A 216,252-nucleotide genomic window follows, 5' to 3' on the forward strand; every position below is an offset into this window, starting at 1 on the left:
CTACCTTAGCGGACTTATTTGCGTCTGCCACAGGTAGGTGTACTAAGGCCACCTGAGTACCTGCCGGACCTTTCCGTAGCTGAACGGCGGTGGTGGGCACCTGCACTTCGCACTGTTGCCGCAGTGCCGTGATGAGCTCTTCTGCGTTAGTGATCTCGTCAAGGTTCATCACCTTCAGAGTCACTGACTGCGTCAGAGCCCTCACTTCAACACCAGCGCCAAGGACCTCTTCCGCCAAACTTTTGTAGGCGGCGCCCTTGCGCTCCTTGTCGCGCTTAAGCTCGAGGATCATTTCACCTGTACGAGTGCGTCTGACACTGCGTACGTCGGCTCCTAGATCCGAAAGCTTCGCGTCACTGCGCATCGCCTTCAGGACTTCCGAGTACTTGGACTCTTCCGTCTTGATGATGATCGCATCACCCTTTTCGCGCTTGGCACCTACCCTCCTACCTTTCTTAGGTCTGGTATCCCTGCGCTCCTGTTTCTCCTGTTTCTTCTTTTTCTTCTTCCTCACTACGGTTGTCCAGGGGGCGTCCCCCCCCTGCTCCGCCCTGACCTGTGGTGATGGAGGACCTCTCAAAGGTCGCAACCCCCTGTTCCCATCACTCCGTGAGGGGCCAGCCTTTTCGGGCCCACCCTTCTCGGCTTTCCGGGACGCCTGGCTGGGGTCCGATTTTCCGGCACTTCTGCCGGTTTTCGGGGTCAGTATCCGCCTGGCCTTACGAGCGCCGCCGGGTAGCTCCTCCCCTGACGGCTGCCTCGCGCGCTTCTGCGATTGCTTGCTGTAAGCATTCGCTTCCACGCTTTTGGGGCTGCCCGCGAAAACGAAGGGTTCCGTCTGGGTAGACTTCGGCACCTTCAGTTCCACAGGTTCTGCCGCAGCCACAGTCACCATGGGTTCAGCATGGTTCTGCTTGGCCGCCAACATTGACTTACGAAGTCTAAGCAAGGCCTGCTTGAGGTCCTTGCTGATGTTAGACTTCGAGGACGCAAAGTCAATTATGGAGTCGAGCTGCTGTGCAGCCACTTCCATCGCAGAGAGCCCATCTCTACTTTTATTGATGGCCCTCATCAACCACGCTCCATCCATAACTTCACCCGATGCGTTAGCCGGGGATGAAATATGGGTTCCAGCACTGGCACTACGTGCACTGCTGCCTCCTCCTGCTTCTACTCTCCTCAACGGAGATCTAGCTAGCCCACTTCTTGCGAAGGGGTTCGCTTCCCTACTACTGCTACTACCTGCACTACCACTACTAATCTGATTGTTGTTTGAATTTGTACTCATTTCGGATCCCACGAGTAGCACGGGAAAAGAGGTCAACCACGCCAGAGCCCTGCATTAACGCGGTAAGGGACAAATACTGTGAGGGGTGCCCAGGTGCCCCACAGGCTCCGTTAATGGCCGAACATCTTTTTCACCCCTTCGACCATTCATTCCTCAGCACGGTTTTTCGCATCACACCTTGAATTGGGGTTACCCCGTTTGGTGGACTCTTACCACCGGAACGGGTTGTCCGTAGTTCTATTCTGGACGCCGGAACTACACGGTCCAGAGGCTCCAGTCTGATGGAATACTTAAGTAGTACAGACCTTGGATTACTTAACATAGGCAATCGCCCAACCTTCATGGTTTCTAATAGAGAAGAAGTGTTAGACATAACGCTCTGCTCGAATAGAATCAGTCACGAGTTGACGAATTGGCATGTATCAGATGAGGAATCATTATCTGATCATCGCTACATCTTCTTTGAACATTCAAATGTAACTGCGCAGACTTTGCGTTTTAGGAATCCCCGGTCAACAAACTGGGAACTCTACATTGAATTGGTTGCGACCAAATTTCATGGATATTCTCCGTTCATTGAAAATCCAAGTGATCTGGATGATGCCGTTTTTTTTTTTTTTTTACTTGTTCATTTATTTACAAGGCTCAAGCGCCAGCAGGCATAACGGAGCCGAATTCATTTGAAATCTTTTTTACATTTCGTTTTGATTCTTAATATCTAAGGTTAGCTTCGGGGAACCGTAAAACTCGCGGTTTAGTCGAGGTTAAGGAGAACAATATTTTAGGGAAGGATAGGATTGAGGGATCATTCCGTTGACTTTCAGCAGCGTTGTATTCTGGCATCTTTGCTGCTCGTCAAACTTCGAGTGGACAAACCGAAAACCTGTAACGACACAACAAGCGAGTTTCGAGGGGGCACAAGGTGGAGGAACAAACGACAAGACGGAGGAATCAAATATGGATTTCGGCTTGCTTCAAAAAATTGTACACAAGCTCCATATACACAAGGTCCTGCTTACCCAACACATCTCTAATGTCTTCCTTTTCTGGTTTCCCTTGGGCTCTGAGAGATGCACTAAGAACAGATCTGACAAAGTCGTATTCAGGGCATTCCCACACCACGTGATTAATATCTTGATAGCCTGCATCACAGCTACAGTGATTGCTATTGGTGAGCCCTATTCGATGGAGATGCGAGCCTAGAGCGTAGTGATTGGACATCAGTCGACACATGACCTTGATAAAGTCTCGACTGAAGTCCAACCCTTTAAACCATGGTTTCTTTGATACCTGTGGGAGAATGGAATGTAACCATCGGCCTAATTCTCCTGCATCCCATTTTTGTTGCCAACTGATCAAGGCTTGCTGACGAGCAATTGAGAAAAATTCGTTGAAAGCGATTTGTCTGTCATAAATATCGCCTTCCATAGCGCCCACCTTAGCAAGTGAGTCCGCTTTCTCATTGCCCGGAACGGAGCAATGAGAAGGGACCCAAACCAAGGTGATGGTATATAATTGATTAGATAGAGCACTCAGTTTAGATCGTATTTCGCGGAGGAAATACGTGGAGTGCTTTACCGGCCTCATTGATCGAATAGCCTCTATGGAGCTGAGACTATCCGTAAAAATGAAGTATTGATCAGAGGGAAGAGAGGCAATTCGCTCTAATGCATAATGTATAGCCGCTAGTTCTGCGACGTATACGGAGCAAGGATTTTGAAGTTTATGGGCGGCGCTATGAAATTCATTAAATACACCAAATCCAGTGGAATCATTTGTTTTTGACCCATCAGTGTAAAACGTTCTGTCGCAATTGACGTGACCGAACTTGCTTGCAAAAATTTTGGGAATGTGCTCCGATCGGAGCTGATCTGGAATTCCACGGATTTCATGCCTCATGGTCAGATCAAAAACTACAGCAGAATCAGAGAAGTTGGAGAAGCAACCATGATAGGGGACATTCCAAGAAGGGTTAACCTCCAGAGCCATGTACGAATAGTACAGTGTCATAAACTTTGTTTGAGGATTTCGTTCGATTAGCTTTTCAAAATTGCCAATTACCAAAGGATTTTGCACCTCACAACGGATGAGGAACCTAAACGACAGTTCCACGAAACGATCTGATAAAGGCAGTATACCTGCTAATATCTCTAAACTCATTGTGTGAGTCGAGTTCATGCAGCCTAACGCGATCCGAAGACATCGATACTGGATACGCTCCAGCTTCAGGATATGAGTTCTCGCGGCGGATTGAAAGCAAAAGCTACCGTATTCCAAAACCGATAGTATTGTCGTTCGATATAGCTTTATCAGATCTTCCGGGTGGGCTCCCCACCATGTTCCGGTGAGTGTACGCATGAAGTTGATTCTCTGTTGGCACTTCTGATACAGATACCTAATGTGCTTTCCCCAGGTGCACTTGGAGTCGAACCAGACCCCTAGATACATATGCGATAAACCCTGAGTGAGTGCCTTACCCGTAAATTGCAGCTCTAGTTCTGCTGGATTACGCTTCCTAGAAAAGACAACTAGCTCAGTTTTCTCCGGAGAGAATTCGATACCCAGCTTTACAGCCCATGCAGACAAATTGTCCAGAGTATCTTGCAAAGGTCCTTGCAGGTCGTCCGCCTCTGGTCCTGTAACAGAAACAACGGCGTCATCTGCAAGCTGTCTTAGCGAGCAATTTTCCATGAGACAATCGTCTATGTCTCTAACGTAAAAGTTGTAAAGCAGGGGGCTTAAGCATGAGCCCTGGGGGAGACCCATGTAACTTATTCGTGAAGTTGTTGAGTTTCCATGAGAAAAGTTCATGTGTTTCTCAGACAACAAATTGTACAAGAAGTTGTTCAAAATCGGGGAGAGTCCACACTCGTGGAGTTTGTCTGAAAGGACATCCATACAAACTGCATCAAAAGCCCCCTTAATATCCAAGAATACTGAGCCCATTTGTTCTTTTTGAGCATAGGCCAGTTGAATTTCTGTAGAAAGCAACGCAAGACAATCGCTCGTCCCCTTACCTCTGCGGAAACCAAATTGCGTATCTGATAGAAGGCCATTCGATTCAACCCATTTGTCGAGCCGATGTAGGATCATCTTCTCGAAAAGCTTCCGTAGGCACGACAGCATTGCAATCGGACGATACGAGTTGTGGTCCGACGCGGGTTTTCCAGGCTTTTGAATGGCAATAACCCTCACTTGTCTCCATTCATCCGGAACAATGTTGCTTTCCAAGAATGCATTGAATAAGTTCAATATGCGCCTCTTCGCGACGTCTGGGAGGTTTTTCAGCAAATTGAATTTTATTCCATCCATTCCTGGAGCTGAATTGTTACATGAAAGGAGAGCGAGTGAGAATTCTACCATTGAAAAGCGTGAATCCATTTCAGTTCTTTCATTTGAATATTCACGAAATATCGCCTGTACTTGAACGGAATCCGGACAGACTTTCTTCGAGAAATCGAAAATCCATCGAGGCGAGCTTTCTCTGTCCTCGTTAACTGACGACGCGTTGCGCATTCTTTTACCAACCGTCCAGAGCGTTCGCATAGAAGTCTCCCGTGATAATCCATTGACGAATTTTCTCCAATAACCGCGTTTTTTCGCCTTCACTAGACTCTTGAACTTACGATCGAGTAAGGTGTACCGCTCGTAATTATCTCGTACGCCGCGTTTTCGGTATGCTTTGAACGCGGTGGATCTTTCTCGGTAAACTCCGGTACATTCGTCGTCCCACCACGGAGTGGGCGGCCGCCGACGTATTGATGCTCCCGGTATTGCGCGACGCTGAGTTTGAAGAGCACTGTTAATGATCAACCCGGATAAGAATCGATATTCTTCCAACGGAGAAAGATCCTCGACCGACTGCACGCCATCGGTGATCAACTCGGCGTATTTTCCCCAGTCAATATGTTTCGTGAGGTCATAAGCGAGGTCGATCTGGCGAGCTTGACACGAACTATTGGTAATTGAAATTTTGATTGGCAGGTGATCACTACCATGGGGATCCTGAATCACTTTCCACGTGCAATCCAATGATAGTGAATTCGAACAGATTGAGAGGTCTAACATACTTGGAGGATCTGGAGGTTTTATTCTCGTTGCTTCCCCTGAGTTCAAAATTGTCAAGTTGAAATAGTCGCAGAGGTCATACAACATAGTTGCGCGATTGTCGTCCTTCGGTGACCCCCAGGCTGTACCGTGAGAATTAAAATCTCCTAGGATCAACCACGGCGCTGGCATAGCGCAGCATATAGCCGAAAGGTCTCGGCGAGATACTTTAGCACTCGGCGGTATGTATACACTGGCTATGCTAATACTTTTACTTCGGATTGTAAAATGACATGCAACTATTTCAATGCCTGTCATCGGGGGGAAATCAATTCTATAAAAGGAGTGAAGCTTGTTGATCCCCAAGAGTACTCCTCCATACCCATCCCCTCGATCCAGGCGGATAATGTTAAAATCGTGGAAAGAGATGTCTTTATCTGAAGTGAGCCATGTTTCACAAAGAGCAAATATGTCGCAGCGGCTGCTGTGAACTAAAAATTTGAACGCGTCAATATTTTTGATAATGCTTCTGCAATTCCACTGTAGTACTTCGATCATATCCCCGACCTCGTTGGTTAAATTATCCATCGAAAGATATGAACGAGTCAAGAATCGGCCAACTTGAAGCCAATCGCTTCAGAAGAGGTTTCACATAAGGAAGAATCATATTGATAAGACTTCTAATGGTGGGTGAGACTTCCAACGTTTCGTAGATGATATCCACTAACCCAGAAAGAGTCATTTTTCCAGAAGCCTCGGCCTGATTTGGCCGATTTCCCCGGAAGGTTTGTTGGTTTTCTGAGCGAAAAATTGGGGCATCTGGGGTTTTTGATGCTCCCGGAAGTGACGGGAAGTCTCCAGACGAGAATGTGAAGCCTGGAGGTGAAGTCTTTTTGGTATTTCCGGCACTTCTTGATTTTTCCAGAGGATTTTGATGCGTTTGTTGAACAACAGGTACGTTCTTAGAAACCTGCTGTTGCAAGTGCCGCTTTGTAGCAGCACGTTTCCTTTTCGAACCTGTTTCAATTATTGTGTACACTTCGCAATCCTCAGAGCCAGAGCCTTGATCATTATCCGGCAGAGATGCGAAGATGTTGTTGCTAGTGTTTGAAGAGGCTGATGGTGCAGCAGTCGGAGAGATCTTTTTCAAAATTTCTGCATAAGATCGCTTCGACCGCTGTTTCAAAGAGCGCAGGGTATGTCGCTCTTTTTCAATGTACCTCGGGCATGCCGCGAGCTCATGTGGAGCCTGCCCACAGCACACACACTTTGGATCCTTGGTACAAGAACCCTCCATGTGTTGCTCGCCACACTTGTTGCAACGTGGTTTATTGCAACAGTACAATGAGGTGTGACCCAGCTGTTGGCACTTTTCGCAGTGCATAACCGTCGGAACATAAAGACGCACAGGTAATCGAAGTAAACCAATCACGAGAACATCCGGGAGAGCTGACCCAGAGAAAGTAATTCGAAATGAATTTGACGGCTTTTTTGAGCCATCCGGTGACACGTGATTCATTTGGATCGCATCAAGTATTTGAACCGGAGGAACGGCACGATTTTTAAACCCCCCAGTTCCAGACATGATGTCGGAACGTGTCAAAAAGGGTTCGGTGACAACACCTATGCATTCTACCGTAGCGCTCGGGATGTAAACATGGTACTCCATCAAAAACAGCTCAAAGGCAGCAATCTTGTTAGCCTGTTCGCGATCACTCACTGTGATGCGCAATTTGTCACGGCTGGGAGAAGCGACCTCGATTATGCCTCGGAACGACTTTGTCAGATCTTTTTCAATTTGTAGTTTGTTTAACGGTTTTCCTTTGGGCCGAAAAAAAACCAGAAAGGGACCCTTAGATCCGGGTGGATAAGCTCGGCGGCGGGGGGTCGCTTGCGCAGTACCAGAAGTTGAAGGGGAGACGGATGTAAGATTAGCGGTGGAGGCAGATTCGAGCGATTCTGTTTGGCTACATGTCAAATGGTTTACTGCGCTATTCAGCGGAGCGGATTTTCCATTTTCGTCCGTCTCCATGGTATTCACATCCTCAGATAACAAAACTTGTTCGAATGGAAGGATAGGAGGAGTAATTTCATCATCCGAAATAAAAAATTGCGATGGACCCCCGCCCTCATCAGAATCTTCCATCGTGGGATTTCCACTCCACACGAATGGTGATAGAAAAAACTATTCCTAATGGCGTTTAAAAAAAAAAAAAAAGAAATAAAAAATAAACACAAAGTCGGTGCAAAGTTCTAAAAGGAAGAATTGGTTTGCACTTTATGTGAATTAATCACTTTTCAAAATAATAATTAAAAAAAAAAAAAAAAAAAATTGAGAAAAAAAAAAGTTGGTATTAAATGGGTTAATTAATCAGCGGAGAAGAAGGCTCGAAAAATGCGAAAATTTGTTTACCTCAACTACGGTACCACTGCTTTCAGTCCATACACCCGAAACAATGAGCGACTGGATGGATGGCCTTGGAGCGTAGGTACGGTAAATCGCTCGCCGGCGATACCGTCGGTGATGTATGCTTTGCTGCTAGCTCTCAGCAGCTATCGTCGAAAATGATGATTTGATGACGATACTGGTGCCGGTTTTTGGATGTAATGCCGGCTCGCGTGGGTAAAGTTGCACAGTCCTACCGGTGTGGGGAACTGCTTTGGCTTGTCCACCGTCACAGGTAAGCTGCTTCCTTCGGAATGCGCGTCACCTGAGCACTATCACTGCGCGATTCAGCGATTAATAATCGCAAAAAAAAAACCCTTAAGTGGGCGAAAAAATGTACGATTACGTGCCGTATGACTGAGATAGGAACTTTGTCGACCTACTCGTAAGAGCGCACAACAAGGAATGGATGATGCCGTTGATACTACAACATCCTACATTATGGAAGCTTTTGAAGAAGCATGTCCTCTGCGGTCTGTAAAGACTACAAGAGGGACCCCATGGTGGAATTCCGATCTGACTAGACTCAGGAAACAATGTAGAAGGAGTTGGAACAGACGCCATTCAGCTGGATCAGAGTCGTTCAAGTCAGCTCGCAAGGCTTACAAGAAGGCTCTTCGTTCTGCTGAACGATCCGGCTGGAAAAACCTTTGTACAAATGTTTCCAGTTTGAGTGAAGTCAGTCGGTTGAACAAAATTCTTGCAAAATCTAAGGATTTCCAAGTGAACGAAATTCGCTTACCTAATGGTGACTTTACTTCTTCCGATGAAGAAGTTTTAGAATGTTTATTCAATACACACTTCCCCGGATGTGTGGACATAGCATCTACGGATGAACCAAATGTCTTTTCATGTAGTTACGAGTCTCTGGCCTCGGCTCGCAGTATCGTAACTACTGAATCGATTCAATGGGCACTTAATAGTTTTGCTCCTTTCAAATCTCCAGGAGCGGATGGGATTTATCCTGTTCTGCTCCAAAAGGGATTTGAGTCTATCAAACATGTTTTGAAAAAGCTACTTGTAAGCAGTTTTGCTACCGGGTACATTCCCAAATCCTGGCGTGATATTACTGTAAAGTTTATCCCAAAAGGAGGACGTGCGTCGTATGAGGAAGCGAAGAATTTTAGACCAATCAGTCTGACCTCTTTTCTTCTGAAATGTCTGGAACGCATTATCGATCATCACATCCGTGATGTTTATTTGGCAAACATGCCTCTTCATGTGAATCAACATGCTTACCAATCTGGAAAGTCCACTGTGACTCTTTTACACAAAGTTGTATACGATATCGAGAAAGCATTCGCTCAGAAGCAATCGTGCTTGGGTGTTTTCTTGGATATTGAGGGTGCCTTCGATAACGTGTCTTTCGATGCCATATTGGAAGCCGCACGAAATCATGGGCTACCTACAATGATTACCAATTGGATTCATCAAATGCTCAAAAACCGACATCTCTTCTCGACATTGCGTCAAGCAGCGATTCGAAAATTGAGTGTTTGCGGATGCCCCCAAGGGGGAGTCTTGTCACCACTTTTGTGGAATCTCGTAGCAGATACGCTATTGAGGCAACTCAATAATTGCGGTTTTCCAACTTATGGATTTGCCGACGACTATCTAGCTCTGATAGTTGGTATGTGCATAAGCACCCTATTCGACCTGATGCAAAGTGCTCTTCAGGTAGTCGAGAGTTGGTGTCGCCAATATGGCCTTTCGGTTAACCCGAATAAAACATCTATTGTTCTTTTTACGGAAAGACGAAACCGCGATGGAATTCGACCTTTACGTCTTTTTGGCACTGAGATTAATGTGACTGATCAAGTAAAGTATGTCGGAGTCATTCTAGATTCCAAACTTTCATGGACACCTCACATTGATTTCAGAGTCAAAAAAGCTTGCATGGCCTTCGGTCAATGCCGGCGAACCTTTGGTAAAACTTGGGGCCTCAAACCCAAATATATCAAATGGATTTACACAACAGTTGTTCGACCAATATTGGCATATGGATGTCTTGTGTGGTGGCAAAAGGGCGAAGTGAGAAAAATCCAATCAAAATTGGGCCATCTCCAAAGGATGTGCTTGATGGCGATGTCTGGTGCGTTCTCTACAACTCCCACAGCGGCGCTCGAGGCCCTTTTCGACGTTGCGCCATTACACATATATCTTAAACAAGAAGCACTTTCTTGCTCTTACCGTTTATAGGTACTGGATCTACTGGAGAAAAATCCAGTGAATCGTAGATCTACACACACTTCGTTGTTTCCACTTTTGGTGAATTGGGACAAAATTGTCCTTGCTCCAAGTGATCTCACAATTGCTTGTAACTTTCCTTACAGGACATTTACCACACAATTCCCTTCACGGGAAGAGTGGACGTCTGGCTATTTGGAAAGAAGTATATCAAACAATATAGTATGTTACACTGATGGCTCCCTTCTTGAAGGTAGAGCTGGTGCAGGAGTATATTCTCGTGAGCTAAGGCTGAATCAGTTTTACTCACTTGGTAGAAACTGCACCGTTTTTCAGGCGGAAATATTTGCTCTTATGTGTGGAGTGCAATCAGCACTTCAACAGCGCGTAATGGGTAAAGTCATATACTTCTGTTCAGATAGTCAGGCTGCTATAAAAGCTCTCGCTTCGGCCAACTCAAGGTCGAAGCTTGTTATCGCATGTCGAACTCAAATTGAGGAACTGAATTCAGTCAACTCTGTAAACCTTGTATGGGTACCTGGCCATTCTTCCATCGCTGGAAATGAATTGGCTGATGAGCTAGCTCGCGATGGAGCATCGCATGACTTCATTGGCCCTAAGCCGGCTATTCCAATTTCGAAGTGCTGGGTGAAGCTTCAGATAAACTCTTGGGCGGCAACTCAGCACAAGCAATATTGGAATAGTTTGGAGTCGTGTCGTCAAACAAAATTGTATATTACTGAGCCCTCTCCAAAGGTGGCGAAGTATTTAACAAATCTGTCAAAGCAGAATTGCAGTCTCTTGGTCAGAGCGTTGACAGGCCACTGCCGACTCAACTATCATAAGCATAAGCATAAGCATAAGCATAGATGACCGTACAATTCGTAGTTGCTACTCCGTGATTGACCAGAACAATCGAAGTTGCACAGGGAATTAATGAATGGGGCTTGGGATTAGCTTACCATTCTTCAATGTGCACAAATCGAGAGCTCAAATTTAAAAGTCAATAACGGCGCCGGCCACGTCCTTACGGTCATCGGGGAAGGGAAGGAATGTTAGTGTGACTACCGTTGTTACTAGAGACCGAGATCACCTCTGCATCTCCACGGTTGTCATGGAGAGGATATTGGGTTAGTGGGATAAGGTAAAGATCTGGGAGTCACCAATGTTTGGTGATGCGAGCCATGATATAATCACGCCTAACCGGATTCGCGAAATAATTCGATAATCGCATTAAACGCCGAACAAGTGTTCGTCACTCGCCCACGCAAGAGCAAGCGACGCGATCAATAGATCAAACACTACTAGCGATCCGCGGCGCTTTTTCATTTCTCTGAGCGAACGACGCGCGACAAGTTTGATCCTGCCCCCATCGCCCGCCCCCGCAGGAGCAAGCGTCAAGGTCGAAGGATCAAACAATACTTACGAACCGATCACTTTTTCACCGCTTCACTACCGACGCGCGACATATTTGATCCTGCCCTCATCACCCGCTCCCGCAGGAGCCAGCGTCAAGGTGGAAGGATCAAACACTACTAACGAACCGATCACTTTTTCACCGCTTCACTACCGACGCGCGACATGTTTGATCCTGCCCTCATCACCCGCCCCAGCAGGAGCAAGTGTCAAGGTCGAAGGATCAAACACTACTCTATTCAAAAGATGTTTTTATTAATGACGAAAACTGAAAATTACATGTATATATTTTAAATTATATGAAACAGGAATAATGCCGACACTTGTAGTGACGAACTATACATAGTTTGAAAATTACATATGAGTATTACTGTGCATTTTGTCTCGATATGGTACAAGTTTTAAAAAATACGTCAACATTCACAATGTCGAACAATTCAAAAGATAATTTTTAATAACGTATAAAAGAGACAAATATATGTATATTGAAATTGTATAAGGAAAAAAACATAATGCCGACACTTATAGTGACGAACCATACAAAGTTTGTTTTAAAATTACTTAAAACTTACGCTTTCAAGAAAATATGTGTTATCACAAGAATGAAACGAACTCACCAGTTGGTAATCCATCCTCGACTGAACACAAAACTGATACTGACAGCAAAACTTCTTGGCGTCCCGAAAACAAACCGTCTTGCTTGTGCCTTCCAAATACCTACCCAGAAAGACGCTCCAAAACAGAAAAAAAAATCTTAGGAGCCGAAAACACGCGCGAAACCGTGAGCCAAATCTATCGGACGACGCAAAACCGAACTGTCCTGCTTGGGCTTCACGAAGCACTACCCAGCAAGACGCTTGAAAACAGGAAAAAAAAAAATCTCCGGCGACGAAAACATGCGCGAAACTGTGAGCCAAATTTATCGGACGACGCAAAACCGTACTGTCCTGCTTGGGCTTCACGAAGCACTACCCAGCAAGACGCTTGAAAACAGGAAAAAAAAAAAAAAAAAAAAAATCTCCGGCGACGAAAACATGCGCGAAACCGTGAGCCAAATTTATCGGACGACGCAAAACCGAACTGTCCTGCTTGGGCTTCACGAAGCACTACCCAGCAAGACGCTTGAAAACAGGAAAAAAAAAAATCTCCGGCGACGAAAACATGCGCGAAACTGTGAGCCAAATTTATCGGACGACGCAAAACCGTACTGTCCTGCTTGGGCTTCACGAAGCACTACCCAGCAAGACGCTTGAAAACAGGAAAAAAAAAAATCTCCGGCGACGAAAACATGCGCGAAACCGTGAGCCAAATTTATCGGACGACGCAAAACTGAACTGTCCTGCTTGGACTTCACGAAGCACTACCCAGCAAGACGCTTGAAAACAGGAAAAAAAAAATCTCCGGCGACGAAAACATGCGCGAAACTGTGAGCCAAATTTATCGGACGACGCAAAACCGTACTGTCCTGCTTGGGCTTCACGAAGCACTACCCAGCAAGACGCTTGAAAACAGGAAAAAAAAAAATCTCCGGCGACGAAAACATGCGCGAAACCGTGAGCCGCCACTGCCGACTCAACTATCATATGGCAAATATTCAGCGTGCTGAATTTGTGTGTGATAGTTGTGACTCCGATTATGGAACTTCGTATCACCTGATATGTAACTGTCCAGTTTTTGCGCAAATGCGATTCCAATTATTTGGTAAACACTTATTAAGTGAAACTGAATACAGAAGCCTGAATCTTCAGGACATCCTGTTATTCTTAACCCGCTGTGGTAATGAGCTATAGGCTCTCTTTACGCTCATGCGTTTTGCAGTGCCCTTTTTAGGGCGCTGTTCGAACCCATTGTGGTATGGAGCTACATGCTCTCATTTCGCTTATGCGATCTTCCCTCTTCAAGGGACCCCACTCCTATTTCCTCCCATCTTTCCCTTCCCTTTCCTCTCCCATCGGGTAGATGATGAAATAGGCTCAAATATGGCGATGGCACAAATCTCCCAACTGGTGGGGAACGTGCCTTTGGAGCCGGCCTTCTGATACCTGATACCCCCTGAAACAGGTTTTGCCAGGACATAGGGCACTAAGAATCTCCTGCGTGCTCGAATTGTGCTGGTGTAGAGGATACAGCGGAGCAAGTTGTGATCGATTGGGCAATCGATTTCATTCATTGTTGTGGGATCTCCGTTTCATTGTTGTGAGAGATCGCATGCTCGCTACATCCGGAGGGAACACGTCCCCCAACAATATAATACAGTTAACTCTCCCTTACTCGATATCGATTTAGAGAACCATAGTAAAAGTTGGTTTTCATGGCTAACTCGATGGTCCCTTGGAACGCAGTTGCACTGCTTTTGTGTTCTGTAACTCGATACCTCCCTAGCTCGATGGTCCCTGTGGGGTGTGTATGTTTAATACCTTTCCCCTTACATGTGTATGTTTAATACCTTTCCCCTTACTGGCTGACAGCTGAGACGGTAATGCATGCGTATGCTATGATCGCAATATTAGTGTGTGCGTGATGTGGCCGTCAGTCTTCCAATCGCCTCAAGTCAGTCAGTGTTAGATCTCCGGTGAAGTAAGTCACATTCCGGGTGATTCTTCCACACTGTTATAAGATGGCTGACAGTCTCCCAATTTGGGATTGTCGATTATTTACATTGGCGATCCTGCCAGGAGCTTATTATTGACATTGCTTATTTGTAAGCCAGGTGTGAAGAATCACTCGGAATGGCAGTTCAATTGAAGGAGCGGTTCATAAACATGGTGATACAGCTAGCAAATTGTGATTGAGTGTGTAAGGTGCAGTGTGCAACGAAAACGACCGATGGAAAAGTGTATGAGAAAACCTGTGGTGCGTAAAGAAAACCACCCTGGTAGAGTAAATGGAGGCGTAATGAAAACCTTCCAAACAAAAATTGGGTGTGTAATGAAAACCACCCGGGACAAATAGGGTGCGTAATGAAAACCACCCGGGAAAAAAATAGGGTGTGTAATGAAAACCACCCGGGGAAAAAAATGGGTGCGTAATGAAAACCACCCGGGAAAAATAGGGTGCGTAATGAAAACCACCCGGGAAAAAAATAGGGTGTGTAATGAAAACCACCCGGGAAAAATAGGGTGTGTAATGAAAACCACCCGGGAAAAAATAGGGTTTGTAATGAAAACCACCCGAGGAAAAATAGGGTGTGTAATGAAAACCACCTGAAAAAGGGGGGCGTAATAAAAAACAACCCGGGAAAATAAATATTGTGGGTAATGTAAACCACCAGATAAAAATAGGGAAAAATGGGGTGTAATAAAAAAACACCCGAAAAAAAATGGTGTGTAATGAAAAACACCCAAAAAAAGGTAATGAAAACCACCTGATGAAAAATAAACCCAGGAAAAAGTAATGAAAACCACCGGATGGAAAACAGGGTGTGTAATGACAAACCCTCAGAAAATAGGGTTTGTAAAGAAAACGACTTGAAAAAATAGGGTATGTAGTGAAAACCACCTGATAAAATAAGGTGTGTATTGGAAACCCTCTGAAAAAATTGGTGTGTAATGGAAACTATTCGAAAATAATAGGAGGTGTACTACAAAATAACCCGGAACGAAATAGGATGTGCACAGTGGGAATTCACTCGGTGGGGGTTCGCTACATGGAATGACTCGATGCTTGGATGTTCGCTGGTTGAAAAATATTCCAACTAAGAAGCCCTCGAATTTCAAGACGAGATGTCAAACTGACTTTGACGTCTGAGCATCGTCGCAAGGAAGTTACCATATATAGAACAAATGTGCATGTATATGTGCGTTTCGTGACGATTTGCACTCCAGATGCGTGAGTATGTAGCATTTTCACCATCTCTCAGTCGTTCCAACTAACGGGACGGATTCGCTAGATGGAAGGCAGTCGTGTTCCAACCAGCAAATCCCCGCTGTAATAGAAACCAATCGGGAAAATAGAGTTTATAATGAGACCTGAGAATAATTGCTTGTGGTAATGACCTCCTGAGAGAAATAATGCAAATCACGAAAAACATGGTTTGTAATGAATACCACCTGAAAAAAATATGGTGTGTAATGGAAGCCATCTGAAAATGAATGTGTAATGAAAACCTCTAAAGAAAATGGCATATCGGGATAACCCCCAGAGACAGGTAATGAAAATTGTCTGAGAAAAGTCGATAATATTATCTGATGCGTAATGAGAATCGTGTAGACAGAGTGAAATGGTATGTCGGGACAACATGAAAGGTTGGAATCTGTAGTGTTTAAGAAAACTCACCAAGAAGTTTATTTTGTTTATCTAGATTCTAGAGTGTTAACGAAATTCACTCTCTGAAACTGGATAAGTAAACACTACATATAAAACGAATCAGAAATACGGAACAGTGATCTTTGGGGACTGGCCTGGTGTAGTGGGTAGAGCACATATCCCTCATACCAAAAATCTAGGATTGTATCTCAACTCCGGTATAGTCACTTATGACGCTAAGGTTACAGTTATTATTATTATTTTTATAAAAGAGACTTACAGCTGAGATAACTAAGGTTACGATCGACTTACTTCGGAAGTGAAATTAAGGCATTAAGCTCGAGATTAATAAGGCCAGAGTTATCACGTTAATGAAAAAATAAGCAAGTAATATTTTGTTGAATTTTGGATTGAATGGATTATAAAAGATGAGTATCTAGAAATTTACGAGAAATTGTTGTGATCCTGAAAGTTGGTTAGAGTTCAGTTTTTTATTTGATACTACCATAGTTAATCTTGAATAAGTTGCAGATACAACGAAAGATCGATTCTCAAGTTAAAATCAATCGAGTACAAGAATTTGGTGACACAGGCAGTGTTGATAGACTCACACTCAAAATCTCAATCAATACACTCTCCCGTGAGAGCAAACTCATCAGAGATCTGCTTCGCAAATCTCACGCTTGAGATTTTGATGCAAAATCAACTCAATCAACTCAAATCGTAAAAAATGATTCAATCGCAAAACCCGGCAAAATCTCGTGAAACCCGAATGTTGTTGTTTACGTTAGAAAGGATTAACATAATTTTACCAGACTAACAAGAAATTATTGCCATGAGTGAGTAAACTGTGGAAATACGAGATAATGAGTTAAAAAGGTGAGCCAAATCATCCACGATTTTTTGACTGTTGAGTTGCATGATTGACAACTCACGCATGAAAAATCTCAAGCGTGAGTTGTGAGAAATTGAGTTTTTCGCAACACTGGACACAGGTCGGGCATCTGGAGATGGAACTCGTGAAAATATGATTAAGGATGAAGTGATTGTTCAAAGAGAGCCGGCTTCATGGAGTCAGACAACTTCCCATTTAACGGCGAGAATGTTGCAATATATTTCAACGGCTGCTGATGTGAATACTCTACTACTACCTATTGAATATGGAATACTACAACATCGAAAACGGGTGAACATAAAAATGGAAAATACACGTCTGTCACGTGAATGACCATCGCCACGTTGAAGTTGTGCACGAAAATTGTTGGTTTTTATCCCTCATATGTTGTACAGAATACAAAAGCGCGACCAAAAAGTGTTGGAAGTTTGTGTTAACTATAGAGCTCAAAGTTAATAGCAGTTCGGAGATGAACCAGTTAAAAGCGTGAAAATCTCCTTAAAGCGAAGTATGCACTTCAACAGAAAAGTAATCGCCTATCTCGATGCGTGGGAAATTTCTTGCAAGAAATGGTCAAGAAAAGTATTTTTCTTTGATCGCAGTACGCAGTTGAAATGAAATGTCATTTCAAATGGAGCTCACTGTAGAAAATTTCTTGACCATTTCTTCCGCAGAAAATTTTACTTTTCTTGAGCGGAACAGCATACTTAGCTTAAGAATGTATTGCGCAGTTCCCACCTTATTGAACCCCGCACTTCAGAAGTGCGGGCGGGTTCATAAGTGCGGAAACGTCAAACCCTTTGTTTTCGCCATTGGCGGGCAAGAAAAGGCAGTGAATCTGTTTCGCGCCAACGAAAATTGTTTACGTTTTATCTAAAGCATGTGCTCTCAGCAGGGTTGCTAGTTTGATTGTTTTATTTGTTTCATGAAAACTTGCTTGTAAAACATTTGTAAAAGTATGTCAGCCATTTGAAATAGGCTTGTTCGATTATAATTAATTGTGACAATGATGCAATCAAGTGCAAATCTGCATTTGGATAGAAAAAACAATGTAATTTGTCGCGTAAATGTACATTTGAAGAACTTTGGGTATGGATCAATTTGCTTAGAAACATATTTGGAACCACTGCTTGGTGACCTTCGAAGTGCGATACTTTCGCAATAATCCATTTATCAACTTTCCCAATAATCCATTTATCAAAGCAAAGCACAATATAATAATGGGAACTATGTTTCTGAAAAGAAAAGTAATCGCCTTCCTTCATGCGTGGAAAATTCATTGCAAGAAATGGTCAAGAAAATCAATTTTTATTAAATGGGTCCTAAAATGTTTAATGAATTCTTGTTTTTATTTAATAATACGAAAGAGCATGTTATTGCAACTACTTTAGCAAGTTTTCCAGCTCAAATAACGGCTATAACATTTTTAAACTTCAATTTTAAAAATGGTTTCGAATATGAACCTTGACACTTGTGATCTTGTTTGACATTCACTTTTTCGACAAAAATGCCACAGGGCATATAGTTTGAACACTGGGGTTGTTCCTATCTGACATTTAGGAAGGGACACGGAAAACAAAATATACCCAACATTTGAGTTTAAACCAAAAGGTGTGACAGAATCATAAAAAAATATTTTTTGTACTTAAACCAATGAAAATCAATTAAAAATTGAGTAAACATGTGTTTCTGCCCTAAACTTAAGCGTTTGGTACTAAAATTGAGACAGGGCTTTAGGACTCTAATCACAGTACGCAGTTGAGAAAGTATGGCGCTTCACACGTTACTCGCTGTAGAAAATTTCTTGAACATTTCTCCCAACTAACAATTTTAGCGCTATAAGCCAAGATTATTTGCTTTGTGCTGTATAACAGTTGAATTGAAGCAGCGAACGCAGCAAAAAAATGAAAGCTGTCAAAAATAGAACAAACAGCGTTAATACAGCTGTAACGCAAACGTTTTGCAGCTGCATTCTAAGCTGAAAAATATGTCGTCGGTTATCGCTTTGGTGCTTTCACTCAGCTGTAACTCAACACCGTAAAATATAGCAACTTATTGATGTGGAATAAAACTCCCCATCATTAATCCGGCTGCTTCTATACAATATGATTTGCTATGCTGCTGAATATATAATTAAAAAGCGCTTTGTTGTCAGTTATACAGAGAGCATACAGCAGTAAGCTGTAAAACAACAACTTGTGGCGCATCTACACAACTTGCTGGATGTTAACATTGCGTTTTGAAGCTTCACACCCTTTTACAGCCTGATGATGTGGTGTAAGCATGGCTATAACATCTTTGAAGATCATTATAAAATATTGTATGTATTGTTTTCCATGTAGAACAAAACGGTGTGTTTTCTTTGCCTTTCGATATATACTGTGGTGGCAGGAAGGACAGCGTCGAGACTTGTGGATGCAGAGATCGTGAGTTCGATCGAAAGCGGTGGCAGGTACTTTAATTGTGTAACGTTGGGAACAATAAATTCAGATACTCATGACATGAATTCCGGAAGCTGTGAATCGATAATGCAGCTGTTAATCGATAATGCAGCGAAACTGTATACAAATTATTCAACAGTTGCGAAAGGGTTGAGAAAACGCCTTCCGAAGATGTTACCAGGCTACTTGTCGTATAACTGTAGAGATAGAGCAATGATAGGTATGAATAAGAGCTGCCAACACAGCTTAAAAATAGCTGTTAGATTCGCCAGTTTTGTTGGTAAAAGGATCGCATAGAAGCTTTCGTTCGTATGTACAGCGCCTTTACTCAGCATAAAGCCGTAAAAAGAGAGTTTAGAGAATGTTTACATTTGCACTAAATGTTAGTTGGGCTGTCAGGGAAACTCACTTTTCATGGGCGAAACAGCATTCTTAGTGTTGTACTTTGAATGGAAGTTTACAGTCAAATACTCCGAATATCGATGCATTGCTTGAGTTCAGATCATTTTGACCAAGAAACATTTTCCAATGCCAAAACAAAAGTTGTGGAGATTTTGAAGATATTTTTTTTTAGAAGATAATGTGCTTAACGAAGAAAGAAAGAAGAACCTATCAAAAGTTCTAAAAAAATATACAATAATAGGATATCGTGAAAGAGGTTAAACAAATAAATCAGAACATAACTATATACACAGTCAGTTGAGCTCGGCTAATTTTCATTCTTTTGCCGAGATCCGCACAGCCGAGCGGTCAGCAACTCAGATTTAGCTGATATGTCAGCAAAAGATCAAGTTTGGTTATAGCAGCACCTTCGGGTGCTGCTGACATCAAACGTCACTTCTGCTGAGATGTCAGCAAACGAACTTTAACCGACATTTGCACAGCTGAGATCGGCATTCTGATTTAAGAGTGTAATTAATTGCATTGAAATATAAATATTGCTTACACTAGAACGGCGCCAATGATTTTTTTTTTCGGAGAAGAAGGAGAATGTGGGGTGTGTATGTTTAATACCTTTCCCCTTACATGCGTATGTTTAATACCTTTCCCCTTACTGGCTGACAGCTCAGACGGTAATGCATGCGTATAGTGGTTTTCACGCCCGATGGTATGGGTGCCCTAGTGTAGATGTAGTTGTGAACCTTAGAGGAAAACAATATGCACTCTGTCTCGAAAAACACCCAGAATCCGTGTATAAATTTTTCAAACTAGGTAATATTTCCATATGCATTTTGATGAGTCTGGAAAGCGTGTGCAAGTTTCTTTGAGAAAAACATAAACAAACTGTGTATGACGAGCGTATGCTAGTCTACGTGTGTTCAAATGTCACTAAGCTCTATGCTATGATCGCAATATTAGTGTGTGCGTGATGTGGCCGTCAGTCTTCCAATCGCCTCAAGTCAGTCAGTGTTAGATCTCCGGTGAAGTAAGTCACATTCCGGGTGATTCTTCCACACTGTTATAAGATGGCTGACAGTCTCCCAATTTGGGATTGTCGATTATTTACAGTCCCTTCAATATCGAGTAAAGGAGAGATGACTGTAGAGAGAATGTGTGCGAATGCCGAGTGCTGGAATGCAGTAACTACGGCTGTCACTCACATATGCAGTTTGCCTAGGCAAAGTTTATCTGATTGCAGATATCTCCCTTGTAAAAACAAACATGTGGGTCCCCCATTTCAGAGCCCGTTACCTGCTCTGCCGATACATATTAGGCACGTAGCGATTTGCCCATATGGCTTACGCTGCGGAACTCCTTCGCAGTTTACTCCTGTCGGGGCGATTGCGTTTCCACACCTTATGGGCCTCCCCAACTGCATGAGGCTGCTATATGTTCAGCGGTTCCAAAATATACTAATTATTCGATTACCCATAACCAGTGAATCAAATTGTCATCAAAACAGACAAAAAACAAACAACAAAGCAAGCTCGCTCACAACCGTTTATCCCAACTGTTGTGGATAGAGATACAATCAAAAGCAAAATTGTCATGACAATCACAGGGCGCAACATTGTTGCAACCTTTTCTATTCGCGATTAATCAGTTATTTTTAACTCAAAACCAAATTTGTTTTATGGATGCTGTTCGATAGTTGTCAATATTTAACAACACGGAGAAAGTTCTCGAAAATTGCAATGTGAAGCCCAGAAAATCGCTGCACAAGTGATGATCGATCATTGTCATATTCTGTTCAAGTGATGATAAACTCATGTTGCGGAATAAAATTGTTGCAACAAGAATAGAAGATGACAATGTCTTTGTTGCTGCGTGTTTGGTGACAATTGATTCACTGCCCATAACATATCACCGTGTAAAATACGACGGACGTCAGCAGGGAACCAGGTAGAGATCGGCGACTTCGTGGAAGAACGGTAATACGCTAACTCTACGCAGTGGAAGAGGACCTGGCGACCCTAAATGTTCGGGGCAACTAGGGAATTATCACCCAAGAACGACGAAAATGGAGCTCTATAATATACCCAGCAACGCTGTGGCCTTTAAGCTTTCTACATAGCAACAAAACCACGTTGTCTACCACCGACCATGTACTTTATCTTTGTGGTATTGATTTTGAGCCCAATTGTTGTATCCTTTTTAAAAGACGGGTACCTATGCCTTTTCCACATCTAGGCGGTCAATCCCGGTTATTGCTTGGCTTTCGCAGCATATACAATACAATCGTGGGAATTCGATCCCTCACGGTATTCGTTGTAAAACATGATCGGCAGCGTTCCATGTGTAATAATTACGGCATTTTAAGGCTCTCTTCAGAGACGTCGTTTTTGCTCTCTGGGTTCGAACCGGTCAGTTCCCAATGCACCTCTTCAAATCTAGGGCAGTTGAAGACTATGCGTTCCGATAGCCTCTAATACATTATCACTGTTTGCCCAAAATGATGACACTGCATGTCCAACACGGTATAGGTACATACTTACTAGTTGTGCTCAGAAAGAAAAAACTGCGTCAAGCGAAAGTTAACTTATTCATATTTAATGTTTATCTACGCTTACGTTTCGGGAATGAGCCGGAGAATATGATTCTTTGCAGCAATTCATGTTGTAACATGACATTCGATTCCATTATCATCATTCGTCGCACGTTTATGACCTCCCTTCATCCTCTGTTAATGGGATGAAGAAAGCAAGCTTGATATAAGTAAACTTCTCTGCGATGCAAAGATGAGGCGATTTTTTTTTTTGTCAGTAGCGATAGGGGTAGTACTGGGACTCTTAATCTGCCCTAAGCTCCTTCCCAACATTTGCTTTTATAAGCCTCTATTACGTTCATCACACAGACGTTCCTAAGCAATGTTGCTCAAATGGTCACTGTGTACCCTAGCAGCAATCAGCCCTTACCGTAGTTTTGAAGTCTTGTAGTTCAGACTACTATCAAACTATGGTAAGGCCTGAAATGCTACTAGAGTGGTTAAAGTGAAGAACGAAATAGTTTTATTAAAAGGTCCTCATTCCCCATTTCATTTCATCACTCACTATCGTCACTTTTATTTTCGACACTATATATATCACTATCGTATATCACCGATTATCACTCATCAACTTTCCATTATATCACTTTTCATATCACACCATTTTCATATAAATTCATTGTTATTACCATTTACCATCTGTTAGCATTACTAAGTAACTAAAAGATACTCAATTTAAATGTTTCATTATTTTTGTTGCTGTAGAGTCATTACTATTCAAACTACAATTTAGCACTATCAAAAAAGTTAAAGTAAAACAAAATCACTTAGATCCATTCTTCTGCACTCGCTGTCATTATTAACACGTTTATCATGCATGTTTGAAGAACTAGGCAATAATGTTTATATTCAGAGAAATGATTGCAAAATGTATTATGGCCTTTATTAAATTAGTAGAGTTCACATCATTATACATCATCATTATTATATTTTTAACAAAACTATCAGAATCACTTCCAATTTCATTTTCAAATTTTCATCACCATAGATTTTATTATAAAATCACTATTAGCACCCTCACAATCACTAAATTTAATAACAACGAGTGTTACGCGCAGTTCCACCAAACACCCATTCTTATGTTGCATTATAACACGATTGATCACACGTTAGCTTCGAAACTTAACAACCATTACTGATTAGTACAAAGGATGCTACAGCTCGTGGTAAACGAACTGAACCATAAACAACCAGCACTGGTTTATAAGTATCTAATGAGCCCTGGCGGTCCCTCCGTTCGAAGAGGACCTGATAATATGCCGAAACATATTAACAGATCCTCCGCCTGAATGCAGCCGTTTCATGATAAATCATGAACCGTTAGAGGTGTGCCAAAGTATTGGGAAGGTGATATGTTTCACAGGCGGGTATTATTATGGTGCACCTTCTACTTTGGCACCGTCAAACCCTGTGATCGTGGCCAGGGACAAAGATGAGGCGATTTTGCCGTTTTTCTTTTGCCGATCATTTTTTGTTGCATCTCTACGTAGCATTTTTTCGCTTCCTCGAAAAGAGGCAAAGGCAGCACGCTACTCTAGAGTATGTCAACGAACTCTGATGATGTTGAGGAGCATATTGTTTTACCGTTCAGTCCGCGATCACTACACAACTGTCATGAGATGGAACGTGGGTTTGGTTGAGTTCATTTTGTTGTCAGCGCTGCGGTCTAGGCTGGGATTTAATACCTCAGTATCGATGACGATACGCTCCTTACCACGCGCCTCGGTCCACCAGCGCTCGGTATGATTTTCATGCTAGTAGAGGACTACCGATCTTATAAGCGCTTTGTCATGGTACATTTGGTAACTCCACCTCGCAGTCGGCTTCACCTACTAGAATGTACTTTGTCTTTGAGGCATTCACCACTAGTCCAACTTTTGCTGCCTCTTGTTTCCGACGAGTGCCATTTTTTTTTTCAAATAGGCCGATAGCGTCCAAGTCATCCGCAAAGCAAACAAATTGACTGGATCTGCTGAAAATTGTGTTCGGGTTGTTAGGCCCTGCTGTCATTTCCAACCCGAAAGAAAATTTCCAACCCGAAAAGATCCTCGACCGGTGGGATTCGAACCCACGACCCTCAGCTTGGTCTTGCTGAATAGCTGTGCGTTTACCGCTACGACTATCTGGGCCCCCATCCATCGTTGCTCTTATAAGTCTTGAAAGCTTTCAGGGAAAGCTATTCTCCATTATTTACCATAGTTCTACGAGTTTTGAAGAAAGTATAAAAGAAGACCGCTCTGCAATTGCTGACCAAAACTATATAAGCCTCATAACCAACCTAAACTTTCGTCTACGTCATCAGCATTTCCATGGTAAACATTTATCTGTAAAGAAGTTTTCATAAATGACCTTTGAAATAATGGTGATGAGTTCAGGTTTGTATTTAAAAAATATATTTAGAGTTTGAATCCAGAATGTATTGCGCAAACACCAAACGTGAGATCCTCATATTGGACACATTTGAAACCTGCATTTTGAATCATTCCTTTGAATTCTTCTTGCTTAGGAAATTTTCGTATACTCTCCACCAAATACTGGTATGGCTGCCATTGACTGGTAAGTATCTGACCCATCGGTGGGATGACTTGGAACGAGTACTGATCGTAAACCCTGCGGTGTAAATAGAAAATGTACGCTGAATTTTATTTTTCCTCCATGATCACTTGTCAACTTACCATCTTAAATAGTCATTGGAGACATGACTGAACTCGAGGCACATGAAGCGACCTCCTGGTTTAAGTACTCTGTAAGCCTCAGAAAGCACCTGTTGAAAGATTACTATTAGAAATGTTATTCATAAAGGCAACTGGTTCTATGTCGAGTACCTTATCAATGTGTGTTACATTGCGTATCCCGAATGCAATTGTGTATGCTGTATATGAATTATCTTCGAATGGCAATTCTTCTGCGTTTGCACAAACCCAATCAACCGTACAATTTGTGGGTTTTATGTTAAGCCTGCAGAGAAATAAAAGATTGAATATTTTATGGGATGTTGGTACTATGTTAAAGTATAGAACAGGGGTTTTAAAACATGTTTGCCTGCGAAACACTTCTTGAAATTAAATTGTTGTGCGGGGTACTTGTTCTTCGTCGCTTCTACATCTTAGGGTTCATTCAAATATTACGTAACGCAAAATTTGCCAATTTTAGACCCCCTCCCTCCCCCACGTAACAGCTTTTGTATGGAAAAATTCGAATTTTTGTATGGACCGTAACACTATGTAAGACCCCCTCCCTCCCCCTGTTGCGTTACATAATATTTGAACGATCCCTCATCGATTGATTTAGTTGAATTGATTATTGTCGCACCGCCACCAAACCGGATCGCGCCAGTGAGACTCACGACGCGCACGAACTCGCCGCATTTTGAAATCAGTTTTTTAGTGTGGCGCTGCATTCTCATGATTTTTATGACGGTTCACACACTGCTTGACTGTTTTTGTCTCTCCTCTATGATCGTTTTCGGACAGCCATTCTAAGGTGCATGATTAAAAAAAAATGTTAAATAATTCAATCGCTAATATTTCGTTTGTGTTTTCAACTAATTGAAATCTTTTAGCGCTAACAACAAGAGCATAATCACTCCGTTGTGATACATATAAATCTGAGACGAGACTCGCGAAGACGGTCTTCTTTTTCTGTGATTGCTGAGTTTTTTCTTATTCCACTTTGTGTTTATACCAATTACGCGCATGCTGTTCAAACTCTCACATGAACCTCTCAGCAAAAAAAATGATTGAGTTTGCATCACATCGAATCATAAATAGCCGTTTGAGTGAAATTTCATGCCAGCAAACGTAGCAGACATTAGAAATAATTATTCTTCTGCTTAAATTTATCAGCAACTTTGGAAAAAACTGCTCCTCCGACTGAGGTTTTTAATAACAGTTTACTTTGAACACAATACTTTTCACTTCTTCAGCCATTAAAACGGTGGGCTGCATTTGACGTTTCGTGAGAGGGGAATCTGGGCTGCATATGACGTTGATATTTTTCCTCTTCGCGAGTCTCTCTCAGATATAAACAAGTTCAATTTTATGCCGCATTTATCGAGCAAAAATGCAAAACCCCGAAAACTGGAAAAATCGTGTTACCACTGTGCTCGAGACTTTGCGCATTCGGGTTTCAATAAACGTTGGGAAGAAGAAGATTACAGTTTTGAAGAGCCGTGACATTTTTTTGTTTTGAGCTGTCATGGTTTGCTTTGGATTTTGATGGTCGTGTAGAAACATGTGAATGTAGAGGCGGTAAATGTTTGCTATAGTATATTTCCCATCCCTGGTCGTGAGTTCGATTCTCAATGAGAAGACTTGTATTTTTTTTCACAAATTTCACTTTAATTTAATTAAATCCAATAGCCTATTACCATTGGTAATTGACTATGTAGCTTGTTGTTACTGAATGAACGAATGGATTTACACGTTGTTGAAAAATGATACGATGAAGAGAAGATCCTCCTATAGCACACAGTGGTGATAGTTTGTACTTTGGTACATTCCTTTGCTTATGTTAGTAACAACGAGCTACACATTCGGTTACCAATGGCTTTTAGGGCGAAATCATAAGTTATGCTACATTTTAGCTGAATAAACTGTTATTAAGCTGAAAATGTTTCTTGGGTTGTGCCCCAAATTACGTTTTCTTAACTGGAGAAATAGTTGGCAAACGTTTCTGATCTTCTTATTTTAGGGCCTTATTTTGTAAATCGAGTCGAGCAAAATAACTCGACTGGAGTCACTGTCGACCAAAAAAATCGCTCGACACTACTCTATCACTCGAGTTTTTCGACAGTTGCCACTCTATGTGACTAGATTACTATGGCAGTCGACGGGTGACATCTGAAATATGCTTGTTTACTTTGATCGACAATGACTATAGACGAGTCACATACATCTGCTCGATTTACAAAATAGACCCCTGAAGCTTTCTGCTGGTGTACAAAACTAAAATAAAAAGTACACTGTTGTTGGAGGCTTTCTTCGCGAGATTTGTGCCATTGAAGTTTTAGTGCAATCTTAGAAATTGATTCATGTTGAGAACTGTTTCACCTTAATTGGAAGCGGACTTTGGGGCAAGTGTGCCATAGGGGCAAGTGTGCCACCCCTGCTTTTTATAAAAACTACAATATATATTTTCTTTTTGAGCTTAACAATATGTTCCCTTATAGTTCACAATACAATGATCAAAATATGATGAAAATTGCTCTATTTTTCACGTATTTACAGCGACTTGTGCTAAGACAACCAAATTTGAGTGGAATTTTATAAGATTTTGTTGTTTCTAAATAGCATGGTGAAAGGTCAATTATTAACAGATTTTTCTAACGTACTGTACATCGTGAAACTATTCAAATGTGTAAGTTATTGTGGCATTTTAATCAAAAAAGTATTTAGTTTTACCAACGAAATCCAGTTTGGTTGAAATGTATACCTATTGGGGCAAGTGTGCCACCTATTTGGTAAACAAAAATTGTTGGAGTGAAATTTATAAAAATGTAAACATCTTCAACAGAATCATAATAATAAACCAAAATGAGGCACCAGTAGTAATTTCTGAAGTATAGTAGGGGAATAACTGACATGTTTGCCCCCTAAAGTGATTTTTTCTCAGAATATTCAATATTCAATACGTTTTTCGGCTTATTAAGTACAGTTTTACATATCTACATCAATACTTTACCGTTATTTAGTGCTGATCTAGACTAATATTATACATATTCGCCGTAATATAAGGGTAATACATATATTGTATGGAATGGAGACAAAAATAACCATTTTAGTTATTCGGATTGAGTAATAGGGAGTTACGCATGTTTTGAATCCTGTTATAAAGCATCCCCTTATCACGGTAAACTTAATTCTTGTTTTAATTATCGATTAGCGTCTGCTTTGTAAGTATTATTAATAGGAAATAAAGAAAATTTCATTACAAGTGGAATTATATACGATTTTCATATGGTGGCCGTCTTGCCCCATATGGGTGGCACACTTGCCCCATAGTGTCGAAAAATAGGTTATTTTGGATGATATTTGAGAAGCTCCAAAACTAATACTTTTTGAAATTATTTTCTTTTTAAATGGCACAGTGGTTACGAAAAGATGTAAAACTAACATCATGAGGATAAATTGGTGGATTCTATGAGCTTTAGACAAAGTTAGAGAACAATTTGCTTAAGGTGGCACACTTGCCCCAAATTCCGCAACATGATATCTCAATTTTTCGATGATGTCCGATTTTTGGTGCTGTTTGGTACTGAGGGATATCGCCCTACTGTTTTTTATGACTAGTGACTTAATTCATATTTTTCTGAAAATAGTGACTACAGTGACTTTTTAGTTTCAAATGGCGATTAGTGACCACGTCGAAAATAGCGACCACGTCACTAAAAATAACTCGCTATATCTTCAGCACTGGATCTGAAGACAACGAAATCGAATTTAGTAAATAAAGTTGAGGTCGAAATACGCGTATCTGTCGAAGGATACAAATGCTAGTGGAATTAAATGGTATAGTACTAAATTGGGTTATTCATTTATATATAGATATTCCACTAAACAGCTCGAAGATTTATTATCGAATTAAGTAGTTTAGTAGGCTAATACTCATTACCGTAAAACGGGGTAACTTTGATAGTGCGATTGAACGAAATAACAAAGTTTCTATTAATCAGTTAAGAAAAACGAATGCAAAAGTAAAGAGTCAGGCATTGCAGAATTCGCTCTCATTTGAGTATGAAGCACGATCAAAGCAAGCAAAGAAAAACATCCCATCTGTTGCGGTCCACGATCGTCATTGTATCGCAAGGTGTAACAAGTCTGATAAATGGAAGCAGCGAGCGGGAGCCCCGCAGAGAGAGTGATGATAAAATCCATTTTTCTCGCTTGTTTACCGTTGTGGATAGGTGTTTTTCTTTACTGGCACGATAAACAATCCACGAACTTCCAATGGCAATAGTGTCTCCCAGGCTTGGAGCATGTTTAGAGGGGTTTTATCATGCACTACTATCCCCCCAATCTGATCAAAGTTGTAGCAGTATACGATAAACAGTCTCTCATATTGTGCAGCATGTTACGATAGTTACAGAGAGTGATACGTGAGAGATTCTCTCAATTTTCTCAGGATTCAATCTCTGTAAAGAGTATTAGTATGACACTTCATGTCAGAGCTATTTTCGTAGGAATCAAGTGCATTTGAGGATTTATTTGCAAATATTAAGAATTTACACGATTTTAGCATTTTTGCAACGCATACAAACAATTTGTTCTACGAACACTATTTGATGAAGTCATAATGAGTTAGTCACTTATCCATGACAGCCTAGTTATAGTAGAACATGAATTCAGTCTCAAATCTCTTAGCGAAAACCATTTTTACAAACAGGGACCATTTTTGTAATCGAAGTAATAAATTTCCATATAGCGTTAAACGCCTAGAGGTATGCAACGCCCTATAAATGTTCCGGAATTGATTCAATTTTGTTCGATTTATACTCAATTATCAAAGTTACCCCAAAACAGAAAACCGACTTTCGATTATTTGAAAAATTATATATCCATTCAGAATAAATCTTTTGGCAATCTTTCAACTGCAATCGATAGTTAGGATACCAGTACTTGTTTTAAAAATATAAATTATAATTCTTTGAAACAGCATGCAGAAATATTCAAGGTTTCTTCGAAAAAACTATCAGTTACCCCGTTTTACGGTACTTACAATGTTTGAATTTTAAAAAATTAAGAACTAAATAACTAACTAAAAATAACTGATCACTGGTTTAACTGACCATGATAAGTTTGTTTTATAGTTAGTGCAGTGGCGCAACCAAACTCCCCTCCCGGTTTTGGGGTAAACCCCCCCCCAGAGCACGAAAAAAATACAAGAAATATCAAATTTTTTTTTTTTTTTTTGAATACCAACTAGGGCTAAAAATCTCCTTAATAAAGCTATAATAATAGGGGTATTCACTAAAAGTCGCGTAAAGTTTTATTCTGCGTAACGTTTGCAATGAAATATTTCATATGAAATATTCAACTTCAGATTCTTCAAATGTCAAATGAGATATGTGTAATCTAGTAGACTGCTGCAAACGTCATTCATTTATTTCAAAATAACTCATTTTTTACTTATTTTAGGTTGCCATCTCAATGAAGAACTCGTCGAACCTGTTCTACATTACCGAGGGAGATACATAATTTTAGGCAAATGGTTGGTACACCAGAGCCGTATCGTACCGTTCAACAACATGGTTTGTTTGAAGGCAGTTTGATACATATTAGTTTCCGTCGGGGCGTCTGCTGCAAGTTCTAAACCATCGGCATCATTCATGTAATATCTAATCAACAAAGATAGCCCATTACTGGGCCAATACGCTTTGTATTGTATGAAAATGTTATTTTGCGGATTGCATGATAAGATTGTGATCCTAGGCCACTACGGTCAGTGAACTATTTGTCGTCGTTTGTCTGTTGGGTTTCATCCAATTTGAAATTAAACCACTGATTCCGTCCATAACACTCAAAAGCCTACAAATCATTATCATCAACTCCTACATATGCGGATGATTATACCTAAAAAAATCAAATTTGCTTATTATTAAAAATGGAGATCAACGAATATTCTCGCTTTTACACCAATTACCTCAAATTGCTGCTTCGATACCAGATTTGTTTGTTGATTGTCATTTGTCTAATACAGGGTGGGTGTACGGCTGTCAACTACAAACAAAGCTCGCCTAACAATCATCTCTCGGGCGGGCCGTCCCAAACAGCATCATCTCTCACACGGGGCGACCCAAACAGCACAGGTCGAACGCGGGCCATGCCAGACAGCAAATGCTGATGCATTTCAACACTCACACAGCGGGATGCCTAGCAGCGTTGTTCTCCAAACGAATACACCCACAAAACATGTACGGTAGGCGAACCTCGTTGCGTATACTCCCCCCTGGTCTAATACACATAGCATTCTTAGGGTCTGTCCCATTTGGGCTATTAAAATTAGTCCGAACTTAAATTTGATAGTTTGGAAATTATCCCTCCTCTGATTTCGATCTGTCAAAAATAAGTCTGCTTCCGAGGAGACTTATTTTTGACAGATTGCGAATTATTCGCTCGTTCGTGTTTGTTGTCTACTTTTTTTGCTCGCGCTTCGGTGTTTACGGTGTTTACGATATAATCATCGGTCTGACCTTCCAGCTGGCTTCAGGATGTGATCGGAACTAAAACCACGACAAGTAAGTAAAGTACGGAAAAAGATTCTGGTCATAATATGACTGTTTATAGCAGCGATGCTTCCTCTTACAGAACGGCACAGCAAGTGGGGCAATAGATTGCTGCTCGGTCGAAACGGAAGCGGTGACGAAACGGAAGCGGTGACGAAACGGTAGGTACCAGATAGTTTTTCCTGCAAAGTGTGCTCACCTCCTCCCATGAACTCCGCTCTCAGAAATAATTTAATTCCAATTTTTTCAATTACAGCATGACGGCAAGGCGACCAGTATGCTCTAAAATCAAGTTTGCCTTGGACGCAAGTCAGGACAGAATACCAGAGGTCCTAATGAAACCGAGTACGACACTACACTATGACTCTTGGAGAATACGTCGTTATTAATCCCTGAAGCATGAGATGCATAGTAAAATCCATTCTGACTGAAATTACCGACTATGGAAGAAATATGTAGTTAACAAATAACGTCCTTTCAGGATGCAGACAACCCGTGTTGTTAATTAGTGTACATTTGCTAGGATGGAAGGAACATACCAATTAAGTATTAACATCGTACTATGCTCACAGGGCTGATAGCGAGTCACTTATTAGTGACTTAGTAAATTTTCGGACCTGGCCACTAAAAAGTCACTAGTAACTTTTTTCATTAAAAAAATGGTAACTAAAGTCACAATTTTCGTGGTCTGATAATGAATAAACGATAATCTGGATCAGCTTCTTAAGCTTTTTGTTATTCTAATGCAAACATTCTTTGCTAACTATCTGCTAGATTCAGGTGAATGTTGCGCAGACATTTTTGACAGAATATCTGGAATTTATTTGTTGGGTTTTGTAAATAAGTTCTAGGTATTTTTTGAAAGTTAAGTGTCATCATAATTTCTGACCACCATAATGAGCTTATTTAGTGGTAATATCTGATGAAATCATTAGAGAATAGCCCGAAGGGATTTTGACCTACTTTTTGAAGGAAACTCAACAGAAAGTAATTCATGAAAGAAGCCTTACACTTCACTGAAATTGAAACCAAAAAATATTGATCAAATTTGTCGTTCAGGAATTATGTCTATTATACCCAGACAACCAGAAATCGCATGAAAGTTCATGTTACAACTCGTTTATTCATACTAATTACATTAAACTCGCAAAACATTGTTGATAAACTCGTCAGATTGATGAGCTTCCTCGCATAAAACTCTTCTTTTCTGAGTTCATTTGTACATTTTGTTTCGTCCCGTACAATCGTGCAAAGTAAGTCGAATCAATTCGTAGCAGCTGTAAAATCGACATTTGTTATCATAAGTTAAGTCGCATAAGATCGCAGGTTAGTTCGGTGGAATATTTATACACTCGCATTGTATGTTATTATTCATCACATAATATATGCACGCATATCGCCTCCACTTTTGTACGTATTAGGCCATTTCGCGACATCTTATAAGTGAAATGTTGCACATACAAAGCCTCCAGGTGATTTCGTTATACGTACATTTTGGTTGTCTGGGTAATAGTAGTTCACCGGGAAGTTAGTTCAGATATTTATTAAGAATTGGATTCAAGAATTTTACTAGAAAATTTAGCAAATGTGTCAGACATTAATTTGCACAAGAAATCCGGCATCCACAAATTACGTAACGCTCTAGGGGGAGGATAAAATAGCTTACTAGAATCATTGATGTGTTGGAAAAAAACAAATCTTTGCCATCCTAAGAATTGTACGACCACGCAGTAATGCAGTATAAAACGTGGAGAAATAGAGATACACAAATTTTAACTCTATTCGTGGATAGCTCCACTTCGCGGTCTCTTTTTTAGTTACATGGCATTCCAGGAACCTTTCTTAGCCGTGTAGTTAAAGCCCGCGGCTACAAAGCTAAGCCTGAAGGTGCCTGGGTTCGATTCCCGGTCGGTCCAGGATCATTTCGTAATGGAAATTTTCTTGGCTTCCCTGGGCAAAAAGTATCATCGTATCCGCCACACGATATACGATTGCGAAAATGGCAAATTTGACAAAGAAAGCTCTCAGTTAATAACTGTGGAAGTGCTCATTGAACACTAAGCGAAGGAGCAGGCCCTTTCCCAGTTGAGCATTGTGGAAAATCTGTATGGATACGTGCAGGTTTTCTTGAATGCTGGATAGATATTCCTGTTTGCACAATACGCGTCCAGGATATCAGTCATAATCATTATCCAACAGTGGAGCAACTCACAAGAGAAAAAAATAAAGAATGAGAAACTCATATTCGAATAACTTTTTGTGTTAACTCGCACTTAATGGGTTGATTTTTTTGAATAGGCAACGTTTGCGAATTGGACCAGACAAAAATTAAATTTGATAGTTCATTAATTAATTGGAAGGGGACTAATTTCCGAACTGTCAAATTTAAGTGCGAATTGATTTTAATAACCCAATTGAGACAGACCCTTATTAGATTAACAAAGCGCCGAATGACATCATTCTGAAATGTTTCATTGGTAATTTACGCAATGTCATGAAACATTTAGGATAATCAGTTTAGCATGATTTACGCAACACTTTACGCTGTTAAGTGAATCCCCCTAATAATAATTTTGAATACCAACACTAAAATCCACAAACACTGCAGCATTGACAATCATGTTGTTCTATGTTGTTGCTTTTCAATTTGAGGACCATTGAGGAGTTTGAAAAACGTGGTTTTCTCTCTTTTTATCTATTAGAGAAACTTGTCAAACGTTAACAAAACTGATTGATCAAAATTCAAAGTTTTGAAAAATATTGTATTTGGATTAACATTTAGCCGAATTTAAAGACCTCCAGAATGCACGTGAATTTCCGGAAAAGCAATTCTTTAGTTTTTAATGACTACAAATACAAATCCTAGAAACTTTACTGTGACTTGCGTTGAATGATCTTTCTGTTCGTTGAAAAACTTGAAAACGTATGTATAAAGAACAGGAACATACGAAGAGTGGTTAAACGCTATTACGCTAATGTATGTATGTGCGTGAATCCAAATGTTGCTTGGATAACCTGTCGAACAAACTACGAAATGATTAACTGTAGATTTAAATGATATCAGAATATTGTAATCCCATTTAACAATTCATATACAAAACGTAAATTCTACTGCAATGTTTGTAAAGAACGATTTTTTTTTTGAGCCCGAAGGTTTTTTCATACTCATTGAACGTATTTCGGGAAACTTTTGGAAAAATCTACCCGGTACAAAAGATTTCTTTTGAGTAACGTTGTAAATTTATAAACAAAATTGTATGCCCAGGATAAGCTTAAGTTTGCATATGGTGTTACGTTTTTCTTTACGGTGAAGATGAATCGAAGCCAAACTTCAAATTTCCAATAGCACAAATCTGGAGAACCGTACATCCGTTTGAGCTGAAAACTTAATCGAATGGTCACCACTAGCTGGTGACCAATCGATTAAGTTTTAAGCTCAAATGGATGTTCGGTTCTCCAGATTTGTGCTCTTGAAAATTTGAAGTTTGGCTTCGATTCATCTTCACCTTATTGATAATCTAGCAATATTTTAAATATTTTCTGTTATTTTTTTTTACCGTTTTACTTTTCTAACAACCATTATCAACAAGTTCACAAACCCCCCCCCCCCCCCTAGAGCCAAATATTGGTTGGGCTACTGAGTTAGTGCGATGTTGAAATAAAGAAATCAAAGAAATACTTCACTGCGTTTTGAACTAGGTATCAATTTAGGTCATGTGAAATATATAAATATGAAATAAACCTTACCTTTTGTATCGCTCTTGGCCAACATTCAGCATATTTTGATTTATATCCGACACTGTGACGTGATTAGTAGCTTGATTGTCTTCCGGTGGTTGATTGTTCAGGTATTTCAAGTATCGAAAAGCAATATCACCGGTTCCACCGGCCATATCCAGCAATCGATTGCCACCGCCAATCGGTGCCAGGCGTTCCATAAAGATGTCTTTCCACACCCGATGTATCCCGAAGGACATTGCATCATTCATCAGATCATAAGAGGATGCCACTTGCTCGAACACTTTATGCACCTTTTTCCATTTCTCACTTTCCTTTACGGTTTCATATCCAAAATGTGTAGTTTCAGATTCATCACGTCGATCACTTTGCTGGTGCTGTTCCGAGTAACAGGCTTTAGTCAATCGGACCGGTATAAACCGGGGGATTGTTGTGCGGATATGCCGGGTCAGCATGGTTACACAATGAAGAACAATCACTAGCCTATCACTTGCGCGGTTGCGGACTAGAATGGTGGACTAGTGAAGCTGTGAAGACACGAGAACGATGATAAACAAAATAAAACACGCGAGGAAAATAAAAAGTGACACAGAGAAACGTCAGAATCAGCTGGCGGTGCAAATCTAGACCAATATTTGAAAACATACAAAACTCAAACGGATCATACCGACACGGAAAAACAAACCTTAGTTAGGTATTTTAGCAATTTCTTATATCTCGATTACTTTTTCAAATCGACGTAAGTAACTTTTAAACGGTTTTGAGTAAATTAATTAGGAAAAATCACAATCTATCTTCTAAAACTGTTTTAAAATGAATCACCTTTTTAACATTTTTTTGCCGTGTACTTCGCTCAAATTTTGCATACACTCAGCTCACGTTCAAAAACTAGGTAGTTTCTATTATTTCCCACAAAAATAATTATAAGAAAATGATAAGCCGTTTCATTCAGTTACTTTCGACGTTTTTCTACCAGTGTAAAATCGGCTCAAGTAGTGTTTTGTTTTGATTCGTGGTTAAGTCACTTTGTCTCTCCATGCAGCGGGGCGGCGAAAGTAGTGGTTAGGTTGCGAAAGTTGAAAATGTTACTTTCGTCGTTTTGTAAATCCGGAAATTAAACGTTCTAAAAGTGAAAAGTTGAGTTGGTGCAGAGCGGTACGTGTAGAATTCCGCCTGCTTAACACGTAGGATCGATAAAGTAAGTTTGTATACTTTTTTGACTTGAGTCTGTATGAATAAGTTTTCGAGATATGTAGTATATATGTGAATCAAAATCCGGACAGTACCAATATCCGGACACTCTGATGAAATTCATTGAATAAGAGGAAAATGTTGTATAATTATTTTGAATTTTGTTCAGAACTTCTACTTCCAATAGTTTTGAGCATTCTATCAGCATTTGTAATCTAGTAACCATTGCCTGATAATCATTAAAAAGTAATAACAATAAGCTGCTTCAGTTAGACGTCATTTTCTCACAGTGCAGTTATTTTGGTGATATCGCCGCCGAGTCTACCACAAGTTTTAGTTTAATATAATGTGTGAAAGTTATCATATTTGAGAAGCGTTTTCAATAAAAATGTGAACCGAACTGTAGTTCAACAACTCGAAAACACGGCAGTAGTGGTATATGATATAAATACACTGACTAAACTGACGTGACTCTCGATTGCAGACGGTAACCGAAAATATGCAACGCTCAATTCAAATGATGAGTGGTCGCAAATGTCAAACTGATGCAACGTCAATAGTACGAAGGTGACATATACAACGAGCATCTTCATCAGTCAAACCAAACAATACACACTGGTTTCAAACTAGTAAGGTATGAGTAAAATACTAAATCTAAAATAAACTAAATCGATTTCGTATGATGCATTTTAGTTTTGTCAAAACTATCGACAATCATGTGAGTCTGATTCTAAAGCAATATATTTGAGTCAAGAAAATTTTATTTCGTAAAGGAAAGCTTAGATTTTTGTATTCCCTATTTCCCAAATATGATTAAATATATTCTTCGTATTTTTACCCGAACATGTGTAGTTTTTCCTCTGAGTGCTAAAGATTTGTCCGTCAAAGTGTTTCTTTACAAAAACCACCAGGTGGAGTTAGTGTTCCAACGTATTTTCATTCAAATATTTGGCTATTATTCATGAAGCAAAATGCTCTAGCCACCACGTCAGTTTAGTCAGTGATAAATATGCATTTTTCGACGCAAACAAAGACTGTCCGGGAAACCATCCAAGTGTCTCTAATTCCGGACATCATACTAAAGCCTCATTATTTGTTAATCAGAGTGTCTACTCGTTTACTGAAATGAAATTCCCTGATATTTCCAGGTTTTTTCCAAGTCTAAAGAAATAATTCCAGGCTCAAGAAAAGCTCTTAAATACTAATGATGATTGTATTATTAATTTTGAATGAGTTTGAATTCATTTCTAACAGTTGGTCTTGAATGGCTTCAAAACACTTGAACAAAAAACAAAGATTTCTTTAGATCTTCAGTGATTTTTCCCCAAGGATTCCTCCTACAAATTCATTTTAGAAACCTCAAGGATACAATATGGATTTTGAGGAGAACCACAGACAACACCTCAGATATTTTAGTAGGAATTCCTCCAAAGATTCTCCAGCAAAGTCTTAAGTCCTCCAGACTTTTATGCAATGATTCTTCCATCGCTTCTTTTTGGGCTCTCAAAAATACCCGTTTAGAACATCTAAAAAACCGTATCTTCTCCAAAAAGCACCTCTGGGTCATTCTTAGAATCCCCTACAATATTCTTTTTTCAGAATATCTTTAACATTTCAACTTGAAATTTCTCTATGGATACTTTCTGGATGTACCCTAGGGATTACTTACTCCAGTAATTCTTTGAGATATTTCCCAAGCAAGTCTTGGAATATTTTTTTCAGGCATTTTTAAAAGGAAGAGAAATTTCATGCATTTTTTTCAGAACTTATTAAATAAATCTTTGATAAAAATCTGGACGAGATATATTTTAGAGGAAAACCTAAAGTAAACTCTGATGAAACTTGTGTAAGGTTTAATGTGCATAACTCGTATTGAACAAGGATCCTTGAAAGAACTCCTGGAAACATGAGGAATCAATTGTTAAGATATTGAAAACAAAAATCCGTCGAATAGCTTATCCCGTAGTATTTTCTGAATTCGAATTCCGTGAATAACATCGGAAGCAATTCCCAAATAAGTTTGTATAAGAATGATCGGATTAATTACTGGAAAATTTGCAGTGGTTTTAACTGGTGTGGAACCTTAAATAAACTTTAGAAGATTACAAGGGTATTTTATTCGAGAAATTCATTGGAAAACTTGGGCTTCGTGGCCTTGCGGTTAGCGGCGTAAGTCGTCTAGGCGTGTTGTGTCACGAGGTGTGGGTTCGATTTCCGCTCCAGTCGGTGGAAACTTTTCGTCAAACGAAAAATTCATCACTGGGCCATTGGGTGTTTCGTGTTGTCCGTTGCCTAATGTTCGTGAATGTTCAGTCTGTGCAGCCTTTGGCTGAAGACGGTGTAAATTATCTTTTTATTATCTTTTAAAAACGTTTGGATGAAATGCTGAAGAAACTCCTAGAAAAAAATCTATAGGAGCATTATGATGAATCGACGATCGAGTTTATTGGGAAATCCTTCCTTCCTAATTGATTGCCACGAATAATACCTCGAGAAACTGTTGGAGCGATTTCTGGAATTCTCATGAAAAAGCGTAGGAATTTTGGTGGGATTCCTTGGTAAAATATCTAAGCGAATTTCTTCAAAACTATGGAATAAATCTTTGTGGGTTTTCTTGGAGAAATTTGTTTGTGTGAATCTTTGGAAAATTATTTAGAGCAACAACTGGAGGAATCGATTGAAGAATTAGTGCATATATGCTATAAACTATAGTTTGGAATAGTATTCGAAAAGATAAATCAAAGAAATACATGAAGAAAAGTCGCTGAATGAATTTCTTGGGTAATTGGTAGAGAGAACTCTATAAAAAGTTCTAGAGAACTTCTTTGAAAGTATTTCAGATCAAATCTCTTGGCATTACTGGGATATTTCCTGAAGTTTTTCCTCGAGCGATCTTAGAAAAAATTCTAGATAAGCCTGTTTAATAGTCGCATTATAGTCTCTGAGTGTTACTGTGTATAATTATGCATCATGATTAACTGCAAACAATATAATGAATATAGTGACTTTAGAGACCATTTTGTTCAAAACAGAGATTTTAGAGTTTTTTCTTCAACAATAGAAACTTTTTCAAGACGCATTGAAATAGACACCAAGTATCTTAAAATAGATCTGCTACCAACTCTTCAATGAACATAAAATGTTTTTTTTTTGTATTTCATTAGAATTTCTCCGAAAAACAGGAATGCTTAAAATACATTCTGAGAGCGAGCTCTAAACAGCTAGTCTGGTATGACGAAAAATTTTTATGCAGAAGTTCCTTCAAAAAGTATTCATTTTACTAGTGTATACGTCAATCTTTTACATTAAACAATTAAAATTACAGAATTTGCTTAGTTTACTACACAGTTCAAACTCTTTTGTAGTAGTAGAAGTTTGTATTCGAATCCTCTACACAATTCAAAGTTAATGTGTTAGAGAATACTTTTCAACAAATTTCATAATGCTTTCAAAGCTCAAAAGTTAAAATACAGTAAACATCCTTAGAAGATCTCCTAGAGTAACAACTAGAAAATTCCGGTGAAGGATTTCTGGAAAAATATCTAGAGAAAGTCATTATATAGTGTTTGAAGCAAATTCTGGATAAATTACTCTAGATTTTCTATAAAAATCTCTGGGAGAATATCTTAGAGAATTGGTAGAGGAATCTCTCGAAGAATTTCTGAAGAAATCCCGATAGAAATCCCTGGAAGTATTCTAGATGAAATCTCCGGAGAAACAACTAGGATTATTCCTAAAGGATTTCCTCGAGAAATCTTAGATTAAAATTTTGAATAAATATTTGAAAAGTCTTGTAACAGTCTCTGAAGGTTTCTCTGGTGCCTACATAATTTTGCATCAGAATTCACTGCAAGCAAGATGTGTGAAAAAGAGACTTTAGATACCATTTTGATTAAAAAAAGACTTCAGTGATCTTTCATCAAAAATAGAGACAATCATGTCTTGGGAAGTCGATAAGATTCACTGAACAGCTAAAGGGACGTTTTGATAGCGGCGCAGGCGAAATTTTTTTGGGGTCTTTCGACGTAAAAATCCTTTGTTATGTACACATTCTACCATGAATTACAGCCTCAAAGAAATTTCCCTGATTGTTAGTGAAATTCCCTGAGAATTCCAGGTTTTTTCCAGGTTTAACAAAATTCCCTGATAATTTCAGGTTTTTCAGGTTTTTCCAGGTAGTAGACACCCTGGTTAATGTTAGGGATGGTACACAAATTATGTCACGCTAAATTTCAACATTTTTGACCCCCTTCCCCCCCCCTTGTCACGTTTTTTGTTATGAGACCTTAAAAAATTTGTAAGGGTTGTCACGCTTGGCTTGACCCCCCCCCCTTGGAGCGTGACGTAATTTGTGCATGACCCCTTAGTGAATATTTGGAATTGTAATACTGGAGAAACTTGACGATATTAGCAAAAGACGTGTTATAAGTGTTCAGAATGCCTTTTATGCAAGAAAAGCTTCAAATTATTGCTTCAGTTTGAACCACAAGCAGTTGATAGGATATGTCAAGGATGCAGTAGAGGTAAACTATGCGTTTATGTGCATATTTATCATTCTTTCAAGCAATACGCATCACATGTGAGTATTACAATCTAATAAATTTAATCATCTATTCTCGAAAACTTATTCATACAGACTCAAGTAAAAAAAGCACAGACAAACAGACGTCACACTCTCATCACTGTCCATCGACCACCTTTTTAACGGTCGATTCAAAAATATGGTAGGTGGCCAATCCGCCACCCACAGCGCTCGCATCGTTTTTGTTCGTGTTTGACGTTTACACACTACCGCCATCTGTTGGCCTGTTGGCCAAACACACAATTTTTAGTATTGGGCGTACATGTCCTCGTGACTATGATTTTGATCGAGATTTGTTCTAAGTGTTACGTCTGTTTGTCTGTGAAAAAAGTATACAAACTTACTTTATCGATCCTACGTGTTAAGCAAGCGGAATTCTACACGTACCGCTCTGTACCAACTCAACTTTTCACTTTTAGAACGTTTAATTTCCGGATTAACAAAACGACGAAAGTAAGATTTTCAACTTTCGCAACCTAACCACTACTTTCGCCGCCCCGCTGTATGGAGAGACAAAGTGACTTAACCACGAATCAAAACAAAACACTACTTGAGCCGATTTTACACTGGTAGAAAAACGTCGAAAGTAACTGAATGAAACGGCTTATCATTTTCTTATAATTATTTTTGTGGGAAATAATAGAAACTACCTAGCTTTTTAACGTGAGCTGAGTGTATGCAAAATTTGAGCGAAGTACACGGCAAAAAAATGTTAAAAAGGTGATTCATTTTAAAACAGTTTTAGAAGATAGATTGTGATTTTTCCTTATTAATTTTCTCAAAACCGTATAAAAGTTACTTACGTCGATTTGAAAAAGTAATCGAGTATTCAATAAAGACATGCCTTAAGCATTTTTCGAATATTTCATATAATTACATAACTGTCCGGATTTTGATTCCATAGTGTCCGGATTTAAAAACAAACCTCCTTCAGGTGTCCGGATTTAAGGACAAGACATGCCTTTTTAATTCAACAATTTTCATGATAAAAATATAATATTCATAATCAAATTAATTTTTATTACAACAAAATGATTCAAAACTATTGGTAACATAAGGTGGTTTCATTTAAATCAATGGGAAACATATTGAAATTAAAGGTTACAGCATTGCCCTTGCTTAAGCGTCCGGGTATTGATGCAGCACGGTATTTAATATTAAAAAACTCCATGAGCAACTGCCCGGATAAAAAATACAATACAAAAACAATATAACGCATTGTAACAGTACCATTCAATATATTGGAAATACAATACAGTATATTGTAACATGACAATACAATTACAGTACAATACATTGTTTTGAACAGTTCACTGTTTGATATATGAGATTTTTGCAATATAATGTATGGGTGGTTAAGTATCGTAACAATACAAATACAACTATTTCCTCATACATACATTTTGAAAATACAATACGATATATTGTTCATGTAATGTCTTGATTAGCAATTCGTGTATTGTTGTACAATACAAAAACAATTCAACGAACTGTTTTTAAATTAGTGGTGAAAAGTATAGAATTTGTATTTTGTATGGATTTTTCCCCAACTTACCGGATATTCGTGCCAACAGTAGCAAAAGAATTTTAACTATTATAGAAGTAAAGATATTTATAATGGTTGCATTCGTCGTCACAGCTAATGTCAAGTGGCTTCTACAAAACTACGTATTTTTACTTTTTAAATATTTTTCATCAAACATTTCTTGCTTTCTGAACTGGTTTTGTTTACTTATTTCAGTCAAACTACACAGAAAAAAGCAACAGTTATTTTACGCAAAAATAGGAATTTGACCAAAATTGTAAGGTATAAAACCAATAAAAAACAATACAGTGTTCTGTTACAATATATTATATTGTTTTTGAATTATATCTTCAAACCTAGGGGTACGACACTTACAGGTTATCTTCATTTTAGGCCAAAAGTGAGCCGAAATGCAAAAAATGTTCATATGAGCAAAATTTCCATCGAAATAAATAAAATGGATAATAAATCACTAAAAATCGATGAAATCCGAAAAAAAACCGATAAAATCTGTAATAATTCATCGAATCGACAAAAATCGATGGACATCCCTAAAACTCGAATGTCAAATTTTTCCATTTTGGCGTTTTGTTTTCTTTTCGTACTCGACAGGCTAAGACCATTGGTTGGTCCATCTCGCCAAAATTTTGGCGTTTGTTTTGTTCCACTTTTTTTGTGACCGGCATTTCTGTTACACTGAACCAAGTATTCTTGTCAGATTTATCTGAAAACACATATAGTTTTTTTTCCATGTAGCTTTTCACATAACGTTCATCAATTCGCAATATGAACTGTTGCTTTTTAATTTTAATTACATCCATCAGATAAAACACATACATTTGATTATAAATACATATGTGAGTTATTGGATTTGGTTAATGAATTCCATGTGAAATTCAGATGAGAAGTATTCCTTTTGTTCGTGATTCTTATATGGTCGTTCAATAAATATGAAAAACAAAATTTCAGATTTTAAGCTTCTACTAAATAAAAAACACATGATTTTCGTTAAAATTTATTTTTCAATATAATATTTGAGTTTATCCGTATCACTATTTGCATTTGATAAAGATTAAGTTTGATATTATTTGAAGGCATCAATAATATCAACAAAGAATATTAAACTATACGATTCGAAGTTTGTTGCTTCCTGTCATGATCCATCGCCTGAAGATTGTACAATTTTGGTTGATTGGTTCCTCTATTTTTCTGTAAATTTTGGATTAAAAACGAATTATTATTTATTTATTTTGTACTTAACCCTTGCACTTACCTTTTGAGTCGTTAAACAATTATTTGCTCACAAATTGTTGTGATTAGCATCTAAAGAATCCTAAACCTGCAAAAATCCAATACACCAAATACGCCATCTTGAAAATACTGTTTTGAAAACCTAAATTTTCATATCTGCAAATCACATGTTTATTATCGGATAACCTACGTGGCTTTTGTTCATATACAATTTACAATATTGACCAATAAATATGATAAGGAATTTTAATGAGGTTATTTACTTATCAAATGAGTATTAATGGATGCACATAACATGGATAGGGTTTCAATGATTCTTGATGTATGTGACTTTTTTAATACTTTTTATGATATTTATTAGTTCAGTGTAGAGAAAATTCGATTGCCAGACTCCGCAAAGTGACTTCAAATTGATAAGGTCCAACTGATTGTGTGAAGTGAGTTTTTGTGAGAATCGAAATAGAACAATCATTAACAAGAACCATGTATTACGGTTCTTTTGAAAATTTTCCGTTCTGCGGTAGCCGCCAAGTTCTGCCGCAGTTGTCAAAGTTCTACCGCAGCCTTGAGAATCATTTTATCATTGAATCAAACCATCTAATCAAAGTATGCTAGTAATGTCCAAAGCTTTGAAAAACAGACAAAAACAACAATCATCAGTCTGGTTTCCAAGGTATCATCGCAGCCGATCGATGATGCTTTGTGAAAAGCAGTAATGTGACTGCTGCGGTAGCTTTCTGTTCAACCGTAGAACGGAAAGTTATCTCTAAAATTGCAGTATGCTAAATTACAGGAAAACGGAGAATCCTGCTCGACCGGCGACGATCAGTCGGGCCTGTTGCCACATCGGGAATCGTGGGACCGTATGCTCAAACTGCCCGCTGTGGACATTACATGGCAGCAAACGCAAAATTTTTACGGACCCGTGAAATACTACAATCCCCTTCCGAGCTGGGCCTTCGGAACGGCCGAGGATGTGGTCCCCCGTGCCAGCATCTCCGCCCCGCTGGTGCACTAGTTCGACCGCCTGCTCCAGCTGGTCGAACAAACCCTGGCCAAGGGCATCGACCGCCTCGACGTGGGTGCACCGATCATCAAGGAACAACCGCAGGAGATCTACAACCATTCAAAGTCCAAGGTCCTCGGCAAGGTCGAAAGCTACACCGAGAAGGTATGCGAACTACAACAGGCCTCCCAGCAGAAGGCCACCTCCCTGAAAGAGCCCTCCTTGAAGAAAGCCGACGAAGTACTGGCCTCCCACCGCTTAGCTGGCCGAGTCTACTGGACTACTACTTCCCAAAGTGCCACACTTAAATTATTTTACAGATTCCTGTGAAATTTCAACAGCTGAACAGTTCGGTAAAATAAATTAACGGAGTACGATGAATTTTTACAGTATTCGGTAAAAAATCGCCGGAATCCGTTAAATTCCGACAAAATTACGGTGTTTTATTTCACCGAACTGTTCAGCTGTTGAGAATACGGTGAAATTCACCGTAAGAGTTTAATGTGTGCGAAGGCGACGATGAAGATGATAATGCTCTCACCTCGGTTAAGGAAGATCACACCGTAGGACGCCTCTCCAACAAAGTTGTCCGCCGCGACTACCGCACCGTGTCCAAGCAGGTGAAATCCCTCCGCAAGGAAGATGTCGAGGAGTACGTCGTTACGTTGATTGCCGTCCTCCGCCTAACCCAGTACCTCAGCTTCCTGAACGACAAACGCAACAGCAGGCCGTGGAAGATCAGTTCGCCCTGCTAGCACCAGCAATAGCAGCGCTCCCGCCCGCTTAAGTTATATATGTAGTTATAACTGACTGGATGTGCCATCGAAAAAATAGCTTTCAAACAAGAGTCTCAAGCATACTCCGAATGTGTTTCCTTATCAATGATGATTTTTCGAGAGTTGTTCTAGACGCTTGCCGCTGAGGTTAGCGAAACAGGTTGCTAGTAGAAAAAAAATCCTTGGTTCTGAATTCTCTTCCAAATGATATACAGTAAAACCTCCATGAGTCGATGTTCCATTACTCAATATCGACTTATTGAATCATATTAAAAATCAAATTTTATGGTTACTATCAGGCGTTGCAGAATTCGCTCTCATTTGAGAATGAAGCACGATCAAAGCAAGCAAAGAAAAACATCCCATCTGTTGCGGTCCACGATCGTCATTGTATCGCAAGGTGTAACAAGTCTGATAAATGGAAGCAGCGAGCGAGAGCCCCAACGAGAGAGCGATGATAAAATCCATTTTTCTCGCTTGTTTACCGTTGGGGATAGGTGTTTTTCTTTACTGGCACGATAAACAATCCACGAACTTCCAATAACAACAGTGTCCCCCAGGCTTGGAGCATGTTTAGAGGGGTTTTATCATGCACTACTATCCCCCCAATCTGATCAAACTTGTAGCAGTATACGATCAACAGTCTCTCATAATGTGCAGCATGTTATGATAGTTACAGAGAGCGATACGTGAGAGATTTTCTCAATTTTCTCAGGATTCAATCCCTGGTTACTATGATGGTCCCCTCAAACGGCTCTCCATAGCATTGCTGTTCCATGACTCGATATTTCCATGAGTCGATGGTCCCTTCAATATCGAGTCATGGAGGGTTGACTGTAAATACCTATGAAAGCTTGTTCACAAATTTCATAACGCTGAAGGGGGTGGGTGGGAGTAATAGAAATTTTACAAGGTCACACAAAATTCGTGGAATATTCATACAAAATAACTTTACGAAGGGGTGTTTGGGTGTCTAAAATGGTATATTTTGGTGTTATGAAATTTGTGAATATACCCTAACAATAACAGAAATGTGCTTTCAAATATTGATTTGCTGTGGAACTTTTCTCTACGAGAGAAGCTTCTTAAAAGGGTCTTGTACCCTTTTCATACAACAACTTGAAGTCCGGATCTACCAGAAGGTTGTGGTCACCAGGACTAGGATAAAAGTTTTGATCTAAATCGGCGAAGTTTTGCTTATTGCAAGGCTAGCATACCAACAAAGGGTTTTCGTGCTAAGCAGTGACTGCAGCGGCCACTGGCACTTGTTTACCATCGTGGGGGAAGAAATGTCAAATTTCATGACTGATGCGAAGACACCGACATAGACAAAGCAAAATTTCGATTTTCAATCGGTTAAAGCTCATTAACCCCTCTACCGGAAGCTTCATTTTTTACCCTAAAAAAATATTCAAATCGCTATTACTCTTTTGTTTCTCAATATTTCTGCACCATTTTTTCACAAGCCATCAAAAACTCTTCTAGTTTGAGAATATGGGTCGATATTCCGAAATTCCTTGGGGGACCGACGCGTACCCATAACCCACGTAAATATCTCAGGCTACAGAATTTTTATCGTATTCGGATATTCACTCTTCGGAGCAATGCATTAATGAGAGTATGTTGTGAAAAAATGAAGCAATTTGGTGCAGCCGTCTTTAAGTAATGACCATTTAGGTTTCTGGAACCACGCTGGCCAAATAGAGATCTTAAAAACTTCAAAAAACATCATATCGTAATTTTTAGATATCTCCAAGAATACTGAACCGATTTGTATGATTTTTTCAAAGTAGCTCTGTATTACTTGGTATTATATTGCCCATTTTTTTTTTTTTTGATAAATTGATCAAAAACAAAATGGCCGCCAAAGACATTTTATATGGAAAATGTCGGTCCCCCAAGGAACATCGGAATATCTTTAAAACCAGATCACCAATAATGAATATCGACACGGATTCCTAATTTAGAAGAGTTGTCTGAGAACTTGGTGCAAAAATATTGAAAAACAAAAAAAGTTATAACGATTTGAATTTGAATTTTGCGGTAAAAAATGAAGCTGCCGGTAGAGGGGTTAAATGAGATTTTTGGGATAATTTCGGATTTTGTCGATTATTATCAATTTACTGTGAAAATAACTCAGCAGAAAACACAAAATTACAGGGTTCTGAATCTTCCTATCAATGATGCGAAATCTACGATTTTTCGCACGTAAGGAGAATGCTTTTTTCGCTTCCTCGCGTGAACATCTTTTATAGCTCACACAAATTTTCCCTGGAACTACGATGGAGGATAACCGAAAATCACTCCACTCTGTGGATAATTTGTTTTTCACTCCATCATATTTTCGCTCACCAACTGCTCCCGAGAATTATCACTATGTGGATTAACAAAAACTAGTGCCGGCGACGGGATTTGAACCTAGAACATTGCTAAAAACAATCGCGATGGGTGCACGCTAACCATTCTACCACACCAACTTGACGAAAGGAGTGGTTAATTTGGTGCATAAAAGCAACTGCTGCTCGTGGCGACGGATACAGGAAAAATTCTCCATGGATCGGAGAAAGAGAAACCAAACTTCTCACAGCTGAGTGATTCCAAGCAACAGCACCAAAATTTGGTAAATTTTTTAATTCATTTTTTTCTATTGAGCTGAAACTTTGCACAGTTTTCCAGTTCCATCTAAATCGTCATTTTCCGATATCAAATCTTCAAGTTGAGTCACGACTAACTTTTCAAAAGGGTGTATGTGAAAATGGTTCAAAAATATTCAAAAAGCTGCACAGCAAAAACGGTTCGTTCGATTGTTAGACAACTAAAGAAACAAAGTTAGACAACTAAATAAAGATTCTGAAAAAAATACACACAGTAAAAAATTTTTTTTTGCATTAAAAAACATAATTTTTGACACGAAAACTCAAATATCTCAAAACCCTATCGGAATACCAACATAATTTTTTGAGGGAAAACGGTCCATTATAATAGCTATCTACCACAAAAATTTGGTGATGGTAAACCAATAAACAAAAAAGTTATGACATTTCAAACATTGTAATTGTAATTGTAATTGCTCAATCCACACCCTGGCAGACAATTATCCGCCCATCTAGACACGGGCTGGGTGAGGACCTACCAAGCCTCCCCCGTTAACATGTCCTATACCGTTTAGCACACCGGGATCTTCCACAAGCAGGCGCCGGAATTAAAGCGGTCCCACAAGCTTCAGATACATTAAATAGATTTAGTCCCTCTGGCACTAAACCGAATGGCGCCCTCCGCTTCACCACTAGTACTGCTTCCCCACACGCCAAGCACAATATCGAAAGTAGTGCGTTGTATAGCAAATACAGTACACCACCTCCGACACTATGCCAAATGTACAGGAAAAACAGCACCAGTAAGAAAGCGGAAGGCGCACCACTCGGTTCAGTGCCAGAAGGACTATAAGTATAACGAAGAAGAAACGAAAAGATAGTAGAGTTGGTTCGGTTATTTGATTGCTGAAACGAAAAAAAACAGAAAAAACAGAAACAAAGTGTTAACATTAAAACGGGGTTTTATAATTGATAAATGTATCGATAGTTTCTCATCTGTTACGTTTCCTTATCGTAGCGCTGTCGATTTTTCCATCTCCAGGGTGTTCGTCTCCGCTCGAGCAATGAGGACCATGATGAAATGAGAATATAAAAATGTGAGCATTAGTGTTGATCTAGTAATAGATTAATTTAAACTGCTTTTCATGTGCTAAGTAACTTGTAAACTCCTACTCAATTATGTTTTGTTGGCCTACACGTTTTATTTAGATACAATTTTTATTTAGAAAACTATTTGGATCCGAGATTTTAGGTGCAGATTGAGCATGTTTGATAAAACAAGCATCCTGTTTTCAGTTGAAGAATGTTCAAGAAGTTGATGATTCTGTTATTTATACTGGCTACATACAAGAATTCACTATTGATGTAATATATGGATATTGAAAGTTCCAACGCGCGATTATAATACTTCAGTTTTCGTGCTGTTGTATTGGTGTAAGTAGTGGGAAACCAATCAGTTTGGTGATTCTAACGGTAACAAATAGCAAGACGAAAGGAAAGTTGATAATCTATCATCATTATGATTTCAGTCCTAATTTCATGATCCGTTTAATAAATTCCGCGTATGATTCGGCAATTTTAACAATTTATACATGTGTATTCGAATAAAACAGACTACGGGCATTTATTACCTGTTGCAAGGTTCCTAAGTGATCAGATATTTATCATTTTCTACAGCCTAATTTAATAATACCTACATTGGGTTGTAACAAAAATTTGATCTTGGGATGTTGATTTGCCTCCTAATCATAGTTTCGACAATAGTCACATGCTTACTATCCCTTATGGCAGTGTTGTTGATTCTATTGTCTATCGCTCATCAGTTTCGCGCCACCCGGCAGGGACTTGGTCCTATGTACCCAATACTCTGCTGTGTCTTAACTTCACGCAATACATTCTGTAGATGTGTGATACAGTTTGCGGAATATTATGATTTATCACTTCGTTCAGATGGAAAATTCTGTTATGGTACCATATTCACATATCAGATAACTCCCACCTGGAACGATGTAATACATCGGAGACATGTAGATTCAGATGTATGTAGACGATCTATGCCTAGTTCGGCTCTGATCGACAGGCAATCAGTGTATTCAGTTTTTCAACTAGCTTGAAGCGATGAACGTATCAAGACAAGCTCTCCACTATATCTGCTAGCAATCACCGGTCGTCGATAGACATTTCGGTTCTTTTCTGCTAAAGAAAGACCCGATTGTATGCCAAAGACTATGGCTCATGCTTTTCAATACAGCTGGAAAAACAAGAACTACACCCAGCACCAAATAGTACGTAACTATGAGGCGGACCGGAAGGTTTGATAAGCAATCCCCACCAAAAAAAAAAAAAAAAAAAAAAAAAGTTATGACATTTCAAACATGTCACAATTTTCACATTTAGTAGAAAAAAAATTTTTTTTCGGTGTAAATTATTACGGGAACCGCAGTTTGTTGCTGATTTTATTGTTAAGGGCCTTGCGTGAATTAATATTATGTATATGTATAAATATTATATGTAGGGTCGATGTACCAATAGCCGCATAGCTAAGAACAAATATTCGTATAAAATCGAAAAATAACGCTAGCGTCATTATTTTTACATCATCTGAAAGCTTTTTATCTTGGTTTTGTGGGAAAAATATGAAAACTGCGAAAACTCATATGTTTGCATTTATTATCGCTTGTGCCACTATAGGAATACATGTGCCTATAGTAGCACTATTTCTAATTTCTGTTCCTATAGTAGCACTAGCATCACGGCGTTGGCAAAATACTAATCAAAACCGTATTTTTACAAAGCTTTTATATTTTTTCTTGAAAGTGTGGATCGAAAGCTTTCGTTTGATGTAAAAAAAGTACATAATTCATTAATTATTTCGTATAATAAAAAATAGTTTCTCTCAGTAGTGCTACTATAGGAACAATAGGTTAACTATAGGCGCAAGGGAGCTCAAATTTTAAGCAAAACTAATTATTTCGACCATTTTTTGAACAAAATCAAGCTGTGTATCAATGGTACTTAGATAAATAGCTCCTGACCTTCATGTCAAAAAATATTTTGAAAAGATTCATAACAAAACGGCCGTAAAAAGCCACTAGTGCGACTATAGGGGACTGTCCACTAAGGGAACACTGACCCTATATGTATTAGAGTGGTTCAAAAAATCGTTTTTGCTCCACACCGCTCATTCGATTCTTGATCTAATTTTGAATGTCCTCCCAAAATTTGAGCTCATTTGGATGAAAACTGAGACTGCACAAGCCCTTCAAAGTTTATATGGGAATTACTATGAGAAAAGCAACCAATTCATTCAATCGCTCGTAGTGTTTGCCCATGTATTCTTGGGGATTAGAACTACGTTGATATCTCACAGTATTCATCAGCTACAACTTTGTCGAAGACCGTTTTCAAATCGCACGGCTCAGTAATTAGTTATTGATTTATATCTAGTCACAAATTCTTCAGCAGTGCTCATTTAACTTCTGAACAGGCAACATTGCTGCACCTGGCGCGAAAGATAGCACGCAAAAATCATGGCTACTATGTTTTACTGCATATATCCAGTGATGCCTGCAGAACAGCCCAATAATTATAGCCAAAGTTTTACAACTCATTCAAAAATCAACAACTAATTACTGGGGCATCCGATTTAAGAACGGTCTTCGGCAAAGTTGTAGCTGATAATTGTACCTCACAGTATCAACATAGTTCTAATCCTCAAGAGCACATGGGCAAACACTTTGACCGATTGAATGAACTGATTACTCTTCCCATAGTAATTCCCATATAAACTTTAAAGGGCTTGTGCAGTCTTAGTTTTCATCCAAATGTGATCAAATTTTGGGAGGACATTCAGAATTTGATCTAGAATCGAATGAGCGGTGTGGAGCAAAAACGATTTTTTTAACCACTCTAATATGTATATATGTATAAATTAAAATGAATTAACAGATTACACGAAAATAAATTTTTTTTTTACCAGGATATTTTTTTTAGAGTATGATCGATGAGTTTCTAAATGTTATATATAAACTTTAAAAGTTTTGGATTTGGGTACGCGTTATGAGATCATGAAAACATTTTATTAATACTTATTTATTTATTTATTGTTATTCAATTTTTTTACACTTTTGCATCATTATCAGTACAGTTCGAGTATAGTTTTTCTTTAATTTTATTTTCTGACAATGGAATGAAACAGTGAAATTTTTGGGTTCCTTGGATCGTTTTCGCGTTATTATATTGCTCTGATGCCGTTAATTCGTACTCTTCAGTAGTAGTAAAACAAAATGATCTTCTTCTTTTCTGCGATTCTCCCAATCAAATAGTTCTTTTGCAGTTTTAATTGGATGCTCACGTTCTTTGGCTAAACTTGCTCTTGTGGCCATGCGCTTTATGGTTCCTCCAATAGCATCACAAGGACCTTTGCCATGTGACGTAGCAAAGAAATGCCATTCTGCATCAATTCCGTACTTTGATTTAAATTGACATAGGCTCGAAAAATTCTTACGGTTTTTGTACTGCGATGCTGCTCCATCAGACATGAAATATATCTTTCTGATTTCTTTATCCTTATCAACGCGTAAAAAGGTAATCATTTTGGCAATGAACAAATTTACAGATACTGAGTCGTGTCTTAAATCTTCGGAAATTACAATAAAACTAAAATGTTCCATTTGCGTACTTCCATTGAAATAAATAACGAATGGATGAATTGTAGCTTGTTGTACGTTCCAGTGATGGGACTGCACTTCATCTTGCAATACAAAGCTATAGTTTTCAGAAAAATCACAAATGACTAAAAATTCACCATCTTGTAATGTATTTTTCCTATTTTTTAAAAAGCGGGATTGCTCTGTTTTAATAAAGTCGTGAGGAATTAAACTTTCTAATTTCAAGCAAAAAAATGACACAAACTCATCTACAGGTTTTACAATAGTTTCTAGGTCACACCTATCCGTGGTCACCCATTGCTCAAATGATAACTGATCAATATAATTTTCTTCAAACTCAGCGAATAAAGTATTTTCCAATGATGAAGAATCTGGACAATCCGAACAAGATCGTAGATAGCAATTTGATGTTGTATTTTCACACAAAAGACTACCAGTTAACATTTTAATATCCTTTGATAAATTGATTCTTTTCAAACTATGTAAGATTAGGTTAATATTTTCGTGTGTTGTGCACACACAAGCGGTGTGACGCTTTCCATCTTTTTTACAGATACATAATCTTTTTGGCTCTACTTACTTCATCGTCTTCAAAATATTGAATTATTTTTTCTTTTCTCATCTGTTAATGAATTACTCGACCTATCATTTTTGGTTGCAAGACAGTTATTTTTGAATTGTTTTGCCTCTTTTGCTGTATTTCTATCGGTTTTGAACTCATCAATGGCGTCTTGAATAGACCACGAGCTTGGCAGCATCGACAAAATCAATAATTTTTCTTTACTTGTCGTGGCTAGATTCGAGAACCTTTCCTTCATATTCATAATTACCTCATCGTAGTCTGTATTTTCCACATCCTCAGGTCCTAATTTGAAGAGGTTTCTTCGTACAGCTTCGTTGATTTCGCGGTATTTTTTCTCGGGATAATTGACGTAACCCATCTTCGTCCATTTAATCGGAGTCACTTTTATTCCAGCTATCCCTTCGTTGAAGCGTTCGATGTTGACCTTCTGGATGCACTCATCTTCTGATTGATTTGTTGAAACAGATGTCGCTGATGGTACCGTGGCAAGACTATCTGCACTTGGTACTTCTGGTAACTCCTCAGTTGTTGTCGGTGCATCTAGTAATTCCTCAGTTGTTGTTGTTTTCGAACTTCCTGCAACCTGATCCACCGATGATGTACAGATTGCCCGTTTGTCAACGTTTAAACGGCAGGACGTACAAATGCGTAAATTTGTATTCAATGTAGACATTGGAGCATAACCAGCCGCTTTCAGTTTATCTATGGTGCTTTCGGTGAGATTTCGTAGCTCTTTCGAACACTTTTTTCTGCAAACGGCCTGCAACAGTTGAGAAAGCGACTACTCATGTTGCTCGTTAGATTTTAATAAACAAAATCACTTTTAAGTTTTTACTGACTAGTTTGGTGTTTTAATTTTACAATTAAATCTTTTATAACCATAGTGGTAGTATATTTTTAGCTTTTTCGTGAGTATGTTCATGGTATGTACCTATCATGTTTTTGATGTTGTTGAAGTTACTCGCTTTCTCCCAAATATGATTAACAAAGTCTATTCTCTACCAAGGCGGGTCTATACCCAGGTGTAATCAGATTTTAACTTTGTGGAGAAAACCAGCGCCGAGAAAACCGACCTGCTTTACGTATACTAGATCACCTGGGTATAGACCCGCCTTGTTCTCTACGAGGTAAACTTTTTGCAGGTAAACTAGTCGTATACCTGTATAGAAAACTTTTTTTGTAGCTTTTGTCTTCAATATTAGATTTCTTATAGGTTTCTTTTATCAAAAGGTTTCAATACTATTGAGAGAATTTTTCTTCAGTTACGTACAATAAAAAATATGACACTATCAAGACTTTAGATCACAACACTGGATCGCGTCTAACTTTCTAATAGATGCTATAATAGTTATGAATAATTAAATAAAATATCATGAAAACAACTTGTTAACCTCATGTGGTACCCTTAACAAAAAATTCAGCAACAAACTGCGGTCCTAAAAACAATTAACAATGAAAAAAAAAAAAAATTCACTAAGTGTCAAATTTGTGAAATATTTGAAATGTCATAACTTTTTTGTTTATTGGCTTACCATCACCAAATGTTTATGGTAGATAGCTAATATAATGGACCGTTTTCCCTCACGTTGGTATTCCGATAGGGTTTTGAGATATTTGAGTTTTTGTGACAAAAATGATGTTTTTTAATGCAAAAAAAAAAAATGTTTTTACTGTGTGTATTTTTTTTGGAATCTTTATTTAGTTGTCTAACTTTGTTTCTTTAGTTGTCTAACAATCGAACGAACCGTTTTTGCTGTGCAGCTTTTTGAATATTTTTGAACCATTTTCACATACACCCTTTTGAAAAGTTAGTCGTGACTCAAATTGAAGATTTGATATCGGAAAATGACGATTTAGATGAAACTGAAAAACTGTGCAAAGTTTCAGATATTTTTGAAATGGTCGATCAGAATCGACTTGCATGCCTCCGTGGAATCCCTCAGCTGCGGAAATGTGCAATTATCTATTTTCGCTTTGTTTTGTGGACGGATAAAATCGCAAGGCAGCTGATCGCTGAAAATTACTGTGAGGGATAAATCCATTATCGTGAGAGTGAGTGAGAATTCGGATGCCTGCAAAATTATTAAAAACCTTGAAAATCGATAAAATGTGCAAAATCTGATAAAATGGATTTAATCTGGGGATAACTCGGAAAATCAAATGAAATAGGGTCGTATTGCACGAAAATTAAAACGAAATTGATTAGTGTCGTTCCCCTAGCAAAAAAGTGAATGCTCGGCAACAATTCCGTTTATATTTTCATTCTCACTCTCACAAACGCAAACAAAATCAATGTTGTGACAGTTAGATTGGTCTATATATTTCTTCGCACATATACGAAATTGTCGAAATTGCTAAAAATGAACGCAACCATTATTAGTTGCGTTAATTTTTAGCAATTTCGATAATTTCGTATATGTGCGAAGAAATATATAGACCAATCTATATATGTTACAGCATTTCTCGTAAGAAATTGGATAATGTAGGACTCGTGCTGTAAAAATCATCATTCTGCAACTTTGCGTTAACTACTATTTTAAGAGTCAATTCGTGAGAGCCGCAACTCCATATTATATCGAAGTTCTTCTATCGGGCTAAAATTTTCAGGGTAAAAAATAAAAAAAATCGACATAGAAGGCTGTGTATAAAAATTGACATTTCTTTAAAATTTTGTTAAATTTTTTGCACACAAAAATACTTAGTAATCCAATAACCAATAAGGTCTTGTGTTTTCTATATAAATAATTATTTTATGAAATGAAAATAATATTAGACGACTTTATTTGAAAGTTATTAATATTGCTATTGGCGCGGTAAATGGCTGGGCATGGCGTACCATTGGTACCTCGCGTACCTGCAGGAATAAAATAGACCCCTCTGTGCGGTCCTTAGCCTCTTGCCCAGCAACTCCTATCCCTACCTCCTCGTGGTACTGGCCGGGGTACGAGTAACCTTGGGGAAGATCGGGTAACCAACCCCCGGTGGGAACTTTGGTCGTATGCTGACAGGGAAGGGGGGGTTTGCTTTTGCAAACCTGGAGCGTCTGTACTCCACGTTAGGAGCGGCTCACAACAGCGTCTGTTCCCCATGTCAGGGGCGGCTGATCATCGTCCGAGTGTCAGAGAAGGACTCTAAGCTAAACTGCGCACTATGGCCCTCCGAACATTTAGGGGGAATGGTCCTCCGGAAATCTAGGGGGTTGGTGTCAGGCCCTGCAAGCCAACCGTAAAAACACATCAGCACAGGAACGTCAACGAGAGAATACGGACCGGAACAATCGGCAAAGACCACAGCGACGAAAATGGACTAGCGATTGGAAACTCGGTACGTGGAACTGCAAATCTCTCAACTTCATTGGAAGTACTCGCATACTCTCCGATGTACTGAAGACCCGCGGTTTCGACATCGTAGCGCTGCAGGAGGTGTGCTGGACAGGAGCATTGGTGCGAACGTTTAGAGGTAATCATACCATCTACCAGAGCTGCGGCAACACACGTGAGCTGGGAACAGCTTTCATAGTGATGGGTGATATGCAAAGGCGCGTGATCGGGTGGTGGCCGATCAATGAACGAATGTGCAAGTTAAGAATCAAAGGCCGATTCTTTAACTTCAGCATAATCAACGTGCATAGCCCACACTCCGGAAGCACTGATGATGACAAGGACGCATTTTACGCGCAGCTCGAACGCGAGTACGACCGCTGCCCAAGCCACGACGTCAAGATCATCATAGGAGATTTGAACGCTCAGGTTGGCCAGGAGGAGGAGTTCAGACCGACGATTGGAAAGTTCAGCGCCCACCGGTTGACGAACGAGAACGGCCTACGACTGATAGATTTTGCCGCCTCCAAGAACATGGCCATTCGTAGCACCTATTTCCAGCACAGCCTCCCGTATCGGTACACCTGGAGATCACCTCAGCAGACAGAATCGCAAATCGACCACGTTTTGATCGATGGACGGCACTTCTCCGACATAACCGACGTCAGAACCTATCGTGGCGCCAACATTGACTCCGACCACTACCTGGTGATGGTGAAACTGCGCCCAAAACTATCCGTCATCAACAATGTACGGTACCGACGCCCGCCCCGGTACAATCTCGAGCGGCTGAAACAACCGGATGTCGCCAATGCGTACGCGCAGCATCTTGAGGCAGCGTTGCCGGATGAGGGCGAGCTCGATAGGGCCCCTCTTGAGGACTGCTGGAGGACAGTCAAAGCAGCCATTAACGACGCTGCCGAAAGCGTTGTCGGATATGTGGAACGGAGCTCAAGAAACGATTGGTTCGATGAGGAGTGCCAGGAGGTTTTAGAGGAGAAGAATGCAGCGCGGGCTGCAATGCTGCAGCATGGTACGCGGCAAAACGTGGAACGATACAGACTGAAGCGGAAACAGCAAACCCGCCTATTCCGGGACAAAAAGCGCCGCCTGGAAGAGGTGGAATGCCAAGAGATGGAGTTGCTGTACCGTTCTCAAGAAACGCGGAAGTTCTATCAGAAGCTCAACACATTCCGCAAAGGCTTCGTGCCGCGAGCTGAGATGTGCCGGGATAAGGATGGGAGCATCTTGACGGACGGACGCGAGGTGATCGAAAGGTGGAAGCAGCACTACGATGAACACCTGAATGGCGCAGAGAACACAGGCACAGAAGGTCAGGACAGCGAAGGCGATGGCTACGTCAGCACAGCGGACAGCGGAAATCAACCAGCTCCCACGATGGGGGAAGTTAAGGATGCCATTCAACAGCTCAAGAACAACAATGCCGCTGGCAAGGATGGTATCATAGCCGAACTCATCAAGATGGGCCCGGACAGGTTGGCCGCTTGTCTGCATCGGCTGATAGTCAGAATCTGGGAAACGGAACAGCTACCGGAGGAGTGGAAGCAAGGCGTTATATGCCCTATCTACAAAAAGGGCGACAAACTGGAGTGTGAAAATTATCATGCAATCACCATCCTAAACGCCGCCTATAAAGTGCTATCCCAGATTATCTTCCGTCGTCTATCACCTATAGCAAACGAGTTCGTGGGAAGTTATCAAGCAGGTTTCATCGACGGCCGCTCGACAACGGACCAGATCTTTTCCGTGCGGCAAATCCTCCAGAAATGCCGTGAGTACCAGGTCCTTACGCACCATTTGTTCATCGATTTCAAGGCGGCATACGATAGTATCGACCGCATAGAGCTATGGAAAATCATGGACGAGAACAGCTTTCCCGGGAAGCTCACAAGATTGATCAGAGCAACGATGGACGGTGTGCAAAACTGCGTGAAGATCTCGGGCGAACACTCCAGTTCGTTCGAGTCTCGGCGGGGACTACGACTCGCTCAACTCTACGGCGAACCCAGTATCGTGAAGGTAGCTAAAGCTGGAAGGATACGCTGGGCAGGGCATGTTGCAAGAATGCCGGACAACAACCCTGTAAAGATGGTGTTCGCCACGAATCCGGTCGGAACAAGAAGGCGTGGGGCGCAGCGAGCTAGGTGGATTGACCAGGTACACCAGGACCTGGAGAGCGTGGGTCACAGTCGAGGATGGAGAGAAGCGGCCATGAACCGAGGGAATTGGCGAAATATTGTTGGCGAGGCTTTATCAAGATAATTGATGTAAAGCCAAATAAGTAAGTAAGTAATATTGCTAGAATATATCCGTGTGAAAAATGTTCGGCACAAAAAAAAACCTTTTTTACACTAGTGAGCGGATACTGGTGCACTGATGGTACTCGCTTACTCCCTTATATTTATTTTCATTCAACTATGGAACTGATCGCAATCAAATCCGATTTTATTAAACCACCCTAACAAATGTTGCATCTGTATTTGTGTACAGTGTGCGCCAAAATAAAAGGAAGATAAACGTTTCAAAATCAACGTTTCCTACATTTTGGTGTACATCAATGTTCTAATGGCCTTCTGTGTACCTACTTGGGTATTTAATTTCTTTAGATGCGTCGGAAGCATTTTCAACGTTCTTTGTGATAAATCTACTAGAAATGTGGGATTACATCATATGACATTATATACTTCCGTACATCAACTTTAGTTTTAACTTTCAATGCTTTAAAAACAGATATGTGAAAGAACCCACATCCACATAATCCCTACATAGTCCAATATGTGTTGACAAATATGTGTAAATTGTCAGTGTGCGATATTATGATCTTGACTTTGTGCTAAATATGGGCACATCATGATACCTACAATGAATGGAAGCATAAAGGTTCCAGGCGGAACAGTAGTGTATTATATTCTCATTTTGACTTAAATTGTTTACTGGTGGACCCGCAAGCGACGCTGAATATTTGTTAGATAATGAGCATTTGAAATCACTTGTAGTCAAAATTTCGTATTTATTAGCTGAATATTATATGTAAAGTTAATTTCTGAAAGATCAGGAATAAAATACATTCTTTTTGATCGGCACATGCTGTACAACAGCATTGATGAGTGCTGAAGCTGGCGATTGGTCATTTCGCAGTCAGTGTGAGCAATGGAGCAGATAACATTACGTCGATCCAGATAAGACTGATTCATGGTTCACATGTCGGTTACTATCGATAAAAAATCATTTATTTTACTCCGAGCCAAAAATGAAAGGTTTGTTGCTTTTCCATCAATGAGAAGTTTTACTTTCAATCAATCCTTTGTCTTGTTCTAGAAACAATCCCTGCATTTGTGGAACATCCTTTGGTTCACTTCCGACAACGGTACGAGTGGGATTGCGGCCTATCGTGCATTCTGATGCTTTTGGGGCGTAACGAGAGAAGTACTTTTCTAGCCGATTTCAAAGACATCTGCAACAAGGGCGGATTTGGAGAAAGGTTCATAACAGTTAGCAATGGTCGCATCACGAATATTGTTATACGTCAAGGTCTTCTATTTCAGTACATGGACGATCGACTTGTGCTACATCCTCAAGGACTTTGGAATAAAGCATAAATACTTCACAACCATTTTTGGAGCGAATCCTTCGCATTTCGGAAAGGAGTACTATAAGTGCTTCAATGCGGTAGGTCAAGGCTGATCTTTGTGATGGGTGATAAATTTATTAGTAATTTGTTTTGTTCGTTAATTTAGGATGAGAAGCGAGTCAATGAGAAATTTTCCAGTGCTTCAACCCATGGCATTACCGTCGAGGTAAAATCGACAACGCAACAGTTCCTGCAAGAGCATTTAGCTAATCATGGCAATATCATACTGCTAACCAACGCCTCTCTATTGTACTGTGATCTTTGTAAAGTTAATAAGCTGTCCATGGACCTGAGGTATGAAACTTTGAAGCATATAAAAAAAATATTCGTCCTACCCCTTGTATCTCTACAGGTCATGTCTCGGGTTGAAAGCGGCATACATGGGACATTACATAATTCTTTGCGGCTACGACCAGAGAATACAGAAGTTCTTATACAGAAACCCCGCCTTCAAAGACAGTAAGTTTTGCTCATAATCTATGGCCGGCATCTTATTATTACTGTTGTTGAAACGAATCCGGATTAAAATATTGCCACGCCATATCTATTACCCATGAGAAGGTTTTTTCAAATATCCGCCAATTGTCATGAAAATAAGTGTGCTTCCAGTTAATCAAAAAATAAGAAGTCGTAGGACATAAACGGAGATCACTTTTGCAAAGAGCAACACGTGATTGAGTTGAAATCGAATTTAGGTTGCCTCCTACATTTTCGGATCCTTTCGTGGTGTAGTTTTTAACGCACCTTTCTATCTGATTGGGAGTCGATTCTAAAAGTATCATATCCTGGATTTTGTGAGAATGCTGCCCAAAATTTTGCGAGAATCTTGCCTAATATTAAACGAGAATCTTTTGCCAGATTTTGTAAAAATCGTGGATAAAATTATGTCAAAATCTTGGCCAAAATTTATTTTGTAGTCCTGTCCATGAATCTGTGAAATTGCTGTCTTGGATTTCATATGAATCCTGCTCAGAATTCTATTAGCATTATGTCAATGCTCTGCTCACGATTTCCTGAGAATTATGTTCCAAATTGAGTGTTAGTACATACCTACTGCTAACGATTTTTTAAGAATACTTCACAGCAGACTTTTTCTCTCTGGGGCCTTCCTTAAATGCTACTTTTTTAGTTCATTCACTCATTTGGATTCGACTCCTATAGCACTCGTACAAAGTAATTCGAATCAATCCGTAGCAGTTGTCAAATCCTCTTTATTATCATGAATTGGTCGACGTTAAATGTATTTTCAAATAATTTCCGAAAAACGTTCTGCAACAAAAAAACGGCAAAATAAATTTATTGCTAAATACTGTAAATGAAAAGTATTAGTGTATATGAAATTGTATCGTAAAATTAGATGAAATTGTATTGTAAAATTATTGATCTGACACGAATGCACCTGTTTGGTGTAAAGTGTCGTTAATAAAACAAACATCTATGAGATTTTCGAATTTTACATCAGAATCTCAGTACTGAAATCTAAAAAAATCTAGTAATTCTATAATTTTATGTTGCTGTAATCCCAAGATCTCTTCATGAGATACAGATTAACTTCCTAAATTTCAAAATTCTCAGAAACATATTTGATGTCAAATCATTATAAAATTCACATGCACATAAAGGAGTGTCAGATTTATCGCAAATTTACACTACAAATCGTGTAAAATTACATAAAATAAAATTGATTTTATTGGTTTTACGCTGCACTATTAATGATATTTTCTTAACGTGCAGCATCATACGTATACGTTGGGCTGCACTGGTCTAGATTTTCGATAGAGGTCAAAATCTCTACTCGACTGGTTAGCCGAAACACGATAAATTAATATCAAACTATTATTGGCCAGATTTGCAACTACTTCTGAAGCATTGACAAGTGTGACAAATAAATTTGTATTTGTAATAACAATAAGTGTTGTGTTTCGTCTCGCGTTGCGTTTTATGTGATCGTTCTTCTGAAGATTAGACAAAACAGTCGGGTGTGATTTTTCCTTGTTATTTATTTTTTACGCAATGCAACAAAGCTTGGGTCTCTAGTGGTACCGTCAGCGGTTTCAAAGTAAATCCATGCTGAAAGTGTCTGGGTTTGATTCCCGGTCGGTCCAGAATCTGTGGTGGAAATATCCTACACTCAAAATAATCCAAACGTCACTGCTACGTGAAAAATCACGTCGATCATTCCAAATTCATTCTTTCTCCACTTCATCTGACCAAGATAAAGATCACTAAGCCATTCATAACCACCAAATAGCGACTCGGTAATTATTACTGAGGTTACCTATCGCACTTACGTGAAATTCACGTAGATGCCCAAGTTCATTTTGACATATGCACATCGTACGTACATTCGGTGTTAAGCTCAAATCCTAAGATGGAGCCCGCTTGATTTTTGAAGAACTTCAGAAGCTGCTGAACTTTAAACCCTGTGTAAGATTGATTTCAAGGTAAATATGCTTTGAATTCCGAAGAATCCCTGCATTACACTATGTGCGATTAGGTGCCCAATAATCGAAAGAATGACTTGCTCTGATAGGTTCCTCTTGTGCATCAATACATAGTAAACACTTATATCAAGATATTCCTGGAATACTAGAACAAAATCCTTTGTAGTTTCATTGATACAGTATATCAAAGTTATAGTTTCTAGGAAAAACAAAGAATTCAATACAAGTACAAGGTATACGTTGGATAAAATATACTGCATAATCGTAATATTTCATACATATCTTTGTACATTGTTCAAAAGCTTACTGAAAATAATATCTTAAAAAAAATAAAACGAAATAAAAATTTGTACTCTATAGTTCAGGTAAATGTGGGGACTACACTGAAAAAAAAACATATTCGATATTTTTTCGAAACGCATTCCATACTTTTTTGTCCCAAGTTGTCCCAGGCTAAACTACATTTCCAAGGTTATACAAAGATGTAAACTAAAGGACCGAGAGGGTCTACCCCGTTTGGCATAATGCCTTTTGGCATACAGTCGCTTGGCATAATAGCTGTTTGGCGTAATGCAATTTGGCATAACGGTCGTTTGGCATAATCGCCATTTGGCATAATAGCCGTTTGGCATAATTGTGAAAAATATTGAATTTGATCAAATTCCTTCCATTAAGCAAAGGGGTGTGTATAAACTGCTCACGATCGTAAATTCCGTTGTCAGTTGTTGATAGGACTAGCTTCTAATCTTCATTTTTCAAGGAAACGAATATCCAATAAAGTTTTTTTGGAATTGCATCATACATGAGTCCGGAGTCATTATGTCCGGGATATTATAGCACATTTTTAACAAAGATATATCCAACTCCTAAGTTATTCCATGTCAATTGGAAAAAAGGAACCTGGTATTTTATGACGCATCTTATGGTCCCGCATATTACTGTACCACTGCAGTATCTTCCTTTTTCAAATTATGCCAGACGAATTTATGCCAAACGGGGTAATTCCGTGTGTTCCGTTGTTTATTGAAAACAAAATATTAAATTTGCATCATAAAACTCATAAATATGATATGAGACAATAAGAATATTTTTGGTCACTAGTCTATATGGGAACCGCGCATAGTGCATTACTTTGTATATTTTATACCTGATTTATAACCTCTATCAATTATACTGCCCATAACTGCATATTTGTAACATTCGACAAAAGTAGGAATTGAGTAAATGGAATACGAAGCGTGTATTTTATGGCAGTATGGGAGGAAACTGAATTTTCTAAAAATCACCAGGAACTCAAAACTGCTTATTAGAGGCTGATATTTTGTACAACTTATATCGCATACTAGATGAAAAGCCAGAAAATAATTCTGATAAAAATTTCATTGCTATTACATTACGAGGCTCATTTATAATCTCAATGTGACTGTTATGCGGTTATAATTACCAATGTGACAAAACAACTTGGTATTTTTTTCGAATTTTCTAGAACAATCTCACAGATTTCAGGAAGTTGATCGAAAGTATTTATCATTTGATGACTCTCCATGGTATTAACTCCAATTTGTTAAAAATGTCTGATGTGACTGTTATGCAGTTATGGGTAGTATAGCACGCGAAGGCTACAACAAGACAGACCAAACTCACAAAAATTGGGAAACAGTATTCAAAATGCTCAGATTGAATATAAGGTACCGCGGGGTAAGTGGGTAAATGGGGTAAGTGAAAATAATTTGCATAATTTACTAAATATGTGAATTAACGTTTTAAACTCATGTGTAAACCTTCGAGGCCATTCAGAACATTACGATAGGTAAGAGATTCCTGAGATTTTTCAACCATTATTGCATAATAGAACGAAAGATTGTTAACCTGTTAAATATAACTTCGTAACAAGTTGGCGGCGTGCAATCTTATTTTAATATTTTCAGCGTAAAAAAGTTGCGGAAAATAATTTTCTTTACCACTTCTAAGTTGTCCCCTCTGACAGTTTTAAACTGCAATAAAAAAAGTTTCAGAATTAATTCGACATAGAACTAAAAACAACTAAATTGAAACACCGTCAATTTTCCAATCACGTGGGGCAAGTGAAAAGTTTCTTATTAGAGATTGAATTTGTGTTTTCTCCTTAGGTAGATATAAGGATACAAGGTTCGCAATTATCATAGCACGACAGAATGTGCTGATAATTCAAGAAACACTATACTCAAAGTGTTGAAAGCTATTATCATGGAACTTCTCTAAAAAGGGTTGCCAAATATTACGATATTAATATGTTTACTTTGGACAGCCGATTAAAAGGAAGTCGTTGATTGAAAACTTCCAATATAAGAGAACGCACGTAAATCTCGTGTAATGTCTATGTAAAGCTAGTTCAAAATATAAAAAATGGTATATAGGCGTATCCACATAAAAAAAATTCTAAATACTTTATTGAAGTATTCCGTTTGATTTCTCCCGAAGAGTTATCCGACGTCATATCCGATTTTCTTGACAAATAACGAGCGATGTAAATTCTACAGAGCAGAAATGCAATTGCTGTCCCATGATGTAAGAACTAACATTGGAAATGTTGCAGTTATAATGTTGTCGAATCATTTCAACAAATATAACTAAACAGAAGAAAATTCGAGTAACACGAATAAAATTTTCTTTGCTCACATGTTGCTTATGTTATTGTTCATTGGGACGCCTTAACAAATGTTAAAGATAATAGAAATCGTGAAAATAACTGTTAGTTTTTGAATTTATTGTTCAAAGCGATAAACTTTTCACTTGCCCCACTTTTAGGGTAAGTGAAAAGTAAGAAGACGTTTTTCAAAAACTTTTTCTGGGCTTTTTTCTTAAATTTTTCATAAAAATAAATTTCAGCATACTGCTTATATTTGGTGGGAGTCAAGCTAAAAAATATACATGACCTCATTTGTTTTAATTTAAAGTCTCTAGGATTTGAAGAATCTCAACTATGCGAAATCCATTACCCACTTGCCCCACGGTACCTTAATAATAAAGTTTGTTTATATTTTACAATGGGGAATTAGTTTTCTTTCAAAGCCTATTAGAGATAAGGTTGGTCTTTATTACAGTTAAATTTAATGCAAAACCATCTAGATCCTATTGAAACGCTTCGTAAAGACTACCGGAAAATCCACGTAGCTCTTACGTGTAGCACCGCTGGAATAGACGAAGTTCAAAAGTTCATGCGCTCATTCTGGGCTACCTATGATTCACGTAAGAGCTACGTGGAAAGTGCGATGGAAAAAACCACGTATGTTTTCACGTAACAATGACGTTTGGATTATTTTGAGTGTATAGACTTCCCTGGACATAAAAATCCACACTGGCCTGCCACACGATATAAGAATGCGAAAATAGCAACTTAGGCGAAGAAAGCTTTCAGTAAATAAAGCTGGAAGTGCTCTTAGAACACTAAACTGACATGCTCTGTCCCAGTGAGGACATATTGCCAAGGTGAAAAAGAAAAGCCAAAGCTTCATAAGATTTCAAGTCAAAAAGTCCAATATTAATATTTATGAATATACCTAATATTACTTCATGTAGCATAATATACATTATACTGATGCGCAATTTGAAGTTTCTGCTTTTCTAAACTTAAGGCGAAGTAGGCTATTATTTTTTGGTAAAGTACGCATTATTTTCGCGGCATATATTTCGGTTGAACATCTGGATAACTAGTTAAAACTGTTCTAAATTCCTTGACGTTTATATGCACATACAGAACATGTGTCAAAACAAAACGCCAGGTCACTAAGCAATACAGGAATGCTGCTCCAATCAAATATATCAAATGATATTTCGATATATCGATATTTTGAATCAATATAACGGTGGTATCGATACTTTGATTCGATAATCGTATCGAATCAAATATCGATACTTCGCAATAACGGAACGTCCCTATGCTAACATTGCCAATTATTTATCTATTGCAGAAGTATGCTTCATGTCCTTCGATGCAATGGACAAAGCGCGGAAGGCCAGTGGAACGGACGAAGACATCATTCTAATCTATGACAAGCAATTGTGATAAAAGCAGCATTAATGACCTCTCGATCAGCATGCATTTAGTGCAATAAAGTAAAAAGGATTTCGGATTCCCTTTAGAGTAACGAACTGCTTAACTTATCTCCATTCATCACAATGAGTTTTTATTCTCTACTTTAAATGTCATATTCTATTTGTTATAATCCTACAAGTAAATTTCTATTTATTTATTTTGTACATTTTAATAATAACTTCAATTTAAAATAAACCTTGTGTGTACCAAATTTCATTTAGTAGCAATTTGTCAGAAAGGGACGTCAATGGGACCAACGCAAAATACCGAACAAAACAAAACGGGATCTATGCAATGATACATATTTTTGGCTTGTAAAACATTTTATGTGACAATTTGATACTCTAGATCATGATAACTGTCGTTTTTTCGTTCTTAACACATCACTCGCTCACGCACACACATAATTATTCTGAGACAAAGATTATTCTCCATTTAGGGCGGTAGATTTTCACTGTCAATGATAAAGATTACGCTTTTGTTGCTTGATAAAGGGTATAACATACGTAGATTTCCGTAAATATTGATCGGAATATGAGAAAGATGTTGGATACCCAACTAGTGATTCGTCTTCAGACAAGTTATTACACAATAATCTTTAATCAACTCACACAGAACTCGCTTAGGTGTATTATCACGTGTATCGATTATTTCGGGGATGAAATTTACTTACCAACGAAGGACTGTTCTTCGACCTTCTCCGAATCACTAGCCAAATCTCTAGTCAAATGTTCAACGCAATTCTTGGGAATAAGCGTTCCAACAATTTTGCTGCCTTCTTTCGTTTTCAATCGAATAACTTGCATGCGGTTTTGGCTTCCTGCCCGAGCGGTCAGATTGTTTTCAACTCTAGACCAAACGGATAGAACAGAACCGGACAACACAAAGTAGGTTCTCCTCCGAAGACCGATCTGAAAATCACGAACACATGTTGTTGAGTGTAATTTTGGAATTGGACATTTGTATAGAAAATTACCTCGCAATCCTGACCCATGGTTACATATCGACACATTCCCTTCCAGTAGCTATGCGAGCAGGTATTAACCGATGCATCAAACTGCTTCGTCCAATGTGGTTCTGCTTCATCGCTGAGAACTTTCTTATATTTCTTCTCCAGCTCCTCCAGCGATTCGTGTTTGACCTGCAAACCAGTGTTTGGCCGGTAAATCTGGAACATGATGTCCTTCTTGCTTTTCGGTTCAGTTTTCTTCTTGTTGACGTTTGCTGCGGTTTCAATTTCAACAGCCAGGACTGACGAGTGCTTTCCATTTCGCGCCTGCTTGGAAAGATAGAACCCTTCCTTCTCGCCACCAAGATCCGCCCACCTGCAATTGTAAAGAAAAACGAAATTGAAATTTCAATGATCTTAAAAATTTCTATTACTAGAAGAATATGATAAAAAATGCCCTACGCTGCTCGATGTATCATTTTATTATTGGACGGTATTATAATGACTCTAGGGTAAACCGTTGCATTTTTGGAAATCTTGTTCTCTTTGTCATGAAATGTAAACCTATTGGGCTCAAAATTTGCATAATTTTTTCTAGCTAATGATGAATTCGATCAAGCTGTGAACCTACCGATCATAGGAGAGATTAAAAAGGCTGTCAGCTAGCTGAAGCACTTCAAGGCTGCTGAGAAGGAGAAGATCCCGGTCGAGCTTCTCAAGCACGGAAGTGAGCAGCTTTACTAATCGATCCACTACATACTTCTGAAGGTATGGGAGGACGAAGAAATGCCTATTGGTCTCATACGCCCAATCTACAAAAAAGGCACAGACTGAAGTGCGGCAAATGCAGAGCGATTACTTTGTTGAATTTGGTGTACAAATTACTGTCACGTATCCTGTTTAAGGCGAAGTAGGCCGTCATTGAAATTTGTACGCGTCGTTGATGATTGTTGCTAATGCGATCCTATAACATTTCCCCGAATACCATTACCCCGAAAACCATCACCCCGAAAGTCAATACCCCGAATGGTCAAGTACCCCGAAAACCAATACCCCGAAAACCATTACCCCGAATAGTCCGTTACCCCGAATACCATTTCCCCGAATGGCCATAACCCCGAATTTTCTTGGCACGAAAAATTGAAGATCCGACAAATGAATCCCATATACCTATTTCATAGAATTTTGATTTTCATTTGAATTCATGTTCTCCATATTATCAAAGATTTATTATTCTTTTAATCAACAGCTATTCTTCATGAGCCAAGTGAAAACCCAAATTTTACTCACAGGCGTGTACTTGACTTTGTGAGAATGATTGTGTTCACAGCAATAAATCATTTTTCGAACTGATGATAATGCTGACATGTTAATATTAGAGACCTTTCCCGCCTTCTTTCAAACGCGTCTATTATTTGGTAATGCATAATTATATTTTCATATTGCTGGAGGCAATGCGAGTTCAACATATTCTAAAATGTCATTAGACTATGGTTTGAAAAATGTCAGATGAAAATGTTAACTGATATTAAACTGACCACTACGTCAAAAGTACATCGCTAAAGAACAGCCTATGATAAAAGAAGAAAAAATCACTGTTGAAAGCGTAAATAATTATGATGCCAACAATCACATTGCTAGTGCAACTTCCGAAAGAATAGCCGATAACAAGACAAGATGTAATACAGACAAGTAATGCAGGGGCTTATTTTCATTTATTTTTTGAAGTCACTGTCAACTTCTAATTTCGCTCAAGACAATTTTGTCAGTCGATTTTTTTTACCGCTATCGCTCAAACTTCAACTCAAACGGTACAACTCGAAAGAACAGCCTATAACTCAATGAAGAGAAAATCATGGATTAAAATTTTTACACTGCCATTATACAACCTCGAAAGAATAGCCGATGATTGAAAGAATAAAAAATCACTAATAGGAATAGTAGTAGTTACTAAGCCGAAAACTTTAAGGCTCAAATTCGCGAGCTTCCTTGAAGAATTTCTTGAAGTGCATCACTGATTTTCGGGGAAGTGTCGTATTAGGGGAACTGGTTTTCGGGGTAATTTACCATTCGGGGTAATGGTTTTCGGGGTAATGTGTCATTCGGGGTAACGTCGCATTCGGGGTAATGGTTTTCGGGGTACTGGTTTTCGGGGAGATGGTTTTCGGGGTAATGGTATTCGGGGAAGTGTTATAGGACCGTTGCCGTAACCCAGAGTGTTCAGAAAAAATCTCCGACACACTTTGACCGAAGAACCGTTCGATTCAGCCAGATGAAACACAAAGCTATTGAATTTCTTTGGATCGTCTTCCTCGTACTTGTAGCGACGCCGTCTTTTAACATCCACTCGTTTAACGCTCTGGCGAATATAGCTGGTTTGCTCTCGTGAATCCAATGCCCAGAACATCGTGTTATGACGAATACGGTCTTCCTTCGAGATTTTAAGCCCGCAGTTAAATTTACACCCACAATCGACCAGCTTTACTTGGTGCAATAAACGGCGCTTCTTGGCGTTGTATCTCGCTTTCATTTCTTTTTTCGTTCTATTGCGTTTTTTGGCGAATTCATCCGCGGCAGTATAACTTCTGTCTGAGTCCATTTCTTCAGTCTCCGTCGCATATTCAGTGTCCTCCAGCGATTTCAAATAACTTACCCAATGTTCAGGGTACGTCTTCGGTGGAAACAGAAAGCTGCCGTCGCCCCCAGCATTGCCGTCACAGACGTCCTTATCATCGAAGCCAGCGAAGTTGTCTTCAGATCCCGTGTCATTGTCCAACGGCTCGCCATCGGCCAAATTCCTGCACTCATCCTCGGAACCATCAGAAGTACCATAACTCTTCAAATAATCGAGAGCAGACATTTTCGCGACTTTGCATGCGGACACCAAACTTTCAAAACAACAATAATTCACATGTGAAGACCGATGCATCATAGTAGGCACGGATACTGTTATGCGTTTATTCTCGTACATTCAAGAGCAAATAAACGCATATCAGTCACGCGTACATTTTCCGTATAATAACTAATTATTTGAGAAAATTAATAAACAAAATGTATGTAATACTGTAATTAATAGTTCATTGCACCATTGGAGTGCAAATTTGGGTGCGAAAACAACCCATTTTCAATCTAATTGGAGTGAATAAAGCATGAAAGTGTTCACGACTTCCATCGCGTTTTTCTTAGGTGCGCTGTTTTGCTAGTGAGACTGGTATGCATTTATGGGCAGCTTAGGTGTTTTCGAGCGTGAAGTTCCGATGACAATACTCGGTGGAAAACTAGAAAATGGTGTGTGGCGCAGACGAATGAATCACGAGTTGCGTCAAGTGTACAAAGATGTGAATATTATTACCCATGTGAAATACGGCAGACTTCAGTGGGTTGGTCACTTAGTGCGAATGTCGGAAGAAAGGATTGCAAAAATAATATTCAGCAGGAAACCAGGTTGAGGTCGGCGACTTCGTGGAAGACCACGAATACGCTGCTATATGCAGTGAAAGAGGATACCCTAAACGTTCGGGGCAATTAGAGAAATATCGTCCAAGGCCGATGAAGATGGAGCTCTATAAAACGTCCGGCGTGACGCCACGCTACAGCCATGAAGGTACGTCGGTACTTTTGGAACAACATTTGAGGAAAGTCTGTAGAAACTACTATAAAATTTTTTGGAATATCTGGATGATTCTTGAAGCTATTCATAAACAACTCTCAGTAGAAAAATATTCCTTGACAAATTCATGCAGAAATACTAAAAAAAATCCTAAAGCATTATAGTAGGTCCCATCGTCTACCTAGTTTAGTTCTATAATAACCAGTTGAGTTGGCGTCAAGTTTATGTCATTTTTGTGTAAAACTTACAAAACTACCCGTGATATGTGGCTTTTTAAAGACCTGAATATTGAGTAAGAATTTTAAATTATAGATAGGTACTCACTTGTCAATGGCTTCCTGCCAGATCATGCCTCGTTCAACTTGTACTGTGTGCAGCTCTGTAGGCGCAACGCCAGTTGAATGTTTCCGGATAAATTTGGTAATCTTAATCCGCGTAACATTTTCACCAGCCGCTCCAAGATCTACACATAAAAAATAGCATATAATTCAGTCCATAAACAGCAACATTTTTTTAATCTTACCCAAAATACCCAGATCGAAACGACCTCGCTTCTTGGCTTGCTCAATGATGGCCGCCAACGTGTCCGTGAAATATTTAAACAGTCTATTTTGAAGTTCAACCGGCATACCTAATATTCTATTGAGGAACTTTGAAATATTATTATAGTCCTTGTCCAAGCTTAACACGCCGGGCATCTGTTCGCTGTTGACGATCAAACCAACCCCGACTAGTGCTCCGGCAATGTCTTTGAAGAAGTCGCCCTTGTAATCACTGGGCGGAGGAACCAACGGTTGCTCATAGCCCATAATAGTCTTCATGACCGACTCGAGCGCCGATCGGCCGTACTTATTGTCGATGTTGAATTGTGACAAGTCTCGCGTTTCAGTGGCTCTTCGATCTCCGTGCGTAAGGGCACCCAGCGATTCCAGACGCTTAGCTACCGTTGAAGCAAATCTTCGCTCACCCGCAAGATCTGATATAAGGAACATGTACTCTGGTGCATTGACCTGGTTGGAACGATGTGTTCGACCGAATTGCTGGATTGCGCGATCGGCAGACCATGGGAGTTCAAGGGTAATATGCACGCGCCGACGCTGATTTCTCACTCGTCGATCACTTTGCAGCGAGATACCACTCGATGCTGCTTCCGATATGATTGCGACATCTTTTTCACCATCCATAAAACGCTGCTTCTCTGTAATGTTGAGCGTCTCTAATGGAACGTCTTGCTCTGACCGCGATTCGTATTGAACTCCGTCATCCGTTTGAACCACTCGTCCTTTACGACCAGTCATTTCAGCTACGTTTTCTGGGCCACCCAACTCATCGATCAACTGATCGAGAGTATTTGCAGGCAAACGGTCCCCAAGACGTTCAATTTTCGCCAACAGCTCGTCCTTCATTTGGCAAGCTCGCTCGATTGCGTCCTTGGGCGGTGGACCAAGCTGGATAGAAATTCCGTTGCTTGCTTTAAACACCACCGGTTTTGTTTCAGTCTGTTTCTTTGATAGATGAGCTTGTATTTTGTCTTGCGTCGAGACCGGTTTCTTTTTCGGACTTTTTGGTTTCTTTGGCTTGGTTTTGGTGGCCTTTCCAACCCATGGATCGTCGTCACTATCCGAACCCGCAAATCCAAAGGGATTGTAGTCATCGCTTTGAGCGCTGTCCGAATCGTGGTTACTGTCGTCATGTTCGCTGTCCGATGCCTTCGCATCAGAATCAGAATCACTGTTTGAGTCGCTGTCTGACGAATTTCGGCGCGCTTTTTTCTGTTTAGTGAGGCTTTCATTCTTGGCAAGTACATTTTTACGCTTGAGATCACCACTTGCTGATGGCTTCGAGTCTATTTCCTCTAGTAAGCTTTCTAGTTGAGTTTTCTTGGGTCCTTCCAAACCAAGAAGCCGGTTTATGCGACTTCGATCAGGCGCTGGGAAATGCTTTTCGACTAGTGATTGAAAGACACCCCTGGAAAGTAGTATAAGGTGTGAGAAATTTAAGATCAATTTATATAACACAACGTAACAAAATAAAATTGATACGGATGAATGCATGTGGCACTAATAAATTTGGGGTTGCGGAATCTGATGTCGCTCTTAGAAATGTTCCAGAACGTCACAATGTTAAATTTTATGTCGCCAAAGTTGTATGAAATACTGGTTTTATTAATGTTCTCATGAAATTTAAACTATGATTTATCAAACAGTTTAGTTACCCAAACCACCAAGGACCAAGGATCAAAGACGAAATAAAAACCTCGATGTTGCTTGCAGCTGCCCAAATTTTATGGCACATAATAGGCTAGGGGAAGTGGTTCACCTAGCAATTAGCATGAATGAGGGATGAGTATCTACGCTGAGAAAAAGTAGATTTTGTATGAAATTTGACAAGTATTTGAATGACAGATTCATCCTTGTTCATCCACTTCTCCTAGCCTATTTAACACTTCAGTCGTCGCGCTGTTGTATTTTGTACAACACTGCTGAAAAATCCTCGCTTTTCGTTCACAACAGCAGCGCGGTAGTTCTGACGATGGCAAACCGCGCGACGACTGGAAGGTTAATAGAGCGAAATTGAAAATGCCATGAAAAGTATACTGCGATCATTCAAATTTGGGTATCTTTGGGTCAATCTTAGTACCAAGGGACCCATTCTGAACTTAACTCACTGATTGCTCGCTGGTGGCGACCAATCGATAAAATTTTCAACGTGAATGGTTATCAGGTTATCTAAATTTGTTCTCTTGAAAATACATCGATACATCTTTATCTTAAACTTTTATGTAGGATATTCGAATTACACGATCAATTTTGAATTAAATCAATCTTTTCAACATGTCTAATTCAAAATTCTTCGTTTTTTTACAGTAAACTCTCCATAACTCGATATTTAAGCGACCATCGAGTTAGGGAGGTATCGAATTACAGAAAACGAATTATGTACAGTGCAACTGCAATCCAAGGTACCATTGAGTTAGCCATGAAAACCAATTTTTACTATGGTTCTCTAACTTGATATCGACATACAGAATATCGAGTCAGGGACAGTTGACTGTACATAAATGGAAAGATGCTTTTGACCGAAATTGTTAAACAATGCATTTTTAACAGCCAATATCTCAAAATTAGAAGTGCTATGATATTTTTGAGAACGGTGGTGGAATCCGCAACCCTTATTTAAGAAAATAGCTGTATATTAGCAACTTTCACTTACTTCGCCGTTGACACAAAATCAGTCAATTCTCCATCGTCTCTCTCCAATTGTTCTAAGGTTCGAGCCTCGCCCGTCGACTGCAAACCGATGACAACACATTTTCCATATTTGATGGCTTCTCTCGCCACTCGGACTGCATGATTCACCTTGGACGCAATACAGAGATATTTGAAGAAGCGCTGATGAGCCGACCAAAATTGTCCCCACATAGTTTTCTTCATACGGTTCTCAGCATCTATCAGTTCTGCGGCCTCTGTGAATTTTTGCATGGCTACCACCCACTAAAATGAAACAAGATCACAAAAAAATGTATCAGCATTGATGTTATCCTAGGTTCGCCGACAATTACCAATTCAACCGACTCATCGTAAACTCGCTTGAAGTCTTTCGTTAACGGAACTTCCTCGATTTTGAAGGTGACTCCGTGAAAACTAAGCTGCCGAGCAATGTACATGCCACGCAATTTCATATCCATCGCTACTATTTCCATTGCTCCAACACCTCTGCAATATAGAATCTAAAGTAAAAACTATCTAGAGGCAGATCATCAGAACACAAACCTTTTTTCGACAGCAGTGATAAAGTCCATAAAATTCGGAAAAGGTGTTCCCATGCCCCAGATTCCGAGTCGTACCATGTATGCCATGTTCCTCGGTTCCGAAGCTCCTGTTGCAGAAGCATAAACTACACGGGCCTTCGGAAGTTTGTTTTGCAGTTCCAACGCCGTGAGACCAGTCTTTGTTGGTTTACTCGATCCTACCGGACACAAGTTCTTCGCTTTGTGACACTCGTCGAATACAATCACTCCGTCGAAGTCTTCTCCACACCACTGCAGCAACTGTTTGAGTCTAGACTTGTACTTTCCGGTTGTGCTCTGCGATTCACCAATCAGAGCCGAATAGGTGCCAAATATGACACCCTTCTTGATGTTATTATTTGCAGATGAATTTATTTTGGCATATTTTAACTAGAAGCAAGGTAATTCGATATAGTATGAACACATATATTTTCTTCTATAAAACAAACCTTATTCAAAGCGTACACGTTTATTCTGCTGGCACCGATATCTCGCAGATCCCGTTCTGCATCATACCGCAAGTCATTGGAAACTGAGATCCAGATGGACTTCTTCCGACCTTTCAGATAATTCTCATAAATGATTCCGGCGATCGTTCGACCCTTACCAACACCAGCTCCATCTCCCACCAGAAAACCAGCTCTAGAACCATCCGCCAGCAGGTGGTCATGTGCTTGACTGGCATAGGTGATCGACTCCAACTGAAGGGCGCTCAATTGGCCGGCATTGATTGGTTCCGGCGGTATCGATATTTTATAATACACGTCGGATGGTTCCACCGAAGACAGCGAGGCGGTCTCCACTACCGGGTCGGGATGCTTCTTGCCGATTTTCACTGAAATGGACAACTCTCAACAATCTGATGCAGAAAAATTCCAAAGAATTGAATTTACATTTTGCCGGCCAATATTCAGCATACGTTTCGGCAACGCCCATTTCCTCCTCTTCCGCTTCTTCTTCCTCCGGTGGCTGAATTAGCTACGGCGGAAAATAAAGTTTAGAGTAATTTGCCTTTTCTCACTAAGATTTTTATTATTTTCATGATTTCCTGTAACCTTATTGGTTTAACATCTAATTGGTTTAGTCTAGAAATCAATAGACCAATCTGTGGAGGAAGTTCCAGGAGGGATTCATTGAGAAAACCTCTAAGACTTCCTGGACAATTTCCTTGAAGAATCCTTAGAGTAATTACTCAAGGAATCAGTGGACAAATTCAAAAAAGCATTTCCGGAATTTCCGGATCAATTCCTGCAAGAACACGTAGAATCGAAATGGCTAGACTAATTTTTCATCGATTTTTGGAGTAATCGACGTAGAAGCTCTTGAACGAATTTTTGTAGCATTTCCTGGAAAAATCCTAAACGAGTTTTTTAACCCTAAAAAAAAAAGGTTTCAGTGGTAGGATTCTCGTAGGAATCATAAGAAGATCACTTGGAGAAAATCATGGGAGATTCTCTAGCAGCATTTCAAGAGAAGGAGAAAATCTAATGGAATTTGGTTAGCATAGCTTAAGAAATATCGGAACAAATAATTGAGAGAATTGCTATATGCATTTCTCGAAGAATTTTATAGAACACACTTCTATATTCACGTTTGACGGGGTTGGTGGTCTGATGGCTACCGCTTCTGCTTCATAAGCAGAAGGTCATGGGTTCAATCCCAGGCCCGTCCCTTTCCTGGTACTTTGTAGTTGTATATCTCTCACTTGCTTCTGTCTTCCATTCTAAATCTATCGCACTCAAACTACCGTGTACGCACCAAACTTTGCGCAGTTAAGAAATTATCATCGTATTTTTGCTTCAAATAAGGCTAAAATATGTATTTTTTTATTCAATTTTCTGTCAAAGATAGGCTTTTAGCCTTTCAGTAGAACACGTGATTTAAAAAAAATAAAAAAGATTCATAAAAAATTAAAAAAATGCAAGAGGTGATGCAATACCTTGTGCCTAACATTGCGCACAAAATCTGAATTGTTCCTAACTTTGCGCATAATGTTCCTAACTTTGCGCATGCCTTAATTGCTCGTTCGCTCTAAATAATTTTACTTTTTTACTGGTTTTGCATTAAATAAAAAGGTTACAACTAATATGAGTTTCATCAGTAGTTTTTCCGTGAATTTAAATTCAATTTAATTTATTCAACAACCACAAACATAGAGTGACCACGAATAGTGATTTACACTGTTCTTATTTTTTATTATATTTTTTTAATTTTTTAACCTTTTTTTATTTTTTTGTTGTTTTTGTTTTTCGTTTTTCCTATTTTGTTTCATCTCCTTCAATAACTACCGAAATTCGATGCTCGTATTCACTGCTGATGGCCGTGAACGATTCAATTTCGCACAATTTAGAAGCTTTCTAAAGAAAATCTTCTCTGTTGTACATGTCGTCAGCTGGAAGTGGAGGATTTCCAGATGAACTTGACGAGTCATTAGCAGTGATGTGCTTCAATTAAAGTTCAGACATGCTATGCTCGAGAGATTTCTCGTTTGTCTATTAATATTGCAAGCTGCAGGTTGCTTAGGGACTGTCCCTTAATGGACGGACCTTTACTTTCAACTGAAGCTTCATCGAATCCATGGAAAGCATCGATAAGTTCGGGATTCGATGTATCGTTGATCTCTCGTGATTAATTATTTTTTATTTATTTGACGTCAGTACGGATATTCCATAATTGAACGTTTTTTGCTAGACAACTGAATTTTGAATTATTGTCCATGAAGTGGTAAGCCAACCTTTGCGCTATCAATTTTCCAAGTTCACAGTAAAAGTCTCCTCCTGCGTCAAGTGGGTTTTCCGAGATTTTTCGATGCAAACCTTGCCTTCAGCTTCATACAAAAGGTCCTTTCAGAAATATTATATGTAGCCACTGCCTTATGGATTGAGTGACCATTCCTGGTAAGATCGACAGCTATTATCATTTGTAATGACGTACATGTATGTACGTGCCATTTTGAATTGCTAGAAGTGCGCAAAAATTAAGACCCTCATGTAAAAAATGGGTCCTAACATTGCGCATCGCTTTTTTTTCAAATAAAAATTCGACATATTGTATGGAAAATTGAGGGAATTACTAGAATATTACCTCTTTTTGCAAATACACCGCAAATATACATCTCACAACACAGTTTTGTTCGAAAAAATGTTGATTTTTGGCAAAGCCACTCCTTAGTGCTTGTGCTAAGACGGTGTAAAAGTTGACGTTTATACGTGTGACGATAGGGTTTTTGGGTTATTTACTAACATTTACGAGGTTTTCTTAGTAAACAAATGTATGTCAAATACTTATTTCACATAAACGAACATGTTACTGAAACTGAATTGTTGAAAAAATCATTGATTAATTATCATTTTTTCATGCTTCTTAAAAATGCGCAAAGTTTGGAGCTGCGCAAAGTTAGGTGCGTACACGGTATTCGTTCATAGCAAACGCTAGAACCAGAGACGCTTCCATTCTTCTACGCGCATGCTTTTTCTTACGCCTGATACATAGGCAGTCTGCTAACCACAAAAGCAAACCTCTCTGCCATGCCTTTCCCCCAATCCATACACTCCGCATGAACTGGCGTAGATACAGTCGGACTCCACGGTCTACAGTGGGCTAGTATAAGTGCAACATCATTTCCTCCTCCTTCCCCACATTGGTCTGCATTCTGACGTGGCAGGCGCCATTATAGCCTAAAAATAGAAGATCACCAGCACTTATACACTGAGGGTGTCTGTTAGTCCCAAGCAGTCATTCGGTTGGTTCCTTGTGTAAGTGCAGCTGATCTGGCGATACTGGAGTAGCATCCACGGGCGGCCAATCAAGCTCAAGCTCAAGCTCACACTTCTATATTCACGTTTCTACACTTCTACAGGAATCACGCAAAAATGTTTAAACCAATTGAAAATCAGTTGAACCAATTGAAAAATGTCTTAAACTCAGTCAACAATGACTGGATGGAAACGACATTTAATGTTGATCGTAGGTACAATTTAGTAGAGCCGGATCGCTCTGTCTGGGATGTGGGAGGACCACAAATTCGCTCAGGTTCAATAGTCTTTTATACTAACGGTTCCAAACAAAACGATCAAGTGGGAGCTGGTGTTACAGGTCCCGGTGTATGTTTATCAGTCTCAATGGGCAGACGGCCAACCGTCTTCCAAGCTGAAATACAAGCTATACTAGAATGTGCTTCTATTTGCTTAAAAAGAAAATACAAGCATTCCAACATATGCATTTTTCCTGATAGCCAAGCAGCGCTCGCTGCTTGGTTTGGGAATGTACTCTCTTACTTCAAAAATTATCGGTAAACAATACTATAGTTCCTTACTGGGTGCCTGGGCATCAGGGAATAGAAGAAAATGAAAAAGCAGATGAGCTGGCCAGAGTTGGATCATCTCAACATTTACAAGGGGCAGAGTCTTTCTGTGGAGTCTCACCATGCTCCATTAAAATGGAGCTTATGCACTGGGAAAAAGCCATGGTAAATACCAACTGGAATAAAACTGTTGAAGCCCGCCAATCTAAAAAGTTTATAACACCCAATAAATCAAATACACAAAAACTTCTCGCCTTGTCAAAAAAAGACCTGTTTGCATACACAGGACTAATTACAGCACATTGTTTAGTTAAATATCATTTACGACTAATCAAGAGAATTGAAGATGATATTTGTCGCTTTTGTAGTGAGGAAACAGAAACCTCTGAACACCTTCTATGTTACTGTGTTGCATTTTTTCCTGTGAGATTAAAGTATCTTGATCAAGGGTTTCTACAGCCCTCTGCTATATGGTCCTTAGCTCCATTCAAAGTAGTTCGGTTTATACGACATATTATTCCTGTTGCAACGACTGCATCCATCGAAACGCCCCTCGAACGCATAAAAACCATCCATGCGAATGAGTGGGGAAATGTCAGTACAAAGGAGAATTGAGAAACAGCTTATCATTGTTGATTGATTGATGTGGAAGCAGAATCATTTACTAAGAAGTGAATTATAATCTATTTACTATTACTATATTAAAACTAAATATTTACAGATAGCGCCTTGAATTACTCTGTATTGAATATAAATAATTGAATTTGTTTGCCTAGTAGGAGACCAAATGTAAGTAACATAAAATATACCACACGCGTATCTCTAACTATCTCAAATAAATTTATAGCTTTGAGCTAATCTCATCGGGAACATTGACGAGTTTTTGCTGAAAAGACCTCCGAAAGGCCAATACGTCTTAACAATCTCAAAGATTTGAGCCATCACCATGCAGAAATCTTTCGTTCGTCAGACGCGATCGAAAACTCGAGCCACCGAAGGAGCGGCTACCAGTCGTTCTCAACCTACCCGTGACGACGGTGCACGACTCAACATTCCAGAGATAGTTGCAACAGTCTTCGAACCTTCGTTGGTTGACATTGAGCACGGCGATGATAATGATTGTGCCGAGTGTAGACGACCCAATAGCGCGGAGTTGTACATGGTACAATGCGGATATTGCAAGCATTGGTACCATTTCTCGTGTGCAAAAGTGGATACAGTTACGGCACGGTCTAGTGAATTCGTTTGTGCGAAATGCAAAGCGTTGGATCCACCACCACCCGCTAGCACGCGAACCGGGCGATCGAGTGGTGCAAGTTCGAAGAGAATGCAGATTGCTCGGGATCTTCAGCGGTTAGAGGAAGAAAGAAATTTGCGGGAACGACTGGAAGATGAAAGGATGCAGAACGAGAAGTTGCTGGTCGAAAAAGCGATGAGAGAAAAATTGGAACGCGAAAAGGAGTACTTGGATCGGAAGCATGAATTGCTTCGCCAGCAAGACGAGGAGGCATTGAGTATGCGGAGTAGCCGTAGCAGTCGAAGTCAAGCAAGCAGTCGACACAAGATAGAGGCTTGGTTTGACCAACAACAAAGGCTCGATTCGCTCATCCTTCCGTTGAATCAAAAGGATCCTGAACAGGTATCTGCGAATCCACCTGCAGACCCTGTGGGTTCATCAACACCTGTGGACATGAGCAAAATTACTGACGTCGAACTCCAGCAGGCTCCAGCTGGAATCATGGAAGCTGAATCCGTTCCTCGTACAACTGATAGCATTTCCATTGGAGAAAGCCCGGGGACGGAAGATGATTTCCGTCAAGTTCAGCCACAGTATAATATAGAACGACAGCCAAACGTTCCCAGTCTACCGTTGGTGAACTTACAGCCGTTCATTCGTCTTCTGGAGGAAGCGAATCCCACAAGCACGTTCGTCCCAAAACCAATAAATGCGGATCCAAGAATCGTGAAGAGAGTTATGGGGCCATCATTACCCTACGCAGTATGGCAACGCGAAACAAGCGAGATGTGGAAGCAGCATGCTCGTGAACAGCAATGCCCAGAGGAATTAGAAGAACCCCGTAATCGACACCATCGCGAGCAGGAGTTGGTTGATCTGTTGAAGCGTTCCGAGGAACAGCGGGAGCAAGACAGGTTGCGGATGCAGGAAATTGAGGCTATGCTAACGAGGCAACATGCAATCGAAAAGCAACATCAAAAGGAGAACGACGTTAGGAGAAAGCAAGAAATGGAGTTAATAAATCAACTGAAGCTCATTGAACAACAGTACATGCAGGAAAAGGTGAAGCGTGACGAAGAAAGGCAATCGTTTCTGGCCAAGGAACAGCATCTGACTGAGCAGCTGGATTTTTTGCGTCTACAGAGCAGACAACCATCGACTGCGGAACAGCACGGAAAACTGACGGATCCAACTTGCCAACAAGGTTCAACCGTGAGTACTGCAATTCAGTATAGGAGAGTAGGATCCCCCCAGACTCCATATGTAACTCCAAAGGTAGGGCCAAGGCAGCCAGACTTCATTCAAGCCGAACCGGCGCAATTCGATCTCTTCGAGTCCGCCTATCCTCAACCGGTGTTACAAGCCCCTACACCTCATCAGATGGCAGCAAGGCAAGTCATATCGAGAGAGTTGCCGATTTTCTCTGGTGACCTCATCGAATGGCCACTTTTCATTAGCAGCTACAATCATTCTACCGAGGCATGTGGCTACTCCTCTTCAGAAAACCTGCTACGTTTGCAACGATCTCTGAAAGGTGCAGCCAAGGAAGCTGTTAGTAGTTTTCTCCTGCATCCGTCTACAGTGCCACTGATCATTTCGACCCTTCAGACGCTGTACGGGAGACCTGAACAGATAGTGCACAATCTTGTAGCTAAAGTGCGTAGTACGCCCGCTCCGAAAGCAGAAAGACTGGAGACGCTTATCCAGTTCGGTTTGGCTGTGCAAAATTTGTGTGGTCATTTAAAAGCGGTAGGAATGGAAACCATCTTTCCAACCCTATCCTGCTTCAAGAGCTGGTGGACAAGCTGCCGGCCAATATTAAGTTTAGCTGGGCACTTCACCAAGAGAATCTACCCATGGTTGATTTGGATTCATTCAGTGAATACATGAGGAAGGTTACGAACGCTACCAGTGGAGTTACGAACTTCTGCGTAACAGGAAAACCTACGAAAGACGAAAAGGTCAAGATAAAGGATAAGGCTTTCGTGAATGCTCACGCGACGTATGAACGGAAGGATTCAAAGCCAGCTACCAATCCAGTATCCACTGATCAACGAGAGCAGATCCAAGATTCTAAAGGGAAACGAAGCGAAGGAAGTAAGTACTGTCCAGTATGTAGCGTTGACAACCATACTACTGCGAGCTGCCCAGTCTTCAAGAAGCTTTCAATAGATAATCGGTGGAATTTTGTGAAGTGCCCATTCCTTATGCATTCATTGGACCAGCGGAATAAATAAAAAAATTGCGACAATGGAATTGGAAACTTTCAGTATTTCGGAGCCTGGGAGTGAAAAACGCTTCAACCTTTCCGAAGTGTACACTGTTGAGAATCTGGGTTTGCCTGAACAGACGTTGGATTTCGAACAGCTAACGAAAGAGTTCGAACATTTGCGTCATCTTCCCGTCAAAAGCTTCCAGAGGGCCGTTCCTGGATTGCTGATTGGATTGAGCAATTCGCATCTGCTGACCACCGTAAAGATTCGAGAAGGCAAGGAGCAAGAACCAATCGCTGCAAAGACCCGTATAGGATGGGCCGTCTGTGGTCGTGTACGAGGGGGAGAAAAGCAATTCCACCACCGTCAGATGCACATATGTACAGATTCGTTCGACCACGACCTGCATGACTACGTCCAGGAGTTTTTCTCTGTGGAGAGCCTTGGAGTAGCCATAGCCCCAAACCTGGAAGGTAGTGAGGAGCAGCGAACACGCCAAATTCTCGAAGAAACAACAGTACGGACAAAGGGCGGTAAATTTGAAACTGGGCTACTTTGGAAGCATGATTTAATTGAGTTTCCGGATAGTAGACCAATGGCTGAGCGTCGATTAAGATGCCTGGAGAGACGTCTGGAGAAGAATCCACAGCTATACGATAGCGTGCGGCAACAAATAACCGATTACGAGTCAAAAGGGTATATCCACCGAGTAACCAATGAAGAAATGTAGAAGTTTGACCCGCGCCGCACTTGGTACCTTCCGTTAGGCGTGGTACTCAACTCGAACAAGCCCGGGAAAATACGAGTCATTTGGGACGCGGCAGCAAAAGTTGGCGGAGTATCTTTGAACACGATGCTTCTAAAAGGACCAGACTTCTTAACACCGCAGCTGTCTGTAACGTTTAAATTCCGTGAGCGGGAAGTGGCGTTTTCCGGCGACATTCAAGAGATGTTCCTTCAAGTCGGAATCCGTAAAGAAGATCGTAGCGCGCTGTTATTTGTCTATCGCAATTCTCCAAGGGAGCCGATGGTGACGATGGCGTCCGACGTTGCTATCTTCGGAGCAACTTGTTCTCCAGCTCAATCACAATTTGTGAAGAACCGGAATGCTACAGAGAACGAGGAAGAATACCCTAGAGCAGCGGCAGCGATCAAAAACAAGCATTACGTCGACGACTATCTTGATAGTGTCGACACTGAAGAGGAAGCCGTTGAGTTAGCATTGGATGTGGCTAAAGTTCACCAAAAAGCTGGTTTCCATATCCGCAACTGGGTTTCAAATCGATCAGCAGTCCTCGAAGCAATCGGTGAAGTGAACCCAGTAACAGTGAAAAATCTTTCGATGAACAGTCAGAGTGGTTTCGAGCGGGTTCTTGGGATGTCGTGGCTACCGTGCGAAGATGTGTTCTGTTTCACAATCAACGTACAAGAGAACCTGGATGCTGAGATTGCGCCGACCAAGAGGATAATGCTTGGCTTCGTAATGAAAGTCTACGATCCATTGGGGCTAGTTGGCTCGCTAGTTGTACAAGGAAAGATACTACTCCAAGACGTCTGGAGAGTTAAAGTGGATTGGGACGAGCAAATTCCCGAAGTTCTGTTCGCACGATGGAAACAATGGATGCAGATTCTGAAGGAGGTGAACGAAGTCCGCATACCTCGATGCTACTTTCCGGGATACAGTCCAGCCTGTTACGATACCTTGGAGCTCCACATATTCGTGGATGGAAGCGCACAAGCATATTCCTCTGCTGCTTACTTTCGTGTTCGAGATCGTGGTCAGATACGATGTGCGTTAGTTGCCTCTAAAACAAAGATAGCTCCGCTTCAACTAGTTTCTGTTCCACGATTAGAATTGCAAGCGGCCGTAATTGGTGCACGTTTGCGGAAGTCCATCGAGGATGGTCACTCAATAAAAGTCACACGCACGTACTTCTGGAGTGATTCTAGCACTGTCATTTCGTGGATCAAATCCGACACCCGTCGATATCGGCAGTACGTAGCGTTTCGAGTCAATGAGATTTTAAGCTTATCCAAAGCTGAAGAATGGCGATGGTTAGGAACTAAGAGCAATGTTGCAGATGAAGCCACCAAGTGGGGAAAAGGACCAAACTGCAAGTCTGGAAGTCGCTGGGTACGTGGTCCTGCCTTTTTGCATGGTGAAGAGAATTGTTGGCCGAAGGATAAGTTCGAGATAATCGACGAAACGCAAGAAGAGCTGAGACCAGCGTACGTGTGCAGTCACTTTGTGGCAGAGACAATCATCGACATATCACGATTCTCCAAATACGAACGGCTGCTACGGAGTATGGCGTATGTCCATTGTTTCAGTAATAAGCTTTTGCAACGAATGAAAAGAATGCCGTTCGAAGATACAGGGAGTATAAGTGGTGAGGATTTGCGGAATGCGGAGAGATTTCTCTGGCGATACGCTCAGTCAGATGTTTATCCAGATGAGGTCGCCTTATTGAAGCGCAACAGCCATTTGACACCAGATAAACGACAATCGCTGTGTCGAAGCAGTTCGTTAGCGAATCTTCCACCTGTAATGGATGAACACGGACTGATCCGTGTGGATGGTCGAATCGCTGCTGCAAACTACGTAGAATACGATGCCAAGTTCCCTGTGATACTGCCTAAGGGACACCCGATCACAAGCTTGTTGTTGGACTATTACCACCGAAAGTTTCGCCACGCTAACAATGAAACGATCGTGAACGAAATTCGTCAGAAGTTTTACGTGCCGAAACTAAGAACTCAAGTTCGATCAGTAGCAAAACGTTGCCAGTGGTGCCGTATTTACAAAGTCGTTCCGGAAGTGCCAAGGATGAGTCAACTACCTCGGTTCCGTATTACGCCCTTTGTGAGGCCTTTTACGTTTGTAGGCATAGACTATTTCGGGCCTTATCTAGTAAAGGTCGGTCGTTGTGCGGTCAAGCGTTGGGTAGCGATATTCACGTGTCTAACCGTTCGGGCTATACACATGGAGGTAGTGCATTCTCTGTCAACGGATTCGTGCAAGAAGGCAGTTCGACGGTTTATAGCTCGTCGAGGAGCGCCACAAGAAGTGTACACGGATAACGGAACAAACTTCATTGGTGCGAGTAAAGAGCTAAACGACGAACTACGAGAAATCTACAACACCTTGGGTAGCAGTTTTACGGATACGAATACTCAATGGCGGTTCAACCCACCGGCTGCCCCACATATGGGCGGATGTTGGGAGCGGATGGTCCGATCCGTGAAGACTGCTATTGGAACTTTGCCGGAGTCGCGGAAGTTGGACGACGAATCGTTTATCACCCTACTGGCAGAGGCGGAGCACATGGTGAATTCGCGCCCCTTAACCTTTTTGCCACTCGATAGCGAAGAGAAGGAGTCGCTAACTCCAAACCATTTTTGATGCTTAGCTCTAATGGAGTTCGACAATCGATCAAGATGCCGGTAGATGAAAAAAGATTACTTCTGGACTCGCTGGACCATCGAGTATTTGCCAATAATATCTCGGCGATCAAAATGGTTCAAGGAGGTTGCACCAATCGAGGTAGGAGCGTTGGTGATGATAGCAGACGGGAAAATCCGGAACCAATGGATACGTGGTCGTGTTACCCGGACATATCCCGGCAAGGATGGAGCAGTACGACTAGCAGACGTAGAGACGCCTACAGGAGTGTTGAAAAGAAGAGCGGTGTGCAAGCTGGCTGTTTTGGATGTCTGCGATCGTCAGGAACCTGCAATAAGCAATGGTGATATAGGGAACGGGCATCATGCAGCGGATCGTCGTGGATATGGTGCCGTTGAACCAGTGTTCACACGACACGAGGGGGAGGATGTTGCGACGACTGCATCCATCGAAACGCCCCTCGAACGCATAAAAACCACACTGAGAACAGCGTTGCGGTTGAAAATACTATATCAGAGGGTTAAATTAAATACACAACGCCACTTGATTTGTGCAGACTAAATTCGCATTTATTTAGAATATTTGGTGCATTCAATTTTACCATGGCACCATTTGTATAGTAAAAATTACTATATCATGGTTAAAAACTTGCAGCAGACCAGAATCGAACCGAGGATCTGGCGATTGCCAAGCGCGAACGCTAGCCGCTCGGCTATCGACGCGGTTGGATTGAGAGGGAACAAAACGCAAATAAAAAGCGTTCATGATAGCTCAATCGTGGTTGCGATAGTAAATTTAAAAACACGTTCATGGTTCTCATTACTGCAACGCTTGTTTCAGTGCATCCATGCGAATGAGTGGGGAAATGTCAGTACAAAGGAGAATTGAGAAACAGCTTATCATTGTTGATTGATTGATGTGGAAGCAGAATCATTTACTAAGAAGTGAATTATAATCTATTTACTATTACTATATTAAAACTAAATATTTACAGATAGCGCCTTGAATTACTCTGTATTGAATATAAATAATTGAATTTGTTTGCCTAGTAGGAGACCAAATGTAAGTAACATAAAATATACCACACGCGTATCTCTAACTATCTCAAATAAATTTATAGCTTTGAGCTAATCTCATCGGGAACATTGACGAGTTTTTGCTGAAAAGACCTCCGAAAGGCCAATACGTCTTAACAATTCCTTATTTTGAAAATACCGAAATCATGAGTTGAGGATAACTAATCATTGTAATCTATCACCTTGAATACGGTTATACATTAAAATGGGTGGTGTATCACAATAGGTCAAACAAATATATATATATATATATATATATATATATATATATATATATATATATATATATATATATATATATATATATATATATATATATATATATATATATATATATATATATATATATATATATATTTCCTTGGTAGTGCTTCTCCGTATATCCAAACCTTCACCATTGTGCAACTGTCCTTAACAAGTTCCTTCTAAATGCACTGCAAATCATTTGTTTATCTCAGATTCTAGTAATATCATATGAAGGTTTGGATATACGGAGAAGCACTACCAAGGAAAGTTTAAAAAAGTTATTATTGGGTCTGCTTTTCAAGATTGCGAATGAAAACATGGAATGAAGAATTACAATATATACTGTGATAAGCATCAGTAGTGTAGCCAGTAATGGCACCAAAGTAGAAAATTGTTTGCAAATTATTTTCAAATTTTTTAATCTGGGATTTGAAAATTTAAAATGTTAAAATGGAAACCGTTTTCAGGTTTTATCATGAATTTAAAGTTTATTAGTTTGCGTGTTTGTATTATTAATACGTATAACAAAAAAAAAAACAACAAAAACAAAACAAAATTAGATATAGTCGTATAGTCTGAAGACTTATGTCACTCATAGTGCTGAACAATCGTCGAATTATTATACTAATCCCAATCAAATACCTACATTGAAGAAATCTCCAAATTACATAACGCATACATCTCCAAATTACAAGAAAGAAACTGATGGCATGTTCGGGTGTTAAGGTGTTCGAGTCAACGCATTAGCCCATGTGTTTCTCCAGCGTAGTTTGCATTTTCTAAGTGGATTCTTAAATAAAATAGTCTCGTCAATATATCGGGGATTGGTTTTTGGCACCAATCGCATTAAATTCTAACAGATTCTTTCGCTTGAAAGTAGCGAGTGATTTCGTAGTTCAAACGATGAATTTCATTATCTTAAACACAATTTATGTTCAGTGTAATGTAGACAAGGCAAGAAATGAAAAACAATCCACTGAATTTTGACGAGTGTATTTTCTTCTACTTGGGAAAATGAAAAAAAAATTGGGGAGATATAGATCAGAGCTGCGGTGTAAACAAATTATTGCATTTTCAGGCATTGCAGAACTCGCTCTCATTTGATTTTGAAGCACGATCAAGCAATGTATCACAAGTTGTAACCAGTCTGATAAATAGAAGCAGCGAATGAGAGCCCCAAAGAGAGAGAGAGCGATGATAAAGTCCATTTTTCTCGCTTGTTTACCATTGGGGTAGGTGTTTTACTTTACTGGCACGATAAACAATCCCCGAACTTCCGATAGCTATATTGTCCCCTAGGTTTGGAGCATATTTATAGGGGTTTTATCATCACTGCAATGATCTGATCAAAGTTGTAGCAGTATACGATAAACAATCTCTCATAATGTGCTGCATATTATGATAGTTACAGAGAGCGATATGTGAGAGATTTTCTCAATTTTCTCAGGATTCAATCCCTATGCATTTTACATAGAAAAAGAGTTTTGCGAATGTGAAGAAATAAGTTGAATTTGGTTTATTTTAGCGTTCCGTAACTGATGAATTGCATAATAATTATACAAACGTTTCTCATTTTGTATTACTTTTGATTTTAACATTTTGTTATAACTTTAAATAATACAAGCACATAAACTACGTACATTACAAACATAGAAAAACAAAAAATAATTGCAAAATATGCCGCAAATTGTCTTAAATTTTTGTCTAATTTTGTCTAACATAAATTGGTGCCACTGGCTATACTACTGGTTAATATCTCGGCACATTATACAATTTTCTATATTTCATTTGCAATCTGGAAAGCCCATGAACAACATCGGAGGCTTTCCTTGTTAGCAGTTCTTGTTAGTTCGATTCGTATCTAGCCATTTTGCAAGTCCTCCTGGCTACACTACCGAAAAATCACTTTGTTTATCTCGGATTATAAGCACTAAGCTGTGGAGCAGACTCTGTCCCAGTAAGGTAAATTTGTAGAAACCCATACAAAATGTGGTCAGGGGTCTCATAGGAACTTTGCCATAGATTAGTTCAACTGGTAATCTAGACAAGGCTTCTCCAAAAGTCAGCATCATCAGTAATCCGTCAAACGAAATTCTTAATAAATCTCAGTAGATCTCCCAAGAAATTTACCAAATATATTTTTTTTGCCCAGCTTTTCGTCGAGCTCTACGAATGAACAACAAGAAAAACAAGCCCGAAATCTTTAAGAGAATTCACTAAAAAGCTTATTCTTCTTCTTTTTTCTGGCGTTACGTCCCCACTGGGACAAAGCCTGCTTCTCATATTAGTGTTCTTATGAGCACTTCCACAGTTATTAACTGAGAGCTTTCTTTGCCGATTGACCATTTTTGCATGATCGTGTGGTAGGTACGAAGATACTCTATGCCTCGAGAAAATTTCCTTTACGATCCTCGACCAGCGGGATTCGAACCCACGACCCTCAGCATGGTCATGCTGGATAGCTGCGCGTTTACCGCTACGGCTATCTGGGCCCCTAAAGCTTATTAGCAATTTACTAAACACTGTTTTCAGTGATCTCTCAAATGAAAACTTTTTGAAATCGATAAATTATCACCTCGATTTCCGTTACGATTCATGCAAAGATTTCATTAGAAATTTGCCATGTATCTAATTAGAAATCTATCAAGCATCCCACCAATAACCTTGCCAGAAATCCTCTAAGGATCCTTCCAGAAAATTTTCAAGGACTATATTGAGGTTCTATAAGATCTCTTTTGAATTTGTTCAATATCTTGTTGCCAGAAATTTACAATGAATTTCGCAAGGAATATGTAGGAATTATTAGAAAAATATACCCACCAACACCCCTGGAGAACAACCATTTTTTAATGGATTATGATAAAAAATACTACAGATCGTTAACTCTACAAACTCTTCAAAAATAAGTCATTCTTCCTGGCATATAGTGCTTGAAATTGAAACCATCCGGTATTCTTATGTTCGAGATAAGGTACCGCGGGGCAAGTGGGTAAATCGGGTAAGTGAAAATAATTTGTATATTTAACTGAATATGTGAATTAACGTTTTAAACTCATGCGTAAACCTTTGAAGACATTGAGAACATTACGTTAGGCAAGAGATTTCTGAGATTTTTCAGCCATTATTGCATAATAGAGCGTCACTCCGTAACAAGTTGGCGGCGTGTAATTTTATTTTAATATTTTCAGCGGAAAAAAGTTGCGGACAATAATTTTCTATACCGCTTCTAAGTTGTCCCCTCTGACAGTTTTAAACTTCTATAAAAAAAGTTTTAGAATTCATTCGACATAGACCTAAAAGTAACAAAATTGAAACACCGTCAATTTTCTAATCACGTGGGGAAAGTGAAACGTTTCTCATTAGAGAGTGAATTTGTGTTTTCTCTCTAGGTAGCTATAAGTATAAGAGGTTCGCAATTATCATAGAACAACGGAACGTGCTGATAATTCAAGAAACACTATACTCAAAGCGTTAAAAGCTATTATGGCCAAATCATGGAACTTTTCTAAAAAAAGGTTGCCAAATATTACGATATTAATATGTTTACTTCGGACAGCCGATTAAAAAGAAGACGTTGATTGAAAAGTTCAAATATAAGAGAACGCACGGAAATTTCCTGGAATGTCTATGTAAAGCTAGTTCAAAATATAAAAAATGGAGTATAGGTGTATCCACATAAAAAAGTTTCTAAATACTTTATTGAAGGATTCCGTTTGATTTCTCCCGAAGAGTTATTACTCGATTTTCTTAATATAAACGAGCGGTGCAATTGCTGTCTCATGATGTAAGAACTAAGCGACTTATTTTTGATAGAAATGTAAAGTATAGTAAACAGATCACATAATTCTAGTATTAAATTGCGATATTTAGTTCAACCTATTTTCTAACAAAGTGTTCCACTTGTAATGGTGCACTACGATAACTATGCAGTAAAAAAGTAATCTAGTATCTTTAGGCAATTCATTTTTATGCATAAAACACCTTTTTTTTCTTATATCTAGGTGGCTCATTTTGTTTACGAATCAGAAGTTTTAATGGAATGGTTAAATTTACCAGAATAACGAATACAATTGTCTTATGCCCTCATTGAAAACAACCAAAATTATAAGCTTTTCATAAAAAAAAAATGCACAATTTTTGTGAATATTTCGTGTTTTGAAACGAATTTTCTTACGGTTTTCATTGTGGTGGCTATTTGATAATCATCGGATCATAATGACACTATATATTGAAACATATTAATCCCCAATGCCCCTACATACTAACAATTCGACACGAAACTAGGAGAGCTGAAGCAAACAATTAATAATATTTATAAAAGAAATGTTTTGATTCAAATAAAAACAAAAACATCTAACCTGACAATCAAATAAGGAAAAACAATATGATTCATACATCCTAACTACAGCAACAAGAAATCATGAAAATAAAAAAAATAAATGAAAAAATGTAACTGAAAATACTACATACATTATTGAACACCGGCTGTTGTACCTTTGCTGTATCGGCCATCCAGATCTGGGAGAGCAGGTTCGTCGGTATACCGCTGGTTAGGTAGTGCGGGTTGGCGGCCACCAGTGCCTTCAGCTGTTCCAGCATAATTTGATTGCTTGTCATGTGATTTGCGTTGTTCATCGACGAACCGCCACCGAATCCAAGTGTCGCGGCCATACCCACTTAAATTCGATTGTGAAATAATTAAAAGATAAAAACAACAAATTAATGTTTTGAAACACGTTAGCGTATTCTAAATGAGATTATGCCTTTCTAATACGAGGTGATATTTTACATTGAACGGAACTTAGGGGGATGTATCTAATAGGAAGCGACATGCATAAAATCAATATCCTCATGAGACGTGGACAGCGGTGTGTTTGCAATGCTTCTATATTTCGAATCCCGGTGCAGCGCTAATTCAATTGCAAGATGTTTGCCTCCACATTGATGGCTCACATTAATTAGCGTCGCATATATGCCGTATATGGAATGCAGCGGGGGACACCCGAGACCGAGCGACAGCGTTTAAGGAGGATGAGAATCCAATGAAAATGAACCAAGGATATATGAACGCGTAAGACTCCGTGCGCTATTAGATCCTTCTAAGTTGAATATGCTGCATTGACCGACAAATACATAAGCGATTCGCTAGCAATAAGCCTATGTACATTGCATAAATTACATTTGGAATTGATTTGGATTCCTAACTTCTAATGGAAATCATCTAATTATCGATTCAAAAGTTGACGTTGTATGTTTACTTCAGTTCATGTCGTGCTTCATTATAGTGTTTGTGAACTCTTGTTGATTTGCACAGTTCACCAAATAAAATATTCAAAATAGTTTCAAAGATAAATTTGTTAGCTTAATCTGCAGTACAACGTTCATTGAGCTTTTGGTTTAAGATTTACATACATTGACATCATAAACTATACTGAACGTTGTATCGGGGTTTATATTTTGAATCAAATTGACTAATACAAGTTAATGAGTTTTTGAAAGTAGATTTACGGTGGTTCAAAATATTGTTTTTGGTCCTCACCTCTTATATTCTGGTTTAGATTCGAAAAGTGCTTCCATTTTGTGCTCATTTGGATGAAAACTGAGACTGCACAAACCCATTAAAGCTTATATATTAATAACAAAAAAAAAACTAGTAATTCGTTTAATCGGTTATAGCGTTTGCCTATGTTCATTTGGGATTGTACTATGCATTTATCAGCTACAACTTTATCTTTTTTTCACATCAGGTGTCTTAGTAATTAGTTATTGATGTGAAGCAAAAGCTATATTTTGAACCACCCTAAGCTTACTACGTGAGTATCATGCTGTTATCCACATAACATTGTTCACACGTCTTGCTGTATGTTTAACATAGAATGGCATGTGCATTGCAATCAATAATATGTGAATCAAAAAATAATAGGGATTAAAATTATAACATTCTGAAGCAAATAATGCCACATCCTACCAGCAACGGACAGTAACTTAGAATGCAAATAATTAACGTAACCATCAAATGGAAAGAGGGAAAACAACGCGGACTTACTTTGCGCTAGTAGAGTGGCAATACTGGGTGGATAATAGCTACCAAGTCCACCTAAAATGCTGGTCGCTCCCGGCGGAAGCGTCCCGGTGGGTGTTGCAGTTTGCATTGCCGTCTTAACAATGCTAGAGCTCGGATTAGACAAATTGCTACTAATACCACCAACCAAGGATGAGGAACTCATTCCACTGCTACCACCACCCATTCCATATGCTAATATTTTGAAGGAGAAGACGTGATTCATATTTGTCCATCACCGTTGTCGTTTCGGAATGGTTCGGTATATGCAAGAGGCGGATATATAACAAGTTCATAAGATGATTTGTATGATTATGCCACGGAAAGCCATGAAGCCGCGATAGGATGATAAGAGAGACAAAATACACAAATATATTATAACACGCATGATCACTGCGTACCGCTACCAGCCATCAGCTTGTCCCTTAGCCGAGCAGATACTAAAGTCCTTGAGAACGATCACAATACTCACCACTGCCGCCAGCGCCAGGCTGTTTGAGAAGAGTCGGTTGTCTGATCACTTCGTAACTTCCAGATGTGACTGGTTTTGTGACTAAGCCGCTGGGAATCTTACCAGTCGACTTGGATGATACATTTGACGCGGGCACGCCACTTAGAGGCACCTTCATGTCCACCTTCTGCTTTGTTAATGTGGCCACTGTTGCTAAATCTATACCGCCACCTAGTTGGGAAAACAGAAACATATTTTTGATAATAACTATATAGCGTACCAACGTGTGGAGCTTAAAACTATAAATGATTAGGGCGGTTCAAAATTTAAAAATGTTTGAAAATTTAATCTCCCATTGCTTCCTTACTATTCTTGCCAAAAAATGTGCTCTTCCAAATTTTCAGCTTTTTTTTGGTGGTGATTTAAAGGAGGCCCAAAGACAATGTAGGTTCATATGAAAAATACCTATGGAGAAATTTTCAAACATGTTCCCAACACGTTAGTACTGTAATGTAAGCTTAAACTTTTTACTCCATACTGAAAACTAATGATTCAAATCTTAATTAAGTAGGTTTGTTGCTGAAGAAACAAATTCCATTTGAGCTAATTTTGTTTGGGATTTTTGTAGATGTTCACAGGGCTATAATCCCATATGAAACTAAATAATAGTAAACAAACTCGTGATTATTTCTTCTCTTATCCGGCGGATTGAATTACTCTTTTTAGCAAACTACTTTTATTGTGGTTTAAAAATGAATTTCATTATAAGATGATAAGTTAGTACTTACATTCCAGTACTAACGTGTTTGGGACATTTTTCAATTTTTTTCCATAGTAATTTCCACCTCGTTTTTGGGCCATTTTTAAATCGCCACCGAGAAAGCTAAAAAAAGATCACTATTTTTGGCTCCATCCCATTACCCCGAACGCCATTACCCCGAACGCCACTACCCCGAACGCCACTACCCCGAATGGGTCACTACCCCGAAAGCCATTACCCCGAATGGGTCATTACCCCGAACGCCACTACCCCGAATGAGCCATTACCCCGAATAGTATGAGATACAGTACAGTATCTTGTTTTGTGTGCAAAAATGCGTCTCTAATGAAGGCTGGTAGTTAATGGCACGTAAAATTCGTCGGTAAAATGTTCATCATATATTTTTCCTTCTTTTATATGCCAGCTATTCTTTCGAAATATCTTGATGGCAACTATATTCTTCTCATTCTTTCTGAGACAGTGCCTGTTTATCAGCTCAGTGGGCATCTTCGCAATTCAATGGTTCATTCACATATTTCATTTTGCCAAAAATTGCCATTTTTAACATCTACCCACCCCCTCGTACTTTTTTTTGTATGGAAATTCTACATATTGTGAATGGGCTGTAACATTTTGAGGACAACCACCCACAAACTGTTTTGCTCCCTTCAGCGTTACGAAATGTGTGAATGGGCTTTAATAAAATAAGCCTTTTATTGACTGAAAGAAATTCGAATCCATAACCCTCAATATGGTGTTGCTTAACAAATGCGTAATCACCGGTATTTGGACTTGTTGGTGGTGTTCATATTTCAATTATGTTTTTGAACAAATATTTTTCTTTCTCATGAATATAGGTTGTGTCATAGCATCACGTTGTTAGAGTGATCATTCACGTCATAGCTGCAAACATTTCACCATAAATTTGCCCTTCTTTTTTAAATAGGCGGTTCTTTCACGATTTTGTTGGATAAGCTAGTCACTAATATTCCCATATAGAACAGCTTTTTATAAAGGAATGTATCTTGAAGGCATTAACTAAAGTGATTCCTGCTATAATTCTAATCGGAAATTTTCCCTTTCTTTTATCTTCTTGTATTGAAACAGACAGGTCTCTTATGGATTTACTCACCACTTTTCTGCCATCATCATTTCTTCATTATCTTGAATCAAAAATATATTTTTTTTTTGGTTATCTCACAGAAATTCAAATTAATGATCCCACAAATCAACAAAAGTTCTTACTGTAGCGTCAATCAGAGGCCACCGATTTTTCTAACATGTACAAGTGTACAAGTGCGATAGCGGAACGGTCGTCTATTAGGTTGGTTTTTAGGCGGAAGAACAACACTTGCAGCGACTATCTCAGGGTGAACTTCCATCGTATACGAAACAAAATCTTTAAGAAGATCTTAATCTTAATGCCCGACACCTATAAAAATGAGTAAAGGAAGTGGCTACCGACGTCCAATAAGAGACTTTACTGCATTCTAATTTTGTGCAAATTATAGCTATCCTTCTCATAATAAATTCACCCTTCTTTTCGAAATAGGCTGTTCTTCAGAGCATTGCATTTTGCAATCTTCCCAAAATTAGAGGACAAAACATAGTGTGTAAAAATTATTTGCTGAACAACTAGCTGCTTTTTTATCTTCTAATATTTGAAAAATATGTTTTTGACCCAAACTCGTGAAATATTCAAAAGGAATCGTACAATTATCTCCCCACTCTCTAACTAGAATATGTCTCAAAATGTTATCCATTCGGGGTAATGGCGTTCGGGGTAGTGACCCATTCGGGGTAGTGGCGTTCGGGGTAATGACCCATTCGGGGTAATGGCTTTCGGGGTAATGGCGTTCGGGGTAGTGGCATTCGGGGTAGTGGCGTTCGGGGTAGTGTCATAGAATCCTATTTTTATGATAAGGATGGAAAGGAAGATATGGCATACTGGATTTTCAAACTTTTTTAAAGTTTGAACCGCCTTAACATATGATCTATAAAAGGTTTATACGATATGATCAAAGATCTTATCTCTGATTAAAAGTATCTTGTACAAAAGCCTTTCCATTACACGTTCATTTTACAAAATATGCCACAGCACCGAAACAACCCCTCAGGATTAGAAGCAAAAGTATGTAAGTGACAAAGCCATTGTTTTCATTCTATCAGCCATATTTTTCATTCCATACAAATCTTATGGGAGCTGACAAAACGAAAAAAAACAAGCCAATCTTTTAAAAAGTTAGTTTTTTTCATCTAAAAATACTTCTATAAAGCAAGTAACTTGTCTAGAATATTTCACTTCTATACCCAAATTGACCTGCATTCATACGCAGCCGGCACTGTTATTGTTTGTTATAATAATGAGATCATCAGTACTTACACATTGAAGATGCTACTGATTCTGAGTAGCGTCTGTTGGTTCCCTGTGTAAGTACAGCTGCTCTTGCAATAACGGAGTAGCAACTTCGGGCGATCAGAGCATGAGCATGTCTAAGATTCTTCCAAGAATTATTTCTGGAATGATCTAGATGTTTCCGTAGAATTTGTTTTAAAGGTTCAACCATGAAATTCTTTAAAGATTATTCCCTAAACTACTCCAAGGACACCCTCTATTCCTCGGTTATACCTTTTTGAAAGTTTCGCCAAATTTCTCTACGAATTCTTTGAAGGGTTTGTTTCAGAAATTCCTACACGCATCCTTATAGTGATTCTTCCAGTGATTCCCGATATTTTTTAGAAATTTTTTCCAGGATTCCATGGGTAACTGCTACGAAGATTCATCCAATAGTTTTATCCAGGAATATTTCTTTTTGTCAAAGGATATCATTTTCTCTCCAACGCATTAAACGCTTATTTTAAGGGTTATTCATAAATAAAGCACTTTATTTGCAACTTTTTCGATTATCCATAAAAAATGGTCAAGTTTGGAGGGTTAGATATGAGTTATTTGTGAACTCCTCTTCTTGATATTACGTGCCCGCTAGGACAGAGCCTGATTCTCAGCTTAGTTTTTGGGGCACCTCCACAGTTATAAACTAGGAGCTTTATTTGAATGTGAGATTTTTGCATTCGTTTATCGTGTGGTAGGCATGATGATGCTCTTTGCCCAGGGAGGTCATGGAAGATTCCATTACGAAAAGATGATGGACCGACCGGAAATCGAACCCAGATACCTTTAGCATGACTTTGCTTTGTAGCCACGGACTTAACCACTATGAATGGCCTATGCATGAAAAAAATAAATGAAATTTTTGCTGCACTTCGTATATTGTTTATACGTTCACAAACGCAAATTTTGTAATAAATCGTTTAAACATTTTTGCCTGGAAATTCGACTTTAGATTAATCGTCATTACACATTGTAAAAAAATACATATATGTTAATGCATCTTTCTGCCAGACGATTTGACCAAAAAACGGTTGACAAAGTGAATAATGAAACTGCCCAGGAAGTTCTTTATCCTATTTTTTTTTCAATTTCTCTTGTATGGCGTGGAGCATATTTTAGTGTTCAGGTCTATGACGGTTTCCACAAACATGTGTTTGAGGGAACTGGTTTATGCTTTTCAACTTATTTGTTTAGTTTCTGGCCACGTTGAGCAAGTTAATCACCATCAGTGCACACTCAATCACGATTTGCTTGTTCGGTAATTTTAAATACTGGGTACGATTTGTAAATCATAAAAAATACAGAACTTTCAGCTTTTTGATTGAAAACTTCTGACGTTCAGTAATATTTTTTACTTTTTACTGAACTACGGTAGCTGTCAGACCCAATTTTGCAACATTACCGAACAGGCCGAAAAGTCAGTAAAAACAATTAACGACTATTCAGTAGTTGATGTTTTTTACTGACTTGTCGTCAAAATCAAATCAAAACAAACTGATGCACATGCGGGAAAGTGTCAAATGAGAATCTCCTGCTGTAAAATCGTCCGGCGCCGGGAGATACGGCTTTGGAAACCAATCTTTTCCTGCACCTATTTTGCGCTTTTTCGTGGTAAGTCGAAATTTAGTGAGAAACTCAACCATTTTTAAGCAACCAAAAAGGCTCAGCACGATTTAACTGCTTACGTTGGTAAATTCGGTTGGTTTCCATACAAGAGGTAAATTCATCTGCATCATTGAGTTTGCCTCTTGTATGTAAACCAACCAAATAATGATTTTGTCACACATTTTTCGATTACTTCCACTGAGATATGAGCATACCGTAGATGTTTATTCTAACGAAGAATGCATTACGATGTCCATGTCCATGTCGATTGGGGTTTACTTTTTATTGATTTCTGAAAAAACAGTATCCGGAGAAGCAAAGCATGAAGCATAGGAAACTGGAAAATCAGTGAAAATGCACTACAATTTTACTGACTACGTCAGTAATTTCCATCAATCAAAACATATTTTGGTAAACTGGGTTTTTTCGGTTATCGTAAAAATTACCGAAAATCCGTAGTTCCAAAACCCAGTAAAATTTTACTGGGGTCGATAATCTGAATTGGCTGTGTGCACCAGTATCCGCTCATGCCCCTATTTCCGCTCACTACACGCAAAAAAATTGTGCGGTAAAAACTACCATTTTAGGGGGTTAACTTAAGCGCTCGCACCGGCAATTTTCAGCAGACCAGAAATGCGCTTGATTTTACCATGTTCGTAGTCGGAATCAGATTGTTGTAAATTATTTCTGTCAAATGTACCAGTAATGCGGTGGGGTGTACCGTAAACATAGTAAATTGGTCTGAATTTCCATGGTAGTTTCAAGAATGGGTGTAGTCAGCTAAAATAGTTATTTTTACCACAGAATTTTTTCCCGTGTAGTGTAAAAATTGATTTTTCGTGTCATAAACCAACATTTTTTGCAAGGATATATTCTAGCATTATTACGAACTTTCAAATGAAGTCGTGTGCCATTATTTTCATTTGATAAAATAATTATTTATATTGAAACACAAGACTTCGTGAGCGGTTATTGGGTCACTAGTTATTTTTGTGTGTTCCAATAACCGCTCATGCAAAAAATTAGACAAAATTTTAACCCTTTCCCGCCCATGGTGTCTGTAAACAGTCAAAAATAATGAAGATTACACGTCATGTAAACTTCATTAATGCGATGTAAACAAGATGTCATGTAAATTTCAGTTTTAAATCATGTAAAAATGTGTTATATGTCATGTAATCACTCAGGATCCTGCTAGATTACATATAATTGAAGTTTACATGACATATCATGTAAATATCCATGATATTCCACGCTCCAATTATGTACATTATATGTCTCAGAAATTTACACGTTTCGTTCGAACTGTGTAGAGCACCAAAACTTTCAACCTTTTTATCTTTAAAATTAACGAACAAAATTAAATTATTTTCACGCTACTTCATAATTACACATCTTCTCTTTCACTTCAATGTCTTATTTTAGGTGTTCTAACACATTTAACATGTTTGGGTTTTACCGGTCGAAAAATATTACATGATTTCAAAGCCTGATATAACAAAGATAATTTATCCACAAGGTAGCAATAACAGTACTCTTTATTTGTTCTAACATATGTTCAGAAATTCACAATTTAGTTTCGCAATCATTGAATTTGATGTAAATTGGATGGTGCACATATGCACCACAGGGCACACGGCACACAAAAAAGCGTAATATCGAAATTTCATTATTGTTTACATTCAACATGAAATTTTTGTTATCAAGTTGCAAATTGACCTAAAAAATCGTCAAGAAATAAAGTAACTCTTTATGAAAGTGGTTCAGAAAGTGATTTTATCGGATTTTCCGATGAAGATTCTGATGCTTTGAATGGATTTGACGAAATTACTGATGTAGTGGTGAAAATATTCAAGCTTACTCCGAAATCGATTAGATCAGGCAGAAAGTTCAAAATTAGAATCGTATCGTGAGCGGAATATATATAGAACTATATTACAGATTCCGATATCGTGCTTTTTATCATAGTCTCAAAGAAGATGAAACGGAAGTAGAGAATTTGGATATGGACGATGATGAATCCAGTTGACGGTACTTCCACTGTTGGAATACATCGAAGTATTGGATTATACTCAGTAACAAGTTAGGTAAAGGAAGAGATAAGAAACGGCAATTACAAAAGCGTTTGAGGAAAGCTCATCTGAAAAATACGATGAAGCCATAAAGTACTCTAAGTTCCTGGTGGTACATCAGAGCACCACCTCATATTTGATTTTAAGTTACCTTGAACACTAATTCATAGTTTAAAAATAAGGTTCTGTTCTACGATTTTGCGCAAAAATGTACATTTATATTTTTAATTATGAAAAAAGTCATGGGCGGGATAGGGTTAAAGAAATGTCGATTTTAGTATAAAGCATCCTTTATTGAAGTATTAGCTATGGTTTGGCCATACAAAATATCAGGATAAATAACGAAATTCGAGATAATGCATGTTTTAGTAAGTTCGTCACGAAATGTGTTTACCATGAGCGGAAATAGGAACATTTAGATGCAGTAACAAATGCAATTAAATACTTTTTCATGAAAGTCTTTCAAATTCTTTTTATTTTGCCGCTGATTACCTATACTTGAAGCTACATTGTGACATAAAAATAGTATTGATCGACACAATTGTTATTTTATAACAAACATTTGAACACATAACTTCCCTTAAATGGGCAGAATCTGGTGCACTGGTTGCGTTCATTGAAATTCGCTGTTCCAATATCAATATCAATAGCTTGCCTTTTGTAATACTGTTCAATAACCATTCAAATAATTTTAAGAAACTTTGGAGAACTAATCGCTTATTTTATTATAGGTAAAATATAATGTGCGTCTTCCCATTATATACGTTCCGGCCAGATAAGATGCTAAATACATCGAACGTTCAAGAACTCACCCTTCTATTTTACCCAACTCCAACAAATTATTCTTGGAACCTATTACTTCCCTCAAACACCCTACGAAACAAATGTTCTCCCACCTGCATGATGATATGCAAGACCTGGACAACGACAACACACATATCACAACTCTAGATAATTATCTGCTTCTCCAATGCAATATACACCCCGACTCCTTTCGGTTGAGACAGAATAGCATTTGCGCTAATTGCTTTTCTCAAATTCTGTAATATTGTGCTAATTATACCGATAAATACAAATTCATTATTGGTACTCAATGCACAATAAACGGATGACGACGGGTACATACAATCAAAATCGATATTTCTATTTTATTACAGCACATTTGTGTTACGACAATTTCCTAAAGTTTTATCATCCTTAATGTTTTTGACTCACTACGGCTATCTTAGGCTACATGAATTGTATTGTTCACAAGAAGTTAAGTTTTTGTTCCAGTTAGCCATTTGGTTCTCGTTCAAGTTTGCCAAACATGTTTTTGCTCCGTGTCTCGTGGAGCGTGGCGTGCAATCGATTGAAAATCACAATTCTTCAAAACATGGAAACTTTATCATGGCTAAAACGTGCAAAAATATTGTTAAAATCGAAATAATGTCTACCTAATAGAACTTACGAAATCAATTACAGTTATGTTATGAATCATAGCAGTGAAAGCTAATTTTCATACACAATGATGTTACCACAGACGAACAAACGAACATGACAGTTAGAATTTAAATATTATGGAATCATGGAATAATCCATGACCAAGATTATGTTTGTGATTTAGAGAAACTTAAAAGTAGATGGAGTACCGTGTACCTTTTAATTCCGCTCCTAAATGCTCATCTTCGACAGATACGCGTATTTCGACTACCACTTGCAGTCTTCTAGTAAGTAACTGACACTGAAGAAGACTGCAAGTGGTAGTCGAATTACGCGTATCTGTCAAAGATAAGCATTTAGAAGCGGAATTAAAAGGTACACGGTACTCCATCTACTTTTAAGTTTCTCTATTGAGATTCTGCTCAGAGGATTCCAACATTGATAAGAGTTTGTGATTTAGTTTTTTTTTTTAATTTGTATTGCTGTCCTTAGTTTTTATTTTATTGATGTACAAGGGGGTCAGGGGCCAAGTCTCCAGCATAAGTTTGAAAACTCATACCGTCCATAATACACCGGGGGGTTTTGGAGTTTGGGAAGTAGGCAACGCAACATCTTTGACCAGAGGGTTCTTTAAGTTTTGCTTCTACTCTTGTCTTCCAATACACGTATGAATGATGCAAGGTCAAAAGAACATGAATCAGTCATATAGCGGTAGTGAAGTGTTTTGCCTAAGGATATGGGAAAGGAGGGATTTTGGGTGGTGTTTTGTAAATAGCTCTGTGGAACAAGTTTGTTATTAGTTAAACATTTAATTAATCTGATTCACCTTGCAATCAGTAATAAGAATATTTACAAAAACATGATATTCATCTTTTCTCGGCCAATACGCTGCCATGTCTTTCCTCTCCAATGGATTTTTCCTCGTTGTAATGGCGGGTTAGATATGAAAACAAGGATAAAGAGAGAAGAAATGTTAGTGATTGTTACATGCTTTATTGATGCATTGGCCTACAATGAAATCATAGAAAATTCGCTCTTTGGATTCCCATGATAACAATCCCCATGCAGCTTACGAGAAACTCCATGGCAATGATCACTGTACGCCATGTGCCTCATTCAGGACATCTCAACAATACTGAGGACGAACAACAAAAAATGAATCCAAAAGAGAGAAAACCTCAATGTTTCAATGTAGGATAATTCAGCTTTAATGCATGTGAGAAGTTCTTGGTGATATTCTCACAACGGCCATTCATAATGGTTCGACGGATGTAGATAAAAGATCATTATGATAAAATTAACGCGACGACATGTTAGTGAACTCAGAACGATTATTGTATTTGCAACTGTTAATTTCGATAGTTAAACTTAGGGTCGGTTATTGTATATAACTATAAATTTATGTGATTTGTGCTAACGTAAGAACAACACGACATTCACGAAAACGCGACGTGAGACAAGACATAACACTTATAGTTCGTACTATACAGTCGGACATTGTTCCGTAGATGGGCTACATCGCGCCCGAAACCGGTCGACAGAAAGGTAATTTTTAAGCTTTTTTGACGATAGTAAGAACTATAAGTGTTATGTCTTGTCTCACGTCGCGTTTTCGTGAATGTATTGTATATAACTTTTAAGATAAGCAGGAGTAAAGCACGAACGCGAAGTAATGACCTTCCATCCCATCTTCAAGTGCTCCCCACAAGCACAACACTTCATTCTGGCACTTTAGAACGTCGATGTTGTAACTTGTTCACACAAGAAATCTGCCTCGACCGAGTTGGCAGAACGCGCCCATACCCCTTTCTGAACCAAAGGACAGGGAATTTGTATTGCTGTCCTTAGTTTAAACAATATCATTGGGGATATGTAGCCTGTTGATAAATTTAATAAATAAATTGAATAACTGAACGATCACTTTATCAAAATTTTATTGACATCCTTGATCGTCGATCACACGTTTTCACTTTTCAATGATCACTTCGTGTGGAATGGCCCAAAAATATTTTTGTTGAAATGGACTAAATCTTTTTTCTTATGATCATATCATAGCTTGAGCATGAGCATGATTGATCGCTCGCAGTTGCTACTCCGTTACTGCTAGAACAGCTGTACTTACACAAGGAACCAACAGATGCTACTCAGGATCAGTAGAATCTTCAATGTGTAAGTACTGGTGCTCTCATTATTATAACAAACAATACCGGCGCCGGCTGCGTCCGAATGCATGTCAATTTGGGAATGGGAGGGAAATGTTGACGTGTTACCTGCTTTATAGAAGCCGAGGAGTCCTCTGCACTTCCACAAGAAAACACTGGGAGTTTGGATATGGGAAAGGATTCGTTTTGGTAAACGATAAAGATATAATTTTAAATGAATACGTGAACACGGATGATCGATACCGATAGTGCGGTTACTATGCGAACCGGACACGATCCAAATTCCGTCGCTCGCCCACAAAGGAGCATGCAACAGATTCAACGGATCAAACAAAACTGACGAGTCGATTCTTTTTTTTTCACCCGCACATTTTGTTTTCGTTTTTTTCTTCCGAAAAACGCAAACCGGACACAATTGATCCGGATTCCGTCCCTTACCCTCAAAGGAGCATGTCACAGATTCAACGGATCAAACACAACTCCTTACTATCTGTAATGCAATGATAGATTTTCTTGAAGATTTCTTTAAATTATCCCCTTATCATCTCATTCTTTCAAGTTCATCCCCAATCAGGCTGAAAATAGACAACGGACTCCTTATGATCATATCATAGCTTGAAACGAGAAACTATGAAAAAACATCACATAAAATTTCTCAATAACACAAAGTTCCGCATTGTTTCGTTTAATTAATAATTTTCTACAGTTGTTTACTGATGTTTGAAGCAAAGTTGAACTAGTTCACTGAATTGTTTAACTTTGTTAAATGATATGGAAATCTTACCTGGAACTTCAATCGCATCTGGATCTTCGTCATCATCAAAATCCGACCCGGAGGAGTCTTCATTCTCCTCCTCATCTTCGTAGCCGTAGGACGCTTTTTTGGAGGCCTGGAAATATAGAAGAAAGAACAATAATTATTTGAGTATTTCATCAAAACTTGATCTAGGCGAGGGTAGACATACAATTTTGAAAATGTATTCAACTGTTATATTTTTTTGATAAATGCAAAATCTGAAAGATCTTAATTTTTTTCTTTATTATTGAGACTTTCAGCCCTAGGCTGGTTCATCTCATAAGATCTTAATTGTTTGGGTCACCCTTTTGAAACATATGATTTTTTTTATCCCAACAAATCTCGATTACTTTTTCAAATCGACGTAAGTAACTTCCATACGGTTTTGAGAAAATTAATTCAGAAGAATCCCAACCTGTCTTCTAAAACTGTTTTAAAATGAATCACATTTAAAACATTTTTTTGACGTGTACATTGCTCAAATTTTGCATACAATGAGCTTACGTTCAAAAATTATGGAGTTCCTTTTATTTCACACAAGAATTTTATGACAAAATGATAATCCGTTTTATTCAGTTTCTTGCGACGTTTTTCTACCAGTGTAAAATCGAATCAAGTAGTGTTTTGTTTTGATTCGTGGTTAAATCACTTTGTCTCTCCATACAGCGGGGCGGCGAAAGTAGTGGTTAGGTTGCAAAAGTTGGAAATCTTACTTTCGTCGTTTTGTACATTCGGAAATTAAACGTTCTAAAAGTGAAAAATCGAGTTGGTTCAGAGCAAAACGCGTAGAATTTCGTCTGCGAAACACGTAGAATCGATAAAGTAAGTTTGTATACTTTTTTTTGACTTGAGTCTGTATCAGTGGCGTCTCGTCCTAAGGTGCACTTGGTGCACTGCACAGTCAAAGATTTCAAACTAACAAATTAAATATATATATTATAATTCTCAATACTTCCAACATTCATAATGTGTAGTTGCTTGAAAATGTTGTTTGATTTCTTCACCTTCAATTGGTGCATCGCCCTCAGTGAACAAACCGTTTGATTCTCCCCCCAAGGTCTTGCTCAATCAGCAAGCGAAAACAGCAAAGCAAACAAGACAAACTGCCATGCGTCTCCATCGTATTGCAGAGAATGTTCATTTCAGCCGTGCACTCTTTCTTGTGCACGAAAATAGCGTGTATGCACACAGCAGGAATGTGCATTTGTATTGGCATTTCTAGAGCAACAGTGGCGTTGTATAGGTACAATCTGGTTCACTCCAATTTGTGCACCCGAGAGAGAAATTGCCCATGACGCTTGCATTGGTTTGCAAGAATTGAAAAAGCGCGCGCAACTGGCGTCACGACGTCTGCTGTTGGAAGAGAAAGCGTCAACGCCATACATGCTTTGTGTGTATGTATGTTGCATGGAGCTTCCAGGTGTCGCGCGATAGTAGGCGCAATATTGATTGGAACCAATACTAGATGTTATGAACAGATTGGCCAAATTGATTAAGGTGGTCCTATAACACTTCCCCGAATACCATTACCCCGAAAACCATCTCCCCGAAAACCAGTACCCCGAAAACCATTACCCCGAATGCAACGTTACCCCGAATGACACATTACCCCGAAAACCATTACCCCGAATGGTAAATTACCCCGAAAACCAGTTCCCCTAATACGACACTTCCCCGAAAATGAGTGATGCACTTCAAGAAATTCTTCAAGGAAGCTCGCGAATTTGAGCCTGAAAGTTTTCGGCTTAGTAACTACAGTTATCTCTCCCTAACTCGATATTGAAAGGATCATCGAGTTAGGGAGGTATCGAGATACAGAACACATTTTTTTCAATTTTCGAAATTTTGATTGTTTCGACAAAGTACATTTAAAATAGTAAATTAAATGTGAAAAATAGTAAATTTTTTGTACATTTGCCAACGTGACACTTTTTGCATAGTCTTCAAAATTTTAATTTTTTATCACCCTGAAATGACTTGTGAACCTTCATTTTACTATCACTATAATCATAATTATCAAATTTATGAAATTTATGAACATTTGGAGAATATTTGGAAATTTCCATGAAAATATCGAGTTAGAGAGGTAAACTTGCATAGGAAACTGAAACAGATCGCATCGAGTTAGGGAACATCGAGTTAGAGAGGTTTCGACTTACAGAGGGATCAAAGTATGCTAGATTGAAGGGACCGCGCATTCCATCGAGTTAGGGGAAATATCGAGATACAGAATATCGAGTAAGGGAGAGTTAAGTTACTACTATTCCTATTGGTGATTTTTTATTCTTTCAAACATCGGCTGTTCTTTCGAGGTTGTATAATGGCAGTGTAAAAATTTAAATCAATGATTTTCTCTTCATTGAGTTATAGGCTGTTCTTTCGAGTTGTACCGTTTGAGTTGAAGTTTGAGCAATAGCGGTAAAAAAATCGACTGACAAAATTGTCTTGAGCGAAATTCAAAGTTGGCAGTGACTTCAAAAAAATAAATGAAAATAAGCCCCTGCATTACTTGTCTGTATTACATCTTGTCAGTATTACAATTTCCAAGAAGAGATTTGTCCTTCTTTTAGTTATCGGCTATTCTTTCGGAAGTTGCACTAACAAAGTGATTGTTGGCATCATAATTATTGACGCTTTCAACAGTGATTTTTTTCTTCTTTTATCATAGGCTGTTCTTTAGCGATGTACTTTTGAAATAGTGGTCAGTTTAATATCAGTTAACATTTTCATCTGACATTTTTCAAACCATAGTCTAATGACATTTTAGAATATGTTGAACTCGCATTGCCTCCAGCAATATAAAAATATAATTATACATTAACAAATAATATAACGCTTTTGAAAGAGGGCGGGAAATGTATCTAATATTAACATGTCAGCATTATCATCAGTTCGAAAAATGATTTATTGCTGTGAACACAATCATTCTCACAAAATCAAGTACACGCCTGTGAGTAAAATTTGGGTTCTCACCTGGCTCATGAAGAATAGCTGTTGATTAAAAGAATAATAAATCTTTGATAACATTAAGAACAAAAATTCAAATGAAAATCAAAATTCTATGAAATAGGTATATGGGATTCATTTGTCGGATCTTCAATTTTTCGTGCCAAGAAAATTCGGGGTTATGGTCCATTCGGGGAAATGGTATTCGGGGTAACGGACTATTCGGGGTAATGGTTTTCGGGGTATTGGTTTTCGGGGTACTTGACCATTCGGGGTATTGACTTTCGGGGTGATGGTTTTCGGGGTAATGGTATTCGGGGAAATGTTATAGGATCGTTGAATGTTTTCGCACCATTGCTTCGTTTTAGGTTATATTCTTACGCCCACACTAATACTATTGCAAAACTGGTACTACACGTCGTACACTAACACAAGCAAACTTGTTAGCTTCAAAAAGTAATTAATTAGAAAATTGTTTTCCATCAATCAAAAATCCATTGTATCTCTGTCTAAAATCAAATTCTATTATTTTTTTCGACACATGGTGAGCATTTCAGTTCCAATTGAATGAATCACAATGAAAAATATGTCATTTTTATGAATAAATACAAATATATTGGACATGGTACACTTACCCCTACTTTTTAGTGGGGTGGGGTAAGTGGATCAAGAATAATTATCATTTATTGGCAGACTGCTTAGGAGAATTTTAATAAGCTTTAATACCCGCAAATGTTGTTTTCTTTTATTTTGTTCCATTCCTAGCTTGAATTTGTTAAATTGACCATAGAAAATTTGAATTAATCCACCTAAAAGTTTTTTTTAACCTTTCTGGTATAAAAAAATATAAAAAGAATAATAATTTCAAAATTCACACGAAACTTTTCATGGTTTATCTAAGCTGAGTTGTAAAAGAGCAAAATGTACTAATTTTCCAATCGAAAGCATAGTCTCGTACATGATTTGACCATATAAATTGTTCTAGACAGATGATACACATATATTCATAAATAAAACAGAAGGATTTCAGTTTGTTATTCAAAAGTAAATGTAACTAATATTTTTAAACCAAGAGTGCTTTTCGAAAATATCGTTGGGAATAATCCTACAATACTTCTGTATAACTTATGCGTATAAATGGATGAATTCCAAATTTTTCTAGTTACAATGTTTTTTTTTGTTCTAATTAGTATGAACTAATATATACATACTTTTTATTATATTTTGATTAAATTTTAATTTTAAAGTAATAAAATGTACATTACTAGCACTAATAACAAGTGCGAAGGTAATATCATTCTTAATAAACATAATCATACTAGGGAAAGTGTACCAGTTATGGCCATAGTGGTTCCCTATTTGGCCATATGCAAAATATGGATAACTTTTACATTTTTAATCTTTCTGAATGTTTTTAAATCAAGATTTATCCTTTATCTTAGTGCTAAAACACAAACGATTTTTCAAAATGTGAAGGCATTCAAGATACCACGTATGGCGAAATAGGGAACCACTATGGCCATAACTGGTACACCTACCCTACATTTGTTTCGAGAACAGATTTTTTTTTTAATGGTGATCCACTTACCCCACCATGGTGCGGCAAGTGGATCATTTGGCGCAAATTTTTAAGTCTCCCATTCTCAATACATAACAATCAGAAAAATCGAAATAAATGACGATCTGAAGTACAATAGTCCCTTATTTGTTATCCACAGAAAAAAGTTTGAGTTAAACTATTCACGTTAGCTGTACATAACAATGAAGTTAACTATTGATTTTTCTGTATCCACTTACCCCACGGTACCTTATGTTTTATCTTATTAAATACACAAAATTTATGTGGCTTTGAATTGATTTATAAACTATGTGTGAATATAGTTTTTCTTGCTCAACAGACCGACAACAGATAAATTGCGGTGGGCGTAAAGTGGGTTTCAGCGTTCAACAGTCAGTCATCATTTCACTTAAAAGCTTTGATGTATCAACAAAAGTATACAAAGAGATGTATCAGCGCTGTACATCGTCAAAAAGCTAAGATATCGTGATACAATTGACAAGCTGTAAATAATAAGAATTATTATATAGAATAACAACGTTAGGAATAATGGAGATTCGGAATTTCGCGAAAGCCACGAATTCCACGGAATTTATCCTTCATCGCGAAACTTGGAAAATAACGCGTAAATAGTAGAATTCTGATAATCTCAGAAAAGTTCAGATTTTTGCTCATAAGAATGGTTTATTTATTTGTAAGCGGAGTTTCATATGAAAAAAATGTGCTAATCGTTTAGTTTCAAGTTAAACGTCTTTCTTCTTGCTTTAAATTTTGTATTGATAATATGATATTAAACTTATTATCTCAGTTCGCAAAATACGAAAAATGCTTGAAATTTACGCATGTAAAGGTCATTTTTACTGTAAATATACATTTTTATGTCAAATATTATCAAACTATGGGACCGCGATTAATACGCAAAATTTTTCTTTCATCGCCTTGGTATCAGCGAAATTTTGAGAATTTTCCTTGTCCCTAAACATTGTATATTGGAATCATCCAAAATTCTTAAAACTTACAACAAACAAAAAATACGTCCAATGAGCAACAAATATAATAGCTTCCAGATACTTCAAGATTGCATACAGTATTGGAAATTGTATTTTAATAATTAATAATAAAAAATTACATATTAAGCTCAAATACATTTTAAAAAATCAATTGAAAAATTCGTATTCATAATTCAAAATAAACGGTTTGTACGAGTCAGTGCACAGGTAATCAAATTCCTCACGGGACGCCTCTGGTCTGTATGAATAAGTTTTCGAGAAATAGCAAACAAAGCATTCAAAAATATCTGGTTTGTAGGGCCGGGATTTGCTTTGGAGGTCCAATCAGTAATCGACCCTAACGGGTTTTTTAATTTTAGGTAACAATTATAAAAGTCCTAAGAAGAAAAAGCCATGTACTGTGGGCAGCTTCCATATAGACTGGCGGCATATACATATGTTTGCCATCTCATGTCAAATATATGAGTTTTATTTTAGAAATTTGATGTCTTGTTTTCAAAAAATAAATATTCGGGATAAACTTTTAAAAAAGGTTTATTGTGAAATGATGAGTTTTGTTGCTGATAAAGCATATATGCGACTTGTGCGATTGACACTGCGAAATCGATTATAAATATTATAATATGTGAATTATGATATAAACTATATTGCGATATTCAATTATCCAGTCGGGATGATCGTTGGGTCACAGGATTCACTTTGAAATGATTAGACCATGATAAACAATCATTTGAAAAATATAAACATGCTAGTAAATATAATATTTTCAGTGAATGCAAAAAAATATGAAAACAAAATATAATGCCGACAATTTGAGTGACGAACCATTCAAAGTTTGTTGAACAACTTCGTGAATGCAACATTATTACCGTTGTCAGGACGAAAGCATATGTTATTATATATTGCTCACTTGAACGAAAAGAAAGAGAGAAAGAAAAAGCATGAAACGAGCTCACCAATTTCTAATCAACCCTAGACCGAGCAGGCACAAACCAACTTCATCTCTGTCAAAACCAAGCGCACTAGCTGTTGTACATAATAAATCACTTCGAAGACGCGCAAGCAAAACAAGCGAAACTTCTCTGCCGACCCAAAAACGAACCGCTTTGCTAGAGCACTCCGCACTGCGCAAAATGCGGGAAGCGAAAAAAACACAGCAAGGGACCGAAACCGCTAGCTTGGCCCTCCGAAGCGCACTCTAAAACAATTTTATAAAAATCTATCAGAGAAAAATTTTGTTGAATTCAAAAACAGTAGAGCAATATTAACAAAAGAGATTGAAGCGAAAAACAAATGGAAACAATCAATACACTCATTTGATGGAAATATGAAGAGCAAAATACTATGTAACACAATAAAAATGATAAGTGGTGGAAAGCCATCAAAAAATTCTATACAACTTTTAAATAATAAAGTTTTTACACAAGAGTTCAAAAATATAAATTTTCCTCCAATTACTTTTTTTTTGTATGGTATTCAGTTGGAGCTGCCTGACAGCTTAACTTGTCAAGGCTGAACCCTCGGTCTGGCTTTTGCCAAGTTTCCCCTCTACCAGGACCAATACTCAGACGGGCTAGGCAATGGCGCCCACATGAACACTGTTTTTTATTAGTATTGTGACGTGGTAGTTTTTGAAAAGTACCCATATTCCCTTGCTTCTGAGAAAAGGAAGCATTATGAACATCAGCAGCTCCATTAGAATTTGTTTGAAATAGTAGTGTAGAATTTGTTTGAAATAGTAGTGCATTACTAATACTGTCTAGTCGAAATGGTTTTGAATAATTTGTCATACAAGTGCTATTCTGATTACTATTGTCTTTTACGTAAGATTAGAGTCTTAAATGTCAAGTGTCGTCAAGTCTTAACAAAATTAGGCTGTTCAGTAGTAGTTCTAGTTAATTTCATTTTTGTTGTTAAAAGTATTTATTGGTCATTACGTTCATATATCCTTAAAGAAAAACATCGCTTTCCTTTTCTGTTCAACAATTTTTCGAAACTAGCAAGTGTACCCTAATGATCGATCTCAACGTCTTACTTTCCATAGTCATTTTTATAGTGAATATTGAAGAGTAAAGTTACCTTAGGCTTCTATTACAGTCTCCTACAAGATTCACTTTTCGGTGGCAAATGCAATGCTTCACAACGCCTACTTTCTACTTGTAAATTTTGCGAAAATGAAGCTGGAATTAGATTATTTATACCGCTGTTACAAAAGAGGTATTTCTTATTATGGCAATGTAAAAACCATATTAAAATAAGAATGTCGCCACTTATTTCTACTCAGTGAATCTACTAGTCATTTTCCTAAGAGTTCCTAAGTATTCCCTACGTCGTATATGATAACGATGTATCTAGCTAGCTAATAGTAAGAGTGGCTACGGATCATTCTGGTTAGCAAAAGGCAAACTGAACGTCACCAATAGTATTAATGTCCACTTCGAATAGATTAATTATTTGAAATGGGCATCAATTCTATCAATGACGCAGAATGTCCGTTGGATCACATCCGAGATATTATTGCGTCTATGCCATATGAATTATGACGCGGCTTTAAGCAAAAAATGCCAAAATGTGATACCACCACTACAGGTTACGCCTTTGGTTTCCATCATATGGGCAAATGGATTATGCCCTCCCATCGCGGCAAGGTCGCATAACCAAGGGGAGGGATATAAATTTTCCTCCAATTACTGAAACTTTATTCAAATAGATTATAGAGAAATACTGAAAATAATAAAATAAAAAAATTCAGCCCTTGGTAATAATTTATCTTTTTTTTTCTTTAAAAAATCTTAATTTGGATGTAATTATTAGATTTGCAAAACTGCCCAATGAAGTGTTAATATCATGCAATATACCAAATGATTTGAAATCAATACATGTTATACCACTCCTCAAACTCTCAAAGGATTCAAATAATCCACAATTATATATACCATTACTGCCGTCAATCGCAAGTCAATATCATCTGCATTTTCGTCAAAATTGAGTTGAGTTCAGTTTTCAACATATCTTCCAATGCTCTTTCAGCTGCCGTAATGAGATAATATAAGTTGTTCGGAAAAAGTAGGAAAAAACAGCGAGTCAAATTATCCCATAATGAAAAGTAATCGCATATCAGTCCCACTAGAGATTTTCGCATGGTGTTAACACAAAAATGAACTGTATTTTGATAATATTTATATTTTTCTCTGAAAGATATCGTAGTCAACCCCAAATTGTGAAAGTTTTATTATAATTTGAGCATGTTCTAATCCTCTGGAATTTTTTGAATATTCGTATGGAAAACGAGTTTGGAAACTTCACGCCTCATTTTCTCAATGCCTACTTTTTACAGATGAGAGTGACTTGTGATTCACGGCAGATTAATGGAATGGTGTTTGTATGTCACGAAATGACTTACGAACGGATCAGCGGATCTGAATGGTCCTTTCTCCGTTTTGTTTGTAACGGGTTCCGACGTGTTTGTGTGTATGAAAATGTCAGGATATTCACCGGGAAAGCCAATAAAACGAGAGTGAACGTAACTGTCATTTTCTATGGGACGAACAACAGCGTTTTCCTACAGCCTACTTGATGGCAATACGAAGTTTGCCGGGACCACTAGTATCTAATAAAAGAATTACATCAGGGTTGTCCATTATCACTCATACTTTTTAACATCAACACCAAACGGATTCACAATATAACTAGGAATAAATACATTTTAATACAATTTGCTGATGACCTTACAACTGTTGTTGTAGGTTTCATTGTTGCAATAGACATTTTTTTAAAGAAAACTAGCAATAGAATTAAAACAAAAAATGAATGCAATTAAATCCTAATAAATTGGCTTGTATTGTATTTTCCATACGAATATTCAAAAAATTCCAGTGGATTGGAACATTTTCAAATCTTAATGAAACTTTCGCAATTTGCTTTTTACTACAATATCTTTCCGAGAAAAATATAAAAATGATCAAAACACGGTTCATTTTTGTGTTACACGGTGCCGAAATCTGAAGTGGGACTGATATGCGGTTACTTGAGGTACCGTGGGGTAAGTGGATACAGTAAAGTCAATAGTCAACTTCATTGTTTTGTACAGCTAACCTGAATGATGTTATTCAAACTTTTTTATGTGGATAATAAATGAGGGACTAATATACTTTTAATCGTTATTTGTTTCGTTTTTTCTGATTGTTATGTATTGAGTATAAGGAACTTGAAATTTTGCACCAAATGATCCACTTGCCCCACCATGGTGGAGTAAGTGGATCACCAATAAAAAATAATCTGTCCTCAAAACAAATGTGATGTTATTATGTTTAGTAAGAGAGATATTACTCTTATTTTTGTTATTAGAGCTATGTTACATATTTAAATAGTTTTAAAATTTAAAAATATCTTTATTTTATCAAAATTTTATGAAAAATTTCAAAACGTTAGTTCACACTAATTCGAACAAATAAAAACATTGCAACTAGACTATTTTCGAGAAAATTCGTCCATTTTGTACATAAGGGAATTGAGCAGTATTTTAGGATTATTCCTAATGATGTTTTCTAAAGATACACATGATTTGAAAATATTAATTACATGTACTTTTGTTAGACAAACTGAAATCGTTTTAATCTATTTGTGATTATATTTGTATCATCTGTCTAGTACAATCGATCTGGTCAAATAACGTACGATTATGCGTTCAATCGGAGAACTTGTATATTTTACTTTTTTGCAATCCAGCTTCCACAAACCACGAAAAGTTTTGCTTGAAATTCGCAATATTTGTAGTTTAATTCAATTTTTAAACCAAAAAGGCTGAAAAATACTTTTAGGTGCATTAATCAAAATTTTTTCTGATTAATTTGACAAATTTGAGCTAGGGATTAAACAATTTAGAGGAAAACAACATTTAAGGATATTAAAACTTATTTATATCCGCGTAAGTAGTCTGCCAATGTATGATAATAATACTTGACCCACTTACCCCATCCCATTAAAAAGTAGGGGGAAGTGTACCATGTCCAATATATCTGTATTTATTTATGAAAATCATATTTTTGCATTGCGATTCACTCAATTAGAACTAAAACGTTCACCATGCGTTGAAAAAACTAATAGTATTCGATTTTAGGCAGAGATGCAATTGATTTTTGATTGACAGAAAACAATTTAGAAATGAAATGATTTTTGCAATTAACAAGTTTGCTTGTGTTAGTGCACAAATAGTACCAGGTTTGCAGTAGTATTAGTGACGACGTAAGAATATAACTTTTATCGAAGCAATGGTGCGAAAACATTCAAAGTATTCAAAATATGCTTTATATGACCAAATGATCCACTTCCCCCACGGTACCTTATATGCTATGATTTTTTATTGCTTAGGTAATCCACTATTGGCACCGCCACGCCATAGAATATGTAAATCGTAAAAATATAGAAAATTTAGTTATATTCACCGGGGCCCAGATAGCCGTAGCGGTAAACGCGCAGCTATTCAGCAAGACCAAGCTGAGGGTCGTGGGTTCGAATCCCACCGGTCGAGGATCTTTTCGGGTTGGAAATTTTCTCAACTTCCCAGGGCATAGAGTATCTTCGTACCTGCCACACGATATACGCAAGCAAAAATGGTCATTGGCACAGTAAGCTCTCATTTAATAACTGGCTCTGTCCTCTGTGCTGAGAAGCAGGCTCTGTCCCAGTGGGGACGTAATGCCAGAAAGAAGAAGAAGTTATATTCACCGACTCCAAAAATGCTTGCCCGTTACTATCAAATTTTTACAAAACAGATAATTTTTGATTACTAAATTACTTAAAGCAGGTCCGGATTTATAAATGTTGGGGGCCAGGGCTAGTCTCTTGTGGGGGACCTTCTTTTAGAAAAATATTTTGATATTTTAGAGAATGTAGGGAAACTTAAGGCTTCGGCACCATTAGACTATTATCGGCAACCAAATTTCAAATGACAAATAAACAGTATTTTTCTATCAAAACACATCAATGAAAACATTCAGATGATTCTTTGTTCTGCTTGCTTCCCACTGACGAGATTTGCGAGATTGAACAAAAAATATCGTCAGAGATATTATCAATTCAAATGAACACGCCTCAAAATGCGACTTATTTGGAGCTGGAGAAGAGATTCACCAGCAGATCTTATGGGAAAGTTGCCGAAGAGAATGAGGCTGCCGACAATAGTCACACTAAGAAGAGATGTTCGCAGCGTTGTAAAAACGTTTCCAAAATCATTATGACAAGTCTGTCGGTGTGAATCGATAGAGGATTGAGCAGCGCATAAATGTAAACAGACAAACACGGAATTTGTCTGCTGATGTCCAAGAAAATTAAAAAAGAAGCGCGGCATCACCTTAGACTGCCGAAAATACGTGAGTTCCCCTACTAGATATTTCTAATATTCTTTGTACGGTTTAGAAGTCAAACTATTTTAAAACTTTAAAAAATATGCTAGAAAAATATCTTATGAACGAAACTCAATTTTAAATTATATTAATGTATCTAATATTTTCTTTAACATTAAATACATCTTTGTAGTCTTTCAAAGTTTACAGGTTCAATTCAATGTTTTCGGGATTTAATCATCAACAAAACTCATTTCATGATTTCAAAACTTTAAAAAATATGCAGATATCTTCTAATGATTTGTCCAGATTTCAACTGGAATACTTTCAGGGACTCATACAGGGATCTCTCTTTACATTCTCCTAGAGCTTCCGCTACAAATTCAGAATACAAAAATACAGAAATTCTTCCAGTTGTCTTTCAAAAGATGCTTAGAAGATTTTCTCTAGATTTTTTTTCAGGAAATAATTGAGCATTACAACGATACTACAGGTTGGACTCGATTATCCAGAGTATTGATTTTTTTTCCCTCCGGATAATCGAATCACTAATAAAAAAAACTAAAATCTACGATAAAGCAACTTAAATATTATCTTTTATTGTAGTTTTATTTATATGATGCAATGGCGTAGCCAGAAATTATTTCTAGGAACATGAGGGGTCTTGAGAAGAAAAATAATGTTTTGACAGGCAGGCACAAAAAAACCCTTTTTCGAACCCCCCTTTTCTTATCTACGTCGAAAACTGCTAAAGGATTCATATTGTATATTGCAATACTTAATTATCTCAAAATTATGCATGAAAACTGAAAAACAAGAATATCAAAAAGTATATTCCGGATAATCGAGTCTAAAATTCCGGATAATTGAGTATCCGGATAATCGAGTCCGACCTGTTTCAACCGAATTCTACAGTTTTTAATCTACGTAATCTCACAAAGATTTTTTGAAAATGTTCTAAATCCCTAAATCTTAAAGAATACGCTAAAGCAATCGATGGAAGAATCATCGGATAAAATTCTGGAAAATTGGGGACTTCCTCGAAAAATATATAAAAGAATCTTTGGAAATCGAATATCTTGAGATATTCGAAACAAAACTCTTGGTGGAATTATTTTAAGGAATTCTTGGAGGATTTTTGTCATATAATTTCCAACTTGAATTTAATAACAATGGTCATAACTGAAAAATTCTTGAAAATTTTGTAAAAATGTTCTGTATTTCGATATTTCTCTAATTTGATGGTTCCTTCAATATCGAGTTAGAGATAGAGAGAGAAAGTTGACTGTAGGACGAATCAGAACCAACTGGACATGTAGTTACGTAGGATCATGTAGTAGGATCCAAGTTGAATACTGAAGATTTGATGCACATACAGTCGACTCTCCACATCTCGATGTTCTAGATCTCGATATCTCTCCCTATGTCGATAATTGCTTCGGTCCCTTCATACTGCATACGATTTCGCTCATCATATTTCGATATCTCCATATCTCGATGTCTTCTTCTTCGTTCTGGCGTTACGTCCCCACTGGGACAACGCCTGCTTCTCAATTTAGTGTTCTTATGAGCACTTCCACAGTTATTAACTGAGAGCTTTCTTTGCCGATTGACCATTTTTGTATGTGTACATCGTATGACAGGTACGAAGATACTATATGCCCTGGGAATCGAGAAAATTTCCCTTACGAAAAGATCCTCGACCAGCGGGATTCGAACCCACGACCCTCAGCATGGTCATGCTGAATAGCTGCGCGTTTACCGCTACGGCTATTTGGGCCCCTCGATGTATTCCTGTTGATTTTCTGTTCCCAATTTTCTCTCCATATGTTGATATGAACATTATCAAAGGCTACTAGACCAAATTTAAATGATTCAAAACATTTTGGAAACTCGAAATGAAGTTTGTTTGTTTATTATTTTCCTAGTAACGGAGTGATTTTCAATCTAGTTTTCATTAAATTAATGTTCTTTGTCTCGATCTCTCCCTATCTCGATGGTCCCTTCGATATCGAGATGTGGAGAGGCGACTGTACTATACGGTTGCCCACATTATGACATAAAAAGAGTAAATTTTCCGATACTGAACAATAATACACCACTAATTGATATTCGTAACAAAAATAACCCCAATGAGTACAAACAAATAGCCGAATATCTGAGAAGAATTGACAAAAATGTTTGAGATTAACTATTTAAAATCCAGCTTTTTACGCTCGCCATGCTATAAAAAAATGACAGGAGCTTACAACCGCCACTGAACTGAAATTTGAAAATAAATCCTTAGTAATCCATCACTCACTGACATAATTTTCATTGTTTCTCTGTCACTCAAACAAAAATTTAATTTCGATTTTCATAAATACTGCTGTAATAATCATTCCCTTTCTTGTTTTAGGTTTTATTTCAAGCAAGTCCGCAATACCTGCAGCTTGGCCATATCATTAAAACAATATAGGGCAAACGCTCCCTTAGTGGAGGTAGCTCCAATAGTGGAGGTAGTGTGTTTTGGCATGTTTCGCGCTAATAAATGATTATGTGATATTTTTGTATTATGTACGATGCGAAAATGATACAAGTAATCGAATAATATTCATGAAATTTAACCGTAAAACTATTTAAAACAATTATTTTGCTTAATTTTTTTGCTCCTTTGCACCTATAGTGGTGCATCAGTACCCATAGTGGAGGGTCCCATAAGAAATCAATGGTTTGCGCCACTAAAGGAACCATCCTTAAAATATACCTCCACTAAAGGAACAGTGTTCCTATTATTGGTGCAAGGCTTTTTGCAGGGAAATTTCAAATGAATCGTGATTTTTATACATTTGAATGATAGAAGGATTTGAGATCTATCGAATGATACGTTAAAATCATATATTTCATGATCTTAACACCGTGTTTTAGCTGTTTTCCCTTAGGTGCACCACTAATGGTACACTTGCCCTAGTGCTGTACAACACTTCCGTAAATCGAATGAAAATCATTCAAAGAATTGATGTCTGGAAAATGGAATAAAATTTACCTTGAAAATGGGGATCTCTGCTACTGTGCAATTGACACAATATTTTGTGAGAACATCTCCCAGGATTTTGTGATAATATTACCCAGAGTTAAAATCGTGCTCACTATTACGCCCGACTCTTGCTCTAAAAAAACTTTTGTCATGAAATCTGTGAGGATGATGTCCAGGATTTTGAAATTATCCTCTTCAGTATTCTGTAAGAAATCTACAAAACATTGCGTAAGAAACTCACCTCATATTATAAGGATTTCGCCAAATACCTTGTTAAAATATAGTTCCGAACTTTGTAAAAATACTGTTAAGGTTCTTTTTCAAAATTAAGTAACATTTAAGAAGCTTTACTGGTTAACTGAGAATCGATTGCTGTAATAAACGTGCTAGGCGTTTCCTCAGAACCTTATCCAAATTTCCAAACTATAATCCTGTCATGATGCCTTTTTTAGGATTTTACCCAGAAATATGTGAAAATCATGCCTTGAACTTTGTAAGAATTACGGCCCGACGACATGCTGCGTAAATTGTTTCCAGGATTATGTAAATCTGACAAACTTATAGCACGATTCTGTGAGATTTCATCGTATGATTTAGTAAGAATATGTTTGATCTATTTGACTGTTTTTGGCAAATTTGTAAGCCTTGATCTTGCGCAATTCAAAATGCTAAGCCGGGTCTTTTAAACATTTCTCCTTCAGGTTGTTGTGAGGTATGGTCGACTAACTTATTTAAGCCTAAAATAAAATAAATAGTTCTTCATTATTAAATGTAACCATTACGACTATTTCCGCAAATCAAAACAAAATTTTCATTTCATTGACAGAAAGAAAACAATAAAAAAATGACTATTCGTCAAGGCATGCTGCGGACATAATTCGAAGTTTCAGTTCAGTGGTGATAGTCAGCTTCCGTCAAATATTTTATAGCACATTGTTTTTAGGGCGAGCGTAAAAAGCTGGATAAACGTAAATGTACACACTTCAAATAAATCACAGTGTCCTGTGAATTAAATCACCGAATTTAAACTGTAAACAACAAAAATACAGATTTTCCTGTGAAATCTACTATTTTACCGACAAAATCCGTGAAATCAACTATTTTACCGGAGAAAATCCTTGAAATCTATTATTTTAACGGGAGAAATCCGTGAAACAAACAATGTTACTGTAAATCTGTGAAATACTAACGAACAGTCCGGTAACAGCATTTTTTTCACCGAACTTCGGTGAAATCGTGTGAATGCCGCTCTGACAGGCAAGAGCTTCCTTTTGTTGCAGTTCCTGCACACCCCTGACAAGCAGTGAAATCTGGCTTAGTGGTAACAAGCCTGCTATCTGATCGGAAGGTCGGGGTTCGGTTCCCTGTCAGGCCATTTTCTTGTTTTTCTTTATGATTTTGTCCAAAGATTTTACAGATTGTTCGGTGATTTTTCACCGAACCTTCAGCTGTTGAAATTACGGTGAAATTTCACCGTAATCCGTAATTTTTTTAAGTGTGTAATCAGATCAATAATGAAGTATAGCAAATTACTAAAGGGCATCAGACTCGGTCGTCCCATTTGATCAATTTTAAAGCAACACAAATATCACAATCTTTGTCTTTATGGACCAAAGGAGTCACAATCCGAGAAAATAAAATAAAATAGAGGTGCTCTGCGCAATTCTTTCATCTTTAAAAAGTGTTTCGCGAGCCGAAAGAATTGGAAACCCCTTCTTAGTCAGATTATAATAGATATAGCTGCATTAACGACGAAAGGGATCACTCATAAAACACGTGGACTAACTAACTAACGTGGCTAAGCATAATTTAAGCCCCATATAAGTATATGCTATTTACGTTAAGTATATTCTATACATTAACTGATAACGATACATGCAGGAAGATAGTTCTGGATTTATTTCGATTCTATGCTTTTCTAGTGATGTTGAAGGATAGTTTTGTAGTAACGAGTAGGTACAAGGTAAAATCAAACTTCTATCGAAGAAATACTTCAGTACAATTAGAATTCAACTATTACAGTAATGATAACAATAAGCCAATTCAAATTATTATGAAGAGTAATGCAAAATTTGATACAGATTCTTGCTAAACTCAAACTCCTCCAACAAATGCCCTCCCATGTGTTATATGCTGCTACCTTTCACTTCCTTCGAACCGCGCGGCGCTAAAATATTCACCCCTATTCTTATTTACGTTCGAATGCGCTTTCGATCGAAAACCGTTTTGCATTCTCGTTTACGCCAGCAAAATCAAGTGGGCCGTGGATTCGAACGAATAGGATTCGATCGAAAGTTGGATCCGCCGTAAACAAGAATGAGGATGATTATGTATCTATCCTACCCTATCTGTCCTGTACATACAACACAACGTGCAAACGGTGTGGTTAGCGACAATGTGGAAGTCCCCATCCCCCAATTCCACGCTGCTCATGCTTTGGCTGCTGTGGGCGCTAAGAAAATTTCCTTCTATCCTAGGCCAAGCTCCTCTAGGCGAATGCAAAGTCTGGGCCAGCGATCGATAAAGTAAAGCCACACCCAGCAGGAAGCGCGTTCAGCCGGAGGTTTTTCACCGGAAAATCGCGTTCCGGAGGAACGGATTTCGATTTCACCAGCTGAGCAGGTGGACAACAGGCGGATGACATTTCGCTTGCCGCTTTGCTTGTATGTGTGTATCAAAATATTTTTTTTCTTGGTTATGTTCCTTTTTACGTTTTGCAGTATTTTTTTATTGTTAACTTTTTTGCATTTCGCTTTTCAAGCGCATCATAATAAAAAATGCATTGCAAATCGAAATGAATATAAACCAAAGACCACAACGCATCAAGCTGTAGAATAAAACAGAAAAAAAGACTCACCATCCTGCTCATGTTTTTTTCCTTCAGCAACCAAATAAAAAAACTTCGCCTTTCTCTGCTTCTCGATTGATTTTTCACTCCACTCACGTCATACACTTATCAAAAGCACTTTCAATTATGCGATCCTGATTGATTTCCTTGCGAAAATCGCCACAAAATGCACAAATTTCCCGTTTTTCACTTGAGCACAGAAATTAAACTTTTTTTCCTTGTCAACCCGTGAGCCTACTGTGATGACCCGTATGCGTTTTGTGTGCGCGATGATGATTACGCGACCGATCCGAGCTGTCTTCCGAATGAAACTGACAGACCGCAAAAGAGTGTTTTTCTTTTTAGGGATGTCTCGTCGTCGTGAACCTACCCGCAGGCGTTATGTTTTCTGGTGAGAACAGCGCTCTCATCGATGGGACCGGCGTAGCTGCTCCAAATCGAATCTCGCCGAATGGACCAATGCACGAGTTCACTAATTTGACGTATAAGCGGTGCCGAATTCACTTGTTTCCATGGTCACGTAAATAACACGGCACCGCTCAAACGTCAAGTAGTGAACTCGTGCATCTGTCCATTATTCATCTGGAAAAAGTGAATGGTGCAATGCACGAGTTCACTAATATGAAGTTTGAGCGGTGCCAAATTCACTAGTTACCATGGTCACGTAAATAACATGGCACCGCTCAAACGTCAACGAGTGAACTCGTGCATCGGTCAATGGTTAATGCGTAGTATGCACCTGAAAAGTAAAGCGCTCAATCATTTTTGATCCATAGTTGTTGACAACTATATTTTTTATTGAATTTACATACGTCAAACGTCAAAATTCAACTATAATTTAATTGACTCAAAGTAAATTTAATTGAGCTTACAATATATTGCATATTTTGTTCTGCTTCATCAACATATCTGAAAAGATTCTCTGCTGTTTTATCCATCTAAAAAAACATTGCAAAAATCAAAACAAAGTGCGCGTTGGCAAACTTGATAAGTGAACTTCTGCGTGAGAGGTGATCATCTTAGCATCTACACTATTCCTTGCAAGTAAAAAGTAAGTCAATTTGTGAGCAAGACGTGAAGTCTAGGGATGTGAATGTTTTCGGATAGTGGTAATTATCCAAATAATAATTGATATAAGTTCAAGGATAGCTGTATCATTGAAGTGTGTGTATTTCATTTGACATTAATTGTTGGCGTAAGTTAATTTTACTTCCAAAGAATTATATGTACGTAAGTTAAAGTAATTAACGGGATAGTAATCTCAACATAAAGAAATTCTTCTGCTTGTGGACAATGTATCATTGAAGGTAGTTTTTGTTAGTGATCACCGCATCAAAACAAAGGCGCCACTGTATATGGGATTTAACATTGTGACAGCATTGCTGTTCTGTCAAACACACAAGGCTATGGTGGCACTATCTATGCTTTCCATAGCGGCCGTTTTGGTTATTTTAATGATCCATTCCTTAAAGGAATTTTGCATGCATCAAGTTAGTCCAAAAATTACTTTTCAGCATCCAGAGCGAAGTATGCACTTCAACAGAAAAGTAATCGCCTATCTCGATGCGTGGAAAATTTCTTGCAAGAAATGGTTAAGAAAAGCATTTTTCTTTGATCGCAGTACGCAGATGAAAAGAAATGTCATTTCAAATGGAGCTCACTGTAGAAAATTTCTTGACCATTTCTTCCGCATTTTTTTTTACTTTTCTTGAGCGGAACAGCATACTTGAGCTGTGAACCGTTTCACCAATTAGCTTAACTATTAGTTACAATTTGACATTCCGATAGTAATTTTCCCCTCAAATGGTTAAATTAAACTTCGCGGTCGACCCATTTGAGCTTTGACAGTCGAGTAGTTATTTTAGAACAAAGTTCACAGATGGTTAGTTATTCTCAAATTCACGGGAGCAGAAAATAACTTTCAAACTGTCAAGTTTAACCATGCTTCATATAAAAATACGGAGGGGAAATCACTATCGAGCTGTCAAATTTTAACTAAAAGTTAAACGAATCTGTGAAACGGTTCACACCCTTAGCTTATAGTGCACTGAGAAAAATCTACACGTCAAGGTCGTGTGTTTTACTTATAGATTTGCGCAATGAGGAAAACCACATGATTTGAGTGTGGTAGCCATATGGATTTCATCATTGATTTCACGGTATAATAACATGTGTATCAACATTAGGTTGTCATGTGAAACAAACATGAATTTCCAAATATTAAATCATGAAAACCAACTGATTTGCTTATTGAATTCGAAATGTAGTAGCTTTAGATAGTCATGTGTGATAGAACATAAATATCATGGGACTGAAAGAAGAAATTTGGTAGAAAAACTTTTGCTCTCCAAAATTTGGATCCGAGGCTCCTCTGCTTGTCGCAAGCTCTCTTGATTTTTTTTTCAAACCCGTGAGCCAGCAACAAGCGGGGCGCCGCAAATCCATAATTTGGGAAGCCAGAGATAAGCATATTCCATTTTTTTTCGAAACTGAAAGCCAGGAAAATCTGTTAGTGGAATCCGATTTTTCTACTAAACTATACATTATAATCAATGTTTTCTTATAGAAAGGTAGAATTCTCGTATATCGGTCAACTTCACTAATAAAAGAAAAATCGAATTCACAAATTTTCATCTAACACTTTCAGCTTCAAAATTTGCTTCTTCTCTTTGGAAGCATGATGATGACTGTCGTTCGACACGAGGTCCAACCGCAATTCAGTTCACTATGCATCCCATGGGTTGATCACAAACAATTTAGAAGCTTTGAATATGGAAATCGATAGCATAGCTCATGAATTTCATCATAACAATCTCATTGCGCAAATCAATGAATCGACCAACTTGAACATGATGATTATGACACAAGATAACCATAAGCAAAACACATTGAATCCGTGTTGGAGTGATGATCTATGCGTCCATAGATTGACACATACGAATCTGAAGAGAAAGCTTCCGGAACTTATGTGGAAAAAATATGGAATCGGTTGATAAATCAATTCATGAAGCAAAACACAGGAATTTAATGTGTAACATACACGAAGTTTGCAAGAAAATCATAGCAAATTGATATGGACGTTCATGAATCGATCCATAATTTTAAACACACAGATCGAGCGTGTGGATTTTTATCAGTGTGTGAATCGTCAAACACGACCAAAAACAATGCGCGCTTCTCTGGACGATAAGTTCAAATTAGGGTTCATTCATTTATTTCATAATGCCGAAAATGGCCATTTTTGACACCCACTCACCCCTTCGTAACGCTTTTTATATGAATATTCTACAAATTTTGTATGAGCCGTAACATCATGAGGACACCCACCCACCCCCTTCAGCGTTATGAAATTTGTGAATGAGCCCTTATATAGCGAATTAATCATTCAAGGTCACTCATTTGACACATACTGCATCAAAACAACGACACCACCGTATATGGGATTTAACATTGTAATGGGAAGTATGCACTTCAACAGAAAAAAAAATCGCCTATCTCGATGCGTGGGAAATTTCTTGCAAGAAATGCTCATGAAAAGCATTTTTCTTTGATCGCAGTACGCAGTTGTAAAGTAGGGTCCTAAAGCCCTGTCTCAATTTTATTACCAAACGCTTAAGTTTAGGGCAGAAACACATGTTTACTTAATTTTTAAATGATTTTCATTGCACTATGGTCCAGGAATCAGTTTTACGCGGAAAGATGCATTTTGAGCTTTAGAATAAAACATTAGACAAAAACGGTCTTCTACAAAGTTATTCGTATTAGTTAAGCCCTTTGTTTGGTGTTATTGAAAATTAGGGTGGACCACATTTTCATAGAAATTGTGTAACTAACTTTCTTATTTGTAGAAATTATTTTATACATGCTTCAGCAAAGTTATAGACCATTCAATTTCAAGCAACTTTGCCAAAAAAAGTTTTTTTGTATCTCTTAAGTTGACCGATTTAGAGCTTTTTTCCTGCAGTGACATAGGGTGGTCCGAACAAAACAGGTTTCCTGGCTCTAGAGTTTTCAATTCAAATTTCTCATCAAAGTAGTCTATGAAACACTTTTAGAGCTTTAAAAAATGCGTAATTTGGTGAGTGAAGAAACTCGCTATTTCTTTCAGTTTAGGAGTTATTGTTGTTTTTCTCTCAAAAACATGCCTACTTTGATTGTGAATATCTCTGATTGGGTCCTAAAATGCTTGATAAAATCTTGTTTTTATTCAACAACACGAAAGAGCATGTTACTTCAACTACTTTAGCAATTTTTCCCGCTCAAATAACGGCTATATCATGTTTAGACATTAATTTTAAAATTGGGTCCATAAATGAACCTTGACACTTGAGATCATGTTTGACGTTCGCTTAGACGACAAAAACACCACAGGGGTTTTAGTTTTAACACTGGGGTTGTTCCTATCTGACATTTCGGAAGGGACACGGAAAACAAAATTCACCCAAAATTTGAGTTTAAGCCAAAGGGTGTGACAAAATCTAAAAAAACATAAAAAAATGTTTTTCGGACTTAAATCAACGGAAAACATTGGAAAATTTAGTAAACATGTGTTTTTGGCCTAAACTTAAGCGTTTGGCACTAAAATCGGGACAGGGCTTTAGGACCCTATTGGCGCAAACATAAAAAATATCTTTTGACGGCATTCAAAAGACAAAATAAAATTGTATATTATATCAAAAAATTACAGATGTGTTATTATTGTAACTCTAATAAAACGTCATGAAAATCAAATATTTTTTATCACAAAAATTTTAATAACTTTTGAACTAAAATAGATATCAACAATCTTTTTGCATGAAAATTTGCGTTTTGTTAAGTTCTAAAAGTCGTTCATAGACGACTTTGACGAGAAACTAATATTAAAAAAACTAGTGTTGAAAAACTTATTTTTATTGGACCACCCTGCGATGATTAGGAAAAAATGCTCTAGATTGTCCAATTTTTGAGCTACAGAAAAACTTTTTTTGGCAAAGTTGATCAAAATTTCAAGCTCTACCGCTTTGCCTAAGAGCATATACCAGTATTTTTGCAAATAAAAAAGTTGATTATATGATATGTGTGATATTGTGGACCACCCTAATTTCAAATGACACAGTATGAAAGCTTACATTTTTAGAAACAATTTTGTAGAAGGTCATTTTTGTCTAAAATTTCATTTTCATGCTCAAAATGCAAAATAATAAAGAAATACATTCTATGAAAATCTTCAAAATAGTTTTAGAGCCCTATCTTTCTTATTTCAGATTTCTCGTCAAAGCGGTCTGTGAACGACTTTAAGAACTTAACAAAACGCAAATTTTCATGCAAAAATATTGATGATATCTATTTTTGTTCATAAGTTATTAAAGTTTTTCTGCTTAAAATCCTTTGATTTTTAAGGCATTTTATTAGAGTTACAATAATAACACATCTGTAATTTTTTGATATAATATACAATTTTATTTTGTCTTTTGAATGCCGTCAAAAGATATTTTTTATGTTTGCCCCAATCAGAGATATGCACAATCAAAGTAGGCATCAAACGGAAGGAGATAGCGAGTTTCTTCACTCACCAAATTACGCATATTTTAAAGCTCTAAAAGTGTTTCATAGACTACTTTGATGAGAAATTTGAATTGAAAACTCTAGAGCCAGAAAACCAGTTTTGTTCGGACCACCCTATGTCACTGCAGGAAAAAAGCTCTAAATCGGTCAATTTAAGAGATACAAAAAAAAACTTTTTTTGGCAAAGTTGCTTGAAATTGAATGGTCTATAACTTTGCTGAAGCATGTATAAAATAATTTCTACAAATAAGAAAGTTAGTTACACAATTTCTATGAAAATGTGGTCCACCCTAATTTTCAATAACACCAAACAAAGGGCTTAACTAATACAAACAACTTTGTAGAAGACCGTTTTTGTCTAATGTTTCATTCTAAAGCTCAAAATGCATCTTTCCGCGTAAAACTGATTCCTGGACCACTGTGCATTGGTTTAAGTACAAAAAACATTTTTTTATGATTTTCGAGATTTTGTCACAACCCTTGGTTTAAACTCAGGCATGGTGTCTCCATGCATGTCGATAGCCTGTTTAAACTCGAATTTTGGGTATATTTTGTTTTCCGTGTCCCTTCCGAAATGTCAGATAGGAACAACCCCAGTGTTAAAACTATATGCCCTGTGGCATTTTTGTCGAAAAAGTGAATGTCAAACAAGATCACAAGTGTCAAGGTTGATATTTGGAACCATTTTTAAAATTGAAATTAAAAAATGATATAGCCGTTATTTGAGCGGGAAAACTTGCTAAAGTAGTTGCAAGAACATGCTCTTTCGTATTATTGAATAAAAACGAGAATTCATTAAACATTTTAGGACCCAATTCAAATGGGCCTTGTAGTGAACTGTCTTTTTCTCAGGCCAATTTTTCACACGGTTTCGGTAATACTTTTTATATTTCAAACACCAATGTTCACTCGTTTTACAGAAACACGTTTATTTTCCCCAAAACAAACCAACAAACTGACATCTGCTTTTCATGCTCGGAAACAACTGCCTACTATGATCTGAATCAGTATATTTTCTTCAACATCGAACATTATTCCTTGCCTTTCACTATCCCTACAGGCCTCACTGTAGAAAATTTCTTGACCATTTCTTTCCGCAGAAATTTTTACTTTTCTTGAGCTGAACAGCATATCTAGCTTAAAAGCATTGCAGTTCTGTCAAACACACAAGGGACCGATGCATGAGTTCACTATTTGACGTTTGAGCGGTGCCGAATTCACTAGTTGCCATGGTCACATAAATAACACGGCACCGCTAAAACGTCAAATAGTGAACCCGTGCATAGGTCCAGAGTACGGTGGCGCTATCTATGCATTTCATAGCGACCGTTTTGGTTATTTTAATGATCCATTTTTAATGATCGTTAAATGAGTGGTCTATGGAAATTTCGCTAGTGTTACGTCTGCTGGTCTGTGGTGCAACCAAAGCCGAAATGCGACTGTACTTCCGGGGGTAAAATTTATTGATAATTTACTTTCGATGTAAATTTTTGATTGCGATTTATTGAACAACTAATAATCCCAGCACCTCTCAAAAATTCATTTCGGCGAGTTCGTTGGCGGTGCACTCTCCGTATTCCGGTGCAACGCTTCAGGAGTAACTCTTGCCATACGTATGCATTGAACAGGCCTAAAGTAACGCTGTTGACATCTGTCATAATCGGCTCGAATCTCATAGCTTTTCCATCAGTCACCGAATCAGTTTCACGCAGAAAAGTGGCTGGGGGTGGTGAAAAACATCAGCAAAAAAAGTGTTGGGTGCTAGTGTCCTCGGTGTTTTTACGCGGAATATTTATATTTTCCCACTCTTTGACCAAAGTACGAACTTTGCACAATTGTTCCGGAGGCGTAAAATGTTCTAATCAAGTCTGAACGTTGCGGGTAAGTCAAGATTTGCTGTTTTGTACAAAAGAGAATGGAAGGAAAATTGAGGGAGATTTTTTTATATAAATGATTGCAAAATTCTGAACGCTATAGTCTGGTAAAATATGGGTCATATAAGTTGCGTAACATATTGTATGGAGAATGATAATTTTGTATTGTTCTAGTGACTTAATATTGCACATTATTGAAAGATTCTTGGATGTATGTATTAAGATTCAACTTGAAGATGAAGTGGACCCTTTAGATATAAACCTATACAAAAATATCGCGATATGATGTCAGATGCAAATGATTCACAATTTCAATGATAGATTTCATTCGTCCGGTGAGTTGCTAATAAATACAATTGCAGGGCTGGTAGCAGGTCTCTTTTTAGAGACTATAGGCCGGTTTGCTACTGACAAGAAAAGGAATCGCCTATCTCGATGCGTGGAAAATTTCTCCCAAGAAATGGTCAAGAAAATCACTTTTTTCTGATCGCAGTACGCAGTTGAGAAGAAATGTCACTTCAAAGGGGGCTCTCTGTAGGAAATTTCTTGACCCTTTAAGTCAAGGAATTTCTTTACTTTTCTTGAGCGAAACAGCATACTTAGCTTATGAATGCAAGTATTCAAAATGTCTCTATTTTCAGAATTGTTTGTGTGTTCAACCCTATATTTTTGAGACTGTTTTGAATGTTTGCGACTACTTTTCGATACACTTCTTATGTCTAGCAAAGCAAGACCAGTAGAATAGCCTTCAGATTTGTTGGAACAAATCAAATTTGTTACACGTAAAAGTTGAGGAGTGCAGAGTCGATGAATGGAGAGTTGCGCGAAGACTGAAACCAAGTCTACCTATTGAACTGTCAAATCGTCTACCTATCGAACAGAATAAACAAACACGTTTTGAGACGAGAGGGGTGTTGTTATCGTGACGAAATTTAAAAAAAGACTTACAACGAAATAATAATTATTATTTTAAGAATTATTCTCGCGAAACATTACTAAAGAACCTATGTACATATGAGAGGCTCTCTTTGTTTACTTTCTCTTTGATCAATGACTGAGTCACATTAACCTCTTCTGTTGCGTTTTTTGTATGAAACGCTAGTCAAGAAAATTGCCTTTCGATCTGTAGTGAAAAACTTCTTAAAAGCTTTAGTATTCCACTGTTATAATCGAAAGAGAACGAGAGAGGAGAGAATCTCTCATTTATACATAGGTCCTTTAGTAATGTTTAGCGAGAATTACACTTTAGGGCCTACGATTTGTGAATGAGCCCCCTACTTGTTACATGTAATGTAACGGTAATGTAAGTAATCTCCCTCCATCAGTGGAAATATATCAACCCATTCAATAGTTGAAATGTAACTGCAATTTAATAAAGTATTCAAAATGAGTTAGTTTAAAAACTACAGAATTTGCTCCAAACACATGCCCCAGAGCGCGTCGCTGTTATCCGGGATAAACGAACTCCATGGATCAGCAGAGAAATCGAACAGGCAATCGCTACTAGAGACTTGTCGTACAAGCTCTATTCACGCAACCCTAACAGAAGAAGAGATGACCCCCAATGGAACGACTACTGTCGTTTGCGCGACAGAGCCTACTCACTGATTTTTGCAGCTAAGAAACGTTACGCCGACAGAAATTTTTCAATCGATCTGCCAGCTAAGACACTGTGGAGCATTTTACGCCGAGATGGAATACACAATAATAGCAAGAAAAATCATGTGGATGAAGCAATTGATGTCGATCTTCTGAACAAGTTCTTTTCAGATGGATATCTCAATCTAGGGAGTAGACCGGTTCAGCCTCCTGAACAGCACCACGCCATACCCAGATATGGGAATTTCACTTTCCGTCATACCAATTCAGCTGAAGTAGCTCTTCGTATAGCTGAAATCGAATCCAATGCTACAGGTTCCGATGGAATACCCATATCATTTGTGAAAATGCTCTGCCCTTTCATCATTCCGCTGCTGGATCATCTGTTCAATTATTGAATCAGGGTCATTTCCTGCTGCGTGGAAAAAGGCGATCATCACGATCCGAAGGATTTCCGCCCAATTAGTGTCTTATCAGCCATGTCAAAAGTGTTCGAAAAGGTTTTGCTTGCTCAAATCAACGATCATTTCTCGAGTGCACCGTTCCTCGCTAAGCATCAGTCAGGGTACAGGAAGTTTCATAGTACGACGACAGCTCTGACTAAAGTCATCCATTATGTGTTCAGCAGTTTAGACAAAAACCACTGCACAGTCATGGTGTTAGTCGACTTCTCCCTAGCGTTTAACTGTGTCAGACACAACTTACTACGAACCAAACTAGCTGAAGAGTTTAGATTTTCCCAATCTGCATGTGACCTCGTCGGATCCTTCCTATGGAACAGAAGCCAAGTTGTGAAGTTGGGAAACAAGTTTTCTTAACATAGGCAGCTTACCGCAGGTACACCTCAAGGATCGTGCCTTAGTTCTCTCTTGTTTAGTCTATTCATCAACAGCCTTCCAAATAACCTGCAGTGCGAATATCACATGTATGCCGATGACCTACAAATTTATATTTCTGGTCCGACTAGCGAAATAAATAGGCTTATTCTGACGATCAACCAAATATCGAGGAATGGGCTAACGCCAACGGGCTCTATCCTAATCCTAAAAAGACACAAGCTATAGTTTTTTTGCAAAAACGGAATTGAACCTGCCCCAGGTTTGAATGTGTCATTCTGCGACGAGACTATCCAGTTCAGCCACAAAGTTGTTAATCTTGGGCTTAGCATGGACAGTGGTCTGAAGTGGACTGAGCAAGTCAACGGCACCGCGTCAAAGGTTTTCAACGTTTTGCGGACTTTTCGTTGTTTTGGACCAGTTCTTAGGACTGAAGTGCGGTTAAAACTGGTCCAATCAGTTATCATGCCGATTTTTACATACTGTGATTCAGTCTACTTCCCAGGGCTATCAGCAGCACAGAAGGAAACGCTTCATAAATGCTACAAAGCTTCTCTAAGGTTCGTCTACAACATGAGAAGCCGAACTACCACCGTACCTGTAAGAACCGCAATAGTTGGACAAGATCTGCCCGACCCCAATTTGGGTCCTAAAATCATGTTTAAACTTGAATTTAAAAATTTGGTCCATAAATGAACCTTGACACTTTTGATCATGTTTGACGTTCGCTTAGTCGACAAAAACACCACAGGGGTTTAGTTCGACCACTGGGGTTGTTCCTATCTGACATTTCGTAAGGGACATGGGAAACAAAATACACCCAAAATTTGAGTTTAAGCCAAAATATGTGACAAAATCTAAAAAAATGTTTTTTGGGCTTAAACCAACGGAAAACATTAGAAAATTGAGTCTTCTTCTTCTTCTTTTTAGCGTTACGTCCCAACTGGGACAAAGCCTGCTTCTCAGATTAATGTTCTTATGAGCACTTCCACAGTTATTAACTGTGAGCTTTCTTTGCCGATTGACCATTTTTGCATGTGTATATCGTGTGGCAGGTACGAAGATACTCTATGCCCTGGGAATCGAGAAAATTTCCAACCCGAAAAGATCCTCGACCAGCGGGATTCGAACCCACGACCCTCAGCATGGTCATTCTGAATAGCTGCGCGTTTACCGCTACGGCTATCTGGGCCCCAAAAATTTGAAAATTGAGTAAACATGTGTTTTTGGCCTAAACTTAAGCGTTTGGGAAAAAATTGGGACAGGGCTTTAGGACCCTATTATCATCATCACATTTGCTGCTTCATGAGACAAGTATGGTTTAACACTGTACCAGAATACTTACAACAACATCTTCCCAGAAGCCAAATGGATCGAACGCGAAATTTCACGATGCCAACGAACATAATGACTGCAAGGAAGAGTCTACTAAACTACGGAGTAGCTGTTTGGAAAGCTCTTCCTTTCGATATTAAAGCGAAACCTTCTGTTTCTACCTTCAAATCTGCCCTACGAGCACTATATTGATTCATCAATAATTTATAATTAGCAATCATTGAAAATTGTTATTTACTAGTTCTCCAATATGTAGTTTTCATTTTGTGACTTCCTTGACCCGATAAAAATGTTAAAGCTGGTTATCGTAAGATTAATAAATACAATTACAATTACAATTATATAATTGTTATTCAACACAAAAATTCTAAAAAGTTTTTTAGCCTGCAATCTATTTTGTAATGTTTACTTGGAAGAAACTTGGTTGTAAAATTTGGAGGAGTTCTCATTGTAAGCAAAAAAATTTCTAGGAATATTTGCTGGAGAAAGCAATAAATGATGTTTTAGGTGAACTTTGTTATATAACCAAAAGAAGAACAAAACATGCAAATATGCTTTAAGTATGCCTGGATAGATTCTTCGAACTCTTGGAAAATTCCAAATTTCGGAAATCTCTATGCAATTTTTTGATGAAATGTGTCAGAAATTCCTCAAATAATTTCAGGGATAATTTCTATATAAAATTCTATGGAAAATTACTGATGGAACCCTAGATAAATGCCTGGAGCAATTCTAGCAGGAATTATTGTTAACCCTCTAATACCCAACCCCGCCTTTAGGGAGTAGTGTTTGATCTTTCGATCTTGACGCTTGCTCCTGCGAGGGCGGGCGATGAGGGCAGGATCAAACATGTCGCGCATCGGTTGTTAGGACCCCATTAAACATTTGACAGTTCAACAGCCGACTAAATTGGTTGAAAAATCGGTTGATTGTTGCACCGACGCTCATGGAAGGTTAACACAGCGATCAACTGACTAATCGCTAGATTAAATTGGGTGACCGAGGAAATCTGATGTTTAGGAAGTCAACTTACTTAGATTTTACTTAAAATACCGATTTATCCACCTATTTAGTAGGATTGCGTCGGCCTACCCTATTAAATCGGGTGATATTCGGTTGATTCCTGTGTTAATCTTCCATAAGCGTCGGTGCAACAATCGATCGATTTTTCAACCAATTTAGTCGGCAGTTGAACTGTCAAATGTTTAATGGGGGAGTGAAAAAGTGCGCGGTCCGTTAGTAGTGTTTGATCTCTCGACTTTGACGCTTGCTCCTGCGGGGGCGGGCGATGAGGGCAGGATCTCGGGTACGCGCCTATTTTCTCTGAGTGCTTTTATATTGCCGAGCAAACGAGTGAAGCTGAAAGTGGATTGTTGCTGCTCAATCAAGGATGACGGATCAATTGGTGAGCTCGTTTCATGCCACTATTTCTAATCTATAAGATATGTATGACTGCACATGTAATCGTAAATATGATTTTTCAACAAACTATGAATGGATCGTCACTGTGAGTGGCGACATAAACTCTGATTCATGAATTATTTATGTTTAACATTATATTTTTTCAAAACACCCCTTTCTTTTTACCTTTATTTTTGTAATTAAAAAAAAACTTTGAATGGTTCGACACTACAAGTGTAGACTTGCAAAAGATTCACTTTATTCAAAAAACCTTGGATGGTTCGTCACTGTAAGTGTCGGCATAAAAATAAGAGTGTTAGGAATGTTACATTTAGGTATTTGTTCAACAAAGTTTGAATAGTTCGTCACTTCAAGTGTCGGCATAATTTTCCCCTCCATAGAAATTGTTCATATCAAATGAAAATATTATATGTACATATAAGCATGTTTATATCTTACAAATAATTATTTATCATGATCTAATCGCTTATCAAAGTGAATCCTGTAACCCAACGATCCTCCCCATTAACAAACATCCCTCCCAGTAACCTTTGTGGAGATGCAGAGGCAAACACGGTCTCCAAATAGCAAAGGTTACACACTAACATTCCTTCCTCCAATCCCACCTGACTACAAGGACGTGGCCGGCGCCATTATTGACCCTGTATAAAAAGAGGCACTGAATTATGCACACTGAAGAAGATTATGGCCATTCCCAGCCAAACTTCTAGTTGATTCTTTGTGCAATTTCACTGTGCAATTTTTCGGTCAATCAACCATTGATATGTGTAGTCAGTCTAAGCTAAGCTAAGCTATATAATTGTTATTCAACTCAGACTGACGATATAGATGCGGTTAATTCGTTTTAGGGCGGCAAACGGCAAAAATAAATTAACTGTTTTGTCAGTTGCGCGGAAACAGAAAAAGATCAAGTTTTTGAGTTCAAGCCGTTTATCGTTTGTGCTGTTGCAATTCTCTACTAAACACATCATTGTGATTACTTCAAAACTACGAAACCAGAGATCAAGTTCAATTTTATTCTTTGCAATTGGTAAACAAATTCGAAGAGTACATTTGAGTGAAGTCACTTGAAAGCGCGCACAGTAAAATAGTTGGCCAAAATAATTAAATGATTTGTGATTGGGGAACTTGTTGCCAGTTCTCTTTGCGCAACTCTCCATTCATAGATTCTGGATGAGTGCTGCACCTTGAAAATGGTTTCCTGTGAGACAAGCAAACAAACAACGGTTAGGACTGATGGAAAAAATGTGTTCAAATTGAAAGATCAAAATGTTTCAGAACGCACCCCTTAGGTCAGAACTAGCTCAAGTAAAATGTGAATCTCATAAAAAAAACGTGTGTGAAATTAGAAACTGATTCAAAATTGCGTACAGCCAACTCTCCTTTTCTTGATTTTAAGCTGACCATCTTGTATGGGAGATATCGTGATAAACAACATATATTTTTATAATTCTGGAGCTTTTTGTTATTTTGACAAAATACATTGGAAAAACCTTTATTGCTTAGAATATAGTGTAATTTCAACACTTAAATAAGGCATGATAATATCGGATTGGAAAGATGAACTGGTACGGGAACCTGAAAGAGACAGCTTTGAGTCTCGGGACATCAAGTTGAAAAAATATCGACATTCATTTTAGGGTCAAAGTACGCTATATTAAAGTGATTATAAAACGAAGCCAAACTGTAAATTTTCAGGTTCAAAACACATTATGTATTTATCCTCAGCACTCGTAAACGCATTTTTGTATCGTATTTTAAAATTATTTTGGCGGAGCTTATGAAATAGACTGAGTGCTCGTTGGAAATCAAGAGGTCCGCATTGAACCATATCAAAAGGTCCGGATTGGACCAACAAACATTTTGTGATTTTCAAACTAGTTGAGCACAAACAGTGCATAGACATATCAAAACAGGGTGTCTACTACCTGGAAAACCTGGAATTATCAGGGAATTTTATCCAACCTGGAAAAAACTAGAATTCTCAGAGAATTTCGGCTACAATCAGGGAAAATATTTCGTATTAGTAATACATGGTAGAAAATGTCCTTTTTGGGAAACAAAATTCAATTTTTCGGCTGCGCCGCTTTTAAAACGATGTTCTGTACTTTAATTTTTAGTCATTTTTATTTATTCAACTTAAAATATGTTTAAACTATTAAGTAGAACTTAAGATTATCAAGTGATAATTGCAAGTCTTGGTCATTATTTTAAGGCCGCACGGGACGTCATCTTAATCACCCTATCCATTACAAGAAGCAAATCCCAAGAACCACTCCAATATATCACTGTGACACTATATATGTAGTGCACAACCCAATATATTTTCAGCTTCATCGGTTCACTAAAACTCGAGATTTGCTTCCACAAAGTTTTGATGATAATTGTTAGAGTGAGACGAAAGATAGGGAAAATAACATGGTCTCCCGTGTCATCTTAATGCAGGTCATAAATAAGTCGTTGTTTATCTAAGGTCTCTATAGTCTCTATTTCAATCAAAATTGTCTTTAAAGTTACTTTTTTTGGAACTTCACCAAAAATCGGCATCTCTTCAGCGTTTCATTATTTTTTTAAATCTTGTTTAAATCTTCCAATCGTCGTAGTGGTTTATTAAGAAAATCCTAGAAAGAATTTCATAAAGAATCTAGGAGTTCTTTCAGAGATCATCATAGGAGTGCATCAAGGCATACATAAAACTTACGCGCGGATTTTTTTTTAATTTTTCTCTAGAAAATCTGAAAAATTTCCTTGGCATTTCCCTGGAAACATACATTGACGAATGTTTGGAAAAAATATTTGAAGACTTCCCTGTGAAATTTCAAAAAGATGGAGGACTATCTGAAGAAATTTCTAATTTTTGAAAATGCTCTTAACGGAAATGTTGGAGAATATCCTTAGGCAATCAATAGAAAAATCAATGGATAAATTTCTAAAGAACTTGTAATTTTCTTAAAGAATACAAAAAATGAAAGGCATCCTTATTTCTATAAATATTCCAGATTGAATTCATGAAGGTATCTTAAAAGAAATTCCTCGAAGAATTATTTGAAATATCACAATTCAAACTTGTGAAGACATCCATGCTGATGTCCATAAATCTGAATCCCATTTTAAGGAAAACGCTTTTTTATTTTCTTAAGTTCGTATAGACTATTAACTTCATGTCTGACGTTGATTATTAAAAGCACTTTCAGATCATTTGATAAGCATTCTTGATTTTCGGGGAAACTAAAGAAAATCGTCAATTTTTTTAAAGTTGTTTACACATTTAGAACAAACAGATAGTTTTTTCCATTGCAATGAAAAATATTTTGAAATTTATCATAAGTTTTTTTTTGTTTTGATGTTTTGAATTCACTTTGAAAAGAATTTAATCATCTGAAATGAAAAATTCTTCAATAGTTTATGTATTTTGGAGAATTTCTTGAACCTTGATTTTTTTTAAACCTGGAAATATCAGGGAATTTCATTTCTGTAAACGAGTAGACACCCTGCAAAACCAAATGCTCAGTTGAAAGCTAAGTCTTGGCGGATACGATTATACAGTTGACTCTCGCTTACTCGATATTCCGTACCTCGATATCGAGTTAGAGAACCATAGTAAAAGTTGGTTTTCATGGCTAACTCGATGGTCCCTTGGATTGCATTTGCAGTGGTTTTGTGTTCTGTAGCTCGATGGTCCCTTCAATATCGAGTTAGGGAGAGATGACTGTAACATAACACAGAACGATTGGATAATTATTGTTTCTTAGGGTTTGTTCACAAATTTCATAACGCCAAAAATCGGCATTTTCGACACCCATTCACCCCCTTATAACGCGTTTTGTATGAATATTATTCAAATTTTGTATGAGCCGTAACATCACAACGATACCCACTCACCACCTTCAGCGTTATGGAATTTGTGAATGGGCCCTTACAGAAGCTTGGAAATATAACCGATAGCACATTAGAGCACTTCAAAACAACAAACTTATATAACAATCAAACGAATTAACTGAAATTTATTGTGTTAGAGTCAAGGGTGAAAAAACGGTACACACGATCTTTACGGTATTATTAGTTGAGTTTTGAAAGCATTAGGAGAAACTTTTCCATTTTTGCAAGCATGAAGAAAAAATATCCATTTTTTTTGCAATCGACTACAGATAGTTTAATAGTTTTATTATTAGAAAATACGTAAACCTTTTACATTTTATGCTTAGGTGAGGTCTACAGATGACACGCAGGCTTCGTCCTTTGGCAGAAAGGCCTGTGTCATCCGCAAACAAGGATTTCTGACACCCCTGAGGTAACTCAGGTGTGAAAATATTGTATTATATTGGTCCCAAAATGCTGCCTTGAGGAACATCAGCTCTTACAGGAAGTCTTTCAGAAATAATAAAATAATATGTCAATCAGTCCACAGTCCGGGAAGTCTCCCATCTGCCCCTACGGCAGCTAGTATTTATAGCTCAGAAATCCCGTAGGTACGAACACGTAAATGGTACCAGAGTCATAAGGAATAATGAATATCACTTGAGATAGGTAGACATGACAATCTGGAGTTCTGATAATTAACCTGAAGTGTACGATTTGACAGATAACTTTACGATCAAATCTTCATGTCAAACACTGCCAAATGCTTACCAGTAGAATAGCCTTTAGACTTGTTGGAATTTTTGTCAATGCGATTATTAGTTGTTAATTTTTTCGGCTGATTATTAGTTTGGATTTGTAGCTCAAAGATCTATAACGAAACAAAATGCACTTTTTGCCAATGAGGAAGTCATGTTCGTGTTACAATATTATTCTCGACGCCGAGCAAAATTAGCACTGCTGGTCTGTTGCCAAATCATTCCATTTTACTTCCGCTTATCTCTCTATAAAGGATCACTAGTTTAAACCAAGAAGTGTGACAAAATCTCAAAAATCAAAAAAAAAATTTTTGTCCGTATACCAACGAGAAGCATTCAAAAATTGAGTAAAAAGTGTTTCTGGCCTAAACTTAACCGGTTGGTACTAATATTAGGACAGGGCTATAGGACCCTATTGTGCGCGCTTTCAAACTGCATAGCAAATTTTTGAGCTTTTTCGCAATTAGTTAGTCATAATTTATTTTCCTCTTTCAATGCCTGTATTGGCTTCTGAGTTTTTTATTTCAATATTTTAGATAATTTCCAAAAGGGCTTAGAACCAGCGTCCAATTGAGAAATCTTATTTTCAAAAATTTTGTTTCTTAACTGTGCAAAACGTTTCTTGACTTCTTTCTGCGAACCCTGCCGTATAATTTTCATAGCAGGATCGCGAGTGCGTTGAAATTGCCAATTCCCCTCACGTTTTGAAGGCGGATCAAGAGTTTTAGATCATCGTCTATAATCACGGATTCAAATTTTACTTCACATTTTGAAATTGCAATGCCCCTGGTTCCACAGAAGAATTTGTTAGAGTTTCAAGAGCATTGTAAATATCAAGTTTTGTTTGTAAAGAAATGTTAACATCAAAATTAGAGTCAATATATGTTTCATATATATTCCAGTCGGCTCGAAAATAATTGAAAGTGGAGCTGATAGGATTGAGAATCGCTACATGGGATATTTGAAATGTAACTTTATGTAGTTTTACGAATTACTTCCCAAGCAACAATTTTAGTTTTACGAATTACTTCCAGGGTGCTACAGATAAACGCACATAAAACCACGGTCAAGGAACTTTTGCCTTCATCGCATCCCCCAAAGCCTTTTGTAGGCTAGAATGTGACTAGAGTGGCCCACTCTAAAAGAGGCTATGAAGTGTATATTTATTTATTGTTTATTGTTTATTGTAAAAGTCGTCGATAAAACTCACTATCGTACAGACTATAGCTTATGCGCTAATTCTTAATCTAAACACATTGTTCTCGTGGAACTATATAGACAAACACTTTTCTTGACAGCAGAAATTTATTTAGAGCTTCAAGCTAGAATGGTAGGAGAACATTAACTCATAATTTCCATATAATATTACAAATATCTTACAAATTAGTGTTCTGCAGCAACGAATTAACTGTCTCCTTAAATCTTCAACCCGATATCACTTGCTGGCTACTAAACGATAGATTTATTTAAGTGAAAGGAGTTCATACTTCATTGTTAAAGATTCTAACCTACCAGTAGCAACTCTTCTTGTAATTAGGCCGAGAAAGGCATATATTGAATTCAGTGCAAATTTGCAGATAAACTATAAAGATTTCAATTATTAATTCAAAGAACCATATAAATTTGGTGCATTGTACCTAATTTGGAATTAAATTCACAAATTTACTAGGAAATAATGTTTTTAGATGACCACTCAATTAAAGCTTGCTGACACGTTTTATAGTATTTTTAGATGACAGCTTGCTTTGACGGACGTGAAAGATTTGTAAACTTGGTCTCGTTTGATGTGGACAGGGTTGCCAGTGCGGTGCTCTCGTAGCAACACACATTTTTGGACAAATTAAAGTCAAACAAGTGGTACACTTCATTAAAACGTTGACAACAGAGGGTTATTATCGACATTTAGAAGGTTATTATCGATGCAATTATCAACATTATCCATTTCACCCTTGGAAGAAAGTGCACATTCCGGAGAAACGTTCTTTCTTCCACTTTTGCCACGTTTAGTGATAGGTTTAAATTCCACATTTTTGGAAGGAAGTTGTAAATTAAGAGATTCACCCTTCCTTTTGTTTGTAGTTGCAACCATGTTTAGTGAATAAACGAAAAGAGACGTGACCTTCTAAGAGGTTTTTTTTTCCCAAGACGGTGTTCAAGAAGGATTACCACCGCTAGCTTACGCTAGGTACGATATGCACTGTAATCAAATGCTGTTTTGCCATACAAAATGCCCAATTTTGAGGCCCTGTATTTCAACTTCTGGTAGTCCGAGTGGCTGAAATTTGGATGACGAATGACAGACAAAACTTCAAGCTATTTCTGGTTCGTCATCAAAATTTTAGCCAATTCGGGCTACCAGAATCTGAGATACTGATTCTTAAACTTGGGCATTTTGTATGGAAAAACAGCAACCAACCTCCATTTTTTTTGTCAATGACTGTAGGTATCTATATTTTAACTGAACGTTTCAATAATGAATTATTGAAAATAATCATATCGCTCAGTAGTGGCTCTGATATACGACCCTGAATATGACTAATGTTGCATACTTAGATTATGAAACCAACAGTAAACGATTGCAATCGTATATTTTCTGCTAAAATTCTCGTCAAACAATGCTCAAGCATTCATTATAGAAACGTGTTTTTTTGTAAAAAAAAAATAGTTGACCAACGGCATGTAAAAAACCTATTAGTTTTTTTTTTGTTCCTGTTTGGTCTGTTTTTCTAGCAAGAGTACTTAAGTTCCTATTTTCAAGACACTTGGTCGTTACCAGCCCTGCACGATTAGTCGACCTCTGAGTTGAACAATAAAATAATTGTTTATATGCTTTCATATTCAATAAACTAAATTTAACTTATGTATACTAATGAAGAAATAGAAAACAAAAAGTTTAGATGCTCTTGTCGGATCAAATATTGCATCGGACATCTTTTCGCTATGGAATAGAGCAAATTCTTGTTTCACCAAGGTTCAAATTCTCAACGTATTATTGATTGCAATCCACAATAAGGTCATAACACCAACTGATTATAATCGTTTTCAACCATCATTTCAGAAACCCCGCCAATCAAAAGTGCAAGAGCTGCTGCTTAACGCATGACTGAACCAGCAGAAAGCCCTACCAACTACATATGGACTTAATTAGATAGTCTACGCGAAGGAGAAAAAGACAAACCCAAAGTCTAGGAAAAAACAACGACGCAACATCTAATCGTGCAAAAGTTGCAGCTTAGGGTGGCTTATCGCCCCATCGATATACATACATATATTATCACCAGACAGCAGCAGTTGTAGCTGTGCAAGGCAGATAACGCAAATCACAAAGGAAGTAATGAGCGGAGGAGCAGTCAAAACCGACCCCAGGGGGTGCATCTTCCCGTTGCTTTACTCGCTGGGGTCATTTGGATTGGCCTGCGCCAGTTTGTGGGAATTGAAACCCTCCGATAGGATCACGGTGCAGCGGGGTGCGCTTCTTATCAGTTTGGGCTTCGTGTACTTCATAGCGCTGACCGAGTTCCTCAACAAGCTGATACTACGAACCACGGTGGGGTTGAGCTTCGTCAAAAAGTATAGATTGAGGATTTCCGATGTTTTGGATATCACGAACAAGTAAGTGTTTGTTCTTATTTTTTCAAGATTGAATATTTTTAAAGCCGAATTCTAAAATAATACGTTATAAATTCCAAGTAATTTGGGGCATAATTAACGGGTGGCCGAAATTGAGGCTCACTTGTTCTTCGAGAATTTGTTATTCTTATCAACATTAAAAGCACTGTATAAAATCTAAGCATTTATAGTGCCCATAATTGCATATCAATCCCATTTGCAGGATTTCTTATTTACATGTGTCAATTATGCGTTTATGGACAGCATAGATATATGAGATGTTCAAAAACGAATGCAACAATGGTAAATATCTGTGGCTCTATAGGAATTTAAAAGTCTTTTGCTACTACCAACATATGATAAATTGGGAAACAATCCATACAAAATGCAAATTATATTTTTTTTACCACAAATTAAAATGTTTTTTTTTAATTGTTTGTGTATTGTAGAGCGATTCTATTGTATGACCTGTGGGGCGAGTGACGGAATCCGGTAATCAAATTATAAATTTATCGTTTACCAAAACAAATCCCTTAAGGTGATTACAAAACGAAGCCAAACTTCTAAATTTCAAGTGCATAAGACTGGAGAATCTGATTACAGTTCGCGTTGAAAATCAATCAAATTACTTGCTTGCTGGTAGTGACCAATGGGATAAATTTTCAACGCGGAACGCTGTTTGGTTCTCAAGTCTTGTGCTCTTGAAAATTCGAGGTGTGGCTTCGTTCTATACTCACCTTAAACAACAGTTTCCACTATCCAATCTCCCAGTGTTTTCTTGTCGAATGTAGAGGACTCCTTGGCTTCTATAAAGCAAGTAATACGTCCACATTTTCCTTTCATCCCAAATTGACCTGCATTCGAACGCAGCCGGCGCCGTCATTGGTGGTTATAATAATGACACACATAAAACAGAAATTTCATTGGGGGACGGACCTGGTGTAGTGGTTAGAACACACGCCTCTCACGCCGAGGACCTGGGATCGAATCCCATCCCCGAGATAGTCACTAAAATTTTAGTGGCGACTTCCTTCGGAAGGGAAGTAAAGCCGTTGGTCCCAAGATGAACTAGCCCAGGGCTAAAAATCTCGTTAATAAAGAAAGAAAAAAAAAATAGAAATTTCATTAAAGCGTAGGGGAAGTCCTCTATGTAGGGTGTGCACTGAAATGTGTCCTCTATGCTCGGACACTACAATTTTCACCAAACCCATATAAAGGCCAAGGGGTGCTTTGTATGTCAACACATGCCTTGTGGGCTCAATCTTTGCATGATGTACAGCGTATGAAGCATATTAGCGAGATCATAGGTCAGTTCCTTCTTGATCAGCGCCATTAATCGATTCGCCATATGTCGCCGTCTATGTTTCATTAGCGGTTGCTCGTATTCAGATGAAAATGTCAAAAACAACTTTTTTCATTGCAACATTCATGTTTTAGTGTATACTTTTCAATGCATATAGAAATTAACACACTTTGTTTGCAAATGATGTGAAAAAATACGAAGTTAGTGTAGTCCCATATTGAAAAATAAAGGCATAACAGTCTCTATATAACTTTGAACCCCAATAACAGCTGCAATACTTGAATTATGTTCAAGTTTATATTTTGTTACCGATCAATAGCAGCAAAATAAGTAATCTCTGTGGTTCTGCTAAATAAATATGGCTTGCGGAAATGCACTAGAAAATTATGACTTAACTTTTGTATGAAAAGGGTTGTGCTACTTTTACCCGAATGTCGGTTCCCCGAATGTCGTTTCCCCGAATGTCGTTTCCTCGAATGCCAGTTCCCCGAATTCCAGTTTCCCGAATATCCTGTTTCCCCGAAAAGTTTTTGGCATTTAAAATTGTCATAACTCTATACATTTCAGGATGGTGAAGGTACTGACCATATAATATGCACCCTTATTTATTTCATTGGCGGTTCTTACAAGTTTTACCGCCTTCAGAATTTTTGACAACATGTGTATAGCCGAGAATGACCAAATACCTCCTTCTTTTGATTGCTTATCGTTCTTTCATATACACCATTCTGCCACTGAAATCTATTACAGCACCTATTTGAACTTCTCCACTTTTCGGGGAAACGGGTCATTCGGGAAAATGGCATTCAGGGAAACGGGTCATTCGGGGAACCGACATTCGGAAAAAAGTAGCACAATCGGATAGTATAGTTCTTCACAATTTTTTTGTCAGCTCGAAGGTTGAAGTGTGCTCTTAGGTACAGTCAACTCTCCCTTACTCGACCTTCGGATCTCAATATCTAGACCCATAGTAAAATTTGGTGTTCATGACTGCCTCCATGGTCCCTTGAATCGCATATTTGCACTGGTTTAGTATTTATTCTGTAACACGATATCTCCCTAACTCGATGGTCCCTTCGTTATCGAGTTATGTAGAGATGACTGTACATCATATCTTGTGGCTGCTTCCCGTGCGCTCATTCGCCTTAAAAGCATCATATTTACAGCACTTTATAAGGCCTCCTAGGACCGATGGGGTTGGTGGTATAATGGCTACCGCTTCTGCTTCATATGCAGAAGGTCATGGGTTCAATCCCAGGACCGTCCTTTCCCTCGTACATTGTACTTGTGTCTTACACTTGCTTCCATCTTCCACTCTCAATCTATCACACTCACACCCTACTCGTTCATAGCAAAAACGCTAGAACCAGAAACGGACAAGAAACCGGTTTCCCTACGCTTCACTCTATCTCATCATTATAGCATGCCTTTCCTTACGCCTGATACTTAGGCAGTCTAACCAAAGAGCAAACCTTTCTGCCATGCCTTTCCCCCAATCCTTAAACTCACGCATGAACTGGCGTAGATGCAGTGGTATATACGGTCTACGTGGGTGCCAGTTCAATGCAACATCAATTCCTCCCCCTTCCCCTCATTGGTCTGTATTCTGACGTGGCAGGTGCCATTGTTGCCTAAAAATAAAAGATCACCAGCACTTATACACTGAGGGTGTCTGTTAGTCCCGAACAGACATTCGGTTGGTTCCATGTGTAAGCGCAGCTGATCTGGCAATACTGGAGTAGCAACCACGGGCGGCCAATCAAGCTCAAGCTCAAGGCCTCCTAAGACCGAACGTTTTGTTGTTTATGCTTTATTTTTGTTGCCGTTTGTTTTTTGTACCCTACATTCATATAAAAAAAAACGAATTGTGATTTAGATCCCAGTTGTTAGGTTAACATTTTCACTATCCGGTCATAGAGGACAAGAGGTGTCCGGCCATTGCATGGCCATGCACTTGCAATGGTTTACAAAAAAGGTTGCTTTTTTTGAAATTCGACATTTTCTAATAAATTTTGCATGTGATTGATGCAAAACTTAATGAAGTCAACGTACGGAGACAATTCAGCCTCAATTATAAGAAACATTTGTGGCTACACTTGTATGAAATTTTATCGTTTCACATTTTTTTGGTAGATTGTATCAGAGTGAAACTTTTAACAGTTACTGTTTGTTTACGTTTGGACATGAAAACGTCATAGTTTGTATTAGGCATTTCACGGCGAAATTCTGTCTCTTTCGCTCATCAACAAAACTTGAAAACAATGGTGCCAGTACCTGTCAACTTTGATAGAGGACTTCCAATGAGAATATATACTAAGGTGTGGAAGAAGAAGCGATGGCTATGTATTAGTAAAGAGAAAAAACGTAAACAAAAATAACTACGTCACTAATTTACACGGCTTCTTATGGGAGCTCGCTCGCTTGTAGTTGTGAAACATTTTGCACCGTACACGGATGTCACGCACACTGAATGTCTTCTTCCTCACCTCGGTATATATTCTCATTGGAGGACTTCCCCCTAAATAACTCTGAATAAGATCGAGGGATGCTTAAATGATTTACTCCTTGAGCACTTCAAACACTAATTTTTGGAAAGATTACTCGAAACATTTTCCCAGAAACTATAATAGGATTTCCTCCAGTGATTTTTACACTATTTCTTCTGATGATTTTTTCAGTTTTATTAAACCTGGTTTAATCGTATGGGTAAACGTGGTTTACGGCTTAAGCGAAGGTGAAGAAATCGGCCCTTAGACGTATTGAGAAATCAACCACTGATGTTTTCGATCTCGTTTTTTATGCAGACCTTCAAAAAATTCTAATACATTTGAGATACCTTGATAATCACGTTCAAAAATTGGCAGGATGCTGTTTATCGGGATAGATTTTATTAAACATTTTTAGATTTGGTGAAACTGTACGATAATCCTTAACGAAACTGTTTAGCGAATATTTTCAATATGGGATACATACAAGTGAGATTTGTTTTTGCACATGTTAGGAACAACGATTACAGTTTGAACACCTATACTTTAACTTCTATAAAAATATAGCTAAATATTGCTAACAACCTGAATGCATCAACAACTGTCATGAAACTCTTGTGCAAATAGGGGCAATGTAGAAGTTCTCCCAACAAAATCTACAATCATTTATTCCAGAGCTTTTGAAGAATTCCGTTTTGAACAAATCTACAAGAATTCCTACGCCGATTTTCTCAATTATTCTTCCAAGCATGTATGGATTGGATTTCTTCAAGAATTCGTTCCCAGTTACAGCAAATGCTCTAAAAATTTCCCACTGGAATTATTCCAGGAAATCTTTTAAGAACTCTTACGGAAATTCTTCAATAATGGGACCATGAATTCTCCAAAGGGACGGTTCAAATATGACGTCCATCGTTTTTCGGGATTCCTAGACCCCCCCTCCCCCCTGTGTCACGCTTTTTCCAATACCTAATACACGCACTGTCACACTTTCATAGACCCCCCCCCCTCCCCTAAATGATGGACGTCATTTTTGGATGACCCCAAAAGAGTTCAGCAATGGTTACTTCAGAACTTATACAAGTTTTATCAGAGGTTGCTTAAAGATTTTTTCTTGAGAATGTTTTTAAAAATTAAGTTCTCCTGAAAAATACTTTGAGCACTCCCTCGAGAAGATGAACCAGCCTATGGCTGAAAATCTCGATAATAAAGATAATAATAAAATTTGAGCACTCCCTTTTCCAATAAATCTCTTAGTTATTCCTGAAGGCATCCTTATGGAAACTCTGAGTTGAATCCTGTACGACAATTTGGCACAAGAGCTCTTAGGAGGCATCTCTGGAGAAATTACTGGTGGAATTCTCAAAGTCTTAGGGAAATTAATGGAAGAATCACTGAGAGAATTCCTGGAGGACTTATGGCATGCTTGAAAAAATGTTCGAAAGATTCTTTGAAGTAAATGATTGATAGAATCTCTGAGATAATTTCTGTGGTTATCCTTTGAAAACAAAAAAACAATATTGAGGGTGGAATCCTGAAGGTATTTTGATAAAAAAATTTAGACGAATTTCTCAGGAAGTCGGAAAAAAATCACTAAATAAGTTCCTCAAGAATTCTTTGCAGTAATATCTGAAGGAAGCTTTGGAAATATACCTTAATCGATTGCTGATCAAATTTCTGGTAAAAATAATGAATGGATACAGTCATACGACCAGTGATGCTTATCGTAATGCCCCGAAGAATTCCCAAAACGAGGACTCCGATGTCTTTAGAGAAATGTTTAGTCAGGTTCTAAGAAGAATCTAAGAAACTGTCTGTTGGAGAAACTGATCACCCGGCAACACTGACATCAGTTGACAGTCCGAATTCGACCTGATTTTGAAACGTCACAATGACAGACAACGACACACATAACGAATACTTAGACACACATGTAATCTACACTCAAGACAATTGTTAAACACGATAAACATTGAATTGTACCACGCTTTAGTTAACAATAAATCTAAAACTAAATTAAACTGAATTTAAACAAGTAGATGAAGTTAGACTTGTAAGTACACGACAATGAACTACATGCAGATGAAATAAATAATAGACATATAACGTTAATACAGGGCAGACAGGACAGTTGCAAGACCAGTTAGACACGGACAATTAAATCACAAAAAGGACTTAAAATTGTAAGTAAACATGGACTAACTAAGAGTGTTAATGACATTTATTGAAACTAATTACAGCTTAAAGCAATACTCCACCAAATCTGAGTTTGCTACATAGAGCGTCCGAAAATCCGTGGCCAGGGCTGGCCGCAACACTGTCCATAAACCACGTGCTCATTTTTTTTTCGGAATTTTAGACCATCCCCATCTTCCTCGTGGTCATTCGTCCACACAAGAATTTCTAAATTTGTATGGACAGTGGTCTTTGGCCAGACCACTCCCCTCACGCATACATGACCACCTGGCTGCTTATGGACGACCGCAAACTCTTATCATCTAGTGCTTGTTAGGTTTACTTTTCTTTTCTTGGTCCCTGTTTGGTCCTTTTTGGATCCTGTTTCATAACTTGGTGGTCTCTGAATTTTATTTTTAATTTTGTACTAAATTCGTACTATACCATTTAATTCCACTAGACTTTTTATACTTTGACAGATACGTGTATTTCGACCTCAACTGTAAGACCGTCTTCAGTGTCGTGTACTAGACGAGTTTATCTGTCAAAAAACAAACTCTACTGTCGTGAATCACAAGTCAGTCCCATCTGCATTTTCGTCAAAATTAAGTTGATATCAGTTCTCAACATATCTTCCTATGACCTTTCGGCTGGACTAACGAGACAACACATTTTGTTCGGTAAAATTAGGAAAAAAAACACCAAAACGGATTGTCCATGTTTGAAAAGTAATCGCATATCAGTCCCACTACAGATTACCGCACCGTGTAACACTAGTATGAACCGTGTTTTTGGTCATCTTTATATTTTTCTCGGAAAGCTATTTCAATCTCCTGGATTTTTTTAATTATTTGTATGAACAACGAGTTTGTAAACTTCTCAGCCCATTTTCCCAATGCCTATAATATAAATAATTTTCCACAGATGGGACTGCAGGGTGTCTACTACCTGGAAAAACCTGGAAAACCTGGAATTATCAGGGAATTTTATTCAACCTGGAAAAAACCTGGAATTCTCAGGGAATTTTGATCACAATCAGGGAAATTACTTTGAGGCAGTAATTCATGATACAATATGTTAACGACCAGAAAACTCTCTTCATTCGAAAAAAAATTTCGGCTGCGCCGCTCTCATGAGCACTATATGAGCTATTCAATGAAGATCCCTTTAAGTATGAATTTTTATCAGCTCACCAAAACATGATTGATGTTTTGAATGTATCTTTATTTATTTAGTAAAAGATTAACATATCAAGGGCTGGTAGCAGGTTTATTTTAGATACCATTTTTATGCAAGTCTCTAAAAAGCCTTTATTTTTGATAGATGGGGTCTGAAGTCTCTATTTTAACCAAAATAGTCTCAAACGTCTCTTTTTTCCATTATCTTGCTTGCAGATAATTAAGATACAAAATTTCTTCTCATATTTCTCGAGAACAGTTTCAGGAATTATCCTTGTGGTTGCTCCAGAGATTTCATCATTCCTCTACCAATTTCTTCAGCAATTTTCCGTAGAATGCTTACAGGAATTTCTCCAGAAATTGCTTCAGGATTAAGCATTTCAACGTTACTACCTCTAGTAATTTTCTCAGGGTATTCCCTGTGAACAAAGTCTATCCTAGGATTTCTTCCAGATACTTTTTCGCTAACTTTTCAAACGAATTCTACAGTCGTTAATCTAAGAGATATCCAAAGTTTCCCACAGAATTTCTTCCAAGAAAACCCGACAAGAATTTCAACGCCATTTCATCTACGGTTATTCCAAAGAATAGCTCCAAAGTTCCTCGAGGGGTGATTCGAATGAATCTATTAAGAACATTACAAATAATTCCTTATATTCGACCTGTTTTCATTATTAAGTTTCTTTAGATTTTTTTCTAGAAATTTCTCCAGCGATTTTTCCAAGGAATTTTGGAGTTCATCCAAACGTTTTGAATGAATTCTCAAAAAATCCCCATGGAATATTGAAAAGTTCATTTAAGGTTCCACACCAGTTAACACTCCAACATTTTTTCATGAGATCCTACGATTGTAGTAACAATAATTCCTTCACATTTTTTTTAGGAATTTCGTCCTGTTTTTTCAAGAGTTCCTTCACAATATCCTGCGAGATTTGATTTTTTCTTTTATATTTTTCAATTATCTTAGCAATTCAATTATCTTAGCAATAATCTTGGAAATATTCTAATAGTTCTTCAAGAGTGACTTTCTAAAAACTTTTTCCATCAAAGGTGACCTAAAAAATTACATAGGTAACTGTAACAGAAGGTACCCTAAAATTTGCTTTAGGAATACGTCACGAATTTTTCTCAACAATGTCTCAGCATACTGGAAAATTTCATTCAAATTTCCACGAAGAAAACTCCTGGAAGAATGTTCGAGAAAAAAGTTGCGAAAACTTCCTTGAGAAATCTTTTTGAATTAATGGAGGAATTTCCGAAGAAATCTTAGGAGCAATCTCTGGAGTAATTCCTGAAGGTATCCTCAGAGAAATTTGCTGTTAAAATCTTTAAACAAAAATCTAAAGAACAATGTTGTAGAAATTCTTGAGAATTTGGAATCATCTGGAGAAGTTTCTAGCTGAATATTATAACATGTTTTAAACGAGTGTCTTGAAGGATGTTAGTAGAAAAACTGATTGGAGAATCACCGGATAAAATCCTAGAGGACTAAAGGCTTTTCGAAAAATATCTGAAATAATGGAATTAAATATAGGAATTTCTGATGGAAGCCCTGAGGTATTGTATGTGATATTTTTTTGGAAAAATCTTGATTCTATTTTGAGATACCCAAAACAAAATATTTGGAGGAATTCCTTAGGAAATTCTTGGAGAGTGAAAATCTCAAAAAAAAAGATATCAATCAATCCCCATCGTAATGTCGTCATAATACATGTTTGTCATTTACTGGCATATGCCAGATTTATTGGTATGTCTTCGTAATGTCACGAGAAATTTGGAAAAAAAAGTTTAAAATATTCTCAGAGAAATATGTGGTCTGATCAAACTATTCTATCCTGGTTCCTGTTAGGTCGTGTTTTGCTTTTTGATTACTTTTTAGTGTCTTTTTTTCTGGAAAGAGGTTTCTAAATTTCCTGTTTTCAAGAAACTCAGTCACCACCAGCCCTGCTTCATGCACAATTTTTAAAATTATTGGAAAATATTCGGTTTTAGAACAAACGATTTTCGAAAAGAATTCTGGAATTTGTACAACTTTAACCTTCCAGTCGTCGCGCGGTTTGCCACCGCCAGAACCACCGTGCTGCTGTTGTGAACGAAAAGCGAGGTTTTTTCAGCGGTGTTGTACAAAATACAACAGCGCGACGACTGAAGTGTTAAATTGAAAATTTCGTAACAATCATGAATAATTTAGAACTTTTCCGAAGGAAATGCGAAAATTCAACATTTATTTTAATTACCACAGTGATATGTTATACGGCCGAACGCGATTACCCAGGGGCTTGATAATTCGTGTTTCTATTTCCGATAAAAATGGATCGGGATCCAAAAGTTTTACGGATTATTTGTATTAATTTAGATGGCTATATGTATATCTACTTAAATATGTAGCAAATGACCGTGTTAATGTTAAGATATTTTAAAAAATTTGGCTTTTATGCAGATCAGAACTGTATGATTGCTTGCTAATACATCGATAAACTTAGTATTTATTTTAAAATATTACCACAAATCCAAATAAAGTTTTACTTTTGCGCCCATGAAGTTGTCTTAGTTATCTAAACGACCGATGGAAATGATATGTACCATTCATCTGTACTAAAAATACTTTCAAGAAGTAGCATACTGATGTACTTGAAAGTTTCGTTCAGTTCACGGAGCTCTAACAAACGAAATATAATTCATCATCATTGGAAAGTACAATTCATTTGAATAAAATTTAATCTTTGGTATTGTTAGCATGTTCATATTGTAATATTGGATATTGGAATCGCATCAGCATGCTTTAAATAATGTTCAGAAGTGTATAAATAGCTATTAAATTGAAAATATTTTAAAATTTGTCATTTGTTTGTTTTAGGGCCCTTTTCTTCACCTTCGCTTAAGCCGTAAACCACGTTAAACCCATATAATAAAACTAGATTAAAGACCTAAGTGGGGGTGAAAAAATCATAGACATATAAAATTAGAGTATTTCTGGAACCTGGATTTTTTTTTGTAAAACCTGGAAAAACCTGGAAATATCAGGGAATTTCATTTCGGTAAACGAGTAGACACCCTGGACTGACTTGCGATTCACGGCACTCTAGTGGAATTGAATGTTATAGTACTAAATTCGGATTTACATTTATTTTTAGGCTTTCCACTAAATAGCTCGATGATTTATTGTCATTGTTGGACCCTGTTGAATTTAAATCGCGATGCGAACATCGTAGACGAAACCGATCATGGAACCGAAAAAACTATGATCTGATTAAATTAACAATTAAATGCACAATTAAACGCACTGACCAGCCCATTGAATTCTGCCGAATTTTTCACGCTCATTAATATTGATGTACCGCTCTTTAGTCTACTGTTTCATTGTGGTCACAGCTTCTAAATTATGATATTGAAGCGTAATAAAATATGTCATATACATAATAAGCTCTTTCAAGCAAGATACAACAAAAATCGTAACTCGTTCACAACCTAAGGTGAAACAGTTTGGAAGCAAACTTCTAAGATTGCACTAAAACTTCAAATGTACTAATCTCGCTGAAAAAACATCCAACAACAGTGCCCTTTTTATTTTGCCTTTGTGCACAAGCAGAAAGCTGAAAATAAGAAAATCAGAGACATTGGTCCACTATTTCTCCAGTTAACTGCCTTTGAAAACATGAGTAGGTGCACAAGTCGGCCATTGTGACGGTCATTTTTGAATTTCGAGATGTTTCACCTCAACAATCACATTCCCCGACATTTTCAGAACTTCCTTGAACAATTTTCCAAAGAATTTCTGGAGGTATTCCTGAAGAAAACTTGATTCCATTGGACACATTCCTGTAATCCATAGGGGCCCAGATAGCCGTAGCGGTAAACGCGCAGCTATTCAGCATGACCAAGCTGAGGGTCGTGGGTTCGAATCCCACCGGTCGAGGATCTTTTCGGGTTGGAAATTTTCTCGACTTCCCAGGGCATAGAGTATCTTCGTACCTGCCACACGATATACACATGCAAAAATGGTCCTTGGCATAGTAAGCTCTCAGTTAATAACTGTGGAAGTGCTCATAAGAACACTAAGCTGAGAAGCAGGCTCTGTCCCAGTGGGGACGTAACGTCAGAAAGAAGAAGAAGACATTCCTGTAAAATTCCGGTTTGAAGAAATTCTGAGTATCAATTTAGGATGAAATCCTAAGAAATCCGTGGCGGATGAAGAATGAAGAATTTCTGAGGTATCAGTACTGTAGGATGTAGAAGGGTGGTCAATTTGTTCCGTATGTTCACTATGCCCGTCATCCCCCTATATATTAAATTATCTTCTTCTTTCTGGCGTTACGTCCCAACAGGGACAAAGCCTGCTTCTCAGATTAGTATTCTTATGAGCACTTCTACAGTTATAAATGAGAGCTTTCTTTGCCGATTGACCATTTTTGCATGTGTATATCGTGTGGCAGGTACGAAGATACTCTATGCCCTGGGAATCGAGAAAATTTTCTTTACGATAAGATCCTCGACCAGCGGGATTGGAACCCACGACCCTCAGCATGGTCATGCTGAATAGCTGCGCGTTTACCGCTACGGCTATCTGGGCCACAAATTGCAATACTAAATTATATTGCAATTGAATTCACTACATACCTTTTTTAATCCATTACAGAATCGTGTCGGCCATTCAGGCAATGTTCTCGTGCGTGGCCGGGTTCATCGTCTGCCGATGGTCGTGTCCGTTGAACTTCCTGCAGGCGTCACATTTCCTGTCAGAATCGTATGCATGGTTTGCCGCTTCATACTTTTTCTACGACATCTGGTCCATGTACAAGGTGTACGCAGCGGAAACGTCCAACCGCATAATGACTACGTTGGGATTGGCCACTGCAAACAATGGCGTACCCAGGAATGGCAAATCTAGCAACGGAACGGACGCCCCGGATCAGAAAGCCACTGAGGTGCAAGCCCTGAGTGACATTCCGAGCATTAGCAATGGAACTTTGAGCATTTTGTCGGCGGGCAAGATGGGCATCCCATCGTTCGTTCGCTATATGATCTCGCACAAACTTATGGTATTCCATCATCTGTTTATTGGGTCCTACGGTTTAGTAGTTATTGCGGTAAGCAAGTCTTATTCATGAGATGCGCAAATGAATGTAATATTTTAAAAACTTTGTTCTTTACTTTCAGTATCTTCGCGGCGGATTGGGAGATTGCGTGTTCAGCTTCATGTACATGATGGAGCTTTCGACGCCATTCGTGTCATTCCGTGGCATTTTGAGTACTTTGGGTCTGAAGGAGAGCAAAATGTACGTGATCAATGGATTGGTTATGCTGTTTTCGTTCTTCTGGTGCAGAGTATTTCTGATGCCGTATGTTTGCTACTACTATAGTCAGGTTGTGAATCTTCCATTTTTCGAGGTGAGTATGTATTGTGACTATGTCTACGTAATCTACGTAATAATACTTTTGTCATACAAGAACAAATCGTAGATATAGTTCTAGTGTAGTAGAGTTTATAAGTCGTTCTATATTGTGGGTGGCTTGGGAAATCTGAGATACCTCTGCCCTTGTGGTCTTTCATTATTGAATAACCGCTATTGATGTTCTATGTTAACCCATTTACAGGCAATTTGGCGTCTCCCACGTGGCTGCAAGATTAGTATATTGGCCCTGTTCCTGCCACAGCTATACTGGTTCCGACTGATGCTTAGAGGGGCTATCAAGGTAAGTTATCTGACGTTTGTAATTTCTGGGCAATTTAATTTAAAATTATATATTAAACGTCGAAAAGGTTTTCTTCAAAAACAAAAAGTCCGCTGGAAACAATGCGGTATCAAACGGAGCAGCTACCAACGGAACCGGTATGAAGCCATCGCAATCCAAAGACAGTGAGATAAGATCGTTAATGTAAGAAATAAACAACTATTCTATCATTCTTGATTTTCTAACTGTTCAATGTTAATTTAACCATGCTATGTGATGGAAAACAATAAGCAGAAACGGTCTTTATATAAATTCATAATTATTTTTTCTGGATACTGGAGTCAGCTAGAATAGTATGGGTTTTGAAACACATAGAATAGCATGGTTTTCTTCATACCATTAGGTTTAAACCAAACTTCCCTCTAATCTGACTAGTCATAGACGTTAAAAGCACATTTGCATCCCATGTGTAATTTCCACCCAAAAGCAAATGTGCACACTAAAAAAGCTAATTGAAAATCAACCGAGAGTCCAGTTCGTTAGTTGCTGGAAGTCATTAGTGGCTTCGTCATCGGGGCATTTTACTAGCGGTACAATTAATTTCTTAAAGGGAAACATTACCTTAAAGTCTACACATACTTTCCGTTACAGTACTAAAATGGCAAGAATGGTATATTTATCACTTGCTTATTGGAACTTATACAATGCAATAGATGATAGATTTCTTACAGCTGTTAGTATATTAATTGAATTAGAACAAATTCTGCAACGACTATTCGGAACAAAAACTAATAGGTTGCTAAGTAAAATTATTATTCATCTAAACTTCGGTAAACTTCTAACCCAACCACCGTCAAGTAGTTGGCTTCTCAGTGTAACAATTATTTGCAAAACGTAGCATTTCGCGACAGCACGTGGTTGACGGAGATATCTAAAACTCAAAACTATTGAATATCAATGTGAAAGGAGCTTTCATTTTTTTTAGAAATATACACGTTTACAAAATATTTGGACGTATTTTTAATCGTAAGTGTGCAACCCGAAGAGCATTTGCGTAGAAGGCATACACTGGGAAGAGCGGAGACAATTCCGAGTAGGTAATATAGATAAGATAGCCATTATACACACCCGGCGCAGTTGTTTATTGCCTGTTGATCGAAACCTAGAACGCTATACTAGAATGATACAAATTGAAGCCAAAAAATGTAGAATTTACAGTGATGATGATCGGAACTTATACGCTGGCTGTCAATCCAAAGCCCACCTTACCCCACATGCGATGCCCTCTTCCAACAAAACGTAAATGTACTCAAAACATAATATCGAATCAAACGACAGATTAAATCATCAGTGTCTAATCAAACCGATCATCATGCAGTGGAGGAGGGAGAAGTAAAACATTGTAATTGTTGTATACATGTTATATATTGGAAGCCACCCGTGATGTTAAATGTTAATAAGGGAGAAACAAATGTTTAGGAGATTGTATATTTTGAGTCTAACGGAAACAGAACACTATTGATAGTAACAAGAATTTATCACCAAGAACAAACAATATACCGAATTGAATCAAACTAACCGATGTTTCGTGTGAACAATGCCAGATATCGGTAATAAAATTGACTTTCATCAGATGGAAATGGCGGTGCTTACCGTTAATCAATCCGAACGTGTCCTTTTACTTCTGTATTGACCGAGAGCTTCAACACAGCCGACTTTAGCATGGTCTTATCCGCTTTTGTCTAACCAAGGTTATCTGCAAGACTTCGTGCCGCGAGCATATTGTTCTAGGAGATGGAAGGACAAGGATGAAGATGCATCGAAGCCACACCTCTATTGAAAACTTGATCGATTGGTAACCCACAACGAGTGATCAATCTATCAAATTATCAGCACAAATAATTGTTTGAATCTCCAGATTTCTTCCCAATTCTAGTTTCAGCTTCGTTTCATCTTCACCTTGAGTGATTGAAAGGTGGAAGTAGTACTACAATGAACACATGAATGGCATGAAGGTGGAATACAAAGATGGCAGGAGATGCATGGCTACATTAGTACGACGAACGAGACGATGTTTGGACTCCTACTTTAACCCTCAACAGTCCGAGACGAACCTAGAATTTTTAAATGGCCACAATTCGACCAGTAGATCGTTTAATTTGGAATACAATCTTTGGGCGAGACATCCCCCCTCCCTCCCCCTTTTCTAGGTAACGGAAAAAGCGTGGACACTAGGGGTTCAAAATTGGTCAAGTGTATCGAGATACTGGAGATTGAAGAAAATTCGTTACTAGCGGTTGAATTCTCAACAAGACTTTTCATGGCCAGCTGATAATGATTTTAAGATAAAAAAGGTTGAAGAAAATTTGTTACTAGCATCACCTAGTGAATGTGTTTCTAATCAGATTTTTTAACACAAGATAGACCTTAATCTGTTGAACGTCTTGGCTGAAGACACCAATCTTCTAGCAAGAAAGGATCTTTATATAGAGAAGATGGAACATTTCTTCTTACTAGCGCCACTGATCCCAAACAAACTATTTACCTTCTAGCTGATAAAGATCTTGAGCAACAATAGATAATTGCTACGGTTATATGTCCAATTAGCTTTTGAAGAGCCATTCCATCTTATCAGCGTTTTTTGGTAGTCATCTTTAGGCTATGGCATACTTCATAACTGTTTGAATCACGCATTGCTAATAATTTATGATCTGCCATACATTGGCGCCAATATTGTTCATCTCCAGGTAGCCCTCAATTTGCTGAATATCTTCACCGAAAATACCTTGAGCTAGAGAAGATTGAAGATTTTGTCTTGCTACCACCACCTAGCAGATAAATTCCCAATCATACTCTCACCGTCAGATAGCCCTTGAACTGCTTAGCGGTTTTGCCGAAGACACCAGCCTTCTGGCTGACAAGGATCTTAAGATGCAAATAAATGAAAAAAAAAATGTTGCAACTGCCACCTAACGGATAAATCCTCAATTAGATTTTTCACCACCAAATGACCTTCATATTTATTTATCAATTATCTTGATAAAACCTCGCCAACAACATTTCGCCAATTCACTCGGTTCATGGCCACTTCTCTCCATCCTCGATTGCGACCCACGCTCTCCAGGTACTGGTGCACCTGGTCAATCCACCTAGCTCGCTGCCCCACGTCTTTTTGTACCGACCGGATCCGTAGCGAACATCATCTTTACAGGGTTGTTGTCCGGCATTCTTGCAGCTTTAGCTAACTTCTGGATACTGGGTTCACCGTAGAGTTGGACGAGCTCGTGGTTCATCCTTCTCCGCCACACACCGTTTTCCTGCACGTCGCCGAAGATCGTCCTTAGCACTCGGAGTTCGAAAACCCCAAGGGTTTGCAAGTCCTCCTCGAGCATAGTCCACGTCTCAAGCCCATAGAGAACTACCGGTCTTATGAGCGTTTTGTACATCGTGCATTTGATGCGGGGGTGAATCTTTCTTGACCGCAGTTTCTTCTAGAGCCCATAGTAGGCACGACTTCCGGTGATGATGCGCCTTCGTATTTCCCGACTAACGTTGGTGTCAGCCGTCAGCAAGGATCCGAGGTAGACGAACTCATCCACCACCTCGAAGGTATCCCCGTCTATCGTAACACTGCTTCCTAGGCGGGCCCTGTCGCGCTCAGTTCCGCCAACCAGCATGTACTTTGTTTTCGACGCTTTCATCTTTATCCCGACTCTTGTTTGAGGCGGGTGAACAAATCTGCCATTGTTTCAAATTTTCTCCCAATAATATCCATGTCGTCCGCGAAGCAAACAAATTGTCCGGATTTCGTGAAAATCGTGCCTCGACTGTTAATTCCGGCTCTTTGCATGACACCTTCAAAAGCAATATTGAACAACAGGCACGAAAGTCCGTCGCCCTGTCGTAGTTCCCGCCGAGACTCGAACGAACTGGAGTGTACGAACTCGTTTGCTATAGGTGATAGACGACGGAAGAGAGTCTGGGATAGCACTTTGTAGGCGGCGTTTAGGATGGTGATTGCACGATAATTTTCACACCGCCGCCTTTTTTGTAGATAGGGCATATAACGCCTTGCTTCCACTCCTCCGGTAGCTGTTCCGTTTCCCAGATTCTGACTATCAGCCGATACAGACAATAAGCGACCAACCTGTCCGGGCCCATCTTGATGAGTTCGGCTCCGATACCATCCTTGCCAGCGGCCTTGTTGTTCTTGAGCTGTTGAATGGCATCCTTAACCTCCCCCATCGTGGGAGCTGGTTGATTTCCACTGTCCGCTGTGTTGATATAGCCATAGCCTTCGCTGTCCTGACCTTCTGTGCCTGTGTTCTCTGCGCCATTCAGGTGTTCATCGTAGTGCTGCTTCCACCTTTCAATCACCTCGCGTCCATCCGTCAAGATGCTCCCATCCTTATCCCAACACATTTCAGCTCGCGGCACGAATCCTTTGCGGGATGTGTTAAGCTTCTGATAGAACTTCCGCGTTTCTTGAGAACGGTACAGCAACTCCATCTATTGGCATTCCACCTCTTCCAGGCGGCGCTTTTTGTCCCGGAATAGGCGGGTTTGCTGTTTCCGTTTCAGTCTGTATCGTTCCACGTTTTGCCGTGTACCATGCTGCAGCATTGCAGCCCGCGCTGCATTCTTCTCCTCTAAAACCTCCTGGCACTCTTCGTCGAACCAATCGTTTCTTGAGCTCCGTTCCACATATCCGACAATGCTTTCGGCAACGTCGTTAATGGTTGCTTTGACTGTCCTCCAGCAGTCCTCAAGAGGGACCCTAACGAGCTCACCCTCATCCAGCAACGCTGCCTCAAGATGCTACGCGTACGCATTTGCGACATCCGGTTGTTTCAGTCGCGCTAGATTGTACTGAGGCGGGTGTCGGTACCGTACGTCGTTGATGACGGATAGTTTTGGGCGCAGTTTCACCACCACCAGGTAATGGTCGGAATTAATGTTAGCGCCACGATAAGTTCTGACGTCGGTTATATCGGAGAAGTGCCGTCCATCGATCAAAACGTGGTCGATTTGCGATTCTGTCTGCTGAGGTGATCTCCATGTGTACCGATACGGGAGGCTGTGCTGGAAATAGGTGCTACGAATGGCCATATTCTTGGAGGCGGCAAAATCTATCAGTCGTAGGCCGTTCTGGTTCGTCAGCTGGTGGGCGCTGAACTTTCCAATCGTTGGTCTGAACTCCTCCTCCTGGCCAACCTGAGCGTTCAAATCTCCTATGATGATCTTGACGTCGTGGCTTGGGCAGCGGTCGTACTCGCGTTCGAGCTGCGCGTAAAATGCGTCCTTGTATCAGTGCTTCCGGAGTGTGGGCTATGCTATGCTGAAGTTAAAGAAACGGCCTTTGATGTTTAACTTGCAGATTCGTTCATTGATCGGCCACCACCCGATCACGCGCCTTCGCATATCACCCATCACTATGAAAGCTGTTCCCAGCTCGCGTGTGTTGCCGCAGCTCTGGTAGATGGTATGATTATCTCTAAACGTTCGCACCATTGCTCCTGTCCAGCACACCTCCTGTAGCACTACAATGTCGAAAACGCGGATCTTCAGTACATCGGAGAGTATACGAATACTTCCGATGAAGTTGACAGATTTGCAGTTCCACGTACCGAGCTTCCAATCGCTAGTCCATTTCCGTCGCTGTGGTCTTTTCCGATTGTTCCGGTCCGTATACTCTCGTTGACGTTCCTGTACTGATGTGTTTTTACGGTTGGATTGCAGGGCCTGACACAAACCCCCTGGATTTCCGAAGGACCATTCCCCCTAAATGTTCGGAGGACCATAGTGCGCAGTTTAGCTTAGAGTCCAGCCATTTACCGTGCCTCCAGATAACCTTCAGTGTGCTGAATACCTTTGCCGAAAACACCAACCTTTTAACTGATAAGGATTTTAAGATACAGACAATTGAATGAAATTTGTCACTATCGCCATCAAGCGGATGAATTCTCAATCAATTTTTTTTTTATCGCCAGATAGTCCTTGATCTGCTGAATAACTTTGCCGAAAACACCAACCTTCTAATTCATTGGGATGTTAAGATATTCATTTGATGCCAATTTTGGACCCCTCGTGTCCACACATTCTCCGTTACCTAGAAAAGGGGGAGGGGTCTGGGGGGATGTCTCAGCCAAGGATTGTAAGACCAACTAATCGCATTTACTAATTTTCCGGCATTCTCACTACATGCCCTGCTAGCTTTGGCGAATTTCTGAATACTAGGTTCACCGTAGAGTTGTGTTAGCTTGTAATTCATTCTTCTCTTTTTTACATCGTTTTCACATACATACTAAAGGATGTTCGATGGACATTACGTCTGTTTGTTCTGTATTACGGTTAGTCATTTCTGCCATTGGTTTTAATATTGAAGATGAAAAGTCGACAGAATGTTACATCTGTTCAACTGAGCTCTCAAATCATAGACTCTTTTCAGAGGATATTTGCACGTATCGTCATAAACTAATTCCTTCATATCAGGCGGTATCATCATCTGATAAGCTGTAAAAGATCATTGTGTATACCTATCTTGTTGCTGATATGAAGATGCAGTGATCGTCTTTCGCCCGATGAGAAAACAAACTATCAGTTTGTCGCAGTATGAGCACGGAAGTTATTAATTTGGATTCAATCAATAGACAACACAATGATTTGGATACCAGTCAATACGACCTATCGGACACCCGAAGTGGGAAAGTTAAACGAATCGTTCGGTTTGTTTGTACAAAAGTTTGTGCTGGAATTATCATTCTGGGGATCATTTCCATAGTTATTATTTGTGTTGCATTTCTCGTTAGCTACGAAAATGATGCTGAAGTTACTCTCACCGTTGGCGTACTGAAAAAGGACTTATCATCAGGTAGGCATGGGCGTAAATAGCCATTAGACTTGAGGGGGGCCACGGTCCCTTCACATGAGAGATAAAAGTCGTGAAGGAATTAAGGCTCAAGAATCCATCATTCAATCATCAGCAATCATCAATAATTAAAAACCAATTTTTTCGTTCAAATTTCAATCGATCCTTATGAAAATCTATCATCGTATTTCAGATCGCAAGTGCAATGCAATGATAGTTTTTCTTGAGCATTGCTTCGATTTTGAGCCAAAAAATTGGTTTTGAAAATTTGTAAAACGAAGATGGGTATTTTCCTCTTAAGTAACATTTCATGGTTATTTCATGGTTATTTCATGGTTAATTCAACGGACTACATATGGTCTAATTGAATGATCTTAAAACTAATGGAATTACTTCAAAACAAGGGCTAGCGACGTCATAACAACAACAAACAAAAATTTGTCAACATAATCGGGTCACAACATCTTACTAATTCTTCCGACATGAATGAACACTTAGCTTCACAAAATATAGCCAAAAAGTCTAAAAACAAAAACAACGTGATTATGGATGGAACACACTTATACCAAATATATCATCTTATTCAGGTTCCCAGATATCGTATTCGTTGTAGAATTCTCTGTAGCAAACTCCAACGGGCCAAGTAGAGCGACGCATAGCAATATTCCTGAATTCTGCTTCAATTCCAATTTTGAACGAAACATACGGCATTGTGGAAACGTCCTTCCAGTCAGCGACAAGTTTCTACACTGTAACATTTTTCGATCCGATTGCAGTTGACACCATCCTAAGCATTTGATTTTCGCTCACAGTATTTCTCAATCGAGTGAAGAAAAGCCAAAATTTGTCCCGAGGTACAAATGAAATTGAGGAAGTTTCATTAGAGCACTTCGAGCCATGCATCAATTTTCTATTTGACTTCGGGGAAGATCGAGCCAAAGGAGGACTATCATTGATCGATGTTGTAGTAGCAGTGCGATCACTCTGGTTGGCAATAGTGCGTTGGATGACAGCAATTTCCTTTTTCAGCTCCAGTATATCGTTCGCAAGTACCATATTCATCGACTGGTTGTGTTCGGGGGCGAAATTCGATCGCTTTGAGAGCAATGATTTGTCATTCCGTATTTGGCTCATCAGGCTGGTACAGCTTACGCACAACCACCAAATACAACGCACTCTGCATGATAGGCATCAGTGCAAAAGCCTTGGTATATTGTATACGTTTGCCCATCAGTAACAGCAGTGTTACACTTCGAGCAGATCGTTTCATTTGTTGTTTCCATCTCGTGCTTTACCGATGAATGTTGCGATGCAGCGTAAAACAATGGATGCGAGCAGAGGCACGATTCCACGATATTTTTGCCGGCTTAGAGATACTACAGATAACAATTTCTGCTACTATCGACGAACTTAACGGATGAAGACGAATACTTTGCGTAATAACATACACAAACCAGAAATAAAACAAACGAATTTCACGAAATTTAGGGAAAATCGGTAGCGATCGAGCAAAGCAGCAACAATTGCGCTTACGTCCACAACATGAAGAAACAAGAATTACAATGCTATAATATTTGTCAACCGATTATAGCGGCGCTCCTTCATTAAAACTAAAAATCAGTCAACATCGATTGATCAAACTCTTTTTGATACCAAATGTCATTTATATGGAAAAATAGTAAACGTATTTAAAAATCTATTTTTTCATTTTATACTGCCAAGATGACGTATTCAACCCAATCACATAGATCGCGCATGAAATACAAAGATTGAAAAGCAGACTATAATCAGGAAACTAATTTATCTTTCCAATTCGATTTGTACTACAATTTTGGCAGAGTTATAAAACAAGATGAAGTTTTCAATGTATCAGTTGAAATATGATTCAAGATCAATGTGAAGTTCTAACCTTTTGAAGCCAAACAAACAAGCCTTATAAAAAACGCTTGCAAGTTTGAAAATATGGATTATTCTTGCTCAGCATTTCTGTAGCGAGCGATTCATTTCTCTAAATCTCTCGAAACCGAAATTCAGGACCTATGTTCAGGATTGAATAATACCTTTTCTGTTACAGTTGAAAACTGCTGCTTGACTAACTGCTGCTGAAAAAGAAATAATACCACACAGTGAAACTTCAACATATTTGCTATAATTTTGCTGAGCAAACTTGTATCAACATAGTTTCCCCTTTTTTAGTTATAGCAGTTTCAAAATTAATTGTCTTGAACGAACTATTGCTCCACCGGAAAGCGTTCGAATCTAATGTGGGGTAAAAGTTTGCTGGCCGAAACACAAAATATCAACACTTTTACGACAGACATTCTTTATACCAGTCATAAACTTATGTTTACAGATAAATACACACTAAATTTTCATTAAAAAATTGCCCAAAACAGGGTCGATTGTAATATACTCCAAAATAGCAGTTTTTCGCAAAACTTACTAAAAATGTAAAATTTTAGTGACTTTTTGCACGATCAGGCAAACTTCGCTTATCTTGAAAATCATATGTGGATTTGGAATAGTTTGTATATTTCTCCGCGAGTTTATATATGGGTCGAACTTTTGCCCCGCAGATTCGAACTTTTGCCTCACTATTGGCCAAAAATTGATTACAAGCATTTATGTAGTAAATAATACACCTCAAAGCATCCTTAGGATTATTACTAAAAACGCCCTTACATAAAAAATCTAAGAAGATTTTATCCTTATATGTTTCCATGCAATGAAGGTTTACCCAAAAATAACAATTTTACGCAAAAAAAAAAAAATAGCCATAACTTTTCCAAATCTTAATCGATTCTTATGATAATTGTAGGGAAAGTCTCTTACTTGAATAGCATACGGATCACTATAATATTTATTAGTTTTGATTTGAATGGAGCTAGAAATATTAAAAAGAAACTTTTGTCCCACTCGAACTTTTGCCCCATTATACTCTATTGCTCAATTTTGTGCTACTAAAAATCGAAAACCAAATCCAGCCAGTCTTAAATCATAAATGTACGACTGAGAAAAACATATTTACTGAAAAATACATGTGCTCATTCTTGAAAAAGAATAAGTTTTTATACAAGTGACTGACATAGATATGTATAAGTAAAGGTCGCCTAATGAACTGCTGTTTCATTGGACTTGGTAATCTGAGCCAAGAAAATTTAAGAATATTTTGTGATTTAACATGCATAACATTTTACTGTTAGTGTAACTTACAGAAAATCGTTCGTAGTTAGTCTTTCTAAACTTGTTCAAGCTTGCAATAAAAACATATAAAAAACACATATGACAAACAAGCAGAAGCAAGTTTTATTTATGTCGCAACGTCTTCTAATTACAGAATTTTTACATGAATGCATAACAACAGATTTGATGTAGAGACGTACACCGCCGAGGACCTGGGATCAAATCCCATCCTGGATATAGTAGTTTATGATTAAAAAAGTTATAGTGGCGACTTCATTCAGAAGGGAAGTGAACTAGCCCAGGGTTAAAAATCTTGTTAGCAAAGACAAAAAAAAAAAAAAAAATGATGGAATGTCCATAAGACGCCAAAAAATGTTGCGTTATAAAAAATATTGAAAAAAAGGTCGCTTATAGAATAATTACAAGCGTGTTTGAAAAATCTTCGGTATGAACAAAGTTTCATGTTTGTTACAGAAACAAATAGTAACATTGTCTTAGTATCTTATCAATTTACCTTTTCAGTCGTCGCGCTGTTGTATTTTGTACAACACTAGTGAAAAAAGCTTGCTTTTCGCTCACAACAGCAGCGGGGTGGTTCTTACGGTGGCAAACCGCGCGACGACCGGAAGGTTAAAAACTTCAGAAAAATGGTGTCAACATAAAATTGAAAAAAAAACCGACATCTACGACTTTACTCAGTTCGGTGTTGTTTTTTTGTACGAATTTGAACATGCATTTAACGCGATTTATATCATAAGGGCATGTTTTTGTTATAGTTTCAAATATATAGTCATTTCTTTTTCATTTTTTTCGCGGGGGCCAATCCCTTGATTCGGGGGGGCCAGGCCCCCCCTGGCCCCTTCCTATTTACGCCAATGCAGGTAGGCATACGTTCGCACATTTGGATTAGACGCTTTTTACCAGCCTATCGACATGGATGGAGACAACATCTTCTATGGTGACAGAGGGTTCGATTGGCTTGTCAGATGGGTCGGGCTCGGGACATCCAGTTTACTGTCAATCGCTACAGTTGATATAGATCGTTGCACGCCTGATCTAACCTCGAAACTCCATATAAAAAATGTCAACAATTCCAGCAGTGAATGTCAACTCCATATAAAAAAAATCTGAGCAATTCCAGCAGTGAGCGTCAAAGAGCAGGACAGTCAATTTAGCGTGATGAAAGAGGGACAGAGAAGGTGAATTTTTCGTGACGTCACGAAGCTAGAGTTGCTCGCTGTCACTATCATCGCTTACAATTTGCTGATTTGTACAGTCCGACTGCGATACGATTCGGATCAATCACATCAGCATCATGCTGTCTACTCCATCACCAGTGCATTGATGGCGATAGAAGTTAAGTTTAGAATTAAATTAAGCAAATATAATGGCAATTTATCAGTACGATATTTTTGACAGTGCTGCAGATAGTTTGAAACTATGTGTTGGTCACTGAAAAACATTAAAAGCATGGATAATTACCACGTGATCACTCATTCTGTAGAGATTATGATCTAGAGTGCGATGTCGCATCACTGCTGTTGGTTGTCAAATCAAAGTGATATTGATAGTTTTAGAGCATCAGCCATCAGCTGATATGATTGACATTAAGCAACTCTGCACGAAGCACTCTTCAATTGCCCACTGCACTGTGACGTCACACATCAATTTTGACAGGTACTGGTCCTGTTGTTTACAGTTTGGACTTAGTACTTTTTTCGAATCTTTCTTAATTTCGTGAAAGTTTGCTGCGAGGAGAGGTAAAATCCACTGCAGATACCCACGGATCGTATTATTCTATCTTCCTACCGTGGAAAATCGTCACCATCAGCATGCTGGTGATAGAAATGCGAAGATGAAAAAATGATGGAAAAAACGACCAAGTCCGAAACGTAAACAACAGGACCAGCAGCTGTCAAATAAGTGAGGTTAGGCTCGTCATATGCAGCGCTCTATAGGTCATGTCCAAGATGTGCTTTTTACTGAATTTTCTTCTTGTTTTTGGTGTTACGTCTTAACTTATACAGAGCCTGCTTCTCAGTTCAGCGTTCTTGTTAGAACGTCCACAGTTATTAACAGAGAGCTTTCTTCGTCAATTAACTAACCACTTTTGAACATGGGCTCGTACTGGAGCATATACAACGACAGAACGTTACTTGATTTTGCAACAATCATTTCGTGATGTTTGCTAATGTGCGTAACATTACTGACTTGACACTTGATGGGCCACATTTCGTTACGTCGAATCTATGCCGAATGAGCCCATGCATTAATGTCACCAGTTATCACTACTGGCTGCCGATTAGCTAGTTTGGTTATCATCCTATCGACCATGTGAGAAAATTCCTCAATCGACCACCTTGGGGACACGTAAAAGCTGCAATAGAACACGCCGTTGATTTTTGCTATCGCAAAACCGTCATTTGAGATAGAGACTACTTCTTGAATTGGGTATAGTCCTGTCGTCCCAATAGCTGCTAGCTGTTGAGACCTATCCGCCACACAGTTCCCGTTGTTGGCTGGTATGCGGTATTGGTCCGATAGTAACACCACGTCGGCCTTCGTTTCCGAGACTAACTGCCAAAGCAGCTGCTGGGCTGCATCACAGTGGTCTGATATCAACTATGTTACTTTCGTTTTGGCTGAGGGCCTCGCCTACTTTCCTACGTTTTAATATCTTCGGTTTAGGATGCTCCTTGGTCGCCGTTTTCGGTTGTCTCTTTTTTCCAACTCGTATCCAAGGGGCAACCCTTTGCTTTGCTTTGCACCCGTGGTTCCTGTGGAAGCACTGTCTGATTCGGGCTATCCTGTGGCTCTTTTTTGTTGACTTTCTTGGACTAAAACGTGGTGTTGCCCCCCACTATTGCCATGTCCTCTTGATCGCGGAGCTTGGCTCGTGCCAGCTTTTCTGCTCTAGAGGACGGTCACTTAGGTCACTTTTCCCTTAGCAATCATGCATCTTTTCGCCATGTATTCATCCTTGGAAGGACTCCTCTTTCGAATCGCGTATCGAATAATATCATCTGATATATTCGCGTTACCTGTGAAGGAACACACTCCAGTCTGGCACGATTTAGTGTCTTTTTGCCTTCTGCCTTGCCAAGTTGTGCCTTGGCTTTCTCGTAGTTCTGCTTTGCAGCTAGACAATCATTTTGTCGCAATTACAGCAGACTTGTTTTCAAGTCCTTGCTGATATTGTTTATGCTCTCAATAAAACCGATGATGACATCTAGTTGCTCAGCAGCCACCTGCATTTTCGGGAGGTACTCCCTATTGCGATCCATGGCCTCGATTAGTCCCTACCCATCAATCACCTCACATGTTGCACTATTTAACTTAAGTTGATGTTGATCGCCTCCTTGGTCGGAGCCTTAGACGGTTACTGATGGGTCCAGAAGCCTCTCTTTCAGATACCGCTAGTTATTTGCTTTGATGAATCTATCCATCTTCGCTAGAATAATCGCCTTCGTGATGCCCGTGATGCCATGGTTATCTGTGCAAGCAGGGAGAAGCAAGCCCTCTTCCTTGCCAGCATGTGACCAAAATACTCGCCGGAGCTGGTTACCAGATCTTCACTATGGTTGCTCGTTCGCCGATCGCCTCCGTCTGGAGGTAGGGGTATCAGTTACTGGGCAAGATGCTAAATACCGCACAATGGGATCTATATCATTCCTTCAGTTCAGATACACAAAGCAACACGCCGCCCGTGATTTTTCTCACGTTACTTTCATCTTTTCTAGTCCGTTCTTTGTTTCTGGGTTCTTCGATCCCCTCTCACCGCACATGGTCTTTTGTCATTACAAAAATGATCAGCTTTGTTTGGGCCGTTGTCTATAAAAGAGTGCATGGTAACACTTCAGTCGTCGCGCTGTTGTATTTTGTACAACATAGCTGAAAAAATCTCGCTTTTAGTTTACAACAGCAGCGTGGTGATTCTGACGGTTGCAAACCGCGCAACGACTGTAAGGTTATTTAACTGTCCTGCTATTTGACATTCACTGCTGGATTTTAACATATGGAGTTTCGAGGTTATGTCAGGCGTGCAACGATCTATGGCCAAATCCCTATACTCATTTTATAGAACCACATGATTTACGGGAGGACTCTTCACAACACTCCACCACTCCTGATTACACCTTCAGTCCTTCCAGTATTCTTCTTCTTGGCTTTAACGTCCCCACTGGGACAGAGCCTGCTTCTCAGCTTAGTGTTCTTATGAGCACTTCCACAGTTATTAACTGAGAGCTTTCTATGCCAAAGTTGCCATTTTCGCATTCGTAGATCGTGTGGCAGGTACGATTATACTCTATGCCCAGGGAAGTCAAGGAAATTTCCATTACGAAAAGATCCTGGACCGACCGGGAATTGAACCCAGACACCTTCAGCATGGCTTTGCTTTGTAGCCGCGGACTCTAACCACTCGGCTAAGGAAGGCCAGTATCTGGTCACTATATATCTTCTCCGTTGTTGTTATGGAGTCACGTCAACCGTGCTAAATCATTGCCTGGTGTACCTATTTCATAGTCAAGTTTTCTTCTGGTGGTCGTTCTGCACAAAAGCTAACGGAAGCTAATGAACTAAGACATTTTTAAAGCTATCAGTAATTCTCACCTTCACTTCAATACCTATAGAGCAAGACTTCTGGTTCGACAAGGCCTTGGACGACTTGGAGGATGGCCTCAACACGCCAATAAATTCAAAGAAAGCGCAGAATATCATCCTGTTTGTAGCAGACGGGTTTGACCCTGATGCAATCAGCTCGGCGCGTATTCGCCACTATGGGACCAATGGGTCATTTGCATGGGAACGCTTTCCCCACGTGGGTGTTGTGCGGTGGAATAAGCGATTAGCAGTTGGCACAGGGATGTTTGGCGGGGTCGGAGCCCATAGTGGCACGTCGGGATTAGACTCCAGCGTTTTTCCAGATGACTGTCTTCGTATGGACGACGATCGCACACATGTAGAATCAATTCTTTCATGGGCTCAACAGTTGGATTTGAAAACAGGACTCATCACCAATGGAGATTTGCGTAGAGGCTCGTCAGTGGCTCTGTATGCTCACATTGCAAACAATAGTTGGGCCTGTCCGTCAATGCTTCCTGATCGGACACAACTTCCCGGATGTCTGGATGCGGAAACACAGTTGCGATTCAATGAGCCTGGCAAAAAACTTAATGTGATAATGGGCTGGGATACGCTTGAGGAGATGTGTGATTCAGAACACACTTTGAAAATGTCTTGGAAAGATGATGGCTATTCAATAGCCGAAGCAGTCTCAGACTTCTTGCCACATGTTATCGACGATGACACTGAATATGTTCGAGCCTTACTTCCGGGAACACTACGTAGGGGCATTCCACTGCAGACAATGATCACGAAATCATTGCAGATTTTGACTGAGGATTCTGATGGGTTTATTCTGGTAGTTATGTGTGAACCTGTCAGCAAAATAGATGAAGGCGTCGACATCATTGAGCTAGAGGAAGCCGTCAAAACTGCTTTGAGTTCTTTGGGGTAAGTATGTATACCACAGTTAAGCAGAATTTTTGCTTTGGCTTCTTTATCTTATTTATTTAGCTTTAGCTTATTTATTTTTGACGAAACTAAACATTTTCTGGTTTCGATCCTTTTTACTTCGGCGCCATGTTGAATGTGCTAATTTGCTTGACCGTAATGTTTCGAAAAACTATAAGATAACTTTTGCGAACACATTGCTGAAAAAACTCCCTAAAGCTGTTCAGGATTAACTATCAAAACTATGGAAAGACAAAGCTCTAATAACACGCCGTCTTTTCAAATTCTAATAAATTGAAATAGGTGTTTCTAATAAATAATTCGAGGTGCTTGTCTGACAAGTTTACACATTTTTTCAGGAGCTCAATGGAAGACACTTTGATGATTACCACGTTTACTCCAGTTTTCAGTAATCAGCAAGATAACACAAAAGATGAAACAAAAGATTCAATAATCTACGCAATAGGTAAGCTTTGTCAGTATGCTTGTCCGTTATTCTAATGAAGTATAGTATACTTTTTGTGTTTTCAGGACCGATGGCGCATCTTTTTCGTAACTTGCATGATCCAACCTACATAGCTCATGTTATATCATATGCAGCTCGTTTGGGAAGGTTTCGAGACAGTTTGCTGGCTAATTCTTTACTTCAGTGGTTTTAGAAATTAGGAAAAATATTATATACAAAGAAGTTTTTTTAATTTGTTTTACTAAAGGCTGACAATTTTGGATGGACCATCAATCTTTCAAAGGTTCCTGATCTTGATGACACAATATAATGGCAAATGCCCCAGACCGAAAACCCTCCTCCCTCCCTAAAAGCATAACATAATTTATGGGCGTGATGCATTGACGAAAATGAAGTACTTTAAAAAAATGAAGTTTGATAATTATGAGCTATCCTAATGGTCAAGCAAACCTTAACTACAATTCGTAGTTGCTAGTTCGTGATTGAACAGAATAATCGAAATTGCACAAGGAACCAACAGACGGAGCTCGAGAGTAGCTTACTATGTTCAGTGTACAATATCGAGAGTTTCGAACATTATAGGCGCCGGCCACGTCCTTGCGGCCATTGATGAAGGGAAATACTTAATCTTAATGTGACATCCATTGTTACTGAAGACCGAGTAGACCTCTGCATCTTCATGGTTGTCTCAGGAAGGATTCAGAAGCTATACAATCTGGATTGACCTTGATAAGTGATGCGAATCATGTAACCTCAATTTAAAGTCTTGCATATACATAGATGAAGACTAATGGGAAGTATGCACTTCAACAGAAAAGTAATCGCCTATCTAGGGAAATTTCTTGCAAGAAATGCTCAAGGAAAGCATTTTCCTTTGATCGCAGTACGCAGTTGAAAAGAAATGTCAATTTAAATGGAGCTCATTGTAGAACATTTGTTGACCATTTCTTGCGCAGAAATTTTTACTTTTCTTGAGCGGAGCAGCATACCTAGCTTAAATATAAAATATGACTTGTGACGGACGTTTCAGAGTTTGTAAACACGAAATAGGATATGTCCTTTGTTATTTCATGTTACTGAAAATACAGTGAATGCCTGAAAACTCAGTGCTGTGCCAAAAACATGCGTGCCACTCAGAAATTGATTGTGCGTCTCTCATTCTTTGCGAGTAAACTCAAAGCAAGGTGCAGGAGACAATTTGTTTTTGTGCGAGACAAAGCAAAACACAATCTCTACTCTTCTCCACTCTAGAATATTTTCAACAAAGCAAGCTTTGAAAGTGGACGAGCTTAGTGCTTTGCAAAAAATTATAGTTTTGGATCTTTACTCTCAAACCACCAACGTCTGACTTTTCATAAAAAATGAACTTTCAAAAATCAATTCCGGATTCAAATGGGGTATATTCGTTCCGGAAATGATGGTAGCGGTAAGAAAATTATTCATTGTGTACTTTCTATGAATAAAAAGATGCCAGAAGGTCGAATGACATTGGTTCTCATTGATTCTGGCCATTTCGGATACCCGGTCACTTGGCACCGGTTCCTGAATGTACCCAAAGAGGAGATTTTTTCATGATTTTTTATCCTGATCACCATAGCTATAATGCCAATGACCAGTATGAGGTTCTGGCCACATCCGGATACCCTGGAATCGGTTCCAGCAGGGCTTCAGAGGGACTCTTGTCTAATCCTATTCACTCATCGTGCGGCAGCTCAAAATTCATGTTTTTTTTTATCTTGAACATCATAGCTTTTATGCCATGAACCAATTTGAAGCTCTGGCTTCTTCCGGATACCCCGGAATCGGTTCCAAGGGCCTCAGAGGGACTCTTGTCTAATCCTATTCACTCATCGTGCGGCAGCTCAAAATTCATGGTGTTTTACCCTGAACGTCATACACAGAAAAAAATCCATTCTCGTATCCGTGAACAGCAGACGTGAACTCGTCAACAACAAAAATACACCGTGAACTAGATCATGTTTATGTGACCATTTGCTAAGTTTACCGACGATTACTCCAGAAATGGTTCTGGCAAGGCTGCATATGTACCCTTTGTAGGCTAGGATATCGACTCATGGAGGTTACACTATGGAAACCATATTTGTGGAATCCATTGAAATAGCTTTGGATCCATATCGATAACTCAAAGAGACACTTCTGTCTAACAAATAATGAATCAATTGTAAGAAGTATTTGTGAAAGATTGTTATAAAGAATACTGAGAAGGAAGAAAAATCATCTCAGTAGGTTTTCGTATAGAAATTCGCCAACACATTTTATGTGAACTTTCAAAAATAATTAAAAATTTTGCCTCAAATTGTTGTAATTCTGCTACAGCATTTATATTCAAATGATATGAATAATTACTAAACATAACATCCCTGAGGTACTAACAGGAACCTCATTACAATCTGCCATAAATAAACCCTGTTATTGCACTTGCTTGTAAAGAATACTGTAAACAACTTATTGCTTCCTCTAAAATTTATTTGTAAGTTCTATCCAATTGTTTTTAAAATACACTGTTTTTTTACTCAAAAAAAAAAAACAAATCAATTCTTTCACTGTTTCCTTTATCAAGTCTGACAGATATTCCTTTCAACATCCCATTCTGAAGTATTTATCGAAAATGGTCTATAAATTATGTTGAAAAAATAAAATGTTTAGAGAAATTTCTAACACATGTTCACTACAAATTATCTCAACTATTTCATCATACATTTCCTTTGTAAAGTTTTCAGCAATTCGTTCACCACGCCAAATATATTATTATACAATTTTTGTTCACCTTGATGCAATTGGCCAGAGCTAAGTATAATTTTATTTTTAGTATATCAGTTAATCTTGTGGCAGAAGTCCATAAAATTGAAATAATAAAGAAATTTGAAAATGTCTTTCAAAGTCATATGTTGAACTTCTATATCATTTGTAAACCTTTGATGCTGGTTTATAAAAATCTAAACAAAGCAATGCAATAACAAATATTTGTGAGGAATATAATTTTGTGATCATACGTTTTGAAAATGTCAAACGACATTTTTAATAAAGGATTTGAAGTTAACAACTCCGAAACAATATCTGAAGTAAAACAGTTGTGCCCTTGAATGAACGTAATCACCAATAACGGCCGATGGGATTAAATTATTGTTCCTTGAATGTGTATGAGCATTAACTGAAACATACTGAAACTACCAATAATTCTCGCATAATTTGTGTTCGCACTCTTAAACCCATTGGTAACCATGTGTAGCTTGTTTTAACTGAGAATAATAGGGGAAAAGGTGGTAAAATGAACACCTTAAGAATATCATCTTGTTTCTGAAAAAAACGAGGAATTTGTATAGGTATTTCGCACAACGTCAAAAATAGGAATGTTATCTATAGCAGAGAAACGAATTCAGACTAAATTAGTTAAATCATCACATATTTGTATCGCTAGCAAAAAAGGATGCAAATGTTCTTTTTACCTGCACTATGTGGATAAAATGAACATCATGCAAAAAACGTGAGCAACACAAATATTTTTAAAAATTTTCACTGCATTTCCGAAAATATTTCCATTGATGATTGTAACCCATTTAAAGAGAAATCTAAAGGTATCAAATTTGACCTCCGAGCTAAAAGTTACGTCAGATCTAATTTTCAAACGTGGTTTTCTAAAATCTTAGTTTTTATTGATTGACTGTAATTGACCTCCATATCAACCCGAACACTCCAATTTATGCTCAAAATCGACCGTGTGAAATTTTGGAATTTGAGATTTATGATAATTATCCAAGAAGCTGTTCAATGTTACCCTGGATTACGGTACATAGAAAATGGAAGTAAAAACATGTTTTTGCACATAAACATAAAACTTAATCTCTAAGTTAAAATAGAACTTGAAACCAGTCGACAAATGTTTTCCCGATTTTGTCAACCCTAAATGCAGCATGGGGCTGACAAAATCGGGACATTACTATATATACTCGTATGTGACTAGAACCTCATATTGGTCCATTATAGCGGAGGCGTGCAGAAAAAAAAAATCATGAATTTTGATCCGTCGCACGATATAGGTGAAAAAATTACTGAACCTATTTTGGGGTATCCGGATGTGACCAGAACCTGGTCCACGGCATTATTGGTATGATGTTCAGGATGAAAATTCATAAATTTTGAGCCGTCGCACGATATGAGTGAATAGGATTAAAAAGTGTCCCTTTAAGGCCCTGCCGGACTTGATTCCGGGGTATTCAGATGTGGCCAGAATCTCATATTAGTCCATGGCATTTTGGCTATGGCGATTAGGATAAAAAATCATGAATTTTGAGCCGTCGCACGATATGAGTGAATAAGATTACAAAAGTGTCCCTCTGAGGCCCTGCCGGAACCGATTACAGGGTATCCGGATGTGGACAGAATCTCATACTGGTCATTGACATTATAACTATGGTGATCAGGTTAAAAATCAAGAATTTTGAGCCGTCGCACGATATGAGTGAGTAGGATTAGAAAAGTGTCCCTCTGAGGTCCTGCCGGAACCGATTCCGGGATATCCACATGTGGCCAGAACATCATACTGTTCTTTGGCATTATAGCTATGATGTTCAGGATAAAAAAATCATGAATTTTGAGTCATCACACGATATGAGTGAGAAGGATTACGAAAGTGTCCCTCTGAGGCCTTTTCGGAACCGATTCCAGGGTATCCGGGTGTGGACAGAATCTCATACTGGTCATTGACATTATAACTATGGTGATCAGGATAAAAATCAAGAATTTTGAGCCGTCGCACGATATGAGTGAGTAGGATTAGAAAAGTGTCCCTCTGAGGTCCTGCCGGAACCGATTCCACGGTACTCGGATGTGGCCAGAACCTTACATTGGTTCTTGGCATTATGTCTATGATGTTCAGGATAAAAAGTCATGAATTTTGAGCCGTCGCACAATATGAGTGAGAAGGATTACAAAAGTGTCCCTGCCGGAATCGATTCCGGGAAATCCACATGTGGCCAGAACATCATACTGTTCTTTGGCATTACAGCTATGATGTTCAGGATAAAAAAAATCATGAATTTTGAGCCATCACACGATATGAGTGAATTTAGGGGCCCAGATAGCCGTAGCGGTAAACGCGCAGCTATTCAGCAAGACCAAGCTGAGGGTCGTGGGTTCGAATCCCACCAGTCGAGGATCTTTTCGGGTAGGAAATTTTCTCGACTTCCCAGGGCATAGAGTATCTTCGTACCTGCCACACGATATACGCATGCAAAAATGGTCATGGCATAGTAAGCTCTCAGTTAATAACTGTGGAAGTGCTCATAAGAACACTGAGAAGCAGGCTCTGTCCCAGTGGGGACGTAACGCCAGAAAGAAGAACGATATGAGTGAGAAGGATTACGAAAGTGTTCCTTTGAGGCCCTTTCGGAACCGATTCCAGGGTATCCGGGTGTGGCCAGAAGCTCATATTAGTCCATGCCATTATAGCTATGATGTTCAAGATAAAAAATCATGAATTTTGAGCCGTCGCACGCTAGTATTCTTTAAGTTTCAGAAAATGTCAGTTGGTTTCGCACTGATTCAGCTGAAAAAGTATCAGCATACTTTATGCATGTTAGCGCGTACAGTGATACTTTTTCAAGTCAATATAAACTGTCAAGACTGAGTTTTATCACTTTGAAATGCAAGCTGAAAAGTCATCATTGTTGCCAAAACGAATGACGGGCTACTTAGCCTTAATGAAATGAATTCAAGTAAATTAGTTTACGCGTGTACGAAACGCAAAGAGTGAAAATGAGACAACTCGATACCACGCATCCCAAAGCACATTGCGAGTCAGCACTGCCTCGTGCACGTCTCCTTCAAATTTAGGGTGCTATCTCGCAGCAGCGCCAGTAGCATCGAAAGAGAATTGAGTCGCACCCCATCCCTGATTAGAAGGCAAAATTAATTGGTACAAAATGAGCGGAAAACGCTAAGCATAGGAAAGTTCAGTGTTATAAAAATGAAATATCCGGAAAACTCCAAAAAATTCGAATTTGACTATACCAACATTACTTCGCGAATATTAGGTATATGATTCATCGAGACTTGGATAACAGTAGCAAAGATTGCATCAATATTTTTCCAATTTTGCTTCAGATATTTCCGATTAAGGACTTGAATAGCAGTCGGCATTGCAGCAATATGCGAAGTGATTAACGTTTCTTTCATTGTGTAGATATTTTTAAATTTTTAAATAAATATATACAGGTCGGGCTCGATTATCCGGACTTTTAGACTTGATTATCCGGAATTTATTTTTTTATGTTCTTGTTCTGCAATATTGCCCCCTCGGCATCCCCGCAAATCCGGGCCTGCGTATAGGGGAAATCATGGGTTAGTAGTTTTCTCAGGATGCTAAAATTGTGTGAAGATTGGTTTAATCCGGAACAATTTTCTACAGATCTAGTCAATTTGTTTGCTTTGCGGATTGCTGAGTGGTGAAATCGCCAAGGGAAAAAAGCCACTCTATTACCTACAAACAAATAATAATAGAGCTCAATCCAACTCCTCGGCGGATTCGGCGTTTTTTTGTCCCATACTCTACAAAATCCCTAAGAATTGTTATAAGGAGTTTCTTTCTAAGAACTTTCATACTTTCATTGTTTTTTGAATTGTGTATTTTTGCTGATAAACATAATTTGATTACAATATTATTCGTATCTTTAAATATTTATTTCAGTTTTCCATTCGAACAAACCGATGCCTGCCCTATTTTGTTTGCTTAGGTTTCTTTTATTTATGCGTAGGAATAGAACATTCTATTAAAAGCATCAAGTTTTTGTGATAAATGGAACATATGCATAAAATTTAAACCCAGAGCAAATTTGTGATAAAGTATTAAAAATGTGAAAAGATTGAATCAAACCAAGCCATTGTTCCCCGTCAAAAAATATTGCTATTCGTGTCGCTCAAAATTAACTTTGAAATTTATTATTACTAAAGAATGGGGGTTACAAACTTGTACAAACGAATTTTTGTTTTATAGAATTGAAATCGTTTACCCTCAAAATTGACCAATCAGTACTTGCTATTTATCTGACATGTTTGTTCATACCAACATTTACAAACATCGTCGCTTCCTATGGAGCTTCAAACAATCATGTTTATAATGTTTGTGACTTTTTACTTGCTACTGAATTGCGCAATAGATTTTTGGTTGTTGTGATACTGTTATCAGCTTTTGTTTTAAATGGCATTTCAAAAATGAATGTTTAAATTTAGAACAGGGAATTTTGTTGGTTTGATTTTGGGAGAAAACACACATTTAAATTTCATCAATGTTGAGATCGTCACCATCTTCTTCCTCCTCGATAGGCTTCGATTTCTTGACCTCTTGCTTGACAGGTTCTTTGCGCAGGGAGTCGGTTTTGGCACGATCATCATACTCGATCTCGACATCGGAGTCATCTTCATCCTCGGACGATTCCTCTTCTTCCGCTTCCTGAAGCCACTTGACGAACGGAAGAGCCTTCTCGTGGATTTGCGCAGCTACCTCCTTGGAGACATATTTCTTGCTTACCTTTTGCGACCACTCGAGGATTGTCTTCTCATCCAGGATGTCAGTGTCGTAGAACAGCTTGAAGATATTGGGCACTTTTTCCATTAGTTTATCAGCATGCAGCGAGAAAATTTGCTCTAGACCACCGATTAAGTATTTTTGAGCTTTGAGGTCTTCATGGGTGAAACGAAGCAGCAATTTCCGATGCTTACGAACTTCTTGGACAATGTTAGCAGTGAACAATAGTTCAGCCAGTACAAGGGTCGATTTTGCCTGGATATCTAGGAGACCAGCTTCCGTAAAGAGTTCCTTATGAGTTTGAACATTCTCCAGTTCACCAGAATCGCGCTTCTTCTTCACCAGCTCATAAAATATGTCCAAGCGTTCCTTTTCGGTTTTATCAAAATCATCCGAAACTGTCATGTTTTTCGCCCCATCAGTCAAATCTTGCATACGAGCACGGACAGCTTCCTCCGAAGTGTCTACCGTCCAGTTAACGTCCTCATCGTCATCTCCGTTCATGCGTCCAGCTTGGCCATCAATGGTGTCATCGGCAGCGGTGGAAGCATCCAGAGTGCTGTCAGCGGCGTTCGAGTCATCGCCATTTTCGCCGCCCTTCTTAGCACGTGCTTTGCGCTTTCCCTCAGTCAACGACGCGCCCTGGTTTGCTGGGTTCACGTTCGGTGGATTCTTGATAATGAAGGTATTAACTTTGTGATTGACCTCCAATGGACCGTGGAATCCGCACGCTTTGCAACCCTGCGAGATGGTACCCTTCTTCGACGACACGATCAGATCAGTTTCGGGATTATCGCACTCCGGGCAAAGAACGAACTTGCGGATGAAACCATCCAGCAGATCTTGCAGCTTGTTGGCGTCGTGCGATCCATTGACGATGAAGCGTTCATTCTGGAAGAAATAATTAATCGATTTGATAGAAGTTTAATTGAGGTGTATTAGGTTTTTAGATTTTAGTTGGTACTATTATAATATCAACGTAAGAGAACAAGGAATATCGTCAAAATTAGAAAAAAAAAACGCCGATTCCGATATTCTATGGCAGATATTTCCAACAGACTCCTTCCTTACAAATATTCTATCAGGATTCGCATTAGAATTCTTATAGGGGCTGTCTAAGCTACGAGGTTTTTTTTCAGCTCGTGGGACCATCTACCCCCTTGTGATTATGGATCATACAAAAATCCCTACCATAAATGAGCACGTAGTTTAGGAATGGCCTCTCTGGAGTCACGTCAGAATTCTCTCCGTATTCTTATTAGAATTATTTTGGTACTACATATTGATCCTCTCAGGATTTTCAATAGAATCGTTTCAGGACTCACATCAGATTCCTTGGAACGATGAGAATTCTGGAAGGATTCTGATAACATTCGTAGATGTCTTTTGATGAGATCCTACTCCTAAAAGAATAGGATCCTATGATATTGGGAGTAGGAGATCCAACATTTAATACTTCTGAGAGAATTCTGATGCAAATTCTGAGAGGATTATATTGAACATCTTAAGCGGATTATATTGATTCTGATGAGACTTCTGAGGGGATTCTGATGAGAATCCGAAGAGGATTCTTATGAGAATTTCGTTGAATATGCTGTGAGTATTTATTAGAAATTTTCCAGATTCTCATTAGCTTTTTTCAGGATTACCAATAGAATCAACATTTCAGAAAATAAAGCATTGATCTTCCAAAATAAGAAAATGGATCTTTGTTACTAAACCTGAGTTTCAACATGACGATCGACCACATCCAAATACACTAAATTCAAATACTGGAAACAACAATCCGGGACTACTAAACAAAGCCCAAAATGGCAAATATACGTCCAGAATGCCCGAACTTTATCTCCAAAAGTATTATTATTTATCTTTATTTGAGTGGCTTTTCGCCCTTGGCGAGTTCGCCACTTTAAAACGGCAAAAAATCTGGCCAGGTGGGCTAGCCTAGGCAGCTTACATTGAAGATTTTCACAGATTTCACGATACTAATTACTTTACAGTTAACACATTCAAACAAACAGGTAAGACGAAAGGAACAATACTACAAGTTAAAATTTGAATTGAATAAAAAAGAAATCACTACAACGTATTTTTTAACGTTTAACGTTTACACGCTTCTTCTTTCTCTCTTGTTTCCACCAATTTCGGGCAAACTCCGGGTCTGTCCAAAACCGCCGTGGACTGGTCAGTACCAGTGATGGACTCGTGGGTGTTGGTCGCCAGCATTCTGTTCCTCCTACGAAGATGTGCCCAGCGAAAGAGGCTATGACGGGTGCGGGGAAAGACCACCCACCAGCTATTGGACCGATGAGCGACCGGTAGCAGCGGTGAGGATTCAGTAAAAGGTTGATCCTGGCAGCATCCCTGATTCAAGACGATATGCCTTATGTAGGAGGCTGTTTCTCTCCTCCAAAACATCGTATCGTATCGTGACGGAGGGGAGATCGACTGACAGCCTGGGTGAGTTGGCTACAAAGTAGCACAATTGTGCCTAACTTATTGATTTTTGTTTCTTTTCAGGATCCAGATTTCTTTCTTGTTGTGTGTTGTTCAGTATGTTGATACGGCCGCAGACGTGGGACTTACCACCTGAGTTTTGGGTGCTCAGGGTGCCCAGTTACGGGTTTCGTTGCCTAATGGTAGGTCAACGTTTTCACTGGCGTAGACGTGGTAAGAAGTTTAGGTGCTTGGGGAGCCCAAATCTCTCCAAAAGTTTTAATTTTTATAAAAAAGTGTTATTTGAAGTTTCGAATAATGGGTATTTCCTAATGATGAAAATTGGTCGTTTGGTTCTGAAACTGGACCCAAAATATTCACCTGTATTCTAAATAACCAGACTTGCTTACGATAGTCATTTTGTGTCGAGGAAATGTGTTTTTATAGGTCACAGTATGAAAATCAACATTAGCTCTGTATTGGAATTTCGCGATCGCATACCAAGATTTCTAGGAGCCCAGATAGTCGTAGAACGCGCAGCTGTTCAGCAATACCAAGCTGAGGAACGTGGGTTCGAATCCGTGGTCGAGGATCTATTCGTAAGGGACATTTTTTCAACTTTTCATGGCATAGAGTATCTTCATATCTGTAACAGAGTGGTAATGGCTAAGACCAAAGGTGTCATAGCGCCCCAAGAGAAGTCGCCCGAGTTGCTGCGGTCGATAATCGATGCATTCTTCCCGCATTGTTTTACAAGCCAATGGCCCCCAGCGCCGTATGCGGCAGATGAAGGAGAATGTGTGGCGAGGGTGACAAACGAAGAACTGGCAGAAGTCGCGTCAAACAAGTCACCGGGACCCGATAGTAGCCTGAATGTTGCCTTAAAAGCAGCAGTGAATGCGGATCCGGACATGTTAGGAACCCCGATGCAACGCTACATACACTACCCGCCATAAGTAAGGAATCGCATCACTTAGTATTGCAAAACCCCATTTGAATATTGCAGCACTCCGAAAAGTTTAGCATCACCTAAAAAATATAAGATCGAAATTCTTACTTCCTGCAAAACTGCGGTCTTCAGCAAAGTTGTTCAGGTGAAGTTTTGGATGCACAATTTTGCCGCTACGTGGCGCTAGTGTGTATGTAATTTGGTCATATTCCAGTAGACTCTAGCTCATGATCCTGACCATCTATAAAGTGGCGCTAGTGTGCTGAAATTCGGTCATATTCCAATAGATTCTAGCTCATGATCCTGACTACTTAGAACGTTTGTGTCTTCGGCAAAGTTGATCAGAAACTTGAAAGCAATTTGAGGCTACACTGTTTACAAGGAAGGGTCACGATCACGACCCCCGGGGATTTTAACCGGACTATTTTTGTTGGATTCTATATGTCAAAATATGGAAAAATCCAAAGCCTTTCGGGTGATGGGCCAGTGGTGTAGCCAGGAGGGGCTCTTAAAGGTGCAAATTTTTGCATATCGAATACAATAACAATGTAATACAACAACAATGTAATATCGAATATAACAATGTAGAATATAAGGTAATACTGTTTCTACTGATAAGGGAAGAAAACGACATGGCTTATGGTTGATTCTATTGGCTATTTTTTGAACTACACAAAATATGAAAGAGCATAAGTATGTTTTTATATGAATCGAAAGTGTCGCCAGTGTAGGCATTCATTGAAAAAAAAAATATAAACATATTGTAAGTTAATTTAAAATTATACCAAGCTACATTAGTTGCATACCTTGAAACTTCTTTTTCTGTTCAACATCCTACTGAATCAGGCATCAACTATCAATAATAAAAAAATATGTTAAATATTAAACATAAAAATAGAGGAAAATCAATTTTTTGTGTATAGTTTACGGATGGTTTTAAAATTGACACCAAGCATATCTTTCCATTCGAATGGATTTAACAGTAAATATCGGTACATTAAGTACAAGTAAAAATTTATTGAAAACAACTTCAAAGGGCTCATAGATGTATGTTTAATGTCTAGTTGTATTACATCGAGTGTACATTATAACGAGATTTGACTGAATATATATCTTACATATCGCTGTCTGCCAATTTGCAAAACATTGACCATAAAGTATTATTAACGTATCGAAGGGTTCCGGATGATTTGCAATCAGTGCTGTAAAACGGTGAACAGAGTCTGTTCATGTACACCATAAAAATGCTACTGCATCGGTGGTTCATTTTGTGCGATTGCGTTCTTACTTTCTTTGCTCACGATCGCCCGAACACATATACTGTAAAGGGCATCGCATCATTTTATTTTGACATGCAATCACGCGTCCGATTCCCTGTGATATTTCTACAATAACACCACAAATCGGTTACTTGTTTCAATACTGTCGTACATTAGTTTGTAATCTATCTATTATAATCATAATCCATCCAATTATTCACATAAAAAGCTAGGAACGGAAAAAAGAACGGCTGTGAGCAGACTCTGCTCATCCAGCAATCACACTCTTTTTACATTTGTTTTGTTCTGGTTCTCCGATGCAAGAATCTGTGACCAAATCGGTCGCTGTTGGTTCGTGAGCGTGTGAGTGTGGATCCTGCTTAATATTGGTTCATTTTGCGTAAACGGCATGATTCTTTCCACCACTGTTTGCAATATAATCGCATTTGAAAAACATCAAACCATATAAGGTTTTCAAACCGTTTAGAAGTAAACTGATTGGGTTGAAACGATTAAACTCGAAGAACATAGTCCCTGTGCCAAATATTGATGTTGTTTTTAGCTATCTAGTAGTTTATCTGTCAGAAACCAGAAAAAGTATTTATATGAACGGGAGAAGTACACATCGGGGTGTTGCGCGATACCAGATAGGCAAAATCTATCTCTTGATGCATTCAACATTTTTAAGGTATGTAGATTTATAGAGAAACCTTTATTAGATGTCCAAGAACTGATCAATAGAATAACTTTTTATCTTCCAACCAAATATGATCACAGAACCTCATCCAGAAATACCACCAAATCGTGATTTGACAGTTTTTCTGATGTGAGGAAACGTACGTTGACCAACTGCTGTCCCTATTATGGTAACGGTGATTATTTGTCAGCCACTGAAGTATAGTAGTCCAATCATCATCTACTCTACTGTAACATATTCTTCTGGCAATTGCCCTGATTTCATAATAAATTATAATTTCATCTTCTTTATAATATTTTTATCTAAAAAAATCCATATTATTTGAAATATACACATTCTACGGGGCTGCCCATAAATCACGTGGTCATTTTTTCCGATCTTCAGACCCCTTTGTCCTCTTGTGGTCTATCGTCCTTAAAAAAAATAAAATATTTATGACCTGTGGTCTTTTGGTAGAATCCCCCCCCCCCTCTCCTCCTGCCAATATGTTACCACGTGATTTATGGATGGCCCCTTATGTATTTTCCACATTTTGAGAAGTGTAGTTTTGAAAAACATTCGTAGGTCATCATTGTTTTTTCTTCTTTTACCAGAACAAACCGTATTTCCCAATCTCCTCCATTGTTAATAATGCCCTAATGTTTGCCCTTCCTGTCTACACTATTGGAGAAATCATGTGGCCTTTCACCATTTTCATGGTAAGGGTGAGAATAGCGTCAAGTGGTCGGAAATTGACACCAAAAATGTGTAGGTTTTTATAAAATTGTACTCACGAGTTTTCAACCGGATTACGCCTCTGGTATGATAAATGTACATTTTTAATACATGATATAATATACAATGATACATTCTAGCTGTAACTACTACTATCGGTATTAAAACTGAAGTTTTTAGGTGAATAAGAAAATTTTAAAATTATATTCGACGTGCAAAAAATGGCACCTTTAAGAGCCCCTCCTGGCTACACCACTGGCCCATCACCCGAAAGGCTTTGGATTTATCCATATTTTGACATATAGAATTCAACAAAAATAGTCCGGTTGAAATCAAGGGTGGGCGGCTCTTTATTGCTACCTCAACGTGTCGCTGGTTCTAAAATGTAAACAACCATACAAAATAACGACCAAACAATGATGAAGGCGTAATCAATTTTCTCGTAAATATCTATTTTGGGAATTCAGCAGAATTTTCTGATTAAATTGCCAACAGCGCACTGCAGTAGCACGTAGCAAATAACTGCTTGCAAACAATTTCTTTGAAGCGCATTGATTACCTGTAATTTTGCGAAGAATGATTTTCACTTTTCCGTGTTAAGCCTTAAAACTGGTTCTGGACTTAGGTTGGCGGCTTTTCAATTTTACTCCCAGTTGACAGCCGCTCTCCACCCTTGGTTGAAATCCCCGGGGGTCGTGATCGTGACCCTCCCTTGTTAGTAAGCGATTTTGATGCTACGTGGCACTTGTGTGTATGTAATTTGGTCATATTTCAATAGATTGAAAGCAATTTGAAACAGCACTGTTTGGTTAACTGTTTTGCCGCTAGTGTGCATGTAATTTTGGTTTTATTCCATATTCTAGCTCATGAGCTAGATGATCATGATCATGCTCCCGAGCTAGAAAGTTGTTCAAAAACAATTTGAGGAAACACTGTTTGGTATTTGGCAATTTTGATGTTTGCATATTATAAAAACAAACAAATACATCGATTCACATTGTAGAGTAAGGTGGGGCAAAAGTTCGACCTTAGTGGTAAAATCAAAGTTTCCAGAAAAACAATACCATTTGAAACAAAACTAACACCATACAGTGAACGTTCAACATATTGGCTATAATTTTGCCGAACAAACTTGTGTTAAAATATTTATTCCTTTTTAGTTATAACAGTTTCAAAATTAATTGTCTTAAACGAACTTTTGCCCCATCGGTGGGGCAAGATTTCGAATCAAGTGTGGGGCAAAAGTTCGCTGGCTAAAACACAAAATATCGATATTTTTATTACAGGCATACTTTACACCAGCCGTAAACTTAAGTTTGACGAAAAATACACACTAAATTTTCATCAAAATTTTGCCCAAAACAGAGTTAATTGTAATTTATTCAAAAATAGCAGTTTTTCGCCAAAACTAAGTGAAAAATTTAAATTTTGGTGACATTTTTTGCACGATCAGACAAATTTTGCTAAATTTGAAGATAACATGTGGGTTTTAGGCAATTTGCAAATTTTTCCGTGAGTTTATACATGGGTCGAACTTTTGTCCCGCTGATTCGAACTTTTGCCCCGCTATGGGCCAAAAATTGTTTCCAAGCATTTATGCAAAAACTAATACACCTCAAAGCATCCTTATGATAGGCTTAGAAACGCCCTTACATCAATTATTGAAAAAGATTTTATCTTCAATTGGTTCCACGTAACGAAAGTTTGACCAAAAATTACAATATTCACGTTGAAAAACAACAAATAGCCATAAATTTTCCAAATCTCAATCGATTTTTATGATATTTGGAATGAAAGTCTCTTACTTGAATAGCATTCGAACCACCATGACGTTTTTAAGTTTTGTTGTGAATTGAGCTAGAAATCTTTAAAAGAAAGTCTTGCCCCACTTTACTCTATTATATTATATTCCATCATGTTTCGATTTTTGTCCTAAGTGTACAAGTTTGTAGAAACATACTTTCTTTTAACTATTCGTGATTCAAAAATATTTCTATTCGCATATTTTGTTATTTCTCTCAAAATTATATTTTTAAACACCCTGTGGTGCTAACAGCAAAATTACTAACTAAACAGTGCTGTCTCAAATTGCTTTCAAGCTTTCTTAACAACTTCACTGTAGGCAAGAAATTTCTAGGTGGTCGGGATCATGCTAGAATATGGCCAAATAACATGCATAGTAGCGCCACGTAGTGACAGAATTGCAAACTAAACAGGGCTGCTGCAAATTGCTTTCCAGCTTCCGAACTACTTTGCCGAAGACACGAACTTTCTAATTGATCAGAATCATGGGCTAGAACTTGCTATAATATGATCAAATTACATCCACACTACCGCCACGTAGCGGCAAAATTTCTAACTAAACAGTGCTGCCTCAAATTGCTTTCAAGGTTCTTAAAAACTTTGTTGAAGACACAAACTTTCTAAGTAGTCGGAGTCATAAGCTAGAGTTTGCTAAACATTACCCAATAACATGCACGCCATCGTCACATAGCGGCAAAGTTGCGAACTAAACACGTGCTTTCTCAAATTGCTTTCAAGTTTCTTAACAACTTTTCTGAATATACGAACTGTCTAGGTAGTCGGAATTATGAGCTAAAGTATATTGAAATATGATCAAATAATATGTACACTAGTGCCACGTAGTGGCAAAATTGCTAACTAAGCAGTGCTGCCTCAAATTGCTTTGAAAATCTGAACAACTTTGCCGAAGACACGAACTTTCTAGGAGGTTGGGATCACGAGCTAGAATCTGCTGCAATATGCCCAATTTACATGCACACGTAGCGCAAAATAACCCATACAAAATTCAACAAATAAATGCCATAAGGCTGATGAACAACTTTGCCGAAGACCGCAACTTTGTAGAAAGTAAGGATTCCGAGTTATTACATCATAAATATTACTGTTTTTAGGTGATGCTACACTTATTGGGGGGTTCTGCAATATTCAACTGGGGTGTTGCAATGCTAGGTGATACGATTCCATACTTATGGCGGGTAGTGTAGATCAAGGAATCTTCCCGGATGTAAGGAAGCGACCGAAATTAGTGCCCTTACAAAAGGCGGGGAAACCACCAAGTGACCCGTCAGCGTATAGACCTATCTGTCTACTAGATACGACGGGCAAGTTGTTGGAGAGCTTTTCCCAGATGATTAACATAAATACTTTGAAATTTTACCAAAAAATCATTATTCAAATAGGACTACCGTGTACGCACCTAACTTTGCGCAGCTCCAAACTTTGCGCATTTTTAAGAAGCACGTAAAAATGATAATTAAGCATTGATTTTCTTAACAATTCAGTTTCAGCAACATGTTTGTTTATGTGAAATAAGTATTTGACATAATTATTTCACATTAACACGTGACGGCCGTGTATCCATACACGCAAAAAAATTGTGCGGTCGAAACTACTTCCTAATGGTTAACTTAAGCGCTCGCACTGACAATTTTAAGCAGACCACAGATTCACATGATTTTACAATGTCTACAATCGAAATCAGATTAACGAAAAAAAATTCTGTCAAATGTACCAGAAGGGCGGTGGGATGTACTACGAATATAGTAATTTTCTCTGAAATTCCATGATAGTTTTAAGGACAGGCATAGTCAGCTAAAATAGTAATTTTTTTCGCGAGCATAAGCGGCTACTGGGTGCACTGACGGTGCTTAAAACTTTTCTGTCGAAGTGCCGGGAACAGCCTAGGTCTTTCTGTTTCCGAATTTCTAGTATTTCATGTCGCGATAGATTATTACTGTCGCAGAATGGTATTCTTCTCAATCATAAGTAATCTTTTGATACGTAAAGTTTTAATAGTTATGATTTTTTGTCAGAGCCAAGCCCAACATGATACATATTACCTTTACATGAGAGGTACCTACCTTGTAGTCAAACTGAGTCTGCGCGCCCAGCTCGCAACCAAAGTACTTGGTTGGATACGTTGCCGGACGGCCAATTGCACGCGCCACGTCGGCCATGTTGACGATGACCGTCTTGATGCCGTTTCCCTTTCCTTCGACCTTGGCATTAATCCGGGGCATTTTATAACGGTAGAACACATCCGCCACATTGCGGTTGACGTTTACGGTACCCATGATGGCGATAGGACGTTACTTTACTCTTAGATGGAACAAGTGACACCTGCGAATTGCATGCATATCGGTTATATTCCGGAAAATGTAGACAAAGCAATAGTACTCACAATCAGTAAGATAAAATCTTTCAATCTCGATAGTATTGGTATACTCTCTTCTCAGAACGAACTATGATTTGTCTCTCACTTGGGATCGATTTTAATCCGGAATGATACACGTGATGGACTTCTGGCGGGTCCTGCCAGTTTACTGTCGCCCTGTAAGCTTATATCGTCTAGCAAGCCAAATTCATTTGCTGACACTGATGCGAGAGGATGGGACCGCTCAGTTTAAGTTTACAACTGTTAGGTTTTACTACGATGTTGTCGATGATGGTGACAATTGAGTCTCCGTCTCCGATTTGTGGTTCCACGGTTGATATCAAAAGCATTTGTATATGGATTACGGATTCGTGTATTCTGCTGACGCGCAATGGTGCTGATTTCACGGCTCGATTAGGAATTTTACTGTGCTGTATGGCTACTGCCTTCAAATAATTTATGGGTGGAGTTTGCTGCGCTCCCGTAGACAATGATAGAACTTGACGCGATTTCGATTGCTCACACTGCAGCACTTATCTAAGAGTGGAAAACGAAAAAGGAAACAAAACAAAAACAAAATAAAGAAGTGCTAGCAACTAAAAGGATAAACAAGTTCCAGTTATAACATAAACAAACGTAATAAGAGAAACTGCTGAAACAACGGAAATAAATCTAAACCTAAGGATGCGATAATCTACTAATGGTTAACTTTGGAAAACCGATTTTGCTGTTCCCAGTGACCGATTCACACAGTTCCAAACACATACACGCACAGTTACTGGAAGCGTTGAGACGCTTATTCTTGGAAATTGGGCAGCGATGCTACGATCCGCCAATGTTGAACGAGATCTTGATTGTTATTTACAGCGCTGTTTCCGGTGTAAGTTTAAACGGCAAATAGCCTCACCTCTCGCTTTCACTAATAAACTGCTGGCGACGCAAACGGATTTTTTTTTCTTTTATTTTAGCTGTTGATTCGGATTCTGACGACTAACACGGTGTTCGGCAAGTAAAGTGTCCCTGGAACGACAGGATCTTCACGTTTCTCTAAATGGTTGCAGTTTCCGATGTCTATTGCTGGAATATTTAGAAGTCCTGAAAGGAAAAGGGAGGGCGGTGATCAATATGGGATAGAAGAATGATTATTATAACTTCAGTATACCATACCTGTGACTTACGCTACGCTGTTGAGAAATCATGCACAATGTACCACTTAAACTCCTTAAGAGGGGAGAAAGCGGTGCTCCTTTGAGTGCTGGTGTTTCTGAAAGCAAAATAAAAGAGAAAGTGATGAATTAGTATTAGGTTTTCAGATAATCAGTTATATATATTTGGAAGAACTAAACATTATCATTAACCCACCGTCGGTCACCCTAGTGTACTGAGTACACGCACTTTGCGAAAAGTCGAAAAACACGTTGAAAATCTCTTCAAATTGATCCGGGTGTTGGTCCTATTCCAAGATCTACTCTTCTTCTTGCTTGTAGAGAAGAAATTTTTCGAAAAAATCAACGAAAACTATTCGAAAACATCGTGTTTTTAACCTAAGTTTTTAGGCGTGTACTCAGTACACCAGTGCGACCGCTCGTGTAACTTTTTTTACCAGGCCCGTCACACGAGCGGTCGCATCGTGTACTGAGTACACGCGGAGCAATTTTGATTGTACATCCAAAGCTAGGCAAGATAGAATATGGATGTCTTCGACAAATTTCTTCAGTCCAACTGTACCAATTGGTCAGTGGACAGAAAACACTTTGAAAATATCCTCATCTTCCTGTGGCCATCGGATTGTGCCCCGGGGGAACCAATGTAGTGGACATTTCGCAATGCTACATCTCGTACACAAATATCTCAGGATCTAGATTTTTTAGCAAGATGGTGTCTTCGGCAAAGTTGTTCAGTAGGTCAAGGGCTAACATTTGATAGGCCGCTTGTTTCGAAATTCTGCCACCAGATGGTACTAGTGAGCATTTAATTTTTCAAACACCGATGTCTCAAGATCCTGATTACCTAGAAAGATGATGTCTTCGACAAAGTTGTTTAGTAGGTCAAGGACTAACATATGATAAGCTACCTAACAAGAAAAACTGCCACAAGATGGCGCTAGTGAGCATGCAATATTTCAATCACGAATATCTCAGGATCCAGATTTTTTAGAAAGATGGTGTTTTCAGCAAAGTTGTTCAGTAGTTCAAGGGCTACCATGTGATGATCATCTTGATTCGGAATTCTTTCAATAGATGGCGCTAGTGAGCATGATATTTTGCGAACACAGATATCTCAGGATCCTGGTTACCTATAAAGTTGACGTCTTCGACAAAAGTGTTGAATAGGTCAAGGTCTAGTATGTAATATGCCACCCAACTTGAAATTCTACCACCATATGGCACTAGTGATCATGCTGTATTTTGATCGCGAATATCTTAAGATAATGATATTCAGCAAAGATGTTTAGTAGGCCAAGGACTTTGGTAGCTTATCATATGTTAGTCCTTGACCTACTAAACAACTTTGTCGAAGACATCATCTTTCTAGGTAATCAGGATCTTGAGATATCGGTGTTTGAAAAATTAAATGCTCACTAGCACCATCTGGTGGCAGAATTTCGAAACAAGCAGCCTTTCAAATGTTAGCCCTTGACCTACTGAACAACTTTGCCGAAGACACCATCTTGCTAAAAAATCTAGATCCTGAGATATTTGTGTACGAGATGTTGCATTGCGAAATGTCCACTACATCGGTTCCCCCGGGGCACAATCCGATGGCCACAGGAAGATGAGGATGTTTCCAAAGTGTTTTCTGTCCACTGACCAATTGGTACCGTTGGACTGAAGAAATTTGTCGAAGACATCCATATTTATCTTGCCTAGCTTTGGATGTCCAATCAAAATTGCTCCGCGTGTACTCAGTACACGATGCGACCGCTGCACAATGGTCGGGCTCCATATAAAGGAGCGGCCAAAACTACCAAAACAATTTTTTGAGATTTTTATGGTTTTTATCACTTTAAAATATACCTCATGTATTATATTATCATGATTCTTAATTGAAATTGTATTAAAATTTAAATTTCTTTGACTTTTATAACGTCAAAATGACTGTAGTCAAAAAAATGAAAAATTCAACAATAAAATAAAGTACAAAATTCATATTTAAGGAATGCAATATTTTCCCAAAGTTACGCACTATCTGAAAGCTTATGGTTCAACACTTTTATCGAGCATGAGGATGGAAAAAAATATGTGGTTGAAGTTTTAAAACTGTTCAATATTACACTTTAGTAATTTTGATGATTTTGAACATGAAAAACAACTTTTGTCGCGTCATGTCGCCGCGATTTCGAATATTGCACATTAAAATACATCCTTAGATCTTACAAAAAACGTTTAATTTTTTTGCAGAAATTTGCTGATATACAAGTTAGAGCTATTTGAATAATTCAATATTTTCATACATTTTGACGATATTTTTCATATAAAGTTTATATAAAATATATTTAACCACTCTTCATACATATTTTGATCAAACTCGTTTAAATACAAACAAAATTTGTGCTTTCAGCCAAATTTGATAGCATTTTTAGTAAAAAAAACTTAAAAAAAAGTTACGTAATATGTGAATAACCCCTTCTGAAACAATAAAAACGCCAAATAACATATTCAGATTACATATTTCATCGATTAAGGCGATAAAATTAGTTTTGGCCAAACTTCGTTTTTTTCCGACCATTGTGCGCTGGTGTAACTTTTTTTTTGAGCGACTGACGGAAGGTTAAATTAGTCAATACAAAGTTAAGAGCATCAATTTTCATTTTGCAGCGTTTGGTGTGGCAATAAGAGTGCAAGTCAATCCAAAGCCGTTGATAGGATGGATAATGGCTGGATACTCTATGCTGATCACGCAAACGCCATGGGAGAAGGACACATCAGTTCTCTCCCGTTTTCCCGATTATTCCGGAGAATTTCCTGAACTTTTTCCTCGCACGAACACGTCGCACCACTTGTAGAGGGCAACAGTGAAAAACTTGCGACCATTTGTTGACCCGTTCTCGAGCCATTTCGTGACATACAAACACCACTCCATTTTTATTTATATAGATGTATCAATATTGCTGTGTGCGTTTGAAATGCAAATTTCAAATGCGGGAACACCAAACGCGGTAAGATTTTTAACAAGGAAGGCCAAGTCCTCCTCCTCCTTCTTGGCATTTACGTCCTCACTGGGACAGAGCCTGCTTCTCAGCGTAGTGTTCTTGTGAGCACTTCCACAGTTATTAACTGAGAGCTTTCTTTGCCAAAGTTGCCATTTTCGCATTCGTATATCGTGTGGCAGGTACGATGATACTCTATGCCCAGGGAAGTCAAGGATATTTTCTTTACGAAAAGATCCTGGACCGACCGGGATTCGAACCCAGACACCTTCAGCATGGCTTTGCTTTGTAGCCGCGGACTCTAACCACTCGGCTAAGGAAGGCGAAGTCAAAGTTTGTGTTTCTAGGCTGGGTCGGCGGTGATATTGATCAAGGTTGCTCCTTTGGTTACTTTGTGTTTCCGCATTTGAAGCCTATTTAGACTGCATTTGCACGTTAAAAGCAAACAGCAATATATACACATTTTTGAGTCCGAGTCTCAAAGGAGGGCATATTCACCAACATTGCATATTTCGTTAAAATTCCATGCAAAAGATGAAATACGACACACATATTTATTGTTTCAAATCCTTTCTAGTCAACGATTTTTCTATACGACAGTCGCTATAACCAGCTTCTACTGTAATATCATGAACCAATGCTGCTACAAAATAAAGCAAACTTCACTAAGTGATGCAATTTTACTATGGGAACGAGTAACCTTATTATTATTGTTAACCTCCTTTTACAGATTTCTAGTTATAAGTTTTCTAATGATCCAAATTCAGCATTTTTTGTAAAGGAAATTTTGAATTGTTTCCATGTTTTATCAAATATTAAGATTTCTATACTTTAGTTGTATTAAAATAGGCCATGATTTTTGTCTTCTTTCACGCAAATACATGTTTTAAACGACACATTCTTCATGTAAACCATTGTGTTGTTGTTCAAGGTCGTTGCAGTAATCAAAAACCTATAACAGCGACCACAGGAAATAACACAGTATCAAAGACAGTAATTGCTTTCAGAACGGGATTAGTATGAGCTGCATTAAAATGGAAATTATCTAAGTGTCTGTCTTCTATAACTTTTATCGCATCAACTTCTAACGAAAATTTTGGAATGATACATACATGCTCAATGCTCATCTTCAGACTGGAAAAGATGAACAGTCCATTTCCCTGGAGTCCATGAAAAATCGAAACACAACTCACCTCTGTGATGGCCGGTCGATTCCGGCTGGAAAATCCCAATCATATGATACACAGATGAAGTGGCTGCACTAGACACGCCGAATTCTATGTTTCCTATTGTCGGAAGATGGGGTTCAAGCAGTAAAAGCTGAATTTTGCCAAGCTTCCACTGGATCACACCGGATTTGCAGCAGAAATTTCTGCAAATTTTTCGCACAAGGACAAACACGTCACCGTCTCGCTGATAGGATATTATTCAACTGCTGCAGTATGTGGGAAATAAGCAGAAACTTTATGAGCCCAGCTTTGCTCTCTCGCTCTCCCAGGAAAATCTCGATGTGGTATTTCCGCCATATGATCCGGATGCCCGGATTCTCTTCCTAGTCACAGGATGGGGCACTTTTCAAAAAAAGGTATCTGGAGCCCAGGCAATTAAAAAGCGAATAGTTCGTCAGCACAATTTTAAACGAACGAACAGTTGCTAGATAGCACAAATCAGAGCGATCAGAACTATTTAGCATGACTAATTAGCATACTCTCAATATGCACATGATGGTATACTGGCTAGTTTTCGTAGTAGAATGTTAAATTCCGAAATTTCATCCATGCATGCACCAAACAATCATTGGCCAGTCACCATGCGAGACATGAGCTCCAAAACAATAAATTGCACCAACACGTGATCACTGCGCAGTCTCCACATTTTCTCATGAGAGTATCCAACGGAACCAATTTCAAATATTTCGAGGGAGTGAAAATTTGGAAACGCGAAACATCCGCGAAGGTAAAGCTTTTGTGCGGTACTGTGATTATTGGAAAAATGATATGCAATGTATTGGTTTGGTCTATTTTAAGACGTCTTCATTCCAGCATCTCAAATCAAATAAGTTCTACATTAGACTGATGCAGAAATTATAGCTCCATTGTTTCTTTTGATTAAAAATGCATTTTAAAATTTGCAAACTGGTAAACTTAGAAATGCTTGGTACCTATCGTACCAAATTGCAATAATTATTTATCTTTGACCTTGTACTAACACGTAGATGGTAGAATTCTTTCAGTAAAACCTCTAGAGGTTCCTACAAGAATTCAAACCAAAAAAAGTCCAGAGAATTTTCCAGTAATTTCTTCAGAAATTCCTGTAAAATAATCTCTACAGTAATCCATATAACGATTTCTCAAGAGATTTCACAAGAGATTCCTCCAAGTCCAAGAATTATTCCAAGGATTCATACAGGAAAGTCTCCACAAGGAATTCTCTACAGATTTTGCAAAGAGTTCCTGCGCGAATACCTCCAGTAAAATGTTTACTGGGTTTCCTCCAGCAGTTTCTCCAACGATTTTTCCGGGAACTTTTCCAGGGATTGCTTCACGAATCCCTCCAGAGGTTCTTTGGGCGATTTTTCCAGATATTTCTTTATGCCTCCAGTAAATCCTCCAAGGATTTGTCCAGGAAAATCTCTAAAGGGATTCTTGCAGAGATGTCTCCAAGGCTTTCTCCAGATTTTCATCCAGGGGTTACACTAGTACAATCTCTGCAAGAATTTCTCTAGATATTTTACCAATGGTTTATCCAGACCCAAGTAACCACTAGTTCGGATTGTGCTGAAGCAGTAAACTCCATAGTTCACTTCTAGTACAAATTCTAGTTTCAGTGATTTCGCTGATTGAGTAAGCACCACGGATATTAACAGAACTTGATTCACAAGAGAGAAACTAATGAACTGATCAACAACTAGAAAGTTAAAAACAAGATTGAATTGAACCTTTCTTCTACTTATAAGGTGTATAAGCAACTTAAATGCACTTTATGTAAACTGTAAAGTTCGCTTAACTACCTAAAAAGTGAGCTGGTTAAGCCAAAGCATGCCCTTTTATCCTAACTTTTGATTGCTTGGGGAATTACATTTGGACAATCTCTTAAAAGATTTCTCTAGGATATTCCTATCTCCATAGATTCCTTCATAGAGAGGAATTTCTATAAAAATATCTCCATGGATTCCTCTAAGGAATAATCAAGGGATTTCATCAGAAAAATCTTCAGAGATACCTCCAGTATTCCTTCAGCAAGTTGCCCAGGTAATTCTTTAGAGTTTCCTTCAGCAATATACATATTAACCCCTTCATTGATTCTATCAGAAATTTATCCAGCTACAGTAAGAGACTTCTCCAAGGATTCCTCCACGAAAATCTAAACAGGGTTTCCTTCAGAAATTTCTTAACAGATTATTCGACAAAAATCTCCATGTGTTCCTCCAGGGATTTTCCAGGAATTCCTCGGCTATCCCACCACGGAGTCCTGAAAGTTTCTCCAGATGTTTAACCAGAAATTCCTCAAGGGATTCTTCCAAGAATTGCTCTAATGATTACTTCATGAAATCCATCAGGAGGAATAATGAATTTTCCGAGAGGATCCTACAGGGATTCCTCCAAGAACTTATTCAGGAATTAAAAAAATAATATTTCAGGAAAAGAGTTCCTGGAGGAATATCTGTAAGAAATCATGGAGAAATCCCTGGAGGAATTCTTAGGTTAATTTCAGATAATTTTTTTACGGAATTCATGGAAGAATCTCTGAAGGAATTTCTAAGGGAAATGTTGGAGAAAACAACGGCATTTTTGTGGGCCACAACAATTCTGGGATTACCAGAGAAAAAATCGCTGGCGGACTACTAGAGATGATCGGGTGTCGGGTTTTCAATTTAAAATTTTTCTTGACCGGGTCGGGTTTGAATTGTACAAAATTATCGGGTACCGGACGGGTTCGGACTTGAGCTTGAGCTTGATTGGCCGCCCGTGGTTGCTACTCCAGTATTGCCAGATCAGCTGCACTTACACAAGGAACCAACCAAATGACTGCTTGGGATTAACAGGCACCCTCAGTGTATAAGTGCTGCTGATCATCTATTTTTAGGCAACAATGGTGCCTGCCACGTCAGAATGCAGACCAATGAGGGGAAGGGGAAGGAATTGATGATGCATTTCAACTGGCTTCCACGGTTGACCACTGCGTAAACGCCAGTTCATGCGGGAAGGGCGAAAGGGTGGGGTAATTTTTATGGCAGAGAGGCTTGCTGGTTCGGTTAGCAGACTGCCTATGTATCAGGCGTGAAGGAAGGCATGCTAGAATGATGAACGAATGGAAGCGTAGGGAAATGGTTTATTTCTGTCCGTCTCGGGTTCTAGCAAATGCTATGAACTGTGATAGATACATCAACTGTGATATATTAAGAGTGGTAGATAGAAGCAAGTGAAAGATACAACTACAAAGTACGAGGAAAGGGACGGGCATGGGATTGAACAAATAACATTCTATTTATGAATCAGAAGCGGTAGCCATTAGACCACCAACACTGTCATCGGGTTTCCGTCGGATTCGGACTAGAAAAAAGTAGGGTTTGGGTCTAGTTTGGTAAGAATTGTGAACAGAGTAATAACCTAAAAGCTTCACTATACATTAGAAACTTTTCGAATTCGGGTTTTATTCAGGGTTTTCTTAGACATTTTTTTAGGGTTTTGAGTCGGGTTCAGGTTTGAACAGCGCACATGTTTCGGGTTCGGGTTTGCTTTTCAGTTATTGTTTCGAGTTCGGGTCGGGTCCGGGATGGAAAAAATTAAACGGGACGCGTTCGAGTTTGAAAAATGTGAAACAAGACTATCTCTAAGGATTAGGTTGAATCTCTGGTAGATTCCCTGAAGAAATCTCCTGAATAATTTCAGGAGGAATCCCTGCAAGTATCCTTGAAGGAATTTCCGGATAAATCACTGGAGATTTCTCCAGTGATTTATCCGGAAATTCCTTCAAGGATACTTGCAGGAATTCCTTCAGGAATTATTTCAGAACAGATTGTGTAACCCCTGGAAACATCTCTGCATGAATTCTTGTGGATTTCCGGAGGAATCCTTGGTGGAGTATAGCGAGGAATTTCTAGAGCAATCTCAGAAACAATATTTCGAGAAATCGCTAGCTGAATTCTCGGAAGAATCTCTAGGGGAATTTTTGGACAAATCCATGGAAGAATTCCTGGAAATCCCAGTAAACTTTTTACTGGAGGAATGTATGAAGGAATCACTAACGGCATTCCTGCAGGAACAAAGCGTTTAGCCGCATCGTGTCAAGGAGTGTGGGTTCGATTCCCGCTTCAGTCCGAAAAACTTTTCGTCAGGAACGTTTTCCGATTGTGCCACTGGGCGTTGCATGCTAATCCGTTGTCTAGTGTGGTGCTTCCTTCAAAGGACATAGCCGTCCACTGGAAGCATTAATGTGTAGGTGTAAGAAAATCCTCACGAAATCTGTAGAGAAATCCTTGTAGAAATTTTCTTGCGGTAATCCCTGCAATAATCCTTAGAGCAATCCCTGGATGAACTGGAGTCCTATCGGAACCTGCCTCCCATGATTCCTGGAGAAATTCATGTGAGAATGAACTCCTGGAGAAATATCTGGTAAAATCCCTGAAGAAATCGTGGTAGAGATTATCTTGGAAGGAATTTTTGGTAGAATTCCTGGAGAAAACTTCGAAAGATTTCCTAAATTAACAAAAATCGGCTCAAAAATGTATTTTTGAGAGCGTTTCAAAGTCATGGGTCATTTTTGAATCTGTCTCTTTTTTGAAGCGCCACTCCTAGAGGTCGGTTTTCAAACGTTAGGAAGTTAGAAAATTTCAGATTTTTATCTCTTCTATCTTCTCTACGTAGTTACAGCTCATTCATCGATTGGCCAAAAGTGACCCCAATGCACAATAGGTTATTTAGAATTTCCCATATTTCATACTTCCAGAGTGTCCATTCAAAACCAATTTTCCGATTCCCGCAATTTTCCCGGGTCCAAAATATTGACAAACTGATGGCAAATGATATTTTAGTTTTTTTTTTCTCGTACAAATTTGGAGGACTTTAACTGACTTATTTATGAACTATTTTTATTTATATTTATAAAATGCCATAAGCTTCAAACGTTTTAAATTTCAAAAACGTTTTGGACAAAAAGATATAAACTATTTGTTGAAATATCTAAGGACCGTCCACCCAAGTCATAGACAGCTCAGATTGATGGGCACTGGACGGGTGGTTAATTGACTTTGATGTTTTGGGGGCCACAGCGAGGACGGGAACGGGTTCTTACGGGGTGTGATGCGGCCGTTTGCTCGATACAGGTTCACATCAACCTCAGCGACAATGGGTCGCGGAAAGGCAAACGGTTGGGAGAATATCGCTTCAATCTAGCAGATCGACGTATTTTGGCACTATCACATAAACCGACAACGAGAATTCCAATCGGCCGTGGTAATCTTCGGGATGGGAGAATTGCTGGCAAAATGACGATTTTCGGATAAACCACGGAGACTTTGCACATGTGATCAGTACTCTGTTCTAAACTAAACTGTATTTCAATGGCATAAGTGAATAATAGAAAGAAGTGCGAGGCTGAAATGTTTCAGTCTGGGTAAGATTTCAGATACAGTGGTAGTTCAATTTAATATCTAACACAGATAATTCTGAATAATATGAAAAATTTCTGCTCAGTTTATCTAAATTTAGGCTATATTTCTTGATTGATTGATTTGCTTTATTATAGAGACTTCCAGCCGTATGCTGGTTCGCCTCTTATTTAGACTATATTTTCACATAAGGGCAAAGCTCTATAGTCAAACTATTTCCTTCTGCAATTCCTTCGAAACTACGCGTAAGACATGACGCTTCTTTAAAAAGTTCTTGATCTGGTGGAACTCATGTTGAATCCAAGGAGCGATTAACAGAAACGATATCTCCAAATACATTTTTTTGATCTCGTATGAAATTGGCTAACACTTTTGACATAATTTCAAAATTGCATCTTCCAAGAATCTCATGAATCAAAAATCTGGCTAGGAATAACAAAATGACCTCGCTATTTATTTATCCATCAAAGAGCTTGTCATGATTTCATAAAAAAAATTCAAGAAATTTGTCGGGGATGATAAGAAGAATTCGCTGTAAATATGAAGAAATCTATACAAAATCTTTTCAGGCGTCTCATAAGCCTTTATTGTAGATCAAGGACTACTCCAATTAGTAATCGAGATGAGGCTTTACCTAGGGCTACACTAAGAATCAGTATCATTAATAGTAATCAAAAATCCTGCTTACGGAGAATGATTTCAAAAAAATAATTGGCAATTTTTTGTTTAGTTTTTTACTAAGAATTTCAAGCAATATCATCCAAGGGTCTATTCTAATACCCACTAAAAACCATAATAGCAATCTGCTGATATCCTTTTCAGTAATCTCTGAACTTTCAAGAAATTGATCAATTATCGGTTCGATATCCGTATATCCGTAAGGATTCCAGCAAATATCTCATAAAACATGGCTATGAATCTAAATGGACATCTAACAAGAATTTCGCCAATAACCTTGCCCAGAATCCCGAAATACCCTTCTTATTTATTTATTTATTTACTAGTGGTCCCGGCAAACTTCGTTTTGCCATCAAGTAGGCTGATGAAAACCGCTACGAATCGTCCCATACAAAATGACACTCACTTCCGTTCACTGTCGTTTTTCCGGCTTTCCCGGTGAATGTCCTGGAACTTTTATACACACAAACACGTCGGAACCCTTAACGAACAAAATGGAAAAAGAATCATCCAAATCCGCTAACCCGTTTGTATGCCATTTCGTGACATACAAACACCATTCCATTTTTATTTATATAGATTGTAAAAATCTTCGATAAAACTCACTATCGTACAGACTATAGCTTATGCGCTAATTCTTAATCTAAACACATTTTTGGACAAATTAAAATCAAACAAGTGGTACACTTCATTAAAACGTTGACAACACATATTTAGAGGGTTATTCTGCCCATACTGGGTGCGATGCGTAGCCCTTCTGAAGAAATCGAATCTTCTCGTCGACCTTCCCGGTGCGTTGAAGCGTAGCCTTTCCAAGAGATCGGAGCAGTCAAGGTTGTTGTTGAGCAGGTCGAATATCAGCAATCGTTGAAGAAGTTCCCGTCGATTCTGTAGTGTAGGCAACTTTATGAGGGCACAACGCTGTTCATAAGGAGGGAGATGGTGATTGTTACGCCATGGGAGATGACGAAGTGCAAATCGGAGGAAAGTTTTCTGTACGCGTTCTAGGCGAGCGATTTGAACAGCATGGTAAGGTGCCCAGACGGTGACGCCGTATTCCAATATACTGCGTACAAGAGATACATACAATGATTTGAGACAGTATATATCGCGAAACGCTTGAGTATTGCGTCTGATTATACCCAGAACTACAAATGCCTTTGCTGTCACGGAAGATATATGTTGCGAGAATCTGAGCTTAGCATCGATCGTAACTCCTAAATCTTTAACATATGCAACTCTCTCCAACACGCTATCGCCCATAGTGTATTCAAAAGCGAACGTTGATTGTAATCGCGAGAATGTAATTACGTTGCTTTTTCTAATGTTCACCTCCATATCATTTTCCTTGCACCAGTCCAGCAGACGGTCAATGTCCATTTGTAGTGCGCAGCAATCTACAGGAGGTGACATCACGGAAGAATTTGAAGTCGTCAGCATACATCACTTTAGAGGATTTGATCACAGTGCATAAACCGTTAATATTTCAAAAAGCTTAATCTATCTGTCTACCAAATCACCAAACATTGGTGCGCACACTTTATCCAAACATTGGTGGTCGTACACTTTGTGGAAAAAAATCTAGTTTCGCCCATAGTGCTTGACATTGAAACAAATCGGTTTTCCGGAAATAGCCCAGGGGTTCTTATGAAATTTCCTCTGGAGTTCCGGATGTTTCTTGGAGACTTTTTGCAAAATCCTTTTGGAATTCTTCCGAAAATTTTAATGGAGCTTTTCTGGAATTAGTTTTGAGATCCTTCTGGATATCCTTCTAGGATTTTTCCTCTGGAGCTCCTCCAAAAATCTTACTGGAAACCTTCAAGATTTCTGTCGAGGATTCTTCCGAAAAAAAAAACTTGGATTCTTCAAGAAATCCTTCTTTGCAGCTTCCACAAAACCATCGGAGATTTTTTCTGAAATGCCTCTGCAATTCTTGCGTAAATCTTCTCGAATTCTTTCGAAATCCCGTTAAAATTCTTTCGAATATTTTTCGAGGATTTTTCCGGGCAACCCTATGGGATTTGTCCGTAAATCTCTTTAGGATCCTCCCAAAAATCCTGCTGGAATTTTGCAGGTTATTTTTCGATAACTCTTGGAAATCCTCCTGAAATTCTTCTACTACAAGGATTCTTCTGGAATCTTTCTGAGATGCTTACGGACATCCTTCTTTGACTCTTTCGTATACTTCCAGAATTTTTTCCTAAATTCTTGCGGAATTTGAGATTCGTCCATAAATTTCGTTAGGATTCAACCGGAAATTCATCGAGAATCGTTCCGTAAATCCTCCTTAAATCCTTCAAGAAATCCCTCAGGGATTGGTTTCCCGGTATATTCTCCTAATTCCCGGATATTTACCGTATTTTTTCCGGTCATTTTATTCCCGGGTTTTTCCCGCTTTTCCTGGATGGATGGACACCCTGTACTTCACAACACTTCATTTTTCTTCCTGTTTGACGCTTCACACTAGCACCTTCTTCAGGCATTACTGCACATAATCGTATGTTGTGCAACATGGTCACCAGATCAAAAAGCACGATACATTCTAAAGGAAATTGTTTAAAATGTTATTTATTTGTTTATCTATGCTGAAACATAATGTATGGCGGACTGAATTTTATTTTATGACCATTTATACCCTCTGCTAATTTCCAGCTTTGTAGGAAGTATGACGTGCTGCAATCGTTCAAAAATCATAAATCTACTCATTTACAGAAATGAAATTCCCTGATATTACCAGGTTTTCTCAGGTTTCGAAAATAATTCCAGGTTCAAGAAATTCTCCAAAATATATAAATGTTTGACATTTTTTTCATTTTAGATGACTAAAAATTTATTTTCAAAATTAGGAGCTCGGCATCAAAACAATTAAACAAAAAAAAAACTAACAATAAATTTCAAAGTATTTTTCACTTAAATGAAATAAAAATATTTGTTAAACTTAAGAAAAAAATAATTATTTCCACGAAAACCAAGAATGATTTTCAAATGCTCCTTTAATCATCAAAGTCAGATATGAAGAAAATAGTCTATTCGAATTTAAGAAAAAAAGCCTTTCTCTTGAAATGGGAATCTGGTTTATGGACATCAGCAAGGTACCTAAAGAATTTCACAGGAAGACGTTCTGTATTTTTTCATAGATATCTTTGTGAAATCAGGGCTGATAGTGACTGGCCGTTTTGAAAACGACAAGTTTAAACATATTTTATACATATCGTCAAACAGTTCACATACAATACAGGTTTCATAAGGTTTCAGATAAGGAGGTGTCCATTTCGCCTCGTGTGTTCATTACGCCCCTATTTCCCCTATACTAGGTTTAAAAGTATTTCAACTTAAATTGTGTCGAATAAAGTTTAGCTTCATATCACGCAGTATCAAGATGAACGTATTGGTCTTGAATTTATGTTTCACTAGAATAGTATGTTATGTTATGTTATAGTTATGAAAAACATCTTTGAGTCCACTTGATGTATCCCTCGTATTTCCATTGTCACTTCTTAGATAGTACCTATATAGGGAATGTTTCCAGTATACATCAGAGTGTTCCACACGAAGCGAAAACTTTTGGTCAAATTTAAATAACAAACCACTGCAGTGGCGAAGGGGGGGTTTTGGGGGTCAAACCCCCCCCCCAGAGCAGATTTTTTCCATAGGAATTATCAAATATATTTTTGAAATTCAACACTAAAATCCACAAACATCGGAGCAGTAAGTTGTGTTAACAATTATATTGTTCTATGTTGTAGCTTTCTAATTTGAAGACTATTGAGGAGCACTAAATTTTCTCGCTTTTTCTTATAAATAAGCTACAGGTTTTTGAAGAGAAGTTTGTGAAACAAACATATTGAGACCGCTTTAATAATGCATTTTTCATCAAAATTCGATTTTTCGAAAAATTTGTTAGCTGGCTCAGCATTTTGCCGAATTTTATAACCTCCAGATAGCACGTGAATTTCCGGAGAAGCAATTCATTAGTTTTCAATGATAACAAACAAAAATCCTAGGAAAGATTAAGGGAGATCGTGATTGTTGGTAAGCTGGAAAATAACACAGTTTCGTCTACAATCTTGAAATGCTTCAATATCTGCAATGCTGTTTTGCCTTCGGCAAACTGCTAATGATAGTCGCAATACTTATTACTGCGACTTGCGCTGAAAGATCATCATGCTCGTTGAAAAACTTGAAAACGTATGTAAGGAACAGATCAGACGTAGAGTGATTGAACGTATCCAAGCCAATGTGCCTCCAAATGTAACATGGATAAACTTTAGAACAAACTACGAAAAATTAAGATCTAAATGATATTATAATAATCCCGTTTTGTAATCCATATTTAAAAAGTTTAATCTAAGACAATGTTTGTAAAGAACGAAATGTTTTTTGAAACCCGAAGAAACTTTTGGAAATTTTCACCAGATACAACAAATTTCCTTTGAGTAGCTTTGTAACTCTATACAAAAATGCTCAGGGTGGAAGATAATAGCCTTACTTTGCATATGGCGTTGAGTTTTTTGTTTAATGTTAATCAAGCAATATTGCTCAATTTTTATCATCGAATTTTTTTACACTCGTTTTATTTTCCCAAAAACACATTATCTTCAAGTTTACAAAACCCCCCCTAGAGCCAAATCCTGGTTGCGCTACTGAACCACTGAAAACAAAACTTCTCGAATCACCAAGGTTTGCAACTAGACGAGACGTGGCATGCACTTTTTCTGCTCTGTTTTTTTTTCAAACACGCTCGCAGTAATGTAAACACACCAGTGCATTTTTTATCACATCTAGGTTCTAAAATTAAAGCTCGGCGCTGTTGCTGAGCTGGCTTTACGAGCCGGTAAGCAAGAAAAGGTGTCGACACGGTGGCTATTAATAATTTTAACACATCCAAACTATGTGACCATTGCGGACTAATAGTTTTCTTTCAGTTTCGGTTTAAGCAAATAGAATGAACGAATTTCGTCAACTTACCTTGGATTCTTTCTAAAGTCATATAAAACGCTAGCGCCACTCGAGGCGATCCTTTCCTCCAATCAATTCACAAACTAAACCGACGACTAATTACTGCACTATTAAGAATTAGGAAGATTAAACTTCGACCGAGTGTGGCTCTCTTTTGCTTCCGATTATTTGCTCTCACTGATTGATATGGGAGATAAAACACCGTTTCAGACGAGATTCTGAAAAGGAAAAGAACACAATGGGGAAAAACGGATTAGTGGTACGCCTTCATCTTGATAACGATTATGGATAGGGTGAATGTTAAACATAAGCACTTAAAATAAATCAATGTGCAGAGCAGTATGAAATGCATTGAATTACGTTTTCTAAGGCTAAGTTTAATTTATAACCAACAAGTGATAATTTAATGATTTTTTTATAAAACACTGAATGTTTGTCTCCGCTCTTGATTACTGCTCAAGCGGAAATCATTTCCTTTACTTTTTCCTCTAGTCAGCCTAAAAATTGGCACAACATTATTTTTGCATAGATGTTGAAAATTTAGTGGTTTCTCTCATAACTGTTGTATTGTTGTAAAAAAGAGCAAAATAAGACCGAATGGGAACCAAACAGAGACCATCCAGCAATCTAAAAAATTGTTGTTTTAGTCATAACAGGAATCAAAATATTAAAATGTTTATAAGATTTTTTAAGGAAAATCAGGACAGATTTTTTTATTTACAAGTACTATTGCTCGCACACTGTAAGATTCTTTTTAGGAATTTCATCAAACACCAGACACAAATTCAGGTATCCGCAATTCATTCATTGGTACTTTAAGGGAAACTTCAGAGACTTCACTATAAACGTTTTCAGGAATTCCTCCAAATTCTTTCAAAAATTTATCAAAAAATCCTGGAGTCCAAACGTTCTATGATTATTCAATCGATTTTGCTAGGATTATGCCTCTGAAATCTCTAAGAAATTCCTAACAAAATCCAGAGAATACAGTACCCATTCGATTTTGACAACACAAAAATACATAAAGAAAAATGGATCATGGTCAGTCACCAATCCTGTTAATTTCAATTCTTCTGTGGGCCTTTTTGAGGCTCACCATGTTCAGTAAAAGGTAAATCAAATTGGTGGTCATTATTACGGTGGTAAAAGTGTTAATACAAACATCACTGTTCGATTTAGACAACATGAAATGTTTTGGCATGTCGCCTAAATCGAACGGGCATTTTAGCGCTAAAACTAAACCTATAGTGATTTCTGTTGAAACTTCTGAGGAAATCCCTGATGAACTCTTGGCTGGATCTCTGAAAACTCTCCAAACTTCTGACGAAGTCGGAGATATTTCTAGATGAATAGCTGAGATTACTATTGCAAAAATAATCAATTGAATCCCTGAAAAGCTGTAGAATTTTATGTAGACATTCCATAAAATACATTGAATAGGATGTTTGAAGAACTTAGTGTTGATATTACTGTAGTTCAGCTAGTTTGAAACCCCAAATGAAATATAGAAGGATCCATGGAAATTTTATGATCTGCAGGGGTAATTTGTGGATGAGATATTGGAGAAATTTCTAGATAAATTTCTGGATGAAATTAATATAAATCATAGAACAAATTTAATGAGGAATTCCTGGAAGTTCTTGGAAGAAATCATGTAGAACTTTCTATAAGATCTGCTAGGGCAACACCTTGAAAATCTTTTTTTGCCTTTAGGCCGGAACAAATTTGAAATTTTACTTTTGTCACCCCCCCCCCCCTTCAAATTTTTCAAAAATTCAGAGGGGGGAAATAAATAAAGTTTCTTATTTTCATTGTTGGTTTTCATTGTTTTTGTGTTTTTAGCTAGTTTTGTGATTCGTTCTTACGATATTACATGAAATAACAGGTGTTATTGGACTTTAAGTCCTAAATCTGTTCGTTGGTTTTTTTAAACGTTTTTTCTTTTAAAATCCAGTTTGCGCAATTTTGTTGTAACAGTGTAGCCTTTGAAAATAGAATATTGTAGTGCAGTAACCAATTTGTCAAATCAATTCAGCAATTGGCTCTTAAAATTTATTTGAATACATGTTTTCCTAGTAAATTTTCCTTCCTCTGGATGTATAAATATTGAAAGCGTGATCATCATCCACAAGCTGCGTATCAAATGTCCTTGTCTTTATTGTGTTGGTATAATCTTTATGATTCTTTTTTTTCGAAATTCAAGAAAACCCGCGAAATGCGTTGGATCCTTTTAATTCATATAAAAACGCAGTAGTTTTCAGTTTCTTGCCGATGAAAATGGTTCATTTATTTTGGAGTCAAGGTTCATCCAACAATTTTCGTATCTTTCAGTTAATCTTTGACTTCTTTTGATTGCTTGTTTTGTTTTAAATTTTAAATTGCCACTCTGGTAATAAACTTAATAATCTTGATCCGTAAAATACAAATTACAATTATCAACACATCGCTGAGTTTACACATATAAAATGTATTTTCACTGAGAATACATACTACAGAGCAAAATTTGACCAAAAGTATGGGGCCACGACTAAACCGAGAAATTTTAGTTTCATCAACTTCGTCACCCGTGAAATTTTAAGAATTTTACTGTGAATTTCCATTGTCCCTACTTTCAATTGTATAATATATGCCATCCTATGCATATTTATCTCACAGTTGCTAAGGTATGCAAAGAACATGGCACAAGAGAACATCGAAGGCAATATAATTCACAAAACCAATTTTCTTCAAATTTATTCAAATCTAGAGGAAAATTTCAAACAAATTGTTACATATATATGAAATCGAATTAGTATAATCTAAATTTAATTTAAAGTAGCATCCAAGTGCAGCATTTCTGCAATGTTCTTAAAATTGTGATTAGCTTAAACACAATTTAAAAGTTTAATATTTTCTCTCGTCAAATTTCAACAAAAAAGACAGCAAAAACCTGAGATTGTTGTTATGAAAAATTCACCTGAATTTCCATTTTATTATTTATTGTCCCCCCCCTCGACACATTTTGATGAAAGGTGACAAAAGAAGATTTTAAGATTTGTTCCGGCCTTATTAACGTGAATTTTAACACATTTGGCTAGTTCTTCACTCAACTGCTAGAAAAACGGTGAAAAACTGGAATTTGTAAAAAACGCCTCAGGAAGAAATCCTGTAGGCGAATTTCGGCGCGTATTTTTTTCGAAGAAAAGTAATGCAAGAAAGCTTCTTCTCCTCGAAGAAATTGTTCGCCGGAATTCACCTACTGGAGTAGCATTTTTGACAATTTTTTGTAGAAGTAATTAAAAAAATGACTTTAGACACCTTCAATTAATGATAAAGACTCTTCCGAAATTTGCAGGCTATTTGTATTCAAAAAATAGACTTTAAAATTTAAAGACTTCTTCTTCTTTCTGGCGTTATGTCCCAACTGGGACAGAGCCTGCTTCTTATGAGCACTTGTTAACTGAGAGCCGAATGTGACTTGCATGCCGCATGTCTTGCTGTGCGTTTATCGCTACGGCTATCTGGGCCCTGTAGCTTTAAAAACATTTTACCTAAAAAAGGAAAACAAATTTGTGAAGAAAAAAACTAACGGGAACAGGTATTTATTTAAGAATACGTTTAAGATTCTATAAGTTTTTTTTTCAAGAAAGTCTTCAGTCCTCTAGGAACCTCATCTCCTACATTCTCGCTAAGAATATTTTCTTAGCATTCAACTAGTATTACTCAGGATTACCTTCAGGAACTCTTTGAGAAACTTGCCAAGGAAGCCTTGAAATATTATTTTTTTACTTATCTCGTTTATTTGGCAGGCTCGGGCGCCGTAGGGTATTACAGCCAAAATCTTTTCTTTTTTTACATTATTTGCAATTTTCTATTTATATTTATTTAAAAACAATGTAAGTTTGGGGAAGCTCCGAGATTACAGAATATACGTATACAACAGGAAAGGAAAGGATTTTTCGGGATTTCAAATCTTATAATGATAATTGAGCTACTTAGACTACTAAGCTGATGAAGTTTGATGGGACAGGATGTCCTGATATGTAACGAAACTAAACAAAAACGGATTGTGGGAGACACGACTAGAAGATGACAATTTGAAGGGGAAAACAAAACCATGGAGCGACCGACAATCTCGGATATTGATACGTTTTAAAACAGGTAAATCAGATTCATATATTCCAAATCAAGGCCCGTCAACACTTTCAACAGGTGTCTGCTGCTTTCCTCGGATCTGGAGAGTTTTAGTCAGTTCAGATCTGATGCCACGATGCTCACCGCATCCCCATTAGACGTGTTCGATATTCTGGTAAGCTACGCCGCAAACACAGAAATTGCTTTCTCAGAGCCCAACCCCTTAAACCATGTTTTTTCGACACCTGTGGAAATATGGAATGCAGCCATATATCCATTTTGTCGTCACTCGTAAACTCGTAAACATCGCCTTCTTCAGCGCCTACCGTTACCAGAGTCCGCTTTCTCATTGCCCGGACTGAAGCAATGGGAAGGAACTCATCCCATGGTAATAGTGTAAGAGCGACTTGACAAAGCATTCAATGCTTGGCGTTTCCAGTCAGGAAGTACGCCGCGTGCTTCATCGGCTTCATTGACCGAACAGCCTCCAGAGAACTTAGAGTGTCGGAAAAATGAAGAAGTGCTCGGATGGGAGAGAACTGATGTACTGTAAGGTGTAATGTATAGCTGCTAGCTCAGCAACATATACAGAACATGGTTTTTGAAGCATGAAGGAGGCGCTATGAGAAACGTTGTAAACACCGAAACCATTGATATCATCCATTTTTGACCCATAATTGAAGAACTGTCGGTCCTCGCTGACATGCCCGAATTTACTTGCAAACATGCGAGGGATAAACTTTGAACGTAAATGTACCAGTAGTACACGCTCATGAAACAAGTTTGAGGATTATGTTCAAGCAGCTTTTCGAAGTTTTCAATAAACAATGGATGGAGAACTTCACAACGGATGAGGAACCTGAGTGTTAACTCCGCGAAACGGTCTATCAGGGGCTGTGTTTCACCGGGGAAGGAATGGGCCGCGAATGAACCGACCAAAATCAGGATTGGCCGCCAAGGAGCGACCACGGACTGACCAAACCCAGGATTGATCGCACCGCCAGCGATCTTGAAGCGAAAGTGCAAGTGAAATCCCGACGGCGATCGAAGACAACGTAACCGTTCATCCTCCTACCGGACCGGCGAGTCCATCAGTGAAACAGTGAAACCTCTTTCCGGACCGTTGTGTCCACCGAACAAGTCCATCTTCCTTCCGAACCGGCGTGTCTAAATCTGGTCAAGCTAATCATCCTTCCGGATCGGCGTATCCACTATCTAAGTTCCAAACCGGCAGCCTATCATCGACCCTCCGAACCAGCGTGTTCACATTCGGACTATGTGCCATCATGTCCGGCGGCCCATCCATCCTTCCAAACAATCGTGTCAATCGGCAAAATCCCATTCACCTCCGTGTGGATCTTCTGAAGCTGGGCGCTTCATTTCCGACACGATCATCGGTAGTATTCGTTGGCGCTCTGGAATTCCGACCTTCCACTCGGCGTAGTCAGATCACGCTTGTCGTCCGTCAAGCAGGAATCTCCCACTGGTCAACTCCCAAAATACCAAACCATGATTTCAACAGACGTTTCATCCATTCTATTGGTCGAATCAAACGGTCACCCCTTTCACCGGCGTTGTGAAACTACCGAAGCTATTGCTTCATCCCGATTCGACCAACGGCAGTATCCACTGGCAACCGGGAATTTCGGCCTTCAACTCGGCACAGTCAGACCAAGCTGTCATCCAATAAAGCAGAAATCTCCCACGGGCCAGCTCAGTACATACCCGGCGTTATGTTCATCAATCCAATCCACTTTCATCGCAAGAGATCCAGTCATCAATTGGCTCACAGCAACAATGGGGAACGAGAGAAACTATATTACATATACAAAATTCTGTCGACTTATATAGGCGACACAGTACGGAGATAGATAAGTGGAAATGAAAGGAATCGTGCGCACTGCTACGCTGGATGGTGCATATCACAGCGTTGGGCTGACGACGCGTTGAAGCAAAAGAACCAAACAATGGGCAACAAATTGAATGATTCAATTTGCGCTTGGCTGGGTGATGCTGCCGTTGTCGGTATGAGATCGCACGGGCTGTACTCCTGCAAGTACCTCTAAACTCATTGTGTAAGTCGAGTCGAGTTGTTAGTCATTTTTCGAGAAAAAAATCAAGATTTTATTTTTATTCGAGAGATAGTTGTAAAAAAATAATATCTAATGAAAGTTGATTCAGTTCTAAAGAAACTCTTGATTTTCCTGAAAATTTCCTAAACGAATTTCTTCAAAAAACTTTGATATGAACCTTTGTGGATTTTATTGGAAGAACTCCTGTAGGAATCTTTGGAATATTTCCTATAATATCATAACTAAGGAAATCAGTGGAAGAACTAGTGTAAAATACCTGAAAGGCGTCCTGAGATCAGTGCTGGAAAGCGTCAATGTTAATAGAGGGTGTCGCGCGACTTTTACATAGATGCTTCTCTCACTGTCATCGGACGGCGAGACAATGACAGAAGCTTTCTTCAAACGCTCCTTCATTTTTCTGTCGCTACGGCTTGTGACGGAATTGTAAACTTGACCATTTTTATTTCATTATCAGATATGATTGTTATTTATATCACTAGAATCGTGAAAATATATCCACTTTACTTATCAAACACATTTGCTTCCCGAAATTTTCCAAAATGAGATAGAATTTTTTAAAGCAAAACAACTTTAAAATTGCTCTCATGAGAGCCCCGTCATTGCGATCTGACGGAGTGAGCACATGAAATATAGTTTCGCCTAATGACAGTGAGAAGACTGGTTACGTCAGTGTCGCAAGCGGGTCATGATTCTTAACAGCCCTGCCTGAGATGCGTCTCTGGGAAACTACTAAAGATATAAACGTTGGGAGTGCTCAAGGATTTTATGGAGCAAATTTTAAAGAAATTTTTCTAAGCATCCCTGGAAACACCGCTGGAAAAATCTCTGAAGAAGTCTTTGGAAGTATGCCATAAGAAATCTCTAAAGAAATCAATAGCAGAATTCCTGAAGCTCTTCCTCGGGGAAACTGAGAAGAAATTCCTGGAGAACTTGTGCAATCTGAAAGTTTTTCCGTTACTTCTAAAATTTGACAAGACGATTCAGTGTAAGCAGAATATGGAGAGAAGAAAAGTGACTTTAGAGACCATTTTGGTTACAGTTGAGACTTTAGAGACCTTGTGTTAAAACTAGAGAGTAATATAAAATATAATCATCAACGTTTACAAATTTTTAAAACCATTTTTTGCGAAATCAGTCAATCAATTGTCAACCAACACAGCAACAAATACATTGTCCTTATCCATTCTAGTTGCAACAATCTTATTCCGCAGCAACAGTTTATCACAACGAACTTCAACAGAATACGATAATAATCGCTATTCGCGTTCGTAGCGATGTTCTAGGCATTGTTTTGCAATTTTCGTAAATTTCCTTCATGCTGGTAAACGTTACTACAGTGAAACCTCCATGAGTCGATATTGAAGGGACCATCGACTCATGGAACAGCAATCCTTTGGAAAGTGGTTTCTAGGGACCATCATAGTAACCATGAAATTCTGTTTTTAGTATGGTTCCATGAGTCGATATCGAGTCATGGAGGTATCACTGTACATTATCGAATAGCAATTTCAAACAAACTTGGTGTTTGAAATAACTTATTAATCACGAGTTGAAAAAATTGCAACAATGTTGGCCCCCTCGTGTTAGTCATATCAATTTTCTTGTTTTCTGTTTCATGAAGTTTTCTATAAATTTGAAAGAAAATACAGGTTTGTGTTTTTTATGATTAAATGATTGATTCTTAAGCCATAAAATTGGGACCAAGTTTCTAAAAACGAGCCAGCCCTACCGAAAACATAATAAATACTTTTAACAAAACATTACAACAGCTTTAAAAGAAAACCACTCAATTTTCGGCTGACATAAGAGAACGTTGAATTTTTTGAACTTTCATAATGAGCATAAGACTACTAAAAAAAATGTGTTCGTCTCATGAACTTATCCAACACTTGTAAGAACTGTTTATGTACGAACAATGTAAATACTGAATCAAAGTCACTACAAATTACTATGTAAACCTAAACCGTAAACACATTCTGTAGCCTTGGTGATAAGAAACTTTGAGGAACACCCTAACTAAATCTTAGGAAATATGGCGAACGCCTAACTGCATGGGTTGCTAACCAATTATGGTGGTGATAAAAGCGTGCAATTTAATCAATTTTATGGCAAAATTCCTATTAATTTAACAACCTAGACACATTTACTGATTAATCACAGAACTTTGGACTAGGTGGGCATTGTGGTGACTCCTGCATATGGGATTAACGAGGCTTACGCAAGCGGTCGTCGACATGATGAAAATATGAGAAGGGAAAGAAACCACGTCGACTTCATGCAGTGAAAGAAAAAAAAATTGCATTTCATGTCACATTATAGAACAATCGAATAAACCTCCATCTAATTCACAAACTAAATGAAAAGAACTAAAACATACTTACGTTCGAGAAGCGTTTAAGCAACACAAAATTGGACAAAACGGAGAAATTATAGCTTGAGATTAGGATTCGGACTTACGATTTCCTTCTACGACGTGAAAAAGTAAAAAGCACTGATGGTGTCTATGCGTTTTCCACACAACGACTGTCGCTTCGGGTTTCGGTCGGGGTGTGCAAGATGGATAAGGGGAAAGAGTTGTGCAAGGTGATTGAGGAAGAGGAGGCGGCGCGGAGGAGAGTTCTAGCGTAACATTTGAAAAGGGCCTAACTGCAAAATGTAAACAAACTTGATTATTCATTATTCGTATCATTTTTTACGTAAATTACTTCTACATACTCATACGGGCATGCAAAATGCATTATTAATGGAAATTTTATTCAAATTTAAAAGGGCCTATCTGAAAATGATAAAACTAAGAGGGCCTAACTGGTCATAAAAGGGCCTAACTGAAAATTTCCATCAAAATCAGATTGGCCCTTCCGTGCATTTCTAATTTTCCTCCATATTTGTCAATATTTAGCCCTTGTATAGTGATCAGCATAACGTAAAAATTGAGAAATGCTCGATTGAAGATTCTGTAACATATTGATTGTTACTATTTTAAACTCATTGCTATCTAATAGTTTTAAACTTTTGTTCGACACTCATAGTCTATTACTGAGCCACGTAACGTTTTAAATCTAACATAACATAGAAACTAGTAAAAAATGTTGAATTCAAACATCATCGGCAGATAGGCCCTTTTACGAGTCTTCAAACCAGTTAGGCCCTTTAATTGAACATGGTTTCAGTTAGGCCCCTCCAGTTAGGCCCTCTTATTTAACATAGTTCCAGTTAGGTCCTTTTGGAATTTGTTAATTTTATTGATTATTGAATAGATTTTCAAAGTTTTAGAACAAAATCAATCGATTATGTGAGAAAATCAATATTGAATATTGAAAATTCTTTATTGAAGATTCAGTA

At 38.4% G+C, this 216,252-nt stretch overlaps 6 protein-coding genes, 2 long non-coding RNA genes and 1 pseudogene across 13 annotated transcripts; 5 read left to right on the forward strand and 4 right to left on the reverse strand.

Annotated features, from left to right (window-relative positions):
• Window positions 1-24,308: 24,308 nt before the first annotated feature.
• Window positions 24,309-35,469, reverse strand: LOC5570045 (2-methoxy-6-polyprenyl-1,4-benzoquinol methylase, mitochondrial). The gene is made up of 4 exons (XM_001658885.2): window positions 34,922-35,469; window positions 24,777-24,909; window positions 24,627-24,715; window positions 24,309-24,561 (listed from the first exon to the last, which is right to left on the reverse strand). Exons 1-4 carry the CDS (start codon window positions 35,365-35,367, stop codon window positions 24,348-24,350), a joined length of 882 nt encoding a protein of 293 aa, XP_001658935.1. The 5' UTR covers window positions 35,368-35,469; the 3' UTR covers window positions 24,309-24,347.
• Window positions 30,033-30,720, reverse strand: LOC110678036. The gene is made up of 2 exons (XR_002501413.1): window positions 30,592-30,720; window positions 30,033-30,521 (listed from the first exon to the last, which is right to left on the reverse strand). It is a non-coding gene; the product is annotated as an uncharacterized LOC110678036 (long non-coding RNA).
• On the forward strand, window positions 31,051-32,155 carry LOC110678035. Its single transcript, XR_002501412.1, has 3 exons — window positions 31,051-31,186; window positions 31,257-31,335; window positions 31,431-32,155. It is a non-coding gene; the product is annotated as an uncharacterized LOC110678035 (long non-coding RNA).
• Window positions 35,470-43,944: 8,475 nt separating the features above from the next.
• Window positions 43,945-45,222, forward strand: LOC110678142 (annotated as a pseudogene).
• Window positions 45,223-59,523: 14,301 nt separating this feature from the next.
• LOC5570057 (protein GUCD1) lies at window positions 59,524-66,776 on the forward strand. The gene is made up of 6 exons (XM_001658886.2): window positions 59,524-59,688; window positions 59,750-59,912; window positions 59,977-60,100; window positions 60,169-60,356; window positions 60,415-60,521; window positions 66,457-66,776. The coding sequence occupies exons 1-6, from the start codon at window positions 59,682-59,684 to the stop codon at window positions 66,549-66,551; spliced, it is 684 nt and encodes a 227-aa protein (XP_001658936.1). The 5' UTR covers window positions 59,524-59,681; the 3' UTR covers window positions 66,552-66,776.
• On the reverse strand, window positions 66,753-123,165 carry LOC5570046 (protein strawberry notch). 3 transcript variants are annotated; one of them, XM_021852317.1, is made up of 14 exons: window positions 122,861-123,165; window positions 105,118-105,223; window positions 93,942-94,151; window positions 93,455-93,664; window positions 91,903-92,084; window positions 75,824-75,908; window positions 75,380-75,765; window positions 74,914-75,320; window positions 74,703-74,856; window positions 74,354-74,634; window positions 71,664-73,108; window positions 71,465-71,603; window positions 67,558-67,906; window positions 66,753-67,492 (listed from the first exon to the last, which is right to left on the reverse strand). In XM_021852317.1, exons 1-14 carry the CDS (start codon window positions 122,870-122,872, stop codon window positions 67,247-67,249), a joined length of 4,212 nt encoding a protein of 1,403 aa, XP_021708009.1. In that variant the 5' UTR covers window positions 122,873-123,165; the 3' UTR covers window positions 66,753-67,246. The 3 variants fall into 3 exon arrangements, with proteins under 3 accessions (XP_021708009.1, XP_021708008.1, XP_021708010.1); XM_021852316.1 differs by having other exon boundaries at window positions 91,879-92,084; window positions 122,861-123,162; XM_021852318.1 differs by lacking the exon at window positions 93,455-93,664 and having other exon boundaries at window positions 91,879-92,084; window positions 122,861-123,102.
• Window positions 123,166-130,054: 6,889 nt separating this feature from the next.
• Window positions 130,055-158,141, forward strand: LOC5570048 (protein FAM57A). Its single transcript, XM_001658889.2, has 6 exons — window positions 130,055-130,276; window positions 143,136-143,689; window positions 155,465-155,915; window positions 155,986-156,216; window positions 156,424-156,522; window positions 156,590-158,141. The coding sequence occupies exons 2-6, from the start codon at window positions 143,412-143,414 to the stop codon at window positions 156,707-156,709; spliced, it is 1,179 nt and encodes a 392-aa protein (XP_001658939.1). The 5' UTR covers window positions 130,055-130,276; window positions 143,136-143,411; the 3' UTR covers window positions 156,710-158,141.
• Window positions 158,142-163,019: 4,878 nt separating this feature from the next.
• On the forward strand, window positions 163,020-172,759 carry LOC5570049 (alkaline phosphatase, tissue-nonspecific isozyme). The gene is made up of 4 exons (XM_001658890.2): window positions 163,020-163,372; window positions 171,184-172,066; window positions 172,426-172,532; window positions 172,598-172,759. The coding sequence occupies exons 1-4, from the start codon at window positions 163,114-163,116 to the stop codon at window positions 172,723-172,725; spliced, it is 1,377 nt and encodes a 458-aa protein (XP_001658940.1). The 5' UTR covers window positions 163,020-163,113; the 3' UTR covers window positions 172,726-172,759.
• Window positions 172,760-179,158: 6,399 nt separating this feature from the next.
• LOC5570050 (eukaryotic translation initiation factor 5) lies at window positions 179,159-215,501 on the reverse strand. 4 transcript variants are annotated; one of them, XM_021852884.1, is made up of 7 exons: window positions 215,368-215,501; window positions 206,714-206,922; window positions 191,475-191,571; window positions 191,215-191,402; window positions 190,335-190,844; window positions 190,015-190,273; window positions 179,159-180,966 (listed from the first exon to the last, which is right to left on the reverse strand). In XM_021852884.1, exons 6-7 carry the CDS (start codon window positions 190,225-190,227, stop codon window positions 179,824-179,826), a joined length of 1,356 nt encoding a protein of 451 aa, XP_021708576.1. In that variant the 5' UTR covers window positions 190,228-190,273; window positions 190,335-190,844; window positions 191,215-191,402; window positions 191,475-191,571; window positions 206,714-206,922; window positions 215,368-215,501; the 3' UTR covers window positions 179,159-179,823. The 4 variants fall into 4 exon arrangements, with proteins under 4 accessions (XP_021708576.1, XP_001658942.1, XP_021708577.1 ...); XM_001658892.2 differs by having other exon boundaries at window positions 215,292-215,444; XM_021852885.1 differs by having other exon boundaries at window positions 190,335-191,402; window positions 215,292-215,444.
• Window positions 215,502-216,252: the final 751 nt, after the last annotated feature.

The sequence above is a fragment of the Aedes aegypti genome, chromosome 3 (assembly GCF_002204515.2).
Source record: "Aedes aegypti strain LVP_AGWG chromosome 3, AaegL5.0 Primary Assembly, whole genome shotgun sequence".
Classification (NCBI taxonomy): Eukaryota; Metazoa; Arthropoda; class Insecta; order Diptera; family Culicidae; genus Aedes; species Aedes aegypti.

Bases quoted from the DNA above. Each gene is read 5' to 3' on its own strand.
- LOC5570057 (XM_001658886.2), top strand. The intron at 59,913-59,976 runs GTTCATAACAGT...CTTCTATTTCAG, and splicing joins AAGGGCGGATTTGGAGAAAG to TACATGGACGATCGACTTGT. The intron at 60,101-60,168 runs GTAGGTCAAGGC...TCGTTAATTTAG, and splicing joins ACTATAAGTGCTTCAATGCG to GATGAGAAGCGAGTCAATGA.
- LOC5570049 (XM_001658890.2), top strand. From the start codon at position 163,114: ATGAGCACGGAAGTTATTAATTTGGATTCAATCAATAGACAACACAAT. The intron at 163,373-171,183 runs GTAGGCATGGGC...CAATACCTATAG, and splicing joins GAAAAAGGACTTATCATCAG to AGCAAGACTTCTGGTTCGAC. The intron at 172,067-172,425 runs GTAAGTATGTAT...ACATTTTTTCAG, and splicing joins ACTGCTTTGAGTTCTTTGGG to GAGCTCAATGGAAGACACTT.
- LOC5570045 (XM_001658885.2), bottom strand. From the start codon at position 35,367: ATGCTGACCCGGCATATCCGCACAACAATCCCCCGGTTTATACCGGTC. The intron at 24,910-34,921 runs GTAAGGTTTATT...ATTTCTCTGCAG, and splicing joins GGCCAAGAGCGATACAAAAG to GCTTAACATAAAACCCACAA. The intron at 24,562-24,626 runs GTAAGTTGACAA...TTTACACCGCAG, and splicing joins TCCAATGACTATTTAAGATG to GGTTTACGATCAGTACTCGT.
- LOC5570046 (XM_021852316.1), bottom strand. The intron at 94,152-105,117 runs GTAAGATTTCCA...TTTCCCAACTAG, and splicing joins AGATGCGATTGAAGTTCCAG to GTGGCGGTATAGATTTAGCA. The intron at 74,635-74,702 runs GTAATTGTCGGC...GTTTCATTTTAG, and splicing joins ACGATGAGTCGGTTGAATTG to TGGGTGGTAGCCATGCAAAA.
- LOC5570050 (XM_021852884.1), bottom strand. From the start codon at position 190,227: ATGGGTACCGTAAACGTCAACCGCAATGTGGCGGATGTGTTCTACCGT. The intron at 180,967-190,014 runs GTAGGTACCTCT...TATTTCTTCCAG, and splicing joins AGACTCAGTTTGACTACAAG to AATGAACGCTTCATCGTCAA.
- LOC5570048 (XM_001658889.2), top strand. From the start codon at position 143,412: ATGAGCGGAGGAGCAGTCAAAACCGACCCCAGGGGGTGCATCTTCCCG. The intron at 155,916-155,985 runs GTAAGCAAGTCT...CTTTACTTTCAG, and splicing joins ACGGTTTAGTAGTTATTGCG to TATCTTCGCGGCGGATTGGG. The intron at 156,523-156,589 runs GTAAGTTATCTG...AACGTCGAAAAG, and splicing joins TGCTTAGAGGGGCTATCAAG to GTTTTCTTCAAAAACAAAAA.